Genomic DNA, 246,805 nt, shown 5'->3' with positions numbered 1-246,805 from the left:
CGCGCGCGCACACGCACGCGCTCTCAGTTGCTGTGTTGCGTCTGACTCTAAGGCCCCATGGACCATAGCCCACCATGCTCTTCTGTCCATGGGATACTCCAAAGAAAAATGTTGGAGTGAGTTGCCATTTCCTCCTCCAGGGGATCTTCACCACCTAGGGATAGAACCCACATCTCTTGCGTCTCCTGCATTGGCAGGCGGATTCTTTACCTCTAGCGCCCCCTGGGAAGCCCTAAGAGATCATCAGTAATAAGCAGAGTAATTATATCTGCTGCTGCCAAACTGTGCTGTGATAGAGTACTAATTACAGTTGATTCTTCTACAGTTGTTCTATATCTGCTCTAATTTATTCTAAGCAGCATATAGAAATTTATACGTCCAACTTATTTCTTTGTGTATGAGGTTTTTTCAATGTGGCATAAAGAGACACCTCTACTTCACAATGGCTTTGCATGAGCCAAGGTAACATTTTGTTCCTTTTGACGTACATTAAACATTAGTCTAGGGATTTCCCTGGTGTTCCAGGTGTTAAGATTCTGAGATTCCACTGCAGGGGGCATGGGTTCGATCCCTGGTTGGGAACCTAAGACCTACCTGTTGCATGGTGAAGCCAAAACTAAATGAATAAATAAATAAAAATTTAAGAAAAAATAGATTATGATGCAAACAACAATATATGTTATGTAATAAGCATATTTTTCTCTCTGCCATTCTGTATTATCTTCAGGAGGCAGTAGTTTTTGCTAGCAGACATAGTTAGAAAATAGGACTTAGGTTAGTCATTTAAGTTCTTTACTTACATATATAAATAATGATACTTTTTAGCTAACTCACAAATATTTACTCATAAGAGCTCAAACAATGCTTTGAAGGTAAGGTTGTTTTTTATTTCAACATTTACCCTGCATCTAGAAACTAGAGTCATCACAAGGCAATGATCCCTGTGAAGCTGCCATCTTGTGCCACCTTTACTGCTCATCTTGGTAAATGCTATTATATCTTGGTAATGAACATATCCATCTCCATTTTACATGCCGTCGCTGAAACATTTATAACTAGTTTACTGCAGCATATCTCTTGAAGTTATGATATATACTTAAAGCAGTATACAGCCTAGCGAGGACTCAGAGCTAAAAATAAATAAGATAAAATGAAAAGAATTTGAGAAAACAATTTAAAATATTAATTGATAAACTCTGTCCATTTTAATCTCCCACTTTAGATATTTGTGGAAATGTGTGATTGAAGCTTTCAGAATATAGCTTTAGAAAGATACCAGTGTTATATAAAAATATTTATTTGGGAATAGTTTTATGAGAGGTTTAAAAAGGGATATTACTGATGGATGTAGACAGAGACAATATAAAATTGTTGTGATTCAGTGCCCAACAACATATTACAATATCCTATGTCTGTATTACATTTTAGATCCTACAACATTCGTCAATGCTTTATCTTTTTTAAGCACATGACGTGTTGGGAGATGTAGGAGGTAGGTTTAGTTGACAGAATTTCTGCTCTTTAGAGAAAGAAGCCCGAAAGCTTATTGAAAGCTATGATTTTATTTTTTCACATTGATGAGTGATTTTTTTCCCCTTGCACATGGACTGATTTTTACCAGCAGGGCTACCATTTCAACATTCCCTTGAAGGTAAAAGCATTCTTTGTCAAGGTCTTAATTGAGTCACTCATAGGAGAAACAAGAGACAATTTGAAACTGCTAAAATATTGCCTTGAGATACATATTCATTCCTCAAGTAGAGAATAACCATCAAAGTCAACACAATTGGCAAATTTGCTTGTGTCAATGTAACCTTATTTTTAATGGCTGGTCTGTTCTCCAATGTATAATTAAGATGCGAGATATTTCCCGGCTCTTGTGTGACAGAACAGTTTGGATGATCAACGCCTGGAAAGGCCGACCTTGACTAAATCATAAGGTGACCCTGGCCAGCAGAGAGAGAGAATTTCTCTACATAATACTACTGTATCATAACAGCAATAGTGATGTTTCTCCAAAGACGTCACATACAGCTGTCTCAAACTGGCAATCTACGCTCACCCTCTACTATAACTAGACTTTTCAGTTTAATCTTATTCTTAACCCTCCTATGTAGAAAGGACCCCAAAGGTAGATGACATTCATGCACACCAAAATTTCTACTTTCCCATTCCTTCTGAGTACATACTCCCTAGGGTTCGCGCTCAGTCGCTTCAGTTGTGTCCGACTCTTTGTGACCCTAGGGACTGTAGCCCCCGCCCCAGGCTCCTCTGTCCATGGGATTCTCCAGGCAAGAATACTGGAGTGGGTTGCCTCACCCTCCTCCAGGGGATCTTCCCAACCCAGGATTTGAATCTGCATCTCCTGCATTGCAGGCAGATTCTTTACCCACTGAGGCACCTGGGAAGCCCACATACTCCCTGAAAGTTGGGTAAAGACCATGCCACTTCCTTTGACTGCATGAGATTATTTAAGGTTTGGCGCACAGTTTTCCATATCCTCTTCCCTTGTCATTGTGCTCATGAAGATGTCACAGGAATGAGCACATGAATGATGAGTCATCATGAGAGCTGCCCTGGACACTCTGCATTGAGCAGGGAACTAATTTTTGTTGTAGGAAGTCACTGAGACTTTAGGGATGTTTATTACAGCAGCATAATCTAGCCCACCCTAACAGATGCAGCCTCTGAGCCTCTCAATCCACCCTGATCACCATTTACGTAGCAGCCCACAGCTGCCTGTGTGGCTGTCATACCAGTATTGTTCAGTCACTCAGTTATGTCTGACTCTTTATGATCCCATGGATTGCAGCACGCCAGGCTTCCCTGTCTTTCACCATCTCTCAGACCTTGCTCAAATTCATGTCCATTGAGTTGGTGATGCTATCTAACCATCTCATCCTCTGCTGTCTCCGTCTCCTTTTGCCTTCAATCTTTCCCAGCATCAGGGTCTTTTCCAATGAGTCAGCTCTTTGCATCAGGTGGTCAAAGTATCGGAGCTTCGGCATCAGTCCTTCCAATGAATATTCAGGGTTGACTTCCTTTAGGATTGACTGGTTTGATCTCCTTGCAGTAGTCCAAGGGACTCTCAAGAGTCTCAGGAGTCATATCAGTCAATTGTGTTTAGACATGAGTTGGCCCCAGTCCTTGTTGAAGGAAAGTCTCACAGAAACGTCTGGGAGCAGCCAGAAGGTAGCTGGAATAATCATGCTGTGTGAACCACACCCCAGCCACGTCCCTGAATTAGCACTGAGGGCTTTCCAACACAAATAATCATCTTGATTTATTACCAAGGAGGTATCGGCTTTATAAGAGGAGAGAGGAGTTTACTTTAGAATACACTGAAACTTCTAGGCTAGTGGGAAATTTAGTGGAAATGCCTAGCAAATAATTGATAATCCAGAAATGGAGCTTGGAAACAGGTCAAGAATGTGGGCATAGATTCAGAAGTAATCTCCACACATTTGGAAGTGGAACATAAGATAGGAATAAAATTTCCAAGGGAAATGGCAGAAAGTGAGAAAAATAAAAAGCTAAGAAAAGAGTCTCAGGAAACAATAACATTGGGAGGGGTGGCAGAGAGAGGAGAGAAGGGAAATATGAGAACTATGATGACAGTACCCATTCATTTTGAGAGCCAAGAATACATATCTTCATTAATAAATTCATTTCCATCTAAATTTCAAGGTTTTTAATGAGGATTAAAAATGTACTACTCTTTAACAATCCATTTACTCTCTCGGATATTAAAATAGATTACCCATCCGACAGGCAACTGGACATTATCTGTAATAAAAAGCAAAATGATTTTTTTAATTCAATATCCCAGGACTCATTTATCAAGATTTAAAGTTCTGCAGAAGAAACAGAACTTTAAAATGCTTTAAATGTATGATTTGCTGTGCATTATAGTCGTTCATTTGTTTAATGACCTATTCTGCACATCTGGCCCATGCTAGGTGCTCTGGGTCCAGAGCACAGACTTTCAGGCAGGGTGCCTCATCCTGAGCCCATGGCACACACTGTTCCCCTTGCTGGTACGCTGGATTTTGTGCCAAATTTGCTCCTGCAAGGATCACCCCCAGAGCAAATTAGCTAACATTTGTTAAACCCTAGGTTTGGGGCGGGGGGGGCTTCCCTGGTGGCTCAGCGGTAGAGAATCCACCTGCCTACGCAGGAGATGCAGGTTTGATCCCTGGGTCAGGCAGATCCCCTGGAGGAGGACATGGCCACCCACTCCAGTATTCTTACCTGGAGAATCCCATGGACAGGGGACCCTGGAGGGCTACAGTCCGTGGGGTCACAAAGAGTCGGACATGACTGAGCATGCGCGTACAGGTTCGTGTGGTAGGACTATACTAGGTACTTTAAATGGGTTTTCCCCTTTAATCTTCAAGATTGAGTTGGATCATGGCTCTTTTACAAATGTGGAGGCTTAAGTATATTAAGGAACATGCCTAAACTCACAAAGCGATGAATTGGGGCAGTTAGGACTGTAAAGAGGCTGGTCAATGCCAAAAGGATGCTCTGAGCCTTGCTACTCAAAGTGTGGCCCTTACACCAGCAGCCCAGATGTTATCTGCCTACACGTGCTAAGTCGCTCACTCATGTCCGACTCTTTGCGACCCTATGGACTGTAGCCCACCAGGCTCCTCTGTCCATGGGATTTCCCAGGCAAGAATACTGGAGTGGGTTGCCATGCCCTTCTCCAGGGGATCTTTCTGATCCAAGATTGAACCCACATCTCTTATGTCTCCTGCATTGGCAGACAGGTTCTTTACCACTGGCACCGCCAGGTAAGCCCTTGATGTTACCTAAGAGTTTGCAAAAATACAGGAACCCAGTTCCAACTTCAGACACACAGATTCAGAATTTGTTTTAACAAGGCTGGGTGGTGATCCTTCTGCACATCACTTTGGGAAGGGCAGTGCAAAGTCTATGTGGACTTCACTTTAATGGATGCTGGAGACTTGGGGACAGGATTTCCCATGAGTTGCAATTTGGGGAGAACAAAGGTATGTGTGTGTCCTCCAAGAGCAAAAGGAAGGATTCCGACAACAGGTTCCTGCAGTTTCAAGCACTGGCCATTAACAAGAGTTGGGGGAGGGGGCACTTCCAAAAGCGGGAGAGACCCAGCTGGGTCTTGAGGCCCGAGCATTTTCTCAATTCATTTCATTAAAACTTGGTGCTGTTCCAAATGGACGCGTGCCCACATCAATAATCTGGAGTTTGCGTCCGCAGCCTGGATTCCGTTTTCCAAATAGAATCCAAATATCAAGCGGCACCAACAACCAGCAGATTTGAAACCTCCGGAGAACTTGCTATTATTGATTACACTGTTTATCATATGGTTCAGCTTAGAGTTGCCTAGTTTAGTTAATAACGTCCAGGACAAAACTAGTTTGCTCCGCAGTAGCCATTGTTCGCCAGGTAGGAGTATAAACATTTGGCCCTTTGGCGTAGGAAGTAGATGCGGCAGGCCCCCAGTTACAGGCACAGACTTCGGGGTGCGGCGTCGCCTCTTAGGCCGCCCTTTGGAGCCGCGCCGGCCTCCGCCCTCTTGGGTGCGGCCCAAAGCTCTGCGCGTTTCACCCGCTGTGACTTTATTCCTTGTCACCAACTCACCCTAGCTTCCTAGAGCCCTAACCCGCGTGCCACCTTCCAACTGACAAGCCGGCGGGTGGCCTCCGACCTGCCCGGGGCCTCTGGGGGGCGGCGGTCCCCAACTGCACCCCGCACCCCGGGAAGGGGTGGCCCAGGCCGGGGTGCCCCGGGTGGCCCCGCCGGCGGCCGCAGTGGCAGACGGCGAGTCACGTGTGGCGGTGGGGGCGGAGCGCGGCCGCCCGGGTGGGTGGAGAAAACAAAGCCCCCAGCTGTCCGTAAAGGAAGGAGGCGACGGCGCCGGAGCAGGTGAGTCAAGTGCATTTAAAGCGGTACCGCCCCGGCGCACCCCGACACCCCCAGTCCCGGCTCAGTCCCTCCCAGGCCGGGCGCTGACCGCGCATCTCCCGCCGCCGGGGGGCTGCAGTCCGCCCGTCGCGCAGCCTGCGGGACCCGGGGTCTCTGAGTCCAGCAAGAAGTTGTGCCGGGGTCGGCGCCGCGCCCCCTAGGTGTGCACCCGCCGCTCTCCCGCGGGCCACATCCCTCCTTTGGGGCCCCAGAGCCGCGCACCCCGGGAAAGGGGGGTGAATCAGGGCTGCCACGCTGGCAGAGGCAAAGTGGACCGGCTCGGGGCTGAGGGCCGGGCTGGCTAGGACAGGGACACTTGGCGCTGGTGAAGGAGGGGGTCTTGGGAGTGCGCGCCCGGAGCGCGCGGACCTCCAGGCGCCAGAGTTGGGGAGCAGGGACCGAGAACTAGGGGCGCTGGTAGGGACTGCGCGCTACGGGACAGACCAGGAAGTGGAGCTCGCGGGGTCCCGCCCGCTGGGGACCAAACACTGGACCCCCGGCCCAGCTGCCGCCCGCCCCCCGAACCCCGCCAGAGCTTCTCCTCCCGCGGAGACCAGACCCATCTCTCTCCACTCCCATTCCTGCTCGCGCTGGGGTTCCCGGCCCCCAGGATGCGGGAACTGGATGGATGCAAAAGAGAGCGGGTTATTATTATGATCCCAAGAGGTTTTCTGCAAGGAGCACCCTGAGCGCAAGGCAGGGGCTACTCAGCGACTCCGCACTGTTTGCTTAAGAAACTCTTCAGTCTACTCTTCGAAGGGCTGGGCCGTGACCAGAAATCCCACAAAGGGCGGGCGGGGTCGGGTGGCAGAGAAAGATCCTTCCCTCTGAAGCCGGAGCGCTCGGTCACGCAGACTTTCAGACCCCGAAAGGGCCAGTGGACTCGGTCACCCCCTTGAGTCACTTTGCCAGTCCCTTGCCGAGGCCGCCCAGTGCAGAGAAAAAGCAGAGCTGTAACCTCGGAGGCAGGGGAGCTGCAGCCGTTTGATCAGGAGGAGTCTTTGTCTTAACCCCCGGTCCCCTTCTGCTAGTCCTCGCCGGGTCAGCAGCGCGTAGAGTAATTACTATTCCGAGCATTAGCCGTCCCTTCACCCGGGCGCCAGCCAACGCTGCTGCCCCCTCCCTGCGGGCTTTCTCCATCACTTGCGCGCGTCTTCTCCTTTTCCAAAAACATGGAACGTGGTCCAGACCCGCCAGGCAAGAGGCGGTCACTAAACGCCCTATAGCGCAGTCACGTAAGACCAAGGGTTAAGTGTTCAAACCTGCACCCGCCCGCCGGCGAGGAGACGGAAGAACTTTCTTGATTAGCATAGTATCTGCCCTGAGGCCGCGCTGCTAGGCGGCCGCTCGGTCCCGGCGAGGTGAAGCGTGCAGTCGCGTCTCGATTGAGGTTTGACTCAGCAGTACCAGCTTCTAATCCGAAGGACCCGAGCCTTCCAGCTTTGCCGAACAAGACACTGTGGAATGAAACAGAACAGAGATCAAAAGGTAACAGAAAGAATAACAGCGTTTGAGATACTTCGGGGAAGCGCCAAATTTAGCTAAGTTTTTTAGCAAGGAAAGGAGCGGGGAGGAGGACCTTGTCTAGCCAGCGTCCCTTCTGGAAATGCTCCTTGGTTTGCCAGCCTTCTTTGCTGCCAAATTGAGATGCTGGTTAGGGGCTGTTAGTAGATCACCAAGATAGGAGGTTTGGGGAGCCCAGCCGGTGGTCGTTAGGTAAGCGTAACTGGCAGGTTTCACTTGCATAGGAAGAGCAATGCTCCCAAATTTTGCGCTTGAGGAGCTCTGAAAAATCCTCATGTAAGTATCTCATCCTAACCCATTTAGGCAGTTTGGAGATGACAGCAAGGCATCGGTTTGGGGTTTTTGTTGGGGGGGGGGGTGTGTGTGTGTGTGTGTGTGTGTGTGTGTGTGTGTGTGTGTGTGTGTGTGTGTGTGTGTTTGGAGATGACAGCAAGGCATCGGTTTGGGGTTTTTGTTGGTGTGTGTGTGTGTGTGTGTGTGTGTGTGTGTGTGTGTTTGGAGATGACAGCAAGGCATCGGTTTGGGGTTTTTGTTGCGGTGTGTGTGTGTGTGTGTGTGTGTGTCCACATGTGTTTATCTCCAAGTGATTCCATTGTGCAGCCAAACCTGAGAACCACTGAGGCAAGGGCAGAGTTCAGTGACCGGCTCCTGGCAGCTGCCAGACAAGATACCAGTTTAACCACCTGGGAGGGCGGGAGAAACCAAGCTGAAACTGGGGGGCTACTGACAAGGAGGGGGCTGTCTGTCATCTGGCAGCTTGGCTAGCGGTGGTACCTGCCACATCATTTTTCACCCCCTTAGCCCAGAGTCTGGTTCTTACTGGAAAGATTGAAGTTCACTCTCCGTGCCTGGTTTGTGCAGGGTTGTTAAGGATACGGTAGAAACTTCATTCCAGCGTGATTCACGTGTAGCAGGCAGTGGGGAAACCCAGCAGAAACTAACTCGGAGCAGCTTCATGAGTCAGCAGGCTGTACTCCAAGGCGGAGCCCAGAGTAGAAAATAGTTCCAGCCAGTAGCTTATTGACACGCACTATTCCACTCCTTGGAAAGCTCATTTAAATGTCTGATCAGGATCTGTCTGCTTGTACCAGGCTCTCGCTTTTTCACCAGCTTATTCCACCTGCTTCCTATAATGCTGTCTTCTCTTAGAAGAGGAAACATATAACCAACTAGATAGATGTCTTGTAATTTCCTTGGTGGGAGGCATTAAAAAAAAAAAATGTTGGCAAGGTGGTTTGGGTTATTTCAATTATGCAAAACAGACAGGATGAATTTGCAGTACATACATTTTGAATACAAAAAAAAATCAAATAACTGATGACACATTCAGGGGTAAATTAAAGGGTCTGTTTAAATAGAAATGATTACATCTAACATTTTATGTCATGTTAGATTATGTTAGATTTTATGTTACTATCCAAAGTTTCTTGTTTTAAAAAGATCATCCTCAAGGCATGATCATAGTAAGATAGCCTATTTAAAGTTGTACACAGTTTATGAAATACTTATTTTTATTACTATTAACTTCTATTTTTACACCTCTCTTTTCCTCATTATTCTTTACATCATATCATCATAACTCTCTTGCCTAAATGCTTTCTTCCCCATTCTCAGTTTCTTTATGGGGGAACAACCATGCCTAGTATGTAGCAAGTATTCAATATCATCAGCTATTGAACTTTTTTTGACCCTATGTACCCTGCTTGGTATTCTATTAACTGGAAGGGGCCTTTAATGTCTACAACTCCTATAGCACAGAACACAGACCTTTTGTAAATATTCATACTGAACATTATCAGAAGGTGCAGAAGATATTTTTAAGCAAAACATCTTGAGTACATTCATTTTTTTTTCCCAAGACAGATATTCTGGATATGTAGGAGCCAAAGTTCTGTTACAGTTCTTAAGAACCATAAGATGGTAGCGCTTTGTTCGCTTACTTCTTTATATAAAGCAATTTCACATCAGGACTTCCCTAGTGATTCAGTAGTTAAGATTGTGCTTCCACTACAGGGGGCATGAGTTTGATCCCTGGTCGAGGAACTAAGATCCCTCACGCCCCATGGTGTGGCCAAAAACTGAAAATAAAATAGCTTCCTGAGTATAACTAATAATTGTCCTGTTACTTAACTATACTCTCATGGATCAAAGATTCACTTCACAAAAATTTCACTCTCTACCACTTATTATCAGAAACACACACACACACACACACACACACACACACATTTAACCATGTGGATGCCAAAAGGAACTAATTAAGTTAGGAAAGTTATTTCAGAGTAGGATAAATGGTAGGTTAATAGTTAAGACAGCTTTAATAAAACCTTCTAGGCTTCCACGTACATTAAAAATAGCACAAAAACATCTATATAGCCAGAATATTTAAACATGGAAATTTGGGTGTATTCCTTGGTAGATGCCAGCAAAATAAATGTTAATAAGAATTTCCAAATGTCAGATGACATAAATGCACCCATTCTCATTTCAGTGTAGTGGAGAAAAGTCACTGAGAATACACTTCTGTTATTTCAACTCCTTTGGGGGAAGTTGTAAGATACTGAAAGGCTGAAATACAATCTAAAAAATGAAACTAATCCAGATTAATTAGAAACTATTCATCAGAGGATGCTAAAAACCTAGCTCAGTGATAGTCACAAGTAGGCCAAAGAGGGTGAGGTACAAAGAAAGGGTGTCAACTCAACTTTAGAAGCTCTGAAGTTTTTGAGAACCACCCAGCCTTATTATCTTAAATATACACAGCCCATTGATCTTATTAACCTAAACACAATTGGGTGGATAGTTTTTCCATGTGCCAAATAGCACATGTTGTTAAATGATCTGGCAAAGTGGGGAGAAACCTGGAATCCTGACTTCTTTTCGAGGGTCTATTCTATCACCCTGCTGTTTCTTCACTAGGGTTTTTTGTTTTGTTTTAATATTTATTTATTTGGCTGCACCAGGTCTTAGTTGCAGCACACAGGATCTTTAGTTGTGGCATGCAAACTCTTAGTTGAGGCCTGTGGGATCTAGTTCTCTGACCAGGGATTGAACTCAGCCACCCTGCATTGGAAGCACAGAGTCTTCCACTGGACCACCGGGAAGTCCCTTGACTAGGTTTTGATGTAATCTTGCCTGGAGGTTCTGGGTAGCCAAGCTCAATTCTAATTGTCTCCTTCCTCCTAGAGAAAGGAGAAACTCTTCACATATATCATACTCTAATTTATTCTCAAATTATCCACCTTTGGCCTAGGCCAACCTGAAACAGTTGGAGCCATCATTGGCTTCTTATCCAGATAAGCACAGTAAGAATTTTTAACTTGTATGGTGGTGGTAGTGGTTTAGTTGCTAAATCGTGTCCAACTCTTTGCAACCCCGTGGACTGTAGCCTGCCAGGCTCCTTTGTTCATGGGATTTTCCAGGCAAAAATATGGAGTAGGTTGCCATTTCCTTCTCCATTTAACTTGTATAAGGGCCCTTAAATATTAGTCACATCATTCAGCAAATGTTAAATGCATTGGGACTTCCCTGGTGGTCCAGTGGCTCCAAAATCACTGTGGATGGTGACAACAGCCATGAAATTAAAGGACACTTAGCTATGACAAGCCTAGACAGCATATTGAAAAGCAGAGACATCACTTTGCTGCCAAAGGTCCATGTAGTCAAAACTATGATTTTTCCAGTAGTCATGTACAGATGTGAGAGCTAGACCATAAAGAAGTCTGAGTGCCGAAGAACTGATGCTTTTGAATGGTGATGCTGAAGAAGACTCTGGAGAGTTTCTTGGACTGCCAGGAGATCAAACCAGTCAATCCAGGGTTGATTAACCCTGAATATTCATTGGAAGGACTGATGCTGAAGCTGAAGCTCCAGCTCCAATACTTTAACCACCTGACTTGAAGAGCCCTCTCATTGGAAAGGAGCCTGATGCTGGGAAAGATTGAAGGCAAAAGGAGAAGAGGGTGGGAAAAGATGAGATGACTAGATAGCATCACCACCTCAATGGACGTGAATTTGAGCAAACTCTGGGAGATAATGGAGGACAGAGGAGGCTCGAGGACAGAGGATCCCATCCATGGGATCACAAAGAGTCAGACATGACTTATTGACTGACCAATGAACAGTTCCCCTATTGAGGATATTTTCAGAAGCAGGAAAAATTTTTAAAAAGGAATTTTAGTGATGTGGTAAACCATAAAACTTCTGAACCTAAACAACCCAACAGTGAAATACTTAGATTGAGCTGTCACTGTTTCCAGAGGTCTAGAAAATGCGAACATACACCCTTGACAGCAAGTCCACAGTCACACTTGCTTCAGCTCTTTAGCCATAGAAACTTTGTTATGCCACCTATGAGGGCATTTCCAGTCTTCCTTGTTTTAGTATCTGAATGCATAATTTGAGGATCTATTCAGATTTTGACATTTTTTCATTGGCTGTCATGTCATTCACTTAAAGCTTTATGCGGAAACTTGCTTCTTTGGGAAATTGCACCTCTCTTCTAAAGTATACATTTAAGATATTAATAAATTGCTTGCTACTTACCAAGGCAATGGTCATTAGATAATAAGCAAATATACATATAATCAGGCTTCCCTGTGGCTCAGACAGTAAAGAATCTGCCAGCAATGCAGGAGATGCAGGTTTGATCCCTGGGTCGGGAAGATCCCCTAGAGAAGAGAATGGCTACCCTCTCCAGTACTCTTGCTTGGAGAATACCATGGACAGAGAAGCCTGGCAGGCTACAATCCATGGGGTTGCAAAGAGTTGGACATGACTAAGGGACTAACACTTCACTTCCACTTCATACATATAATCATTTATATCACTAAAGACTGACAGTATGCTGTGAACAATTTAGTTTGAAATTTCCAAATTGAAAAATAGATCAGATTAAGATCCAGAAATTCAAATTATATGCCTTCTTCTCAAAGTTGACTAGGTTACTCCTGAGTCCAGAAGAAATATTTGAAAGGACAACTACGTTGATAGGAACTTGTTGTAATTTTTTACTGTAAATGTTGCCGCTCATAAAATTTCCTTCAGTTAAGAGAACTTCCTCTTCCTGATGACTTGTTCATGCCACAGACCATTTCCAAGTGAGTTTCACTTAGGTTACTAGAGCAACTTTAAAGTTTATGTATGTATAATAACTCTTGTCCTCTTCATCTCTTCCAGAATCAGTACACCTGAAATTTAGAGATAAAAAATCAAACATTGCACTATAATGTGTATTTTGAAGTATCTGAAATCAGCTAAATCATTCCTAAAAATGAAAACAAATTGTAAATGTATTTAATCCCATCCTAGAACTATGGGTAGTAATGGCTTGTTGATAACTAACTTCTCAGGTAACATAACCCAGCAGTGTTCCTGATGGAATAATTGGAGAAGAGGAGGAGGGGACAATGGAAGATATTAATAGATTGTATAATTCCTATGCTGACTGAGTGAGGAACTAGTTCAAGTGAAATTAGCTTTCCTACCTTATCATAATTTAGCCTTCACTAAATCTTTTTTACTAAATACATTTTGTTTGATAAGTGTCTGCCATACATATATATATATATATATAAGGGATTCCTAGGTGGTGCTAGCGGTAAAGAACCCACCTGCCCTTGCAGGAGACATTGGAGACTCAGGTTCGATCTCTGGGTTGGGAAGATCCCCAGCAGGAGGGCCCAGCAATTCACTCCAGTGTTCCTGCCTGGAGAATCCCATGATAGAGGTGTCTGGCAGACTGCAGTCCATAGCGTCACACAGAGTTGGTTACAACTGAAGCAACTTAGCATGCATACATATATCACTAGTAGTTCTCTCCAAAGTAATTCCTAAAATTAGGAATTAATTGGATTTATTGTATTTTTACCAGAATAGGGAATTCATAATTGTCAAATGCTTAAGCAGGGACAAAACTGATACCTTGCCAGGGCCCTGTAGGGCCTTTCTGTGTCCCCCATCTCTTTGCTTATAGGAAGCAACTTTGTTCAGCTTCCTTAATCTTCCCTGAGTTCAATGGGTGAATTCAAGTAGTTGTTAATTAGGGAAGGGAGGGGATGTGAGACCCAGGAGAAATAGTCAAGGGCAGCCTTGGGGCAAGATCCTGTTTCCCCATCAGTGGATACACACAATACGTTTGAGCTGTTTTACAGATACTGAAAGCCCTCCAGGTGAAGTAACAATTTACAATTGTATGCCGCCCACAAGCATGTAGACCCCAGACCAGTTGGACCTGAAGGTTGTCAACTTACCTCACCACCAACCCATTAGAAGAATGTCTACAAGCTGATCACACCCTCTTTGAGCAATTGCTATAAAACCTCCCACTATCTTCCCCAAGTTGGAACACATAGTTTTGAAGGCGTTAGCTCGCTGTGGCCCCCTTTGCGGGACAAAGCAATAGAGCTATTCTTCTCTACTTCACTGAAAACTATCTCCAAGATTCGATTTGGCACCAGTGTACAGAGAAGCTGAGCTTTCAGCATCAAAACATTCAAAAACATTCTGGTAAAGGGCAGACCTTGGTTCTGACTTAGAGTTGATTATAAACATCATGGCAGGAATGACTGTTGGTATTTGAAGTCAGTAGAAGGGAAAATAAGCAAGAAAAAGCAACTGGAAAATGAGGCAATTCGTGGATTTTTTGCTAAAATTTTTGAGGCTTTTTATTGGCTCTCATACATAAAAGTGAAATCAGAAGACTAAATTACCCTCTTTAAAAGTTAGTCAAGTCAGCTTTCAGCAACCAATAAGCAAGAGTGGTGAGAATGTCTGCAGCCACCTTATACCTCCTTCCCTCAAAGATAATCTTAAATCCAATCAACCTGCCAAAATGTGGTATATTAAGAATCACCTCTCATGAGTCTAAGGAACCACTATTTTCACTTTCCCACTGAACATCTCCAGAAGAAGAAAAGACAGGGAGCTAGAAAAAAAACCTTCCTGCTTTTTGCCACCTCCTTCTTCTCCAGAAAGGAAGCTTTTGATACAAGACTCCTGTTAGCTTTACTTCCAACTTATCATATATCATAATTTTTTTAAAGGGTGGTCTTCAGGGCACAAATCTCCCAAAAGAAGTTCCCATAAATCAAGGCAGTAATAGCCAAGTGCTCCATGTGGTACTGACAAGTCCAGAAAACAATTCCCTGTGCAGCTGGGATGTTTAAACAACGTTGTCGGTGGGTCTGTTAATTCTCCACCCCAGCATCTGCTCTCCTAGCATTTACATGTAAGTTAGAATCTAGGGTGTGTTTTTAGCAATTGCCAGATAAAATACAGGAACCCCAGTTAGGTCTGATTTTCAGATTAACAAGGTTGTTTTTTTGTTTTTAGTCTAAGTATATCCCATTTATTGCATGGGATATACTCATACGGAACACATTAATCTTTTATGTAAAATTCAAATTTAACTGGGTATCCCATCTTTTTGATGGTGGTTGATTAAAGTTTTGTTTTATTTGTTTTCTTCTTTTCCCCTAAATCTTACAATCCTACTTTTATCCCATAATCTCAATATGACTAGCTTTCCTGGTCTATAGAATACGTGACCTGCAACTATATTTCTGAGGATGATAAAATATCTGAGTTGCCTTTACCTACTAAAGAGAAAAATCAAACCACTATCAGAAGTTTTGTGCACCTTTTGCTTACTTAAGGAGGGAAATAAAAAGTAAAGCCAGATCTAGAAAATTAGCAACTTTTTAATAATTTTATTCATTTATTTAATTTTTGGCTGTGCTGGATCTTCACTGCAGTGCCCAGGCTTCTCCTTGTGGTGGCTTCTCTTGCTGCAGAGCAACATCTGTCAGTCCTTGGGCTTCAGTGGTTGCAGTATGCGGGGTAGATCACAGGCTCAGTAGTTGTGGCTACTGGGCGTCGTTGCTCCTTGGCTTGTGGGATCTTCCCAAACCAGGAATCCAACCAGGGTCCCTGGCATTAGTAGGTGAACTCCTATTCACTTTGCCTCCAGGGAAGTCAGCAACATTTTTTATTTATAAGATATCTTAAGGTACTTTCTATTCTTTTGCAAACCTCTCAATAGATTCTTTCATAGGTACATGGAGTCACGTGAAAAAACCCATCAACCACGTCCATAGGACACTGCCGATCGAAGTTCACCCTCAGCTGGTTCCAATGATGCCTTGCTAAAGTGAGGTCCCAGGTCCTATATTATCAGCATCACCTGGGATATCTTGAAAGGCAGAGTTTTGGGCTTCACCTCAGACCTTCTCAATCAGAATCTTCACTTTAACAAGAGCCATAAGTGATCCATATACATATTAAAGTTTGAGAAGTCCTGAACTGAAGGATCCACTTTTTCACCATAAATTGGTCTTTATATTTAATGTCATGTGGCAGTAATCCTTAACAAACTGTCTCTTTTAACACATTAGGAATAGTTTCCTTTGATCCAGTATCTTCAAGATAGGGAACTACTGTATTTCTATTTTATTCATATGAAAATCCTAAATGACCATTTCTAATATTGTTTTATAATGAGCATATGTAACAAAATAAGATAAATGTAAGTTTAAAAAAGTCTCTCACTAAAACTAATTCAACAACCTATTATAACATTCTGGGTTGTCCTTGCTGCTGCTAAGTCACTTCAGTCGTGTCCGACTCTGTGCAACCCCACAGATGGCAGCTGACCAGGCTCCCCCATCCCTGGGATTCTCCAAGCAAGAACACTGGAGTGGTCTGCCATTTCCTTCTCCAATGCATGAATGTGAAAAGTGAAAGTGAAGTCACTCAGTCATGCCCAGCTCTTAGCGACCCCATGGACCGCAGCCTACCAGGTTCCTTCTTCCATGGGATTTTCCAGGCAAGAGTACTGGAGTGGGGTGCCATTGCCTTCTCCATGGGTTGTCCTTAAGAACCTACAAGTCACCAGCAAATCTTTTTGTGCCTTTTTACTTCATATACTACAACTTACATAAGAATATTTCAGTTCAGTTTGGTGTTCTGTAATAAGCTAGGGGCGTGAGATGGGGATAAGGTGAGAGGTAGGTTCAAGAGGGAGGGAATATGTGTATACATATTGCTGATTCACTTCATTGTACAGCAAAACTAACACAACAGTATAAAACAATTATACTACAATTAAAAAAAAAATTTAAGAATAATTATATGCCAACACCATGCATTCACAGTATTCCTAGGTTCCTCTAAAACTGAACAAAGGACATGCAGTTTTGGGCCTATGGCAAATTCCAAACTACTGTTATGAAAATCTAAATTTTAAAAAGTAATTTAAAAGGTTTCGTAAATCTTAATGCCTCTGGAGTTCAAAAACCTCCCTTTATAGTTGCCTGCTTGTTTTTTAGAAGTTACAGGGTTGTATGCTAGAAGGAATTCTGGAATTGGCATGAGAACATCAGAAGGCCTGATGCGTACAACCAGTTCTGCGGCTGACCAACTAGGTGATTTGGGAGACTTTAACATCCTTCATCACCATCCCTCAAATTGAGTTTTCTCAGCTGTCAGATAAGAGTGGCGTCTGAAACTGTCTCACAAGATTCTTATAAGAATCTTGAAAGGTATCTTATTTGTGAGATATCTTAAGGTACTTTCTATTCTTTCACAGACCTTTCAATAAAATAGATACTTTAACAGGTAAATTGTCAGCTCAAGTATAGTAACGGGAGAAACCCATCAGCCATGCCCACAGGACACTGATGATCGCAGTTCCATCTCAGGTGGCCCCAGTGATGCCTTGTTGGTCAAGTGAGGGCCAAGACCTGCAGCATTAGCATCACCTGGGATGTGTGTTTACCCCAGATAAAATGTGGGAGAGGGTCTTTGTGCTGACTGTGCTGTGTACGGCGATGTGGTCTTAAGATTTGTTTTGTGTCCTGCTTCAGCTAGGGCTGGCAGTTGACTGAAGATTACATCATGTGGTTTTCCACAACATGCCTGATTTGGGAATAAAGTGAAAGTCACTCAGTCGTGTCCGACTCTTTGAGACCCCATGGACTATACAGTCTGTGGAATTTTCCAGGCCAGAATACTGGAGTGGGTAGTTGTTCTCTTCTCCAGGGGATCTTCCCAACCCAGGGATCGAACCCAGGTCTCCCATACTGCAGGTGGATTTACCGACTGAGCCACAACGGAAGCCCATTTGATTTGGAACAGAGATGGTAATTTTAACAGTCCGGTCTACGGAGCCATTGCACACACACCTCATAGACTTGCAACCTGAGGCTCTGTGACCTCGGCAACCATAACTCTCCTCTCTGCACCTCAGAAACTGAAAGTTCTCCTCCTGGTTGGGGTCAGCAATGTGTCCTGGGGGCACCGAACAATGAATTCCTCATCAGGTTACCACTCAGGGCTCTGTGAAATCAAATGATACAAGGCTTTTTCCTGCCTGCATTCTATACAATCCTCTTGCACTTTTTCCCAGGAAAAATTTATTAACGGGTTATAAAAAACATACTTTAATATTTTTAATTAGCGTTTTAAAGAAAATGTTATTCCTTCAAAAACATGTTTTTATGTCACCATTAGCACATTCATTCTATAATTGTGGTTATCGGTTATTAAGTAGCTTTGTATCTGAAACAATCACATAATCCCAGATAGAAAGAAGCTTCATGGTCAGTTTGTTAAGACGCCCCAGGGCAGAGTTTTCTCCCCTCTACCCAGCCCATGGAGGAGAAACTCAGTTTTTTTTTTTTGTTTTAATAAATTCATTACTGAGAGTCTGAAAAAGATAAGGGAGGGGTGTGAGGGAAAACACTCCTCCTCTAACCACCTTCATGCAACTCTCGCAAATCTATTTGTATGTTTGCGTGGAGCTCTTACTGTCTGCATTTACATTCAACAATATTGCACCTAAAAATTTCCCTTAGCTTGTTGAATGCTGTTTCCCATATTCAACAGCACTTCTAGCTTCAGTATCTTTGCCCTGCCCTCTGCCTAGGATGACAGTTATTTATGCTTAGCCTTTGTCTTAGCTCAGCTGTTAATCCTTTTAGGGCCCCACCCCTCCAAGTGTGCTCCACTGACCAGTGAAACGTCTTATAAGTGCCCAAGCTCAGGCTCCACCCCGGACTTTCTCCATCAGAATCTGCCCTTTAATGAGATCCACAGGTGTCGGTTGTTATGAGTGAGCATTGTTCAGGAAGGCCTTTCCTAATCTCCTAACCACCCCTTCCCACCACCTCCCACTGGCCCACCCATCCAGGATAGGCTGGGATAGGTGGATCCTCGTGATTGCGTTTTCGTTCCCCCCACACCCCACCCCCGTCTCTGGTTGGAGATGGTGGTGGACTTGTAGTTATTGCCAGTTCCTGGGTCCTAGAGTAGCTCTTGATACGTAAGAGCTTTCTATTCGGAATTTTCGTCATTTTCTAGCCCCCTGCTTTCATAGATGAAGAAATGCAGAAGACAAGTTTTCTTCCTGCTGGGAAACGGGGTGCTCAGGTAGGACTCTCTGGACATTGGCCTGCAGTTCGGGGGTTCCCATCCTCTTCAGTTTTTATGTTTGTTTGTTTCTGTTGCAAGTTTTTATGACGGAAAACTCACGGGGCAGGTGATGCTTCTCTGCAAGTACTTTCTAAAAGTCTACTGCTGGAACTTTTATTTCTTTTGCCTAAAATGTTGGTATCTTTTAAACACCAACATCTCTGAGAGGAATCGTGCTTTACACTTGGTGTGAAGGTGGAGCAGCCGGCAGGTTTGGGTCAGTGTTTAGTGAGAGACAGAAATAGTGATTATCTGCTGGAAGGAGATACACAACGCTTGTAGGTGATGTGCTGTGTGTGTGTGTGTGTGTGCTAAGTCGCTTCAGTCATGCTTGACTCTCTGCAACCCTGTGCACCATAGCCCGCCGGGCTCCTCTGTCCATGGGATTTTCGAGCAAGAATACTAAAGTGGGTTGCCATTTCCTTCTCCAGGGGACCTTCCTAACCCTGGGATCGAACCCATAGTCTCTTATGTCCCCTGTGTTGGCAAGCATGTTCTTTACCACTAGCGCCATCTAGGAAGCCCACAGTAGGTGATAGGAAAGACAATAGTGAAATGCTGCAAAGCTGCTTCTGATTCTGACTGGTGTTACAATAGTTTTGTCTTGATTCATACCACTGGTCATTTTTCCATTTAAAAAATATTCACATTTTTTGGATCTGTAAGAATCTCAGGATGGGGCTTCCCTGGTGGCCCAGTGATTAAGACTCTGCGTTTCTACTGCAGGGGCGGGGGTTCTATCCCTGGTCAGGGAACTAGTTACACATACTGCAAGGTGTGGCCAAAAAAACTCAGGATGGACTTTTCTCCCCCATCTTGCATCTCATCTGTGATGAATTTCATCTGCCTGCTACTGATTTTTCTTTTCAAATGTGTGTTTTTAAGTTGTAGGCAAAGTGCAGGTGCATTGATACTGACGTTTTTAAACTCACCTTAAAACTAAGCAACACCTCAACCAAGGGGAGCTTTCACTAGATTCATGAACCACCAAGTCTTTTCACTGTGGAAGAACTATTTTGTAAACTCGGGGACGGACAATCTGCTGGAGGGAGGCTGAGCCCTGGAGGCTGCTGTTTTGAAGTCGTGGGAGACTGATCAAGGCTTTGGAATCAGATTGTACCCAGAAACAAGAAACATCTGTCCTGCAGGGCTATTGTTCCTCATATCTGAAAAGAACAAGAGGCTCCTGGTACTGCTTACCAACCGCTCTTACAATTAGCTACACAGATCACAAGAGTATAATTATATTCAAGAGCGTGTTGCTCCCCATCCTCCCGCCCCGAGAGTCTACCGCTATACTTCCCCGTCACCATGGACACCCACTCCAGAGGAATCCTAAGTCGAAGTCAGGTCTATCCCTTGGGGAAGCGTGTACAAGGTTGTCTCTCTGTCCTAAACTGCTTATCTGAGTGTCTGTGATACGATTCATGGTAGTTTGCCCAGACTTTGGACCTTGGGTGGAGTTTGCAAGTCATTTGACGCCTTCAGAGTATACCCTGTTGAGCAACCTGATGCAGCTGAGCCACGCAGGATGACTAGAACGATTGTGTGTTCTACGTGCTGTGACATCAAGCTTAAATTCATTTGAGTCACACTTTCCCATGGGGGTTGTGGCCCATCCCAGTGAAGAGAGATTTTTAACAATATATTCTTGGGAGGCTTAGTGGTGTTCTAAGGGTTGTTCTTAGAATCTGAAAGCATTTTGGTGGTTTGTTTTTCACATTTGGGGTGTTTGTTTAAAAAAAAAAAACCTTGTTACTAACCTTGAACATTTATTTTTCTACTATATTAATAATTTTGTAGGACTTTGGTTGAGTTTTACACCTTGATTTCTCCATTGGGAAAAACTATACAGATGTTTGCTACTAATGCTCATGAGTAGAGGTTCTAGAGATGAAAACGTTAAGAGTCAGTTAAAATTATTCCAGATGTGAACAGTAGGAGAGATGATAAAGAGTCTTCAGCAACATCTCCCAAAACACACAGATGTACAGAACAGACTTTTGGACTCTGTGGGAGAAGGCGAGGGTGGGATGTTTAGAGAGAACAGCATCGAAACATGTATATTATCAAGGGTGAAACAGATCACCAGCCCAGGTTGGATGCATGAGACAAGTGCTCGGGGCTGGTGCACTGGGAAGACCCAGAGGGATCAGGTGGAGACGGAGGTGGGAGGGGGGATCGGGATGGGGAATACATGTAAATCCATGGCTGATTCATGTCACTGTATGGCAAAAACCACTACAATATTGTAAAGTAATTAGCCTTCAACTAATAAAAATAAATGGAAAAAAAAAAGTAAATGAGTTAAGACAAAAGAAAGTGAAAGTGTTAGTTGCTCAGTCTTGTCTGACTTTTTACGACCCCATGGATTATACCCCACCAGGCTCCTCTGTCCATGGGATTCTCCAGGCGAGGACACTGGAGTGGGTAGCCATTCCCTTCTCTAGGGGATATTCCTGACCCAGGGTTCAAAGCTGGGTTTCCTGCATTGCAGACAGATTCTTTACCATTGAGCCACCAGAAAAAAAAAAAAAAAAAAAAAAAAGGTTGTCTCTATTCAAGTAAGGACCTTCTCTTAAAACTTTGCAAGTTAGGCATAACTTCATCCTTATTGTTTTTATTAATAGTAAGTCATTTAATTTATTTTTAAATTTTTATTTATTTATCTACTTCAGGGCAAGCATTGGGTCTTCCTTGCTGCGTGCAGACTTTCTCTAGTTTCAGTGAGCAAGAGTTACTCCCTAGTTGCAGCGCTCAGGCTTCTCTTGTTGTGGAGCACGGGCTCTCGCACATGGGCTTCAGTTACTGTGGCTCCCGGGCTTCGTTGCCCTGTGGCCTGTGGAATCCTCCCAAATCAGACATCGAACCTGTGTCCCCTGCACTGGCAGTCAAACACCCAACTAATGGACCATCAGAGAAGTCCCGATGATCAGTCACGTAAAACATTATCCAGGGAGTCGGTTCTCATCCCAGTTCTGCTCAAAGAGTGATTGAAACAGTTCCGCTCACCTGTGGCCCCTACTCATCAATGAGGAAGGGGTTTTTATTTTTAACTTATTCTTTTCCCACAAGACATCCTAGTGTGCTGAAAAATGGTTGTTAATCCAGCTTTCTCAGAATAAAGTACAATAGAAAATGCACTGAGAACTGTATTTCTTCTCCTCTGGAGAATTCACACATTCTTTAAAACATGAGGAAAATATATAGTTTTGATAACCCACTAGCACATCAAATTAATTGGGTCAGATTGTAACAGACAGAAGCGGTGATAAGATTCACACTTCGACTTAATATGTGGAGAATGCCCTTGCAGCTGGTCAGAATAGAAAGCAGAGGGATTTCTAGCAGGGTAGATGCATCTTATAAAGGATGCACTTGGAAACCCTTCTCTGCTCACTTTCCCCTGTGCCTGTGGTTGGCACCAAGTCCTCTCTCCATCAATTAACTTGGACTGAGATGCAGAGATATATACTGCATCCTGTTAGACAGAAGTGAAAACATGGGAAAAGCAGAACCTCTGACCTGGTCCAGCAGTGAGTTGTACTGTGCGCCCACACACACAGTACAGGCAAGACAAGAAAGCCTGCATCCCATGGTGCAAAGGGCATTCCCTTCTACAAGACTAGCCAAGTGCTAGAAAACGTGAAAAGGCCAAACATCAACACTTGTGACCAGGGGTAAGAATCATTGCTGTTTTTGTCGTGTGGCCCTGGCATCATCGTTAATGCCAGATGGCGCTTGCGGAGGGGCTTATGATGAACAGAGCCTCCCCCTGAGTGGGCCATAGTGTCACTGCTTCTGGACTCTGGAGACACGGCCCTGGGATGCCTTCCTGCTGCTGGTGGGAGCAAACACAGGCAAGTGTGTTCTACACATCTTTCAGTCTAGCATCATCAGTATGTTCTATTAGAGATCATCTCACAAAATCAGTGCCTAGCTCGCTGTATGCGTTTCTTTACGCCAAGTAGTATCATAGTGCAACTGATCCTCGATCAATGTAGGTTTGAACTGCACAGGTCCACTTGCACTTGCAGATTTTTGAGTAGTAAATACTACAGTGCTGCGTGGACCTTGGTTGGTTGAATCCTTGAATGCAGAAGAACCTTGGATGTGGAGGGCCAACTGTAAATTATACTTGGATTAACCCCCACTTTGTTCAAGGGTCAACTATTTTTAGAGCTGCATGTAGCTTTGGAGGTCATCTCATTGAATCTCATTTTTCTAGATGAAAAACCGAGGCCTGGAAACTTTTCCTACTAAAAACTTAGTAATTTTAGAGTCCTAAAGAGTTTTTTTTCAGCTTGTTTGCATTTGGCAGTGCTTGTTGGGTCATCTAAGCAACCTCCTGATTTTCAAGCACATGGTGCTCCTGTGTGCTAAGCTAACAACTCAACCTTGACTGTCCCCCTGAGGAGCAGAAAGGAAGGACTTTGTGGGACGGGGAGGAACAATAAGGCAGAAAAATAAGCATCTCTAGGATCCAAAAGACTTGAAAGACTTCAGACTGTTAAACACTGCATTAAATGAAGTGATATCTACAAAACCTGAAATCCCTCCAGCAGGTCCTATGACATGTGAGGATTCTACTCTAGCTAACAGGAAAACTTCCACTTGTGGTCAAAAGATTAAGTTAATTTTTTGTGTTGTTCCCCTTGACTGCCAACTTTAAGGTGGTGGTCAAAATGTGGGGTTTGTTTGAGATCAAAGACTACAGCCCCTCCCCCAAAAGGCAGTGAAATAGGTTTCAGAAGGGCCAGTAAGTGTCCTGCTCAAAGGATTCCTTCGCATCCCTTTCATGGAGACCATATTAACAAGATCTCTTTCAGTCATTGTCCTCCGTTCCATTTAAGCTGTTGAGTCTCCCTAGAGTTGATTTTATTTTTATATTTCCTGGCTATCTAATTAATACTCAGACCTAGTTGATGAGGGATATGTATTCAAATTCAGCTGTTTAATAGTGATAATGATAAACACAAGTATTTTCCATTTACCTAGAAATTTACAGTTGGTAAAGAGATTTTACACATAGCAGTCACACTCTAAGTAGCTGCAGTTTACAGAAAACCATAAAATTAGGGCCCAGAGTTTAAATGGCATGCCAAAAGTCACTCAACCAGGAAAACCTCAAGCTCAGAAGTGGAGAGACCACCTGCCTTGCAACTCAAAATATGGTCCCCGGATTGGCAGCAGCATCATCGCCTAGTATGTATGTATGTATGTATGTATGTATGTATGTATGTATGTATGTATGTATTTATTTATTTATTTATTTAGGTTGCACCGGGTCTTCGTTGCTGCATGTGGTATTGCTCTAGTTGCAGTGAGTACAAGCTGTTCTTTGTTGCAGCGCCCGGGCTTCTCATTGCAAGTGGGTTCTCTTGTTATGGAGCATGGGCTCTAGGGTGCCCAGGCTTCAGTAGTCACATGTGGCACATGGGCTTAGTTGCTCCCCGGCATGTGGACTCTTCCTGGACCCGGGGTCAAACCCTGCATTGGCAGTAGGACTCTTATCCACTGAACCACCCGGGAAGACCACCTAGAAGTTTTAGAAGGATAGACTCTCAGACCTTACCCAAGAGCTATCAAAGCATAGTCTGAATTTTAACAAGATTCCCAGGTGACTCCTGAAAAACTCTTTCAAACTCTACATAGTATCCAAGAGGACAGCAGTCATAAGATTTTCCCTTTTGCATTCACAGCCCTATGATATAATTAATTTGTGTGTCTGTAAGTATTAGAGCTTACAGACTGTGCTGTGTATTAGAGCCCCCTTGATGCCTGGGATTAAATAGATGTACGGTGGCACTCAAGAGGTCCAGCTTTGAAGTCCAGACATCTGAGTTTGAACTCCAGCACTGCCCAAACCTCAGTTCATGTACCTATAAGAATAAAAATAGCCCTCCTCATAGGGTTATTGGGAGTGAATGACCTGATGCATGTAATAAACATGGCCCAGCACCTGATGTCCAGAAGAGCATGCCTTTAGCTGCATGTACGTGGTAGATGTTAGGTGCTCAATAAATGTTGAGCAAATAAAAGAACAGAAACTTTAAAAAAAACTTTTGCAAATGTCAAAACTTGGTGCCCTGTTGCTCCGAATACATGAAATTGAATTTTAAAATAATATGCAGAGGAAGCCTGACAGAAGAAAAAGGTAGGATGGGTCATAATGGATCCACAGGAAAGCATACAATTCAGAATCAGGAGACCAGAGTTTGGATACCAGCTCTGTCCTTTGCGAGCTGTGTGATCACCTATAACACACAAGCTCCTAAGCCTCAGTTTCTTCACCTGAAGTATGGGATCAATGATCCTCTTTTTTCTCAAGTTCTGAAAGAAAAAAGAAGGTTTTGTAACTGACAGAGTATCCCCACCTCTCAGCACAGACCTGGCACCTAGGAGATGCTCCATAATGGATGTTTCCTCAGTTGAATTAGAGTGTGCCATGTCAACAGGATGAAAACTGGATGTTAGAATGGTGTGTGGCCCTCCAAAACACAACCCTAACAAAATCCTGTTCCTTAGTATTTCATTTGACATCATTTCACCAACAAAGGTCTATATAGTCAAAGCAATGGTTTTTCCAGTAGTCACGTACGGTTGTGAGAGCAGGACCATAAGGAAGACTGAGCGCCGAAGAATCGATGCTTTGAATTGTGGTGCTATAGAAGACTCTTGAGAGTCCCCTGGACTACAAGGAGATCAAACCAGTCAGTCCTAAAGGAAATCAACCCTGAATATTCACTGGAAGGACCGATGCTAAAGCTCCAATACTTTGGTCACCTGATGCAAAGAGCTGACTCATTGGAAAAGACCCTGATCCTGGGAAAGATTGAGGGCAGAAGGAGAAGGGGGTGACAGAGGATGAGATGGTTGGATGGCATCATCGACTCAATGAACATGAGTCTGAGCAAACTCTGGGAAACAGTGAAGGACAGGGAAGCCTGGTGTGCTGCAGTCTATGGGGTTGCGAAGAGTCCAACACGACCTAGGGACTGAACAACAAGAAGAAATATTTAGTTTCTTGGGGGTAGAAAGCGTCTTTAAAAGCCCCCTGTGAGCAGGTGTTAAGGGAGGGAGGTGACAATGAAAAAACTCTGAGTTAGAAGTTTGGCTCTGCGACTCAGTGCCAGGTGGGAGTACCAGGGAAGATATAAAGGAGCAGTTAGCCAAAAAGCAAGCAGAGTGATCCTCTAGTTGTAAGAGAACTATGATTTCAAGATCTAGGTGTGATGTCATATGTGAAAGAACATTGCAAAATTAAGAGCTGTAGACGTAAAATTATGGAAAGAAAAGACTCTAAGGAACAGTCCTCTAGATCAAATTCATTCTGCAGATCGTTGGATCTGTGGATGCCAAACTCTATGATACAGAAGGCTGACTGTGCCATTTTATATAAGGGACTTGAGCACCTGTGGATTTTTTGGTATCCATGGATGGTCCTGGAACTGTGTGGCAAATGTTTTCAAGCTGGATATTTTACCTGGATTTATTTCCCATAATAGATTGATTAGGGGGGAAAAAAACAATTATGAAGAAAATTAGCTTCTTCTCTAGAATTTCACCAGGTTATTTTCCAGGTGAGTGGAATTCAGCATGAATTTCTCCATAAAGGAATCTCTTTACTAATACAACCCCGGAACTTTTTGTAAGTAGACTCCTTTGTAAATCAAACCCCACGAGCAGTGTTGGTTGGTGCCACATCACATTCTAGGGTCCACATGACCCCAACAGAAAACTTACAGGCAGAGGCCATACAAACATACCTGTACTTTTTTTTCCCCAGAAGTCTAGTTTATTTCCCCCACCTCTTTCAGAAATATTCCTCTTACATCAAAAGCAGTGCAGTGATTTAAGAAGAAGCACGCATGGGGTTTGAACTGTGGTGTTGGAGAAGACGCTTGAGAGTCCCTTGGACTGCAAGGAGATCCAACCAGTCCATCCTAAAGGAGATCAGTCCTGGGTGTTCATTGGAAGGACTGATGCTGAAGCTGAAACTCCAATACTTTGGCCACCTCATGCAAAGAGTTGACTCATTGGAAAAGACCCTGATGCTGGGAGGGATCGGGGGTAGGAGGAAAAGGGGACTACAGAGGATGAGATGGCTGGATGGCATCACCGACTCGATGGGCATGGGTTTGAGTAAACTCCGGGAGTTCGTGATGGACAGGGAGGCCTGACGTGCTGCAATTCATGGGGTCTCAAAGAGTCGGACACGACTGAGCAGCTGAACTGAACTGAATGCATGGGGTTTGGAGTCAAAGAGAACTACATTCAAATCCTACCTCCCTTACTTATTAACTATGTGACTCAGAGTAACAGATTGTCTGTTATCTCACTTGTAAAATGTGGGGTGGGGGGCGGATAACAAAACTGGATCATTGTAAAACTGAAGATAATGCTTACAAGGTGCTTAATCTGTTGGCTGGTTCAGTTCAGTTGCTCAGTCATGTCCGACTCTTTGCAACCCCATGGACTGCAGCACGCCAGACCTCCCTGTCCATACCTGCACATTTTAAAAAGTTCTGTCCACTTACCAACACTTCTAACAGACTCTGCTGGAAATGTCAGAGTTTGAAAAGATTTCCACACAGCACAAGTTGGACAATGGTTATTCATCTTTTAAGAGAGATCATAGCAACCCTCTTGCTATTGCCAAAGTCTTAGATTTCACATTATCTTTCTTACACTGTTAATATGTTAGTGGGTTTCTTTTTTGGGTGGTCGAAGGAATGACAAGTATAGATAAGATACATGTAAAGCAGGGTTCTAGTTTTCACTATGATCTCAGCAATAAACTTGAACCCTGAACTGTAAGTGAACCTGACACTGTTCTCTGTGCTGTCTTTCTGCTTTGTAAACATTCTGCTACATTTCCTTATCAATCACACTTATGAGCAAAGAAGCTGTTCTATTCCAACCCCTCTATTTAAAATGGGTAAAAGGATGAGTGAAAAATAATTATCAAGAATATTTCACAGAAATACAGTGAATGTGGTATTTCTCATACTTAGTTTGTCTCATCATTTTTCCAGATTTCTTGTATACATTAGTGGTTTAGTTGCTAAGTCATGTCCAACTCTTGTGACCCCTTGGACTGTAGCCCACCAGGCTCCTCTGTCCATGGGATTTCCCGGGCAAGAATACTGGAGTGGGTAGCCTATCCCTCCTGCAGGGGATCTTCCCAACCCAGGAATTAAACCTGAGTCTCCTGCATTATAGGCAGATTCTTCACAGACTGAGCTACAAGGGAAGCCCCCTTTTATATATTGACACATGAATATTCTAGAATAAAAAGGTCAATCTGTCTACTTCTATGGCTAGTAGCAGATGGATAAAGGAGGATTCTAGAAGAGGGGGGTAGCCTCAGTTTGTGTGAAAAGAACTGAATTTTTAATTATAAAATGGTCTCTTTGGATTATCTTTTACAGAAGCCCAGATCACATGACCATAAGAAGTTTATAGCATCATTACCGCGCTTAATCCCTCCCACTCAAATCCGTTTATCAACCAGCTACAATTTTTTTAAAGCCTTTTAATATGTAATATGGGATATTTGTGGTCTGCTTTTCTTAAGGAGAAGAATGCATTGTACCATACTCAATACCAAAAATTCAGTATAATTTGACCCTTTCTTGCCAGATAACCCCATCTGGGTTTGGTTTCCCTGGTGCGAGCTCAGCTCTCTGCTTCCTGGCAGTCATGCCTCTGGTCCCCTGAGAGAGCTGAACTGGGCAGTCTCTGGGCTTCCTTCTGCTGCCTGGGAGGGCCCTGAACCCAGCCAGAGGCCACTAACTGAGGCAGTGCTCATTGGAGGCGCACCGCTCAGGAAGGCTGACATCAAGGAGGCTCTGAGGATCTGTGACCTTTCACTCATGCTTACAAACTGCATGATTCCTAGAAAGCCATGGGCCTCCCACACTAAAGAATGCAATTTACAACTGGAGTGATTTAGTATCTTCAAGCAGCTACAGGGAATTTGGAATTCAGGATACAGCTCGTTCAAAACATGCACAGATAGCCAAGTCAAGTCCTGGGAAGAAAACCTAGGTTCAGGTCCCAGCAGTGTTCTCTTCTTGAAAAAGCTGGGCGCAGCTGGGGAGGCAGGAATAACTGCCTCTTTGTAGGAGGAGGCTACTTTAACTTTACCTTGAGCAGAAACCTCGGTGGCACAATAGATATGTATTGTGTATGTAGTCACTTTAGTCGTGTCCGACTCTATGGACTGTAGCCCACCAGGCTCCTCTGTCCATGGGATTCTCAAGGCAAGAATACTGGAGTGGGTTGCCATGCCCTCCTCCATGGGATCTTCCTGACCCAGGGTTCGAACCCGACTCACTCACATCCCCTGCGTTGGCAGATGGGTTCTTTAGTGCTGAGCCACCAGGAAAACCCCCACTGGCGTGGGTAGCCATTCCCTTCTCCAGGGATTTTCCCGACTCAGAGATCGAACCTATGTCTCTTTGTCTCCTGCATTGGTACACAGGTTCTTTACCACTAGCACCACGTGAGAAGCCACAGGTATGTTGGGTTAGCCAAAAAGTTCATTGGGGTTTTCGCATAACATCTTATGAAAAACTTAAAGTTTTTGCCCAACCCAATAGTACTGAAAAAAAAAGAGAGAATTCTTCCTTTCAATATGGCACAAGTGGCAATATTTTTACAACCCTTTTTCCATTCTGACATATCGCTTATGTACCTGTGGTTTTATGGCTAGACAAGGAAGCAGTGTTTTGGGGGGATTTGGAACAAGGATGGAAGTTGTGCTGTGCCCCACCCATGAGATGCCAGAATTCTGAGTTTGTTCAAAGAGGATTTGAAATTTCCAGAGGTTGGGAGAAAACAAAATGTGCTTTGTTAAAAGAGTTTGACCGTGTCATGACTCTCTTCCGAACAAAGACATTTGGTCTTTTCAAGTAAAACAAATCCAACAGACAGGCCAGGAGAAAGTAACTGGTTTACGGCCACTCATTTCTGGGGTGGCTGACTAGTGCTCAAAATGAGAAGAGTCAACAGGGTCTCCCCTAAGGTGAGGGAAAGCCCACCAGCCCCTCTTTGTGGGGTGATTACATTGTGTGTGCTAAGTCGCTTCAGTCGTGTCCTGCTGTTTGCAGCCCGCCAGGCTCCTCTGTCCATGGGATGGATTCTCCAGGCAAGAATCCTGGAGTGGGTTGCCATGGCCTCCTCCAGGGGATCTTCCCAACCGAGGGATCGAACCCACATCTCTTATGTCTCCTGCATTGACAGCCAGGCTCTTTACCACTGGTGCCACCTGGAAAGCCTGGGGTGATTACAGTTAGGTCCTTATTTAGCGTGTGGCGCAGGTTAGATTACAGAACACCTGCCTTGTCATCAACAAACCACAAACCATGAAATTCTATTCCTGTGCAAATAATATGTGGGAATTTTGGAACTTCATGGAAAGCATGAACTCGAAAGTATGAGAGATCGTTTCTAAAATGCAGAATGTATCACACTGCCATTTAGAAGTCATTTGTTTTATGCATCAACTTCCCATTAGCCGTCTATTTTACATATAGTAATGTATGATGTTTCTATGCTACTCTCTCAATTCCTCCCAACACAGGGAGCTCAACCCAGTGCTCTGTGACAACCTAGAGGGGTGGCCTGGGGTGGAGGGTGGGAGGGAGGCTCAGGAGGGCGGGACATACGTCAACTTATGGTTGATTCATGTAGTTGTACGGCAGAAGTCAGCACATCATAAAGCAATTGTCCTCCAATTAAAAATACATTTTTAAGAAGTCATTTCTGGCTTGCGGTGTGTGTATTTGTGTCAGCATTTTGGCCGGGAAGGTAAGTGCAAAAGAAAGAGGAGATAACAGCAGAGAAAATTCCAAGACAGGCAAGATTGGACAGCAAATGCTTGGCAGTGGGTTCTGAATGCTAAAACCGTGGGTGAAGATTATTTTTCTTGGATCTGCGCAACATGGAGCAAATTCCTGACCCCATCTGGCCCACTGCCTCAGGGCTTTTGTTCTTCCCTGAAAAGGTGGGGGGAAGAAAAAGAAGCGGTATCTTGCTCAATTCTAGTTGCTGTCCAATCTCCTGATTTTAAGTTAAACTTTATTTTGAGACAATTGTACATTAACATGTAGCTGTAAGAAACAATATAGAGAGATCTGCTCAGTTTCCCATCAGCGGTATTATCTTGCGGCTCTGTGTACAAGGCTACAACCAGGTTATGGATACTGATACATGCTTAAGGTACATGATGTTTCCGATCCCACAACATTGAAACATGTTTAAGGTACATAATGTTTCCGTTCCCACAAAAGTACCTAGTTTTGCCCTTTTATAATCATACCCTCTTCCCTCCAGCCCTCACCTTCTTTTCAACTGGTAAGTGCTAACCTGTGGTCTTTTTATGTAGTCTTCTAATTTTAAAAATGTTAGATAATGGAATCATCCTGTATCTGACTTACGGATTGACTTCTTTCACTCAGCATAATTCTCTGTAGAGCCAACCAGGTTTTGCAGTAGTCTTTTTTTCTCTCTTGATGTGTAGTATTCCATGGAATGGATATATCAGTTTGTTTAACTATTAACCTGTGAAAGGACATCTGGGTTGTCTTGATTTTGGCTACTGTGAATAAATCCACTAATAAAAAGTTTTAACTTCCCTGGAAAAATGCCAGGAGTACCTTGGGTGGGTTGTGTGGTAGCTGCATGTTTCATTTTTGGTTTGGTTTCATTTCTTATGACAGTCAAATATTTTCTAGAGTAGCTGAGTCATTTTACATTCTCACAGGCAATATATGAATGATCTAGTTTCTTCTCATCTTCATCAGAATTTCAGTCAGTTCAGTCACTCATTCATGTCTCTTTGTGACCCCATGGACTGCATCACGCCAGGTTTCTCTATCCATCACCAACTCCTGCTCAAACTCATGTCCAGCGATTTGGAGATGCCATGCAACCATCTCATCCTCTGTCATCCCCTTCTCCTCCTGCCTTCAATCTTTGCCAGCATCAGGGTCTTTTCCAGTGAGTCAGTTCTTCACGTCAGGTGGCCAAAGTATTGGAGCTTCAGCATCAGTCCTTCTAATGAATATTCAGGACTGATTTCCTTTGGAATTGACTGGTTTGATCCTGCAGTCCAAGGCAAGTTGAGTTCAGTTCAAGTCGCTCAGTCATGTCCGACTCTTTGCAACCCCGTGGACTGAAGCACACCAGGCTTCCCAGTCCATCACAAACTTCTAGAGCTTGCTCAAACTCATGTCTGTTGAGTCAGTGATGCCATCCAACCATCTCATCCTCTGTTGTCCCCTTCTCCTCCTGCCTTCAATCTTTCCCTGCTTTCAATCTGGGAAAGACTGAAGTCAAAGGTAAACCACTGCAGTATTCTTGCCTTGAGAACCCCATGAACAGAGCCAGAATTTCAGATTGTTACCATTTCTTATTCTGGTCATTCTGATAAGTGCCTAGTGATATCTCATTACAGTTTCATTTTTTTTCACCAAACTAGTGGCTAATAATGTTGACTGTCATTTCACGTGCTCATCTGTATATCCTCCTCAGTGAAATGTCTGTCAGTGTCTTTTGCTCTTTTCCTGATGATTTTCTAACTGAGTTTTGAGAGTTCTTATTCTAGATACATGTCCTCTATCAGATGTGTGGTCTGCAAATATGTTCTCCTAGTTTATACCTTATGTTTGTATCTGCTTCACGTGAACAACGTGAACAAGTTCTTAATTTTGGTGAAGTCCAATTTGTCCATTTTCCCCTTGTGTGGATCATGTTTTCTGTTGTCAAAAACATGAAACTCTTCGTCAGGCCCTAGATCCCAAAGCTTTTCTCTTATTTCAGTGTTTGTGTGAAAGTTTGATAGTTCTGCATGTCACATTTACACAGTGATCTATTTTGAGATCATCTTTTTTAAAAGTTTGAAATTTATAGACAATAGCTTCTCTACATGTGCCAGACAGCCCAGAGAAAAACATTCACCTGACCAGGCATGCCCACTTAGCTCTCCACCTCACAAGGCCATACCTTATTGAGCATCTCCTATATCCCAGGAGTGTACCAGGCGCTCTCCAGGAGTTTCGAATCAATGGCGAAGGCCGGGCTTTTACAATGATGCCACGTGGACCTAACAGCAGCGTCTGTCAGACTCAATTAGGACTTGTTACTAGTTGCGTCATACTGAGAGACTGCTCCGCTGCTCCTAGCCTCAGTCTTCATTTTAATAAGATGGATTTGAGGTTTGAATTAGATAAAATATGTCAAATGACTTGTGCGGGGATATTCAATCAATGGTCTCATTCTTCCCCAAACTGATCCATTGCAGCTGTTGAAAAATTCGCAATGGGCTGTTGTAGTCCGAACAGAAAAAGGCCAATTGTGTACAGCTGACCTTGACTTTTCTAAAGGCTAATTATCTGGTTTATAGAAAAACTAGGAATCTTACACTCTTGCTTCCTAACTTCATAGCCTGCATTTTGCCTAGTAACATAGCTACTGGTACTAGCTAAATAAAGACGGCAACTGAAATTTTTTTTCTGATTCAGTTAAAATATCTCAAAGATGGAAGGACTTAGGAAAAGGAACTGATGTGGATGGGAACAGATTTTTTTAAACCAGACTTTTTTAGTTTTATTAACTCTTGTTAAATTATGGGAAAGATATGAAACACTCATAAAATTAAATTCTATGAAATATGTGAGGAATTTCTACTAAGGGGAAAAAAACTAGCTTACCTGAGGTCAGTTCTTGAAACCATCCACATTAAATTTTCTGATTTTTATACAAGCCAAATTATATGAATGACTTTTGAACTCTCTCATTGAATGGTATAACACTGAAAATTCAGCGGTCCCCATTGCTTGTCATCTCAGCACTTACCATTTTGGTTTTTTGCATTTTTTTTTCCTTTTCACCATCTCCTCTTTCCCTTATTTAAAAAAAAAAAATGTAAAATGCCAAATGCCTCTCTTTCTTTAAAAAAAAATTGATTGTTTTTGGCTGTGCTGGTCTCCATTGCTATAGATGGACTTTCTCTAGTTACGGTGAGTGTGGTCTGCTCTCTAATTCCAGTGTGCGGGCTTCTCAGGATGGTGGCCTCTCTTGCTGTAGAGCTCAGGCTCTAAGGTGCACAGGCTTCAGTAGCTGTAGCTCATGGGCTCAGTAGTTGTGGTACCCAGGCTTAGTTGCTCTGCAGCATGTGGAATCTTCCTGGACCAGGGATCGAACCCATGTCCCTTGCATTGGCAGGCACATGCCCAACCACTGGACCACCAGGGAAGTCCCTCTTTTCTCTTGCTTAAAAATCTTTCTCCCAGGGACATCTGCAGAACTATGTCTGGGATTAATCACATTGTGTTGGATCTGTCACAAATATTTTATTTTTGTACAGTTGATTTGAAACTAAACAAGCACCAAAGGCTTTTCTGAAATAGCCACATACAGAAAACATAGGCAAGCAATGTGCGGAGCGAAGGCTTAGGTGGCAGGTGGAGAGGGGTGATTTCTAATTGGGGGGTGGTGGGAAGACCCCTGCAGCTCCCACACATCTGCATCTTTGGGTCCTTTTTAGTAGCATCTGCTTAAGCCACAAGCAGCCTCCCCAGTTCCCATTCATCCCCAACCTGGGACCCCCAAAACCCAGAGCTCACAAGCATTTCTCAGCCTCTGGAATCAGATCTATCCTTCATCAATTTACTTTATCATTTAGTCAAAGCATGATTTGAATATAAATAGCAAATTCATATAAAAGAAAGTAATTCCTTGGTGGTGTGTATATATATATACGTGTGTGTGTGTATATATATATACACATACATATATATATATATGCAAGTTTGATCCTGGCATTGTTTATAATGCTTATCCTGTTAAAATTAAACACATCTCTTAACTAGAAGAATAAGCCTGTGTTGATACTAGAGATAAAATCTACAAATTAACCCAACTTTGGGAAAGTCAGTACTTTAATTGATGTTGGCATTTGATACCTCACTGGGGGCCCTGGTTCCTCAGATTATATGCTAACACACGATTCCCATCACATCAGGCTACAAGGGCGGGGGGGAGGTAAAAAAATTCCCTTTATAGGATGGTTGTTATATAAATACTCTCCAACTATAATCGATCAACCCCAGGATTGATATAATAATGTAGCTGAGAAACCTAGTGTTTGGCTGACTTTCTCTCATAAGATACAATCGATTGAATGTGGATATTTTGTGCACTTTTTGATTTTCTCTTCCATTGCTGGCCACAGCCAATGAACTAAATTATAACTCTCTGCTCCTATGTTTTCATCACATTAAATGCTTTTTTCTGTGGTTTTTTTTTTTTTTTTTTTTTTTTGGTTGCTGTTGTTCTACACCAGTATCCCGTTTCTCAGAGGAACATTTTATCTCGACAGCCAGGGAGAGAGCCTGGATGCTCAAGGTAAGCTTTAAGCATAAATTATGTTGCACGACTCCCTGTTTACAGATTGAATTGGAGTGTGTATTATTGATGCCTTTGTAACAAATTTATTTTCAAAATTTCATTATACAGTTAAAGGGAGTATTCCAGTAAATATGCTTCATTTGAACATTATTTTTCAAGCAACATTCCATTTCCCATGGGTACCAAGAGCTAATTAGTTGTTATCAGCAATTCCTCTAAAAATACTCAAGCCAGTTGAAGTTTAATTTTGGAGATTTTCCTGGTGAGAAGTGAAGTGAGAAAATACCAAGATACCTCAGGATATTTCTAATTATGAGGCAGGGATTATTTGTTAAAAATCCAGGCCACTGCTCCATTGACTTTAAAATAGAGATGGGTGTCTTAAAGGAGATGAAAGCTCAGAAAGCATAATTTTTTTTTTCAGTTTGGGATTTGTGTTTGAGACACAATCATTTGACCTTCTGTTATTTCCCACTGGTGCTCTATCTAATATTCCAGGAGCTCACTAGAACAAAGAAACAATTAACTGAAATTCCAGCAGATGGCAATATTTGGAAAGCCATCCTGAGAGATTTCAAAGCTGTGAGCTATTTTTGTTCACATAGGGAAGAGTCTCACAGAGTGTAACATCCTAGATTTCATTCAGGGTGCCCTAAAGATCTTTTATTTTTTTGCCCATAGCAAAAAAACTTTTACAGGGGGTGGGGGATAGATGTGTGTGTTTTAGGGTGGGAGGGGTGGAGTATGTGTTGTTTTATTTTGTTTCATTCTAAAAGGATAAAATTAGAAACTTAATTCTTCAATAGTTTTCCAAACAGTATTGGTGAGTATTAAAAGCTCAAATCAGTGGGTAATGTACTGTTTTTGTCTTGGGATCTTTGGGATAAAATGCTATGGTTGTTGGTCATTTTTTTTTTTTTTTTAATTTTTCAGTGGATTTTGTCATACATTGATATGAATCAGCCATATGTTGGTCATTTTTAAATAAATTATTTGATAAGAGAAACGAAAAATTCTTAAGAGTAGAATTTTAAGGAGTTACCTAGATATTAAACCAAGTGAAATTTACAGGTACAAAATTCTTATTTGTAATGATTTGAAATGATTAAGGTTTATTTAAATAGGATGAATAAATTTGCTCCTTTTACTCTAATGAATGAAGAGATGCTGTGTGTACCCTGAGTGGTGCCCGAACAGCTAGACTCTTCAAGAACCAGAGCTGAACCTAGGACAGAGCTGAGACAGAGGGAAGGAAGTAGAAAGGCATCTGAGAGCAATTGAAATAGAAGAACCACTAAGAGGAGCTGCCTGAGCTTTCTGTATGCATGTAAAAGCAGCCCCTAATATGACCCTTCAATACTGTTGGTAGGAATGTAAGTGACTACACTATGGAAAACAGTATGAAGTTTCCTCAGGAAACTAAAAATAGAATTACCATATAATCCAGCAATTCCATTTCTGGCATATGTCCAGACAAAGCTATAATTCAAAAAGATACTTGCATCCCTGTGTTCACAGCAGCACTGCTGACAATGGCCAAGACATGGAAGCAACCTAAGTGACAATCAGCAGAGGCATGGATAAAGATGATGGGGCATACAATGGAATAATACTCAGCCAAGAAAAGAATGAAATAATGCCATTTGCAGTTAACATGGATGCAACTAGAGATTACCAAACTAAGTGAAATAAGTCATAAAGAGAAAGATATATACTATATGATATCACTTGTATGTGGAATCTAAAATATGATGCAAGTGAACCTATCTGTGAAACAGTAACAAGCTCATGGATATAGAGAACAGACTTGTGGATACCAAGGAGTAGGCAGTTGAGGAGGACTGGGATGAGAGGTTGGGGTTAGCAGATATAAGCTATTATATATAGAATATACATATATATATAGCCCAAGGGTGTGTATTCAATATCCTATGATAAGCCATAATAGAAAAGAATATTTTTTAAAAAAAGAATGTATAGATAGGTGGAAAACTGGATCACTTTGCTGTTCAGTTCAGTTCAGTCGCTCAGTCGTGTCCAACTCTTTGTGACCCCATGAACCGCAGCACGCCAGGCCTCCCTGTCCATCTCCAACTCTCGGAGTTCACTCAAACTCGTATCCATCGAGTTGGTAATGCCATCCAACCATCTCATCCTCTGTCGTCCCCTTCTCCTCCTGCCCTCAATCTTTCCCAGCATCAGGGTCTTTTCCAGTGAGTCAGCCCTTTGCATCAGGTGGCCAGAGTATTGGAGTTTCAGCTTCAGCATCAGTCCTTCCAATGAACACCCAGGACTGATCTCCTTTAGGATGGACTGGTTGGATCTCCTTGCAGTCCAAGGTACTCTCGAGTCTTCTCCAACACCACAGTTCAAAAGCATCAATTCTTCGGCACTCAGCTTTCTTTATGGTCTAACTCTCACATCCATACATGAGCACTGGAAAAACCATAGCTTTGACTAGATGGACCTTTGTTGGCAAAGCAAGTGTCTCTGCTTTTCAATATGCTGTCTAGGTTGGTCATAGCTTTTCTTCCAAGGAGCAAGCATCTTTGAATTTTATGGCTGCAGTCACCATCTGCAGTGATTTTGGAGCCCCCCAAGATTAAGTCTGTCACTTTTGCCAATGTATCCCCATCTATTTGCCATGAAGGGATGAGACTGGATGCCATGATCTTAGTTTTCTGAATGCTGAGTTTTAAGCCAGCTTTTTCACTCTCATCTTTTACTTTCATCAAGAGGCTCTTCAATTCCTCTTCACTTTCTGCCATAAGGGTGGTGTCATCTGCATATCTGAGGTTATTGATATTTCTCCCGGCAATCTTGATTCCAGCTTGCATTTCATCCAGCCTGGCATTTTGCATGATGTACTCCACATGTAAGTTAAATAAGCAGGGTGACAGTATACAACCTTGACATACTCCTTTCTCAATGCAGAACCAGTCTGTTGTTTCACATCCAATTCTAACTGTTGTTTCTTGACTTGCATACAGATTTCTTAGGAGGCAGGTAATGTCCTCTGGCTATACTTCATTCAAAAAAAAGAAAAGTAGTCTCTGGACAGGCATTGAATACTCTTTAAAACCTGCTCTTGGCTCAGTGGGTAGAAAATCTGGCTGCAATGCAGGAGACATGGAGACTTCAGTTCAACCCCTGCATCAGGAAGGTTCCCTGGAGGAAGAAAATGGCAGCTCACTCCAGTATTTTGCCGGGAAAATCCCATGGACAGAGGAACCTGGCAGGCTATGGTCCCAAGTGTCACAAAAGAGTCAAAGATGACTAAGCAACTAAGCAGACATATACACTTATGCCCCGGGAGGGTGCCCATAGATCTGGTGTCCAGGACTGTCCTAGGTAACTTCTGTTGTCCTGGAATAGTATCCGCTTAGCACTCCCTTTTGCCCTCAAAATTATGCTTGGTTAATAAGGTGATCACATAGTTTATCTTCCAAGCTGGCATGTATGAAGAAAAAAATTAATAGAAAAAGATGACCCTAAACTGGGCATCTATGTATTGCATCTCCTTATATAGCTTATATAACAAATTCCTTTTCTGTAAAGAGCTACATTGTAAATACTTTCCTGCTTTGTGGGTGGATCACACAGTCTCCGTCACAAGTATCCAACTTGTAGAATGAAAACATAATGAACATTAAGTGAATGGACCTGGTTGGGTTCCAATAAAACTTTATTGGCAAGCACAGGCAGCCAGTGGCCTTAGGCTGGCAGGCTTACAGATTTAATGTGAGATAATACACGGTCATGGGACAGGAAATGGTAGCAATTCAAAAAGGCAGCCATCCTTCACCCTTCTCCCTTCTCTTCATACCCCTGCTGGATGGCAGCCTCCTCATTTAACCCCCTCAGAAACCAGTATGAATGGTTTCCTTGAGTGAGTGATCTCATCCTCATTTGTGTGATCTTGAGATTCCCTTGCCGGGTCTAATTTCTTGCTTCTCATCCAAATGTGTTTCTGTATCTGCACACCATCCCTTGCTTTGTATTCATAACACAGAATAGCATCCCTACTCAGTACCACTTGAGTGCTAGAGTTAAATACTGGAGTGATAGCTATTAGCAGACATTTTAATTTAAGCTTTGATGATGTCTGCTGAGTCAGTCAGTCATGTTCTGGTCTTTGAGACCCCACGGACTGTAGCCCACCAGTCTCCTCTGTGCATGGAATTCTCCAGGCAATAATACTGGAGTGGCTTGCCACTTTGACCCTCACTAAATAGCTGTCTATGGGAAATATAGCCACATTAGAGAAAGGTTAATGTTGATTATCAAATTTTTTTATTATAAAAACAATAAATTTAAAGGAAACTTTGAGAAAAAAATATACCTACCAACACCATTCTAAAATAATTATTTTTCTTTTCTTTGCATATTTGCTATTCCCATGAGTATTTCTGTTTTTCTAGAGTGGTTAACAGTGCATGTGAACCCTGTGTCTTATTTAGCATTAGTCACAAGAATCTTTCATGAGTAATCAGAAAGGTCATTAGGGCAAAATAGTATTATATTACATCAATGTCCCACAATAGTTGCTAATTTTTCACTAAAAATATGCTGTCCTAATGTTTTTTTGGTACATTTTGTTATTGTTTTGGTTGGTTTGGTTTGTTTTTTCCCTTAGGACAATATCCCAGAAGTAATGTTATCCAAGGATATGACCAGTTTTATGACTTTTTTTAGTCTAGTTTACCATATCTTTTCTTAAAAGGTTTGGAGTATTCTTCAAGTGTTTGCAATTTGAGAGTATTAGCCTCACCACAACTTTATAAGAAATAGTACTTAATTTAATAATAATTAATGTCTTCTATATTTAAAGAACTGGGACAGTTACTTTGTATATGTGAATATATGTTTGTATGTATATATATGACATTCTACTTCCACAAATATTTATTGAATGTCTACTATGAACTACCACTGGGAAAGACTGAAGGCAGCTGGGTGGCATCACTGATGCAGTGGACATGAAATTAGGCAAACTCCAGGAGATGGTGAGGGACAGGGAGGCCTGGCATGCGGCAGTCCATGGGGTTGCTAACAGTCAGACATAACTAGGCAAGTGAAGAACAGCAAGTATGAACTATGTATTATAGGGTTTTAATGGTTAGCAGAGGATAGCTTCTGTGTGAATCTGATCTTACTAGGGAGTTAAGATATACGCATAAATAACTGTAATAAAATTTAGAGGATGAGACACATCATGGAAGAAACACAGCGACAATAATGATGGGCGGGGTGAGGGGAAGTAGAAATGCTGTCTGAGCTGAACTTTGAATGTAAATTTCATTGAGATGCTTGGAGGTGGTAAGATTTGTCCTTCATTCCATAAGCATATCTTAATTGACAACTACATGCCAAGTCCCCAGCTACTAGCTAGGAATACAAAGGGGAATAGACAGAGCTCTTAAAGTTTGCTCTCTAGTGGGGTAAACAGCCTTTTTAAAAAAAAAGTTGTATGCTCAGGGGTCATGGAGGGGTGGGATAATTAGGAGATGGAATTGACATATATACAATATTGATGCTATGTATGAAATACATACATATGTATATATATAAGGAGAAGGAAATGGCAACCCACTCCAGTGTTCTTGCCTGGAGAATCCCATGGACAGAGGAGCCTGGTGGGCTGTTGTCCATGGGGTCGCATAGAGTCGGATAGGACTGAAGCGACTTAGCATGCATGCATGGATTGGAGAAGGAAATGGCAACCCACTCCAGTGTTTTTGTCTGGAGAATCCCAGGGATGGAGGAGCCTGGTGGGCTGCCGTCTATGGGGTCTCACAGAGTTGGACATGACTGAAGCAACTTAGCATGCAGCAGTATATATATATATATATATATATAATAGATCCCTAAGGATAACCCACTGTATAGCACAGGGAACTGTACTCAGTGCTCTGTGGTGACCTAAATGAGAAGGAAATCCGAAAAAGAGGACATATATGTAAGCATGTAGCCAATTCACTTTGCTATACAGCAGAAACTAACATAACATTGTAAAGCCAGTATACTTCAATAAAAATGAATAAAAAATAATACATAAAATTTTCTGTATCCAAAATAAATTAAAAGTGTGATCAGTGGGATGGCTGATCTAGCAGAGGCTACAAGGTGGTAGGGCTGAACCTAGGGTTTTCTTGGAGCTGGGGCTTTTCCCCGGCTCCTCTTCTGGCAGTGTCTTCATCATCAGTTATCATGTTAGGATCTGTGGGACACATGCTTCTGGAAGTCTGAAGGTTGTCCTGCCTGCACTGACCAACATTGCAGTTAACACCGGTCTCCGTTTACGGTTCGTTGCCCCAGGGAGCACATTCACTGAGTGCACAAAACCTAGGGCTGAGATCAGTCAGACCTCCATCCCACCCCTCGCCAGCTGATGACCGAGGTGAAGCACCAAGAATCACAGGGATTCCCGTGTGTTTGTTTTGTAGCAGCTGGAAGGAACCTCAGTCATCATCCAGCGCCACCGTTTGACAGGTGAACGTTGTTGGGTGACCAGCCTAGTGTCAGACATTTGGTGACAAAGCCAGGGCACCAGGTCCCTGGCTTCTGATCTCACGTGCTGCTGGTTCTATAGATGTTCACTGTTGTAATTTTCTCTGCCTCATCTGTACCACAAAGGGGTGTGTCTGTGTGTCCTCAGTCACATCCAGCTCTTTGCAACCCCATAAATGGTAGCCTGCCAGGCTCCTCTGTCCATGGGATTTTCCAGGCAAGAATACTGGAGTAGGTTGCCATTTCCTCCTCCAGGGGATCTTCCTGACCCAGGGATCAAACCTGTGTCTCCTATGTCTCCTGTATGGGCAGGCATTCTTTACCACTGAGCCACCTGGGAAACCCACTGTACCACAGAGCTAGAAAGAACTAAAAAGTTAGCCTAGACATTTCTTGTGCCTGTAGAAGCAATAATATGTGTTTTAGTCATCTTGAAAGTGAAAGTGAAGTCACTCAGGTGTGTCCGACTCTTTGTGACCCCGTGGGCTGTAGCCTACCAGGCTCCTCCGTCCATGGGATTCTCCAGACAAGAATACTGGAATGGATTGCCATTTCCTTCTCCAGGGGATCTTCCCAACCCAGGGATCAAACTGAGGTCTCCTGCCTTGCAGGCAGACGCTTTACCCTCTGAGCCACCAGGAAAGTCATCTTGGACCACAGCAAAAAAAAAAAAAAAAAAAAAAAAAAATTTATTTTATATATTTTAAATTGTAATTTAAATAGTAATGAATAGTGGTGGAGAAAGAGGGAAACCTGGAACAAATTCCTACATCTGCCATTTTCCTCCCTTAGGTTCTGGGCCAATAACTTGACCTCACTGAGTTTTTACATCTTGAGTTTGTTGTGAGAGTAATTGGCAGTAACGTAAGTGTTGGATACATCATGGGCTCTCAGCAAATGTTTATTTTCTTTCTCCTTCCCTCCTAGAGCTACAGGTTCTTGACAGAGTTCCTTTTGTTTATTAATGAGGTGACCTTGTAAGGCTCATGAGAATTAAATGATGGAGTGAGAGTACATTTATAAAAGTATCTGGTGCACAGCTTAACATTCTCATTTCTGAATTTCACTTAACTGCAGTTAGGTAGAGATTTAAAGGTTTCTATTCCTATTTCTTTATCCTCTTCTTCCGTAGTTCATTTTATATGGTCGGTGGACATGTTGGTAAGATTTAAGAATTCATTCATTTTCTCTATGATTTGCTTTAAAATGATTTGTCAAATAGATTAAGATATTAGATGAAGAAAATGTGGCTAAACATTAACTACAAAATATAGCTTGTGAGTATGGTGTATGTTATTGTTGTTATAATTTTGTAACTTTTATAAATTTTATAACTTTTATTATAAAAAGTTTATAATTTTTTTCTGCTTTCTTGGATGCTTGAAATGTCCCAGGATGAATTATTTTTGGAGGATTGCAGTTAAATATTAAGCTTCTACCATGGCCCCATCTCTGTGCAAGGTGCAGAGGGTATGTTTGGGTAAGAAAGCGTCTCAGCCCTGATGGAGCTGTGGCTGACCATGGGGGACACAAATAAAACAGGCAGCTGCTTCTTCAGGGTGCTGAGTACTATGATAGGGGCTCCCATGGCATCCTGTGATCCCCCTAGCAGTGACAGCAAAGCCATGACTGGAACAGGGAGGTTGGATGAGACTTCCAAGAGGCAGTGACACCTCATCTAAGACCTGAAGGAAAAGGAGGAGCTAGCAGGTGTTGATCAGAGAGGGGTTGCAGAGAAGCAGGGATTGTTTGGGCAGGAAGAGTAGCATCTTCAAAGACCTGGAAAGAAAATATGAGAAGCATATGGTGTGTTAGCGAAATTGAAAGAAGTTCGGTAATGAGCTGCAGCATCAGATTGATAGTGAGAGGGAGGGCTGGATGGACAAGCAGGTCAGGAAGGGCCTGGGGAAGCCAATGGTGAACTTTGGGTTGTATCCTCAAAGGGATGGTTGAGGTGTTTAAGGAGAGAAGTAAAACTTCTATCATTTTTATCTAACGATGGTCACTCTATATGGAAAGTGATCAGCAGGGGATGAGATGAGAAGTAGAAACACAAAGTGAAAGCTGTTGATGAGCAACTGGATTAGGTGATGGTGATAGCAGGGCTTCCCAGGTGGCTCTAGCGGTAAAGAACCCACACGCCAATTCAGGAGACATAAGAGCTGTGGGTTCGATCCCCAGGTCAGGAAGATCTCCTGGCAGAGGGCATGGCAACCCACTCCAGTGTTCTTGCCTGGAGAATCCCCATGGACAGAGGAGCCTGGAAATTAGAATCAGACACCACTGAAGCAACTTAGCACGCAGAGGTTAGAGAGAAGTTTGAGCACAGTTTAGAAAGCGAAATAGACAGGGTTGGGTAAGTGAGAGGTCAAGGTCTCATTCATTCATTCAGCCCATCTATTGAGCGCTTGCCAGGTGGTAACCCTATTTCAGTGTTGGGAAGAAAAAGTCGGGTGAGGGATATAGGGAATACAAGGTGTATCAAGAGGGGATTAACGGAGCAGCATCTTCTGCGGGAGCACAGACTGGTTCTTGGGGACCCCCTTCAGGGATGCCTAGGTAAAAAGTAGTTATCCAAGAGGATGTATGTTCCTGTTAGGGATCTGAAACTCAAAACAGAAAAACTGAACCACGGTATAGTTTTGAAAGTCACTAGCATGTAAACAATAAGCCATGAATACAGGTAAAACTGCCCAAGGAGGATACAACCTTGAAGATCACCAGTATTTAACAGGTAGATTAAAGGGAAAAAAAAAAAAGAGTACACGCATGTTTATAGTAATATTATTCACAATACCCAAAGGCAACCAAAGTGCCCATCAACAGATGAATGGATAAACAAAATATGGTGTATACATACAATGGAATGTTATTCAGCCTTAAATAAGGAAGGTAATTCTATTACGTGCTACAGCATAGATGAACCTGGAGGATGTTAAGTGAAATATCTGTCACAGAAAAGCTCCACTTTTACATGAGAATGCAATTCCACTTACATGAGATACCTACAGCAGCCAAATTCATAAAGCAGAAACAAGCATCGTGCTTGTCACGGTCTGGGGAGGGGGAGGAACTGAGAGTTACTGTTCTTGTGTTTTTTGAATTTTTCCTGGAGGACAGTTACTTTCCAGTCTTGTGCTAGCTTCTGCTGGACAGCAAAGTGAATCAGATGTACATATGTATGGGCTTCCCTGGTGACTCAGTGGTAAAGACTCCGCCTGCCAGTATGGGAGATGTGAGTTCAGTCCCTGGGTGGGGAAGATCCCCTGGAGGAGGGCACGGCGACCCACTCCAGTATTCTTGCCTGAGAATCCCATGGACAGAGGAGCCTGGCGGGCTTCATGTTCATGGGGTCGCAGAGGAGTTGAACATAACTTAGCAACTAAACACTAGCAAAATATATACTTGTATGCCCTCTTTTATAGATTTCCTTCCGACTTAGGTCACCACAGAGCATTAAGTAGAGTTCCCTGTGCTATCCAGTAGGTTCTCATTAGTTATCTATTTTATACATGCTGCTGCTGCTGCTGCTAAGTCGCTTCAGTCGTGTCTGACTCTGTGCGACCCCATAGACGGCAGCCCACCAGGCTCCTCTGTCCACAGGATTCTCCAGGCAAGAACACCGGAGTGGGTTGCCATTTCCTTCTCCAATTTTATACATAGTAGTGTATACTTTGGAGAAGGCAATGGCACCCCACTCCAGTACTCTTGCCTGGAAAATCCCATGGACGGAGGAGCCTGGCAGGCTGCAGTCCATGGGGTCTCGAAGAGTCGGACATGACTGAGCGACTTCACTTTCAGTTTTCACTTTTATGCATTGGAGAAGGAAATGGCAACCCACTCCAGTATTCTTGCCTGGAGAATCCCAGGGATGGGGTCGCACAGAGTCGGACACGACTGAAGTGACTTAGCAGTAGCAGCAGCAGCAGGGTATACTTGTCAATCACCATCTCCCAATTCATTCCACCTGCTCTTTCCTCCTTGGTACCATAAGTTTGTTCTCTATATCTGTGTATCTATTTCTGCTTTGTAAACAAGTTCATCTGTATAATTTTTCTAGATTCCACATATAAGCGATATTACTATATTTGTTTTTCAAAGTTATTGTTTAATGGGTGTAGCATTCTGGCTTTGTGAGAGGAAAAGTGTTCTAGAGAAGGATGCTGATGATGGCTGCACCGCAGTGTGAATGTACTGCTGACTTAAATGGTTAAAATAAGTTCTCTGTGTGTTTCATTACAATGAGAGAGATTGATAGTGATTAACCAGAAACATGGGAGAAAGACCAGCTTCTCATGGAAGCCAGAGGAAAGTAACATTTGAGACTGAACAAGTCTACAGCCACCCTACCCTGAATGCGCGTGGTCTTGTCTGATCTCGGAAGCTAAGCAGCATCAGGTTTGGTTAGCACTTGGATGGGAGACTGAGCAAAAAGCAAAGGATTTATAAATCCAGATGCTCCACAGAGGTTAAGGGATATGACTAAAAAGTGCCTACTGATTCAGCAACAAAAAGGTTGTTACTAATCTTGATGATGATGATTTCCATCTCATGGTGGAAGTGGGATCCAGCATGGAAGTTCAGGCGTGAGGGGGTCATGGAGAGGGCAGCTTTGGATAAGCCTTGAGATATTTGGCTCTAAGGATGAGGAGAGAAAGAGGGACCTATAGGGAAGAAGGGTTGATTGAGAGTGAATGGAAGAGACTTGACCACTTCAGATACCGCTGGGAAGGAGCCAGTAGAAGTGGCATGTAAGGAAGGGTCTGGTAGAAGGTTACAGAGCAGAAGGCAACTAGCCAGGACATGCCTCTTCATTGCAACAAACAAGAAACAGAATAAGATGGCTGCCTTGCAGGTAAACGTGTAGGTTTGGGGCAGGAAGTTAAATGCTGGTCTAATGGCTTCAATTACCCTCTGAAGTCCCAGACAAGACCATCTGCTGAGGGAGGAAAGGTGGAAGGGTCAGAGATCTGAAGAAACTGACAAAGTATTGAAATGACTGCTTCACGAATAATGACAGACCGCCAACTAGGAAGCAGAGGGCGCCCTGGAAGCACTAACACCCACTGGAATTTGAAGGCCGTGAGCTTACAGTTGTGCTCATTTTTTAGGCGGGGCACCTTTCCACCCCCCACCCCCAAAAGGGTTCAGAAGTTCAAACGAGGCCTGTGTCACCTGGTTAGATGAAAACTTCATAAAGGCTCCTTTTGAGGGAAACATGAAATTGATCTCAAGGACAACAGGGTTACGTTAAAGGGGGCAAATGCTGTATTCTTTTGAAAATGTTGCAAGCGCCCAGTGACTGGGTTAAGAGCTGCAGATACTGTTTGGTTTATGAGTTTGACAGATTGGGACAGTACAGTAACTAACTCACGAGGGCCCCCTGTTGACGGAATAGGTTATTGGGGGCCACCCTTAATTAGCGATTGATTCAGAATGAAACTTTGGAGAGTGTACCAAGCCGTTTGGTGTCGCATCTCCCATTTCCAAACTTGTGTTGCCTGTCACAGGCACTTGTGGAGCTGAAGGCAAGTGTTGCCTTCGTGTGAAGAAATAAACCTGCCGAACTGCTTGGCAAGTCTTGAACAAATTGTATATCCCTAGAGATTTCTGCCTTATGCACAGACTACCAGGGTCTGGTTAAGAAGTGCTCATTTTTGCTAGCAAAAATGTCACTTAAATTACTGAAGTGGATGTAGCTTATCACAGTTTTTTTGCAAGTGGCTTGTGGTATGTGGAAAGAATGCTATTGATGTCTCTCATGGGCTGGTGTATATTGAATGCTTGTGTATATTGAGCCCCCCTAATCAAGAAATGTGTTTGTCTTCTACCCTGCTTCACTATCTGAGTTTATCTTTTTGGGCTGAACGTCATTAAAAAGCAAGGTGAAAAAACAACCCTCAGAATGGGAGGAGATAGTAGCAAGTGAAACAACTGACAAAGGATTCATTTCCAAAATATACAAGCCTGACATTTTTTATTCCCACTGATACCTCCAGAACCCAGAGTGGAGTTATAATTGTTCTGCAGTGATCAAAATGTTCTGTCTATGCCAGATAATTTGGTAGCCACTGGCCATATGTGCCCATTGATTATTTGAGGTATGTGATGGGGAAACATTTTTATGCATTTTAAACTTTATTTCATTTTAATTCAGTGTAAGTAGCCACATGCAGCCAGTGGCTACTGTATTGGACAACCAGTTCTAAAAGGCAGATTAGGGACTTGCCTGGTGGCCAAATGGTTAAGACTGAATGTGCTTCCAACACAGAGAACCCAACACAGAGAGTGTGGGTTCTCTCCCTGGCCAGGAAACTAAGATCCCACATGCCTCATGGCGAAACAAATAAATAAATAAAAGCCAGATTAGACAGGACCAAAGTTTTAAATACAGCTTACAAATAGAGCCAACCCAGGAAATTCACTCTGATGTGATCTTAAATGTCCAAACAAGTCTGGCCTGATCTCATCCTGCCATCAAGTTGGTTATAGCCTAGGGATGCTAATGCATGGGAGGGGAAGCATGGGGGAGGGAGCAAGCTCTGCAAACAACCTACTGCTACGAGGGAGTCACCTTCATTTCTGCCTGAATTTTGCCTCTGATACCTGAACACCAGAGTCCTGTGTACCAAGGAAAATGTGGGGGAGAGAACAAACTTAATGCCAAGTGGGTACAAATACTCTGCAGCAGCTTCACACTCATTACCATCTTGTTCACCTTTAGATGCCCGCTATGAAACTTGCTTATGCTTTTTTAGAAAGGAGGAAATGGAGTTTCAAAGTGATAACTAGCTTGTTCAAGGCACAGAGCTGGTCAGTGGTAGAGGCAAGATGAGAATACTGGCAGGTGTGAATCCAAAGTCATTTCCACAAGCAGTACTCATGGCCGGATGCTCATGCTTAGAACTATTCCAGCAGCAGAACACCTCAGGGTGGGATTGGAAGTACAGTGGAGGCAATAGGAGGCAGATGACTTTAACTGTGTGTGTGTAATCCGATTATCTCAGAAGTTGTACCTGTATTCCACCTCTCTTGCCCGCCTTGCACCCTACCACTTCAGTTGTGTTGATTGTAGGTACCTCGTCATGGAAATACAACTATTAATGTCATAGACGTACTATCATTTGGGTAAAAACGACAAGAAATAAAGACAGGTCCCAGCATCTTGGTCACCATCATGGCAAAATCTCAAACTTCCTGATACTTGCATAACTTAGGATGTATCCTGGGCTTCCCTGGTGGCTCAGCTGGTAAAGAAGCCACCTGCAATGTGGGAGACCTGGGTTCAATCCCTGGTTTGGGAAGATCCCCTGGAGAAGAGAAAGGCTACCCACTCCGGTATTCTGGCCTGGAGAATTCCAGGACTGGATAGTCCTGTATAGTGGGCTGTATATGGACTGTATAGTCATTGGGGTCGCAGAGAGTCAGACATAACTGAGCAACTTTCACCTCACATATATAATTTTTAACTTCCAGACATTATATTCTCAAGAACAATAGAAGATGCATTCTATCTTAACTATCACCCCCTCTCCCAGACTTTGGGAGCTTCCCAGGTGGTGCAGTGGTGAAGAATCCACCTGCCAATGCAGGAAATGCAGGTTTGATCCCTGGGTTGGGAAGATCCCCTGGAGTAGCAAGTGGCAACTTGCCCCAGTATTCTTGCCTGGAAAATTCCATGGATATAGGAGCCTGGTGGATTAGAGTCCACAGGGTCACAAAGAGTCAAGACATGACTGAGCAGACTCCTAGACGTTAGGTACTTAATATATGCTTCTTGTGGAGAAGAGCACTGCAGCCCACTCCAGTATTCTTGCCTGGAGAATCCCATGGACAGAGGAACCTTGTGGGTTACAGTCCATTGGGTCACAAGGAGTTGGATATGACTGAAACGACTTAGCACACACGCATATGCTTCTTGAACTCTGTACAGACTATAAAACTGGCTTGGGATCAGGTTGCCCAGTGACTTGTAGATGACAGATTTTCAACATCTCTTACTTCAAATATCATTCTGCTTAAAATGCATGCACTGACATGCTTGTCTCTGTTCTCAAGTTAGTCACGTTTGAGTCTTCAAGAAAGCCATTCAAATGAATCACAGATTATCAGGTTGATGTCAACCATATTAGGGAACATGAACAGCCAATGTAGGAATAAGCCTCAGAGTGCCTGCCTAAAGGACTTAACCTTTGGACATGAGGATATTTTATTTTCCAATACTTCATACGTCTGCTTTGGGATATGGTGTCAAGCCTTAACTGGACCATGACGTTTCCAAACACTGATGTGTCATTCTGTTATTTCTCAAGGCAATGACTAGGCTATAGAATATCTGCCTGGTAGAGTTTCTCTCATGGGATTCTGGTTGCTAACTTTATTTTTGCTCTTGGGGAGAGAGATCTTTCAGATCTGTGTGAGGTCATGCCACTCATGCAACATTACTTTGGCTTCTAAGTTGGACTGAGCCATAAGCACATCTTTTTCCAGTGCCTGGCTTAGATTCTTTGCTTGGTCTGTCAAAAAATATGAATTGAGTGCTTGGAATATTGTGTAATGATATTGTTGCCTCCATCCAGGCATAACAATTCTATGCAGCTTTCTTGAAATAAGAATGTCTAGCCACTCTTGTGTCCTGATCAAGAAAACAATCTATAATGAAAATTGCCTGACTCAGGCAGACTATTTTTTTTTGAGCTGCATCTCATCAACCTTCTGATATGTTTATTGTTTAGTAGGGCTTCCCAGGTGGCACTAGTGGTAAAGAATCTACCTCCCAGGGCAGGAGACTTAGGAGGCTACTCTGATATTCTTGCTTGGAGAATCCCATGGACAGAGGAGCCTGACAGGCTATGGTCCATAGGGTTGCAGAGTAGGACACAACTGAAGCAGCTTAGCATGCATTGTTTAGTAAGATATCAAAACATGAAACATTTGCCTTTAAAAGTTTATCCCACTTGAAAGTGAACATGAAAGTGAAAGTCGCTCAGTCGTGTCCAACTCTTTGTGACCCTATGGACTATACAGTCCATGGAATTCTCCAGGTCAGAATACTGGAGTGGGTAGCCTTTCCCTTCTCCAGGGGATCTTCCCAACCCAGTGATCAAACCCAGGTCTCCCACATTGTAGGCAGATTCTTTACCAGCTGAGCCACAAGGACAAGCCCAAGAATACTGGTAGCTTATCCCTTCTCCAGCAGATCTTCCTGACCCAGGAATTGAACCAGGATCTCCTGCATTGCAGGCAGATTCACTTACGTAAAATTATTTTTGGTTTCAGAATAAGTATAGTAGATAAAATTTTGGTTGAAAAAACTGACATTGTTGGTTCAAAAAACAATCATTTATACAGAACTCAAATGTTTTTAAGTAATGCAGATTTTTGGCCATCTTAGGATGCTCATAAAGACTTCAGAAAGGCGACTTTGAGCCCAATCTACCTTTGTAAAATGTGAGTGGATAATAAAAGGAGAAAAAGGACATTACAGGTACGAGTCAGAAGGTGCAGGGAGCAGAGCATGAGCCTTCTCAGTGGGGCAGGGGGTGACTGATTCTTGAATATAATAAATGGAGGATTAAGAAGAAAAACAAGCTGAGATCTAACTGCACTCAGCCCCAAATACCAGACTAAGTTATTTAAGCTTTACATTTGAGATAGTAGGAAATACTGAACACAGTGCAAATGCTCTACAGGAAAGCGAGTTTTTAAGATGGTAGTTTCTACAGCTGTTTCTCCTCTGTCCACATCTTCAACTGAAATATTAAGGAGGCAAAAAAAGTTCGTTTGGGTTGTTCTGTACCATCTTACAGAACAACCCAAACAAATTTTTGGCTAATTGAATAAAATTTTAAAAGAATAAAGGCATGCCCATTCTGGACACATGAATGAGGACCAGAAAGTGACAAACATCTACAAGATGGAAAGAAATAGGATTACATTGCTTGCTAATTTTTTAATCTAAATAAAAATGAAAAAAGAACAGATGAAATGATTCAGAGAATTATTATAATCCAAATAAAATAATTCTGAGAATAGAAAAAAACAATGAAAAAATCTAATTACTCTCCTTAGACAGTATGAAAAGTATTGCATCCATTAAACTTCACTACCCCCTTTTCAAAAGAAGAGTAGCTGTGGACACAAAGCCGTTAGAAAACATGAGTTCCTACAAACTGAAAGTCAAGAGAAAGACTTCCTGAATGTGGCTGGAGACTATTTCAGAGTATAGAGCCAAATGTGAGAAGATAGAAAAGGTAAAAAAAGTATTGGTGATATGGAAAGATGATCCTAAAGTTCTACCATTGTTTAAAAAGAGTCCCTGAAGGAAAAATAAAGACATAACAATTCAGGAGAGGCCACTGACTGTTGAGTAAAATAAAAATCCCAAACCCACATTGGTGAAATTTCAGAATAAAAGAGACTTAGAGCATTTGAGGTGGAATGTCAGACATTGAGAGGATTACCCACAGAAGAATGATCGCCTATATGGCATGAACTTTGGTACATGATACTACAGGCTGGGAGACTGTGGACCCATGCATGCAATGTTCAGAGGGGATTGAGTTTGGAACTATGGTTCTGTACTCAGCCCAACTATGAATAAAGTATGAAAACAAGTAGACATTTTCTTACTTTAAAACTTCTCTTAGCCTCTCAACAAAACAACTGAAGATATAGTCTAGGAAAATAAAAGAGAATAAAATAAAGATACATTAACAGTCAAAAAACTATGGAACTAATATTGGAAGAGTCCAGTTACAAGAAATATCAAGATGCCAGCAGTAATATCAAAGCAGTTGGTCCAAATTAGATAGTGGATTCCATGATGAATGTCTTGCAGAAGAAAAGGTCATTCTATGATATGTATTTAGGTTTAGAATCTGAGTATTTTTTTATCATAAGATGATATATGTTTCTTCTTCCCCCCCCAAATAGTTAAAATCTCTAGGAAAAACAACTATATAGGTATAGAAATATAGAGATATAGAGAACATATCTGCATATTTAATTTATCTGTTAAAAATTCAAGTTCACTCTTAAAATGAGGCATATTTTGGAATAATTAATAGCCTATAGAAAAAAAAGATTCATTTGATCTTGATATTATATTATTATTGTGATTGCAAGATATAATGACATATTTATTTCTCTATGAAAGGTAATACCACCTGAGTTTGGAGAGAATAAGAAATTATATAATCATAAATGCCATTTCCTAGATTTCAAATTTAAAAGCAATCTATAGTCAAAACAAGGAAGTCTTAACTCCAGTCATAGAATATAATGCAAATATAAAGGATAAAGGAGACATAATGGTAAAACTATGCAAATTAAAAGAGGAAAGTTGAGAAGAAACATAAAATGAAGAGTTAAATTCCTTAGAATGAGTCAAGAAATTTTAAGACTAGGGCTTGAAGTTATAAAGGTAACCACTGGAATAACTAAATATTAACAGCAATTGAGAGAAGAAAATTAATAGAAGTATGTTGAATTTCTTTTATAGTAGAAAATAGATAGTATGTTGATATAATTGTGACCTTATAAGAATTAAGCATAGTTTTTAAAAAATTAACTGCACATTTAATATTATATATTCTGTAGTCCTCAGACTCTAAACATGTATATACTATTTTTATAAACTACAATTACCTATACACACACACACACACACACACACATATATATATAGAGAGAGAGAGAGAGAATGGATTGGAAAGAAAGTGCTTAGCCAGGAAGACTCCCAGAAGCTATTACATTTCTCTACCTCTCAAGTGATATGAATTTGGTGGAAACAAAAAAAAAAAAACCCAAGCAAACAAACAAAAAGTTGAGGCAATCTGAGAAGAATTAATAAGATTTAATGGTTGGGTAGTTATTTGAACAGGACAGGTTTTTAAAAAGGAGTGAAGCAAATATATATAATATTTTCATTCTTCACAAGGTAATATATACTGAAGCTACTGACAAAATGGTACCCAGGATAATATACTTATTTTAAACTTACTGTTACCTTGCTGTCTCTTACCCAGTTGTATGTCTCCAGGCTAGCTGAAAAGTGAAAATGTAGCATTTTATCTGGTGATATTTATAATATGGTGAAATATTTGTCATAAGAATATAGCTCAAATATTTTTATTTAATCATAAATGTCAAATATATTATACTAAAGAGCCAATGTGGGCTGCAGTAATGAATAATAACATCACTTTTGGGTCAAAACTTTCCTATGGACAACCAAGAATTGATGTGTCAGGTGAAGTGTGTGTACTGGCTCTATCATATTTCTTTCAGTGATTTGATTTGTGGCAGAAAGAAAGTGCTCACATTTTATTACATTAGAAGCTCTCAAAGTCCCAGGACTCAGAATATTTGTTCAGTTTTCGACAAGTTTCTAATCCTGTTCTGCTACCTAATTTCTAATCCTGTTCTGAACTGGGATTTTAGCATCTGCCTGGGCTTGGTCCTATTTACTAAAAGTTTTTAAACCCTTACTTAACGTGAAGCTGGGAAGGACAGAGATCTTTTCAAACCACTTTAAATTATGAACTCTCCAGGTCTCTCTTTCTTCATTCACATTCTGACCTCACCACAGTTGTGGAGTATCCACTGCAGTTATTTACTGAAAGCTTTTGACTATAATTGCCACATTTTTCAGACTGCAGTAGAACAAAGCATTTTATACAAGTAAACATACTTCAGTTTTACCGATAACCACGTAACTTGCTTTTCTTTAGCAAATGGAAACAAGAATCTCAAGATTAATGAAATTTACTAAGTAAGATCTGTGAGACAGGATCCAAAAGTTCACTTAACCTCCATTTCCCGCTTTGGAGAGAATTATAATCATGTGCAAAATCATGCAGAAAATCTGGCTCTTACATTTGCCTGATTGACACTCGAAAGGAATCAGGAAAAGGTCTCTTCAGTAAATTTCGTATCTTTCTTTATGTTGTTGTTAGTCGCTAAGTCATGTCTGACTCTTTTGCAATCCCGTGGACTATAGCCGGTCAGGCTCCTCTGTCCATGGGTTTTCTCAGGTGAGAATACTGGAGTGGAAAAAAAAAAAAGAATACTGGAGTAGGTTGCCATTTCCTTCTCCAGGGGATCTCCCTGACCCAGGGATCCAACCCTCATCTCTTGCATTGCAGGCAGATTCTTTACCACTGAGTTACCTGGGAAGGCCAAGGTGGTATATTGCTTTATACCACAGTCAATATTATGGACAGCAGCATCACTCATCACTATCAGGCACTGTCTTTTTCCAGATAAAGTAAGTGTGAAGAAGCTCTGAGAGTTTGGACAGCTTCTTTTTGTTTTGGGTTGCAGTTGGGTTTTTTCCCTCCATCTTGTAAATGGCTAGGGTGATGAATTAAAGGATGGAAGGAAGTGATTCTTTGGCTTGGAGGTGGGGAAATGGAGAAAATAAAAGTAATCCAGATTAATAATACATTTTAGAACCACATAATTAGGAAACACTGGAGGTTATTCTTTTTTTTTAATTAATAGCTGCAAACATATTCTACTCTTGGGTTGTACTATGTTTTATTTGATCAATTTTAATTGTTAGACATTAGATTACTTTTTATTTTTCTTACTACAACTCACTATGTATTCTTAAAAGCCTTCTGAGTCGAAATCAAGCATCTTGCTTTAACACTAGCAAAGCCATATTTCTTCTCTTGATCTGAGTGTCCTTAATGTAGTATTTGTACAACGCATGACATAAGCATGGATTTGCAGCTGTTTCATAACCGCTGTGAAGTTTACTGGCTCTGCTCCACAACTCTGTGTCCAAACTTCAGGAACTCTCCCCAAGTATTGCAAATGTGGGAGGAGGCCACTTGTGCAAGGATTTACTTCGCCCCGAGTTGAGTGTTTTGCGTGCAGAATATGAGGCTGCTGTTGAACAGGCTGTGTCCAAATGTAAGTGACCGGGCAGAGAGACTTTTTTTGGACCTGTCATCCAGCCTCAGAACTTATCCTCCGAGGAGCCGAAATTGTTCTCACCAGCGGTAGGAAACAGCAACGCTACGATTCTTTATTTCTTCTCAGCAATAATGGCCTCATGAATTTTTTAAGCTAATATTTTGATTTGCTGAAAGCCATGATTTGGATGTTAGTGATGTAATCTGAATAGTCAGAGCAGTTGTGAGGGTGAGATGGCGGTAGCTGAATGTTCCTGGCTCTCTCTCCTTGTCTTGGATGGATAGGGACTCTGCAAGGACAGCTCAGATATGGTTACACTGACATCATAATTCATCTGACCGAGCTTCTCTCCTCTTCTGAGCTCCGTGATGAAGCAAGCTGAGTTGTTTTAAAGTGATAGCTTCAAGGTCTTGCAGTCACACTGAACCTAGTCCAATACAATAATCAGATGGAAAAATCTGTTTCTATAGGAACATTCGTAAAGAATTCACCATCAGAACATTTACATGCTTCTCTGCTAATTTCATGCAGAGGAAGTTTTTTTTTCTGCTGATACCAGAAGGCAGAACTAGCATTTCCAGTTAAAGTTAACCAGGTTAAATTCCATTCTCACCATATGTGGTGATGGACATATTTCCAAGGGTAATAGTCAGAGCCTTGAGTGACAAAAGTGAAATGTGGAATTTTCATCCTGAAAGCGATAAGGAGCCACTGAAGGTTTTTGAAAAAGAAGGGCGGAAAGATAGATCTCATGGCGGTTCGTCAGCAGCACTGAGAGGAGCATCAGAAAGCAAGAAAACACCTACAGAGGCTCTGGAGCCAGGCGTGATGTCTGCAGTGGGGTGTCAGGAGTGGGAGAGGAGAGGGAGGGACGCACGTGACACGTTGTGAAATGAACAGGTTAATGGCTACATCAGAGAGACGGGCAAGAAGGTGGGCAGATGCTGAGGACTCAAAAGTCAGTGCTAGATTTGGGTCCGGTTCAAGGAGAAGATGTGGAGACTGAGGGAGCACAGTAGGGGAGAATCTTCCTGGTTAAACGCACTGTAAATGGTCCAAACCAATGGCACCAACCTAATTTCTGCTTCTGCCTTCCGGAGTAAGTGAGAGAATGCGGCGAGGACTACAGACACCACACCACAGTTTTACGAGGTACTTCTGGAAACCTGAGGGGAGATTTGATGTTTTTTGAGTTGCTCTCATGGCAGCTGTCCTCAGGAAAAACTGGCTGGTCAGTACACAGGCCGGTTCTTTTCTGCTGATCTTTCCGTCCCTACCCTCATGGGGTCAGATATGTTCTCCCTCCCTCCCCAGAAATATTTGGCAGCTTTGCAGAAATATTGGTGTCACCCCAAACCCTTCACCAGCATCTGTCCCCTCCTGTCCCTGTGTTGTAGTGAGTCAGGAACTTCCGTGTGGCTTTGCCATCCCTCAAGCCTCCAGGTATGAAAAAGGACAGTCTGGGAACTTCCCTGGCAGTACAGTGGTTAAGACTCCTCATCAGACTCCCTTGCCTGATGCAAGGGGCATGTGTTTGATCCCTGATCAGGAACTAAGATACCACATGCCTTGTGGTGTAGCCAAAATTTTTTTTAATTAAAAAAAATTTTTTTTTTTTAAAAGAGAAGGGACAATTTCCCTCTATTTGTAAACTCCCAACCTGGCTGGGGGTATGGCTGGGGAAAGGAGAGAGGACAGGGTTCCTCTTAGGGATGCTCACCGGCCTCCACCTCAGCTGTTTCCAACTAGTCACAGGTCTGATAGCTGATGGCATGAAATTTACGTTCTGAGTTATTCAAGGGTCTTGAGATTTTGATCATTGAAAATCAGACTTTTGAGGTTCACAAACTTCGTCAGGTTATCCTGTCTGCCATAGGATTAAAAGTCTATTTTGAAACTTGAGTACTTGAGCCCTGATTCTTTTCTTGCCTGGAGTTCCTTCTATAGCAACCCCATACTGAGGAAACAAGGGGTAAGAAGATGAAACAGGGTGTGTGTGGCTGAATGCCTTTCCCAAAGCTGGCTGCCACTCTACATCCATGTGCTTCCCTATGGTGTGATATTGACATTTCTCCCATTGAGTGTATCAGTGAAGTCAATATCCCTTCCTCTTGAATCTTGATGAACTTAACTGGTTGCCTTGACCGGAGTAGTAGGACCAAGTTATGGTCTGTGAGAAGACTAAAATCTGCCATTAACTTCTGTCTCGCTGCTGTGTTGTGAGGGAGCCCAGCCCACATGAAAAGATGGTGTGGGTATTCAGCCAGAGCTCCAGCTGAGGTCCCAAGTGAAATATCAACCTCCAATTGTGAGACCAAGAAAGTACTAAGATGACTTCAGTAGTCAGCCACTTCTAATTACAGCTGAAAACCACCCAGCTGAGCCCAGACAGCCTCCAGAATAACAGAAGATAGTAAAATGATTGCTGTTCTTTTAACCAGCTGAGTTTTGGGGTGACTCCTTATGCAGAAATAGAGAATCAACAGGATGGCATTATCTATTACTTTGTAACAGACTACCCCCAAACTCACTAACTGAACCATCTTTGTTACAGCTCATGAATCAGGAGTTAAGGAAGGTCTTGGCTGGGCAACTTACCTCTGCTCCGCATAGTAGGTCACCTTTAGCTGTGGTGGCTGGATCTGTAGGAGGTGTCTTCAGCCACATGTTTGGAGGCATGGAACTCTGCAGGTTCACTGTCACTCCCCTCCCCCCTCCTCCCCATGATCTCCTCCTCTGGGGCCCCTGCACAGGGCTTGTCCTTCCCATGGCATGGTAGTCCCAGGGTAGCCGAACTTCCTTCCTACAGGGCATGTGGCTTCCCAGAGTCCAAGACAGCAGCTGCCTGTCATTATAAGGTCTAGACTATGAACTGGTTAGCGTAATTTCTATCAAAATCTATTGCTCAAAGCTGCCACAGCGCCTGTCCAGATTCAAGGGGAAAAGAAATAGATCCAACCTCTGGAAGAGAAGAGTGTCAAAAATTATGGTCCCAGTGGACAAAGTAGGAACCTTCAGAGCTTTATATCTCAAAATATTGCTTTGTAAATCTTAGTACCCCAATTTATGGATGAAGAAGCTGAGGCTGGGAAAAGTGATTGTCCAGGCTACTCAACTTGTAACTGGATCAACCTGATCTGATTTCAAATCCAAGTCTATATTAATCCAAACCATGACCACTTTTCACTTCTGTGCAAAATCTACTAAATGTACAATTTATGCTACACTTTGTTTTTAAATTGAGATATAGTTGACATAACATACTAGTTTCAAGTATACAACATAGCAGTTCAATATTTGTACATATTATGACATGATTTAGTTAACATTCATCACCACACCATTGCAAATTTTTTTCGTGTGATGAGAACTTTTAAGATCTACTCTCTTAGCAACTTTCAAATATACAATGCAATATTATTAACTATGTGCATCGTTATTACACAAAAAATAAGTCCTATATTACATCCCCAGGACTTATTTATTTTGCAACTGAAAGTTTGTACCTTTTGACGCCCTACACCCATTTTACAGACCCCTTACCCCCCACCTCTGGCAACCACTAATCTGTTCTTTGTGTCTATGAGTTTGGATTTGTGGTTGCTACTTTTTGATTCCACAGATAATTGAGATTAAATGGCATTTGTCTTTCTCTGCCTGACTTATTTCACTTAGCGTAATGCCCATAAAGTCTATCCATGTTGTTGTAAATGGCAAAGTTTCCTTCTTCTTTATGGCTGGAGTGTGTGTGTGTGTGTGTGTGTGTGTGTGTGTGTGTGTGTGTGTGTGTATGTGTGTACCATTTTTCTTTATCCTTTCATCTGTTGATGAATACTTAGGCTACTTCCATATTTTGGCAACTGTAAATAATGCTGCAGTAAACATGGAGATATACATATCTTTTTGAGTTAGTGTTTGTTTTTTTTTTCCTTCAGATAAATACCCAGAGTGTAATTGCTAGATCACATGGTGATTCTGGGGCTTTACCAGTGGTTCAGCAGTAAAGAATCTGTCTGCGAGGCAGGAGCGGAAAGAGATGTGGGTTCGATCCCTGGTTCAGGAAGATGCCCTGGAGGAGGGCATGGCAAACCACTCTAGTATTCTTGCCTGGAGAACCCCATGGACAGAGGATCCTGGGGGGCTACGGTCCAAGGGGTCACAAAGAGTACTACACAAGTGAAGCAACTTAGCATGCGTGAAACATGGTGGTTCTATTTTTAATTTTTTGAGGAAACTCCATACTGTTTATAATAGTGGCTGCACAAATTTTACTTTTCCCCCAATAGTGCACATGGGTTCCCATTTCTACAAATTCTCACCAACACTTTCTTATTTTTATGATAGCCATTCTAACAAGAGTGGGGTGATATCTTATTGTGGTTTTGATTTGCACTTCCTAATAATGAAAAAGACCCTGATGCTGGGAGGCATTGGAGGCAGGAGGAGAAGGGGACGACAGAGGATGAGATGGCTGGATGGCATCACCAACTCGATGGACATGAGTTTGAGTAAACTCCGGGAGTTGGTGATGGACAGGGAGGCCTGGCGTGCTGCGATTCATGGGGTCTCAAAGAGTCGGACACGACTGAGCTACTGAACTGAACTGAACTGATTAGTGATGGTAAGCATTGTGTCATGTACCTCTTGGTCATCTGTATGTCTTTGGAAAAATATCTTTTCAGGTCCTCTGCCCATTTTTTAAACCCATATTACTAGTTTTTTTCCTATTGAGTTGTGTGAGTTCTGTATACATTTTGGATATTGATCTATAAGTATTTTGTCCCATTTGGTAGGTTGCCTTTCCATTTTGTTGATGGTTTCCTCTCTCGTGTAGAAGTCTGTTAGGTTGATGCAGTCCCACTTTCTTGCACTTTTGTTGCCATTGTTTTTGGAGTCAAATTCAAAAAATCACCATCAAGAACTTACTGCCTATGTTTTCTTCTAAGAGTTTTATAGTTTTAGGCCTTAGGTTCAAGTCTTTAATCCATTTTAAGTTAATTTTAATTTATAGCATAAGATAATGATGTAGTTCCATTCTCTTGCATGTAGCTCCTCAGTTTCCCCAAGACTGTCCATTTAAGACAGTCTGTCTTTCCCTATTGTGTATTTTTGCCTCCTTTGTGTAAGTTAATTGACCATACATGTTTGTGTTTATTTCTGGGCTATATGTTCTCTTCCACTGATCTTTGAATCTTTTTATACCAATACTGTACTGTCTTGATTACCATTTGTTGTTGTTCAGTCCCTAAGTTGTGTCTGACTCTTTGCAACCCCATGGACTGCAGCATGCCATGATTACTATAGCTTTGGGATGTTATTTGTAATTGGGAAGCATGCTTCCAGCTTTGTTCTTCTTTCTCAAGATTGCTTTGGTTATTTTGGATCTTTTGTGGTTTCATACAAATTTTAGGATTGTTTATTTCTGTAAAATATGTCACTGGAATTTTGACAGGGATTGCATTGCCTCTGCAGATTGCTTTGGGTAGTATGGCCATTTTAACAGTATTCTTCCAATCCATGAGCCTGGAATATCTTTACATTTACTTGTGTATTCTTTAATTCTTTCCATTTCTTTTATCATACTTTTCAATGTACACATCTTTCACTTCCTTGACTAAACGTATTCCTTTATTTATTATTTTTAATGCAATTATAGTAGGATTGTATTTTTAAACAGTTCGTTATTAATGTATAGAAATGCAACAGGTTTTTGTATATTGATTTTGCATCCTGCAACTTTACTGAATTTATTAGTTCTAACAGTTTTTTGGTGGAGTTGAATATCATGCTATCATGCCGATAACAATATCATGCTATCTGCAAATAGTGACAGTTTTACTTCTTCCCTTCTGATTTGGATGCCTGTTATTTTTATTGCCTAACAATATACTGTATTAATTCTCAAGTGCTCTCTTCAGTAAGGAAGTTACCATCTCCCCAGCCTCTCCTCAAACACATACTCACTGCAGCTGTAATTTTTTTAAATCCTAGAGATCTATTCAGTGACCTGGATTGGGTCACAGACCTAACTCTGAACCAATCTTTAGGTCCAGGAGGATGGAATATTATAATTGGCAAGCTCTACTAGAATCACAAGGCTTGAGGGAGTAGTTCCCAGAAGAAGGAGGGAAAGACAGAAATAATAAAAATGCAGTAGACATGCTTTTTGCACGGCATGCCATTATGCCTCATTCACATTGATTCTATTGCCGCCTCTTTGAAGGCTGATACCATCCTCACTGAAGAGACTGGAGATGAGGCTTTGGGGGAGGGTGTGAAAAGTAAGCTATGTGAGCAGTTAATCACAAGAATCGATCTAGCTCTCTCAGCTGACTGTTAACTCATTGTGGCTCCCTGTATGTTAAGAGTAGGACCGGTTTGGATTTGCTAAGGGTCTGGGTCCTTCACATAGAAATTAAATAGACTCTACTTGAAGGCGATCCTTTATGCTTCATGTACTATCCTCTGTCGCTGGACCCCTCATGCTCACATCCAATAGTGAGCGTGAACTGAGGATATGAAGATACTTGGCATTATGAGCTCTGGAGTAAACAGAACATAAGTGCTAATTAAAACATTTCTGATGGAAACTTAAATCTTATTTCATGATTTCCAGTTGCATTCTCTCTCTCTTTTAATGAAGCAAGCTTCTTTAATTTTCTTTTTAAAAATTTTATTTGAATGAGGTCAGAAATGGGGGAATTTCTCTTCCATTACTCATACTGCTTCCCAGCTGTTGGCCTTATGTTCCCTTGACACGCTGTTGAGGAACCACCCGTAAGCTGTCGTTCTGCCCCTGTGTGCACCCGCCTTGACAGAGAAGCCCCAGACTCAGGAAGACCCTCCCTCCCCATGCCCCTGTCATTGGTGGCCTGGGTCCCAAGTAGGTCTGAAACTCTGGAGGCCAATTGTTTGAACTCCTGTCTTCCCATCCCTCCAACTCGGCTTTGCATTTATATTAAGGAGTCTCTTTATTCTGTTACTGCTTGTTAATATCAAAGTCAGAAATAAAGCTCTGTAGGTTGATTGACTTTTGAGAGCCCTAAGCAAATCATCTCTTGAAAGCTCGTGAGCCTTCTGGAAGATAATTTACTTGCTAAATGGCACTTAGCGTCTCTGCCTTTCCTTTGCCACTCAACTGAGCTCGAGAAGACTTTTATCCTTTTTCAGTTGTGCTACCCAGTCAGTTCAACAAGATGTGTTTTGTTCAAATGTGGAAATAAAATAGGGGAAGGAAATAAAGGAGTTGCATGAACTTGAGCATGGACACATTTCAGAGAGAACATTCAAAGAGGCGTGTCTAGAGCAGGACCGTTGAATTATCACAGTCTTAGCCTAGTGAAAATGAAAACAGATTTTAGCTTTGGAAACAAAAGCAAAAAATGCCTATCCAAAGATATGAGAAAAGTGTATATTGATAGCTGGGGCTTACTCAGAAAAAAAGTTAGTTGCTATAAAAAAAGGGAAGAAACTTCATTTCCCCTATTAATCACATACACTGTTAACCCCTAATCTTTGGGTCTCTCTCCCTCCCCCTCCATCTTCCTTTCCCTTAACCATAATTTACAACTCCTATCCTTCCATGTCTTTCATCCCTTTCTCCCGTTAATACTGCTCTCTCATCCCATCCCCACCCACGCGCTGTTTTCTCACCTCTGCACTTTTCCACCATTACCTCCTTGCTCCCTAGAATGAGCTGCCTTGAGGGCAGCTATCTACCTTCTCTTGCTTCTACATCCTTCTGCTGCCTCATCCCTAGATTCTGCATTTTTGCACCCAGATTTTATCAGACCCTAGTAGAAGGCAGCCTGACTTCGTGAATAAGAATGCTGGCTTGGACACCTGGCAGGCGGGTCCATGTCCAGCTTCGCCACTTCCTAGCTGATTATCTGGATAAGTTATTTAACTGGTCCTCTGACAAATGAGATGTAAAATTGCCCCTTCTTCATAAGTTTCTGTGAGGATTAAAACACCCACCCAATTAAAACATAGCACTTGGTCCTTAAAAAGTACCCAATAAACATTAGGAATCGCTGTTTTTGCTGTGATTGTCATTGGAGAGAATTCCAGGTCTGTGTCAATAGACATTGTGAACCTTACTACTAAGTAATGCTTCTGACTTTGGCGTTTAAGCCAAAGTCTTCACAATGGCTGTTCAAAGCTCTGTGCATTCTTCTCCCTCCATGATCTTTCTGACCTCATCTCCTACAACTACCCTCCCACCCCATAAAATGCACTCAAGTATAAGATTCACGAGGGTAGAGAATTTTGCTAACTTTTGTCAATTTCTGTCTCTTAAGCACCTGTCATTCCTAGCGCATAGTAGGTCCTCAATAAATGTGTTGACTGTTTGAGTCCCAATACCAATATCACTACCTTGGTGAAGCTTGCCCTGTCTCTCCAGGCAAGGTTGCTTTATTTTCTATATTCTGGTGATACTTAATACATTCTTCAATTATAGCATTTCTCACATTGTATTTTTATAGAAAACATATTTAAAGCTCTTAAATTTAACCAGATGGTATAATTCAAAAGCACATTTTTATTTAATAGAATGAAACCTCACATTGCACAGATTTGATTGATTGATTACAGAAATCATAATGTTCTGCAAGTTTGTAAATTGAGTTCCCATCATGTTTTATGAGTTATTCCATAAAAATTAAGTCCAACCTTGAGAAAATCCGAGGAAAAGCAAATTAGAAAGCAATTCCAACACACAGAGAAATCTTCTCTTAAGCAGCGGCACCTTCTGTGTTTTGACATTACAGAAAACTCACTATTTTACTAGCAGAGAGGAAAGAGACTTGCAAAATTCTGCCTTGTGAGTATATCGGCATAGCTATCAGTGTGGCTGATAAATAATCTGCAAAGACACGTAACTTCCAAAGTCAGTCCTGGAGGAGCCCACCTGTTCAGGTTGGTTTTGAAGGAGAACTTTCTTCATCTGGGGGAAAGATAGTTACCAAATTTTCTTAAATAAAATGCTATCACTAAAAGTCAGGAGGCATAGGCATATTATAGAATTCTCATCAGATCTAAGGGAAGAATGAATAAAATCTTCTATGCCTCAAGGTTAAGGTAACAAACAAGAACCACTCTCAAGTACACCTCTATGCCACCAATGTAATTTCAGGGCCAGCACCACTGGCTAGCCAATCATGTATTTATTCACTGCTCTTGTTTGGGTGTGGAATATATTTTAAGCTACCGATTGATAACCTGTCCCTGCCATTCCCTACTGGAAAATCCCAAGACATACACATGGGAGAAATTACTTGTCCCAAGGCAGCAGTGGTGACTGCTAAGTGGAATCTTCTGTCTGTATTCAGGGGTGATAACAATCTAAGGAAGCCCCCCCATCTAAGGTGGTGTGACAACTGTGAATGCCTTTGACAGCAGTGATTATCAGCTTCAGTGAACACATTTTAACTTAGAAAAGGCATTTGTGATGAGTAGGTACTGTGGGGATGGAATTGGGATTCCTGGTTAATGATTTCATATCTTCTCTCCTGTTGGATTTCTCAAAACCAAGGCAATGCAAAGTCCCTGTTTTAGATGAATCTCACATGTTGGAGAAGTAGAGAGACAATGATTTCTGCCAAGATGCAATTATCGGTGCTTGCTGGCCTAACTCTCAAGAGAAACGGGGCTGTGCTATAACCCAGGAGCTTGGAAAATTAAAATCTGGGTTGGTGCCCAGCTCCATCTTCCTTGATTGGGCCTGTGGACGGGGACAGCGGCTGGTTTCCTTTTTTGCTCATTGCTCTGGCTCTGTGTCTGCTGGGTCCGCCTTAGTAATCCTGCTCTCCAAACACATATCTGAAATATTTGTTTGCCTTTTGGAGGGGAGGGTGGGTTGAGGCAGGATCAGTTCATCTGGTGCCTAACAAGTGCTCATTAATGAACACATCGGCCCCTCTAATATTGATGAGAGCTTTTTAGTGCAAATACTTGCTGACGCTAGTTAGTTGCTGATATTAAATACATGATCCTTAATTTAATATCACCTCATTATCGATCTTGCTAACAATTTAGGTTTCCCTACTTGTTGAAGATTTCCTTATTTTCTTTAGTAATCCTTGATGGGTCTGATCTGAAATACAACCTCTTAAAAAAAATACCTTTGAGAATGCCTTATCAGATCCAGTCAACACTTCTCTGCCCTTATCTGATTCAAACTTCCTGTAATATTTGGCCCTAGAGTCACCTCCTTTCTCTCTGATACCCACTTCTCCCCTGGGCTCAGTGAAACCACTCCTTCTTGGGATTGGCTCCATCAGGCAAAACCCTTTCCCATCTCTTTGCAGGCTTATTGTTCATCACTCAGCTTTCACAGAGTGCCATCCGAGGCCTTGTCTCTCTCCCTGAGTGAAGGGCATCCACATCTTCGGCTTCAGTGATCACCCTTAAGATCATTTCTGCAGATCATCTGTATCTCCAAGTCAAACATACACATCAAAGGCCCCCATGTTCCCTTATTCAAGAATATGTAGTGTACGCTGAGGAAACCAGGATTGAAAAAGACACATGTATCCCATTGTTCATTGCAGCACTATTTACAATAGCTAGAACATGGGAGCAACCTAGATGAATGGATAAAGCAGCTGTGGTACATACACACAATGAAATATTTCTCAGCCATAAAAAGGAACACATTTGAGTCAGTTCTGATAGGTGGATGAACCTAGAACCTATCATACAGAGTGAAGTGAGTCAGAAAGAGAAAGATAAATATCGTATTCTAATGCACATATATGGAATCTAGAAAAATGGTTCTGAAGAAATTATTTACAGGGCAGCAATGGAGAAACAGACATAGAGAATAGACTTATGGGGAGAGGGGAGGAGAGGGTGAGATGTATGGAAAGAGTGACATGGAAACTTACATTACCACGTGTAAAATAGATAGCCAACGGGAATTTGCTGTATGGCTCAGGAAACTCAAATAGGGGCTCTGTATCAGCCTAGAGGGGTGAGGTGGGGAGGGAGATGAGAGGGAGGTTCAAAAGGGAGGGGATATATGTATACCTATGGCTGATTCATGTTGAGGTTTGACAGAAGACAACAAAATTCTGGAAAGCAATTATCCTTCAATAAAAAAAATAAATTAAAAAAAAAAAGAATACATAGTGAACACCCGCTGTGTGTGAAGCCTGGTGACCCCTCATTGTCACCACTCAGATGTCTTGTTGGCACTTCTCTAGGGCCAAAACACACTAGGAGACTTTCTTCCAGAAGACAATTCAATCTGTTATTTCCCGTCTTGGTGAATGATAACCGTTATCCACTTGGTCACCTAAGCCATAAGGTTAGGATTCACTTGAAATATCTTTCTCCTTCACAGCCCACCCTTAATTCTCATCAACATCCATGCCCACAGTCAGTTAGTCTGGCAAATCATGGCAGTTATTCCCTCTGAATATCTCAAATCTGGGCTTGCTTCTGCAGCCCCTTGGCTCCTAAGTTTAGGCTTTGGTAACTGTTTGATGCATTTGAATCTCCAACGTGTCTTCTGTACTACTGTAACATCAGACTTTCTTGATATGCAAACGTCACCGTGAAGTTCCTTCCTCAAGCACTTCATGGTTCCAAAACATCCTCAAAGTGAAGGTCAAGCTTCTTAGCCTGGCCACAGCCCCTCCTGCATCCCACCCTGGCCCCTGCCACTGTGTACTCTGTTCTCCATCCCCACTGAACAACTTGCTGTCTCCCTGGGACATCACACCCTTTCCTACCTGTGAATCTAAGCATATCTGCTTGAGGAGCCCTTAGTCTTCCTCTCTACACTGCCATTCCTCCTTTAATTTTTAAAAGTTAAAAAAAAAAAAATGTTTTTTTGGCTGTGCTGGGTCTTCATTGCAGTGCATGGGCTCTTCTCGTAGCTCATGGGTTTAGTTGCCCCTAGGCATGCGGGATCTTAGTTCCCTGACCAGGGATCGAACCTGCATCCCTTGCATTGGAAGGTGGATTCTTAACCACTAAACCAGCAGGGAAGTTCTGCCATTCCTATTTTAAATAATAGTACAGCCTAGTCGAGAAGCATGTCAACTTTGGGGCTAAGATTCCTGGATAAGTTGCATTTACTATTTGAGTCTCGACTTCATCTCTAGGGTTATTGTGAGAATCAAATCAGATGTTTGTTGAATAAATGAATTATGTATTCATGTAGTGTCTATTGTATGCTAGGCCTTATTCTAAGCACTAAAGATATAGTAGTGAAGAGAACAGTTGAAGAACCCTCCCTAAGGGATCTTATATTCTGTTTTGGAGAAAGAAATGGCAACCCGCTCCAGTATTCTTGCCTGGGAAATCCCATGGACAGAGGAGTCTGGCAGGCTACAGTCCTTTGGGTCGCAAAGAGTTGGACACAACTGAGCACATATATGCATTCTGTCTAGCACAGAGAAAGGGAACAAAAAAGGTCATAATTATTACTCATCCAAGGCTTAAGTAATAGCTCCTTGGGGAAACTTTTCCGGCCTATTTCAGTTTCCATTCTGAATGAAATGGAATTCCATTCCCTCATCTTCTGTGGCCCTATATCAGCCTGTCTGATACCATTATCAGGGCATCACGTTGTGTCATAATTGCAAATAATTTTATCTTGCTCACCTACAACTCTGAGTTCCCTGAGTACAGAGCCTGGGACTTTTCTTTTTGTTTTACCAGCTTCCAGTACACAAGAAATCCAGTCATAAGTGTTAAGTGAATGCACATTTTAGAGTATGTGCTTAACTTATTGTTTAAAAATAGCATCTACCACTAAAGAGCATTTGTTACAGGCCTGACACTGTGTCAGTTGCTTCAAGTATAATATATTATGTAATTTAACCTTCACAGCAACACTGTGAAACCAGTATTATTACACCTACTTTACAGATGAGAAAACTAAATCTTAGAGATGCAGAGTAACTTGTTAGTGTCAAATAGTCAGCAAGTGGTGAAACCAAGCTGGGGACCCAGGTCTGTCAGAGCCCCAACTTCAATCCACAGGGCTTGGTAAGAGGAGCCATTTCTCCATGGGGTAGCTGGAGATCTAGGTCTGCACACATTTTATTTTTGGTACACCTGTGTACATAAGATAAAACCTCAACCACAGTCAGATGTACATAGACATTTTAGTTTACTTTTTTCTATAATCTGTATGATTCCCTTTTCCCTGCTGAGGGAGACGGGAAACGAAAGGTTTTATTTAAAATTGCCAGTTCAAAGTATAGCCTCTTCTGATTCAGTCCATCTTTAGAGCACTCCATATCTTGGGTGGATATTCAGTCTTTTAGATGTCCTCCTCTTTCCTACACCCTACCTCACCATACCAAACCACTGATTTTTCTAGTGTGATGAGGCTGCAGCTTGATTGGGAAGGAAGGTGTTGGGGAGACACTCTTTAAAAGCCATCTCTTCCCAGAATCCCAAATGCGACATTTGCCTCTTTAGGCTCAAGAAAGTCCCTTAGGCTGAGAACAAAGCCAAAAGCTCTCTAATGGCTCCCTTCAGGGAGCTGAAAATGGGAGATGCTGCTTTTTCTCACTTTCACCTGCTTCTTTCCAGCCTTGGGGTGGGGGTACTCTCCCCTCCCTCTTCCTGCGGAGTCTGTGCTTTCCCTGTATCCTAGCATTCTCCCTCCCAAAGTGGAATGTGCCTTCCCCTCCTTCCTGGGGCTAAACAAGAGAATGGCTGCCAGGTAACCTGATTTATGGGGAGGGGAATGAAAACACATCTGTTCAATATTTTCAAATTATTACCCCTGTTACCCCTGCGTCTTGGAGGGTAATCACAAATCTCCGGGGCCTCTCTGGGGCCCTTTGGAGTGCTGTGGTTCAGAACTGCCCCAGTGGAAGATTTACAAGGGTTCTTAGGTACCTCCTCCACCTGCCTCACTACCGCTCCCCTTTCAGCCCATCCCCCCAAATTCCTGGTCATAGTCCTCTCCTTCAAGAACAACCTCGAAACAGTGGGAGAGTTCTCTCCATGAAATTACCTAGTGGAATGACCTATATTACATTCAAATTCTGACAAACATAGTCCCTGTGATAGTACCAATTATGTGACTTGTTACTCAAACATGGGATCATAGAAAAGTAAGCTATCCTCAGGAGCCCCAAGTGAGACGGCTGAAAACATTAAATATTTGATTTGTAGACTCTGCCTTTTAACTTCAGACTGTCCCCAAAGAAAGGGGAAGCTTTTGCAAAGGGGAATTAATTAGTAGGGAAATTGACAGCCATGGGTCAAGTAACAGAAATAGTAGGAGGAAATGTTGGTCTTTGTAGCAGTAACTACACTCTCATGCCCTTTTAGTTCATTGTGCAATGTGAGGCTTGCTGTGTATCTCTTGTACTTAGATATTTATCTGATGTACCTTGTCAAGACTTAGGTCAGAACTGGATCTTTATTATATATAAAAAATACTCATGTAAGCTGAGATATGGATGAAAGAATCAACTTCTACACTGTGAAGTCACTGGAAAAAGTAGAAAATAAAATTATTAAAATATAGTTCAAAAGGAGACTGTAGAATAGGAAAAAATGCCCCCCTTATTTGAGATTATCCTTACCATCTGTGTTGTAAACCATTTGATTCTAATTCTAGAAGCTTGATGCCAGAAATAGCTTATTACCAGGGAAATATGCTAGAGAATTGTCAGGAATGACAACGTTTTTACTTGTTTTAATATCTGTATCACAAAATAATAAAGCTGGTAAGCTGTACAATGGAAGGCATGAGCCTAGTACTTTCTGCTACATATATTTATTCTGACTTTTACCCACCCCAGGGAACATCAGAGACCACTTCTGATACGCAGAGAACCACTTCTGATGAGTTGAAGGCAAACTCTTCTTCTCTCTGAAGGAAGCACTGGACACATCTGGAATCTGTTCAGAATTTATAATCTAATCCATAGACTTTGCACTGCACTAGCAATTCTATTCACAGTTGTCCTTTCACTGTTGACAGTATGTAAGGTACTTGATTCTTACCTTGATCTATAACATTTATGAGTTCACATTAAACACACATCACTACTGTCCAATCACATTGATAAAAAGCATGTCATCTTGAGTTTCCAGCTCACTGCTTCCTGACTGTGTGACCTTGAGCGCCGCACCAGTTACTTCATCTCACTAGTATACTCATCTCTAAATTAGGGATGATAATAATGATAGGACCTGTCTCATAGCCAATGTATTTGAAAGATGCATAGCAATGATGCAGAGCAGCTTAAATGTTGAGAGTTTCCATCCAGATACTAAATTGGATGTTCACTTGTTTAATTCAAAGAAAATAAAATACATGACAAGGATTTAATTATCTGTATCAGGAGGCAGTGTAAGAATTTGAATTGAGAGGTCTTGGGTAACCATGATGTTCTAAAATGGTGGTTCTTTAAAAAAAAAGAAAAACTTCCCTTTGGGGATTCTTTCGTGCAGAAAATCTTCATTTGCAATTCTTGATTTTCTCATTATTAATGTAAAGGTATACTGATTAGAAGGAAATGGAGCTTCCTATTCGGTTTTCAAGTTTGGGGTTGCTTTGGGGGAGGCGGTTGCTGCTGTTTGGAGAATGGGGGAGAACCTGGAAATTTTAACCCCTTAGTCTGATAAATTTTCTTGAAGCAGGCTACCAGGTCGTCTTATATATTTCTGAAACCAGACCGAGTTTAATTTTCATGGAACAAGAACTTGGTGTGGAAGGAGTTAAAGGGTCTCCCACACCCCTCAGCCTGAATCGTTCTTTTGTGTACACAGCTGCAGTGGGAGCTCGGGCTGGAAAGGAAATGGTTAGAGGAAGAGCTGGTTTTCAGACCCAGGCGAGTCAGTGAGGGGGGCCAGGGGTGGCCTGGGGTTTTACATGCCAGATGTAGGCCGGCCCGGGTGCCTGCCTGGAGCCGCCGGCATGGTCGCGCAGCGGCCCAGCGCGATTCCAGGCGAGGTGATGAGTTAGCGGGTTGCTATGGGGACGGGCCGGGCCACGTGACCAGGGTGCTGCTGCCGGCGCTTTGACGTCAGCAGCCGGGAGGGCGGGCCGCGAGAGGGCGGGGCGGGAGCCGAGCGCCGAGCTGGGAGCTGCGAGCGGCGAGCAGGCTGCAGGCGCGGTCTGCGCGAGGAGCGGGCGAGCGGGAAGGCGAGACACAGCCACCTTCCTCCCCAGCCAGCCCACAGCGGTTTGTTCTCATCCTCGGGAGTGCGCCAATGCCCGGGCCGACCCAAACCCTGTCCCCAAATGGCGAGAACAACAACGACATCATCCAGGATAACGGGACCATCATTCCTTTCCGGAAACACACAGTGCGCGGCGAGCGTTCCTACAGGTAATGGGGCTGGCCGGGGAGCGGCGGCGGGCGGGCGGGCGCGCGGAAACCCGCCCGTTATATAATGGAGCGGACGCTGCCCCCGGCCCCGGCTGCAGACGGCCGTTTGTAAAGGCGGCTGTGGTTATTTGCTGTCTGTTTCCATGTGTCATGTTGGGTGTGCACGGAGGCTGCCCGATTGCAGATGGGAAGCATTTTGTGAATAGGTTTGCTGCCTGCAAGGGGTCTCCCTCCATCTCTTTCCTTCCACATTGATTTCAAAATGCAAACAAAATTTCCCCTTCTCTCCAAAGGGAGACAAGCCGGAGCACTTCCTTTCCTCCTTCCTTTTTAGATTTTTAAAGGAACCATGAGGTAGCTTGTGCCTAAAGACCAGGAGGAGGGCGAGGAAAAGGTTTGCGCTTGCCCTGGTGTGTGTGTGTATGTGTGTGCAGGAAAGATGGAATCCTCTAGATTAAGCTGCAGTCTGTGATGTTGAACCGCCAGATTGATGGAGCTTTGTAAGAATTCTGCTCGCTGATTGGTGCAAGGATTGACAGCAGAGGTCACGGTGTCAGACATTCACCGAAATTTTCTCCATAGAACCCAAGGTTTATTAGAAAGAGATTGGACCGCAATGGACCTGAAAGGAACTAGGTGCCCTTATGCATTTTCTTAGGAGTTTATGGCCTCCGCATGGGTGGGGGAGCCCGCCCTTCTTATTTACAGTAGGAAGGTAATTCCTGGTATTTTGCTGAGGTCTGATGTGAGGATGAGACTGATCTTGGTCATTGTATTGTGAGCTTTTTGATTAATGAGTCGGCTTGTACGGTTGGCATCGTTTTTACATTAGCATATCTGGCAATATGTTCTAGGAGATAAGCTCATTAAAATTGTTTGCATTGTTTGATAAGGATAACAATGTAATGGAGAATGCAGCTCGAATCTAAGGCAGCTCATGGCCAGACTTGAAGGGAGACTGATAGCTTCGCTCATATTTCCTCTGAAGTTCTTTTGTACTGGGGTAGTTATTTTTAAATGCTACCTTGATAACCGCTAACAATGCTTTCGCTCTGAGGCAGAGCACACATACCTCTAAAACGCATCCTTTCAGCTAGGGAGCAACAGGAAATAACTTTTTTTTTTTTTTTTTTAATGCCTTCATCTAAACATTCAGATGGTGTTATGGGCAGTAGTCTGTGTATATAAATGTTGCATGTTTAAAAAATAGAGCCAAAAGTACCCCCACTTCCTCTCTCTTTGACCAAAGACACACTATTAACTGACTCAAAAAAAAAAAAAAATTATAAGCGATCTTTGCCCTGTCATCCCTGGCAGTTACATAAATACTGGGAGTTAATTTTGGCTGTGCCCATGAGGTCACTAAAATCTCATGCCTATGGTTCCAAGTAATATGTTGACATGACATCCTCAGAGATTCCAAGTGCTTGTTGTTCTCTTAATATAAACCAAAATTGGTTCACAACCTCTGGGACTCTGCTTTTGGAGACCCATGTGATTGGAACATTAGGTCCCTTCTCTCCCTTCCTCCTTCACCTTTCTCTGTGAACATTCCAAAGCTTAAAATAGAATTTAAAAACAAAAACTGGAGTTGCTTTTAAATCTTCACTATTTAAACTGCTCTTATAGGTAATGCATTTGAAGCCCTTATTTATTTATTTTTTTCAGTGATTTCAACTCTGCCACTTAGGTAGCAGTTGCTTTTAAGCAGAGTTCGAATTTTACCACGTGAGCTGAAGGCAGTTGCCTGGTTGGGTTTTATTAGTCATGTGAATTAAGTTGCAATGGCAATGGAAAGATCACTTGGGGGAAAGGTTAAATGCTACCTTTTGTTGATGAATTATTGTTTTACAGTAAAAATTTATTCACCTTTTAAATTCAATCCAAGTTGTTTTTTCCATTTCCTGAACTATTTCCAGTTTGCTGTCCAAGTCCCGGTTTGGTACCCGAAATGATGTGAGAAACAAAACTGAATTTGAATAAAGATCTGATGGAGCAAAATGTTAAGTCACAAACAGCATCGTGGCCTTTGTATTTTATATAATAGGATTATTGGTCCCTATAGTGAGAGATGCCATAGGTTAAGTGAAGAAAGAAGACTCCAAAATAGCTTTTGAAATGTGTGATACAAAAGGTGCACAAGGAGACAGACACACTTGTTTTCCTTGGTCTGCTTTTCTTTCAAAGTGGATGACCAGCATAGCATAACTGCCACTTATTTTGGGGGGGTAAAGGAAGGAAAGGAAAAATGTGACACATTTTTCTATCCAGTAAGTGTTCCATAATTATTTTGGCATCCTGAAGCTGGAGTAATATTGCCATTTAATTGCTGAGGAAACTTGGAAGGCAGTTTGAAAGCCAGAGATTCAGAGATTCAACCACATAAGTTTTACTTTGGCTGTAGGTTAAGTCTGGTCCCCATGAATGGGGTGTGTCAGAGAGTTCTCTTGGAGTTCCATGGAGGGGCCTGGGTAAGCCCAGAGCTCTGGGGTGATCTCTTTCTGGGAATTTCCAGGGAATTCTCTTTCTGGTTCCTTTACTGACTTCTAGGTAGTCCCAGCAAGTCCTTCTGCTTTGGTTTTATTTTCTGCATTTGCTCATTGCATATAGACTCTTTCATTGCTTTCTCACGAAAGTCTTTGTAAGGCTAACCGAAACATTTAAAACAAAAACCATCTTAAAAGAAGTATGTGAATATAAGAAGAATGCTATTGTTACTGAAAGGGGCCTCTTCAGGCACTCCAGGATAAGAACACCCCTCACCTGGCTGGGAGCACAGGTGACAGAAGAGCCCAGAGAACAAGCCGTTCTTTCTAGCACCGTTGGGGGCAAGTGGTCACTCTTCCCAGCAGGAGACATTATTGTCATAAGGTTTGCACCAGATTGTTTATTATAAATAAGGATCAAATGTGGTTCACGATCCAGATATCCAGGTATCTCTTGGTATAAACAGAACCCGTTTTTACAGCCTGAACCAGAAGGAGTGGTAAATCATATTGAAACAGAGTGCCCTTTGATTAGAAGAGCAAGTTACCTTTAGAAAATTACCCTTCCATTAGCAATTTCAGTTGAAAAGAGCAAGTGCAAAGATGGCTCAGCAGAGCCGTGTGGTTGTGTTCTGTGGCTCATGTCCACCACTCCTGTGTGATTGCCTTCTCAGCCCCACTTCCTCGTTGCATTTATGAACACTAGAAATCCATATATTTTAAGAGCGGCCTAAAAAACAAATGTGGTGTGGGCCAGCTGAGGTGACACTGTTTAATTCACAGAGCGAATAGTTGTGCTCTGCCCTCCCTGGAGAGGCGACTCCCTATAGTGCTGTTTCATGCAGATGCTCATAGATGAGATTTATTAACTGGCCCTCTGCCCACCGCATAGCATCTTTGTTTGCATACTCCAGGCTTTTAAGAATGAATGTATAAGTCCAGAGGACTAGTTCCACATGGGTATTTGAACATGCAACTACAGTAGCATATGTTTCTGAATTCTTAAAAAGAAAAAAAATTACTCGACCCGAGGCAGTGGGCTGTAAAGAAAAACACAGCGAAAACTTAATCCTAAGACCTTGACTCTGACATCCAACTTTGCTAGTTTTGAAAAATGAGCTCGTGGTAGGGCACACAAAAAGAAATATGTGTGTATGTGCCCACAAACACGTGTGCAAAAGATAGTTGCGAAAGCATGTTCTGTTTAATAGAAGCTATTGTAACATGCCTCACTTTAACCAGAATGTAGATTTCAGATCACATTCCCCAAACAGTGACTGCAGAAGTCTCCTTCATGCATCTCCATTAGGTATTTGTTAGCATCATCTGGGTTTACTCCTGTCTTAGGAGGTTTTTGAAAATACCGATTTTTGTCCTTAATGTTTTTCTTAGTATTTTTAAAGGGTGACTAGATACCTTGACTCTAGCCCACCAGGCAGCTCTGTCCATGGAATTTCCTAGGCAGGAATCCTGGAGTGGTTTGCCATTTCCTTCCCCAGGGATCTTCCCGATGCAGGGATTGACAGGTGTCCTGCATTGCAGGCAGTCTCTTGCTTTGCAGGCAGATTCTTTACTGACTGAGCCACCAGGGAAACCACCTTAATTGTTAGGCGCCCGGTGTATTTATTTTCTTTTTGACTGTGTTGAGCCTTTGTTGCTATGCATGTGCTTTCTCTAGTTGCAACGAGGGGACAGGGGACGGGGTGGAGGGAGCTACTCTCTAGTTGCAGCGCTCGGGCTCTCTTTGAGGTGACTTGTCTTGTTGCGGAGCACGGGCTCTAGGGCACATAGGGTTCAGTGGTTGTGGCATGCATGGACTTAGTTGCTCCGAGGTATATGGGATCTTCCCGGACCACTGGGCCACCAGCAAAGCCCTAGGCGCCCATTTTTTGAACTTCTTTTCAGGGTCCTTTGTCAGAGAGTCTGTTAAAGGAGATGATCCTCCAGGTGCCCCTGGTCGGAGGCTCACCCCTGCTCAGCCACTGGTCTCATCTGTTAACGGGAGCATCGTCTTAGCAGAACAGTGGTTTGGGATGGTCCTCTGAATTTAGGAGGTTGATTTCCATATTCAGTATCTTTCTGTATATACAGAGACCTCTTGAAGCTACAGTGAATAATCCCTCAGATTAGTGCAGGGGGAAATAGTGGGACTAATCTAAATATTCTGTATGGCTTGGAGGATTAATTTGACAAATGCTTGAGAATCTCACTCTGGCCATGCTCTCTGCCAGATGCCCCTCGAAGGACCTTGAGTTGTAGCAAAGTCAGATGTCTGAGCTGCTCATTCTGTAACAGGTTTACTTTGTTGTGAATATTTGGCTTGGTCTGATAGCAGAAGTGGTTTGCGCTTTGAGCCCACAGTGACTCAAAGTAGAAAAAGATACCCTCAAGACCAGTATGTTGTAGGAAGCTAAAAGACCCTGTTGGGAGACCAGCTCTTCAGGTGAAAGGAGTGGAGGCTGTAGAATCAGAGTTTTCATTGGATAGAATTTTCCTGTGGGATAGGAGCATTGGAAGCCAGGCAGGGTGACCGGAACTTGAAAATTGAAAGCATGTTGATTGAAAGACAGCATAATAAGAATGGAAGTGCATGCTGGAATCGAGCTCCTGTTCTGCAGTGAGAGTTGAAGAGAAAATGGAATCCTCCATTGCCCCACCCTACAGTGTCCAGAATTCTTAGGGAACCCTTCATTTGCTCTAATAGAGAGACCTCTCCGGCTCTGTTGTAGGGCTCAGGAGAAGGGAGGTAGATGTTCCTGGCTCAAGGCGTTTTCCCTCAGTAGAAGCGATCAGTGCAACTTCTTCCCATAACAGCCTTGGTACTTAGGTCAGATGGTGGCTTCTTGATATACAGATGCCAGCTTCACAGTTAGCAGGCCAGAAGGGTTGCTGCTGCATAGAGTTTACACGCTTTCAGTCCTCCCAGACTCAGAAGCAGAGTGTCTGGTATTTCACTGTGAAGGATCCTCAGGAGTCATCTAATGCCAGCTGATGACATGGCTCAGAATGCCCCTCAGGGTTCCGGTGCCATTTTTCTCACAGCTGGAAAGTGACACCTTCGCTGGCAGGTTCTGGTGTGGACTGAGTTTAACCCAGATGGTGTGGATCGCTTTACTTTCGAATTTTGTCAATTTCACTTTAAAGGAATTGATTTACTGCTCTCCTGTGAACAGTGTCTTTTCCACCAATGAAATTTGTTAGGATATGTATGTTAGAATAATTCCATTCTTCCTGACTTCGGGCTGTCTTTCGGATACCAGTCTCTAGAATTCTACAGTGGATGTGTCATACTCATCTAGTATCCTTTTTTTTTGAAGTATATTTGCTGTACCATATCTATGTTACACGTATAGTGATTCGCAATTTTTTAAGGTTATACTCCATTTATAGTTGTTATAAAACATTGGCTGTATTCCCTGTGTTGTACAATCTATCCTTGACCATGTTTTGTACCTAATAGATTGTGCCTCTCAGCCCCCTGACCCTATATTGCCCCTCCTCCTCCCCTCTCCCGAGTGGTAACTACTGGTTTGTTTTCAGTATCTATTACTTTGCTTCTTTTTTATATTCACATATTTATATATTATTTTTGAGAATGCACAGATAAGTGATATCACACAGTATTTTGCACTTAGCATAATACCCTCCAAGCCCATCCATGTTGCTGCAGATGGCAAAATGTCATTCCTTTTTATGTCTGAGTAGTGTTCCATTATATGTGTATGCCTCATCTTCTTTATCCATTTCTCTGTCGATGGACAGGTTGTTTCCAAGTCTTGGCAGCTGTACATAAAGCTGCTATGTACACTAGGCTGCCTGTGCCTTTTTGAATTAATGTTTGTTTTTTCCTGATATATACCCAGGAGTGTTTATGTCTCTCATCTAGTATCTTAAGCGCTCTTTCAGCAACTTTTGTCTTGGAGCACACCATACACCCCCCATGGGTATCACAGGAACCTCATTTTATAGCTCACTTTAAAATTCTGATTGTTCATCTCCTAGTTTTTGACCTTTGGAATTTATATTATGTTGAGAGAATGCAAAATGGAAGCCTACAGTTCACATAGGCAAAAACTGAAATTATGTGCTTTCACCTTATAGCATGTATCAGAGACATGGCTCCTAAACATGTTTTTGTTAGATGCATCCCCAAAGATAACTTATTTTAACGGAATTAACTCATTACTGTGGTAAAAATGAAACAGGGTTTTATAGGCCACCAAGAAATAATTTCTTAGTAGGTTACTGTGAAAAAAAAAAAATACTTGTACATTTTCAGTGTCATATCTCCCCAACCTAATTAGGATCTTATTCACTTGAACCAGGGCGCACTTATTTAAAGCATTATTTTTTTTTCTAAAGGATCCAAAGGTGGTGATAGGTGCATAGGATGGTCAACCTGATGACTGCTTTTTGTGATAGATGCTTTTGAGTAATTATCTCATAAAGGAAATGTAATGAGAGCTTAGCCTTTCTGTTACTTAGAGACTTCATTTGCTTTGAGCAGGTAAATGTGTCAAAGAGCCAGGTTTGTGCTATGACTTGAAACAGAAGAGGAATGGGGGAGAAGCTTGAAAATGAAGAGTACGCGTTGTAAATATTTAGTGCACATTGGCAGAAGTCTGTGAAATGTGGGATCTCACACACAAGGTTGGTCCAGAGGTTTATGACCAGCGCTTGGTGTTAAAAGTCATTCTTAAAATGACAGTGCTCTTCCTATGAGGCACACCTTAGGTTTCTGTGATCTGTTTTATTTTTTTCCTAGAAGTTGTGTCTGATTTTCTTTAATAACATTAGTTTTTCGTTCTTAAGAGTCAGCCTGCCCTGGCAAAGCCCTGAGAGATAATTTGTCTGAAATCACAGTGGCAGTGACATCTCAGGGAGGCGTTCTTACTGTCACAGTTCTACTCTGATCACAGACAGTAGTATCCCCTCAGCCAGGAGCCCTCCCGCGTGGTTCCCTGCAAGGCTCAAACATGGCAGCTCAGACGGTAAAGAATCTGCCTGCAATGCAGGAGACCCCAGGTCAGGAAGATCCCCTGGAGAAGGGAATGGTGACCCACTCCAGTATTCTTGCCTGGAGAAACCCATGGACAGAGAAGCCTGGTGGGCTACAGTCCATGGGATCGCAGAGAGTCAGACACAACATGACTTAGCCACTAACACTTTCACTTTCAAATCAGGAGAAAGCGCAAGCACTCACATGGGCTCCTTTCCCCCTCCCCAGACTACTTCCTTTTTGTCATTTTAGAAAACCAGAGCCTGTTTTCAGGTTGCTGATGATAAAATCTTTTAAATTTCCACTGTGTAAATAATTATACAGTTGCAGCTTTATTAAAATTTAAGCCAGAATTCCAGTCATCTAAGAATCTGTTCTTTCAGCAGACTCACCGGGTTCCTTCTATATGTCATATTCTGAGCTGGGCACTTGAATTCAAAAATAAGTCACACAGGGGACTTAGCCGGTGGTCCAGTGGTCAGGACTCTGTGCTTCCACTTAAGGGGGTGCAGGTTCAATCCCTGGTCAGGGAACTAGGATCCCACATGGCGCAGCCAAAATAAAATCATGAGTAGCCCTTTTCTTGAAAAGCCTCTAAGTCTTGGGGATAACAGTCAGGAAGGCATTGTTTGACTGGAGGAATCCGAGGTGGAGAAGTTCCACTGACCCCAGGAAAGTAATTCTGTGAGTCTTCTGCTGATAACTTAGCAAGCGCAAAATTACCCTTGTAGCTCATTTGGTAAAGAATCTGCCTGTAGTGCAGGAGACCTGGGTTCGATTCCTGGGTCGGGAAGATCCTCTAGAGAAGGAAATGGCAACCCACTCCAGTATTCTTGCCTAGAGAATCCCATGGACAGAGGAGCCTGGCAGGCTGCAGTTCATGGGGGTCTCCAAGAGTCGGACATGACTTAGTGACTAAAGCACCACCACGGTTTTCAGGAGCTTTCAGTAATGGCACCTGTAGATAATAACTATGTTTGAGTGTGTGTGTTCCCTCCTATGACCTCTGTGTATAAGTTTTAATACAGCCTCATGGCATAGTTTTGAGCATTGTTGAATGATGTACGTGGTGGTGGTGGGAAGGTTACTTCTCCCTTACAGAAAGTCATTTGAGGAAAAATAAAATGCTTATCTCTTTTGATCCTCCAATTTTTATGGTATTTTTTAATGGAGCATCACTATGTTAAATTAGTGCAGTAAACTAACTTTTATGTAAAGAAAATGTATACATTCATATTTCCTTAATGGGCATGGAGAAACTGGAAGAATGTTAACACATGTGGACCTGGACACATGTCACAGTGGAACTGGACAGATGATGGGTCCCTGGGTACCTTACTATGTTTGAAAAAGAAATCGGAAAACTATGTAAAATGCACTCCCTAATCAAACAGTGGTGTTTCACTTAACCCCTTAGTGGCAGTTTGAAAATTAAATGAGTTTTGATTTTTCACAGTGAGTTTTACATGCGGAAAGGTGTTGGGAAGCATCTCAAAATATCCTTGCTGAAATCACATGGATGATGTTAAAGATTTGCCTGACCCGAGTACCATTCTTATTCGCGGCTGCGGCATCCACCTCTTGAGGTTTCACACGGAGCGAACGCGTAGTCCATATTTTGTTTCGTTTTCTCCAGAGTTCATCAGAGCTGCATTTGGTGGTGTTTTTTGTGATGCGGCCAGCCTGCTTAGTATGCTCCATGAATCTTGCTCTGACTGCAAAATAATCCTCTGTGAAGATCATTGTCAATATCCTCTTTGGATGTTTTTCTTCTCATTTATTGAGCACCTGGTGTGTCTCAGGTATTGTGGAAGGGCCCTAGGGTGTGTGATTGCAGGTTTTGGCCATTTTTTTAGGCATTCTGCTGCTGTCCTCTGCACACTGCCCCCACTTCTGAGTCTGACTCCCCTCCTTATGGAAGTTATTGAGTGATATCTGGCCTTGAAGTCTGCCCCACTCTCCAACCCGTGACGGTGCTAGACGCCCGCCAGGAAGCAGGCCATCTGCATTCACAAGCCCTCCCTGCCCCCTGCCCCTCCCCCTCCCGTCTGGGTGAAGGCTGAGTGGATGGCAGGGAGACTGACCAATTTAGAATAAAACAAAAGGGGAGCTTTGAATACGCTCTCCCTGCCATCGGGACCTGCTGCTCACCGGCTGTAACAGTGAAATAGAAAGCCTGTGGAGCCTGCGCTCTGCTAGAGAAGGAGGAAGTGGAAGAGGGCGCGATTGGTGGGTGCTGTGTGGGTGGGGGAGGGGAGCGCAGGATGAGGGCTTCTTGGGGGGGACGTGTCAGCCCCCTCCCCCTCCCCCTGGCCCCCTGGCTCTTTCTGTTTCTGGGGACCTAGTACATCTGTCCATTGACACGTCTTCTCCAGGGAGAAGGAAAGAGAAATGAGCATCATCAGCCACCCAGGCAAGGAGGCTGAGGATAGGAGGAGTCAACTTTTCCAACATCCCTTAGCGGGGCTGGCAACACAACAATAAATGGAAAAGCAGGTTTGATGTTTGGGAAGCCAGTATCCCTCTCCCTGGAATTTCTCACGGGCAGATAGCATGGTTGGATCGCCGACTGTAAGATGTCAGTGTGAGTAACAGTTGAACATACTTCCAGCCTGTGTGATGAGGGTCATGGTCTCCTCACCTCCCGTTCAGAACGTGGTCTACCTCCCATTAGGACCAGTTGGGGCACTCAGAGTCCCAGATTGCTGCTCAGAGAAGCAGAGAGGGGTAGCAGGCAAAGCTTGGGCTCTGGCCTCAGACTTATTCTCTATTTCAGCTCCACCCTTTTCAAACTGTGTCATCTAGGGCAAATTTTTTAGCCTCCCTAAGCCTCATTTCCCTAATACGCAAATGGAAATAATAATAGCATCGACTTCACAGTTCTTAATGAGGACTTATGAGATGCAGAATATAAAGTATACCAAGCAGTTGAATGGTGCACAGTAAATGCCTTTTAGAATACTAGCTGGTATTGTTGCTTGTCATTTCAATGTACTCTTTTACCTTGGCTTTGTAATAAACTATGATCTTTGTGTCCGCAGTACCTCTTACAATTCCTGACACACAGCAGTTGTTCATTAAAAGTCCGACTTCAGTCTGGAAAAAATTCAAACAAATTATACTGTGATCTCCCCACCTTACCAACTTGATTAAGAATTAATCTTACATACAGTGAACTGCATCTGTTTAAGGCATAATGATTCAATGCGTATTGGTGGTATGTACGCCCTTGAAGCCATCACTCCCAAAAGATTCCTGGTGTCCTTTGCAGTTCATAGCTCCTCTGTTCATGGCATAGGAAACCACTGCTTTGCTTTCTGTCACCCTAGATTAGATTACATTTTGTATAAATGGAATCATATGGATTGTACTCTGTAGTGTCTGACTTCTTTTACTTGGCATAATGATTTTGAGATTGACCCAGCATGGATGAATACACCTCGGCCACAAAGGATATCAACCCTGAATATCCATTGGAAGGACTGATGCTGAAGCTCCAGTACTCTGGCCGCCTGATTTGTGGCCGAGTGGTATTCTGTTCTATGGCTTTGTTGTTCTTCGGTTGCTCAGGCGTGTCTGACTGTTTGCGACCCCGTGGACTGCCTCACACCAGGCTTCCCTGTTTTTCACTGTCTCCCGGAGTTTGCTCAAACTCTTGTCCATTGAATCAGTGATACCATCCAACCATCTCATCTTCTTTCATCCCCTTCTCCTCCTGACTTCAATCTTTCCCAGCATCAGGGTCTTTTTCAATGAATTGGCTCTTTGCATCAGGTGGCCAGAGTATTGGAGCTTCAGCATCAGTCCTTCCAATGAATTTCCAGGGTTGATATCGTTTAGGATTGACTGGTTTGATCTCCTTGCTGTCCAAGAGACTCTCAAGAGTCTTCTCTAGCACCACAGTTCGAAAGCATCCGTTCTTCGGCACTCAGCCTCTTTTATTGTCCAACTCTCACATCCATACATGACTACTGGAAAAACCATAGCTTTGACTATACAGACCTCTGTAGGCAAAGTAATATAGCTATACCATATTTTATCAGTTACCAGCTTGTGAACATTTGGGTTAGTTTCAGTTCTTAGCAATTATGGATACAACTTCTATGAATATTCATGTATAACTCTTTGTGGAACAAATGTTTTCATTTCTCTGAGAGAAATATCTAGGAGTGGAATGGTTAGGCAATATAACTGCTGTTTAAGAGACTTAAGGAACTTAAGAAGACTTAAGGAATAGTTGTCTAAAGTGGTTGTACCATTTCACATTCCTACCAGAAGTGTAGGAGAGTTCCAGTTGCTTCACATCCTTGTCAACACTTGGTATTGTTAATCTTTTAAACTTGGCCATCCTTACAGATGTGGACAAGTATCCTGCTGAGACTTTAATTTATATTTTGATTATTAATGATATTCAGTGTCTTTTATGTGTTTATTGGCCATTTGTGTACGTTCTTTAGTGGACTGTGTGTTCAGATGTTTTGCCTATTTTAATAAAAAAGATTAGGTGGTTTATTTTACTAGAATATGGTCTTGATTTAGATTTCAATGAGTTTGAGTCCTGTGTTCTTAACCTGAATGTAAACCTCTTAAGAAAAGGAGTCAGTGTTTCTACCTGTTCTTTATCCACAATGCTTTTTCTGGAAATTAGGTCCAGTTCTCAGTAAGTACATACTAAATGATTTTATTAAAATAAACTTCAAAATAATAACTGGATTGTTATTTTTAACTCAGGGAAAAACTACTAAAGCCACTTTAAAAGTGTATATGAAAGAGTTAAATTTTGGAGCTATAATTTCTTTGAGGTCTTGACATAGACGAGATACTCTTTTAATTCTGTGAACACTATAGTTCTGTAGATAGAATTTTCTTTGTACTTAACACCGTATCAGATTTTACACCATTGAATTTAAAAGGAAAATGTGGGTAGAAATGTCTTCCTCTTTAAAGGTAGCAAGGAACCATTTCCATATTTCAGAAATTTTGCCCAGGATAATCAAAGCATTACATGCCATTCCTTGCCACCTTTTTTAAATTCTTAGGCTAACATTCCCCCAACTCTTGCTCACTCCTCATTCTATGTCATTTGATGTTTTTTGTTCTTGCTGCCCAGACTGGCTCCTGACTTCTTAAAACTCTTAAGGAGAAGTTGCCTCAAGTAGCAATAGAATTTAGAAACTAGGAAGCTAAAACTCAGTAAAATCAGTCAGTCATGTCTGATTCTTTTCAACCCCATAGACTGTAGCCCACCAGGTTTCTCTGTCCATGGAATTCTCCAGGTAGGAATACTTGAATGGATAGCCATTCCCTTCTCCAGGGGATCTTCCCAACTCAGGGACTGAACCAGGGTCTTTTTCATTGCAGGTGGATTCTTTACCATCTGAGTCACCAGATAAGCCCCATAAACTCAGTAAGGCCCTGGATTTACCTGAAAGGATCAGCTGAGGACCCTTGTGATTTTTAAAAGGGAATGCTTGGCTTCCCGAATCTTTGCAGCCAAAAATCAAATTTCTTAACCACATATGTTTCAAAATCCAAATATACTATGAAATAAAGGTCACTTATGATTTCACAAATGCCCTAGGTCTTCTAGTAAATTCTGAGTGCAACATCTTTCATCTATCACTTACTCATTTTATTGCAAAACCATGAGGCCAGATTTCAGATGAGTTCCAGCTTCCATAATGGCAGTAATCTCTTGCTGTCTTGGTCATAGATGACTATTTTCTGTCTCCTGTTTAGGACTGAGCAAGTTACAAGCCACTGGAGTATCAGTTGAGAGTTGAGAGTGTTCTTTTTTTGCTTTAATTGAGGTTGTTCCATGAAAGGAAGCCAAATACCATTCGACAGGACATCCTGTGATTCCCTTAGTTTACGATAGCCAAGGACGTGGCTTTGTTTTTTTTTTTAAAGAGATGATTGCTTACTTCCTTTCCTGTTAACAAGGGAACCCAGAACTGATGCTGTCCATTCGGCTTTAAGAACAATAACTAGCAAATAGCTAAAGCTCACTCCAAAATCACCCGAAGAATTTTAGGACATGGAAGAACTTCCAGGTCTTTTTGCATGAGCCAAAAATGGTTTGATCACGGTTAGCATTTAACTGACCATCAGTTCTGTTGTCTTGCAATAATAATTAAGTGAAGAAGAGAGGAAATGACCAAACTAGAAGTTCAAGAAATTAGATATGTTAACAGAAAATCTGAAATCAGGTATATTATGAGATATCTGAACAATGACATCTAAGTGCGGATGCTACACACAGAGCAGACAGGGAAAATGCTCACAATGTTAGGAGAAACAAGCTGATGAGGACAAGTGTGTAAGCGTTGTATTGATGCCCTGGGGCTCCCCTATCAAATGGCCACGCACTGGTGGCTTGAAATGCCTTCCCTCACAGTTGTGGAGGCTGGAAGTCTGGAATGAAGGTGCTGGCCGAGCTGTGCTCCCTTCCGAAGGCCCTGAGGGGGAGTCTTTCTTCGCCTCTTCCTGCCGGGTTGCCTTCTGCGTTCCTTGGCTTGTCGCCGCGTGGCCTCAGTTATCACATGACCTTCCGTGTGTGTCTGTGTCTTTCTGCGTCTCCACACGGTGTTCTCATGAGAATACAAGTCGCTGCGTGCCCTTGAAGGGAGTTCAGGGTCGAGAATGACACATTTTGTACTCCAGCGAAACTGGTGGAACAGGTCTTCAGAAAGTCAGGTATTTTCAGGAATTGGTTTCATATTCCCAATCCTCGCATCTCCTCATATCTAGAAAAGGACTCAGTCCCTTCATGGTGACATCAGCTCCTCTTGACTGGCAGAAAATCTTTTATAAGATACGTGCTCGATTGCACTGAAGTCCCCCTTCACCAAAGTCACATGTATTAACTTTCCTCCCCCCACCTCTTTGGAGCAGTTTCTCAGAGCTGAGGTGCAGTCTCCCAGGCTGAAGTCCTCATTTTGCCCCAGATAAAACTTAACTCACACACACAAAAAAAGAATGCAAGTCATTGAATTTAAGACTCTAACCTTATCTCGCCTAATTAAATCTGCAAAATGTATTTCCTAATAAGATCACGTTCTGAGGTTTTGAGTGGGCATGATTTCTAGGGGAGAGGGTGATGCTATTCAATCTAGTGTATATATGTGTGCTCAATCACTCAGTCATGTCCGACTCTTTGCAAGTCTATGGACTGTAGTCTGCCAGGCTCCTCTGTCCGTGGGATTTTTCAGGCAAAAATACTGGAGTGGATTGCCATTTCCTCTTCCAGGGGATCTTCCCAGGGATCAAACCTGAGTCTCATGCATTGCAGGTGAATTCTTTGCTGCTGAGCATACACACACACACGTGTGCATGTGTAATCATTTTTATAAATGTACATGTATAAAATACTCACTTTTCTCATATAAAAGATATTTAATTTTTATCTTAATTTTCTACTTTTTCTCTACTAAAAATGTGCTGATTTTCAATATAAAAATATTTTTAAAAATAACACTTTGACATCTACTTTTAAAAAATAGTTTTTTTTTAATAAGCATTCTACCTTGGATTTGTTTTCTCTGTTTCATCAAACTATTATGATTTTTTAAATCATAATTTAAAATAGGAGTTATTCCTTTGTAGTGTATATACACACAGAAATATATGGAGTCAATATTTTTATGATATTAATTATGTTTATTGTGCTTGTTACATTATAACAATAGATAAGACTGAAGTAATGTAAAGTAAACCAGTCTTGGAGACATTGGGTCAACCAGTATAGTATCAGGTCTTTGGTTTTAAGTCTGCCCTCGGCCTAGCTCAGGTGTGTCTGACTCTTTGGGACCCCATGGACTGTAGCCCACCAGGCTCTTCTGTCCATGGAATTTTCCAGGAAAGAATACTGGAGTGCGTTGCCATTTCCTGCTCCAGGGGATCTTCCTGACCCAAGTATCGAACCTGTGTCTCCCGCCTTTGCAGTTGATTTCTTTACCATTGAGTTGCCTGGGGAACCCCCCGCCCCCTGCAAAAGTGATAATTATACTCAATTGCTGATTCAGATTAATTTTTAAAATATGTTTCAGAGTCTCTAAGTTAAATTAATCTTAGGAACCTAGAAACTAGGGTTTGGGACAGAATGGGGGGGCACTTTGCAAATCTCACATTGCCTCATATACGGGTAACTTTTAACACACATTCACTCTAGCACTAATTTCATCTACTTACCGAGTGCGTTTAGACTTTCCTGTCTCCAGTAACATCTCTGGTTATTTCGTCAAGTAGTTTATATGGTCTTGTAAGTAATTTCCTTTTCCTTAATTATTTCTGAATGCTCATTAATCAGCTGTTACTTTTCCATTTTTATCCCAGGTTTAACAAAACATTCCAAATTCAGCAGAGACCGTAATCCCACACATTTATTAAACTACAACGGTACGTTAAATTTTGTCCTTTGCTCCCATGAGTCCTCATAGCATAGTACTGCAGAATCAAAAAAGGAAGCTCCAGTTCAAGAAACTGCTATGCATTCTCTCCTCCCAGACCCAGAGGTCTGACCATATCTGTCCCTCTGGTATTTCTGTACCTGATTCAGTTTGAACATGGCACACTTTTAGCCACTTTTTACCCACATGCTCAGTGTTTTGTACTTCCTTTTGGGAATTACAGTGTTTCTACACTGATACTGGAAATGCTTTCCCCTTTGACCTGGGTCAAGACAGCAGACAGGAAAGCGGAGAGGTATTGCAAATGAAGTGTGTGTGTGTGTGTGTGTGTGTGTGTGTGTGTGTGTGTGTGTACGAACTGATTTTTGTCAGGGACTTCTGGGTCTTTTGATGCAAGTCTATCAACCCTTTCTTCATTCCCATAAATAAATGGTAAATGACTTTACTGCCTTAAAAAAAAAAAAGAGAAAAACCCTCTTCTACTCCCATACAAAGCAGACGGGATTGGTGTCTGGTTGCCCAGACAAGAGTAGCAGGAAACTGGAGCAGGGGGAAGAAGGATGAACTCTGACTCTGGGGTGGAATTGTGGACAAATAAGAGGGAAATCTATTCTCTGGCCTAAATGAATCATTTCACCTGGGAAGGGAAGTTTCGGGAATGATGGCTTGGGGAACTGGTGATGAAATAGTGTTCCTAGTTTTGATGGTATTTCCCCATCGCTACACCAGTTTGGCTGAACTTTACTAATCTTGGACCAAAATTTCCATTTCCTGTGCTCACGACCTGCAGCCGTCTTGGACGTAATTCACAGGATGTCCTCTGGGGTTGTGGAGTGGGTTTGAGGTAGAAGCTGATCATACCTTGTCAACCAAAGGTCATATTTAAGAAACTTAAGGAAAGAATCAAGAGTGGGTGACATGAAGAAGGCTGGGGGTGTGTGAGTGTCCATCACCCATTTTAGAATTAAATTCACCAGGATGTATTCGAACAGTCGCCTGTACTTCCCTCCTTCTTTGAGGCTTAATTTTATTGGTACTTCACTTCCCATTTCAGAATGTTCTCATGAGTTTAAAAACAAATTTTGCCACAATGTAAATACAGACCTTTGGATAGGCACCAATCTCTAGAAGTGAGATACCAAGAGATTTGTCGTTTTTGTTTGTTTATAAGAGATTGATTTTTCTAAACACGTTGTCAGGACACCCATCTGAAGTCTTTTATTAGTTGCAAAAATTATAAGCAGCAATCATGTATGTGGCCTCTACCCATTTTATCTAAGCTACCACAGAAAGCAAATTGAGAGACCTGAGTCCAAGATGAAATGTAAAGTAAGTAGAAATGTAAAAGATGGTGACTCCTAAAGTATTAGCATGCCTTCTATGTTACAGCTGGTAGGCTTTTGAGCCAAAAACCATTCCCAACATTAAACTGAGTAAAGCTAGTCACCAAATCTTTCCATGTCAAGCTCTTCTTCAGGGAAACTTATATTAACAAATCATCTTGGTTAAAGGGAAAATGTACAGTGGGGCCTTGGTAACACTAAAAAAGGAAAAAAATGGTTTTATTCAAGGCCACAATTGTATCTGGAAAAATGGTACTGATGAACCTATTCTCAGGGCCGGAATAGAGATGCAGACATAGAGAGTGGGCTTGTGGACACAGCAGGGGACAGAAAGGGGGGGATGAACCGAGAGAGTAGCGCTGACGTTTGGACACTGTCTCGTGTAAAAGACAGCTGGGGGGAAGCTGCTGCATCGCGCAGGGAGCTCAGCTCGGAGCCCTGAGATCCCCAGAGGGCTGGGATGGGGGAGTGGTGAGCGAGGCTCCAGGGGGAGGGGGTGTGTGTATACTTATAGCTGATTCACGGTGTTGTAAGCAGAAACCAGCACCACATTGTAAACCAATTAACCTCCAATTCAAAATATAAATAAAATCAGGAATGGCGGTGGGGAAAGACCACAGTTGTGTTCTCATTTGGAGGTCTGTCATCTTCTCACTTAACTGTCGTGACATGATAAAACCTGAGAGCAGAAAGGGACTTGGTGGAGGGCAGGAATCCTAGAATCAGCCCTCGGCCCAGATCCCAGCTGTTGCGTTAGATAATTGTGACCAGGGGAGTGACGAACCCTCTCTCCCCCGGTCTGTGAACCTTCTCCGCATCATGGTCTGTCTGGACACAAGCTCTGTCCCTGTCACATAGCATTGTTGTGAAGACTAAATGAGAAGGTGAGTGTTAGCTGTGTACTCCTGGGACGGAAAGGAGAGCCAAAGAAGTGAGGCATCTGTGCCCAAGTTCACCTGACTGGTCGGGTTAGGTCTGGGGTTGGCAGCCAGTGGCCCTGATCAGGGCTGTCGTGAAGCTGAAATATGTACACACAGTGAGTGTGTATTTCGTACTGGAGACATGAAGAATGGCATGTTTCTCTGTTGCTTTCTTTCTTTTAGATATCAGACAACAGAGTCCTTTAATCCACTCAACCCTGATTTCTCCTCTGCTGACCATGTCACACTACAGACATGTATGAACTGTGGTATGATTTCAGGAACCCTGTAACTTTCTCCTCCCCCATGAAATCCTCCTCATGTGCATCCACTAAGGTTTTACTTCCTGTGTACCCACGATGTGCTTGGCATGCCTTGAGACATAGACTATGGCTCAGATGGTTAAGAATCTGCCCGCAATGCAGGAGAGACACGGGTTCAATCCCTGGGTCGGGAGATCTCCTGGAGAAGGAAATGGCAACCCACTTCAACATTCTTGCCTAGAGAATCCCATGGACAGAGGAGCCTGGTAGGTCCATGGGGTCACAAAGAGTTGGACACGACTGAGTGACAAACGCTTTCATTTTCACTTTTCACTATGTGCCGGGCACTCCTTTAGACATAGAAGGCACACAGTAACAAATGGATTCTACAAAGAACCTGCCTTCATAGAGCTAACCTTATGGGGGCATGAGGTAGTGGAGAGACAGTAAACCAACGAAAGAATCAACAGATTGTGTTAGTATCATGGAGGAAAAAAGAGTGTGGTGGAGGGGTCCCTGGAGTAGGCCACCTCAGAGGGAGGCCAGGGAGGCCTCACTGAGGACGGAGTGTTTGAGCTGACCCTGAAGCATGCGATGCAGCCCAGCATGCCAAGTGCTGGGAATGGCCTCTTCTTTCAAGTAAGACCTTGAGCACGGTTATCCCAAAGGATTAGGGACGACGTGAAGCTGTCATCCTTCATTTGTTTTTTTATTGTAAGAAGGTTTAGGGGAGTCAGGCGCCTGAGAATAATACCTGAGGAGGAGCTAGTACCACCAAGAGCACAAAATAGTTCAGAACCAGGAGGTGAGGGTCACGTCGGACAAAATTTGCCCCACTCCCGACTTTGCTTGGCATGGGTGGCGTGTTCATGTGGTCACCACACATTCTTCTGCTATGGCTTTTTTTTTTAGAATTAATTAATTAATTTTAATTGGAGGCTAGTTACTTTACAATATTGTAGTGGTTTTTGCCATACACTGACATGAATCAGCCATGGGTGTACATGTGTCCCCCATCCTGATACCCCCTCCGACCTCCCTCCCCATCCCATCCCTCAGGGTCATCCCAGCGCACCAGCCCTGAGCACCCTGTCTTATGCGCTGAACCTGGACTGATGATCTATTTCACATACGGTAATATACATGTTTCAGTGCTATTCTCTCAAATCATCCCACCCTCGCCTTCTCTCACAGAGTCCAAAAGTCTGTTCTTTACATCGGTGACTCTTTGACTGTCTTGCATGTAGGGTCATCGTTACCATCTTTCTAAATTTCATATATATGCGTTAATATACTGTATTGGTGTTTTTCTTTCTGACTGACTTCACTCTGCTTCTGCTACGTCTTATGCACCCAGTTTTTTGCAGGGGGGGGGGTGGTAAGTGTTAACAAATGAACATGACCGCTCCTCCCCATGGTGGCAGCAACTCTGAAAGGTGGACCCAGGGTCGTGCTGGGTGGGCAGGCTGGGGACCTGAATGGGAATGCTTAGGATCATGGGCGAGAGCTAAGGTCAGGGGGAGAGGGAACAGGGCCAAGTAGGGCTGGGAAAGTAAACAGAAGGCATATGGTCAAGACCTAGTGGATGTACCGGGAGCCAAGTTGAGGGGGAGGCGGGGGGACTGGGCAAAAGTTGGTGCCCTGCGGAGGCCAGCCAAGCCTGTGGCATGGGAATGAGCTGCAGGTCATGAAAGTTATTTTCAGAGCAGGGACCAAGCCACCCACTGTTTGAAACAGATGGACATTTAGGCAAATGTAATCCCTTATAATCAGTTGCATTTCTGACCATATGAAGAAATATCTGCTGTGTGTGTGTGTTTAAGGCCACAGACTTTTGCAGTTACGTTTTACTCATGGCCATGAACATTATGAATGCCCCAAAGAACTTTTTTAAGAATTCCTAAATTTCTTCATTCCTTGGGTAAGAGCCAAGTTTTCAAAGTCATTTCAAGGCCATAGCTATTGACTCTTAATTATGAATTAAACAACGCAAAACATGTATGTGCTTTTTTTTAAAAAATAAAAATTATAGTTAGCATGCAGTTTTCACACATTGACTGAATAAATGAACACGAATGCTTTCTGTCTTTCATCATTCAGCCTGACCTCAAAATCTCCATCAAGCTAAACAGTCATCCTGGACTTCAGGGGCTGGAGCCAAGGAGGAGTGGGTTTGGGTTTGTTTTTGTTTTAATTATTGAAGTACGGTAGATTTACAGTGTTAGTTTCAGATACACAGCACAGTGCTTCAGTTATGCATATATGTATATGCTATTTTGAAAGTTGCATTTCTGTTTCAATTTTTTGCAGTTACTAGGGGGTAGCCAAGCCACTTACTGAATAGTACCTGATGGGGTTCACCCAGGTAAAGACAAGGCTGTTAAAATGGAGGTTGATTTTCAAGACTAGTAGAAAATCTCATTTTGTAGATGATTGGAGAAATCTGTGTGTTTTAATCATACCCTAGTTTTTAAAAATTGTCCTTGGAATACTTAGTGATATGGCTGGAAGGAGCTTAATCTCTGTTTTAAAAAGGAACAGTTAGCAGTAAATGGGATGGACACCCTGAAAAAAGAGTATTATTCTCTGTTCTGTTGTTGCTGAGAGAGATGGCAGTTATTAGCTGGAGTAGGACTTCCGATTGTGCGATGACATGGAGCTTTGTGGCCATGTGAAAAGCATCATCAAGCAGTGAATGATAATGAAGGGCACGTTAATAATCACAGTGGTAGGGCGTCTAACAGCCTGACATAAAGAGCAGGCTCTTGGACCTTTTGATAAAGCTCATGTTTTTGCCAACGTTTCTCTAAGCAGCTTAGTATTAAAATTATTTTACACTGGTTTTCTTCACTAGCTCTAAATTGTACTAAAATATACCAATTTTTCCTCAAAATTAGGCTATTCACAATTTTTTAAAAAAGCTCTAAATTGTGAATAGCCTAATTTTGAGGAAAAATCAATATATTTCAGTATCTGTGTTTTAATCCAGTCTATGCATTGCATAATTCTGGGCATACCTTGCTGTTTCTCCGCCATCCTTGTCTGAAGTCAGCGTTGCCCTCAGGCCTCTCCCCCACCAAGCTTCCCAGGGAGGCCTGGTGCCTGGGGGAGTTAGTTTTGCATTCTTTGTCTTATCCCATAGACAGTCGTAGAGTCCTGTAAAAATAAAACGTCTACATCCACCCATGGTGGCTTCAGCGTGTTATTATTACCTGAAGACAACAAAATAAGAAGACAATACACGATCTCTTCAGTTCCCCTCCCAGCCCTGGAATCCACGCAGCCATCAGTTATTCCACAAATTAAATGAAAGCCTTAATACCCAATCTCAGTGAAACCCAGTACAGTTTCCAGAATGACTCTTACCTTGTCAAGGCTTGTCTTTGAGAGACCCTCTGTGACCCCAGCCTCCCTCTAGCCTGCTCTCCCTCCCCAGCCAAATACGGCACCCCCCCGCCTCCGTGTTCTGGGTCACAAAGAAAGAGCAAGTGATGAATCGAGAATTATCTGGAGATAGTCTTTCCTTGGTGAAACGTTTAAATCCTCCCCCCCTGATGGTATTGAATCTGGAGAATGAATTATGGGCAGCTCAAAGGCTGGGAAGTTTCTGGTTCAGGGGACACATTTGCAAGTCGCTCCCAGTGGATGCCCAGTTCATTGTCTGGGGCAGCCCGGGGATTCCACATCAGCCTTTTGTGAAGAGGGAGCCGGGAAGCAGGCACTCAGGCAGAGTCTGGGTCTGCTGTTACAAGGCTTTTCAGGGGAAAACACATACATTTAAGTGAACGTCTGCTGCGGGACCCAAGCTCTTCAGCCCCCCTGAGGTTGATGAACAGCTTTTGGAGTTTCTTCCTTTGTCTCAGTATTTGATCAGTGGATATAAATATGCACTTCTTTTCTTCGTGTATGATTTCAGCCTGCAGTAAGTCCCCTACACACAAAGGAATTCTGAAAGCACCTTTATAAGTCCAATTTATTTGAAAGTCCAACAGAGTTAGCCCAGGTACCCTGATGCAAGAGCTGACTCATTGGAAAAGACCCTGATTCTGGGAAAGATTGAGGGCAGGAGAAGAAGGGGGCGACAGAGGATGAGATGGTTGGATGGCTTCAGCAAATCAATGGTCATGAGTTTGAGCAAGCTCCGGGAGATGGTGAAGAACAGGGAAGCCTGGTGTGCTGCAGCCCATGGGCTGACAAAGAGTCGGACACGACTGAGCGACCGAACAAAACAACAGGTACAACAAAGTTAGCTTAGGTACCCAACTAATGCAATTGTCTATGCAGTACTGTACTGTAATAGGTTTATAACACTTCTCACACAAATAATAACATAAAAAGCAACCAACACAAAAAATAAAGAAAACATTTTTAATCTTGTAGTACCTTGAAAATTGCAGTTGTACCCTCTATATCACTGCTGCTTTTACACTTGCTTCTGGACATCTTGGGCTTGAAACAAAGATATCGTACCACCGTACTCTATACCACACTATACTGTAAAGTGATGTGCACACATGGTAATGTAAGCCACACAAGAACTGACTTAGGTGATCGGACATGAGAACACGTGTTCGCATCTTCGAAAGTTCGCAACTTGAAGGTGTGTATGTCGGGAACTTACTGTATTTTAGAAATATGGCACTTGTAAGAGAAGGAAATACTCATTTTTATATCAGCAGTTGTTTCGATCTACTGGTGGGTACATAGAAGTGTTTGCAAAATGGCTGTTTCTGTTAGGATGACACTGAGAAGATTCTTAGAAAAAAGCCATGACTGATAAGTGTGTTTGAAATAACGCACCTCCCTTTACCTGGTATGTCAGAATAGGCCAACCTTGTCCATCATAAAAATGTGAACTAGAGAACACCTTGTGGGATGGGAGTTCAGGGTGAGATCTTGACCTTGACCAAGGTCTTAAGTCCAGTGATTAGTAAAGGAAGTGTTCTTGTGACTTGCAGGTACTTTTCCCACCGTGACATATATGGAGACTTCAGAGCCATTTTTGGTCAGCGTGACTTGTCTTCCTGTGAAGCAATGGTACCTTATGACTTAAGAAAACACTTGGGTTGTAGATTATTATATGGACTTCAGAAATCCTTATGTTCCCAAGATCAAAGAAATATTTCCCAGGTGAAAGGAAAATACCATTATTCTTCATTCATCTTTTCCTATCTGTTCTTTGTTTTGTTGGGCTTCCCCGTGGCTCAGACTGTAAAGAGTCTGCCTGCAATGCAGGAGACCCAGGTTTGATCTGTGGGTCAGGAAGATCCCCTCGAGAAGGAAATGGCAACCTGCTCTAGTATTCTTGCCTGGAAAATCCCATGAACAGAGAAGCCTGGTGGGCTACAGTTCATGGCGTTGCAAAGAGTCAGACGCAACTGAGCGCTTATCACTTTCACTTCCTTTGTTTTGTCCGTGGGTGAAGGGTGGATTGCATGTATTGGTCTTAGGCTGGTGGAGGTGCATTACTTCCCCCAGTGATGGAGAAGCATGTTGAAAATACAGATTGTTATGAGAGAGTGAAGAAAGACAGTCATAAATATGAGTATAGTTTTCAGTGCAAGATTGTGTGAACGGAGTATATTGCCATGGCAACGGGGAGCTTAGTTTACAGAACATGTTATGTTGAACACGAAGTTTCCAGTTGGGTATAGACTCCCTCAGGGAATGAAATAAAGAAAATAACTTAAGTCAGGGTGGGAGAGGTGGGTGGCTTTTAAAGGTTCAGCTTCAGAACGCATTTGGGGTAAATCTCGGGGCTTCTCTGATGGTTCAGTTCGTAAAGAATTTGCCTATAATGCAGGAGACCACAGTTCAATTCCTGGGTCAGGAAGATCTGCTGGTGAAGGGATAGGCTACCCACTCCACTATTCTTGGGCTTCCCTTGTGGCTCAGCTGATAAAGAATCCACCTGCAATGTGGGAGTCCTGGGTTTGATTTTTGGGTTGGGGAGATCCCCTGGAAAAGGGAAAGGATACCCACTCCAGTATTCTGGGCTGGAGAATTCCATGGACTGTATAGTCCATGGGGTCACAAAGAGTTGGATATGACTGAGCGACTTTCACTTTCAAGCCAAACTGGGCCTTCTTACAGAGCAGCAGACAGAAGTCAACCACTTAAGGAAGGCAGTTCTTCTGCAGATGGTCGTGTCTAAACTTGGGAAGGCTGGCATACTCAGATGGTAGTTGTGAAAAAAAAAAATTCAAAATAGGTTCCACATGCCTCAGTCCCAAAATTAATTTCTCAAGCCCCTCTTCCTACAGCCACACACCCACAGAAGCACTAGAGCCAGAATCTTGAGACACCTGGTCTACTGTGAGCCTTGCTGGAAAAACACCACCTCTTCCTCCAACTTTACATGAGTGGTCTGTTTGTAAGTGCGAGGTGCAGAGACAGAATGAGTTATGTAAGAAATAATTCCAGTTTTCGTTAGCTGTGACATTTTATATGTTTGTCACATTTTGAAGAGGCCCTCCTCTGGAATAATTCACAAACCTTGCCCAGTTTGTTCTTGGACAAAACTGTGAACTACTTTGTCATTGGTTTGGGAGCTGATGACTGGTGAGGGGGTAGAATCCATGTTTTGGTTTCCATAGGTCGGGGCTTGCCAAATCTTTATCCAGGCTTTGTTCAGTAGGCAAACTCAAGTCCCACTTAGTCATGTAGAATTCCTTTTGTCTCAGTAAGCAGAAATGCAGTCTCTGATTTGTATGGTTGAGTGACTGCTGCGGAGCATAAACTTAGTATACTTGTCCTGCCACCACCCCCAAGTGCTGCATACACGGTGCATGCATGCTCAGTCGCCTCAGCTGTGTCCCGCTCTTGGTGACCCTGTGGACTGTAGCCCACCAGGCTCCTCTGTCCACTGGACTCTCCATCAAGAATACTGGAGTGGGTTGCCATTTCCTTCTGCAGGGGATCTTCCTGACCCAGGGATCGGACCCGCATCTCATTATGTATCCTGCATTGGCAGGCGGGTTCTTTACTACTAGTGCCACCTGAGAAGCCCACGCATGCAGGGTGAAATGGGGCAAAATCCACACACTGGCCCTTAGGCTAAGGCTGGCCTTTTTCCAGAGTCACATGGGTCAGTGATCACTGTCCATGGACAAGTCAGAAATGTGACTTCACCTGCTGGAAGGGATTTTTTTTTTCTGTGTGTTTTTCTTTCTCTCACTTGCAAAAAAATATATATGTATATGTATATATATACATATATAATATGTATATAATATAGTGTGTACACAATATTATATGTACATACTATATTAGCTATAATATATATAACATTATAGATTATATATATACACATATATATATAGCGCCAGTTTCCCAGAAAGGCATTTAGACATTCCTAGAAACAGTATATAAACTATACACTGTGTATAAACTATGTGGTGACTATTGGTTTATTTTCAAGAAGGAGCAGTGGATGCAAATTCATTTTTTAAAAAGTTGTTTTATTGAAATATTGTTGGTTTACAATGTTGTGTTAATTTCTGCTGTGCAAGTTCATTTTAAAATGAAATTTTAATGCTGTATCAAGATGTGTGGCCCAGAGACCAACATGCTAGGAAATTGTCTCTCACTTACTACTTTCAGTGCTGTTGTACTTACCAGGCTTTAAACACATAGTGATCTAGTTAGAGCACCAGCTGAAAGCCGCAAATTAGAGGACAGGGCTTGGACTTCCTTTTTTACGAGGGTGACACAGAGAGAAATGCTTGTCCTAGAGACCAGATGTCAGGTCATCGAAGAATAAACAGTAATTTCTCTGGAACAGGCATGCTGAGGAACCAAACAGAATAAACCCTGCACAGTCCGTTGGTTCTTTATTCTGTCGCATTCAGTGTTATCTTACCTTTTTAGCCATTTACTTTGCTTGCCTGAGTCTTTGCAAATTACTCAGTAAAATTTTAAAAATTAATATTTTGAATTGTCCTTCAGAAAGACTAGAAGTCCACATTTGTCAGCAAAGAATACGGTTCCTGCCCTGCCCCCACATAGGATTTTTTATTTTTCAAGAGTCAAAATGGGAGCAGGGAACCACTTTAACTATAACATGATGGAAAAATTTCTTTATAAAGAAAATATAGATAATTATCTATACAACATATTTGATGAATAAGTAGAGACCAGTACTTTCACCTTTATATTGCAATATATATTGACATCTAAGAAATTATAATGACGTCTTCAGATTTTAGTGGATGTTTAGACAGGAGCTAACTCCACTGGCCTTGAGTTTAACCTTTGGAGATATATAAATTCTCATTTGTGAATTGTTGAGTCAGATGAATTATTTCAGCTTAAATGTATTGAAGTTGCACCTGTAGGAAGTTTTCTTTTTCTGAAGGAATTAGGGGGAGAAAAGAGTGACTGGCAGAGCAGAAATAGAATTCTTTTTCTACTTCAGTTGCCTTCCCTGCACAGAGGAAATCTGGACCTCAAGCTCTCCCCTGCAAAATCTAAAGGTGTCACACATTTGGATGGGAAACTAATAGAGGAGGTGAAAGATAACCACAAACTGAAATGAATTTAGAAGTATCTTGGTAAAATATGGAGAAAGATAGATTCTAAGAATATTCTCATCAGCACAGATGGTAAATAGAAATGAACTATGTTGATTCCACTGGTATTAATTTGAAGTAGGTATATTGTTGTTGTTCAGTTGCTAAGTCGGGTCTGACTCTGCAACCCCATGGACTGCAGTATGCTGGCCTTTCCTGTCCTTCACTATCTCCCTGAGTTTGCTCAAACTCATGTCCATTGAGTTAATGATGCCATCTAACCATCTCATCCTCTGTCGCCCCTGCCTCTTCCTGCCCTCAGTCTTTCCCAGCATCAGGATCTTTTCCAATGAGTCAGCTCTTTGCATCAGGTGACCAAAGTATTGGAGCCTCAGCTTCAGCATCAGTCCTTCCAGTGAACGTTCAGGATTGGTTGTCTTTAGAATTGACTGGTTTGATCTCCTTACGGTCCAAGTGACTCTCAAGAGTTTTCTCCAGCACCACAGTTTGAAAGCATCCATTCTTCTTCGGTGCTCAGCCTTCTTAATGGTCTAACTCTCACATCCATACAAGACCACTGGAAAAACCATAGCTTTGACCATACGGACCTTTGTCGGCAAAGTGATGCATCGTCGTCGTTTTATTTTAGAAACTGTCAGAAAACATTCCTAACCCTCACTGCTCCGCCCTTCCTCTTGTCTGTCCTCTCTCTTTGTTCGCCCACAGGTCCCTCAGCAGATGTTATGTTCTTACTTCAGGGTTTCTGGGGGCTGCAGTCGTGTCCGGTGGAGATGGGGATGTGGTTGAGGTTAGAGTGTGAGTCTAGTAAATAATTAACTGAAGTTTTACTAAAGCAAAAATCAGCTGCTCTTCTGTTGCTTACCTGGTCATCTTAATGAGCTCCTTGAAGGCAGATAATGCTTTACTTGCTCTTGTGCACCGAATGTCTCAGTATAAAAGAATTGTTGTCCTTTGGTGAATGTTGTCAATAAAGACGCAGAAAAGAGTGTGATTCATTGACAGAACGTGCAGCAAATGACTTGCTTCTCCATTCTTAGGATTTTTTAAAAGCTATCATAACTCTTCAACCTGTTCTTTTGTTATGCATTTCTATCTATTACGTAACCACAGACCATCTTTACTCACTTACTTGTGGATAATCTTTCTAAAACACAGATCTGATTGTGTCTCCCCTGCTTTGCATTTAATTCTGTGTTTAAATCATCTAGAGCAAAAATCTCATCCCAACTTGGCTTTTTGCCCTCTGGCACAGTTCTGGACCTTGGTGCCTCATCCGCCAGCAGTACATTGCCTCTTAAAGCAAAAGCTTCTCCCTGCTGCCTGCAGGCACAGCCATTAGAAAAATACATGGACTGCCAAAAATTATGTCGGTAAATGAAAATTACACCAGACACTCCAAAACATTTTAAATTTTGAATAACTTTTACTGAAGTTTTATATAATTTACATAGTTGATTTTTTAAATTGACTAGTAATTAAAAACAAATGGTTTGTATGCTAAATAATAAAGAAAACAATGGAAGTTATTAAGCAAAAAATTAAAAGCATTTTTAATAATGTTGTAGAGAGGCAGTAACTGTGGTCACATTTGTGGGGATGCCAGTGTCAAGTTTTTTCACATCTTCAGGGGAAGAAAATTTAGAGATGAGGGTGCTTCTGAGGATGGATAGATGTTTATTTTTATACTTACCTATAAATAAATAAAATTGTCACTTAGCACTTTAAGTAGAAAGCTGATTTTTTGTTGCTTTAGAGTTAATAAGAATTTCAAATACAACTGTTTAATACTGTGTAGATTTTTATTTAAAATCTGTATGTCTATATTTTTCTATTGTATATAGTTGTGCTTAAAAGTATTATCTCTAGCATTTGTGACCAAAGGAATAAGGAACTCTTGGAGAAATGACTGGTTTTAGGTCTAAGGCAGCAAATGTACAAGTTAAGCCTGAAGCTTTTTCTCATACCAGAAAGCAGGGAAGTTAGCAAAGACTACTAGAACCTTATCAGAAAAAAACTCAGAAGCCAGTGATTTAAACTGTGATTCAAATGTGTTTAAATCTGTAAGTTCATAATTACACTTTAGAAATAAAAACCTCATTGGTCATGTTTGGAGACTATTAGGGAACTTACCTCATTGTTGTGAAAATCTGAAGATACAGGGGAAGAATCAGGCATCTATCTTGCCTTTCTTATATGATCAATATCTCAGAGAGGAAATTTCTCTTTGTAGAATTATTCTAGTTAATAAATCAAGAATAAATAGGAGAAAAGAGAGAGAACCCAAGTAAACAAAATGAGAAATGAAAGGGAGAAATAACAACCAATACCACAGAAATATAAAAAGTCACAGTAGAATACTATGAACAGTTATATGCCAACAAGTTGGATAAGCAAGAGGAAATGAACAGGTTTCTAGAAACATGCAGCTCACCAAAACTGAATCAAGAAGAAGTAGATAATTTGAGTAGATAGAATTCACTAGAAGTGAAATTGACTCTGTAATTACAAAACAAACAAACAAACCTCCCTGCAAACACAAGTCCAGGACTAGGTGTCTTCACTGGGGAATTCTACCAAACATACAAAGAAGAACTTACACCAGTCCTTGACAAACTCTTCCAAGAGATTGAAGAGGAGGGAACATTCCTAAAGCCATTCCGTGAAGCCACCATCACTCTGATACCAAAACCAGACAAAGATAGTACCGGAAAGGAAAATTACAGGCCAGTATCGTGGATGGATACAGATGCAAAAGTTCTCAACAAAGGATCATACACTATGGTCAAGTTGGATTTACCCCAGGGCCACAATAGTGGTAAACATATGCAAAGCAATCAATATGATATATCACATCAACAAAAGAAAACGCAGAAACCAAATAATCTTTTCAGTAGATGCAGAAAAAGTATTTGGTAAAATTCAGCATCCATTTATGATAAACACTTTCACTGAAATGAGTATAAAGAGAACAGATATCAGTATAATAAAAGCTATCAGAAACCCACAGCCAACATAATACTCAACAGTGAAAAGCTGAAACCTTTCCTACTGAATTTTAGAACACAAGGATGTCCATTCTCACTTCTTTTCAACATAGTATGGGAAGCCCTAGCCACAGCAATTGGATGAGAAAAAGAAATAAAAGGTATCCAGGTTGGAAGGGAAGCAGTAAAATTGTCATTATGTGCAGATGACATGATACTCTCTGTAGAAAACCGTAATGACTCCACACAAAAACTATTAGAACCAATAAACAAATTCAGCAAGGTACAAGATTAACATACAGAAATCTGTTGCATTTTTACACTAATAATAAAATATCAGAAGGGGAAAGTAAAAAAAAAAAAAAAAGAACCTTTTAAAATCACATCAAAGAGAAAACTAAGGAATACACCCGACAGAGGAGGTGAAAGAGTTACATGCTAAGAGCTATAAAAGGAAATGGATAAAGGAAATGGAAGGTTGATAAAGTTGATAAAGGAAATGGAAGGTGATTCAAAGAAATGGAAAGATATCTCAGGCTCTTGGATTAGAAAAATGGATATCGTTAAAATGACCATACTACTCAAAGCAATCCACAGGTTTCACGCTATCCCTGTCAAATGACCTATGAAAATTTTTCACAGAACTGGAATAAATAATCCTAAAACTTATGTGGAACCAGAGAAGACCCAGAATTGCCAAAGCAATCCTGAAGGGAAAGAGCAAAGCTGGAGGCATAACCCTCTCAGACTTCAGACAATACTGCAAAGCTACAGTAATCAAAACAGCATGGCATTGGCATAAGAACAGACATGTGGATCAGTGGAACAGACATGTGGATCAGTGGAACAGAGGAGAGAGCCTAGAAACAAACCACACACCTGTGGCTAATTAATCTTCAACAGAGGAGGCAGGAGGACACAATGGGGAAAGACAGTCTCTTCAGCCAGTGGTGTTGGGAAACCGGAACAGCCACATGTGAACCGATGACATTAGAACACTCTTACATGATACACGAAAACAAATTCAAAATGGCTCAAAGACTTAAATATAAGTCATGACACTTTAAAATTCCTAGAAGAGGACATAGGTAAAACATTGTCTAAAATAATATTGCAGCAATACTTAGATTAGTCTCCCATGATAGTAGAAATACAAGTGAAAATAAACAGGACCTACTCACGCTTACAAGCTTTTGTATAGCAAAGGAAACTATAAACAATACAACCTACAGAATGGAAGAAAAGATTTGCAAACGATGCAGCCAACAAGAGCTTAATTTCCTAAATATACAAACAGTTCATACAGCTCAATATCAAAAAATAAACAGCACAATCAAAAAATACGCAGAAAATCTAAATAGACATTTCTCCAGAGAAAGTATATAGCTGACCAGTAGACATATGAAAAAATACTCCACATCGTTAATTATTAGAGAAATATAAGTAAAAACCATGATAAGATATCACTTCATACCAGTCAGAATGGTCATCATCAAAAAATCTACATGTAATAAAAGCTGGAGAGGCTGTGGAGAAAAGGGAACTAACTCTGCTATACTGTTGATGAGAATGTAAATTGGTATAGTCACTATGGAGAACAGTATTCAGGTTCCTTAAAAAAAAAAAAAAATCCAAAATAAGGAGTTCTTGGTGGTCCTGTAGTTAGGACCTGCCTCCACTGCAAGGGGCCCAGATTTGGATCCCTGGTTTGGGGACTAAGGTCCCACAAGTCACACGACCAAAAAAAAAAAAGCAACTAAAGTGAAACTATAGTTACCGTATGATCCAGCAATACCACTCCAGGGCGTATATACAGGAAAGATGAAAACTCTAATTCAAAAAGGTGACATGCACCTCATTGTTCATAGCAGCATTACCTGCAATAGCCAAGACATGGAAGCAACTTAAGTGTCCATTGACAGATGAAAGGGTGAAGAAGACGTGGTAGACATTATCAGCCATTAATAAAAAATGAAATATTGCCATTTGCAGCAATGTGGATGAACCTAAAGATTGTCACACTAGGTGAAGTAAGTCAAAACAAATAAAGACAAATATTATATCATGTGGAATCTTAAAAAAAAATACAAATGAACTTATTTACAAAACAGAAACAGACTCACAGACATAGAAAACAAATTTTTGGTTACCAAAGGAGAAAGTTGGGGGACAGATAAATCAGAAGTCTGGGATTAATATATACACACTGGAATATAGAAAATAAATAAAGACAAGGACCTATTTTACAGCACAGGAAACTGTATTCTATACCTTGCAATAACCTTTAATGGAAAAGAATCTGAAAAAGAATATATATATATATATGTATATCTCTGAGTCACTTTAATGTATACAATATTGTAAATCAACTATACTTGAATTTAAAAAAAGAATAATAGAATATCACTTTGAAGTCTCTAAAGAGTTGGGTTTTGGTGGTGGTGTTTAGTTACTAAGTCGTGTTTGACTCTTTTGTGACCCCCATGGACTACACAGCCCGCCAGGCTACTCTGTCCATGGGTCCCAGGCAGGAATACTGGAGTGGCTTGCCATTTCCTTCTCCAGTATACACCTGTTAGAATGGCCAAAATCCAAAATACTGACACCACCAAGTGTTGGTGAGGACATGGGGCAATAGGACGTTTTATTCATTGCTGTTGGGAATGCAGGATGGTACAGCCATGTTGTGAGACAGTTTGGCAGTTTCTTATAAAACTGAACACACTCTTACCATATGACCCAGATCGGTCGTGCTCTTTGGTATTTATCCTAATGAATCAAAACTTACAAAAACCTGCACGTGAATATTTATAGTAGCTTTACTGCTATTTGCCAGAACTTGGAGGCCACCAAGATGTCTTTCAGTGCTACACATTCAGACAGTGCAGTATTATTCAGTGCAAAAAAAAGTGAGCTCACAAGTCGTGAAAAGACACGGAGGAACCTTCAATGTGCATTAGTGAAAGAAGCCAGTCTGAAAAGGTTATGTACTGTATGCTTCCAACTGTATGACCTTCTGGGAAAGGTAAAGCTATGGAGACAGCAAGAGGGGTCAGTGGTTGCCAGAAATGGTAGGCGGGAAGGATGAATTGACAGAGCAGAGAGGATTGGTTTTTTTTAGGATTCTTTGTGATACTGCAGTGATGGATACATGTCACTGTATGTTTTTCATAGCCCAGAGAATATACAGCACCAAGAGGGAACCTAATGTAAACTATAGAATTTGGGTGATGAGAGTGCATCAGTGTGGGTTCGCTGATTGTATGAAATGTATCAGCTGATAGGGAGATTGTCAGATGAGGGGGTATATGGGAAAGCTCTGTTCTTTCCACTCGGTTTTGCTGTGAATCTAAAGCTGCCCTAAACACATTGTTTATTAATTAAAAAGAGGAAACCAATCTTACCAAACCATAGCTATCAAAGTATTTTAAGCAAAACAAACCTTTTCTGTTACTTTTTCCGCAGCCACTGTGTGCCACTCCAGAGAAAAGTTGGGGGAAGTAGCAGGTGTCATGGAATGGTCAGAAGGAGAATATTAAAGTCAGAGATGAAGGGAGGACTCATGCAGTCAGTTCCAAATACTTTCTGTATAATTTTTTCTTTTTTTTTTTGCTTTATCCAAAGTGTTTAGGGATAGAGACTATCTGGTGAAGATTTTTTTTTCTAATGAAACATGTATGTATCCTATTTCTCAAGGGAATTTCCTTTTCTCTAAAGCTAATTAAGAAAAAAAAAATTGTTCCCAACTCATCTTCTAAGTGAGACACTAAATTACATGAGACATTAGGAATCTCAGAGCCTGAACAACATTTGAATCAAGTTGAAGGAGATATAAAATGATGATGCATGAACCATATATGAGTTTTAACAGTATTAGAATTCTGCCAGAGTTGGATGGATGTCTGTCATCTTTCTGAGTTCATTTTTTTCCTTGTAGGTAAATGAATGTTGTTTGTTTGTTTTTTCTAGTTGGGGAATGGCGGTCAATGTGTATTCTACCTCGATAACCCAAGAGACTATGAGCAGACATGACATCATCGCTTGGGTTAATGACATAGTATCTTTAAACTACACGAAAGTGGAACAGCTTTGTTCAGGTAAGAGAATTCTTTTAAGTATTTACCTAAACATTTACTCATGTGGAATGTGATTTTATAAACCACAGATGACGTATTTGGAATTGGAATATATATATACGTATCAACTTCAATAGATAATTTAAGGAGAAAACCTCAGGTATAAATTAAAGAACGTATGGGGGGAAATGGTGATGTTCACCAAAGAGCATTGAGCCACTGCAAAATGTGTTACAGGTGATCTTGATGAAGTTCTGTAACGGGTCTCCCAGCCTTTTCTCTGTCACCCCCCAGTAAGCCACCACACATCTCTTCCTAAAAATGCAGATTGGATCGTGCAAAATTACCATTCCGGGTACCACGTTGTCCTTCCTACAGGATAAAATTCGCTGTTTACGTGACTGATAAGGTCCTTTCCCTCTGGCTGCTATGCATCTCCTCAGTTTCATGGTCCACACCTCCCTGCCCTGCGCCTCTGCCCCACGATGCTCTTTGTTCCTTAAAGACTCCTTCCCTTTTGCATTGCATGGATTTTTTTCATGCTCCCATTGCCAAGAAGGTCTTTCCCCTTCTCTTCATTTGCAGTAAAATCTCGTTCACACTTTAAAATCCAACCCCATTGTCATCCCCTCTGAAGGGTTCCCCAGACCTCCCAGGCTTCGTGGTATTCCTGGAGCACTGTGCCCGCCACCCTTCCAGAATAACGCCTACCACGCTGTGTTAGATGGCCCAGCTCTTATTCCCCTGAAGGTACCCGGAGCCCTTGAGGGCAGGACTGTGTCTCATTCTTTGTCAAGTGTCAGAGCTGGCACCCTGCCTACTATGAAGTAGGTGTGTAAGGAGTGCATATAGAGCTAAATTAAAAAAAAAAAAATTTTGATTTCAGTGATTAAGTGGGGGCTTGTTAAAGAACATGTCACTAGTTAAGTAATTCATTCTTAGGTTAGAGTATTTAGCAGAGACATAGTCTTCCTTTTGGAATAGGAAGTATTTTATTCTTATGAACTAACAGATGAGAGATTTCCTCTCTGCCTCTGACCCAAAATGGTATTCGAGACTAGAAAATATTCCTGAGATGGATTCGTGTGAAATCCCATGAGACATGATCGATACGGAAGCGTCTTCAGGTGTAGCTGGTTCGGCGGTGCTGGGGCGGCAGCAGGACATCCTGTGAGTCGTGTATAGACAGATTTCATGCAGGGCCGTCAGCCCCCCACCAGTCCAGGCCCACCAGAGAGGACACTCTCGCTTCTCTGCATCTAGGCTGGATCAGAATCAACTAGTGGACAAATTTCCCTTCTACTGACACCTCTTCTCCCATTGTCATTTTCTCATGAGCAAGACAGTCAGATATCCAGAAGCTCGGCCTTGCCTGACCCACCTGCTCTGTGTCCAGGCTTCAGGCATCAGTCCTCTGATCTGGGAGGTCAGTAATGGATGCAAACCGAGCAGTTCTTTACCCTTTAGTATGATCTAGAGAAAACCGACTTAGACTATGATGACACCCAGGAATGATGTGTTGTTCGCCTATTGAAATGACTCTGGCAATGCCTGTCAGAAATGGCCCCTGTTGCATCCTGCTCAGCTGCAGATCTCCACTCAGTCAGGTTTTCTGGTGTGTTCTTGCTCTGCGTGCTGGAACGCCCTGCTATTTTGTTTTATTTCTAAAAGAAAGTATTTATGCATGTGTTTGGTTGCGCTGGGTCTTTGTTGCTGTGCGTGGGCTTTCTCTAGTTGCAGGGAGCGGGGGTCTGCTCTTCATCGTGGTGCGTGGGCTTCTCGTTGTGGTGGCTTCTCTTGTTGCAGAACTCGGGCTCTAAGTACTTGGGCTCAGTAGTTGTGGTGCAGGGGCTTAGTTGCCCGGCCACCTGTGGACTCTTCCCAGACTAGAAATCGAACCCATGTTCCCAGAATTGGCAGGCAGATTCCTATCTACTGTACCACCAGGGAAGGCTTAATATTTTATTTTTAATTTGTTGGAGGAAAAAAAAAAACCCCAGAGTGTTTTCTGTTATCAGCCATCCCTTTTCTATTAATAACAAATACCACTTTACATTGTAACTGTGGGTCCGTTTCTCCATGGGGCCTGGCACACATTCTTCCCTCAGAAGTGCTCATATTAGGATGAACGCAAATCAGTTTGAAACTGCTGTGGGGCAAAGACAAAACTGTGTATCTTTCCCATGAAGTGGCTGTGTGTACCTGTGGATAAGGGCCATGGGGTTGGTTATCCAGAAAAAAAGAGACCCAGTGAAGGAAAGAGATAAGAAAAAACAGTCATAAAGAAAATTGCCAGTCATGGGTCTAAAGTATCAAAGGGGCCCATGAGGAGCTTCCTGTTTAACACATTTGTGGAAGTTTTTGCAGACTAATGAAATGAGAAGCAAATTAGAGTTTTTAGATACAGTGGTAGTAAATGCTGGAGTGTCTGTGTGTGTGTCTCTGTTCTTTGTATATGTATATATAATTTCCTTGCATACCTTTTCAATTTCTCATAAGGCAAATTCAGTAAAATTTTAGCAGCATTTGTGAAGGGTTCTTGAACAGTTACCTTAAAGAAAGCGTTGGTTTGCATTTTCCAATTATATATAGCTACGTTGCCATCCAGTGTGACTTGATGAAACCTGTGGAAAACATTTTGATCACAAGAACAGATAATTGTCATTAGGGTAACTCACTGGCTACCAAATATGTTGTATTTTTTCCCTCAAAAAGCAAACAAACGTGTTAATCCCCATAGTAGAGAAATGGGTGTTTTATTTTAGGCAGTCGTTTCATCAAAGTGTAAACTTGGGACTGAGTGCATTTATAATCTTCTGGGAAGCTGCTTAAGAATGCCAGTTTGGGGGATCCTTGACTTTCTAAATCAGCATCTCTGGATGTGCAAAGCGTAAAGTGTGCCAGCCAACAAGCACCCCAAGTACTTCTGGGCTGCAGCCAAGAGCTTGCTGTGCATTTTAGAGGAACCCCAAACCACCAACAGTAAAAATATCCAGAATTTACCTGGCACAGTTTCCCTATTCATAATTTAGTCTTTGACCTTTGTCTTCAACAGTGGCATTTGGCAAGACATTCTATCATTTTATTTATTTATGAACTTATTTATTTATACCCTTCTTTGTTCTAGAAGACGGTGCAAGCAGTGAGGACAGTGTCATTAGGATAAGAACAAAACCAGATATTGGTGACCTTAGTGATTTGTCCTCAGCACACTTATTATGAGTAGTCTGATTTCTTGGATAGTATCTTTTTCTTTTACTTTCATTTTACTTCCTTTAGTTTACTGTGTATAATTTTGTTTTAGTTATAAGCTGTGGAAAAACACACAAAATACCTTCACATATTTAACTGATGTTTTTTCTTGTTCAGTAAAATCGTTCCTTACTCTTTTTTTCTAAAGACTTATGTTCCAGCACTGTCAGTCCCCCTTTGGCATTATTTCCCCATTTGCATTATTTCCTATTTCTTTTTTTATTTCCAGCTAAGAGCTCTCCCTCCAGCTAACGTTAAAACTAACATCAGCTTTTCTTTTAGCTTGTGAATAGCTGACATACTGCTTCACATGTGTGCATCTTTTTCTGCAGAATTTTCTATCTTTATATCATCTGTTTCCATCTAAGCATTTTTAAAGCTTTATACAGGAGAGATGGTGTGAGGTTTAACATTTTGAAACACATTGTAGTAAGTTGCAAAAGGATGAAAATTACTTGCTCTTTTCCTGTTACTTTAACCCAGGGATGTAACCATATGAAATTGACTTTGAACATGAAATCTGGGTTATACAGTCATATGCATCTTTAGTTTGCATCCATGTCTTGTGAGCAGCAACCTTTATGTTTCAAGTGAAAAGCTGGACTACATTAATGAAGGACAGACTGTCAGTGGGTGTGAATATGGCCTAATAATATGACAGGATATGGCTTATCTACGTTTGATTTGAACATGAATATTTGTGGATTTCCCGTGTTGGGATGGGGGATTGAACCACATGAAATACCTGATTAGTTTGGCTTAAAAATATTTTATGTTTTAGTTCAACTGCTTTATAAAATTTCTAGGGCTTTTTGCAGAGTGACACATTTTGGTTTTACTTTAGTACCAGCTCAAACCAGTTTGATAGAATTTTATAAGGGATTTAAGAGAAGACAGAAAATTAAAAAAAAATTTATTTAAAGAAGAGAAGGATGGACAGTCTGGTGCTTAAGAAGCCATGAAATTCACTTTAGTGACTAGAAATACCATTTTGGAGAGGATAGAAGAGGTAGTGAACTATCTGGAGCAGAAAAGCAAAGAGAAATGAGGCAGTGAGGTGGTTGGGAGTGAAAAGAATGTACCTTTCCTTTTCCTCTTCACCCTCCCCATTCTCTGCTCTGATGCATGAATTTCCTTTGAGACTTTTTTCTGACAGCCATTTCTCTGTGCCCCAGTCCTGTCCCCTCAACTGGGATGCAGGCAGCCAAGCCGTTGGGTCCACAGCTGAGTCACTGCCAGAGCCTGGCCAGCCAGCAGCTGACCAGCGACACCCCCTTGCCCCAGAGACTCTTGCAGACTGTCCTCTCTTTCTCCCCCATCTCCTGTCTCCTCCCCACTCCCCCCACGGGAAGAGCAGACTGCTGATGCTCAGATGCCACGCCTGTCCCCAGCCTGGTTATAACAGCTCAGTTGTTTTCCTGAGCATTTTAGTATTTGAGTAAAGTGTAGTTTGAATTAAACCATTTTTTAGAATGAAAAAATTTTAGGTCTTCTCTTGACTAGCAATTTTTTTTTTTTAAAAGACAGAAAAATGATCAGGATTTGATTCAGTTTCATTTCGTGTTCTCGCTCTAGATGGTTTCAGGCTTTGTCTTGGATCAAGTGTTTGGTGTTTACTTCTTCCAGGAAAGCTCCTGAGTCCAGCTGGCTGTGTCGTAGTCACACTGACCATTCTGAGTCCTTGATAGCTCCCGGAAAGGACTCGTCTTTACAGCAACACTGCAGGATTTAGAGGTGTGGTTGTCAGCCATGCCCGGGACCTATGCGCTTTGTGACTGTTTTTGGCTGCAGTCTATGCCTATGAAATAAGTCGATCCCACCCCGGTATTCCCATCCCTCCTGTCCGCAGAGACCTCTGTCAGGAGGACAGGTTGCTGATGAAATCAGCTCAGAGTCTAAATTTAGTAGACCTCCTCTCGTTGAACTGAAACCAAGTAAGGATATTTTGTCGGTGTCTGGTAGCTCCAGAGCTTACTTAGCTTTATAAAATATCATTGCTTGTTACTTGCTTTCAGAAAGTTAAGTCATCTTGGATTGTGTTACTGTTGTTGCAGATGTCATTGTATTACAGTGGAATATTATTCATATTTGTGACATATTACATAGAGGTGGTGTTTTAGGGGTTTTGCCCATAGTTTTTCTCTGATTTTATTTGGCTGAAGATGGTTTTTAAAACCTATTTACTTGGTCTCAGCAAACTAACTAATTGGAGAGCAGGGGGGGCAAAAAGTGAGTTGAAAAATCAGGCGAAGGAGATTCAGAGTAGGGTTTAGCTGCTGCAGTGGGTAATACACTCCCATGTCTCTACTAATGTGCTGCTTGAAAGGAGTTTATTTTTTGAGTAGAATATGGAAAATAGTAGTGTTTTTTCCTTCTAAATGTGTTTGTTTATATATATATATTTGATCCTTTGTTACCAAAAATAAACATAAATTGCTGTTTTTGTTGGGCTTTTCTGTTCACTGCATTTTGTAATGCTAAATACCATGGTGGGAAAAAGTGTGTATGCACTCATCTTCATTTATCCAGCTGCCCCATACATAGATGGATGATATATTTGTGTTCATGTGTGTACATACATATACGCATACATACATATTGACCTTGAAAGCAATCAACCATCTCTTTGTCTCATTACTGTATTCAGTCCTGACAGTTTTTTTTCCAACATCTTTTTTTTATGGTTGCTTTACAGTGTGTGAGTTTCTGTTCTACAGCAGAGTGAATCAGCTGTGCTTATACATGGATCTCCTCCCTTTCGGACTTCCTTTTCATTCAGGTCATGACAGTGCATTAAGCAGAGTTCCCTTTGCTATATGATGTGATCTCATTGTGTGCGTGTGTGCATGCATGCAGTTGCTCAGTCATGTCCGACTCTTTGTGACCCCATGGACTGTAGCCCGACAGGCTCCTCTGTCCATGGAATGCTCCAAGCAAGAATCCTGGAGTGGGTTGCCATTTCCTGCTCCAGGGGATCTTCCCGACCCAGGGATCAAACTTACGTCTCTTGTTTCTTCTGCGTTGGCAGATGGATTCTTTACCACTGCACCACCTGAGAAGTCCTCATTAGTTACCTATTTTATATATAGTATTGGGCTTCCCTCATAGCTCAGTTGGTAAAGAACCCGCCTGAAATGCAGGAGACCCCTGTTCGATTCCTGGGTTGGGAAGATCCCCTGGAGAAGGGCTAGGGTACCCACTCCAGTATTCTTGGTCTTCCCTTCGGGCTCAGCTGGTAAAGAGTCTGCCTGCCATGCGGGAGACCTGGGTTCAATCCTGGGTTGGGAAGACCCCCTGGAGAAGGGAAAGGCTACCCCACTGCAGTATTCTGGCCTGGAGAATTTCCTGAACTGTATAGTCCATGGGATCACAAACTTTCACTTTTATATATAGTAGCAGTAGTGTATGTATGTTAATCCCAGTCTCCCAATTCCTTCCACTCCCCGCTCCCCCTTGGTATCCTTACATTTGTTCTTGACATCTGTCTCCATTTCTGCAAGTAAGATCATCAGTACCATTTTTCTAGATTCCACATATGTGTTAATACACAATATTTGTTTTTCTCTCTCTGAATTGCTTCTCTCTGTGTGACGCTCTCTAGGTCCACTCGCATCTCCACAAATGACCCAGGTTCTTTTATTTGACACACACGCTGTAAGCCCTTCTTTGGTCTCGGCCCCAGGGACCTTGATTAATAAGACGGAGTCATGGTCCGCTAAGAGCTCAGGACAGCAGGGCTCTGTCCTGAAAAAAACTAGAGAGCACACACAGTTGTCGTGTTCTGGAAGAGCTTTGAGCCTGCCAAGGAGAGGTGGGACGTGGTGAGTCTGTGGAGACGCACCTTCCTTCAGATTCTTTGGGAGGAAGTGGGCGCCGCCTGGATGCCTTAGAATGGCCAAAGTTTGGGAAACACCTCAGAAACCCTCCCTCTTGGGTCACGTGGAGTGACCAGGATGTAGCATAATGTGTGTTTTATTAGGTCCAGTCCTTAAATACATGGAGGGTGTTGTTCCTCTAAGAGGAATGTGGAGTTTTTCCTGATGATGTCATATGAGTATGTGAAAGTTGTTTTTACTCTATTTCTTTGAAGAAACTGCATACATCTGGGATTTTCTCCGGAAACCGTGGAATTGCTCATTTCTTTGGGAGAAATGCAACAAATATTTTCAGTTCCAGGAAGCCAGTGATAACTGCTCAGATCTTTGACTAGAGAGGTGTCAGGCAACTCCATTAGTATTTTCCAGACGGTTATAAGTACAGATGTGTCCTCTTGGTTCTTATCCCTTTCTACTGGAGTCCCCCCTAGGTAGAGATGAACACCATAAACTAGGGAAGGTAAACAGGGCAGACAGGTCACCTGGGATGAAGGCTGACAGTTTATATACTAACCCAAAAAATCAAGAAACTTGTAATCATTGTGAACTTAATGTATTGCCTTAACTGGAGCTAAGCAAATTGGTGACATGTTATTAGAAATTTTAGCCAATGATCGCCTTTGAGAATTCTCAATTGCATCACAATAGGAATTTGTATAAAGCAGTACCCTTAATTAAATCCTAGACTTTCATCTCTTAACTGTTTTCCCTTATCTGAGAAAATTCCCAGATGTCATAGATGAATACAGTCTTCTGGGTTCTTAGTAAGTATATTGCTAATTCACAAACTCTTTATCATGCAGTCTCCCTTGGGTTCAGATCTTTTTCTTTAATCTACTGTAGTTAAGACTCTGCTAGATATCACCTGCTCAGAAACCATGAATGGGTCCATAGGTGTGAATCTAGGGATGAGAATTGTTGTACCGTGAGCAGGTCATCAAAAGAAGTGTAGGATGGGTCAGGTGATGAAGGTGATACCGATGAGAGGAGAGTGCTTTGACTGAGGAATGAACCTCCAAGTCCCCAGCACTGACTTCATTAGCTTTAGGCTGGAGCCCTCAGTACTGGGTCCCCAGAAATCTTGGTGAAGTTTGTGGGACTCATAGCGCTAGAGCCCAAGGAAATGGTGAGTTTTGTGATTCATAATTGTGATTTCAGAAACCTTCAGAGCCCCTTCTCTGATTTTTGTCTTTGCTTTACAATAAGATGCTCAGCATAATGATATGTTTATTTTGAAATCATTCACCAAGATCTATAAAACAAGTATCTTAAGGAAAAAAAGTGTATGTTCATATTGTAAGTTATGTTGATTTTTTCCTAAAGATGGTAATTACTTATATGATGGATGTAGTCTTTATCAAACATTATTTTATATTTATATTGCTTTTTTTTCTTTCCCTTTTCTCCTCTTCAGTTTAAATCATCTAAAGACTTTAACGGAAAGAGTAGAAAATTGGGGGAAAATAGTCATTTCCTTTTATAAATGAATTTGTGATTACTTAAGCACCTCATATGTTTATCTGGGGAAAGACTTAAGGACTGGAGAAACCCTTGAATGTTTTTTAGTAGATAAACTCGAGGATCTTAGGAATGTGTTCATCTCCTTACTTTGCTAGGAGGAGGCCAAGGACCTCATTTTGTTCTTTGATTCTTTGCCCTTTGAGTCTAAAACATGCATTTTGGAGATTCATATTTCATAGCTGAAACAACTCCCTTCCATCCTATTCATTTTTATAGCTTCGATTATTTTTAACCAGCCACATAATGCATGGTTTTATACGTTAGGGGCAAAATGATGTCATAAGGCTTCAACTTTTATGTATCCTTCTTCAGCATTTTCATTGTGCTTTTATATGTATTATCTGTTTTAATTCTTGTAACAACTGTGTGCAGAAGAACAATGGGACTTTTCTGTTCCTGTTTTATACAAGAGGATAAAAGCCCAAAGAAGCCAAGTGTTTATAGCGGATGCTATTTGGAACCTCCCTGGATCACTGGCTTGCTCTCTTCTTGTTCGTGTGTGCGGCTGCTGTAGATGTGAGAGAGGGTGTCTGTGTCTGTGTGTGTGTGTGCGCGCACGCATGTTTCTGATTTTTTTACATATCCATTTATCAGATGCCCACTGAACGGCTCTAGGAACAGAGTAGTTAGAAGTCCATATCCCCACCCTTTCAGTTTCTAATTGAGGAAATGAGACACAGCTGGTATTCTGCGGGTTGTCCACTGTGACCTGGTATCATTATCAGGAACTTTCTTAGCAAAGATAGTGAGATGCTAGTAGAAACACACGAGCTTTTGCTCTCGATCTTAGAATTTTTTAAAAATGGGTTGGGTTTGTTGTTGTTGTTAATATTTATGTATTTGGCTGCACCTGGTCTTAGTTGTGGCATGTGGGATCTAGTTCCCTGCCCAGGGATTGAACCCGGGTCCCCTGCATTGGGAGTGCAGAGTCGTAGCCACTGGGCCACCAGGGAAGTCCCTCAAACTCCTTTTTACTCTGCTTGCTGAGAGTGGGTGGGGGTGAGGGGCCCCTTTCCCCTACCTGGCTTCCTTTCTTCTCTCCTAAACGCTCTTGCCCTCTAAGCAAGGCTAGAGGGCTCTGGCATGTTGCCACCTGCTCTGATTCAGGTCTCTCGGGATAATCCCCCTGGTCAGCGGAGCAGTAACCGGAGTCATGGCTCCTTAGAGACACACACATGCACATTTGAAGCCCAGGCATGTAGCCCTTCCCTTATGTTGGACCCAGGCTTGTTTTAATAAACTTGGAACTGCAAGGACACTTACTAATAACATCCTCAGTTCCTCAGTGAGAGAAAGAACATCTTCTAGAATAATGTTGTTGTGTATGTACTGGGTCCCCCAAAGGATGTGTGACTCAAGGAATCACTGTTTCCCATGCATTTCCTTCTGTTCACTGAGCCGGTATTCCTGTAGCTGTGCTGGGCGCCTCTTTCAGTTCTTCTCCAGCTCCTTTCATATGAAAAGCTGTTGTCTGCTTAGCCCTATACAAAAGGGACATGCTGGTGCAACATTTAGGAGTAGTTGTCTGAAACTGTGCCATTTGCCGAGATGCAGATAGACCTAGAGACTGTCATCCAGGGTGAAATAAGTCAGAGAAAAGCAAATACATTAATGCATATATGCAGAATCTAGGAAAACAGATCATCCTGTTCACAAAGCAGAAATAGAGACGCAGATGTAAAGGGCAGACATATGTATACCAAGGGGGATGGGAGGGAGCAGTGAGATGAGTTGGGAGATCGGGATGGACACATACACACTGTTATGTATAAAATAGATAACTAATGAGAATCTGCACAGGGAACTCTGCCCCGTGCTCTGTGGTGACCTAGTTGGGAAGGAAATCCAAAAAAGGGGAGATATATAAAAACATACAGCTGATTCACTTTGGTGTACAGCGGAAAGCAACAAAACGCTGTAAAGCAACTATACTCCAAGAAAAATTTAAAAAAGGAAAAAAGAATTGTCATCTGTTTCCACCCAGTTCTAGCCTCTCTTCGTATCTGTTTCCCAGTTCCAGCCAGGTTGCAGCCCCTCAACCTCTTCTATAAAGGAAATTCTAGAGCTGCCGGCAGTCTACAGGCACAGCAGACCCTCTGGCACCACAGTAGAAAGATGAATTGGACCCCATCCCCCATGTTAAAGAGCTGGTAAAGAGTTACCCAGCAGTCGGCTAAGAGAGATGGCTAATTAAAATGCAAGTCCAACTTACTACTTGGCTTTCATAGCCATTGTAGTGAAACAGCTAATTCTGTACTGGGCACAGAAAAACTCCATAGAGAAGACGATGCTTGGGCTAAACTTAATGAAAGAGGGATTTCTGTTCAGTTGTAAAAGGTGGCAAAAGGATATTTTAGGCAGAAAATGTCTGAGGCCCCTGTCTCCTGCCCTCAGTCTTTCCCAGCATCAGGGTCTTTTCCAGTGAGTCGGCGCTTCACATCAGGTGGCCAAAGTATTGGAGCCCCAGCATCAGCATCAGTCCTTTCAGTGAATACTCAGGGTATGTCAGCCTAGAAAAGCTTCTTGAGTCTTTGGCCAAACAGCCATGTGGATTTAGTGGATAATTAATAAATGTTTCTGAAATGGAGTTTAATTGAAATGCTCTCTAAGCTAGGTTCAGGTTGAAAAGAGAAAGTTGGGGGTTTTGAGTAAATGTACTATTGCTAATGTTGAAACTGAAGCTCTAATACTTCGACCACTGGATGTGAAGAGTCAACTCATTGGAAAAGACCCTGATGCTGGGAAAGATAGAGGGCAGGAGGAGAAGGGGGCGACAGAGGATGAGATGGTTGGATGGCATCACCGACTCAATGGACAGGTGTTGCGCAGGCTTTGGAAGATGGTGAAGGACAGGGAAGCGTGACATGCTGCAGTCCATGGGGTCGCAAAGGGTCGGACATGACTAATCGACTGAACAACAATGACTATTTAGCTATTTTTTGATGTTCTAACGTATCGCTTTAGGTATTTCTAAAGTCACCAGATATTTATTGAGCACCTATAGTGTGTCAGAAGGCAGGCTAGAATCTGGGGATACAGCCAGATACAAAAAGCAGTAGAGGGACGTCCTTCCCTAGTGGTCCAGTGGTTGAGAATCTGCCTTGTAATGCCGGGGGGTGGGAGGTGGGTTTGATCCCTGGTCTGAGAACTAAGATCCCATGCGCTAAGGAGCACTTAGGCCCAAGCACTGCAACTTCTGAGCCTGTGTGTTGCAATTAGAGAGTCTGTGTGTCACGATGAAAGATCCCACATGACACAACTAAGACTCAATGCAACCGGAAAAAAAAGGCAATACAGATGATACCTAGTACGGACCCATTCCTTTACTACCCAAGTTCTCCTTGATACATTTGTATCCAAAGCATTTAAGTTCCTTTTCTTTCTCAGCTTTTCCTGAGTACAAAGCAAAGGTTAAGCAAGGTCCCTAGACAGAAGTGGTGGCCATCCAGCCCTTGTCACCATTGGACGGCCTTACAACATGAACAGGCAATCTGTGCTCTGAATATCTGAAGCAGAGGTAGACCATCTAGTTTCTCTACAGCTGAGATGATCAAGCCAGGCATCTTCAAGTTCTACTGTTCTTCAAAGGAAAATATTTTTTCTAACCTAGTTTTTTCCTGAATTGTTTTTAAATTTACAGTTTATCAGTCATGTAAATACTATTTAAAAAAAAAAGTGTCAGAAGTCATCATCAAATGTTTGGGCATGTTGGGCATGTTAGAATGACATACCTGAAAACAGAACAATTGCTTGGCAGTTCTTAAAATAACCATCACTCCACAGATTGGGTCAGGAGTTTGTTCTTATCCAAGAGTTTGGTCTTATCCTAGACCAATTTGACAATAAGAAGCATATAAATGCGAAACTTGTGATGACAAAATTTCCTGCAGTTTCTCCTAGCATTCTCCAAAGGAAGATCACTTCTCCACTTTGATTTCTTTTAGATTATGTATTTGTTTGACAATTCATAGTGTATGTCAACTTTAAAATTACACTTGATTACAGTTAAGTATAGCATTAAAAAATTGAATGTTTTTAAAGAAAACTTCTTTTTTGCCTTCTTTTCTTTCTTTTTAAAATTACATTTCATTCTTTCAGTTTCTTCTAGGATTGAATCTCAGAAGTAAATACTTGTACATTCCTCATACTAATTTGGGGTCCTCATAATACTAGAACTGTGCTTAGAAAAGTGTTCAGTTCAGTTCAGTCATTCAGTCGTGTCTGACTCTTTGCAACCCCATGGACTGTAGCATGCCAGGCTTCCCTGTCCATCACCAACTCCTGGAGCTTGCTCAAACTCATGGTTCATAGAGTCAGTGATGCCATCCAGCCATCTCATCTTCTGTCAAACCCTTCTTCTCCTGCCTTCAAACTTTCCTAGCATCAGGGTCTTTTCCAGTGAGTCCGTTCTTCGCATCATGAGGCCAAAGTATTGGAGTTTCAGTTTCAGCATCAGTCCTTCCAATAAACATTCAGGACTGATTTCCTTTAGGATGGACTGGTTGGATCTCCTTGCAGTCCAAGGGACTCTCAAGTCTTCTCCAACACCACAGTTCAAAAGCATCAGTTCTTTGGCGCTCAGTTTTCTTTTTAGTCCAACTCTCACATCCATACATGACTACTGGAAAAACCATAGCTTTGACTATATGGACCTTTGTCAGCAAAGTAATGTCTCTGCTTTTCAATATGCTGTCTAGTTGTCGGTTGGTCATAGCTTTTCTTCCAAGGATCAAGCATCTTTTAATTTCATGGCTGCAGTTACCATTTGCAGTGAATTTGGAGCCCAAGAAAATAAAATCTGTCACTGTTTTCATTGTTTCCCCATCTATTTGCCATGAAGTGATGGGACTGGAAACCGTGATCTTAGTTTTCTGAATGCTGAGTTTTAAGCCAACTTTTTCACTCTCCTCTTTGACTTTCATCAAGAGGCTCTTTAGTTTTTCTTCACTTTCTGCCATAAGGGTGATGTCATCTGTATATCTGAGGTTATTGATATTTCTCCCAGCAATCTTGATTCCAGCTTGTGCTTCATCCTGCCTGGCATTTCTACTCTGCATATAAGTTAAATAAGCAGGGTGACAATATAGAGCCTTGACGTACTCCTTTCCAAGTTTAGAACCAGTCTGTTTTTCCATGTCCAGTTCTAACTGTTCCTCTTTGACCTGCATAAGGATTTCTCAGGAGGCAGGTCAGGTGGTCTGGTATTCCCATCTCTTGAATTTTCCACAGTTTCTTGTGATCCACACAGTCAAAGACTTTGACACAGTCAATAAAGCAGAAGTAGATGTTTTTCTGGAACTCATTTTCTGTGATCCAGCAGATGTTGGCTATTTGATCTCTGGTTCCTCTGCCTAGACAAGGATAAACCTGGGAAATATGCAGAAAGCAGTGTATTATAGAAAAATACTGTCTTGTGTATCATGGTCTGCATGAATGTGACATGGTAGTTCCTCTGCAATGCTGGGGGCTTCCTTTGGTACCACCTTGGTCTTTTGGGCTCTCTCTGGCTTCCAGGCCTCTTCTCAGGGAGCTGTGGGGAAGACTGTCATCTTTGGAAAGGAAGGGATGGTGTTGGTATTGATGATAGTTTTGGTATTGGTGAGAGCTTGTGGACTGGATGTGAGGAGGGGTTGCAGTAGGGAAGGAACCCCCAGCTGCAAGCCTTGGAGAGGAGGTAAAATGGCTTTGATCTGGGAAGAACCTTGCAGGTCCCAGTCCCAGGGACAGTGACTTTAGCCACTAAGAAGGCAGTCTTTCTAACACTGATTCGTAGTGAGTGGTCCATAGTGTAGAAATGGACTGCGGGTTTGTGCTCTGTTCATACCTACTAAAAGCTTCTTCATCAACTATGACACCTGGAGGTCAGACAGTGGCCTGCATATAGTACTGTTGATAGAGTGATATGAGCAATAGTCTAATAGAAATTTCCTTAGAAATTGGGATGGTTTATAAGCTTTAGGGATTAAAAAAAAATTTATTGAAGTATAGTTAGTTTATGGTATTCTGTTGATTTCTGCTATATAGCAGAGTGATTCAATTATACATACCTATATTATTTTTCATATTTTTTTCCATTATGGCTTATCTCAGGCTATTGACTATAGTTCTCTGTGCTGTAACGTAGGCCCCATACTCCCTTCCCCTTGGCGACCACAAGTCTGTTCTCTGTGTCTGTGAGTCTGTTTCTGTTACATAAATTAGTTCATTTCTGTCGTATTTTAGATTCCACAATAAGTGATATCCTATTTATCTTTTTGTCACTTACTATGATAATCTCATTCTTTTTAATGGCCGGCTAATATTGCATTGTATAGATATTGTATATACTACATTTTCTTTATCCACTCATCTGTCGATGGACAGCTTTAGGTTATTTATCCTTAATCTCATTTGCTTCTAAAATATATACATTCTTAAAATTGGAGCTTAAAAATGGCACAGTTTAAGGGACTCTTCTCTAAAGAAACCTGTGCCTAGAAATATTGGTTCCCCCACTACCTACCAAATTAACTTAAGCCGCTGCTTTTAAAGCCTTGAATAGTCTGTCTGCAATCCATCTTCCTAGCATCTTCCCCCTTCACTTCCCTCCCTGTAGCCTGCATTTGCCCAAACTCAGCTTTCACCAGCTGCTGTAATTCCCTATTTTTGCTTGAAATGCCTCTCTGAGGACCATCCCCAGTACTACCTTCCAGCCTATTCATTGAGCAAAATGTGTGTGTTCCCTCTTCAGGTCTTAAGGTCATTGAGTACCATTAATCTCAACACCGGAAGTCAAGGTCCTTCAGGTCTAGAAATGACTGTGCAAGTTTGACTTGACTTTATCTGTTTGATAATATTGATTACTCTTTGGGGGGAGTTTATTGAGCAGTTTATTTTCTTGGACTCCAAAATCACTGCAGATGGTGACTGCAGCCATGAAATTAGAAGATGCTCCTTGGAAGAAAAGCTATGACCAACCTAGACAGCAGAGACATTATTTCTATGCCTACAAAGGTCTGTATAATCAAGGCTATGGTTTTTCCACTGGTCATGTATGGTTTTGAGAGTTGGACTATAAAGAAGGCTGAGCACTGAAGAATTGACGCTTTTGAACTGTGGTGTTGGAGAAGGCTCTTGAGAGTCCCTTGGACTGCAGGGATATCAAACCAGTCCATCCTAAAGGAAATCAGTCCTGAATATTCATTGGAGGGACTGATGCTGAAGGTGAAGTTCCAGTACTTTGGCCACCTAATGCAAAGAACTGACTCATTGGAAAAGACCCTGATGCCGGGAAAGATTGAAGGCAGCAGGAGAAGGGGATGACAGAGGACAAGATGGTTGGATGGCATCACTGACTCAATGGGCATGAGTTTGAGTCAGCTCTGGGAGATGGTGAAGGACAGGGAAGCCTGGCATGCTGCAATCCATAGGGTTGCAAAGAGTCAGACACAACTCAGTTACTAAACAACAACAGTTGGACAGAAGTTTTGAACTAACTCCTTTAATCCTTGTGTCTCTGCCATATAGTTTAACTCTTAGAGACATTTTGTACTTTTGCTAGAATTTCCATGTATGTTTCTCTGGTCTCTCAAAACTAAATTTCTTGGTCCTTTAAGGGTAAAATGATTTTCCTCAATAAGTATTTGTTGGTTTATTGATTTTTTTCATTGATTAAGAAACCAAGCGACATCCGTCTGTACCACCTTCCAGATGGGCATTTCTTTGTAACCACAGAAATTAGATGAGAAATCCAGCTTTTCAGATTCTTACCTCCTAAAGCTTTTCTTAATTTAAACCTTGCCTTTTGGACTTCTCTGGTGGGTACGAATCCACCTGCCAGTGCATATGGACAGGTTTAATCCCTGGTCCAGGAAGATTCCATGTGCCATTGAGCACCCAAGCCCATGCGTCACAACTACTGAGCCCATGTTCCAGAGCCCGTGTGCCAAAGCTACGGAGCCCCCACGCACTACAGCTCTTGCTGCAGCTACTGATGCCCCTGCTTCTGGAGCATGTGCTCTGCAACAAGAGAAGCCACCGCAGCAAGAAGCCTGTGCATCGCAACTAGAGAGTAGCCCCCCGCCCTCCACAACTAGAGAAAGACCCAGCCCAACCCCAAAAATAAATTAAGTGAAATATTCTGTTTAAAAAAAATACAAATCTTGCCCTTTTACATAGTCACTCATGTAATTTCAGTACTTAAAAAATTTCTTTTTGTCCATTAGAGGAGGTAATACAGACAAATGTGTGAAAATCCATGAGTGCATAGTCATAGAGAAACTGTATCCTCTGCTATTACAGCTTTACCAAACTTTCTATTTTGATTACCCCGGTAAGAAAAGTGACCCCTTCAGAATGGGTTTCCCATGTATCTTTCTAACTTGTTTTTTATTTGTAATAAAAGCTTTTCCTGCTGCCTCTCTTCCTCTGTCTGGAAAGCCAGATTCTAACTTCAGCTCTATTCTCGGACTTCGGCCTTAGGGACATCGCGCTGCCAGTTTCAGCATCTGGGAGTCAGTGACATTTTGTCCTACCACCATTCCTGTTTGCGCTCCGAGTGCCTCTCCCATTCCTGCATTCCTGATTCCCATGTAGAAGCCAGAGCTTATGGTACGAAGCTGCTTATGTCAGACAGCTTGTTTTGATAAAATTCGATGAGTGCGTTACCCTAAAGGAAGTCACTGGTGTTAGAAACGAGAAGTGAAACCAAGCACCCAGCTCCGGGTTGTCATAAAAAGAAACCTTTCATACCAACACGGTGATTCTTCACCTGCCATTTCTTTCTTGTGTCAGGTGACTGAATCTTTGTTTGCATCAGCAGGCAGATTTGAAGTTTTGTGTTTTTCCGTAAGGCATTCAACTGCAAGATGCTAAGTTGCAGGGTAATTATGATTTCATTGAACAAAACAACTGGAAACGGTCCAGTTAGACTTTAGCATTCTTTGCATCCAGTTTGCAACTCAGAGTTACAGTTCATGTCTGTGAAAATTATTTTCAGATTTTACTTTACCACTCTTAAAATACCAGCTCTGTTCTGAGTATTACATGTTTCTATCTGTCATAATCTAATTATTTCTCTAAAATATACTTTTAAATACAAATATTGATACCTAAATCTTAATCAAGGGCTATTTGGTATGTAGATTTTTGTGCTGTGCTCAGGGGCTGTGCCGACTCTTTGGGACCCCATGGAGTATAGCCCGCCAGGCTCCTCTGTCCGTGGGATCTTCCGGACAAGAATACTGGAGTGGGTAACCATTTCCTATTCCAGGGGTTCTTCCCAACCCAGGGATTGAATTTGAGTCTCCTGAATTGGCAGGCGGATTCTTTACCACTAGCGCCACCTGGGAAGCCCAATGTAGATTTTTACTGTTTTGAAATTTCCTACTGTAGAAAGAAAACAGTCTTCATTCTTCCATGATTTTTTGATGAACAACCACTTTTAAATCAACTCACTGCATTGATCTTGGGGGGCTTACCTGGTGGCTCAGACAGTGAATCTGCCTGCAACACAGGAGACCCAGGTTTGATCCCTGGGTCGGGAAGATCCCCTGGAGAAGAGAATAGCTACCCACTCCAGTGTCCTTGCCTGGAGAATCCCATGGACAGGGAGGAGCCTGGCGGGCTACCATCCATGGGGTCACAAAGAGTTGGACATGACTGAGTGATTAATACAACACTTACTTTATAAAAAGACTCCTGGTTTTTGAAGGCAGGTTGTGAACAGAGAGCTTTGGTATCTTTAACTGCAATTTGCTGCAGCCTTGTAAGATTCTTAAAAAGGTTTTATATCATAGGAATCAGTAAAACTTGAGGACATGTATCAGATGAAAGCCCAATGACATGGTTTGACAAGGATTTTTAATATACCTGATGATACTCTTAAAAATCCATCTGTTGGCATAATGATTGCTAGCTTATTTCTTTTTCTATAAAAGAAAGATGAAAATATCCTTTGACAGCTTCCTGAGTGGGAGAAGGGCATGGATGGAGTGCTTTTAGTATCGAGTATAAGTCACAGAAGTTTTCTCCATCTATGTCTGCAGGAGTTGAAGTCTTCCTGCTGGTTCCAACTCCTTTTCCTCTTCAAGGCATCGGTTTGAAAGCTATCTGTCTTTGAGACTCGTTTAAAATATGAATTAAAAGTTTCTAACATAACTCCAAGCCGAAGAAGAAGCAGGAAGCTCAGCTGAGGACCCTGAGAATTCCAGGGCTTGAACTCAGTTGAAACCAAGTTTCTCAATTCCAGATCTCTGTTTGTGAATCTGTGATTCTGGACAGGTGAAGTAGACAGCGTCCTAAGGTCACTTTCACCGAGTTAAATAATACTGTGTAACTGAAGCTATGAAGCTGCTGCTCATGCCAGGAATGCAAAAGATGCCTGTGAAAACAGCATGGGGCTGCTACCAATTTCAGCACATTTTTGTTGGATTAGAAAAATGGAGTTGAAATTGGGAACTATAAATTCCTTTAAAATGTTCACGTTTCAAAGCATTGTGTCATAGTTGCCATTAAAGTCTTCAAGCCTTGTGTTTGTGTAGGTCGCGTGGTTTCTGCTGATGTGATGGAAATCTGTAACCCTGTGTTTTGCAGCCTCGCTTTGCTCATTAGGAAGCCCCGATTTCCCAAAGGGAATACTGCCTCCAGCATGAGGTTTGGGCTTTGGTAACTGATGCAGTTCTGCGGTGAGATCAGTTCAAGGAAAGATGGGCTGAATGCAAAAACAGAGCGGGAATGATTTTGTGATTATTGTATAAAAACAGTATTCTAATGGGAAAGATACTTAATAGTCAGCTGCCGAAGATGACAGAAAGTATGATTATGTTGCTGAGTGTATCAGTATCAAGAGCTCAAAGAAGGGTACCTGGGTGGGAAGGACATGAGTGGGTGCTCCTGGGAGCATCCTGCAGATGCAGCTACATACTCCTGTCTCCTGTAGCAACCGAGCAAAAGATGGCGATGGCTACAAGCAGGCACGCTGGCAAAAGTCTTAGTCATATGAGGATGAAACACATTGTTGTCTCCTAATTAGCAGAAATATCAAGTGTCCCTTAAAAGACAAGTTGGTGATGGACTGCGAATTAGAGAATCATCTCATTTTAGGGCTTAGAGATCTGTCCAGACCAGGCATTTTGCAGCTAGGAATACTGTTGACTTAGAAGGGTATGATGACATGTCACAGTGCATTCAGGATGATCGAGTCTTTGATCCAAGGACCAATAGTCTGGTTTTCTATCCTTCCCACCCCTGCCTCTGTCTTCACTGATAGTAATTTGAGAAAATAAGCTTTTTTAAAAAGTTGTATGATTTCTGTAATTAAAGGTATAATTGCACAGATGTGTCCATTAAATAGATGTCATCTTTTTGCTTCTGACCCTTTATCAGTACCAAGTAAGATTATGCAAAGTGATAAATGAATACCTCAGTGACATAGGCTTTTCTGTAGAAGGGTTCCCTGGCCTGGGAGAAAATCAGATGGGCAATTTGAGTAGCTGTTCATGGCCAAACCAAATATAGCTTGATGTCTTCTCCACAGATTGTGTCCCATTTCTGGGAAAGTACTGTGAAATCTTGACAGCAGTAATGTATTATTTTTTTTCAAGGACTATAGAAATTTATTTATTTATTTTAATTTTTGTTGTAGAATAGTTGACTTACAGTGTTGTGTTACAGGTGTGCAGAAAAGTGAATAGTAATATATTATTGGGAGAAGATATGCTTTATATATATATATACACACACACATATATACACCCTATATATGTAAAATAAAGTTATTAGGAGTATGTATACTAAAATATAAAATCATGACTTTGGGGCAGATTAATGAGCTCTCTGTCCAGCCCAAGGTCCTCCTATGAGGAGGAAATGGCTGACACCGCTCCCATCAGTCTGAAAGGTTCGTATGTTCTCTTTCCTTTGTGACTCCTTATAAAATTATAATCTAGCAAGTTTTCTAAGCTCTCTTTGAACCTTTAAATTTTATAAATCTTGGAAGCAGCATAGAGAAGGAGAAGAAAAGAAACTTTTTAATTGGAGTTCACAACAGAGTGTAAATTCCTCTTGTGTTACTTTTGTTAGCAGAATGACTTTCTGAACCTGTTCCCAAGTCTATAAAATCGGGTGATGATAATTTAAAATACTTACCTCCGTGGGATTCAGAAGGTTTTGAATAGATAGGAACACTTTACAGATTTTACACAAATGTAGGTGTTTTTCTTTTGTCTGTTTCTTGGCATAATACAACCCATAAACTTGTTGAGTACTATTTCCTTTCTCTTTTTTGTTATCTGAAATTTTCCTTTTAAAAAAATGTCAGTTTATTCTGATATTCTTCTGCTGGGGTGCTAGGATGGGATCTGGTAAAAATGAGATTATTTGTCTTCTCGTGCTGTTCATGATTTCATAGACCTAAATCACACATCCTCAAGTCTTTTGAGTCTGAATATTCATTCTTGAGTTCTGCCTTCATACCGTGCCCCAGCTGTTCATTTTGAATTCCTGTCCCCCAATTTTTCAGCTCCATTATGTCACTTTTGATATATTGCAACTGAAATTATCCTCAGGGCTATAAGTTCAGGCATAGCATGGCACTGTACAAAGGCAGAATATTTTCCTTTTTTCTGCTTTTTTCCTGATTATTTCCAGAATCTCATTGACCTTCATAAAACTGCAGTAGCACCTTGAGCCAATGGGCTTAGAGCATAGCCCATCATAATTAATGTCTTGGTTAGCACAACATCCTACAATTTGTATTGCTTTTATCTTGGTGTGATAGCTAGTATTTAGCCTTTTAAAGCTTATTTTTCACTTTTCTGAAGACTGATTTCCAGAGTAGCTCTTGTTTTGGTTAGGTTTTTGTTTTGTCTTTAATGTACTTCTACCCCATCAATTCTTAAAAAAACAGATAGCAACTCTTCCAGTAATGCCTCTTATCTGGGACTTTGGTAACATTAGAATTTTATTGTTTACCAGCCCTTGTTGTGGTTCAGCTGCTACAACCTGTAAACCTTCATTCATTAACCAGATGTTTACTGATGCTCACACTGTGCAAGGTACCACATTAAAGGCTTGGATACAGAGCGGACCCAGCCAGATTAAAGTGCAGACTCTCTTGAAACCTGCATTCCACAAACCAAGGTATGAGTTAACCATAAAATACCAGACATAAAACTAAATGAGGTGGCCGAGTAACACAGGGGTCACTTCAGTTGCCGTGGTCAGGGACGGCCTCTGAGGAGGTGACCTCTAAGCCTTGCTATGAATAGCAAGACGTGGAGTAACAAGGAAGCCAGTGTGAAAGGAGCTTCCAGGGAGTGGTGGACAGAGGCCTGGTCACCGGGCCCTGCAGGCCAGGGAAGGAGTTTGAATTTTGTAATGGTTTCACAGGAACCACTGGTGTATCCTTAGCAAGGGGCGGTCCATGAATCACGGCAACCTTGGCATCATCTGATGAAAGTGGGATCTGTGTGAAATGCAGGCCACATTATTGTGAGATGAATGAAATGACCCCAAATCTCTACACCTGTCAATGAGGTGAGCAACATCCTAAACTGTGGCTGGCTAGACTTTTAGGACAATGGCAGCGATTCCTCAGTTTTCAAGTTAGTTGGTACCTGTTTTGTCTAATTAAGGAACAAGATACAGACTTTCAAGATGGAGGTACTGGTCACCAGAGCCCAGTACTATTCAGAGGTTGAGCTGGATGAAGAAAAAAAGGTGACTATTTGACTCAGTAACAGAGAGATTATTGATAACCTAGGTAACCTCTATAGTAAGATTGGAAGACAATTGAATTGGTTTGAGTGGTAGAGTAAACATTGAAAATAAAGACAGTTTTGTCAACTTTTGCCGTGTATAGGAGGAAATAAATGGCATAGTAGCTAAAAGATTGGGGCTTCCCTGGTGGCTCAGTGGTAAAGAATCTGCCCACAATGCAGGAGACACGGGTTCGATCCCTGGGCGGGGAAGATCCCATGGAGATGGAAATGGCAATGCACATCAGTATCTTGCCTGGGAAATCCCATGGAGAGAGGAGCTTGGCAAGCTGCAGTTCATGGGATCGCAAAAGAGTTGGACACAGTTTAGGGACTAAACAACAACAAACTAACATTACATGAAGTTAAGGAGGTTTTTAAAATCTTATTTTGCCAAAATCGTATGATAGCAGAGCATGTTTGCACACGTTAAGAAAAGTCAGGGGACACTGCTGGCGCTGACTTTGCTGGCGCTCTAGTGGTTAGGACTTCACATTCCAGTGAAGGGGATGTGAATTCAATCCCTGCTTGGAGAGCTAAGAGCCCAGGTGCCTCAGGGCCAAAAAATCAACACATACAACAGAAGCAATTTTGTAACAAATACAATACAGACATAGCTCAGTTGGTAAAGAATCTGCCTGCAATGCAGGAGACCCGGGTTTGACCTCTGGGTCAGGAAGATGCACTGCAGGGAATGGCAACCTACTCCAGTATTCTTGCCTGGAGAATCCCATGGACTGAGGAGCCTGGCGGACTACTGTCCTTGGGGTCACAAGAGTTGGACATGAGTTAAAAATGGTCCACATGAAAAAAAAACAACGAAGACCACATGGAGAGAAATTGACGTTGCAGGAGAGTGAGGAACGTTGCAGTAGTGACATCCATGAGAAGGTGAGGGGAGGTGGGAGCCAGAGCACAGATGAAGGGGTGCCCTTTGATGGGAATCAGAACATGACAGCCTTAAGATATGCCTGAGTGTGGTTACCTGCCCTACAAGAACCACTGATCTTAGTAGCAACAGTTAATGTCAAGGTATCCTTTTCATGATGTCTCTTTTAGAGATTTAAGGAATGAAGTTGAAAATATCCAAATGGACATACCCAGATGCAGTAGCAATTCTTTAGCAACATTTTCGAAGTCAGTAAGATAGTTTTTAAAAATTTGCAGGGCCTCCTTTGACTCTAGAAAATGACATACAATGTTATACCTAAATGATCATATAACATAACTTGAACTTACTGCAAATGCTAATGTAATCCACCCTTTAATTCATTGTTTACTGAAGAAATTAGTTAGCTTCTTTGCTGTTCACGTGAAACGAGTAGGGAAGGTGTGAAAAGCCCAGGACGTACCAGTAGCTGATGTGCAATAAGGATTCTAACCAGATCTTTTTTTTTTTTTAACTTTAGTGCTCAAGCTTTTAGACCCTCAAAAATGTGGACGATTTCCCATAGTTTTAAGTTATTTCTTTAAACTTAAAAGGACCATAAGAAAAGAAGACAAAACCACACAAAAAATGTTGTACACAATCTCATTTAAGAGTTTGTGAATCGGACCGGGATGGGGATTACGTGTAACTCTATGGCTGATTCATGCCAATGTATGACAAAACCCACTGAAAAATAAAAAATAAAATAAAAATGAAAAAAAAAAAAAAAGAGTTTGTGAATCTAAGCCAGCACTGTAATGAAAACTTTGTGGACATCACCAAGTAGGACTTAGTTCAGGAATGCAAAGATGATTCAACATTAGGAAATCAATGATGATGACTGAAGAAATTTACTGTTAATCAAAGGAGGAAAACATTTTTGTTATCTCCATGGTAGCTGAAAAGGTAGTTGGTATGTATTTTTTGTATACTTTATGTATATGTACATATATATATATGGTACAACAAATGCATTATTTTATGCATAGATTTCTCCTGATAAAACCACAGAGAACTAACTGAAAATTTATTAGAACTCATGAATAGTAACTATATCAATAAAAGTAAATGTTTAAAATCAGTAATTTTCAATCTAGATAAAATGGACAAATAACCTAAAAAGACATAAACTACTAAAATTTAAAAAATAGAAATTGTGAATAGTCCTGTGTAACAAGAGATTGCATTTGTAATTAAAAAAGAAATAATTTCCACAAATAAAAACCCAGACCCAAATAACTTAACATCGAATTCTACCAACATTTAAAGAAAATCTAACACCAATCCTTTAAAAACTGTTTCAAAAAATAAAAGAGAATGAATGCTTTGCAATTCACTCTCTGAGGTCAGTATCACCCTGATACCAAAACCAAAAAAAAAGATATCACACAAAAACTATAGATCAGTATCTCTTACGAATATAGACACAAAAATCCTCAACAAATACTAGCAGAATAAATCCAGCAACAAACAAAAAGGATTATATACTAGGATCAAATGGGGTTAATGCAAGGTTGTCTTAGCACATGAAAAGCAGTGTTGTACTCAGTATTAATAAAGGACAAAATCCACATGATAGTGAATATTAAAAAAGGAATTTGAAAAAATTTAATACCCTTTTATGATTAAAATCACTAAAACTAGGAATAGAAAGGAACTTTTCAATCTGATAATGTCATCTATGAAAAACCCATGGTTGTTATTATATTTGGGCTTCCCAGGTGGTGCTCGTGGTTAATTTAAGAACCTGCCTGCCAATGCAGGAGACATAAAAGATGAAAGTTCAATCCCTGGGTCAGGAAGATTCCCTGGAGGAGGGCATGGCACCCCACTCCAGTATTCTTGCCTGGGAAATCCCATGGGCAGAGGAGACTGGCAGGCTATAGCCCATAGGATTGCAAAGATTATCATACTTAGAGTGAATAACTAGTTGCTTCCCCCACAAAGACCAAGAATAAGACAGGAGGTCCACTCTTAGCACTTTTATTCAACATTTTTCTAGAGGTTCCAGCCAGGCCAGTTGGGAAAGAAAAAGAAATGAGATATTGAGCTTGGAAAGAAAGAAGTTAAAACTAGAGTCATGATCTTATATGTAGAAAATCCTAAGGAACCAACAAAAAGCTATTAAAACAAATGAGCAGGATTGAAGGATACAAGATCAGTATCCCAAAATCAATCTTATTAGTGTTATCTGAAAATAAAATTGAGAGTACAATTCCATGTAAAATAGCATTAAAGAGATTACAATAGGAAGAAATTTAACGAAGAATTGGAAGACATACACTAAAAACTTTGAAACATCATTGGAGGAACTTAAGTGGAAAGACATCTCCTGTTTGTGGATTGGAAAGCCTAATGTTAAGATGGCACTGCTCCCCAAATTAATCTTTAGATTCAGTTACGTCCCTGTCAAAATCTCAACTACGTTTTAACAGGAGTTGAGCTGATTCTAAGATTAATAGGTAAATTCATGGAACCCAGAATAGCTGAAGGAATCTTGAAAAGGAAAAACAAAGTTTGAAGACTTCTACTTTTGATTTGAAAACTGATTACATACCTGTAGTAGTCAAGATAGTGTTACTGGCCCAAGGATAGGTATATAGATGGAATAGAATTGAAAGCTCAGGAATAAGCCGTGTGTGTGTGTGTGTGTGTGTGTGTGTGTGTGTGTGTGTGTGTGTACACATATATATATAATTAATTGATTTCAACAAGAGTGCCAAGATAATTAAATGGTGCTGGGATAGCTGAATGATCATGTACAAAATAATGACATTTGGATCCAAACTGCACAGTGTATAGAAGAAATAATTGAAAATGCATCATTGACCTAAATGTAAGAACTAAAACTAAACATCTTTTAGAAGAAAAGTTAGTGAAATCATTATGCATTTGGATTAAGCAGTGGTTTCTTAGATATGACAGAAACCAAGTAATTACCAAAAGAAACAATGACTGAATTGTGCTTCATCAAAGTTAAAAAATTTTGTGCTTCAAAGGATATCATCAAGAAAAAGACAATCAGGGACTTCCCTTGACGGTTCAGTGACTAAGAGTTTGCAGTCCCATTGCAGGGGGCCCAGGTTCAATCCCTGATCAGGGAACTAGATCCCACATGCCACAACTAAAGATTTTCCGTACCACAACTAAAGATCCTGCATGTTAAAACCAGGATCGAAGATCCCACTGGATCCTGTGTGCCCCAACTAAGACCTGGTGCAGCATAAATAAATATTTTTTCAAAAAGGAAGAAAAAGACAATTCACAGTAAAAAATATTTGCAAAGCAAATATCTGATAAACGACTTGTTTCTGAAATGTAGCAAAACTCTTCAATTCACCATAAGAAGACATTTAACCTCATTTAAAAATGAGCGAGGGATTGACATTGGAGAAGGAAATGGCAACCTACTCCAGTATTCTTGCATGGAAAATTCCATGGACAGAGGAGTCCAGTGGGCTACAGTCCATGGGGTCTCAAAGAGTTGGACATGACTGAGCAACTAACCCTGCCCCCTGGAAAGGATTTGCATAAACATTTCTCCAAAGAAGATATAAAAATAATCAAAAAGCATGTGGAAGAGATGTTTAACATCATTTGTCTTTAGGGAAATCAAAAATATACATGCACTGGGATGACTAGAATCAAAAAGACAGTAAATGTTGGTGAAGATCTGGAGAACCTGGAACCCTCATACATTGCTGGTGGGATTGTGAAATGGAGCACCTGCTTTGGAAAACAGTCTGGTTGTGTCTCAAAATGTTAAACACAAAAGTGCCATTTTCCACTCCTAGGTATGTCTCAGGAGAATTGAAAACTTATTTTCATGCAAAATCTTGTACATGAGTGTTTGTAGCAGCATTGCTCATAATAACCCCAAAGTGAAAACAACTCAAATGTTGATCAGCTGATGATTGAATCAATAAAATATGTTGTATTCATACAATGGAGTATTATTCAGCCATAAAAAAGAACATGACATTCTGACACATGCCACAACCTGGATGAACCTGGGAAAAGATTTTGCTAAGTGAGTGAAACCAGATACAAAGGCCACATACTTTGTGATTCCATTTATATGAAATGTCCAGAGTAAGCAAGTCCATAGCAACCGAAAACCGATTTAGTGCTTAATTACCACGGCCTTGGGGGAGGAGAGAGTCAAGAGTGGCAGCTAACATGACTGGGGTTTTGTTTTTGTTTTTTTTTTAAATATTATTTTATTAGTTGGAGGCCAATCACTTCACAACATTTCAGTGGGTTTTGTCATACATTGACATGAATCAGCCATAGAGTTACACGTATTCCCCATCCCGATCCCCCCTCCCACCTCCCTCCCCACCCGACTCCTCAGGGTCCTCCCAGTGCACCAGGCCCGAGCACCTGACTCATGCATCCCACCTGGGCTGGTGGTCCGTTTCACCATAGATAGTATACATGCTGTTCTTTCAAAACATCCCACCTTCACGTTCTCCCCCAGAGTTCAAAAGTCTGTTCTGTACTTCTGTGTCTCTTTTTCTGTTTTGCATATAGGGTTATCGCCACCATCTGTCTAAATTCCATATATATGTGTTAGTATACTGTAATGTTCTTTATCTTTCTGGCTTACTTCACTCTGTATAATGGGCTCCAGTTTCATCCATCTCATTAGAACTGATTCAAATGAATTCTTTTTAACGGCTGAGTAATATTCCATGGTGTATATGTACCACAGCTTCCTTATCCATTCGTCTGCTGATGGGCATATAGGTTGCTTCCATGTCCTGGCTATTATAAACAGTGCTGCGATGAACATTGGGGTGCACGTGTCTCTTTCAGATCTGGATTCCTCAGTGTGTATGCCCAGAAGTGGTATTGCTGGGTCATATGGCAGTTCTATTTCCAGTTTTTTAAGAAATCTTCACACTGTTTTCCATAGTGGCTGTACTAGTATGACTGGGGTTTTTTTGGCGGGTGAAAGTCTTGAAAATCTTCTGGAATTAGAAAGTGGTGATAGAGGCATGATTCTGTGACTGTATTAAAAACCTCTGGATTATAAACTTTAGAAGATTGAACTTCATGGTATATGAATTATATTTCAGTAAAGCTCTGTCACTACATAGTAAATGACTGCTTTTAAAAGAAAATCTAAAAAAAAAGAAAAAAGAAAATCTATTTTCTTTGTGCTGTGAATGACAAATTAAAAATATTATAGAAAGAATAAATGCATAACAATTTGAGAAATTTTTGAGGAAAGGGAGAGGAGAAATTATTCTACATGTAGTAATACTTGTGATTGCTGTTGTTTAGTCACTAAGTCACGTCTGACTCTGTTGTGACCCCACAGATTGTAACCCCTGGCTCTGTTCATGGGATTTCCCAGACATGAATACTGGGAATTTCCCTCTCCAGGGGATCTTTCCAACCCAAGGATCAAACTCAGGTCTTCTGCGTTGGCAGGCAGATTGGCAGGACTCTTTACCATTGAGCCACCAGGAAGAGTGTGCAACTATCACAGGGACAGAACCCCACCCCCCCCCAAAAAAAAAACTAAGAAAAGACTTTAAGAGCATGTATTAGAAAAGTCATAGAGAGTAAAAACAGTTATTCCTCAGTGGGAAAAGTATAGATTATTTATGAAACGATGGTGTTCAACACCTCCCTAACTTTATCAGTCAGCATTTGGGGTTGGAAAATAGCAGAAAATAATTGTGGCAAGTTGAAGCAGAGACAGATTTACAGAAACGGTACTGGGCAGCTCAGGGTCATTGGGGAAACCAAGCTCAGAAGATGACAGCAAGCAAAAGATGCTGAGAAACTAGAAAGAGAACCTTGCTCAAGCCACTGGCCTGGGATGGTCAGGATGATGATGGGCTGCTCCAGCTTCTGCTAGATCCCACCGCGGCCACCATGACCAAATTCTAATGGTCCCTGCATGTTTCACTCACCCCCTCAAGATTCAGAAACCCAGGCAAGAGCATCCAAAGACAGAGCCTAAGTCACAAGCTGGGTGTGGGGAAAGGACTGTCTGCCCACCTTCGGTGCTGTGGTGGGAGGCAGGGTCCTGTTGCATCAAGTCAGATGGGAAGGCGTCCAATTGCTGGGGAGCCAAAAATGCCATTTTCACTAACATTTGGAATAACTAAAATTAGAACCATCCTTTACATCATAGACCGAAATAAATTCCACATGGATTCAGAATGTAAATGTAAAAGTTGAGACCATAAAAGTACTTAAAGAAAATACACATGCATATTTATGTAATCTTGGCTTGGGAAAGTTGCTAAGCATGATATAAAAATCAGAAGGCCATTAAAAATGTCAGTAGAGAATATTTAATGATCTGGAAAAGGAATCACGGTCTGTTAAATTAAAAAAAAAAAAAAATAGAATGGTTTGTGCCAGAGTATTAACAGTGGTTTTCTCTGGATGATGGAGGTGATTTTTCGCTCCTTGCTTCACACTCTGTATGCAAGTTGTTTCTTTTTTTCCTCAAAAACTGCTATTACTTTTCAAATTTGGAAAACGAGTGATTCACTTGGTAGGTTTGTAAGAATGCATAGATACTGGTGTCTCCATAAGTAAACTTTATGCTGAACACTACAGAAGTGAAAATAACTCTTTAAATGACAGGTAATGAGACACTTGGGTTTAGACATCCCCTTTTCTATAAAAATCAGGTTGAGTGGCTATTGGTATTGGCTCCATCTGGTGGCACGTCAAAAGGAAGAGCCAGATGATGGATGACAGCTGTGAGAACACCCCCCAGGGTCATGATGCTTATTTCTTCCAGTGTATTTTGTTTGGGTTTGTTTTATGTTCTCTTGTTTTTAAGAGAACCCATCTGCTTGACTACAAAATCCCAGTTTTGTACTCAGGGTATTGGCGTCTAAAGGAGGCATCACAGATGTAAAGATTCTGGAGGTGATAACTTATTGTGGTCTCTATTGTATCACCTTATAGTCTTACCTACACATAATGAGTTGCCTCACCGTTTTGTCTTTAGCAGCCCCTAGATCCTTGATAGGGCTTCCCTGGTGGCCCAGATGATAAAGAATCTGCCTGTGATGCAGGAGACCTGGGTTCGATCCCTGGGTCCGGAAGGTCCCCTGGAGAAGGGAATGGCAACCCACTCCAGTATCTAGCCTGGAAAATCCCATGGACAGAGGAGCCTTGTGGGCTCGTCCATGGGACCACAAAGAGCTGGACACGACTAATTGACTAACATTTTCTGCTTCCCTCTTTTCTTGGATTCCTATCTCAGTAAAAGATGCTCAGCCTCTGTTTGACATAAGAGACCAAGTGGTCTCTTCCTATGTAAGGGAGAGTTTCTCAAACAGAATAAAAGACTTCTTACAAAACCTTGATACCAGTGGATGGAGGGGAGCCCTTTATGTTCAAAAAGGCACATTACTGGCATATTATAGAAACAGACTGAGGATCTGGAGAAGTGCAGAAGCAAAGAGCACTCATAAATGGCTATTTGTTCCCATTCTCACCACTCAATTGCTTTTCCTACTTGTAAAAGAAAAATAACCTTTCTGACTCGGAATTTCTTTTACTCAATGCTTTTAGCCTTTACTGTTAAGAAGATTTGAATCAATATTTGTGATCTTTCTGCAGTTTTCTGGTTGAAATTGTCATGATCTAAGAGTTCTTCATAAAAATGTACATACAGATGTGTATGAAAGACTTACTAATGAACCCTTTCTTCTATGACTGTTTCCTCAGGGGACTCATCGGACATGTCTTATTATTTTCATTTCTCAGTCATAAACAGTATGATTCCGAACTTCTGTAAGTTTCAGAGTCTCCATGTCGCCATCCTTCATGTTAATATAGGAACCCCATTGCTCTGGACTGGAATTAAATCGGTACACAACTGTTTTTGGTATTAGATGGCTTAGTCAAACAGTTTAACTTCAGCCATTTTGCAGGATGGATGTAAAACAGCTTGGGCATCGTATACATATTCTTTTTCCGAGCTCCATATTTCCTGTAGTTTGCTCATGTAGACATTTTCGGCTGTTTTTCTCTTATATATGTTAATGATTTGGAGCTGGTAGCAGCTCGATGGAAGGAAAAAATATGCTCCTTTTTTTCTGAGAGAAGCTAAGAAGTGTTGTTCCTACCCTGATTTCCTTATGTGTTAAAGAATGAAGTTCTGTTCATTGTTGATGGAATCCGGTGATGCCGTCGTGAAGAGCGTCTGTACCACAGTGGTTAGGGGTGAGGAAGTGGAGGAGCTGCATCCAGACACATCCGTGCCCTCCAGCACCCAGCCCCGGTGGACCAGGAGCTGTGGGTGCAGTCAGGAGGGGAACACACACAGCAGGAGGGCTGAGGACGTGGGGCTCCCTCCTGCCCAGCGCCCCTCAGTCACACCTGGCGCCTTCAGACTCACACCTGTCGTGTCCTTGTCTCTTTTCAGGAGCGGCCTACTGCCAGTTCATGGACATGCTCTTCCCAGGCTGCATTAGTTTGAAGAAAGTAAAATTTCAAGCGAAGTTGGAGCATGAGTACATTCACAATTTTAAGCTTCTGCAGGCATCGTTCAAGCGAATGAATGTTGATAAGGTAGGAGACAGATTTGTACCTCTGTAAAATGCATCATCTTTGCTTAAACTTCTTTTTGTGCAAAAATCCAAAAACATTTCAAGGGGCTATATCTTGATATCAGTAGACTGAGTTTTGTATGTACAGCATAAAGCACAACCCTCACTTCTCATACCTGGTTGAGGTTTTTATCTAAGGAGATTTCTAAACTTGTAGCCATTCAACTAAAAACTCTAACAGAAATTATGAATGCTAACATGTTGTTATTCTGTATTAGCAATGCAGGTGAGAAATTTTCATGTTTGCCAGATGCCACTGTGGCTCTTCATATTCGTTTTGTTTCTTTAAAGAAATCTTGAAATCCCGTAGAAATGGCATGGCTTTGAACCTTAGCGCCATGACTTGAGCAAGTTATTTAAATTCTTTGAGTATACCCATCTGTAAAGTGGGATCGGAACCCCAGTCCCTGTGGTTATGAAGTTAAAGTGAGGGACTACCCGTCCCAAGTGTCCTGTGTATGTACTCAGATTCTCACTCATTGTCCATAAAATGTTCTTTTACCCACTTTGAACTTTAAAATTTTGTCCTGGCATGATACAAGTGAAGTTAGGCTAGAGTCCTTTTTCCTCCCATAAGGACTATTGCTGAAGCCCATTCAGTTCATATACGTATTAAATTCATAGTCTTTATTTAGGATATAGCTCTTGCAGGGAATAAGTTGGAAAAAATGAATTTTAAATAAGGAAAAAGAGAAAAGCAAGGGAGAAATGGGAAACTTTGGTTTGCATAGTAATAAATAGGCTATGAAAATAAAAAAGTTAAATATTGGGTTATAAGAGAGGTTAAAAGAAAACAGAAAAGTTTGCTGAACTGTATATATTTTTAATTTAATGCAGGTAGTGTCTTCAAAGCATATAATCAAACATTCTTATCAAAATATTAAGAAAACTTTGGCTTCTCATTATTTTTATTGCAAAACATATATTCTCTTACACATTTCAACCTCTTGAATCATTTTCAAGTTTATGACCTTTGCTGTGGTTAATTTGCAACTTGGCTCCTTGTGTATTTATTCAAAACTAGAGCTTAGAGTGCACCTAGAACTATAATCGATTATAATTCAATATAAAATAGCAAGTTAAAAAAACAGAATTGTGCAGGGTCTCCTTCTTCATTAGCATCATTTCTCTGTACATTTCTGTGTATGTGGTTCTAGACCAAAAAGAAGAGAGACACCCATTCATGGGTTTATTGACGAAACTTGCCATGTAACAAAATTGGGGCTTCATATCCGTAGAAGTGTTCACACAGAGAGTGGGTTAGCCATTGGTAAGAATGTTGAAGATTAAAAGAAAAAGAATGTTGACGATAAAATTCTGGTACTGTCACTGGAGGGACAGTGACCTTGATGACCTTCGTTGGCCTCTCCACGCTTAATATGGTCCGATTCTACCCAAAGGTCCTGGTGTAGAGACAGTGTCCCTGTCCGTGTTGGCCCTAGCCTGTGACAGCACAGGAGAAGTACCTGTACAGGTATTTGCTTGTCACCTCTGATTTTGGACTTATGACCTCGGGACTTTAATTTTGATTGGAAATGCAAAATTAAGTCAACAGAACCAAGTGCCTGCTTTGGCTAATGCAGCAGCATCTAAAACTGTTGATAGGTGTTCATGTTTGGCAGAAAGCAAAATACAGTAGCATGTTAATGAAAGGCCCTTATGCTCCAAGAAGGCTCTTTCTAAAATAATCACAGTATTAGCATAAACAAAAGTTACAAAATATTTATAAATAGCAAAATGTTTATTTTTAATAGTACAATATTTTTAATAGAAAATATTTATAAATAGTACAATGAAAAGTCCTCTGAAGGTAATACTGATTGGCTTTTTAGGTTACCAATAGGAAAGTACTCCATGAAAAGCTAGCTCTGTCTCAGAAATTGACATAAATGCTGAGTGTCTTCTCCTCCTGGAGGCCTTCTGTGACTCCTCTCACCTGAATCTGTTTCTTCTTTCCTCCGCACCCCCACCCACCCATGGCACATTAACTGTGCTCCTGTGTAGCCCATGAATGACTGTGCCCTATATTGTGGTTAGTTGCTTTTATTTTATGCTTGTGTCTCTACATTGTGAATAAGTTCCATGAAAGCTCATTTTGTTTCAGAAGAACCATTAGATTAGTATGTATTTTCATTGACTTGAGTTCCTATTCATTGGTACTCTCTAATAGTTACAGTCGGTTTAAGAGCTTATTCCAACACAACTGGACCAAGTGGTACAAAGAAATAAGGAAAACCCATCGAGCTGTGTGTGTCGGAACAGCACAACATCCCAGACGCAGATGTTTTTAGGGGGAGATGCTCTAGCAATAAACATTCTATGAAGAGGCTCCACCCTTCTTGACAGCTCAGGGTATTCCTTGTTTTGGAAGATTTGTTCAGATGTGTTAAATATTCCAGGAGAATTGGCTGCAACCTTTTAATTTTCCTTATGGTTTGTTCAGATGTATTAAACATCCCAGGAAAATCAGCTACACCATTTTAATTTTTCTTTAGTATAATGAAGAATTATATAAATTTTGGGATACCACTGGCTAAGATACTAGGGGAGAGGTCAATAGACGTGAATTGCAGACACAGAGGGAAATAGTTCTGTTTCGGGAGCTCTTCAGTTGTGTTAAATACAAACCAGCCTGGGGATTGTGACTCACCCAGTGCTTTTTATATTGCAGGTAATTCCCGTGGAGAAGCTAGTGAAAGGGCGTTTCCAGGACAACCTGGATTTTATCCAGTGGTTTAAGAAGTTCTACGATGCTAACTACGACGGGAAGGAGTATGACCCAGTAGAGGCACGACAAGGGCAAGACGCAATTCCTCCTCCCGACCCCGGCGAACAGATCTTCAACCTGCCCAAGAAGTCCCACCATGCCAACTCCCCCACAGCAGGTACTGGAACAGTGTCATTCTGCAGTCACTTTTGTGTTGGAAAATGCCTCAGGCCCTCCTGTGTTTGCCTGGTTCTTCCCAGCAGTCAGTATTTTCACACCTCTGGATGATTTTTATTGTTGTCTGTTTGACCACATTTATCTTCCTAGTAATAAGTCTGACAATCAGGATTTAAACTATTAAAAAGGCAGAGCTATTCACTTGATGTCACTGAAGCTATACAACTTCAGGGATAGGTTGCATTTTCCTTCCTTTCTTCTTCTTTTTTTTTTTTTTTTTTTTTTTTGAGAAATTTCAAGTAATCTGATTAGATTTTGACATATTTTTATTGTTTAATTGCTGCCAGTAGAGTCTAGAATATAAACTTGCTAACACTTTTAAATGTGGATCATCATCTATAATCCTTCAGAGGAAATTCATGAAAAATCCATCCTGTCTCCTATGTGGACTGTGCCAGTATTTATGGGACCATGTTCAGCAAGACCTCACTTAGCCAACTTTGTCCAAAAGTGAAGTCACTAATACCTTGAACTTTAAAAAATGTTTGAACTCTTCTAGAGAAAAATCTTTCTAAAATATGTTACAAACATGCCTGCCTTAAAAAAACAAACTTTACCAAGCAGAATGTGTTCTGTTAAATGAGGGTCATTATTATAAACACCAACTGTGGTACTGGACAATTATACAATGAAATCCTCAGAAACCATGTGCTTCCATTTGAAAACCAGCATTTACACTTGTTAATTCAGTAACCTTCATTTTGTCAGAACACAAATTCCTTATTTATGCCCAATCTCTAATCAGAATGATTAAAAACGGTTATAATAAGACTTCCCAGATGGCTCAGTGGTAAAGAATCCACATGCCAATTCAGGAGATGGAGGAGACACAGGTTCAATCCCTGGGTCGGGAAGGTCTCCTAGAGAAGAAAATGGCAACCCACTCCAATATTCTTGCCTGGAAAATCCTTGGCAAGGGACGGAGGAACCTGGCGGGCTACAGTCCATGGAGTCACAAAGAGGTGGATACAATTTAGCAACTGAGCATGCATGCATGCAGTAGTAAACAATGCATACAGGTATCTGGAACTCAAGGGAGTGTCAGCTAGAGATAAACACTGGTGAGTCTCCCACATCCAGGTATTTGAGGCTGGGAGTTATTCCCGAGTGAGAAAGGGCGAGTCCCCAAGGAACTTGAACATCTAATGTTTGGGTAGAAAAGGAGGGACTCACCTGGGAGCAGGGAAGATGCCAGAAAGATGCAAAGAAATGAGGGAATAACGTGTCAGGGGAGCAGAACAGTTATCAGTGTCTAAGCCTGTTGAGTCAAGTACACTGAGGACTGGGAGAGTCCATTGGAGGTTTCAACTTGGGGGTCTCTTAGTGGAGTGATGGGTCCAGGAATGGGTTAAAGGAATTGGAGGAAGGAAATTGAGACAGCATAAAAATCCCAACTTTGAAGCCATAGAATTAAATAAGCTTAAAAAAAAAAAAAAAAAAGACAAGAGACTTCCCTGGTGGTCCAGTGGTTAAGAATCCACCTGCCAGGGCAGGAGACATGGATTCGATCCCTAGTCCAGGAAGATCCCACATGCCCCCAAGCACCTAAGCCTGTGCACCGCAGCTGCAGAACCCGTGGGCCCAGGCCTGTGCTCTGCAACAAGAGAAACATGGAAGTGAAGTCCCTCAGTCGTGTCCAACTCTTTCCGACCCCGTGGACTGTAGCCTACCACGCTCCTCCATCCTTGGGATTTTCCAGGCAAGAATACTGAGTGGGCAATGGCAATGGGTGGGTTGCCACCCAGCCCACCGAGTGGGTTGCCATTGCCTTCTCCAGAGGATCTTCCTGACCCAGAGATCAAACCCGGGTCTCCCACATTGTAGGCAATCGCTTTACCGTCTGAACCCGAAATGGGAAACCCGAGCACCACAACGAAGCCCTTGCTCACCGCACCAATGAAGACCCAACGCAGCCGTAAATAAATAAACGAAGCGCAGATCTTTGGGAACACATACACTTACGGGCAAGAAGAAAACCAGAGGAAACTGAGAAAAGGGGAATCTCAGGAGACAAAACAGCTCAATATCAGAGTAGGACATTTCTAGTAAGAGGGACCACCAACAGCGCTGAGTGTTAATTGCAGAGAGCTCAAATAGGATGAAGCCTGAAAATAGGCTGAGGAAATCTGGCTCCTGGGAGGTGATTAATTGTCCTTGAGCAAAATTGGTCTGTTGAAATGCTGAGTCCATCCACCTCGATGGCAGCGGCTTACCAAGGGTGTTATACACAGCTGTGAAAGTGATGTGGGGAGAGGAGATTCTGCCTTCACCAAAAGGTCAGGAGAAAGGTGGAGGAAAATAAAAACATTGTGATGGTATGTTCCCCCATTTTGATGTGGAAGAGCTGACAGATGCTTTAGAAAGTTAGACTGGGGGGAGAATGATATTGTCCTGGATTTGATTTTGCTTGCTTTTCGGGCAAGGCACAAGGAGCCGATTTGTAAGACGGAAGAAAGATTCTGTGAGAAGGAATAGTAGGACACAAGAGGGGAAACGGGTGGAGCGTGACTCTGAGGCTGGAGGGAAAAAAATGGGGTCAGGGCCATCGAAAGAGGTTTGGAGAGGAAAGGGAATGTGTTTAGCTTTTGGGGGGACAGAAGTGCTGGAAGAGGTTGGGTAAAAATGAAGCCACAGGGAAACTGGGGAACCAAAATGTTCGGCGGTTTAAATTGGCCTTCAGCTTTGATCAGAGGCTGTCATTCTTCTCGGACCAGAATTGAAAAGGGGAGTGCTATGTCTCCTGCGGAGCCGGGGAGACACGGGCAGATGGAGCTGGGGGGACAAGGAGGTGTGAAAACCAAGAGCCACTGGTAGCTCTGACCTCCGGCCCTTTTTCTGCAACTGCTAATGACGTACCAATTCATCTTGAAACACAGCTGCTACTTTTTCAAGTTTTCAGCAGTAGACCTGGACAGGCCTCAAAACATTTTTCTTCTGCAGTCATAACGTGTCCTTAAACTGGCACCAACCCCCTACCCCGCCGCCCCCCACAAAAGAACTGTCCTTGTTCTGCCTTGGCTTTGCTTTCCAGGAACTCCCTCATCTGTCTTTCACAAAAGTCACAGAGAGAAAAAAAAAAAAAAGCCACAGAGAACCTTGTGCCATTTTGATAGAAAGAATGTCCATGAACCTGGAAGAGAAATAATATTGCTTCTAGAGCTTAACTTCTTGGGTGACAAAGCTCAGGAAACAGATGATAAATTTGGTTTCTCATATTTGGGAAGGCAGTATTCCTCAGGTTTGTGTTCCTGATGCCTTGACCGCATTCACCTCTCTGGTCCTAATCAAGGAGAAAGGATATTTCCAGGAGTCAGACCAGCCGTCCCCCTTTTTATGAACCGTGTCCTGACTCTTGGACACGGTGGGGTAGTAAAACGACACTGAAAAAATGATAGCCTGGGTATACGTCACACGTATACATCACCATCACAGGTAGAACGTTGTTTTAAAAGCTATCATAGGAGAAAGATGCCTATAAATACAGTGAGAGTGTGTTTTCCCCCCCTAGGGGTCATGTATCCAAGTCTTGGGAAAGCAGCCAAGAAAATGTAAGCCAGAATATTCTAAAAGTCAGAATAGGTATAGAATCTGTGCTATCAAATTCATATACTTGAGAAAGGGAGAGTTCCTAGAATACTTACCCAGAGCCTATTTGCTTTTTCTTTTACATTTATTTATTGGATTTTTGTGTTTTTTTCCAAACTGACATACAACACTATATTAGTTTCAGGTGTGTAACATAGAGACTTGTCATTTGTATACACTGCAAAGTGATGACCACAGGAATTCTAATTACCATCTGAATCATACAAAGTTAATACAATATTCATGACTATATTCCCTGTGCTGTGTTTTATAACCTCATGCCTTATTTACTTTATAGCTGGAAATTTGTATTTCTTGATCCACGTTATTTTCTCTTTCTTAATTTGGATAGAATTATAACAAACATGGGGTATAGTTTCTCAGAACCTCATTCAGTTCAGTTCAGTCACTCAGTTGTGTCCAACTCTTTGCGACCCCATGAACTGCGGCACGCCAGGCCTCCCTGTCCATCACCAACTCCCGGAGTTTACTCAAACTCATGCCCATCGAGTCGGTGATGCCATCCAGCCATCTCATCCTCCGTCGTCCCCTTCTCCTCCTGCCCCCAATCCCTCCCAGCATCAGGGTCTTTTCCAATGAGTCAACTCCTCGCATGAGGTAGCCAAAGTATTGGAGTTTCAGCTTCAGCATCAGTCCTTCCAATGAACACCCAGGACTGATCTCCTTTAGGATGGACTGGTTGGATCTCCCTGCAGCCCAAGGGACTCTCAAGAGATTCCCCAACACCATAGTTCAAAAGCATCAATTTTTCGGTGCTCAGCTTTCCTCACTGTACCTTATTAGGACAAGGGGTACAGTGATAGCAATAGAAAGTATGAGTATCGGTAAAAGAAGAGACAAAAAAAAAACTTAACAAAATGTCATCAGTGGTCCAGCAGCCTGAGATATTTATTGCTGAATCAGAGTGCCATGTGTCTTAGTCATCCTCGGGATCCACACAATACCAGCATGTACTGGTTGATAACACTCAGAGTTCCCTTCTAATTCTTAAGATTTTAATTTTCTCTTGATAATCATCTCTCCCATAAACTGTTTATAGTCTCTAAATTGGCCTCTCTGCCTCCTGTCTAAAACCATTCAAAGCCATCCTCGTACATAAGTCTGATTTTGTCCATCCAAAATGTAAGACAAGGAGTCCCCTGGTGGCCTAGTGGTTGGGATTCTGGGCTTTCACTACCATGGCCCATGTTCAGTCCTTGGTCAGGGAGCTGAGATCCCACACGCTGTGCTGCGTAGCCAAAAAGAAAAAAAAAATTAAGACAAATTAAACTGCTTGATGAGGTGAGGGCCCCCAGCTGTCTGGGAAGTTCACCTACCTACAGGAGTTATTACACAGTGATGCCAGGTTAGTAACACTTGGAAGTAATTTGTTTCCACCTCTAAGCCTCAGTCATTTCTTAATTATCTGCATTAGTGAAAACAAACAACGTCTGGTATAATTGAAAATAGGAGATGGTCTTTAATTATTTTTTTTTCACTTTGGCTTTGAAATATTTGGTCCACTTTGCAGTGGCTTTCTCTCTCTCTAAATACTTCCATCCCAAAGGAGATCAGTCCTGGGTGTTCATTGGAAGGACTGATGCTGAAGCTGAAACTCCAATACTTTGGCCACCTCATGCAAAGAGTTGACTCATTGGAAAAAACCCTGATGCTGGGAGGGATTGAGGGCAGGAGGAGAAGGGACGACAGAGGATGAGATGGTTGGATGGCATCACTGAGTTGATGGACATGAATTTGAGTAAACTCCGGGAGTTGGTGATGGACAGGGAGGCCTGGCGTGCTGCGATTCATGGGGTCGCAAAGAGTCGGACATGACTGAGCGACTGAACTGAACTGAACCGAAGCTAATATTAAAGCTAACGTGCCGATCCTGACTATCATGCATGAAGAGCAGTATGTGGGGACCACAGTGTGGCTCGTGGCAAAGAGGCCATGTTAGAATTGGAAAAGTGATCATGGGATACATCATCCACATTGATAATTAAGAAAGGACTGTCTACATGGGAAGAAAAAAATTGTGTTTTTGCATCATACAGAGTACTTATACCCCATGCACCATAGGTTATTTGCTTGTGTACAAAATAGATGCACTACAGATGCTCCGTGTGTTCTGTCTCTGTGAGAATGTGCCAGATTTTTTTTGCCATTTCAGTACAGACAACAAGATAGTCTGTGGCTTCAGAGAAGCTATGGAGCTTATTGGTGTCTGTGTGTATTTGGGTGATTTAGCTAGGCTATAGAAAGCTTCAGCATGGCACAGGCTTTTGCTAAGGATGAATGGCTGCCTGGCAGAGTCTTATTCTATCTCCATCCTGAGAAATTGCATCTTGAACTGTTTTTGATCTACCAACTAGGAGCATGTATTAAAATGCACATTTTCTTAATGACAGATATCTATTAAGTACATATATCATCGTGAGTCATGTTTATAAATTTATTGCTGTGAGCCATATCTGCAACTTGAGATATCTGTCAGGGGGATCAGTTTTTATGTGTGAGCACTTACTAAACTTAAAAGGAAATTTGAAGTTGCGGTTCCTATAGCAACCACAGCTTAGACATGTTGCAAATCCACATATATTAATGTACTTAAATCAAACTCCCATATACAAATATAGTGTGATGGATTTAGAGTTGCTATGGAAATTGATTCTGAGCTTTCTCTTTTCCTTAGGGACTTTAGCATTCAAGTCTCAAAATAAGATTAAACAGAAATACTAGAAAAATGATTTCAAAAAGGAAGCAACATAAGACATAGAATAGAATAAAGCATTTGAATGATCATAATTAAATTCCTAAATGGAGATGTAAATAAATCCGAACAGCATTTTTCAGAAACTGTATTGAGTATTTGAATATTCTCACTCTCAGTTATCTTTAATTTGGGGTTCTTGAAGGCTGTTGATACAACCTTAACAAGTGATTGTGTTTATTTATATAACTATGTTTGCATATTTTTTGAGTACCTGTAATCTAAGTAAGCATCACCGATCACCATTGGGTAAAGAAGAGTTGCTTTTACTTTCCCACAAAGTTTGTTTTATGTGTTTTAAGAGGAGCAGTGAAATGTAGCAGTTTACAGAGGTTTTTTAAAATCCTTGTTCTGATCTTGATTTTCTGGCCCAGAAGGTGGTCTGTCTTGATCATTGTCACTTGAAAAGAATATGCATTCTGCAGTTGTTAGTTGTATGGTGTTTTAGAAATATCAATATCAAGATAGTAGATGGTGTTATTCAGATCATCTATGTTTTTACTGCTTTTTCTTTTTAGTAGTTATCAAGTTCTCACAATTGCTACAGAGAGCATTAACATTAATTATGGAATCATCCATGTGTCCTTTTAATTCTGGGCTTCCCAGGTGGCTCAGTGGTAAAGAATTCAGCTACCAATGCAGGAGATGTGGGCTCAATCCCTGAGTTGGGAAGATCCCCTGAAAGAGGAAATGGCAAGCCACTCCAGTGTTCTTGCCTGGGAAATCCCGTGGACAGAGGAGCCTGGAGGGCTACAGTCCATGGGTTTACAGTCAGACACAACTGAGCTACTAAACAGCAGCAGCTCTTTAATTCCAGCAATTTTTGTTTCCTGTGTTTAGGGCTCTGTGGTTAGGTTCATAGAAATTTCTGATTGTTGAGTCATCCTGATGAATTGAGCTTTGTATTTTATGAGGTGCCCGTCTTTATCTTTGGTAAAAGATATCTCTGTTTTAAAGTCTATTTTATCTGATATAATATAGCCACTCCGACTTTCTATGCTTACTGTTTGCAGGTGTATCTTTCTCCATACAGTAAATTTCCACCTATCTTTGTCTTGATATTTAAAGTATGTTTCTTAAAAACAGCATGTAATTGGGTCTTACATTTTCTGTTCGTTCTGGTAGTCTGTGGACATTGGAGTGTCCAGTCCATTGTTAATGTCCTTATTGATTTGGCTGGAGTTAGAGCTACCATATTATCATTTGTTTTCTGCTTGTCCCCTCTGTTTTTTTTATGTTTCTCTTTCCCTGTTGTCTTCTGAATTAAAAAAAAAACTTTTTTTAGTATTTCATCTTATTTTATCTATTGCCTTTTTAACAGTATCTCTTTGCATTAATTTTTTTCAGTAGTTGCTTTAAGGATTACCATATATATTCTTGCCTTTTCAGTGTACTTTATACCATTTCATGTAAAATGTGGAAGCCTGACAACCCTTCCCTCCAGTCTTCTCTGTTTTGCTTATCATACATATTATACTATAAACATACATACATTATAAACACCACAAGACAATGTTATAACCTTTGTTTTAAATCAGTGCTGTATTATACAGTGGCTTTTGAGCACTTGCAGTGTGCTTATTCCGCTTTGAAATGTGCTGTATGTATAAAATGCATACTGAATTTAGAAGACTTGGTATGGGAAAAATATAAAACTAGCTTAATAATTTTTATATTGATTACAGGTAGAAATGATAACTTGCATATATTGTGTATATTCGACATGTATTACAAGTTAATTTCAAGATTTTTTTAATGTGGCTACTAGAAGCAGTTAATGTACATGGCTCCTATTAGGCAGGGCTGCTTTAAATAGTCATATGAATTTTAAAGACATTAAGAGAAAAAATTTATTTTTCCTATTTTTACTATTTCCAGTGTTCTTATTCATTCCTGAACATCTGAGTTCCCTACTAATTTCATTTCTCTTCAGACCCAATAACTTTAAAAGAGAAAAAGAAGTTATATCTTGTAAAGCAGGTGCAATGACATCAGATTCTTTTAGTTTTCCTTTTTCTATGAATGGTTTTATTTCACCCTCATTCTTGAAGGATATTTCCCAGATAAAGAATTCAAACTGATCTTTTATTCCTCCTTCTCTCCCATTAGGGCTTCCTCAGTGGCTCAGTGGTAAAGAATCTGCCTGCAATGTAGGAGACGTGGATTCAGTTCCTGGGTGGGGAAGATCCCCTGGAGGAGGGCATGACAACCCACTCCAGTATTCTTGCCTGGAGAATCCCATGGACAGAGGAGCCTGGAGGGCTCTGGTTCACATTGGGTCACAAACAGTCGGACGCGACTGTAGTGACTGCGCACGCTTTCCCAGTAAAGACGTCTTTCCACTTTCTGTGGCCAGAAATGTGTGCTCACTCTGATCACCTTCCCCTCTAGCGATAGGCTGTTTTCTCTGGATGCAGTTAAGATTTCTTTGTCTGTGGGTTTCAGTAGCATGGCTGTGATGTGCCTAATCAAAGTTCTCTTTGAATTTATCTTATTTTGGAGTTCATTAAACTTATTAAGTCTCTAAGCAAATGTGTTTTACCATGTTGGGGTGATTTTCAGCATTTTTTTTTTTTTTGAGTATTTTTTCAGTTTCATTCTCTATATCCTATATTTCTGGAACTTCATTTTTCCATGTACTAGAGCTTTAGCTATTATCCCTCAGGTCCCTGAGGCTCTGTTCATTTTTTTCCAGTATTCTCTCTATTCTTTAGATGGTTTCTATTAATGTATCTTCAGGTTGACCGTCTTCTTTCTCTGTCATCTCCATCTACTGCTGAGCATTTTTTATCTATCATCTGTTTCTTTCAGTTTTAATTTTTTTAAAACTTTCCCTGTTGAGAGTGCTTATCTTTCATTTATTATAAGCATACTTTACTTGATGGGCATGGTCATGATAGCTGCTTTAAAGTTTTTGTCTGATATGTCCACCATTTCTTGACTCTTCATATATTGAGTAATTTTGGACTGTACCCTAGACATTGTGATGTTATGTCCTAGAGACTCTGGATTTTGTTTTATTGCTCTGTTGAGTGTTGATGTTTCTTATTTAACAGACTTTAATTCAAGAGTCCAAGTAAAAAGTACTCAAGAAGCTAAATTCCACTCAGGAGTCCTAACCTTGACTCAGGGCTGTATCCTTATACAAGACCTTTTTCCTTATTATTGCCATGATGTAAGGCTTCATTTACTTTTTGAGAAATACCACTCTTTAAATACAAATGTTGATCTCAACCCCAGAGTCATCATTTACTCCAAGAAATGCATGTTTTTCATATCTTCTCTTTAGACTAAAACAGCCCATAATGGCATTTACTCACTAGAACCCCATTAGCATAAAAACAGGCAGCATCACCTTTCTTGTCCCTTCATAGTCTATCCATCAAAAGGAGTCATGACTGTTTATTCTTACAACTTCCCAGTGTGTATCTGCCTGATACTGCTGTCCCACATACCCCAGTCACTAACCACATACTCTGTTATCCATATACCTACTTCAAGGATCAAATGTTAATTTAAAAAAATCATGCAATATCAACTCATAACAAGGAAGAATTGCATTTTTCTTACCAGTCCCGTAATTAGCAAGACTTCTTTTAAAATGGGTGTTAGCACTTCTCCCTGTTATATGAACAATGTATTTTTCTCTCAGTCCCTGCCCTCCATCTGCATGGCACGCCCTTGGCCAGTTTGCATTGGGAAATCATCCCCTAAGGTGCACACCAATTAATGGCTGCTCCTTTAGCCACATTCAGGCCTGGAGAAAATGTGGGGGGAAATTACATTGGTCCAATTAATTCGATTCTTAAAGGACATTCCCTACTCCTTGGAAGGAGAATGGGGGTAATGGTGGCTTTACTCCTCCAGTTACACATCTATCATATGTGAAATATATAAGATAGATGTCAGGATACTTTTCTCCTCAAAGTGTAGTTAAAACTGTGTTTCTCTATCTGTAACGGTGATAAAACCACAGCGTAAAATACAAGCAGCACTCTGCCTTGCGGGATACTGAATATCTGCGAGTTTGGAATATTGGGCACAGAGGGGAACAGAGAATCGTTAAGAATTCAGGAGCCTCAGAGAGGACTCTTCTGGCAGTGTCTGTGGAAGAGGCTGGGGCTTCTTCCTTGGAAGAGATGTACGTCTTCCATGTCTATCTTAATGTGTTTGTTTTAGGAGATTGCACATTTGACAGATGACTTACTAGTTCAGTTTATAAGTTTTAATTATTTTGGTTTCTTGGAATCAAAGTATATCATAGGTTGGGTTTTTTTTTTTAAATCTACTGTGAATTTTTAATGGAAGTTAGGGAAAGGGAAAATGTGTAAAATACTGTTGTTGTTCGGTCACTAAGTCTAACTATTTGTGACCCCATGGACTGCAGTGCACCAGGCTTCCCTGTCCTTCTCCCTCTCTCAGAGTTTGCTCAAATTGAGGTCCATTGAGTCAGTCACGATATCTAACCATCTTATCCTCTGCCTCCCCCTCTGCCTCTTGCCTTCAGTCTTTTGCAGCGTCAGTGTTTTCCAATGAATCAGCTCTTTACATTGGATATAGAGGGAGTAAGTATTGAATACATGCTAGTGGGCATTTGCCCACTAGTGTTCTAAACTTAACCTGTATGAGCTCAGTGGAGGATCACAGCAATCCTAAACGGTAGACAGTCCCCATCCCACCCCTGTTTTAGAGTTGAGAAAACTGAGGCACAGAGATGTTCAATAACTTGTCAGCGTCACACAGTAGAAACTGCGAGCCCTGTGGTTCCAGAGTCTAGTGCTCTTTAACCACTGTGTTGTTATATTGCCTCTCAAATATCTTTCTCTGGTGGCTCAGATTGTACAGAATCTGCCTGCAGCGTAGGAGACCTGCATTCAGTCCCTGGGTTGGGAAGATCCCCTGGAGAAGGGAATGGCTACCCATTCCAATATTCTTAGTGGCTTCCCAGGTGGCGCTAGTGGTAAAGAACCCGCCCGACAATGTAGGAGACTTAAGAGATGCGAGTTCAATCCCTGGGTCAGGAAGATCCCCTGGAGAAGGGCATGGCAACCCAATCCAGTGTTCTTGCCTGGAGAATCCCATGGACAGAGGAGCTTGGCGGGCTACGGTCCGTGGGGTCACAAAGAGTTGGACACGACTGAAGTGACTTAGCACGTGCACACGCAAATATCACGGGTACGGTCTTGTCTTATGTTCTCCTCCTCTTCCCACACGAACTGAACTGCAGTAAAATTTCACAAACCAAACGGAAATTGCATAGTTAGTGGAGGAAATAAAAGGCCCTCCTGTGTTGTAAAGGCTTGAAACAGAGCACATGCTGTTCTATTTGAATGGCGTTTATGTTTTTAAACAGCTATCATTTTTAAAAGTTCTAAAGCATTCCCGTGTATCCTTGGAATAGGCTCTGGGGTGAGAGTCGCTATATTTTATATATGCTTGTAAATGCACAAAACATTCGACTGCTTGTTCCAGACCTGTCAACTCCAAAGCAGAAATGTGTATAAAGTCCAGAGAACCGAGCCCTAGGTTCATGGGATTACTGATCTCTGATTTCTTAATCCTTCAACTCAGAGCATTCTCTGAGTAGATGATCTGGGTGATTTCAAAGTGAAGAGTAAGCCCCTTGGACAAAACCAGCACGAATTTCAGCACGAATTTCAGTCTCTTACATGGGACTTGGCAGGAGGAGGTGAGGGCATCCATTGTCACCCCATTTTCACCTGGGAAGCAGAGCATCCTGGCCCTTTTCTGTTTTGGGCTGTGCAACACTGCATGTGGGATCTTAGTTCCTCAACGAGGAATCAAACCCGTACCCCCCTGCAGTGGGGGCGCAGAGTCTTAACCACTGGAGCACCGGGGAGGTCTGTCCTGGCCCCGTTTTCAACAGCACTGGGTCCTTTCATCACCAGCATTGGGCCATTCTTACACAGCTGCCCCCTGTACGTGTTGAAATATTCATCAGTTCTGGAACTCAGACCCACGCGTTTCCATGATGGATCGTCCCTTTTCTTTCCTCGGGTATAACAACTTGGCGCTTGGCTTCTCAGCCTCACAGGAAAGTTTGTCAAACCTCAAAAGGCAGTGACTTAGCATTTGTTTGTTTCCATGAGCAGAATATCACGAGTCACCAGTGAGCCTATTTTTCTTCATCACTGGTGCCTTTCTTTGACCCTTGGTACGTTGGGCGGGAACTGAAGACAGTTTTGACCTGAAAAATTCTCTCGATCCCCCTGGAACTGGGTGAACCAAACTATCAACCAGTTCTGTCTTGTTCAATCATTGTTTCCACATTGCTTGACACATAGAAGGTTCTCACGTAGTGTTTGTTGAATTGATTTAAACTGAATCACTGCGGTGTCCCTGTGGATCAAGGAGAATGCAGCATTTACGCCAGCACGTGGCTGTTTGGACGTTTTCAGCAATCATCTCCATCACTTGAGCAGCCCCTGACGCCGTAGCTCAGAAAATGGCATAGCGCACTGCCCAGGAGCTCAGAAAATAGTTCTTAAAGAACAGTTTCTTTTTGTTGGCTTCCTTGCCCTTTTGTGAAAACTTTACTTGAATTCTCGTTCGTTCTTGAAACAGCTATTTAAGGCACTGTGAGAGGTTCTGGAAATAGACAGGGAATCAGGAAGTTACAGCCTATGAGAGAGTCTGGCACTAAATAGACAACAGCATTAAAGTGAGGTAAGTGCAGTGAGGGTGTGTAGGAAGACGACCACGTGAGCTGACCTAGCGTACTCTAGGAAAGCTTCTTGGAAGACGTGAGGTTTGACTAAGACTTAGCAAATGAGTAAGAGTTAGCCAGGTGAAGGGTATGGAAAAGAGCCTTACAAACAGGATAGAATCTTGCAATCAAAAGAGAGCATGCTCAGGCTTCCCTGTTGGGTCAGTGGTTAAGAATCCGCCTGCCAGTGTAGGGGACGTGAGTTCGGTCACTGATCCGGGAAGATCCCACAAGCTGCAGGGCAGCTAAAGCCCCTGCGCTGCAACTACTGAGCCAGCACTCTAGAGCCCATGAGCCACAGCTTCCGAGCCTGCACACCCGAGAGCCTCCCAACAAGGGAAGCTACTGCAGTGAGAAGCTGGAGCACTGCAACTAGAGAGTAGCCCATGCTCACTGCAACTAGAGAAAGCCCACAGGCAGCCAGTGCCAAAGACACAGCACAGCCAAAAATAAATAATGAATAATTTCTTTTTAAAGAAAGGACATGCGGTATTCAGTGACGTGCATGTCATTCCATATGGACTTTGAGGTGTGAGGCTGGCTGCAGAGGTGAGCCAGGGCCCTTGTATCATGTGTGAAGAGGCAGTATTCATGTCCTGTTGCTGCAGAACTGCTACCAACTTAGCAGCCTAAAACAACACTCATGTATTGTGTCACAGCTTCTAAAGTCCAGGCACAGCTTCGCTTTGTTCTCTGCCTTTGGTTCTCACCAGGCTGCAATCCAGGCATCTGCTGGGGCTGTGGTCTGATCATAGGCTCGACTGGGGAAAACTCCCTTGTGTTGCTGGCAGCTTCCTTGAGGCTGCAGGACTGAGGCTTCACTTCCTTGCTGGCAGCTACTCCTAGTTCCCATAGGCCACCTGCAGTTCCTTACCCTGGGGGCTTCTCCAACATGGGTGCTTGCGGTGGAGGTTGACTTCTTCAAGGCCAGGAGGGTGAGTCTCTGGTGTGCCTGCCAGCAAATAGAGTCAGAGAGAGAATCCTATGGGATTCCATGTGATGGGAGTGGCATTCCATCACCTTTCGCATATTGTGTTGGTTGGAAGCAAGCCACAGGTCCCACCCATGCTCTGGGGGAGGGTGGGTATGCCAGGAGATAAAGAGCACAGTGGTGCAGTCGCCTGAAGTTCTACAGGCACAGATGTTTACAGTTTGTTATGAGGATTCTGGGGAGTCACTGAAAGGTTTTAAGTACAACAGCCAAGAAGCTGGTGCAGCCAGCCATGTAGGAGAGGAGAGTGGCCTGAACAGAAGTCATAGCCATGTGGGTTATAGAGACTTTAAGGAGGTTTAATCAACAGAACTTGATGGTAATGCGATATGAGACGTAAAGGACAGGGGAAGCCAAGGATGGATGATGCACAGGTTTCTGGCTTGGTCATTGGGTGGTGGAAGCAGAAACCTGGTTGCTGTTGTTAATTCATGTCCAACTCTTTGTGACCCCATGGACCACAGCCCGCCAGGCTTCCTTGTCTTTCAGTGTCTCTTGGAGTTTGCTCAGACTCATGTCCATGTAGTCGGTGATAACATCCAACCATCTCATCCTCTTGCCCTCAGTCTTTCCCAACATCAGGGTCTTTTCCAGTGAGTTGGCTCTTCACATCAGATGGCCACAGTGTTGAAGCTTCAGCTTCAGCATCAGCCCTTCTGATGAAAATTCAGGCGTGATTTCTTTTAGGATTGACCTGGAGCGGGAGTCAACTGGAATGGAAGAGAGTAGGTGGTTAGAGTCGGGCTCAGCTCTGGTTCTCACCTCCCTGGGCTCTTGCAGCTGTGTGGCTTCAGCCTGTTTCTGTCTCTGCAAGAGAGTCCCAGTAAGACAGTGTTAATGGAGCACAGTGAACTTAACCACCATCATCAAGACAACGTGAAACATTTGGTCTTGTCAGTGGAGCCAGTAGGTCTCTGACTGAACATCATAAAGGATGAACGTAAGTAGTTGTGTTCCCCAGAATGGCCATCTCAGTCTGTAAGCTTCTGGCTTGAATGATTGCTGTGTGCCAGGAGTGCATGTGACACTGATGTAGTCATGGTGACGCCCGTGTGTCTTTACTCTCAGTGGGCTGATTCGGGTTGCTGGCCTCGTTCAGCCACCAGCGTTCCTTCTTGCTGCAGTAAACAAGCAAGGGAGTGTTCCCCTCAATTATTATCGGAATGCTGGTACATGTTGTTTTCACAGGGGTAAGGGAGCTTCTCTACTTCTAGAGAGAAATTGCTCTGAGAACAATTTCAAAACAAGAATTTGAACTTGTTAGAATATGATAGTAATTGGTTGGCACCTTATGCATTTCAAAGCACACTTAATTCTCTACCAGGATGTGAAAAGTCAGCTCATCAAAAGAAATATATACCATGCTCAAATAACTACGTAAAGTCAGAATCTACTATTGAAGCCATTTCACGAAGAGGCGTTCCTGCATACTCCCCCCCATCCCCGCCCCGCTCTGAAAATTTCTCCGAAACCGGAGTGACTCAAGCCGAGCCTGGAAAATACTGGAGAATCACATGATGGCTAAAAATAAGCACATCCTCTCCAGCAGGGACAGTAACCAGGGCAGAAGTAACTCAGTTTGTGAATGCTCACGCTGGCTGATCATGCCCAGCGGAGTCAGGCCCGCTCTCCCCTCTCGGTGACCACCGGTCGGGGAGGCCTCGGGCACTGGGGCTCGGGCCTGGGCTGTCGGCATTGTCCCCCGGCACGTTCTCCCAGGGCAGAGCCGGTTGGCACATGTGGGATGGCTCCAAGCAGTGAGCCGGGAGGGACCCCAGCTGACTCATGGCTTTTGTCACTGCCGCCTCGTCCTTCTGTCTCCCTGTGGAGCCAATAGCAGATGCTGTTGATCCCAGAAGACCTTTTAGTTGTTGTTAACGATGAAGACGGGAGAAGGGGACGACAGAGGATGAGATGGCTGGATGGCATCACCGACTCAATGGACATGAATTTGGGTAGACTCCGGGAGTTGGTGATGGACAGGGAGGCCTGGCGTGCTGTGGTCCATGGGGTCACAGAGAGTTGGCCATGACTGAGTGACTGAACTGAATGATGGAAAACCTAAGTTGTGATCAATGGCCAGATGTTTGGTGCTTTAGGATGTATCATAGGGTTTTCTGAACTGTCGCATTGTGAACGCTTTTCCAAACCCACACTCATCTTGGGCACTCACCGCTCACACCAGGGGTGGCTGCGGTAGCCGCCCAGGTGGGCCTCTGCACCTTCAGCCCCGCTAGTCTGTGGTCCACACAGCAGGCGGAGAGAGCCGCCTGCCGTGGCTGCCCTTCTCCCTCAGAACAGAAGCCGGCCTCCTGGCGGTAACCTCTGAGGTCCGTGGCGGCCGCCCTCCAGTCCCTCTCGAGCTCCCTCCTCCCACAGCACCCCCAACTCCCTCCATTCCAGTTGAGGCCGGGTCTTTCCTCCGCCTGGAATGTTCTGTTCCTGGCTGTCCAGAAGGCCACCTTCGCCTGTCTCGGGTCTTTGCTCAGCTTGCACTTTCCCCCTGGGGCTTTGAAGTCAGGGTGACTCCTGCAAGTGGCATGTCCCTTCCAGGGATCCTGGAAGCTGGAACCAAGGGGCTGTTCCAAACACACATCGGCTTAGGTGAGGAGGGAGGTTTTGAGCCCGGGTGAGCCCCACGCATGCCCAGTGTGGATCCCACCTCCTGGCATCCCTACTGGGCTGCCAGCCAGGGGAGCGGGTTTGTGACCCCTGTCTTTCTGGAGGGACTCCGGGAGGTCCTCTGGGTCTGAGGAAGGGCTTGAGACTGGAGGGGACTACACGATGGATAATCCTGAACTTCAGGCTTCTGAAGTTTCTGTTCAGAACTGCCACACTCCCAGCCCCACCCGGCACTCCCTACTCTTGCCTGGCCCTGCCTCTCCCATAGCATTTACTTTCTGGTTTATCATGTCACCCACTAATTTATTAACATTATCGTCTGTTATCGAATTCCCCCTGTTAGAACGTGAATTCCACACGGACCGGCATCTTTGTGTTTCATTCCCTGTTTTATCCCAAGTGCCTATAGCTTGCCAGAAACACAGTCAGGGTTCAGTAAATATTTGTGACAGGAATGCATGAATTGGGGTAGTTTCAGAAGGAGCACAGAGACTTGGGCTCTGGTCTACTGATTCTCAAGACAGGAACCCAGGCCTGGGAGCCCACCAGTGGGTTATGCGTTAAACCCGTTTTCATAAAGATTTCCTTTAGATAAAAATGAGTCTCATTTCCTTTTCATTTCAGCAGTTTAGTTTTTATCTCGCTGGCGTCTAGAAGTGAGAAGCCTGTGTGGTTTCTCGTCATTAGTTGAATCAGGCCTCATTTGCTGAGTAATAATAATAACAGGGTGTGCTGATTTATTGTGTGCCAGGCCCCTGGGTAGGAACTTTCCACGGCTTAACCCAGGTACTCTCCCCAGCTCTGGGAAGGAGGGACTGCTGCTGACTGTGTAGGACAGAAGGAAGTCCAGGTGGCAGCGAAAGTCCTGCCAGTGAGCTGGCCGCGGGGCCAGGGTTCTTCCGAAGGCTGCAGGGCGCCCGCCCCTGCTCCTCACCACCACCTCCCGGGGCAAGAGAAAGCACGCGGTGTTCCCACCAGCTCTTCCTCCTGCAGGACTGGCAAGGTTCAGGCTCGGCTCTATGGAGCCCCGCCCCGAGCTGCTTGGAGGTGGAGCCACCCAACTTTTAGAAGCCAACACCAAAGTGGCAAAAAGGAAAAGCCCAATTTTGCCACTGGCTGCCCTGGTGGACCAGAAGCCGTAAGACCTCTGAACTACTCATTGGAGAGTAAAAGAACCAACCTGTCAATGATCTCGTGAATCAGGGTACCCCAGAAAACCACTATTAAGGTTCCATTTGGACAAAACGTTGGCCACTGAGATGTATTTTTTTCACCACCCTTAGGGCCAAGCAAATTACAGAACACACACAGTGGAGGTGTAGAGGTATTTTCAAAGGAAAGCGTTAGATCTTGTGTTTGCAGGGTTGCATGGGAGCTTGTTAGTCGTTCCGCAGTGTGACAGCTCTGGTGTCAGTTTAGTCACTGGGGAGATCCTCTTCCTGTGGGAATTCTCTCTTTTCAATCAGTCCCACCCCAGGCCATCTCCCCCAGCAGTGGCCTAATTATTTATTTTAACCAGGGTCATTATCCCAGTTAAACAATAACACCTGTTTGCCAGAGTTAATGGGGATAAGGAAGTGATGTCAGGTTCATCCACAAACAATTAATCAGTGTAGGTACGAGATCGCTTCAGTCATGTTTCAGTTGCTCTCTGGGGTTTGGGTTTGTTTTTATTGTGGTTTATTTGACATATAACATTTTATTAGTTTCACATGTACAATGTTAATGACTCAGTGTTTGTGTATATTGTGAAATGGTCATCACAGTAAGCCTAGCTAACAGCTATCACTGCAGTTACAAGTTGTTTTCCTCTTGTGATGAGAACTTTTAAGTTCGATTCCCTTAGCATCTTTCAAATATGCAATACAGTATCATTAACTGTAGTATTAATACCTATAGTTAATGCTGTACATTACATCCTGGGAACTTATTTATTTTATAACTGGAAGCTTGTTCCTTTTGACTCCCTGCACCCATTGCATCCCCACCCCTCCTCTGTGGGCTTTTTAATTAAGTGAGAAGGAAGCGGGTGTGTGTGTGTGTGTGTGTGTGTGTGTGTGTGCATGTGTGTGTGTGTGTGTGTGTGTGTTGGGGGGTGGTTGCTTCCTGAGTGACGTGTGTTTCTTTACTGTCTCTGAGGCTCTTGTCAACAGTATTAATGTCATATTTTTAGCTCCTCTGTTTAAGATTTTGGCAGAAAGAATATGGCAGATTATGTGAGAAGAATTTCTAAATTCCACCAGAGCCCCAGCCACAGAGGATAAAGCCAAGTATAAAGAAGGGTAGAGTGCTTTTATTTGCTTCTTGGTTATGAATTCATTGGGCCTCATAGGCCTAAAATGGTGGAGCATTTTTCCGTAAACATTAAGCAAGCTACTAATTATTGACATTTAGACACAGCAATGCTCTGGCTTTACTAAGACAGTGAATCAGGCCACTCTTTGTTTTTTTACAACTATGGTTTAAAATGTCTTAGAATCATATTTATACCCCCAACTCCTGAAGGCATTAATTAAGACACAACTGCTCAAAGACTAGCATTGTAAATCATGTCCCTATCCAGTGGGTCAAATCAGAGAATTATAGGGACTTGTACAGAATTTATGTCTAGTTTCCTCCACTTCTGAAACTCCTTTTTATTTTGAAGGGGGATGTTAGGGATAGAGAGAAAAACTTGAGGGAAAAATGACTCTTGTAAGACGAGGCTACCGCTCATTATATTTTCAGTACATCATCAAATGCAACCTCACAAAGAAATTGAAATGTCTGATAGCTGCAAGAAAAAAATTCTGTATCTGTATTCTTGCCGAAGTAGCTGTGCTCTCTTTAAAAGGTATTATGTAAATGTTTTCCATGTAAGCATCACTGAGCAGAGAGGCATGGGAAGGCACAGAAGTGAAGTCAGCAGTGGACTTGGGGGCATTTGAGGAAGCATGAAGGCAGCATTTGAGAACCCCTGTGTCTAAAGCCATGAATGGATGCTCTCAAGGACATCCTTGGGTCACTTCACAATAATGGAATACAAATGTTAGCTTACATAAAAGAATTGTATCAGTGTTAAATTTAGTATCAGTGATAGCAGTACAGTTTTCTGGTAACATCCTTATTGCAGCCCAGGAAAGGATATCTGTCATCCCACAAGCTGGGTACACCCCAGAAGACAATAGAAGGTAGCAAGACTTTATTTTTTTTTTCCACTTATTTTTATTAGTTGGAGGCTAATTACTTTACAATATTGTAGTGGTTTTTGCCATACACTGACATGAATCAGCCATGGATTCACATGTGTTCCACATCCCGATTCCCCCTCCCGCCTCCCTCTCCATCCCATCCCTCTGGGTCTTCCCAGTGCACCAGCCCAGAGCACCCGTCTCATGCATCCAACCTGGGCTGGTGATGGTAGCAAGACTTTGAAACAAACAAAAACCTAGTTCTTAACTGTCTAATGAGCGTGATATAACACAGGATATTGTCTACTATTATTCTAAAAAGTTAAACCATGAAAGCATTAAATACAGCGAACGCAAGGTTTGGTTTTATCTTTATAAACTTTAGTATTTTAGCCTTTAGTGTCTCTTGGTGTGTGTTGATCATGAGGGGTCAGTTACGTCCATATCAGATTGCAGCCTGTGAGGATTTAAAGAGCTCAGTTTACATTCTTTTGAAAAATGAGCTTTAATTGTGTGGTTTTAAAAAAAAAACTTCTAACCTCTAAAGATACTAAGATCTTCCCTATGTCCTTCCTGTTCTTTCATGTCTTTGCCTTTATTGACTGGAAGGTAGAAATGTATAGTTAACTGATGCCGACCTCATGGATGTATCCTCATCCATCAGATGTCTATTTCTATTATCAGTTTCTTTCCAAACAAATCGGAATTCAAAACCCCTCTAATTTTAAATTTCAAGTATTAATTACTTAATTGAGCTTTTTACATTTTTCGAATTTGTTTTCCCTTCTTTACTTTGTTCTGACTGTGGAGGCAGCAGCTTTGCTCCCATCCCCCGTGTCGCGAGTATAGCGGGTGGGGCGTGGACCAAGCCCCCTCTTCTCCACCATCCCCTCCCCGCCCGGCAGCAGGGGGATGCCAAGTCTGACTCTCCCTGCCTTCATCTTTCTCATCCCAGAGACCTCCAGGCTGCTTGCACTGTGCCAGTTTATAGGGTCTGTGAATCACAGCTGGCACTTGAGTGCCAAGACCTGTGAACCACAGTCGGGTTGGACTCTTGTCAGCAGCAAGGGATGTGTTTCCTCAGGAAAAAGCTGGAACTGGGACAGTGCCAGCGACGGCAGCCGCTCTGGTCTCTGCCGTGAGCTGCCCGCATCTCCCATGACCCCATTTCCCTCCCAGCCTGCTCCCTCTGCTTATTTTTAGTTTTTCTTCCCTGATAACTTGGTCTTCCATGGGGCTCTGGCTTACCCTGACGTCTTCTACTTTAACTTCTTATCAGAAACTTCAGGTTTTTTTTTTTTTTTTTTTCAAGCTGCATTTGATGATGTCCCGAAAATATATTCTTGCTGGGAAATCCCATGGACAGAGGAGCTGGCCGGGGTTGCAAAGAGTCAGACATGACTGAGCAACTAAGCATGCAAGCACACACAACCTTGTTTTACAAGCAACCGGCTTCTCTTCCTTTCATGCTTTTCTTTTAAAAAATTTACGTGAGACTGGGTAAGGTGGAGCAGAAGAACGTGTGTCCGATGGACCTCACTGGGCTCCTGCAACCAGCCCCGTCCCAGGTGCTGACCTGCTGAGGGACGCCTGCCCGAGGGCGGGGGGTGGTCACTCGCTCTCCAGGGAAACCCCTTCTGCAGCTCTGTCCTCTTCAGGAGAGGCATGGACGAGAACATGGCAGATATGGAATTTGGACAGCCCAGCACAAACCACCTTGCTCCTTCCTACTCAGAGTTAACTGTTTACTGACTGAATTTACCCAGGTGAACTGCTGTCCTGATTCCATCTCTAAGGGGCCTCAGTGATGATGGAAGGTGACCTTGAAACCCAGTCAGAGATTCTCTGTCTGGGAGGCTGGTGGGTTTTGTCTGGTTTCCTTCAGTTAGTGCCAGCTCTTGCTGTCAGTGATTTTGAAGTTGCCATCAGCTCCTCGAGCTTCCCCTGGGACCTGTCCCCTGGATACCTGCCTCTCCCAGGAGTTCTGTCATGAGTCACAAAAGCGTAACTATCAAGTGTCTCCTCTGGATCAGGCATTGTGGTTGGCCGTGAGAACACAAAGCAGATACAACTCCTCCCTTGTTGGAGTTTAAGTCTAATGGGAGTGCTCAGTCGCTTAGAGTCATATCCGACTCTTTGCAGCCCCAGGGACTGTAGCCCGCTGGGCTACTCTGTCCACGCAGTTTTCCAGACAGAGTACCAGAGTGGGGCAGGCAAGAGTACCAGAGTGGGGTACCACTTCCTATCCCAGGGGAATCTTCCCGTCCCAGGGATCTCCTACATCGGCAGGCAGATACTACCAGCGCCACCTGGGAAGCGCTCTAATGGGAGAAGCAGGCATTAAATAAATCACTCCATACCGCTCCAGTTGATGGGTGCTGTGTGGATGGCGTTTGGGTCCTGTCACCTCCCTGCACGGCCACATTTAAGCTGTGACCTGAAGGATGTTAGACTCAGTCACTCAGAGGAGAAGAGGGAGGAGTTTCAGCAGAGGGAATGCAGCCCAATCAAGCTCTGTGGTCATGTCTAGAACACTGCCTTGTTCCGGAGAATGTTGAGAGTGGCCATGCCTGGGCAGTTTTGTTTTTTTTTTTAATATATTTATACATTCATTTGCTTTACATTTTAGATTCCACGTGTCAGTGATGACATAGACTGTCTTTCTGTCTGTGAGCATTCTTAAATGATCACGCCCATGCGATCATGAGCTCCTCTAGAGCAGGGACCGTCAATACAGGGCTCATCACTCTTGTGTTCAGTCGGTCAGTCGTGTCTGACTCTTTGCGACCCCATGGAGCCCACCAGGCTCCTCTGTCCATGGGATTCTCCAGGCAGGGACACTGGAGTGGGTTGCCATTTCCTTCTCCAGGGATCTTCCCGACCCAGGGATTGAACCCGGGTCTCCTGTGTCTTCTGAATTGCAGGTGAATTCTCCACCCACTGAGACGTCGAGGAAGCACAGGGCTCATGGTAGGCACTTAGTAAGTCTGTATCTAGTAATAAAAGGGGTTGGTCATGGACAGTCTTTGAGCTGCTTTCTGTTAGACCTTCTTTATATTAAAATATGACACACAGCTCATGAAAAGATCTGCAGTAACTCGATTTGTCAACAGCAACTTCCCCAGCGAGGCTGGCTGGTGGCCCCCCTTGGAGAAGGCTCTTTGCCAGGTCCACACATCCTCGCCCTGCCTTCCCTGCTATTCTCTGTGCTGTGTTCCTTACCCTGTTGGCTTGGCCTGGAGTTAAACAGCCTGGTCAGTGGGACACGGAAGCCGTGTCCAGGAGTGTTTTATCTGGGCTTCTACAAAGATGAAGGCTCCTCGCAGCTTTGGTGAATCACAAAGCAGGCCATCTAATGTCTACACCTGGGAAGGTCTGGTGCATAAGTGAGGTTTCCAGGTAACTAACGGTGTGCATACTCAAACTTCTTCAGTCACACCTAATTTGAGCATTCTCATTTTCAGCATATTAGGCATTTCCCTGTATTTCTAGAAGAAAATTCTTTTTTCCTCCTTTATAACAGGCATGTATATTAAAGGGTATGTTGCCGTCAATGCCTCTTGAGGGTGTGTATGACTTGGCACCTCTCACTGATGACTTCCGGCACCTGAAGACAGACAGATAGGAATTTTATAGCCTTCCCTGTTTGCCACTTTGTAATTAGGAGATTGGTTGGAACTTGTTGCTGTTAGCTTGCCTGTATAACCCCTTGCCTTTTTCTTACCTCTTGGTCCCAATAAACTGTAAAGTTGGAAATAAAATGTAAAGTTGGAAACCACAACCAGGTTTTATTTACTTGTTCCTGTATTTATTTAAACAGTTGTTCCTTCACCAAATATATGTTCTGCCAAGTATTGTGCTAAGCTCAGAGCTTACAGAGCAGAGAGTGATGAGCCAGGGGGTGGGGGGACTGCGGTGGAGAATTGGGCCAGCGGGAGCACCTACACCAGGCTGAGCTGTTCAGAGGAAGAGGGAGTGGCTGGGCCTCAGCAATGACTCTGAATTTCTAAACCCATGAAGTGTATAAACTTCATTGCTTATACCTTGTGCTTCTCTTTTGGCTGCAGAAGCCATTTTCTATGTGTGTCAAGTTCTAGATAGGGAGAGTCTGTTTTAAGCTGAGCTTCAGGTAGATGAGGTCTTACCGGACATCAGTGGTCTTTTATTTTTGCCAGTTTCTGTCATTATTAGTGATGCTGCTGGATAACTTGGCTACTGTCTCAATTCCCAGGCTTCCCTGTTGTAAAGGCATGTCTTTCTCCCATTATAAGCAACTTTACAGGATAAGGACTTGACATGTGTTGCTATTTGGTTCTCCAAAAACCTCTCAATGTCTTAGTAAAAGAGCAAAAGATTTATGCAATATGAAAAGAAACCAGAGTATTCAATGTCTTAGAGTCAGTTGATGAAACCTCCCTGGATCAGTTAAGTGTACTGCAAAATGGTGACTTTTCTGTAGCATTTCTTTGGCAATTTCCTAGCTATCAGTGTTCTGTAAAGATCTTTATATCCTTCCTCTCCGCTCCCCTCATCGTAGACTAGATTTTTGTTTATTCAGTGCATTGTAATACAATTGCAGCCATTATTCTTTTTGGTTTGCAAAATGGCCTGAGTGTGGCTAGTTGGGAGCCCCTTCAGTCTGGCCCCTGTCTCGCTGACCGAAATTCTTGAGCACATCCTTGCTCTTTGACATAAGATGTTCCAGGCCCACGCCTGGAGTCAGCTCTATCTCAAGAAGCCCTTTTATTGCAGAATAACATTTAGAAACCAGGACTTGGGCACCAGGAGTGCCCATTGCTACAGAGATGTCTTTTAATGGCTCCTAGAGTCTTTTAATGGCTGAAACTAGGGTATACATTAAAAGAGGAAAAAATAGACATTTGCATTGATATTTCTCCTAAAGTGTTACACTGTTATAAGATCTGTATTAGAAATTCAATTAGGATGATGCTTGGAGCTTATCAGAGAACCTTTCCTTCTTAAAAGAAAAAAAATAAACAACTTAAAATCCCTTTGTGTCTGCTATTCTCATTTCTCTGGAGGGAGAAAGGACAACTGCATTAATCTCATGTCACTTGAGGGAAAAACTGCTCAGAAGGGTTAAGTTGCCCAGGATGACTCTCTCATTTTATTGCGTGCACTCTTCCTAAGTGTGTTTGTGCTACTTCTGTGCTGGGAGGGATTTCCCAGATGGCATGAGTGGTAAAGAACTCACCTGCCAATGCAGAAGACGTAAGAGTCTCAGGTTCGATCCCTGGGTCAGGAAGATCCCCTGGGGAAGGAAATGGCAATCCACTCCAGTATCCTTGCCTGAAAAATCCCACGGACAGAGGAGCCTGGCGGGCTACAGTCCATAGGATCGTGCAGAGTTGGACACAACCAGTGTGACTTAGCATCCACACAGTGTGCTGGGAAGGGATAGCTGGCGGTTATCTCTTACATGTTTTAGTAAATTCCTTTTGTTATCATAGTTTTGCTGTCAACCGAAAAAGCATTTCTCATGTTGCCAGTGCTCATAATTTATTCTGGTTGCTTTCAGGTGCGGCTAAATCAAGTCCAGCATCTAAACCAGGATCCACACCTTCTCGTCCCTCATCAGCCAAAAGGGCTTCGTCCAGCGGCTCAGCATCCAAATCTGATAAAGACTTAGAAACGCAGGTCATACAGCTTAATGAACAGGTAACCCAGCATCCCCTGCCCGGTCTGTGGGAGCAGTGATGGGTATGAGGGCGAGATGAGCAGACCCCTCTGGGCCTGGGATGGGGAGGGGAGGGACCCAGTGACTTCAGCCAAGTCAGAATGAAAGGAACTAGTGGGGTGGATAAAATCAGTGGCCCGTTGTCAATAAAAGATGTTAAGTCACCAATCTCATAGCTGCACATTGAGAGAACAGCTTCCCAGGTGGCTCAGTGGTAAAGAATCTGCCTGCCAAGCAGGGGATATGGGTTCGATCCCTGGGTTGGGAAGATACCCTGGAGAAGGAAATGGCAACCCACTCCAGTATTCTTGCTTGGGAAATGCTATGGACAGAGGAACCTGGCGGGCTACAGTCTATAGGGTCGCAAAGAGTCAGACAAAACTGAGCGACTACCAAAAACCAAAATACACTGAGACAGGAGGACAGATGAGGCAGCCTCAGGTAAATGCAAGCGGGCAGGCTAACCAGCCCCCCTCATCCGCACCCCACAAATACACACCTCAGTGCTGTTAGGAGCTCCAGGCTAGACCACGGCCACTTTGAGCCAGTCTAGATTGTGTTACAGGCATCAAGGGTTAGTCTCCCTCCCTTTTTCCTTTCTTTCAGCAACCATCAGTTAAGCCTGTTCAATGTGACAGACAGTCTGTTTGATGCTGATTGTAAAGTGGCAGTAAGACAGAGAACTTCCCTTCCCTCGCTGAACTTACAGACAGACAGACACACACCACCAGCTGTTTCACCAGCAAAAGCCAAACACCGAGCCCTTCCCACAAGAGTGAACGTACACAGGAGCACTGAACCCAGGAGTGGGGGGATCGGAAAGGCCACAGTGAATTAGAACTTTTCTTTTTTATCTACCATCCCTGGGATTGCAGTAATCTATCTCTGCTGTCTTTGAAATATTCAATATGAAAGCTTACATATGCTTCCTAATCAACAATAGCTAACTTTGCCTAAGTGTATACATAGCTTAAGGGGCTTTCCAGATGGCCCTAGTGGTAAAGAACCTGCCTCCCAACTCAGGAGAGACACTGGTTCCATCCCTGGGTCAGGAAGATCCCCTGGAGGAGGGCACGGCAACCCACTCCAGTATTCTCGCCTGGACAATCCCATGGACCGAGGAGCCTGGCAGGCTTCAGTCCACAGGGTCGCAGATAGTTGGACATGACTGAAGCAACTTAGCATAGCACAGCATACATAGTTTAAAAGTTATGACATACATCAGACTCCCACTGAGGGTACCCAAAGCCAGTGCTCTCTGATAGTCTGGAGGGATGGAGTTGGGAGGGAAGTGGTGGGGAGAGGGTGGGGACACATGTCTGCCTGTGGCTGATTCATGCTGATGTGGGACAAAAATCATCACAGTATGGTAAAGTATATCCTCCAGTTTAAAGAAAGAAAGAAAAAAAAAATAGCTTACTCTAATTGCAAACTTGAAAACAAAAATGTAATATGACAACTGGGAGCTCAGGACCCAGTGTAGAAAACGCCCACCCTCGCCCTGAGTTGGGAGGAGAGTCTTTTATCCTGGCCACCCCCACTCCTGGGCTTCCCTGGTTGCTCAGCTGGTAAAGACTCTGCCTGCAAGGCCGGAGACCCTGGTTTGATTCCTGGGTCAGGAAGATCCCCTGGAGAAGGGATAGATTACCCACTCCAGTATTCTAGCCTGGAGAATCCCCATGGACAGAGAAGCCTGGTGGGCTACAGTCCGTGGGGTCACACATCTGAGCAGCTAAGCATATAAGCACACCCCCACCGCTGGGACAGGAGCCTTTATTCCAGGTCCTCAGGCTGTTCCCAGCCACTCACTGGCCCAATCCCGGTGATTAATCTGATTCTTGATGAGCCAGCAAGAGTCTGGAAACAGTTTTTGAGGTAATTGTATATTTGCAAACAAGGATCTGGTTTAAAAGCCAGCAGTTGCCTAACGAGGGTGTTTCTTTACAATTCTGAACACTTTAATGAAAAAGGTAAAACCTTAAGTCATCCGGTGGGTAGGACTTTGGTTTCTAAACTGTGGAAAGTTCTAATTACCTGCTGATTCTCAGTTTGAGCCCTTATACCATATCCCTAATGAGTTCTTCCAGGATAGGAGGTGGTTAGGCCAGCGCTAATTAGCCTGGAGCCACATGCCTGGGGCTCTATGAGAAGAGGGTCAGGCATGGGTCTGTAATACCTTAGATTTATACCCCTTTCTCCTTAGGAACTCAAATTCTCTTAATAGCTCTATTATCTCATGCTTCCTCATCATCTACCTCTACCACACTCAGGTTCCCAACCTTCTAACCCAAAGTAGAACTGCCTGGGAACCTTGGATCCTGCCTGCCCCTCTGGCTGTACAACCCGCACCTACCAGCCCCACTTCCTCTCCTGGGGCCGGTTCTAGGCTCCCAAGAGCTCACCCAGAGCCTTGGAGCCCTGAGGGCCCATGCCCTCTGCGATGCTTCAGTGAAACCGTGCATGCTCCGTCACTAAGTTGTGTCTAGCTCTTTTGCAACTCCACAGACTGTAGCCCACCAGCCTCCTCTGTCCATGGGATTTCCCAAGCAAGAATACTGGAGTGGGTAGCTTATTTCCTACTCTAGGGGATCTTCCCGACCCAGAGATCAAACCCACATCTCCTGCATTGGCAGGCAGATTCTTTACCACTGAGCCACCAGGGAAACTAAACTGTCCTTCTATCCGTAACACCACTTTCAAGAAGACAGCAGAGAGAAGTGCGTTCCAGCGGTCTTCCTCCCCCTGGCTGTAATTCCTCCATTACTGCAAAGGCCTCGCCCCCGGGCTGCCCCCAATGCCCACACATGGAGAGCATTGTGCCCGTGCCTCCATCTGTCCCTGTACCTCCGTCTGTCCCCCGGAGGGAAGGTCGGATACCTCCTGCATCGTGAGCCTTCTTTCACCCGCCGCTTACTGAGCAGCTCCGCCAGCTGCCTCCAAGGCTGTGTTAGCGCTCCCTCCATTTGCTGTCCCCGAAGCCTACAGGGTGCCCCCCTGAAGCTGGTGGGGAGCCGCACACAGGCATCCTGTGTTAGAACTGAGGACGTGAAGATGAGGAAGGGCTGAGTGATGGGGCCCAGGCCAAGGAGCAGATAGCAGGGGTAACAGACGAGGTGACAAGTGCCATGGACTTTAAGAATTCTCACGTACTCGGTCCCGTGCCTTGATGCGGGCTGTCTCCCGTGACATGCCCTGAAAGTGCCACTGTGCCAGACAGTGCAGGGATAGAAATGAATCAAGGGAGGAAAAGACATGACTGAAATAATCAGGGGCCTCGGGGTGTGTCCCTGCCATGCTTGGGGACCACAGGCGGAGGAGAGTGGGCCTGGCTAGCCCTCGCAGACCCTGTCTGTGGCTCAGACAGGAAGGCTGGGCAGATTTGCAGTGTGTGGACACCTGGGTGGTGGAGAATCGGGAGAAGAGAACTTGACTCTCCTCCAGGCTGCATCCCTAGCATTTGCCTCTCTGCTGTTCAGGCTCCTGCTCTGACACGTCGGAGTGGGACTGTGAAAATGGCGTCCCCTTCGCCAATTGATCTTTCACCGGGTAATTTAGCTCCTGTTGTTTTTACCAGGGAATGTTTATAGCTGCATGTATTACCTGATGCACCTGGAATAGCCACAAAAGCTGACCTGGGCTGGGTGTTTCTACTGAGCCTCAGCTCTTTGTTCACTGCACAGACCACACCAGTCAAGACGCAGATGAACCTGTGGTTTCCATGGGGTAGCGGCATCCAGAGACCCTTCTTGCCTGGTCCAGGGAGGGGGCCCTGGCAGATAGCAGATTCCTGAACTCCACAGACCTGTCCACTGACACCAGTGCAGGCTTGAGATGGACCTGTGGTCAGGTCTGGGGAGGAGGATGCCAGAGTCAAGAGGGTTTTCCTTTTTTTTTCTGGAATTCAGGCAACTGGGTTACCTTCAGTTTTTACAAACATCCATGGACAGAGGAGCCTGGTGGGCTACAGTCCATGGGGTCACAAAGAGTTGGACATGACTGAGCACAAGCCACAATGCCTTAGTATATTCAGAAAGAAGAGTTAAAGTCAGAAGCTGATGATCCTCCATTACCCTTTTGTTTTTCGTTTTTTATTTGTTTGGCTGCACTGGGTATTTGTTGCCGCATGCAGGATTTTTAGTTGCAGCATTTAAACTCTTAGTTGCACCCTGTGCGATCTAGTTCCCTGACCAGGGATCGATCTCTGGCCCCGTGCATTGGGAGCACGGAGCGTTAGCCACTGGACCACCAGAGAAGTCCCTCCTCTGCCTTGTGAGTAGCTGCGTGAGGGCGTCAGTGGGGTTAGCTCTGAGGAAGACCCATACTCTTGAGTCTTGCTGGATGGATTCAGGTTTGCCAGGTGCATGAGGAGAGGGCCACTGCATGTGCTGAGTATCTGTTTCAATGAATCAATAACTCCAGACATATAGCACATACAAAGGCCTGGAGTTACTAGAGAGATTTTCCATTCCAAGTATTGTCTTTGAACCTGTTAAGGGTGATTTTTCATATACTGAGAGAGAAGTTACACCTGAGGAGGACCGTGAAAGACCTCATTTACCTCCTCAAGATGTTCTTTGCATAAATTTATAACTACTCAAAGGGTTCAGAAAAATTGAGGGATTTTCCGAGAGCAGGAGGGGGTGATGGTTTGGGCCTGTGTGGGCCCTGCTGGGCCTGCAGCCTGGAATTTGAGACCAGGTCTGTCTACAAGCCCTTCCGGGTTTCTTCAGCCCAGGTGATGGCTCTGTCGGACTCAGCCTCGTAACTTGCCCCCTTTCCCTTTATCACCATGAGAAGCTGGGAGGCCCCTGAACCAGCCACAAGGGAGAATAAAGGGGATGGGGACTATTGTGCTGAGGGATTGGGGCTTCCACACTACCACCTTTGCTGTGATGAGCTCGAAGTGAGACCTGGAGGGATTGAGGCAGATCCACTCAGCCTGCTGATAGTCTTCCCTGTGCAGCCAAGCCCCTGGCTCCCCGTAGAAGCATTTGTCCAGTTTGGGTCGGGAATTGGGGCTCCAAAGCTGAGGGCAGCTCTCCATGCAAGTGACGTGAAGAAAAAAAGGAGGGTCCGAAGCCTGCCCCGTCCCCCTGCCCTCTCATCCCCCCTCCCTGCAGAGGACCAAGGAGATGGGGGGAAGGTGTGCCCCCACCCATGTCAGCGGGAAAGGAAGGCTGACTCGGAGCCCAGGTGGAACTGTCTCCTGACAAGGATCCCAGGCCTGAGGTTATTATAAACGCTCAGCTGACAGGAGTAATAGACGTGCTGCTGCAGTTGGGTTTCCGGGCCCAGGCTCGGGCTCCAATAGCAGCCCCTTGTCTCTCCCTGGACCTGCCCATCCGTTATTGTTGCACATCTGTCATTTTTGCACATCTGTCTTTTCACGCTTCGCATCCTTATACGCAGGCATGCTTGGTCACTTATTTCTTAATGCTGTATTTTTTGAGGGTTTTCTTTTCCACCTTCCCCACCCTCACCAGGTACATTCGTTAAAACTTGCCCTGGAAGGCGTGGAAAAAGAAAGGGATTTCTACTTCGGAAAGTTGAGAGAGATTGAGCTCCTCTGCCAGGAACACGGGCAGGAAAACGACGACCTCGTGCAGCGACTAATGGAAGTCCTCTACGCTTCGGACGAACACGTGAGTGTGAGCAGAGCGCGGATGCTCGTGGTCTAGAGTGATGCTCTTGGTCACGGCGCAGTGATGGCTGTACCTTCAGAGACCGCCCCGGGGCTCAGTGAGCTCGGCCGGGGCATGCGATGTTTCCAGAGGGTTCGGCATGACCCTCACCCGCTGACCCTGCGGAGGGGACTGGCATTCCTAAATCCCGGAAGAGAGGAGTGGACGTCACCAGTCGTGGGGGCGGGGCCGGGGAGCCTTGGGTTGAGAGAATCAGGCTTGCGCAGCCTCGAGTGGTTTTCAGCTCCCCGAGCAAATGAGCAGTAAGAGTGTGTGTAGAGATTCTTCTTTCTTCATGACGGAGCAGGGCGTGGTGAAAGGAAACATTAATGTCGATGCTCTTCCCGTCCCCGTCAGCCCCCACGGCCGTCTGGTTTTTCCTTCCTGGCTCGTTGTCTTGGTTACTCATCGCCAGCGCAGAGTAGCATCGTGAGACGGCCTTCTGTGTGAAGATGCTCCGGGAGGCCTCCTCCGCGGGGAGGCCCGGGGTTGCTCCCCATGAGTGAATGTGCTGGGGGGGCACCCGGGCGGTGGCTCCATCCGGGGGTGGGAAGCAGGCATGCGGAGGAGCGGGAGTCTCGGGAACAAAGGGAAGGGGCAGGATGAACGGTAGAGCCCAGGGCGGGTCACCCCACGCTCGCCTGGACAGGGCAGGAGAAGTCCCGACAGCGGTACTGGGAGCCCAGTGGGGCTTCGCCTTCCGGACGGCAGGGGAGCCAGGCCCCCGGGGGCGGCGTGGACGGCAGGGGAGCCAGGCAGGTGGCTGGCGTCCTTCTGCCAATGTCTCTGCACCACCCCGAGTGGCGTTTCCATGACGTTCTGTGTATACAGACTGCTTTGTCATCCGTCAGGCACTAGATGAATTGTGGTTACTGTCTTCACAAGTTTGTTTGAGGCAGAACCTGATGAGGTCTGTGTGGTTCCATGAGCCGGAGTGAACTGTGCTGCCGCCATCCAGGGTGGTGCCTGCTCACGGGAGCAGGGCATCTTGCAGGATGGAACCTTCCCACCATGCTGCCAGCAGGAGGAAAAGCCTTCTGCTCCTAACCTTCAGCCAGATCTTGTCCCAAGGAGGAGTCCTTGTGTAGGAGCACCAACAAGCAAACTCCAAATTAAGGGTTGGCCGGTCCTCCCACTTCCTGGCTAATGACATGAGTGCTGGCTGTGGGCAAGAGCTCTTGGCTTGGGGAGAGAGTTCAGGGGTGTCTTCCTCCATGACTACATACTCAGCTTCTGTTAGACCGTTTCTACCACCACCACCACCAACCCCCCCACCCCCAGCATACACACCAGCACCAGCTTGCTGAGGTCTGGCTTCAGCGAGCCATTCTGCAGAGTATGAGCAATGAACACACACCCTGCCTCCCCGCAAAGAAGTAATATTTCAACACATCATCAGTCATGGAGACTAATGGGTTTATTAGCAGGGCCTTTCCACAAACTCTAGGGATGGGAGATGAGGGGGAGGAGCCAAGGGCTTTCCATGTGTCAGCTCCTTTAATTCTCCGGAGAATTAAGTAGATACGGGTGTTATCCCATTTTACAGATGAGAGGAACTAAGGCGGCAGATTAAAGAACATTCCCAAGCAAATAAGCATCATAATTTGCTTTTGAACTTGAGCGCTGAGTTCGTGCCCTCTCTTCTGCAAGCCTGAGCCACCTTTTAAACAGGGAATATTTTAAATAGGAATGCCTTTTAAGTAGGAACAGTAGTGATAGCTGACATTGCATATTTAGCACGTGCTAGATACTACATTCGTGTTCTAAATACATTTCTCACCACATCCTTTTACGTTGTGTACTATTACTTATCTCTGCGTCACAGATAAGATTACTTGTCCAGTGATCCACCCTTAGTATGCTCCATCACTACCCATATTTCACTAACTCAGAGCCCCAAAATCTTGAGGACTGTGTTCCCTCTTCTCAGTATACTGGATGCTATGGGGGAAGGCAAAAGTGAAGGTAATACCTCATAGGGGAACGACAGGATAGACTTCGTCTAATTGACAGTATTGAGTTGCCCATGTTCTGTACGTGAAGAAGGAATTAGTCAAATTCCTTCCTGGGTTTTCTCAAACAACTCCCTTCATCTCATTTTGTTGTTTGGCACCTTCAAAAGTATCATTCTGGCCACTAGGCTTCCTGTTAATTCAGCACCCACCGAGAACGTCGATTTTCTTCTGGCTGGCAGCATCACCAGACCCACCTTTGTTGTTCGGGCTGAGATGACGCTAATGTCGTCAGAGAGGGAGAAACATGGTCGGGAGGAGAGAGACAGACAGTGGCCTTGCTGCCGGGTGTGTGCTGAGAAGCATCTGAAGTCCAGGAAGAGATTTAGAGGCAGTAAGTAACCAGGCCACTGGAATCTAGAAGATAGACAACACAAACTACGTGTGTGGGTGACCAGAGCGAAACCTTCAAACCCCGTTGCTGCCTTAATTTTTCTCATTCCAGAATAACTTCTCATGCAACTCTGGGTCTGGACAGCTCCAAAAGAAACACTTCAGGCTATGCTGAGTTTTCCGTAGAGGATCAGCTGGAATATGCCAGGTGTCCTTGTTTAAAATGTGACAAGACCCTTTTTTTTTTTAAACTTTGGTTTCTATATAGAAAGATGGGAGTGATTGCTGTGTGCCCGGACACTCCAGGGTATCTCCCTTACTGCACACACGTGAACACATGACACTTCTTAGCAGTGGATGGGGAGGGGCTCCAGAGTGCTCATCCTGCTCTGCTCTCTGCTTTTCTTCCTCGAGGTTCACAGAACCATCCTAGATACCCTAGACTCATCAAGGTTTGCCTCCCTCCCTGAGCATAACGAATCCTGTTTCTGTGGCCGCCTCCCAGCTTATCCAGGTTCTACCTTTAAGGGAGTAAGCCTTTAAAAAGCTTCCACTTGGGCTTCCCTGATGGCTCAGTGGTAGAGAAATCCACCTGTCAATGCAGGAGACGTGGGTTTGATCCCTGATCTGGGAAGACCCCACATGTCTCAGAGCAGCTAAGCCTGCGCACCACAGCGACTGAGCCTGTGCTCTAAGCCCCTGCTCCACAGCAGAAGTCACCGCAAGGAGCAGCCTGTACACCTCAACTAGAGAGCCTGCGCAGAGCAACAAAGTCCCAGTGCAGCCAAAAACAAAAATTTTTTTTGGAAAAAAGCTTCCACCCTTGCCTAGGAAAGGTGTCAGTTGGGGAACAATGGGCTCAGCAACTTCAAATGCAGTTGCTGCCTTAATTTTTCTCATTCCAGGGTAACTTCTCATGCAACTCTGGGTCTGGACAGCTCCAAAAGAAACATTTCAGGCTATGCTGAGTGTTCTGTAGAGGATCCGCTGGAATATGCCAGGTGTCCTTGTTTAGAATGTGACAGTCTACTGCACCCACCCCAAAAGCTCCAGAAGCCTCCTTTTTCCCCCACTGTGCTTCACCCTGACACTGCATCCTGTTTTCAGGCCATTCACACACTTCAGTCCTGGCTGGACATGCAGCCATGATGCATATGGTGTCTGGGAAAAAATGCCAGCACTTTACTCCTGTTGCCGCTGGCCTGACTTCTTTGCACCTCCGAGAGGCGGAGATTTCTGGTTGCCTTCCTCCTGGAAGTGGGAGAGGTGCTGAGGAATCTGAGGCTGCGCTGAGGCTCTGCTCGGCAGTTAACCACAGACAGACCCTGCATTGGCACTGCAGGTGGAGAGGTCTCCTCCCTCAGTCTTTATTTCACCTTGGCTGGTCTTTGATTCTTATAGTCAGCCGATTTTAGAATAACATGTTTGGAAGATGTAGACATGCACATGAGTTTGGAGTATAGAAGTAAACGGAGGCAGTTTACTTTGCAGTCGTAGAAACCTCATGGAAGTTTCCAGAGCAGATGGCCAGCGTGCTGTACAGTTCCTGTCTTGATGATTCTCATCATCTTTAATACTTGGCTTGGGGCCACAGGTGTCTGGGCTTAGTCCTTGGGTAGCTGCTGCCCTGCGCTTCTGTCAGCAGAGCGTCACCTGCTAATACATAGGCGCGTGTTTCCTGCGGTCCTGTCCCAGAAGCCACTTTGGTGGAATGGCTTAAGCTACGTCCCCAGCTCCACCCACGTGTTTTGGATTCAGCCTGCATTTCTGTCACTGGACGCAGCATTGGGTATGTTCAGAAGGCAGACACAGCCCCTGCCTTCGCAGAGCTTGCTGCCCTGGCGAGAGAGACAGAACGTGGACACCGCCGACTGGAATATGTCAGGCTGTGATAAATGCAGTAATGGAGACATAAATAAACTTGTGTGGGGTGCACATAAAGACAGCCTGGAGGGACAGGCCGGGACTTCACAGAGAAGATGACATTTGTGTTGGATGTTGAAAGATGACGAGGAATGTGACCAGTTACAGAGCTCAGGACAGGGAGTGTTTTTTTCTGCAGAGGAAACAGCACGAACAAAGCAGAGAAAAGAACAGCCGGATGAGCTGGTGTAGGAGTGGCAGATGAGCCTCCATCTAGGAAGGTGGGAGGCGCCCCCGCTCTCCCCACCACAGTATCCTGGAGCCCCCTCCAGGGCTGACTTGCAGCTCGCTTCTCCTTCTGTTGATCATTGAAAGAATAAGGAACTCCAAAGCAGCCGCTGACAGCTAATCATTTAGGAAGTGGTGATGGACTGACATGCAGATGTTAGACTTAATTAAGCAGGTGGCACCCCAGTGCTTGAGTCACGTATTTGACCTAGGTTTCGCCTGGCCTCCTCCTCGCCTGTGCAGTTGAGTTCCTCCCTCTTGCGTGGGGCAGAAGAGAAAGATCATCTTTGAGCATGAGCGCCTCCATGGCACAGTGGGCTGGGAGCTCCCCATGGTGACGTGTGATGGGTGTGTCCTGCCAGGCCTTCAGGGCACCTTCATTTGCACCCCAGGGGTTAGCAATCCATTGGCAGCACAGGACATTTGCTCTTCACACTCGCGTTACCCAGTAAAAAGAGTGCTCTGGGGTCCGAGGCTCCTACCGATGAGATGTGTGACCTCACAGGGGCACCCCGTGAGTGAGGGGCTGCCCTCTGCCAGCTGGAGACCCGAGACCTAGGCCGGGACACCACACCCACCCCCTTGCTCAGCAAGTGTGGAAAGCAGGCCTGGGGAGGGGCCTAACCCAGTGATGGGTTTCTGGGCCCACCGCTGGCGTGACAGGCCCACGGTTCCTTGAGTCCACCTCTTCCGACTTCTAGTCCGGGATTAAATCCATCATCCCACAGTTGACTCCCAGTCCTGGTGTGAGCAGACAGGATTTCCTGTAAACTGTCAAATAGAGCCTCATTTCTTTGATCTTCCCACCAACTGCCTAACACTCACAAAAACAGTTGTGTAAGGAAGGCATACTTGAAACCAGCTGAAGTCCGGGTGATGTGATATGGAAGCAGCTAACTCTTTAAAGTTAGGGTGATGAACCAAACAAGATCTCTAACCCCTGGGGGACTCAGAGGCTCAGAGTCCTGCTGGAGACATTGAGTAGAGTAAGCTTGAGTCTGCAAGTCAACCTTGTAGCCAGACAGCAGAGATGTGCACACAGACACACACACACACACACACACACCTACACACCTGCAGTGTGCACCCTGATGGAAGCATGAGCATAAAGCTCAGAGGAGCAGCCTGTTCTGGGGTGAAGGCAGTGAGGGAGGCGTGGAGAGGAGTGTGCAGCAGAGCAGACACGGGGGTCCCTGGTTCACCACTGCTGGTCAGCTCCCAGGAGCAGGACTTCCCTTCTTTGCTCCCAGACTGGAGGCGGCCAGTGGCTCCTCCTCCCTGTCCGATCCCAGCAGGAGGTGCTATTCTGCTCCCAGGAGGGTGGGAGGGCGCCTCTGTCCATGAGGCCCTAACTCTGTGCAGAGTGGGGGGTACAGAGGCATGAGGAGGATGCTGCTGGGCTGACCTGGGGAAGAACTGGCAGAGCCTGGAGTAAAGGAGGGCTCAGGGCTCTGAGGTCAAAGGACACAGCGGTTAAGGGATTAAGGAGTGAGGGGTCCCGAAGGACAGCAGATGTGGGCAGAGGAGGAGCGGGGTTTTCATGCTTCAGAGGTGGAGCCGTGTTGGGTGTTGATGATAGGTGTGGTTGTAGGGAAACCGAATATTTCACGTGCATCTTGACCCCAGTCCAGCAAGGGATGGCGCTAGATTTGAACCTAAGTCTTCAATATGGTGTCATTTTCTCCTCCTGTTGTAGAAAAGATTACTTTTTAAAAAATCATTCTTCTTTCTAAAATATATTCCAATGAGTTTTCTCCTTCCAAGAAAAAAATAATCACAGCTCACATTTATGTGCCAAACACTCTTTTAGGCACTTTACCTATGTTAACTCAGAGCCCTCTGTTGAATTCAGCGACTCCATTGATTTACTGATCAGTGACACTCATTGAAAACTGACAAATGGGCACTTGTGGTCTGTCACCCATTTTACAGATGAGAAAACCAAGGCACATAGCAGTTAAGTCACCCAAAGTCACTCAGCTTGTAAATAATGGATCTGGGAGACAAACTCCAACTCCATGCTTATAACCTTGACGTTAATGCTGCCTCTTAGAAGATAAGTGATAACGTGACCTTGGCTGATAATCTGTTTCTGTTGTGGCACCCTCTCTGATGTCCTTCTACTGACACATGTGCACAAGACTTGTACACATATGTGCGGTCTGACACAGATGGATGAGGCCCTGTCCCAACTTCTGGAGCCTCAGGATCCACTGAATGAGGCCACAAGGCTCAAGACAAGCAAGATTACAAATCAAAGTTTTACAGCCAAAGCATAAGCAAAATGTTGCAGGAAGAAGGAAAGAGAATCCTGTCTCTGGGGTCTGGGGAGATGATCCTGCTGTGTTTGAGTTGGATTTTGAGAGATTCATCCTGGGCTAAAGGGAATAGGGCCAGACAGGGAGGAGGTGTGCAAAGTGTGAGAGAACATGAGTGTGTCTGTGTGTCCCAGCGGGCGCTCCTGACAGCAGTGCAAAGCGTTGTGCATTCTGGAGGCAGCAGTCGGCCCTATTGATCAGCTGCACTCCCTCTGTTTGAGTAACAAAGAGCTGATTCTTATTTGAGAGGTCAGAAAATTAAAAGATTTGCAGGTATGGCTGACCAAGGTTGGTATTCCCCCAAGTTGGTGTTCACAATGTATTTCCGTGGGTTAAAGGCAAGCAGTAAATAGGTCATTTGGAACCAAGTGGAGGACACCTCAACCATCAAAAGTAAGCAGAAAACGCCTCAGGTACCCAAAATAGATGGCTGGAAGGAGCTCAGCTCCTGCGCTCCCTTGATGGAGAAACCACCTGTCCCGGGGCAGCCCGGAACCGTAACTGACACCCTTTTCTTTACCTAACCACTCTTGACAAGCTGCTTCTCCACATCACAGGAGTAACAGGTTCTAACAACGGGTCTGCTTCAAGCAGATATGCTACCAGGTGAGGAGGAAGAGCAGGGCAGGAGACGGAGCCCTCGGTCACCCTGGGGGGCCTGGGGCTCAGGCCCTGCCACAGCAGGCTCACCCCCGGTGATCACAGCACCCCTTTGCTTTACTGTCTTCCGGAGGGTGGGAAAGTATGTCATAGGTCTGTGAGGCTGTGCTTCGAAAGCGGACAGAAGGAAAATGTGGTGCACAAATCCTGCTGGCTGTGTTCTAGAAGGATCCATCTTTGGAGGGGCGGGGGACGGGAAGGCGTCCGTCTGTGTGCTTGGCTCCTGGGAGCAGGGTGGGCTCCGCGTGGCTCGCGCCATGGAGACGCCGTGCCGCGCAGTCACGGTGGGGCCAGGGACACGGCGGGGCCGCCGGCCGTGAGCTCCATCAGTTGAAACCTCGCCCCCGGCCCCTCTCACCCCCGCAGGAGGGCCACCCAGAGGAGCCGGAAGCAGAGGAGCAAGTCCACGAGCAACAGCCCCAGCAGCAGGAAGAGTACTGAACCATCCCGGCAGCTCTCCACACTTCCGTTTTGGTGGGAACTTCTCTTCCGGAGAATTGGAACACGTGTGGCCTCAAGCTCATCAGAAACCAGTCGTTCCCAGTCTGCTGTTACATCTTCGCGCCAGCGCCCACGCCAGCACCGCGCTCGGGTCCCATTTCCTTTGCCAAGACACACTAGCGGCGGCCACGGGCGGCCTGCCCGAGACATCCCGGGGCTCACACACCTTCAACTTCCCCACTTGGCTGCTTGAGATTGGTTCTGCTCTTTGCATTTCTTTCCAGAACAACTTCTCCCCAACCCTACCACCATCACCACCACCACCGTTCCCTTTTTATCCTGGTGTGAAACAATGGTAATTTGATATATGGTATTTATATTGGCATTTCTCAACCCAGTGTCACTAGATGTCACACACATTTGTGGTGCTTTGATGTTTGCAAGTCTAACCTCTGTGAACATAAATTTGGTCAAATAATAAATTGGAACAAAGGGAAAGAGATAACTTGATATGAAAGCCATATGACAGTGACTTGTTTCATGGGGAAAAACAGAGTCAGTTTCTCCCTCCACTCACAAACGAAAGGGAAGAAAAAAAGGAAATAAAACTAGGACTTCAGGGCCTAGCAGTGTTCATCCATCAGCATGTTAGACAGCCACACAGTATGTTGTTAGTTTGGAAAGACATTCACTCAAGGAGAACACCATCTCGACTTGGCCCTCCAACTGCTTCCCCTCCCCCCACCCAGGTTCTCACGCTGTTTTCTTTCTCAGGGTCCTCTTTGGTGGGCAGCCACTCTCCCTAAAAGCTGTCATCGGGTGTCTGCAGTCAGAGGGGGTCTGCACGGACACAGGTCCTTCCTGCCTCTTCGTGTGGGTTTTAGCCCCAACCCTGTCATCCACACTAGGGGGTTCCTCCTAAAGAATGACTTCAGGGTGTGCAGCCCTGGGCATGCCACACACTTGCTGGAAGGCCTGGAGTGACGAGCTTATGATAGGAGTGTAAGCCCAAGGGAGAACCCTGCTTCTGAAGTCTGGTGTTGACACTGGAAAGACAGCACAGAAAAATCTGACTCCCAATGCCTTCTGGAATAAGGAATTCCCCCTCTTCAGTACGATGGCCCTCCTTGTCATTGACCTTCGCTAAACCGTGGCAATTCATAAATAGAGGAAACATGAATGAATTAAAAGCATTCCTTATTTTTTTTAAACTAATATTTGCACATTTTCTTAGTATCTTTCCAAATCTTTGCCTCCCCCCCCCCCCCCAACCACTCCTTTGAAAGATGGTTTCCCTCCCTGGATCATTCATTTCACTTGGTTTCTAACTTTAGATTTTCTTTCACTTGTTATTTGACTTAGCAGGTGCAACGAAAAAAAACAAGTGTGCCCCCTCCACTTTCCTCTTAACTGAAAAAGCTTCAAATAAATTTCTGAATCATGTCTCATAAAGCTTTGACATTTCTTTATTAACTGATGAAATACGAATTCTAAATTCTAGCCTTGAAGCTTTCCACCAGAAGGAGTCTTCTCAGATCTTTAGCGGCAGAGTGGTATTTATCGAGTTACACGTGAAAAGGATTGCTTGTATTTTTGAGGTGGTTACAGGACACTGTGCAGAAGTGGACAGCTGTTCCATGGGGCTTGGTTTCCCTTTCTTCTCTCTCCTGCTTGCTCTGCGCCTCGGCGACAGCTCGTTTCTCTCAGGCTGGAGTCCAGCCTGGCTCTCTGCGGTGACATCCTCCCACACCTGGTCGCAGGGCGTGGTGGTGCTATACGCAGCATCGTGCTTCACGGCGTGTCCCCTCCCAAGCCTGGCACACTCACTGAGTTTCCTGCTTTTTAAACAGCTCTGGTGAAGAGGCACAATAAGTAGTTCCCTGCAGGTGACACTTGAGTGGTTCCCAGGCGGTTCTTTGCTTGCCCTGGACACATCAGTAACACCCAGTGCCAGGTAGGGCAGGACCCACGCGCCCATCATGAGGGTGATTATTGGGTAGTGTGCATAAGCCTCCCCAGTGACACTCAGCCACTCTGTTCCTCCCTAGATCCCCAACTTTCTTGCCTATTAACATACTGGCCAGATACCTGGCAAAGATAACTTTCGCCAGTCATCCTATTCCTGCTTCCTTCCCGGTATCTTGGGGCAGACTCTTGGTTTCTTTAGAGAGGAGCTATATACTTCCCTTTCTGCCTCCTCCTGGGGCGTCTTCCACCGCACGGGACATCACTGGTGCCTCGGGGAATCTTTGACAGCTAAGTTTCTCAGTCCTCTTTGTCTGCACCCCAGCCTATAGTGCAGCTCACCTCTCATTTCCCAGGACTGCTCCTTTCTCCCTGATGACTACCCCATCATTCGTCTCGGCAGCCAGTCCCCTGCCCTCGTCACCCATCCTCATGCTGGGCTGAGAAGCATCCGCTGGACTTGGGTCTTAGTGTCCCCTTCACACCCGCCACAGCTGATTATAGTATGTCCACTGCTCACATCAGGTAGGAAGTGATTGAAGCAGGGGGTAAAGAGAAAACAGCAGAAAAGCAGAAAAAAGACACACCCCGTTGACTCGAGAGAAGTAAACTCCAGAAGGGAACCAGGAACTCCTCCCTCCCCTGGTGAGTATTTCCATTATTCCGTTAAGGTTTAATATGCATTCAGATTCCTTTTACTAAATAGTACACCATAAAGCTTTTGTTATATATTAAATGTAAACTGAAAGGAATGTAAACATATGTATTGTTAATTATAAATATAGATAAGTAATGACATAATAGATGAAAAGGTCTTATTCAGATGTATCACATTCATTTTACATTACCCATCTATTGTCGCATGGTAGAATAGTTTTTTGTCTCTGAATATGTGAATAACTTGACTTGCGTTTATCTTTTTACATATTTAATAAAAAAAAGTATATGTTAAAATCAGTCTGGTTCTAGAGTCTTGAATTTTTATGCTTTATGTCCTTTTGAGTGAGCATGTTTATACTAACAAGTTCTTTATATAAATTTCACACAAAGTCCACATGGTTTACATGGGGAGGGGGGTGGCTTCTTTTTATTGATGGCAAATGTTTTAGCAGGAATTACAGGTTAGTATCTAAATCAGATGAGGCAGCTATACCACTGTTTTAAAATTCCACAATTTTTTTTTTAAATACAGGCTTTTCTGGTGGCTTAGATGGTGAAGAATCTGCCTGCAATGTGGGAGACCTGGGCTCAATCCCTGGGTTGGGAAGATCCCCTGGAGGAGAGCATGGAAACCCACTCCAGTTTTCTTGCCTGGAGAATCCCCATGGACAGAGGAGCCTGGCAGGCTACAATCCATGGGGTCGCAAAGAGTCGGGCACCACTGAGCGACTTTCACTAAGAATCCCCCTTTAGGAAACATTCCACTTGCAAGCCAACGAAGTCTTCACTCCCATCTGGACAACACAGGGGCTGGGCAAAAGCAGGTAGATGTTTTGAAGTAAAGCTTTGTGGCAAAATGACCTGCAGTTGGCAAAAGCTCTTTGATTAAGTGTATTTCCTCCAGTTTGCTGACTTTAACAGCGATAACTGACAGACATACATGGAATACACACCTTGCAGGAATAACTGAAGAAATGTATTCAAACTGGCCTGGTGCCCCCCTGGACACCCTGTAGAGCAGGTGCCAGTCTGCAGAAGACTTCGCCCAGGAGCCTGCAGGTTATTGGAGTTCATGCCGCAGGATGCCAGCCTTCCTGAACCTGCTTTCAAGCACCACCTAGAGGCCAGTTTTGTGTCTGTACTGCCCTTGGCAACTCTTTCCCATTCATTTGCCTTCAGGCCCTTGAAGCAGGAAAATCACAGAGCTATCACCACTGCTGTCCATTCACACATTACTCCACAGGGTACTTTCGTGATGGAAGTCTGAGCCACAGTTACCTGGGCTGGGAAATGGTTTTTTGTTTGTTTGTTTGTTTATGTTCAGTCACTCAGCTGTGTCTAACGCGATGGACAAGTAATCTGCCAGGCTCCTCTGTCCATGGGATTCTCCAGGCAAGAATACTGGAGTGGGTTGCCATTTCCTCCTACAGGGGATCTTCCCGACCCCAAGAATTGAACCCGTGTCTCCTGTGTCTCCTGCCTTGCAGGTGGCTTCTTTACCCACAGAGTCAAGCACATGCTTAGAGCACATGTGAAAAGTGAAAGTCACTCAGTCGTGTCCAACTCTGCGACCCCACGGACTATACAGTCCATGGAATTCTCCAGGCCAGAATACTGGAGTGGGTAGCCTTTCTCTTCTCCAGGGGATCTTCCCAAGCAAGGGATCAAACCCAGGTCTCCCTCATTGCAGGTGGATTCTTTACCAGCTCAGCCACCAGGGAAGCCCCTAAACAGTTCAAAAGTGGTGAGATAACATATTTGCTCCATTTTATAAATCTGAGATCATGGATAAAAATTTGAGGTGTTCCTACTTGGTATGATTTGTAAGCCCATGAGTCCAGAGGGAAGGGAAAAAAGTTAATGCACCCCACTAAGTTCGAGTTACAAGATGCTAGTTCTCTAAAATTAAACATACCTTCATGTCTGGCCTTTCTCACTCTTGCTCTGAATGGCTAGAACAGAGCCACCATGACCGCTGAGGCTGCTATTACAAGTAAATATTCAAGCACTGATACAGTGTCCCCAAACAGCACCACGTGTAAGAGCACCTTCTCCCTGGATGTCTAACAGCTCCTGTCTGGCTAAATTAGGAACTCATAAGAGCCTATTCTTCATTCATTGGAAGAGCTCTGGCTTCACTGCCTAACATGGCAAAGTGTAAAGTCCACTGAACCCCTGGGGGCCCTCAGATGGCACCAAGGCTTCCGGTCACGAGACTGCTCAAGGGCAGACCCCTCCCCCAAGCTGTGACCTGGACCCCACAGTGATCAGCCGTGTTCACACCGAAGGTGCTTTTGCTAAGGCCTTGTCACCTGTGTTGGGCTTATGATTGGAACAAAAATGGAAGGCTCAGCTGGAGCCAATTTGTTGAATGCCTTTTTCTCTCTTTCCACTGGCAGAAAATGTTGAACCTTTTCTAGCTTGCCACGTTTTAAATTTATTAAATAGGTTTCTCTTTGTATTTTGTAACTATTTTATCAAGATGGGGTGTAAATTGACCTTAAAGGGCAATAGCATGTTAATGTGTGCTTCCCAGGTGGCGCAGCAGTAAAAATAATCCACCTGCCAGTGCAGGGTTTGATCCCTGGGTCGGGAAGATCTCCTGGAGGAGGAAGTGGCAACCCAGTCCAGTATTCTTGCCTGGAAAATCCCATGGACAGGGGAGCCTGGCAGGCTGTAGTCCTTGGGGTCGCAAAGAGTCAGACATGACAGAGCACACACATGTACACACAGCATTATTAATGTACCTTTGAATTTATGCTATTCATTAGAAACTAGCCCTGTAGCTAAATGTATTCTTCAGAAAATAAAAAAGTAGACATCTCTTTCCATGTAGCAAGAGTCCTTCATGTTTTTACACTACGGTATTCCTTTCAGTCTTAAAGGTTACCTGTATAACTTTTTAAATAATTTTGTAAGATATGTTTATGTTATTCATTAAGTGTTTGGGTCAGATCTGATCATTTAAATGAGACTTTAGAGAAATTACAGAAGTAATGAAAAGTTTCCATATCATGTATTCAGAATTTTAGCCTAATCCAAGTTCACAGCTTACTACTAGGACACTCTCTTCCAATCTGATACATATATATTATATGGAGGAAATGTGACCTCCTACCAATGGAACAGTTTTTCCACCAGCATGAAAGTTATGTCAGAGAAAGACCACAGAGAATGAGTTTCAGTTTTGTCTCTTCTAGGCTAAGCTCTCTCAAAGACAGGTTCAGGGACCTTCCCGTCCTGTAGACACAGACACCATCAAAAACCTTTGGTCATTTGAAGACCTGTGGTCTTTTGACCTACTAATGTTGGTCCTCTGGAGAAAACATGCCCTGGAAACCAGAGAAGGAAGTGGCTGCTGCTGCACAGAAAAGTTGTTTATTCCTGGTCCCATTTTTTAAATGGAAAGATGTATATGTTCAAAGACTCACTCAGCTGTCTCCTCAGGGGAAGAAGCATTTACCAAACACAGCCTCTCTCTAAATGTAAAACATAAGTCCCACAAAGCTGCTAGTTCCACCTCAGAACCACCCAAAAGAACATTTTAAGCCAAAAGAAGACAGTGGGGAGGGAAGAGTTTTTTGTTTTTCTCCTCCAATTTAATCGTTGGAAAAAACTGAGCACTAACCGTGGGCAAAATGCAGCAGTCAGTCGTGACTTTTTAACCACAATATCGGGTCACCGTCCCTCAGTTAACTCTGAAGAGGCTTTCTGAATCCACACCGGCCTCAATCCATAAACAATAAACTGAAGCCATTTACATATTTTTAAAAGCAGTATATCACGCCTAAGGAAGACATCAGGGGGAAGGAGAGAACAAAGAAGCCAGAAGTATGTCAGTAGCCTCACACATGCCGCATGGTCTTCTAGACTTTACTAGGGCCAAGGGGGTAAAATACCTCTGATCTTCCTACTTGCCAACACAGAGAGGAAGTAATCGTTACTCAGAAGTATCCACATCACTTCGGGGAAAGGAACAGGTGGGATGAACCAAGAGAGGAGCATTGACATGTACACACTACCATGTGAAAAACAGCAGGAAGCGGCTTTTATAGCACAAGGAGACCAGCTCGGTACTCTGTGATGGCCTAGCGGGGTGGGAGGGAGGGGATATATGTGTGATTCAGCTTGTTGTGCAACAGAAACTAATCCAATATGGTAACGCAATTACCCTCCAATTAAAAAAAAGAGTGTCCATAAGCTGAAAACAAATCAGTTGCTTAGAAGGACAGCTACCTAGGCCTGAGAGAAATTTCCCCATAGCTCCTCCTCCTAAGAAATTAACGATGCAGGTAACCTGATCTTCACACCATCTCCCAGCCAGTACAGTGATGGTCTTACTGGCCTGTCCCTGTTAGTCATCAGGACTATCCCTAATGGCATAAAGCTGAGACTCGGTTCAGCAAAAACTAGCTTGCCAAGGAGCAAAAACTGGTTTACTGTCTGTGTGTGGAAATAGCTCCTGGAATTTGGGGCTTCATCCCAGGATGCAGAGTACCCAGAGGAATAGGTTGCAGGTGGAAGGCTACAGGTTCAACTCTGCCATGGAGGTTGAGGCAGACACTGCAGGGCAGAGAGCATGACCTTGTGTGACTGACCAGCACTAGACAGGTGAACACTCTATCAGGACCCAGTCCCTTCCCTAACAGCACACTTAGGTGTCACGGTTTCCCCCAGGGGCACTGTGAGATCTGACACGTGCGTTTCTCAGTTATCCTTGACAAATCACTGACAGGGCAGTTTTCAGTGTAGATTGCAAATATGAAATGGTTGGCTGTCCCATACTCACATAACCCTCAGAATGATCCTGGAGACAGGAAACATACCATCTGTCTGTGGACTAAGTCCAAACATAAGTCTGCAGGGAAAAGTGGGATAACATTTTAATAAAAATCTTAACTGGATCTATAAAACCTTTCACAGGTTGCAAAATAGTTTCAAAAATAACCATGTAGAGGAGAAAGAGAACAAGTTTTGAAAATGCTCTGACCTGGAGTCATGTATTAAAATACCTTACACGTTCAGTTACTCAGTCATGTCCAACTTTTTGCGACCCCATGAACCACAGCACGCCAGGACTCCCTGTCCATCACCAGCTCCCGGAGTCCACCCAAACTCATGTCCATCGAGTCAGTGATGCCATCCAGCCTTCTCTTCCTCTGTCGTCCCCTTCTCCTCCTGCCCCCAATCCTTCCCAGCATTAGGGTCTTTTCCAGTGAGTCAACTCTTCACATGAGGTGGCCAAAGTATTGGAGTTTCAGCTTCAACATCAGTCCTTCCAATGAACACCCAGGACTGATCTCCTTTAGGATGGACTGGTTGGATCTCCTTGCAGCCCAAGGGACTCCCAAGAGTCTTCCCCAACACCACAGTTCAAAAGCATCAGTTCGTTGGCACTCAACTTTCTTCACCATCCAATTCTCACATCCATACATGACAACTGGAAAAACCATAGTCTTGGCTAGACGAACCTTTGTTGGCAAAGTAATGTCTCTGCTTTTAAATACATAGTAGAGAGTTAATCGATAGTGTTACTGGTTTTGGCTTTGATAGTCCTGTGAGGGAGCTAACATAGACCCTGTAGCACCACTGCTCTGGTACTGGACATTTCACTACTGCTCACTGCTCCCATCACCCCTGCAGAGGCAACCCCAGCAGCTCTATGTTAGACCACAGAATCCCGTCCCCTCCCAACCTCAGCTGAGGGCTCCCAGAAGACAGCTAACCCAGGGGCACTCAGCCTATGGTTGCCAGTGACCACATGACCTGATTATGAGCTAGACCAATCTGGTTCTTAAAAGTTCTGATTCCCAGGACTTCCCTGGTGGTCCAGTGGCTCAGATTCCCAATGCTGGGGGCCTGGGTTCAATCCCTGGCCAAGGAACTAGATCCCACATGCCATAACTAAGAGTTCACATGCCCCAATTAAAGATCCTGCATGATGCAACTAAGACCAGGCACAGCCAAATAAATAATGAATGTTTTTTTAAAAATTCTGATTCCCCCAAAATAAGCAAAAACCCATGTCCCTGAAGGGATAGTTCCAGAGCTAGGTATATCTTTCCCTACCTTGGAGGCAAGTGGAGAAAAGTCAAATGTGAAATAAAACTCTACTTTTAGAGGCTGCTACCCTCGACTGCTAGTCACTGTCCAAAATATATTGTTGGCATTGAAATGTCACTTTCATGCATATTCAGACTTAATTTGCTTTTTTCTCACTTGCTTATTTGCTCGGAGGTCACTTCCTAAGCAATGGCATAAGGAAGAGTAAAGAGTCAATGCTTTAATAGAGCATATTAAAAAGCAGAGACATCACTTTGCTGACAAAGGTCCATATAGTCAAAGCTATGGTTTTTTCAGTAGCAATTTATGGATGTGAGAGTTGAACCATAAAGAAGGCTGAGCGCTGAAGAATTGATGCTTTTGAACTGTGATGCTGGAGAAGACTCTTGAGAGTGCCTTGAACTGCAAGATCAAACTATTCAATCCTAAAGGAAATCAGTCCTAAATATTCATTGGAAGGACTGATGCTGAAGCTGAAACTCCAATAGTTTGGCCACCTGATGCAAAGAACTGACTCATTAGAAAAGACCCTGTTGCTGGGAAAGATTGAGGGCAGGAGGAGAAGGAGGCAATAGAGGATGAGATGGCTGGATGGCATAACTGACTCAATGGACATGAGGTCAAGCAAGCTCCAGAAGATAGTAAAGGACAGGGAAGCCTGGTGTGCTGCAGTCCATGGGATTTCAGGGAGTTGGACATGACTTAGCAACTGAACAACAACAAAATGCATACAGGTTCAAAGTGAATTTTCAACACAAGTTAAACAATGATCTCTGTTTTCTTCTTGCACTCTCCTTTATTAGTTTTCCAGCCAATGGGCATGTCTACCCACCCTGGCACCACTCAGGGTGTCCCTCCCAGGGAAAGTGAGCAAGTAGAGGCCATGGGGATGTCCCCTTTACATACAACACCCAACTTTCATAAAAACCCCCTCTCAACAGTAATGGCATGGCCTCACCACCTCCACCTCACTAATGGCACCTCTTTGCACTCCTAATAAGACAGAAATGATCAGATACTCACCCCACCTTCTGCAGTGGACATATTCACCATTTTTTGCTTGTTTAATATGTATTTATTTATTTGGCTGTGCCTGGTCTCAGCTGAGGCACTCAGGATCTTTGATCTTAGTTGTGGCATGTGGAATCTTTAGTTGTAGCATACAAACCCTTAGTTGTAGCATGTGGGATCCAGTTCCCTGACTAGGGATCAAACCCAGGCCCTCTGTGTTGGGAGCGCAGAGTCTTAGCCCTGGACCCCCAGGGAAGTCCCATGACAGTTTCTGAGATCGTGAACAGGACAAATGTCAATTCCTATGGGCTTTCCGGAAGCTCTGTAATGCACAGTGGACCATGGGGTCAGGAGACACAGAACAAGAGAAAGACACACCACCACAGTGATGTGAGGGCCACTCTCCACCGCTGAAATTAACAAATGAGCATGTGTCCAGGTAAGCAGGCAGGCAGCTGTTAGAAGTCAACATTATCTCTAAAAGTTTCTTATTCTTCCTGCGCTGCTCTCTCCCCCAAACTTCCTTTTCCTGAAACTGCCTTCCTTACACTGAGAAAACCTGGGCTATTTCCAAAGGAAGGTTTATGGGAAATGCTTCGGATACAGTTTTAAAAATAGCTCAGAGATCATTTTAAAAACATATCTCACTGGACTCGCTCTTGCCTTTCAACATAGAAATCATACTCTCTACCTTTCTCCGTGTTCCCAACTTCTGAATGTCCAGGGAGAAACTCTAATCTTGCCACATTCCTCAGGATCTTAGCTTCCAACTGCCTGGTGAGACCACCAGCACATTCTGCCTTAGCCCCCCTGGTGACACCGTGGCAAAGATGGGGACCCCGCAGGTGGTCCCTCCCCTGACACGCCCACATGCGCTCAGTGCCGCAGCTACCAGTGCAGTGTGCAAGAACCCATCTTTGAAGTCTGGTAAGTTCTCCAGCTATTAATATTTACTGAAACTTACTCAGTTTGCTCAGGGTCTTTTTTCCAATGAGTCATTGGAAAAAAGACCCTGATGCTGGGAAAGACTGAAGGCAGGAGGAGAAGGGGGCAACAGAGGATGAGATGGTTGGATGGTATCACCGACTCCATGGACATGAGTTTGAGCAAGTTCCGGGAGTTGGTGATAGACAGGGAAGCCTGGCGTGCTGCAGTCCATGGGTTCGCAGAATTGGACACGACTGAGTGACTGAACTGAACCGTCTCAGTTTGCTCATCTAGAACAGGGGTAATGATGATAGCCCTGTTGTATGCCCACAGCGTAGCACACCATAGGTGCTCAATAAATAATAGTTACATACGTAAGCATTCAGCACAGTGTACAACCACCTCTGCATATTTATCAGTGAAATTATTTGACTAATTTCTAACCTTGTCACTACTAAACTCCATGTACCAGGGCCATACAGACTTACATCTGTATGACTCAACATTCCAGCCCTAGCATCTAGCCCCCTGAACTGATACATAGAAGGTATATAATACACTTATTGGTGAGTGAAAATTGCCTCTACAGAGGGTTGTTATAAAGATTTAACAAAATAGTGCCTGACAGTGAGGTATCACCTCACACCAGTCAGGATGGCCATCATTAAAAAGTCTACAGATAACAAATACTGGAGAGGGTACAGAGAAAAGGGAACCCTCCTACACTGTCAGTGGGAATGTAAGTTGGCGCAGCCACTGTGGAAAATAGTATTGAGGTTCCTCAAAAAACTAAAAATATGATCCAGCAATCCCATTCCTGGGCATATATCTGGACTAAAATATAATTCAGAAAAATACATGTATCTCTGTGTTCATAGTAGCACCACTCACAATTACGAGGTCATGGAAATGACCTAAATGTCCACTGAGATGAATGGATAAAGTAGATATACACAGTGGGATATACATATCTATGTATACACATATACAGTGGAACATTACTCAGCCATGAAAAAGAATGAAATAATTCCATTTACAGCAACAAGGACGGATCCAGAGACTATCATACTAAGGGAAGTAAGTCAGAAAGAGAAAGACAAAAACTGTATGATATCACGTATATGTGGGATCTAAAATATGACACTAATGAACCTATCTATAGAACAGAAACAGACTCACAGACACAGATATCAGATTTGTGGTTGCCAAGGGGGAAAAGGTATAGGGGAGGGATGGATTGGGAGTTAGGGATTAGCAGATACAAACTGTTATACATAGAATGGACAAGTGACAAGGTCCTACTGTATAGCACAGGAAACTATGTTCAGCGTTCTGTGATAAATCATAATAGAAAAAATATAACAGTATAATACATACATATAACTGAATCACTTTGCTGTAGAGCAGAAATTAATGCGACATTGTATATAAACTACACTTCAATCAATCAATAAAATAATGCATGCAAATAGCTTAGCATTGTGCCTGGCACATAATTGGTACAGGCATACCTCGTTTTATTGTGCTTCAATTTATTGCACTTTGCAGATAATTGAGTTTTTAACAAATTGAAGGTTTGTGGCAACCTTTTCAGATGATGATGAGCATTTTTTAGCAACAAAATATTTTTAATTAAAGCATGTACATTACTTAGACATACTGCTATTGCACACTTAATAGACTACAGTGTAGTATAAACTTAACTTTTACATACACTGAGAAAAAAATGTGTGTGACTCACCTTATTGCTGTAGGTACTTTATTGTGATGGTCTGGAAACAAATCCAAACTACGTATAAGGTGTGCCTGTACTCAGAACATTGTTGATTGCTGCAATTTGTAGTAGTAACAGCCGTGGTGGTGGTGGTATTTCTCTCAATCCATGCCTGAATTGTGGTGTGAAAAGGAGATACTCTCTCTGTTCTGAGAAGGAGGCAGTCATCAAGAGACAGTACCTACACTACTGCTTTTTTTCAGATCCCCTTCATCACCATTTTTGTTTCTAGTTCTAAATTCCTCCTCCTTCCTCCACAATCCACCCGCAACTATATACTGTTCTGGCTTACGTTCAGCCTCCAGAAGAATAGACATTCCCATAGTCAACTGATAGCTGATAAGCTTTCTGCTCAACACTAAACACTGGAAACCTTTGGATCTATGTGTTCCAAATGGTCTCTTTTGACAGAAAAGGGACTGGAGATCACTGCTCATCTAGAAATGATGGGCAATGCCCACCTCTCTTAAAAGAGAGAAAGACCCTGCTCTGTGTCCCCACAGGTTCCTCTCAAAGGAGTTAGGTCTTCTCGTTTAATACATTACACAGTGATCACTGGTGTTTAAGCTTGTGTTCATATCATATGAATTCAGGGATGGGACCATTGTGTCTATAAATTTAATATCCCAGCATCTAACAGTCTGATCACAGAGCAAAATTCAAGGCATGGTTGGTTACTAAATAAAGAAAGGGAAAGATGCAGTAGTACAGATTAGAGTCATTTCCTACATATCCATTTTGATCTCCATTAACACAAATAACAAAAATTTAGCTTTATATTAAAATTACAATCCAGAGAGATGAGAACACAGAATTGAAGAAGACAATGTGACCTCTTGGTCACGAGCATGGAAATTTAACATCATGAGCTTTAGAAAAACTACCACTTCATAATATAATGTTTTCAAGCTTTTAGAGATTGACTTTCTCAATATATATTGGATGCTAGTTACGTGATTGTGTTTGACTTTGAATTTTTTTTTATATAAACCTCAAAACCAAAATGGAAATGTCATGAAAAGAACAAGAAAATATTGAGTCAGAAAAAGACTTAGCAACCCTCTAGGCCAGTGATTCTCAAAATGTGCTCATGAGACACTTGGAGATCCCCAAGACCATTTCAGGGAGTCCTTGAGATCAAAATCATTTCCATCATGAGATTAAGACATTATCTGCCTTTCTCACTCCCATCCTTTCACCAGTCAGTATACAGTGAGCAGGGTATTACAGAATGTATGATGTCATAGGAGAAGCAGGTTTAACAGTCCAATTGTCTTCTACTAAGTCAGACCTTAGGAAGATTTGAAAAGAGGTGTAAGATACCACTTTTCCCACTGGTTTTGTTTTGAAAAAAATAGGTGTTTTTTCATAAAATATTCTACATTCATATGTAATGTTTATTATTGCTTTTTTTTAAAAGATTGGGATTTTTAACTTCCCAGTTTTAAGTTTCTAATATGATAAATATCGATCACTATAACCCATATAAATAAAAGTTTTTTGGAGTCTTCAATATTTTTGAGTCTAGTGAGGGTCTGGAACCATTAGGTGTGAGGAACACTGCTCTAGACCCTTGGTTTTCAACCAGGGATTTGCATTTGAATCAGAAAATCAGGTCTCAGCTTTTCTATGTGGTAACTGATGAAGAGGGCAAGTACTCTAAGCTCCATGGCCTCACCTATAGTATTAGAAGGTGACAGTAAAAATAGAAGCTGGGATCAGAAACGTATTATTAAGTAGTGGCCGCTCATATGAAACAATATAGGAAATGAAAAAGACTAAAGATTTAAAGGCTTTAGGCTTGGCAACTGGCAGGAGAGTAGGGCCTCTGGTAGTCGAGAATAGCCATGTTGTAACTGGGGGAGAAGGTACGAGCCCAGTGTGAGATGGCAGGTCCTGAAAGTGGAGACGTCTTGCAATGTCTCCATTGCTCTTTGGAAATAGAACTGTAGTGGAGGTGAACGGTCCAAACCAGTGATATGGATTTGAGGGTTAGACCTCTCTAGTAACAGGTGGCACCCAGAGGGTGAATAAGCCCACCCAGGAAGTGAATGTGGCACCTGGAGCTGTTTGCCCAGGAAGTGAATGTGGCACGTGGAGCTGTTCATCCTAGAAGTGAATGTGGCATCCAGAACTGTTCACCCAAGAAGTGAATATGGAACTTGGAGCTGTTCAAGGCAGACCCTGGGATGAGGGGCTCCTTTTTGGAGCAGGAACTAAAGGAGAGCCTAGGAGATGTTGGGAAAGACCCAACCACATATCAGAACAATGCACAACCCTGCATGATATCTGGGCATGACATAGGTATTGGTGCATGGGGAAATGGATGGACAAAAAAGAGAAAGAAAACAGAGGGGACAGTTCAAGAAGGACTGACTGGTCAACATTATCAAAGCAACAGAACAGATACATATAGTAAATTCTGAGAAGCTAATGGATTAGATAAGAATTGGGTCATTGTCTGTTTCAAACAAGATTTTCTAATAGAAAAATCTTAGTGAAATCAAAACAATACATGAAAACTGAATGGGAAAAAATCTGAAAGCATAAGGAAGGAAATAAAAACAATGGGAGAAAGAACAGGGAACAAAATCCTGCAAATATTTTTGGTATTTAACCAGGACCACCTGTGTACAACCATGATCAGAATACCCAATGGTTTCAGAGCTGCTGAAGATGCTAAAAGGAAAGGGAAGAATGGTGGGTACCACGACTCACAGCCTTTCATTGTCTTCAAAGCACCCTATCCATGGGACTATTTTTTGCTCCTAAGAAATTCTATAATTCAGAGGTCAAAAGACATTAAGGATAATGATGTGAAGGTTAAAAGATTTATTCTGATTATTTAAAAGAAAATGTTTAGATTACATTGCTATAGATCTTGACTTGCTATGAGGTACAAATAATAAAAATCATAATGTCAGTTTTGTATAGAAAAAAGGAATTGCTATGACAACCACAAATCGGCCTTCACAGAAAATATAAATAGGAATCAAAATGAGAAAATTATAGAGAATTATGACTTTTTCTGATTAGGAAACCATTTGAACTAGTGGTATTCTTTAATGTTTTGCTCATTTGGCTCTGATATGAGAACATGAAAACATTCCTCTGCTTCAATAGCTCCTTTGTATTACAAATTAAAATGAGCAGACCATCATTTAATGAAATGAGACTGGAAACCAAGACCACCTAGTGACTTATTCCACTAAAATGCCCCTGTCCTCCTCACTGCTAACTTCTAATTAAATTTAGAGGCCCTCACCAAAATTCAAGAGTAGACATGCATTAAATGCATTATATTGCAGGCCAAATAGTAAAAGCAGATAACAGGGAATGTAGACTCAATGCTTCTTTAGCTGCCAGATTGTAAAGCTTCAAACCAGTTGTAAAGGACCAAAGTTTCCTATATCTTTTCCAGCATTTTCCATTAACCATGACAATCCCTGAGACCAGCTATGAGGTATGCTATTTATTTGGGTGGTGAGGGAAGGTAGAGTCGAGAAGGGTCAGATTTTCCCAGCTTCTTTGGGGCTTATCACTTTTCAGGGCTCATTCTCCCAAAATCAGAAGAGTCAGATCTGGAGCCCAGGGGTCCCAAGGATTCAAGGTTAGGGTACCCAGTGATTCGACCTTCTACACAGTGCATTTGCCTTGTTGTTGCTCAGTCGCTAAGTCGTGTCCAATCCCCCACGACCCCATGGACTGCAGCACGCCAGGCTTCCCTGTCCTTCACTGTCTCCGGGAGTTTGCTCAAGCTCATGTCCATTGGGTCAGTGATACCATTCCAACCATCTCACCCTCTGTCGTCCCCTTCTCCTCTTGCCCTCAATCTTTCCCAGCACTAGGGTCTTTTCCAATGAGTTGGCTCTTTGCATCAGGTGTCCAAAGAATTGGAGCTTCAGCATCAGTCCTTCCAACGAATATTCAGGGTTGATTTTCTTTAGGATTGACTGGTTTGATCTCCTTGCTGTCCAAGGGACTCTCAAGAGTTTTCTCTATCACAATTCGAAAGCATCAATTCTCTGGCATTTGCCTTAAGACATGTTCATTGTCAAGGGGGTAAGCTGGCTACACACAGCTGTCCAATTAACTAGGTTGTCAGACCTGACCAGGGCCCTTGTGATCCGTGCTCTGCCTCCTGCCTGCCTTGTATCCCCACTTGCTTGGTTCAGTGGCCTCAGGTAGATGCCTTGCTGTAGCCTCAGGCCCAGTTTTCCTCTCTCTCCTCTGGTTTGCTCCTTCACCTAGTCCGGTGCCCCACCTGAACTCTGGTCTAGAAGCTGTCATTCGATCTCCTAAGGCTCTGTGCACTTCAGCCCAAGGGCCAGGCCAGTCCTGCCCTTCCTCTGAATCCACCTCCAGACCCCAGGTCCCCCTGGGAGTCTTTGCAACTCCGAGCCACTTGCCCATTGAGTGGAATGGTTTGAATACAGACCAGTTTTAACCACAGATCTTCTCCAACAGCACTCAGCTTCCCGCTGTGTCACCAAAGAATTCACTAGCTCGGTGTGTCTGAGAAAAAACCACCATATACATAAGGATCCTTCTGATGCAGCTAGTGAATTGTATGACTTATGGGCTTCCTTGGTGGCTCAGATGGTAAAGAATCTGCCTGCAATGTGGACCACCTGAGTTCGATCACTGGGTTGGGAAGATTCCCCTGGAGGAAGGCATGGCATCCCACTCCAGTATTCTTGCCTGGAGAATCTCCATGGACAGAGAAGCCTGGCAGGCTAGTCCGTGGGGTTGCAAAGAGTCGGACACAACTGAGCAACTAACACTTTCACTTTCATATTATCCCACGATAAACTAATTATAAATTAGAACAGCAACATCACATGATTCAGAGTATATTTTGCTAGGTCCTCCATAAGTAAACTTACACAACAATTTGTGATCATTAGTAGGCATGAATGTCAAAACATACAAGCTACATGATTTAAAATCAAGCTCCTTGCATTCAGGAGCTTTCGTTTTGAGAATTTTCTATATACAAATCCATAGAAACTCCAAGTCTTAATACAGGATTATCAAATATGGGAAGGGCATCCTAAAAAAACTTTGGCCATTCCCAACACCTGAAGCCTGAAGTTATTTTTTCGAAAGACGGGCAGTTACTAAATGTGCAGTATACGTATAACTGACTTGGTCAGAGCAAGCTTGGTTCAAGAACTCACACCTCCACCTTGGAAGAGCCCTTGCAGGGAAACACACTAGTGAGGCCTTGAGATGCTACAGACACAATGGAGAAGGCAACACCAGATGTGAATGTAAGGAGTCTAGGCGGCCTGGTCAAAATGTCACATGGAGTAAGGCTGCCCTTGGAGTAAGGAAGAAAACAAGGCAGGAGACACCCAAAGGAGCAAAGTTTCAAAAAAAAAAACCCATCTTTCTTAGGGGTTTTCTTGAGATATAAAGAAAAACAAACAAATATCTATGAGAAAACTTTCTGGTCATCACAAAAATTCTCAGAATTCTAATATGCTTTCATCTTTGCCACACAAAAGTATTTGAGCTAAATACTCTTTCAAGAATGTCAAGATCTGTGTTGTTGAGCACACCCTGGTTTCTCTTCCACCTTTGATCTCTTACCAAACACTGAACAAGGGAGGAGACAATAACACAGATGCCAAAGGATGTGTGGCCTCTCAAACACTTTGTTGCGCCTTGTTCTCGCTAATGACCCCCAGGCCCCGCTGGGAACATCAGTCCCTCTCGGGAAAGATGCCTCTCTGGACGTACATCAAGCAGAATCTCACAAAGCCCAGAGTCTTTTTCCTAAAGAATCTAAGAAATTGGAAACTATCTACATAGCTGATGAGTGTCACAGCAGAGTTTCAAACTCAAAACAATCTGAATCAACAGTTCTGTACTCTTTTCTCTAGTGCCTTCTAATTCCCCTTTTTAGGCTTAAATTTACATATAAATGTTATGCAAAGTCTATGAAAAGCAAGGAACATATGACAGGATCAGGAAGAGGGAAAATATAAAGATATAATTCCACAATGATAAGCTATACCATATTGACAATAATAAAAACATTGTATAGTCTTATTAGAAGATAATGTAGTTCTTGACCAGATACACCAAACTGCATTCTGCCACAGTAGTGGTACTGCTGACATGACCATTGGTTTTATTATTGTAGTCATATATTGGGTTGGCCAAAAAGTCCACTCGGGTTTGTTTATTTGTTTCCATAACATCTTATGGAAAACCCCAAATGGGGACTTCCCTGGTGGTCCAGTGGCTAAGACTCAGAGCTCCAATGCAGGGGGCCCAGGTTGGATCCCTAGTCAGGGAACTAGATCCCACATGCAGCAACTAAGATCCTACACGCTGCAACCAAGACCTGGTGCGGTCAATAAACACTTTTTAAAAGAAAGAAAACCCCGAATGAACTTTTTGGCTAACCCAATATTTATAAATTTCTATTACTTTAGAAGTGCCAGCTAACACAGGTTGTTTGGGGATTTTTCTAAACCAGATGCCTGGCATTTCTAATGAGCACATGATAGAAAATTTAAATTTCAAAGAAAATGTCAATGCCAAACCAAAAAGTGATTTTAAATATTCCTCCCACAGAATATTCTACACACCATGATTCTGCACTCCATGGCCAAGTGCACACATGTAATTATTAGCTGGTTCACTGGCTCCTAATGGACCAGATATAAACATGACCCCAAAGTGTTCATTTAATAACCAGACACTGTCAATCCTGAAAGGACTGAATCAAATACACTGGTCAAAGCATCTGAGAGTGAGAGGGAACAGAGAAGTCGTCTAGACCAACTGCTCCTTCAGTCATGGGTCTCTTTCTAAGATCTCTGCTGTGAAGTCACCCGGCTGCATGCCAAAGTCACCTGGCTATACCAACCGAGAGCTCACTATATCCAGGAGAGACCACCATTCTGTCTTTGGACAGCTCTGTTTCATGATTCATTGTAACTGTCAGAGTAATAAACCAGCAATTGGTCTGAGGATGTGGATACATGTTTATTTTCCTCCGTAACACAAGTCAAGAAGAAAGCCTGTAATTGAGTACACCCAAATTGGGTACAAGCATAATTGTGACACATGTTTAGATTAGATGAGGCAGCTCAGGTCATTGGGCCACTGAAGAAATCATTCCTAAACCATATAAATGAGCTCACATTACACATCCACACTATGAAGTTTTTTTTTTTTTTTTTTTTTTTCTTCTTAAATACATTTACTGCCAAGAACCCACCTGCCAATGCAGGAGATGCAGGTTTGATCCCTGGGTCAGGAAGACCCCTCTGGAGAAGGAAATGGCAATCCACTCCAGTATTCTTGGCTGGGAAATTCACGGAGAGAGGAGCCTGGTGGGCTACAATCCATGGCATCACAAAAGAGTTGGACAGGACTTAGCAACTAAACAACTAAACAATGAAGTAATTTTTCCCTCTTAAATATGTTTGCCACCAACCCGAAAAAAAAATTCAGCTTGTTGGATCAGTACTATAGATAAGTGTAGTACTATGGCCAAACGAACAGGGTTTCATGTCCATATCACAGTCACTGGATATGTTTGGCTCTTCTCTGCCCAGCTAACTTACAGAGGGTATAATGCAGAGAGCTGAGATGGCGACCTCAAAGTTGCTGAAATATTCGGATAGTCTGTGCAATTTTCCGGAACAGCACAATTTGGGAGAACTAACTTTGTAGATAGAAAATACAGGCATTGTCACCCTAGAATGTAGAGTGTTCAAAAAGGCATCTCATCACATGACAGACTGTCCAGGTACTGAACTGACACTCATTCAAGCCAAAGAAGAATATTTTGGAGGACCACTTTTTCACTTCTTAAACGAATACTTTTTCAGCCTTTAACATTTTTGTTTCTCAGTGTCTTTTTCTTGGATGGGAGATTTTTTCCTCAAATAGTGAGGCAGCTTAAGGCTTTATAATCTAAGTAAATAACCTAAATGTATCTTCTCTCCATGTACATTCTCAAGATTACAACTTGGATTCTCTGAGTTTAATGAGGGCTGGAGTTAGACTGTTTCCCATTAGAAAGAGAAAGGAGTAAGGCAGAAATTCAATAAGTGTTCAAGTAAAATGCAGCCATCCTCACATCTGTATTATATTAGAGGAGACACAAGACAAAACATTGCCTCTTGAGGTTAAATCTAAATTTCCTGCTTCAGTTCTGAAAGAGTTTGAGAGTTTAGATCAAAAAAGCAATGGAGAAATAGGACCAAAAAATATCTAAAAACAAGTTTCAAAGGCTATTAAATGCCAACATTTAGTTACTTCTCTGATGCACCAATGTAGTCAGCAATTACCCAAGTGAAGCGTTAGTCACTCAGTCGTGTCTGACTCTTTGCGACCCCACGGACTGGGGCTCACCAGGCTCATCTATCCATGGGATTCTACAGGCAAGAATTCTGGTGTGGGTTGCCATTTCCTTCTCCAAATTATCCAAGAGCCACAAACAAAAATCAGTAAAAGTTCTACTCCAGGCTCAGGTCTTTTTCCAAGTTCGGAATAACCCACCTGAGATCTGTGTGCCAAAGGAGGGGCCAAACCACCACCTCTGAGTCTTCATCTCTCTTGAGGGATGTTGTTGAATTTCCATGTCTTCCTCTCTCACATCACACTTGAATTTCCGAAGATATTTCAGTCTCCTTTGGAATCTACTGGCCTTTAATTTTGTACTGCAAAAAGAAAACCCAAAGTCCTGAGTCAAAGGTCAACAAACAACACAAAGAATCTCAACAAAAAACAAAAAGCATGAGATCAGGAACAGTATTCAGGGAATTCTCTCCTTAAGTCTGGCTTTCAAGCCTGCAGCCATTCCTTTATCAAGCTGATGAGTAAAACTATGTTTGAAGAAAATAATACTGACCTGTTAGCTTTGGTGGCTCTGTGGAAACTTTTCTAAAATGCCATTGATCAGGAACACACACACACAGAATAGATGAAGAATCTGTTATTCTGAACAACTCAGGATGGAACGCCCTTTCCTATCAGATTCCATGGTAGAGTGAGATGCATCTCTCTAAACTTTACACGTTATGAAATTTTTCTCAACCATGAAGATTCCAATTGAATGAAGGGACTGGGATTAGAAGGAGATATTTACCATGAAGTCATTTTAGACAAATCTTTCATAAAGTTATGCCTCAGTTTCAGCATCTTAAAAAAATCCAGGTTCTGTGCTTGGTCTTCAACACCTTTTATCACTTTATCCATTGTCCTGTCTCCACAGATTATTTATTAACCCTCAGATAGTCAAACAAGTCCTATTGCTGTTCCTCCTACCTCACTGGTTGCTCGTCCTCAGCCTCTTTTTCTGCTTTCTCTCTTTAACTTTGGAAGGTCCCAGGACTGAGTCCTTGGATGTCCTTTTCATCATTGCTCACACCCTTGGGGAGCTCATCCAATCTATATATTCCAGTGACTCTTGAATTTATTATTTGCAGCTCTGCCTTCTCTGCTGAACTCCAGACTTCTATACACCACTGTCTATTTGATATCTCCATTTGGATGCCGAATAGGCATCTCAAGCTTCTGTGTCCCAGATGGAAGCCCCAGTTTCTCCCTACCCCACCCCCACAAACATCCTGCCCCTACAAGGCTTCCTGTTCTCAGCTAATGACAACTCCATCCTTCCAGTTGCTCAACACAAGTCTCAATGTCACACTTGCCTCTCACTCGCCACATTCAATCTGTCAGAAAATCCTATTGGCTGTGAGAAAGCCATCAAGAAACAGCATATCCAGAGACCAGTCTGCCTCCTCATCACTTTAGAGCTACTGATCCAGGCTCCATTATTTCTCACCTGGGTTACCTAATGGCCTCCTAAATTCCATCTCTGTTTCTAACCTTGCCTCCTGGAGGGCCAAGGAGATCCTCCATAAACATCAGTCATATCATTTCATTCCTCCACTTTAACTCCGTAAGGACGACCCAGACTTCCCATGTCACTCAGATAAAAACAGAAGCTGTCACAATGGACTGGTTTCCTTCTTCTCCCCCTTTGCACAACCTGCTCCAATCACAGTGGCCACCTGGCTGTTCCTTAAACATCTCAGGCACATTCCTCCCCGAGATCCTTAGCACCAGTGCTTCTTTCTAGAATGTCCCTCCCTCAGAGAGCCACAGAGTTCCCTTACCTGCTTCAAGTCTTTGGTCAACAGTTCCCTTCTTAGTAAGGCCTGAATGCCTGCTTAAATTTGCAGCCACCTCCACCCCAAACTTCCCGTCCACTTTCCCCTTTCATGCATTGTTTTTCTTTCTCTAAAGTACTTATCACCTTCTAATATTTACTCACTTGTTTATTTTGTGTCCTCCCACAACACACACATGCACACACAAACACCCACCCAAGAATATAAACTGCATGAGGGCAGTGATTTTTGTATGTTATTCACTGAGATATTCTAAGTGCCTAAATTATACACACACAGAGCAAATATTTATTGACTAAAATCCACTACCTGTTTCCCGTTTTTAGACTGACTTTCCCCAATCTCTCTAACAATGTAAATACCTCTTTTCCTCACGTCAAGCTCCAATTTATTTATTTATTTATTTATTTTAAATATTATTTTATTAGTTGGAGGCCAATCACTTCACAACATTTCAGTGGGTTTTGTCATACATTGACATGAATCAGCCATAGAGTTACACGTATTCCCCATCCCGATCCCCCCTCCCACCTCCCTCTCCACCCGACTCCTCAAGGTCCTCCCAGTGCACCAGGCCCGAGCACTTGACTCACGCATCCCACCTGGGCTGGTGGTCTGTTTCACCATAGATAATATACATGCTGTTCTTTCAAAACATCCCACCCTCACCTTCTCCCCCAGAGTTCAAAAGTCTGTTCTGTACTTCTGTGTCTCTTTTTCTGTTTTGCATATAGGGTTATCGCTACCATCTATCTAAATTCCATATATATGTGTTAGTATACTGTTATGTTCTTTATCTTTCTGGGTCAAACTCCAATTTAAATCCTCCTCCTCTTAAATCTTTTCTACATTAGCTCTGCTCTATTGACCACGGATTTTTATGAACTTAGTCAACAAAATAATTTGCATTAGCATCTTCACATTTGCCAACTTAGTAAATTTTAAGTCATGCATGCATGCTCACTCACTTTAGTTGTGTGACTCTTTGCAACCCCATGGATTGTAGCCTGCCAGTCTCTGTCCCAGAGAAGGCAATGGCAACCCACCCCAATACTCTTGCCTGGAAAATCCCATGGACGGAGGAGCCTGGTAGGTTGCAGTCCATGGGGTCGCTAAGAGTCGGACAAGACTGAGCGACTTCACTTTCACTTTTCACTTTCATGCATTGGAGAAGGAAATGGCAACCCACTCCAGTGTTCTTGCCTGGAGAATCCCAGGGACAGGGGAGCCTGGTGGGCTGCCATCTATGGGGTCGCACAGAGTCAGACACGACTGAAGCGACTTAGCAGCAGCAGGAGCAGTCTCTATCCGTTGGATTCTCCAGGCAAGAATACTGGAGTGGGTTGCCATGCCCTCCCTCTAGGGGATCTTCTCAACCCAGGGATCGAACCCACGTTTCCTGTGTTGGCAGGTGGATTCTTTACTACTGAGCTTTCAGGGAAGCCCAAATTTTAAGTCATATATGCATGCATACAACTAAACTCTGTTATCTTACAAAAAATTCTGCAAGAACCATAGCCTGTGGAATTTGTGTGTATTTCATGCCTTCAAATGATGCATCTGATGAAGAGGGAGAGATTATTAGAGAGCCTCTCAGTCACAGGGTAAACAGCGAAAAGTTCATGAGCTTTCTTTGGTAAGAAGCCCAAGCCCATTTTTAAGGGTTGAACTATGTCGCCCAAAAAAGAGATGTCAAAGTCTTAACCCTCAGTATCTCAGAATGTGGCTTCCCGCCCCTGCCAGAAATAGGGTTTTTCCAGGGGTAATCAATTTAAAACAAAGGCATTAGGGTGGGCCCTAATCCAACATGAATGGCATCGTTATATAAAGAGGAAATTTGGACACAGAAACAAACATACACAGAGGGAAATGCTATGAAGACACAGGGTAAAAACCACATGAGCACAGAGGACTGGAGTGATGATCTGGGAGCCAACAGATGCCTGAGACTGCAAGAAGGGAAGAGACAGGCCTTGAACAACTCCTTCCCCAGGGCCTTCAGACAGAAAAGGATTCCACCAACACTTTGTGTCCTCCTGAACTGTGAGGCAGTAAGTCTCTGTTTTTTGAATTGAGGCTTTTGAACTGTGGTGTTGGAGAAGACTCTTGAGAGTCCCTTGGCCTGCAAGGAGATCAAATCAGTCCATCCTAAAGGAAATCAGTGCTGAATATTCATTGGAAGGACTGATGCTGAAGCTCTAATACTTTGGCCACCTGATGCGAAGAACTGACTCACTTTTCCAGACCCTGATGCTAGAAAAGATTGAAGGCAGGAGGAGAAGGGGATGACAGAGGATGAGATGGTTGAATGGCATCACCAGCTCGATGGACATGAGTTTGAGCAAGCTCCAGGAGTTGGTGATGGACAGGGAAGCTTGGCATGCTGCAGTCTATGGGGTCGCAAAGAGCTGGACATGACTGAGCAACTGAACTGAACTGAAATCTCTGTTATTTTAAGCCACCTGGTTTATGGTATGTTGTGACAACAACCCTAAGAAACAAATGACCCATTACTTGGGTGCAGTAAATTGAGCTGAGGTCTTGTTAAATATTCACATATTCAAATAATTCAGGTTGCAACGATGTATCCTGAAACTTAGAGTTTTTAACTGATTGTCTTGATTCCAGAGGAACTTTGTAATTATCACTTTACAATCAACTCACTGATAAGACAGTCAGTTGGGGACAAGAGAACTGTCTTTCTACTCAGGTATCAGAAAGAGCCTCTGTTATGAGTACAAGGGAGGGTCACACAGTGGCCTTATATTGAATAATTTCCACAGGCAAACTGGCCTATGATGCTGAAAGTCAGAAAACATTCTGCACTATTAACTGGCAATCATATGTTTGAATTGGACCTCCACAGGGAGAAAAACAGTTTGGAAAACCATTAAAATTATATGACTAAATTCAATCTTATTGGCTCAGATTTCAGACAAATGTCTGGTTTGAGTTACCTGGACCAACTGTCTAGCTTTCTGGCTCAATACACAATTAATCTTTTTTTTTTTTTTAAGCCATGCCACACAGCTTTTGGGATCTTAGTTCCCCAACGAGGGATCAAACCTAAGCCCTCAGTAGTGAAAGTACAGAGTCCTAACCACTGGACTGCCAGGGAATTCCCCCAAACCATATTCTAAAAGGGAAAAAAATAAGAGCCACTCTTTTAAAGCTTATACTTTAAAAGTTATATCTGTCTTAACTCACTTCAGTTGTCTCCGACTCTTTGTGACCCTATGAGCCGTAGCCTGCCAGGCTCCTCTGTCCATGGGATTTCCCAGCAAAGAATACTGGAGTAGGCTGCCATTTCCTTTTCTAGGAGATCTTCCTGATCCAGGGATCAAACCTCATCTCTTAAGTCTCCTGTACTGGCAGGCGGGTTCTTTACCACTAGTGCTACCTAGGAAGCCCCATACTTCGAATATAAACTCAGCTTAATTCCCTCTAGGTTACTGGACCTTTCTTAGGTGTGAGGGTGAGGACAGAGCCTACTGTCACATGAGCCTGAAAACCTTTGAGTTATTTTCCCCCCACTGCGCCCCCAGATCAGAGGCCATCTGCCTGGCCTCCTTGAGCTAAATGTTAAGAACTCACTTTTTCCATTGCTGCAGTGCTCACACGTCCAGAAAGAGAAGAGTTAAAGTTCAGACTTCCCTGTCAGCTACTGGATATTTTCCAGCAAAGGAAGAATCCCAATTAGCAAACCAGACCCTAGTGATTTCCTTATACTGCATATTACAGTAATAATCCTAGCATCTACTGAGCAATTTTACCAAAGTGCCAGGCGTTTTCTATACATTATCTCTAATCGTCACAAAAACTATGCTGGGAAGATGTTATTTCCATTTCTCTAAGAGGAAAATATAGTTCACATGGGCTAAGTGGCAGAATTAAAGTTTAAACCCAGGTTCTTCTGGCTGCAGACTCAGCCACTGAACCAGTAGCTTTACAAAGCCAGTTCCCATCACTTCCCAGAACTTTAATTCCATTATCTGTAATTTTCAGAATAACCCTGGTAGAAGGAATTGCTGGGATCCCCTTGTCACATCTGAGTGGACTGGTTACTCAGGAAGGTTAAATGACTTTCCCACTAGCCCACAGCTGGATTCAAATTCCAAAGCCTTTCCTCTTAATAATAATAATAATAATAAAGTAACATTCCTGTAATGAGTACTGTCCTAAGCTATTCATACCCATTATGAACCACCCTAAAAAGCAGAAGGGCATTATCCTTACTTCCCAAGTGAGGAAGGTGAGGTTCAGACAGGTCACTTGAATTTTCATGTCACAAAGCTATCAAGGGGCAGAGCCAGGATTCAAAGCCAGGTCTGATGACTCCACACTCGTGCTCCTGCCGCTGCGCCAGGGTCAACTACAAATTGGCATTTGCCATTGGCACTTGCCATCTACCTCTGTAAGGATTAAATCATGTGCTGTTTCAGCTGCTGACCTTCAACATCCTCTGAAAGGAGTTCAGGGTGGAGAGCAGAAATGAGGCACTCTGTGCTCAGGGAAAAACTAGCAGAGTAAGTCTTCAACAAGTTAGATCTTCTCATGAGCTGATTTTATGAGCCCAATTCTTGTTTCTCTTCATATCTAGAAAAACACTAAAATCTTTCATGTGGACAGCTATTGCTCATGACTAGCAGAAAACTTCTGGAAAAGCTTGTGCTTGATTGCATGTATTCTCCCTTCACCAAAATCACATACTTACTAACCTTTCCCTTCTGCCTCTTTGGAGCAGTTTCTCAGAGCTATCTGAGGTGCTGTCTCCTGGTCTGCAGTCCTCATTTTGCCCCAAATAAAACTTAACTCGAAGCGCTCACATTGTGCTTTTTTTTAATAAGTCAACACCAGGTCACCTTTCTCAGATCCTTTCAGTAATTAAGTCAAATTGGGCTCCCTAGGTGGTGCTAGTGGTAAAGAACCTGCCTGCCAATGCAGGAGACATAAGACATGCAGGTTTCATCCCTGGGTCAAGACGATTGCCGGGAGGGGGCATGGCAACCCACTCCAGTGTTCTAGTCTGGAGCATCCCATGGATGGAGAAGCCTGGCGGGCTAGACTCCATAGGGGTGCAAAGAGTTGGACACGACTGAAGTGACTTAGCATGCACAGTGTCAATGAAACTCTAAGCTACCTTTCCAAGGGCTTATTATAACAAGAAGAGTCCTTGGAAAAAAATACTTTGACAACATAGTAAAGGAAGAAAAAACTATGGTCTGGGCTTACAATAGCCAAATTTGCCCAGTCAGTGCACAGAGCAACAAGCATTCTATATTTTCCAAACAAGGACACTCTTAATTTGATTTATATAAATGGAAATTTAGGAAATCAGTCCTGAATATTCATTGGAAGGACTGATGCTGAAGCTGAAACTCCAACACTTTGGCCACCTGATGCGAAGAACTAACTCATTGGAAAAGACCCTGATGCTAGGAAAGATTGAAGGATGGAGGAGAAGGAGACAACAGAGGATGAGATGGTTGGATGGCATCACTGACTTGATGGACATGAGTTTGAGTAAACTCCGGGAGTTGGTGATGGACAGAGAGGCCTGGCATCCATGGGGTCACAAAGAGTTGGACATGACTGAGTGACTGAACTGAACTGAAAGGGAAATTTTAAAATTTACATAAATGAAATCCCCAGCAGGTGAGGGACGTAGGTATACTCTGCAAGGAATAAGCTAGGTCTTAAATGAGAAAGGGGAAAATAGGGAATTTCTGTGTGTTTTATTCATTTTACTTCTTTTTAAAAGGCCCCTCCCTGCCTATCATCTCCCCACTGCTTCCAGTGATAGTATTCCCTTGCCTCTAACCAAAAGTTGCTTTGGTAGGATGAGGAGAAGGAGTCTCCTATGGAATGCAGGCTATTACCCTGTGATTAACTCTTTTCCCTTGGATCAAAGCCCAGGGTCTCTTTGCCAAAAAGACAAAGAGAAGAATCAGTTTACAAAACCATATCACTTCTGCGACATATTAAGAGAGTTACAAAATGCTTTCACATAGATTCCCTCATTTGATCTTCATACCAGTCCTGGGAGGTAGACAAAGTCTATATCATAATCCTCATTTTACTGACAATAAAAATAAATCTGATTAAGTGACTTATTCAAGATTGTACAACTAGTAAAACTCAGGCTGGAAGCCAGGTATTCTGTTGCTGAGTCTCAGGCTCTTTCCACAACAGCATGTTCTAAATTATTAGAGAAATAATCTGTTTTACCATACAAGGCTGACTATCTCTATAGCTGCTATTGCAGTTACCACATCATCAAAATTTTCTTCTTACTTTTTTATAGACTTTCATTTTTTCAGAGCAGTTTTAGGTTCACAGCAAAATTGAGCAGAAAGTATAGAGATTTCCCTTACACCCTCTCTCCCCACACATTCATAGCCTCCCCTATTATCAAAATCCTCCACCAGACCAATATATTTGTTACAATTCACTATCATTTTTTAACCTATAAGGATCTTCAAATGATCATTCTATTAGCATGTTCTTATCAGGCCCACCCACCTAGAGCTGATGCTCTGCAACAAGAGAAGCCACTGCAGTGAGAAGTCTATGCAACGCAACTAGAGAGTAGTCCCTGCTTGCTGCAACTACAGAAAGCCCAGGCACAGCAATGAAGACCTAGCACAGTAAGAAAATAATTCTAATAAATAAAAATATTCTAAAAAAAAAGAAAGTATACAGATAATATAGCTCCTTTTTATGGGGCCTGCGTTATGCAGTGGAGAATATATTAGGTACATTCTTGAACTCCAAGGAAGCTGGTTTGTTTTGTTTTTTTTTTTTAATTAATTAATTATTTAATTATTTAGTCTCACCAGGTCTTAGTTGCAGATCTTCAATGTGGCAGGCAGGTTCTTTAGATGCAGCGTGTGGGATCTAGTTCCCTGGCCAGGAATCAGCATTGGGAACATGGACTTGTAGCCACTGGACCAGCAGGGAAGTCCCTATTGTTCTTTTCATCTTTATGTCTCATGAAACTGAGGCTAAGAGAGGTTAAATGACTTGTTCATACTTACAAATGAGGAGACAGGATTCAAAATACTCCAACGTCTATGACATTTCTGAGGTGCTGAGCAGCAGGGGAAAGATTTCAGAAACCATCTTACCCTCAATCAAGGCAAGATGACTCCTAGAATAATAGCAAATCTACTGGTTTCCTTAGGAACCTAACTTAACCTAGCAACCCCCACGTTGGTCAGTTGTTCATTACCTAATCCTAGGAAAGAAAAGTAAAACAAAGTGCTTCTGAATCAATAAATGACTGCAATGTAACTGGAAAGCTATGTTAGCATCAACATGCTGAAGCAGTTTGTCTCACCTTCCCAGTACAGGCTCTAATGAATGCTCTCTTTACTCAGCAGATCAAAACCCTCTGGTTCAAGGCTTCCACCCCTCACCTATGAACCTCAAACTCCAGTGCACAGTTGAAGCAACTTCCTTTGTCTATGAGATGACAGTCACAAGACTGAGTCAATGAAGGAGAAAGGGAAAGGGGAGGAGGAGGAGGAAGAGGAGGAGGAAAAAGACAGTTTCCAGTATTTGTGGAACCAATGCTACCTAGGGCTCGACTTCTTGCACTTATCACTAGTCTCTCTGTTTCAACCCCAGTGAACGTATGAAAGACCTCAAAGAATGGGCCTCCCAGTCCCTTTGTTTCTATTTAAACCACCCCTAAAACATCATCCACAGTTTCAATCAAGCCTGAGGGATCAGGGAAATTGGATAATATTTCTAACAGGCCTTGACTTTTACAGTCTTGAAATAATTACTACTACTATCCTGCTGCAACATTATCCTACTAATAATATTGATACAACAAATATCAATGGTGATAATAATTGGGGGCTTCCCTGGTGGCTCAGATGGTAAAGAATCTGCCTGCAATGCAGGAGACCTGGGATCCAATCCTGGGTTGGGAAGATCCCCTGGGTAAGAAAATGGCAACCCACTCAAGTATTATTGCCTAGGAGAATCCCATGGACAAAGGAGCCTGGAGGGCTACAGTCCATAGGGTCACTGTGTAGGACACAGATTGAGTTCCTGTTTCAGGTGCATTATATATTTAATCCTCCCCCAAATTTTAAGATGAAAGGTCCACAATTCTAAAATTATAAAGTTCTGAAAACCAAAATGCATTTTCCTAAGTTTACAGGAAACTCTTTTGGTGGCAGAACTTAATCTGAACCCAAACTGGGTTTTTAGGGTGTTTTTTTTTTTCCCCACAATCTTTATTTGTCCACTTGGTGTGAGCATTCATACATTCTGCTGCAAAATAAATTAATGTGTTTGATTTGAGGGCACTACCCCAGGCTCCACTGGGATGTAAAATACTATGTGTTATAAAAGATATATGCACCTTTTTTCTTTCTAAAATCTAAAAATAACTGAATTCTAAAACATACCTGGACACCAGAATTTCAGATATCTCCAGTTTTCTGATACGAAACCAAGAGTCACAAAGGACACAATTTTATTGCATACCTCCTTTAGGTCATCAGAGCTCCTTTACTAATTTAATAGTCAATGCTCAATTTTTTTTTAATTCAGAAAAGGATAGCTATTACATCTGCGTGTAATCTAATAGTGTATTTAAGTGGATCATTCCAGTGCACACCCGATGTACTGGCTTGTGGTTGACCTGAGACAGCTGAGCTTGCATTTATCATTTCCTATTACCTGTCCAGTCTCTAGTGAGGACTATTCCATAACAACTCTAAGAACAATGACTGACTATATTCCATGCACTGTTCTAAATGCCATACATAACACACTTAATCCTCTGAACAACACATGGAGCTGAGCCCTATTTTTCCCATTTTTATATGAATGTGAAGTATAGAAAGGCTAAGCACATTGTCCAGCTGGTAAAAGTGGCAAAGCAAGAATCTGACTCTCAGTAGAAACCAGACAAAACTCCTTTTCTTTACAGCACTTGTTGGGAGGGGGAAGGACAGAAACAAATAAAATAAATACAAGTTATATAGTATATCAGAAGGTGGCTAAGTCCCATGAAAAGAAAGAATATCTGAGCTCTTAACTACAACACTCCACTATCTTAGTGAAAGCAATGTCAGGTCTGGTGTCTGAAGGGGGAAAAAGAAGATAAATTTTAGGATAAGTAAACTGAATATGAACTCCACAATCAAAGGCCTGTACATGAATTTTTTATAATTTTATTTTTGGTTATTTTTGGTTGTTCTGGGTCTTCATTGCTGGTGGGCTTTCTCTAGTTGAGCAAGTGGGGACCACCCTCCTACTCTCTAGTTGCAGTGCATGGGCTTCTCATTGTGGGAGCTTCTTTTGTTGTGGAGTACAGGCTCGAGAGCACAATCTCAATAGTTCTGGCACACGGGCTTAGCTGCTCTGCGGCGTGTGCTATCTTGCTGGATCAGGGATTGAACCCGTGTCTCCTGCATTGGCAGGTGGATTCCTTACCAGTGAGCCAGAAGGCGAGCCCTGAAAATGAATTTTTTACATATGAGAACATCCATATAAAGTCATCATGGAGTAACAGGGATTGGATTTACCCTTCCATCTGAAAGGTTCAAAAATAAAAGCAAAAAACAGACAGAATACATGTGAAAATGGTTTTCAAGATCTGGATATCAGACAGTTGCAGGATGGTGATTCCTGACAAACAGGAAACGACTGAGGTGAGCCCTGTTAGTTACCTCACTTACTGACCTGAGGGAAATCCTAGGCCATGGCACAGGAGGAACAGAAGGAGAAGCCATCTATGGGATGCCCCAGGGGATTCCGGTCAGGTTAATACGGCATCTGGCTTAACAAGGAAAAAGTAAAAGTGTCTTCATTTGCATATGACAGAATTTTCCATGTACAAAATTCTAGAAAAAATTTTTAAAGCTACTAGAATTAATAAGTGAATTTAACAATATGAAGGATATAAGTGATACATAAAATCAGTTGTATTTCTATGTGCCTATAGACTAGTGATGAATCACTGAAAGTCAAAATAAAATATAATTTTCAGAGCATCAAAAATATGAAAAAAAAACTAGAAAAAGATGGGCAAGATATGTACACTGAAACTATAAAACATTGCTGGAAAAATTTAAAGACTGCTTAAATGATTGGAGGTCTTCTCATTGTTTATAGGTCAAAAGAGTCAATTATTCAGAAGGCAGTTCTCCCCAAATTGATCTATAGATTCAGCACAATTCCTGACAAAATTCCAGCTGGATTTCTGCAGACAAGGACAGGATGATTCTAAAATTCATATGGAACCAAAAAGGATCTAGAATAGCAATAGAAAAAGTATGTTTAAACAGCAAAGTTAGAGGACTAACACTACTTGATTTTAAGAGTTCTAAAGCTACAGCAAAAAAAAGTAAAAAATAAATAAATAAAGCTAGAGTAAAAAAGATGGTGTGGGGAATTCCCTGGTGGTCCAGTGGTTAGGACTCCACACTTTCACTGCCAAAGTCCAGGGTTCAATCCCTGGTCAGGGAATTAAGATCCCATGAGCCTCGTGGCATGGCTAAAAAAAAAAAAAAAAAAAAATGGTGCAAAAAATGTTCATAGCAGTTTTACTGTGTAATAAACAAAAACTAGTCTAGAACACAGACGCCCACTCACAGGTGAATGGTCAAACAAATTGTGACATATCCATACAATGGAATATTCCTGAGCAATAAAAAAGAATGAAGCAATGATACACACAACAAAAGGGGGAATCTTAATTATGTTAAATGAAAAGAGACAAATATATATGTGATTCCATTTATGTGAAATGCTAGAAGATGCAAACTAAACTACAGGGACAGAAAGCAGATCAATATGGCTGCCTCATCTCTCAGGAGGGAGGTGATGAATATGTTCATTGTCTTGACTGTAATGATGATTTCACCAGTGTGTACATATGTCAAAATGTATTTATACCACCTGCACATGTAGTACTTTAAACATGTACAGTTTGTTGAATGTCAATTATACCTCAAAAAGCTATTAAAAAAAAATGTAAGAAACTAGAGACTCCTTATATTGCAAATAGACAAGTCAGTTCCATACAAAAGTTGAGAGGGTTTGGTTCTTCAAAGGAATGTTATACAAATTGAGAGAGTAGTACTGAGACATACACATTATCACATATAAAATGGATTGCTGGGGGAAGCTGCTATATAATACAGGGAGCTCAACCTGGTGCTCCGTGACAACCTAGAGGGGTGGGGAGGGGTTGGGAGCAAGCTTCAAGAGCGAGGGGACACAGGTATACTTATGGCCGATTCAATTGTTGTATGGCATAAGCCAACGCAACACTGTAAAACAATTTTCCTTCAACTAAAAATAAATTTTTAAAGAAAACAAAAAATGGTAAATAATAATAAAATAAATAAAAATTTAAACAATAAAAACAAAGCAAGGAATGTCATAAATGTGTGTCATTCATAGATGATCAACCAATTCTAGTCCAAGAAGCAACAGTTTTGCTTTCTTTGCCTTCTTAACGCAAAATGAAAGTTTCAGATATCTTACAAATAACTTAACATGGTTAGTAATTTTGTTTATTACGTGTTTTGATAATCCACTTATTAGGAGTTTATTTTTATTTATTTTTATTTTTAACAGTGCTGGTTCTTTGTTGCTGCATGCAGGCTTTTCATTGCCAAGTGTGGGCTTTCTCTAATTGCGGCAAATCGGGGCTATTCTGTAGTCGCGGTGCACAGACTTCTCATTGCGGTGGCTTCTCTTTTGGAGGATGGGTTCCAGAGCATGTGGCACCGGAGTTCAGTAGTTGCAGTTCATGGGCTTAGTTGCGCGGCGGCATGTGGGACCTAAGCTCCTGGACCAGGGATCAAACCTGTGTTCCCTGCATTAGCAGGTAGACTCTTAACCACCGGGCCACCAGGGAAGTCCCCTGATGATCTACTGCTGCATCAAAAACCACTGCAAAAGCTAGTGTCTTAAATACAATTTGATCAGAACTCAACAGGAATAGCTCATTTCTGCTTCACTCAGAGCCTTCTCAGATGGCACAAAGGCTGAGAGCTGCAAGCATTTGAAGGCTCATTGATCACAAGTCCAGTGGCTGAAATTAGCTGTCAGCTGGGACCCTAGCTGGCTACAGCCACACAGGTGCTCTCTATGTGGCCTGGGCTTCCTCACAACATGACATCTGGGTCCTACACACCAACATCCCAAGAGAGAGCCAGTGACAAGCTATGTCACCTCTTCTAACCTAGCCTTTTAAGTCACACTGCCACTCTACCATATTTTGTTCTCTAAAATCAAACGAGAAATGGCAGGGGATTAGAGTCCATCTTTCAATGGGATGAATGTCAAAGAATTTGCGATTTTTTTTTAAATCACCATACTGTGTTTATTAAAAATGCAGATTCCTCATCACCCTTTAGAATATGTGGCCAGGAGCTTTCATGGAAGGAGCTCTTATGCAGGGACTCCAGGACACTGGATGCAAATCCTGATAGAGATCTGAGACTCTTTGCTGTTGCTGCTGTTTTTGTTCAGTTGCCCAGTTGTGTCCAACTCTGTGGCCCCATGGACTGCAGCATGCCAGGCCTCCCTGCCCCTCACTATCTCTCAAAGTTTTCCCAAGTTATGTCTATCCAGCCATCTCGTCCTCTGTCACCCTCTTCTCCTTCTGCCCTCCATCTTCCCCTGAATCAAGGACTTTTCCAATGAGTCAGCTGCTTGCATCAGATGACCAAACTATTGGAGCTTCAGCATCAGTCCTTCCAATAAGTATTCAGGGTTGAATTCCCTTCAGATTGACTGGTTTGGTCTTCTTGCTGTCCAAGGGACTTTGAGGAGTCTGCTCCAGCACCAGAGTTTGAAGACATCAATTCCCTGGTATTCTGCCTTCTTTATGGTCCAGCTCTCACAACCGTACGTGACCACTGGGAAGACCACAGCCTTGGCTCTTACACGGGCTAATTTTCCATGTGGGAATGGGGACCAGGAAGTACTGTACAGATGAGGTCAGAGTGAGATGAGGGCGCACAGAGCGAAGGGATGCAGGCGGCACAGTTTAAATCCTCAGCAGAGAAAGGCAGTGACGGCACCAGACAAAACACAGCAGCCGGACTCCCAAAAGAATACTTAGGGCCACTGACGGGTCAGTCCTATAGAAGCAGAGTGAAGAATAGTGGTGGGCAGGCCAGCAACTCAAGGGAGAAATCTTGTAGCAGGTACAGGTGGTTTTGAGTCCAGAAATGGGTTTTGGTACCCCTGTTCATGGCATCTGGTTCCATCACTTCATGGCAAATAGATAGGGAAACAGTGGAAAGAGTGGCAGACTTTATTTTCTTGGGCTCCAAAATCACTGCAGATGGTGACTGCAGCCATGAAATTAAAAGACGCTTGCTCCTTGGAAGGAAAGTTATGACCAGCCTAGACAGCATATTAAAAAACAGAGATGTTACTTTGCCAACAAAGGTCTGCCTAGTCAAAGCTATGATTTTTCCAGTCGTCATGTATGGATGTGAGAGTTGGACTATGAAGAAAGCAGAGTGCTGAAGAACTGATGCTTTTGAACTGTGATGTTGAAGAAGTCTCTCATGAGTCCCTTGGACTGCAAGGAGATCCAACCAGTCCATCCTAAAGGAGATCAGTCCTGGGTGTTCACTGGAAGGACTGATGTTGAAGTTGAAACTCCAATACTTTGGCCACCTGATGCGAAGAGTTGACTCATTTGAAAAGACCCTGATGCTGGGAAAGATTGAAGGCAGAAGAAGAAGAGGATGACGGAGGATGAGATGGTTGGATGGCCCCACCAACTCAATGGACATGAATTCGGGTAAACTCTGGGAGTTGGTGATGGACAGGGAGGCCTGGTATGCTGCAGTCCATGGGGTTGCAAAGAGTCAGACACTACTGAGCAACTGAATTGAACTGAACTGCTGCTCCTGGGCAGAACCGTGCTTTTTCTAGACAGCAAACAGTCTGCTATTATTGTACCAAATCATACAGAATCTTCATTGCAGGTTCATATGACCAGCTGTCCTACCAGACTAACATGCCCCATCAGGGCAGGCAACATGTTTAATTGTGGAGGGGGTGCCACAGCATGCAGCAGGCATGCGGGATCTTAATTTCCCCACCAGGGATCAAACCCACACCCTTTGCATTAGAAGTTCTGAGTCATAACCACTGGACTGCCAGGGAAGTCTCTTTTTCTTTTTTGTTTGTTTTGTTTTTTTGCTGTTGTCTGCTTAATTTGTTTTTGAATCTCAGCACCTTGCATGATTCCTTTGGAGCCTGATACTTAGCAAGTGCTCAGGAATAAATGGAACTGAACTATCAAGGTCAAAGGAGGGAGACTATCTTAAGGGAGTAGGAGTCTAAGGCTGGATATCAGGACAGGATTTAGAATCCAGGAAAATCAAGGCTCAGTTATTAAACTGTGTAGTGGTGGAGGTCCTAGGCAGATGATCTGTGCTCAGGTTCTGAGTATAACTGGCTACGAGGCTGAACTGCCTGAGCTCTTAAACAAAGGTTCCTTTATTTCCCCCCAGAGATTAATCCTAAAGCATGGGTGTAAGATCACAGAAAGAGAACAAGTGGCAGAAACAGAAAGATCTGTGGCCCACATAAAGAGTGTACCAGGAAGCCTGTGAGACCGCTTTCTGCTTCTAAGTCAACCTGCACAGAAAGGAGCTGTGCCGATGAGATGCTGCATTCTGGACAACACGCCAGGAATCCCCCACTGCACCACGTGGCTTCTCCAGGCCAGACTTCTCTGCTCTGAGCTCATCTATCCGACTGCCCCAGATTCCCAGAGGCATCAAACAAAGCTCATCACCAGGCCCAGACCGCAATGTTCCTTCTGCATTCCCTGACTCCACAGGACAGAACCACCACCACCCAGCTGGCCACGCTGGAACGGGGCCTTGTCCTGGTCACCTCGCCTCAGTCATCCCCAACTTGCAATTATGTCCTATCAATTCCAACTCTTTATTATCACTCAATCCTGACTCCTCAAAATACAGATCAAAACTACAGCGAGGTACTAACCCACACCAGTCAGAATGGCCATCACCAAAAGTCAACAAATTAATAAATGCTGAAGAGGATATGGAGTAGAGGGACCCCTCCTGTTGGTGTAAATGTAAGTTGGTGTAGCTGCTATGGAGAACAGTATGGAAGTTTCTTCAAAAATTAACAATAGAATCATTATATGATCCAGGAATCCAAATCCTAGGCATATATCCCTAAAGGGCAAAAATTCTAATTCAAAAAGATACACACCCCTCAATGTTCAGAGCAGCACTATTTACAATAATCAAGACATGAAGACAACCTAAATGTTCATCAACAGATGACTGAGTAAAGAAGATGTGGTATATGTGTGTGTGTGTGTGTGTGTGTGTATGAGGAGGGCATGGCAATCCACTTCAGTATTCTTGCCTGGAGAATCCCATGGACAGAGCAGCCTGGTGGGTTACAGTCCATAGTGTCACAAAGAGTGGGACGCGACTGAAGCAACTAAGCATGCACACATATATATAAATACATATATATAATGAAATATTACTCAGCCATTTAAAAAAAAAGGATGAAATCATGCCATTTGCCACAACATGGATAGAACTAGAAATTATCATACTCAGTGAGGTGAAGTGAAAGTCACTCAGTCGTGTCCAACTCTTTGCAACCCCACGGAATTCTCCAGGCCAGAATACTGGAGTGGGTAGCCTTTCCCTTCTCCAGGGCATCTTCCCAACCCAGGGATCAAACCCAGGTCTCCCATATTGCAGGCAGATTCTTTACCAGCTGAGCCACAAGGGAAGCCCAAGAACACTGGAGTGGGTAGCCTATCCCTTCTCCAGCAGATCTTCCTGACCTGGGAATCAAACTGGGGTCTCCTGCATTACAGGGAGATTCTTTACCAACGAAGCTATCAGGGAAGCCCACTCAGTGAAGTAGACAAAGACAAATATTATATGATATCACTTATATGTGAAATCTAAAAAAATGATACAAATGAATTTATATATAAAAGGGAAATAGATGCACAGACATAGAAAACAAACTTATGGTTACCGAAAGGGAAAGAAGAGAGGGCTATATTGGGAATTTCGTATTAACAGGTACATGCTACTATACATAAACTAGATAGCCAACAAGGACCTACTATATAGCACAGAGATCTGTATTTAACACCTTGTAATAACTTATAATGGAGGAGGGCATGGCAACCCACTCCAGTATTCTTGCCTGGAGAATCCCACGGACAGAGGAACCTGGCGGGCTACGGTCCATGGGGTCACAGAGTCGGACACAACTAAGTGACTAACAAAAACAACAGCAATAACTTATAATGGAAAAGAATCCAAAAATGAATATATAACTAAATCACTTTGCTGCACACCTGAATCACTGTAAATCAACTATACTTCAATTTAAAACAAAAAAGGAAAAAAAACACAGCAAAACGGTCTCCTCTCCAAGAAATCCCTCCAACCCTAAAAAGTTGAAATGCCTTAGGTAACTTCAGATCCTGAACTACAGGATCAGTAGTTACACTGATCAGTAACTTCCCTACTCCGATGATGCAGACGGCTTGGTTGTTCAAGAGATGTTTATTGAAAAAATGAACAAACAAATAAAGCCATAGCCATTGTAAACAATGCCCCCACCTAGCATTTCTTAACCTCTTCCCTCCTTTCTTTTCCCCCTCCTTGTATTGCTATACCGGTTGCAATATATTTACATTTGTTTCTTTTACTTATGATCTCTTCATCTCCACACACCCTCTGAGTGTAACCTCCATGACAAAGGAATTTTTGACTGTTAGTTCATAGAACAGCACCTGGCATTCAGTAAGCGCTTAATGGACACAAATGGATGACAGGCTTCCACTGCCTAGCTGGGTTCACACAGCCTGGGCATTTTCTCAGCAGGGCCCCTCCAGGGCCCCTGGCAACCAGGCCTCACTGATGTGCCATCCTCTCCTGCCCTGGGGCCCTCTTTCCTCATCTGCCTGCCCTTATTTTAGGGCAGCAGCTGCTGCAGAACAACCAGCTACCAAAGGAAACACTTCTCATTCCAACATCTGGAGAACTCACTGAGAAAGTCTTTCAACCCTCATGCGCCAGGAAAAATCACTTTGTCACTCTTTACAAAGTAGCCAAGTGACCACAAAGTATTAGTTTTAAAAATGCATTTAATGAGGAACTAGTTTGTATTTTAAATTGTAAATACTTGTGAAATTTTAACAATAAAAAAAAAACTTAGACTCAGGAAATACTAAATTAGGGATTATTTTTCTAAACCAGTGATAGAGAATCAGCTTTATTTTTATAGTAACAAAATCAAAGTCAGGGACTACCTGTCACTGTTGTTGTTTAGTCACTAAGTCTGACTCTTTTTGCAACCCCCCTGGACTGTAGCCCACCAGGCTCCTCTGTCTATGGGATTTTCCTGGCAAGAATACTAGAGTAGGTTGCCATTTCCTCCTCTGGGGTATCTTCCCAACCCAGGGATCGAACCAAAGTCTCCTATATTGGGCAGGCAGATTCTTTACCGCTGAGCGACAAGTGAAGCCCTAGGGACTGCATAGAGTTAGCAAAATTATGTTGTCTTTAAAAAAAGATTCATATTAAATTTCTAAAAAGCCACTAAAGTGATTTATTTATGATTGTCAACATAAGAACGTGAATGTTTTTAAGCGCATAAAATATGGCCAACACTTTAGGTATGTCATGCTGTTTAATTCTCACAAGTCTGGGACAGAAATATAATTAGACTCATTTCAGAGTAAAAGAAACCCCAAATCAGAGCAACTATGTAATTGCTATAACATTTTATTTCCTAACAAAAAGGAAGGGAAATTAATACCGTATGGCACAATGATAAGATCTGATAAAGTTACAATGGTGGCTAAACATGTTATTGTATACACAGCTTTCTGAACTTCAAATACTTCATAATTTAAAAAAACAATAATGCTGGTAATAATTCGCCCATGTTACAGTGCTAATTAAGGACAGAACCAAAATTTAAATTCACATCTAACTCTGAAGTCCATGCTTTTCCCATAATATTGTGCTGCCTTGCCTCTCCAAAATAGAAACTCTGACATTTGCTTGAACTAGTATTTACCCAAGTTGGAAGACTGAATGTAGGTGTAATTCATCATTACATAGTTATTATTAGCAGAAATTATAATACAAGTGTGGCAAGTATGTTGGATGCATACCACCCTTTTTTCTACTGTCTTTGAGATGGTTTAGTAATCCTAGACCAAAAGACTGTGAAAATTATCCCTTGTTCTCAAATTGCCTCTTAGGATAGAACCCACAAGCTAGAAGCAGCATCTCTTTCTTAGAGTACAAGACATAATTAACAACAAGGAGTGCTATTATAAACTGCCATATGACCCAGCAATCCCACTCCTGGGCACACACACCGAGGAAACCAGATCTGAAAGAGACACGTGCACCCCACTGTTCATCACAGCACTGTTTATAATAGCCAGGACATGGAGGCAACCTAGATGCCCATCAGCAGACGAATGGATAAGGAAGCTGTGGTACATATACACCATGGAATATTACTCAGCCGTTAAAAAGAATTCATTTGAATCAGTTCTAATGAGATGGATGAAACTGGAGCCCATTATACAGAGTGAAGTAAGCCAGAAAGATAAAGACCAATACAGTATACTAACACATATATATGGAATTTAGAAAGATGGTAACAATAACCCTATATGCAAAACAGAAAAAGAGACACAGATATACAGAACAGACTTTTAAACTCTGGGGGAGAAGGCGAGGGTGTGATGTTTCGAGAAAACAGCATCGAAACATGTATGTTATCTATGGTGAAACAGATCACCAGCCCAGGCTGGATGCATGAGACAAGTGCTCGGGCCTGGTGCACTGGGAAGACCCAGAGATCGGGTGGAGAGGAAGGTGGGAGGGGGGATCGGGATGGGGAACACATGTAAATCCATGGCTGATTCATGTCAATGTATGGCAAAAACCACTACAATATTGTAAAGTAATTAGCCTCCAACTAATAAAAATAAATGAAAAAAAATAAGGAGCACGATTATGGACAAAGAAAGGAAAAGGAGTAAACCAAAGATCGTAGTGAGTGGGGCTAACTGTGAGTGAGTTCTGAAAAAGGAATGGGAAAGAATCCTGAGGTTTAAAGAATAAGAAGAGGAGAGAGTGGGAGAGGAAGGATTATATATAAAGGAGGCATAAAGAGAACTAGGAGATGAGGTAAAGTCTGAAGACAGAGAAAGGTAAGAGTTAGAGAAAGTAAAAGGAATATAGAACAGGAAAAAATAAAAAAAATTAGAGGAAAACAGTGGGACAGAGAGGCAGGGGGTATAAAATGAATGACATTAAGGAGAAGGCAGAGGCAGCCTTCCATCAGTTCATAAATTAGTTCCACGTCCTGCCATGAGGGTTTCCCCCTCCCTTTCCTGACATTAACAGGATCAGCAAGTTTGAGTGCTACATTTTGCAAGAGGAGGGTGATAAATTGAAAGCATCAGCGAGCAAACAGACCCTCGCAATGAAAATTAAGCACTGAGGAATGCAGATTAAATTCCGACATGACATAATACTCAGAAATGCACTGAAACACGATGTTGTTCTGGAACCATTTCCAGGTCTGCAGCAAGCCTCCAGACCACAGGCTGCTGTTACAGATTTTATTTCTCCCCCCACCCTAGTCCACCACTGTAGACTGGAATCTGACGCCATTTTTACTACTAATCAAGCAGGATGAAGCTTCACAAACATACCCCCCAACTGCACCCACACCTGCCAACACCTTTATTTATCCAGGAGGTTGAAGGGTGAGTGGCAAGTAGCCATAACACACACCAGGGAAAACACACACTCTTCTGAATGTTTTCTTTCTCTCTCTCTCCCCCTTTCATGGAACTTAAAAAATTACATCCACAATGTGCAAAAAATATCAGAGTTTTTAAAAACCTGTAGCTGCAATCAATTTTCTTCCAGGTTCATCAGGTTTGTTTTTATAGGTAAATATCTCTTTCTAAAAAGGTAGAGGCTAAAAATCCATAAAGCTGCAGAGGGAGACTTAGTAAACATATTAGTTTATATTGCCCAAATAAGCACTTGTTCTTTAAAGGGGGACTATTTTTTGGTATTTTTTTTTTCTTCCTTTTTTAAAGCACTTTGTAGCCATTTCATCTGTTTATAAACAAGTTTTACGTTAATTCCAGTTAGGTTAACTCAATAAGGATTTACATTAAATCCTTAACAAGTGCCTACTTATATGAATGTCCTATGCCCTAATCCACACAACCTGAAAAAATTAAACTGTCAGCCATATGCTGTATGATATATTAAAGGTCAGGCTCTCACGTGGAATGCATGAGTCAAGTGCTCGGGCCTGGTGGGCTGGGAAGACCCAGAGGAATCGGGTGGAGAGGGAAGTGGGATGGGGGACCGGGATGGGGAATACGTGTAACTCTATGGCTGATTCATATCAATGTATGACAAAACCCACTGAAAAATAAAAAAATTAAAAAATTTTAAAAAAAAGGTCGGGCTCTTCCTAGGTGGCACTAGTAAAGAACCCGCCTGCCAATGCAGGAGATACAAGAGGCATGAGTTCAATCCCTGGGTCAGGATGATCCCCTGGAGGAGGGCATGGCAACCCAAGCCAGTGTTCTGGCCTGGAGAATCCCCAAGGACAGAGGAGCCTGACAGGCTCCAGTCTATAGGGTCACACAGAGTCAGGCACGACTGAAGTGACCTAGCACACACGTACACATATTAATGGTCATCTTTACACACAGGCAGTTCCTAAGGGAAAGCAAGCAGATCAACAAGCACAACTCAGCCATTCATTTCAACCTCCAGCCACCAAGGACCACCTGCGTTCCACCATGGCACTGGTATCGGAACCACCCTGAGCTACACAACTATCACACGTGGTCACGCGTAGATGTGAGGGCTGAAACATAAGGAAAGCTGAGCACCAAAGAATTGATGCTTTTGAACTGTGCTGTTGGAGAAGACTCTTGAGAGTCCCTTGGACTACAAGGAGATCCAACCAGCCCATCCTAAAGGAAATCAGTTGAATATTCATTGGAAGAACTGATGCTGAAGCTGAAACTCCAACACTTTGGCCACCTGATACAAAGAACTGACTCATTGAAAAGACCCTGATGCTGCGAAAGATTGAAGGTGGTAGGAGAAGGGGATGACAGAGGATGAGATGGTTGGATGGCATCACCGACTTGATGGATATGAGTTTGAGCAAGCTCCGAGAGTGGTGATGGACAGGGAAGCCTGGTGTACTGCAGTCCATGGGGTTTCAAAGAGTCAGACACAACTGAGCAACTGAACTGGACCAATAAAACCCCCAGAGCCCTTGGCCTCCCCTCCCATTCCCTTTCCTCCTCTCTGCTGCCGTATCAACCCTGCAGCCCCCCTTGGCAGGTGCACGCCAGCTCCAGGACATTCCCTGCTCAGGACATCTTTTGAACAAGCTAACCCTGGGCCAAACTCCTGCCACAACATCAACAGAGGAGCAGACACTGGCCTCAGACTCAGAAAACTTTGAGTGCCGAGTTCTCCACTTGCTAATTGTGTGTCAAAAGACAATTTATTTCACCTCTTTGAGCTTCCATATCTTTACTCTTAAAATGGGAAGATGATCTCCTCTACCATCTTCACAGGATTGTGGTGAAGACTTTGTGAGTCTGCTATGAGGGAGAGCACTTTCTAAGTGCTCTAGTGACATGTATTTATTCAGAAGTAACCTGTTTAGACCAATATGGCAGTAAGTAGTGGCCTAATTTTATAAATTATAGGATACTGGGAAAGTCACAGCTTGGAAGTCAGATGTGGATCCAGTCCTGACTCTGTTGGATAAACCCAAACAAGTCACTTTCCTTCTCCCACCCTTTGTATGAGTTCATGTTTTTACTCAACTTGACAATCTCTGAAGACCCTTCAGGTACTGATGATCTGGGAGTCTAGAGTTGCACTGTTTAACTGCACATGTGTTGGATAAGCTTTCAGGAATCAGCCCGGGAACGGAACTAACAGGATAACATTGCTTATATGGAAAAATGAGCAATTCTGAGCAATGACAACTGCCTCACAAGTGAACTTTTGGAACAAAATCAATTTGTAATTTGGAGACTGTATGAATCACTACTATAGATTTCCATTACAAAAAAAAGAAAACCCTTTGGTGAAGTTAGGAACTATCTCCCATGCTCTCCTGGAGTTGATTTTCCACAGCATTTCAGTTTTACCACTGAATGTACTTGAGACCTGAGACGTACTTGGATTTTTAGTTAACCAAACCACCCCTATTTCTAAGGACAATGACTGGTCTGGTTTTCCTTTTGGTACATGAGCTATATGTATTTATGCGTGTGTGTGTGTGTGTGTGTGTGTGTGTGTGTGTGTGTGGAGTGAGGGAAGGGGACTAATCTGGATTTCACTTTAAATCTGATATTATATGGAATTATTATATATTATGAAAAGCATTTTGAATTCTTAGAAGAAGAAATATGCAATATTGACATACACTTTCTTTTTTCACTTTTACTTTCTTCCTTATATCATTCTGCCATTAACTGTCTAAAGTGAAAAAGGAAAGGGCAGTGTATCCCTCAGCAGTTCTAACAAAGGCAGTGGGATAACTAGTACTCTCTCAAATTAAAAAAATGAAATGAAAAGACTTTCTTGTCAATTGACCTTCCTAAAGCAGGGAAGTCTTGGACACATATTACCCCTGGGTCCCCAGGTGCAACATGTTAAACTCCTGATGCTATGAGGGAACATGGAGACATCATGGGATGGCTGCTACTACAGAAGCTTGGGGTTATGTAACAAGAACTTTAGTTGCCAACCTCTGAATGGAGGACAGCTCAGTTGGAGGCTCAGAAACCTGATTTTTCACTGGCTCATCTCACAAGGTCTAAGACTGAGGTTTCAATATATGGTTATTATGATAAAAGCAACCACAATCCAAGAAATCATAATTATGAAGATACATTACTCTAAAAAATTCTCTCACACACCTTCCTTCTATGGCGAGTTAAGCTCTACTCACTGTCAAGAAGGTAATGTTTTCCCATTAGATAAAATGTACATGTTCTATTCACTTCACACTTCATTGTGAGATGCACAGACACCTTTTCTAAAGACAAGTTTAAAAATCACACTTCTAAACAAAAATAAAGTGACTTGTACAACAGGCTCCACAAAAAAGTTCACACACAGTTTTTCAGAAACTATTCCAAGAACTGTGGTAGTTAATGTGTTAAAGTGATAGTCCTTTTCCCAACTACGGGGACATTTTGCATCCGATGGACTTACCAAATTTATTACCAGACAGTAGACATTATCACATTCTGAAACATTATGTATTTGTGTAAGAAAAATTAAAAAACAAAAAGAGGAGTTAAGGGAGTCAAGAGATATAAATTTCCAGTTATAAAATAAACAAGTCCTGGGGGTGACTTGTAATGTACAGCACAACAACTATAGTTAACACCACATTGCATATTTGAAAGTTGCTAAGAGAATAGATCTTAAAGGTTCTCGTCACAAGAAAAAAATTAATTTTTTATATCTAAAACATCAGGTCATTTTGACAATAAATCTGTTGCCCTGGCTTGAGAGGAAATAAAAATCTCTTTTCGTGAAAGGCTTTTATGTACTCTGCTGAGAGTCTTAGAAATCCTGGTTCTCTAATTATTTTTTTTAAAAAAGATATGTGAGCAATATCATTTTGTGATAGGATCATTGTGATAGATTCCTGATAGGAATCAAATTTGGGTTCCCAAATCTAGCTGACTGGGACAATGATAGGCCACGTGACAGCACAAGATACTGCTTTCCCTCTGCAAGAGATCAGAGCCTTTCCTAAGGGATCCTTGTGTCAGTCAATACATCCTTGACATCAAATCCAGGGTGGTCATGCATCAAAAACATGCTCTTTGAAGAAGGAAGACAATGATGACATGGTGATGACAGCGAAATAGCTGGCATTTATTGTTCGTTCCTACAAGTCAAGCATCACTCAAAGAGCATTATGTAAATTAGCTCATTTAAACCCGACAACAACTCCCGGATAACTTATTACACATGCTGCTGCTGCTACGTCACGTCAGTCGTGTCTGACTCTGTGCGACCCCATAGATGGCGGCCCACCAGGCTCTGTCCCTGGGATTCTCCTGGCCAAGAATACTGGAGTGGCTTGTTTATGTTGACTGAATAACTTGCCCAAAGGTACACAGCTCAGAAACAGCAAGGCCTCCACCCAAACTCAGATGGGTCTGTGTGCTGGACCGCTTCATCTGCCCCTCCAGGTCGTCTTTCCACCCTAATCTCTGCACTAATTTTATAAACTGTGCCAATTTTACACCCAGGTGGTTGACCTCTACGAGCTGCATCAGTGGGTTTCCCTGCCTTCTGGATGGTAGTTGTTTCGGCCCATGGAGCCAAGGCAGGAGGTCGGGGGAGGAAAGAGGCGAAGGCTGAGCTGCTTATTCTCTGGGCTTCCTCCCTGTGGAGTCACCTCAAGCTGGGGCTTATTTCTGAAGCCCTATTCCTAGAGTATCATTTCCCAATCAATACTGTGGAATGCTCTGACATGTGTAATGATGGTCCTAGGGTTTCATGAGACCCAGGAGCCAATTTTTGACTAGGCATGTTAGTGTGCAGGTAATTATATTCTCCAAGACCAAGAGAGAATAGAAAAGATCCTGTGCATGTGTCCGTGTGTGTGTGTTTACATACACAAGCAGTCCTAAAAGAGGCCCTGGTCCCTGTGTTAATGCAAGAAGTACAGTCACTACACTCAAGGGACTGCATCATGCCTCTAACACTGCAGCTTGGAATGCAAGTCTCCTCGACAATAATCCTAAAGAACCACAATGTAGCAGCTACTAGAGACCCTAGAGATAAAAAAGGAAGAGTTCAAACCCGTTCATTTTTCAGTTAAGTCAATGCATCAGAGCAAGAAGTGACCTCCGTGGATTTCCAGTTCAAGAGTCTGATTCCATTCATCAAACTCTCAGAGTGCTGAGGGCTTTCTCTTGTTCCTCCAGGAACTGCCTCCTCTGTCCACTTAGTTAGCAAAACCACCAAGATATTAGCAATGACACAATATCTCAAAGTGTTTACTTATTAAGCCTTCTATGTTATAAGCAGTTTTGTGTGTGTGTTAGTTGTTAAGATGTGCTCAACTTTTTGCGACCCTGTGAACTGTAGCTAGCCAGACCCCTCTGTCCATGGAATTCTCTGTGCAAGAATACTGGAGTGGGTTGCCATTCCCTTCTCCAGGGGATCTTTCCAATCCAGGGATCCAATGCGGGTTTCCTGCATTGCAGGCAGATTCTTTACCGTCTGAGCCACCAGGGAAGCTCAATATACTATAAGCAATTTTACATATTGTTAAATAGGGCTTCCCTGATAGCTCATGGAATACTGAATACTGGGCTCCAGTATTCTTTGGCTTCCCTGATGGCTCAGGCCGGTAAAAAATCTGTCTGCAATGCGGGAGACCTGGGTTCGATCCCTGGGTTGGGAAGATCCCCTGGAGAAGGGAAAGGCTACCCACTCCAGTATTCTGGCCTGGAGAATCCCATGGACTGTATAAGTCCATGGGGACGTAAAGAGTCGGACACGACTGAGCGACTCACTTTCAAGTATTTTACAAGATTTTTAATGACTGTTTAGCCTTTTGGCTTTGGGGTGTAGTGTCCCTTGTTTCATCAGTCCTCTGTTTAATTCGTCTCTTCTTCGCTCCACTGACGAGGGAGGGATTCCTGCCCTAGGGTGACAGGGATGGCCGGATACATGATGCCTGGCCCTGGACAGATGAGATGGACAGCAACTTCACAGCCCCTTACACTCACAGCCTCAGGGAACATGGTGCACACCACGCAGAACTGCCCGGGGGCTGCCCCCAGAGACAGAGTGAACACGCAGGGTCTGCAGGAAGCAGACTCCATAGAAACAAGAGGGTGAGGTGACCCCTGGCTTCTACAGGGGGTGTCACTGACTTGTCTGAACAATTCTGCACACTGGCAGGGAACTGAAGAGGCCCACTATTGAGAGATAAGCAGCACTGTGCCTGGCCCCGTGATAAGGGCGGGCTTGGGTCAGTGTATCCTATCCCAGGGAACAGAATTTGTGAAGGAGGGGACAATTAATTGGAAGAATGCAATTAAGCCATTCAAGCACCTCCCCACATCCAGTTTCAGATGTCAAGGCAGCACATATTCTTGAACCCTAACCCTGGGTCTTACACCACACCCTGCTGCTTAAATTCCCAGTATTTCGTTCTCATAAACAAAACTACAGTGGACACCTTAGGACAGCCATCGTTTTACCTATCTCTGGTCATTCCCGTAGATTAAATGCCTTGATGCCAAACTTCAATGGGAAGAATACAAGATTAAGATAAACACTATTCTGTAATTATGTACGTTGGTGGAAGGTTTGTACTCCATCCCTCATTTGTCAGATAACATTCATATTCTGGGCAAAATGCTGTTTTGCTTTTCATCAGATGTTTTATTATTATAAAACCTATAAGCTCCTATAAAAATATTCAAACAGTTGAAAATGGTATATAATGAAAGCTAAAAGTCTGTCTCACCAAGCCACACTAGGAGGCTGTTCCCCCAAAACAACTACAAAATGCTTATGGATACACAAGCATATTAGTGTGTGTGTACGTTAGTCACTCAGTCATGTCAGATTCTCTGCAACCCCGTGGACTGTAGCTGCCCAGGCTCCTCTGGCCATGGAATTCTCCAGAGAATACTGGAGTGGGTTGCCATTCCCTTCTCCAGACAAGCATACCATAGTGTATCTTTTAAAAAAAAGTTTGAATCCAATAAATGGGAGGGTGATATGCTTTATGTTGAAACTGCATAGTACTTCGTTAGACGGATGCTGCATTTATTTGCAAGGACTGCCATAAAAAAATAACACTGACTAGGTGGCTTAAAACAACAGAAATTTATTTCCTCACAGTTCTGGAGGCTAAAAGTCCAAGATTAAGGTGCCAGCAAGTCTGGTTTCTTCTGAGGCTTCTCTCCTTACCTAGCAGACAGCTGCCTTCTCACTGTGTCCTCACACGGCCCTTCCCCTCTGTGCATGCCCCCTGGCCTTTCTCATCTTCCAAGGACATCAGACATATTGAATTAGGGATCCCCCACCCGTATGATCTGTTAAGGGACTGCATTCAATATGTCAGCAAAATTGGAAAACTCAGCAGTGGCCACAGGACTGGAAAAGGTCAGTTTTCTTTCCAATCCCAAACAAGGATGATGTCAAAGAATATTCAAACTACAGTACAATTGCGTTCATTTCACATACCAGTAAGGTTAAGCTCAAAATCCTTCAAGTTTGGCTTCAGCAGTATGTGAACTTCTAAATGTACAAGTTGGATTTAGAAAAGACAGAAGAACCAGAGACCAAATTGCCAACATTCATTGCATCATAGAGAAAGCAAGGGAATTCCAGAAAAACACCTACTTCTGCTTCATTGACTATGCTATAGCCACAGATTGTATGGATCACAACAAACTGTGGAAAATTCTTAAAGAGATGGGAATGCAAGACCACCTTACTTGTCTCCTGAGAAACCTATATGTGGGTCAAGAAGCAACGGTTAAAACGGGACATGGAACAACAGACTGGTTCCAAATTGGGAAAGTACAAGTCTATATATTGTCACCCTGCTTATTTAACTTATTAATATAACATTAATGTATGCAGAGTACATCATGTGAAATGCTGGATGAATCACAAGCTGGGATCAAGATTGCTGGGAAAAATATCAACAAACTCAGATATGCAGCTGATACACCACTCCAATGGCAGAAAGTAAAGGGGAACTAAAGAGCCTCCTGATGAAGGTGAAAGAGGAAACTGAAAAAGCTGGCTTGAAACTCAATATTTAAAAAGCTAAGATCATGGCATCTGATTCCATCACTTCATGGCAAATAGATGGGGAAAAATTGGAAACGGTGAAAGATTTTACTTTCTTGGGCTCCAAAATCACTGTGGATGGTGACTACAGCCACAGAATTAAAAGGTGCTTGCTCCTTGGAAGGAAAGTTATGACAAACATAGACCAAATATTAAAAAGCAAAGACATCACTTTGCTGACAAAGGTCCATCTAGTCAAAGCTATGGTTCTTCCAATAGTCATGTACAGATGTGAAAGTTGGACCATAAAGAAGGCTGTGCATCGAAGAATTGATGCTTTCAAACTGGTGCTGGAGAAGATTCTTGAGAGCCTCTTGGACTGCAAGGAAATCAAACCAGTCAATCCTAAAGGAAATCAACCCTGAATATTCATTGGAAGGCCTGATGCTGATGCTGAAGGTTCAATACTCTGGCCACTAGATGTGAAGAGCCAAATTATTGGAAAAGACCCTGAAGCTGAGAAAGACTGAAGGCAAAATAAGAAGGGGGTGGCAGAAGATGAGATGGTTAGATAGCATCACCAACTCAATGGACACAAATTTGAACAAAATCCAGGAGACAGTGAAGGACAGGGAAGCCTAGCGTGCTGTAGTTCATGGGGTCATGAAGAGTCAGACATAACTTAGCGACTGAACAACAACAATTTATAATCTCATTTCAACTTAATCGGTTCTTTAAAGGCCCTTTTTCCAAATAGAGTCACATTCTAAGACACTGGGGGTTAGAACTTCAGCATAGGAATTTGGCGGGGGGGATCATAATTCAGTTCAGAAGAGACACACCATAAACTTTATTGCTTTCAGCTTTTTACTATTATAATAATGCTGGAGTGAATATCATTGTCCATATGTTTGAACGTGTAGGTATATCTGTAGAATAAACACCTAGAAGCAGAACTGCTGAGTCAAAGGAATAAATTTTTGTACCTGTTGCCAAACTGCCCTCCAAAAATGTCTGTCAAATTTAAACTCCCACCAACAGTGTGTATGAGTAGTCATTTCCCCTCACACCCAACACATGGGATGTGATCAAACTTTTTTCATCTTTGCCAAACTGTCATTAAAAAATGATATCTTATTTTGGTCTGCCTCTTTTAATTATCAGTGAATTTTTATACAGTATTCATTTTTCAGAAGATGACTATCATCCTTTTTTCACACATGCTATTACATTTACAATGATAAAGTGCTTATATATATAATTTTAAAATCAAAGTTGTTAAAATGCCTTTATTCAAATCTATAGTGAGGTAATTGAAACACTGGTTCCAATATAACTGATTTAAAGAAGTATGGGACTTCCGTGGTGATCCAGTGGTTAAGAGTCCACCTTCCAATGCAGAGAACATGCGTTCAATCCCTGATCTGGGAAGATTCCATGTGCCATGGGATAACTAAGCCCACACACTGCAGCTACTGAGTCTGTGAGCTCTGGAACCCATGCTGCAACTAGAGAGAAGCCCCTCACCACAAAGAAGGATCCAGCATGCTGCAACTAAGACCGGCTGCAGTCAAAAATAAATAAATAAATAATAAAATATCTTTAAAAAGAAGTATGGCAGTACAAGCTTTCATAGAATCTGTTCTACACAAATACTTGCTGAATGAGACTGATCACTGATGGAGTTTGCTGTATATCAGCAAAGGTAATAAACCCAGCCCCTTAAAAAAGGAAAAAAAGAAAACAAACCTAGCTCCTAATCACCAGTGCATTGCTGAGTGATTGTACATCTCTCAATAACTTTGAATTAATTCAAACACATTTTCCTCTACCAGTTCTTTTCCCGTTGACAAATAGGCATGACTGAGCCTGGTGTTTTCAAATTGGATTGAAAGGAAAAAAAGGTTGTTTTTAATTTGAACGTTACCTGAAAATCTTGGTAAATAAACCAAATCTAATTTTTAACGCAGTACCAGTACAAACTTAAATTTTCTTGTATATTGCTGTGCTTCGGGAGCCTCTGGAAGACACAGCACCAGGGCAGCCTGAAGTTCAGGACTTCCCTGATGGTCCAGTGGTTGGGAATCCACCTGCCACTCCAAGGGACACAGGTTCGACCCCTGGTCCAGGAAGATTCCACATGCCCTGGTACAACTAAATCCATGAGCGACAACTACTAGACCTATACGCAGCAATGATTAAAGCCTGTGCTCCCTAGAGCCCAGGCTCCACAACAAGAGAAGCCACTCCAATGAGAAGCCCATGCACCGCAACAAAGAGGAGCCCCCGCTGCCCACAACTACGGAAAAGCCCGCTCACAGCAACGAAGACCCACTGCAACCAAAAATTAATTAACAACAACAAAAAAAAGAAGACAGGATTTCCTATCAGAATGAGCAGACAGAAAAAAAAAAAAAAAAGAATGAGCAGACAGCATAAGTAAGATCAGGTACAAATGAATAGGCAAGATGCTGAGAAAAGACTAGTTTACTTGCTATGGAACATAAAAATGTTAAACAGAAAAATTGCCTGCAGGGTTTTGGTATGAGTGTATTTATGGGGAGGGGGACCCCCAGGGAGGGAGGAAATCATGTTCATATTGAATAGAACTATCCAGGTTTCCCAAGTGCCTCCCAATAGCAGCAGGAATATTTATGAACAGATATACTACTCAATTCTGTTTGCCACATGTAAATCTAAAAGTGCACATTAAGTTTGCCATGTTTCAGGATTTCATCATGTTTTTGGCAAGAGTACGTACACATAAGGAGACCTTTTGTTAAACCACATAACTCTGATCTTGTTTATGAGCTCTAAAATTAAATTATCTCACATAAATGCTCAGAAGGTAATTGTCATATTAGTCTCAATGGTCCACAGTACCACCACAAAAGAGCCAGTCACAATTCATTCTGTGACATGGGCGGCCTGGCAGCTTGGTATAATGTGTTGCTTCGTGGGAGTTTCATGACCTACAGACTCTCATGCATTTGGAGAAGGGAAGAGTGGCTGGAAGCACTTTTGCTGGATCTGTGGCAAAAGCATTTACTATTGAATAAGGGAAATGCACGAATGTGAAAGAATGAAGGCCGTAGTTCAGAGCTCACAAACTTTCTCTGTGAAGAGACAAATAGTAAATATTTTAGATTTTGCAGACCATTAAGTCTCTGTCACAACTACTAAGCTCTGCTGTTGTATCATGAAAACCGCCATAGAGAACACAAAAATAAACAGCTATAGCAGTGTTCCAATAAAACTTTATTGACCAAAAAAGGTAAACAGGTCAGATTTGGCCTATGGGTCATAAGTAACCACCTCTTGCTCTAGACTACATTAATCTTCCCCTTCTCTGGTATTTTCTTTTCTAAACATGCACCATTATTATGTCCCAGGTCCTATTTGGCTATCTAAAAATTATTTTATTTAATCCTGGAAACAAATCTGCCCTAATCACCTTCCCATTTTATAGATAGGCTTACCAGATGGCACAGTGATAAAGAATCTGCCTGCCAATGCAGAAGACATAAGAGAGGTGGGTTCAATCCCTGGGTCAGGAAGATCCCCTGGAGTAGGAAATGGCAACCCACTCCAGTATTCTTGGCCCAGAAAATTCCATGGACAGAGCATCCTGGAGGGTTACAGTCCATGGGGTCACAAAGAGTCAGACAGAACAGAGCACACATACACACACATTTTATAGATGAGGAAACTAAGGCACAGAGATGTTGAGCAACTTTCCCAGAGTTGTACAACCAGGGAACTAGAACTTGAACCCAGGCAGTCTGACCACAGAGACCACAGCTTGCCACCCACTCCTGTGAGGTTTTAACTGTACTAAGAACTCTTAAAAAAAATCCATCCACCCTTCCAGGGACTCCTGAAGCTCCGCAAGTCTGACTGGTACCCAGAGCAGATTATTTTGCTAGTCTTCATCCAAGTGGATCCTAGGTCCATTCTAGTCCTATGTGAGACTTCTAATAAGGGAGACACAGGGAGACACTAAGGGTCCCAACTCCATGCTGGCATTGGATCTTCCCAGACACCTTATGAAGTCTTCTGGATATTTATTCAGCATCTTTTCCCAATTTGCTATAAGCCTAGAAGTTACTGTGTCCCCTAAGGGATAATTTGCGACAATACTGTGCTACCAAAATTTGCTGTTTAAAAAAACAAGAGAAAACACTAGAAAATTATCATATTTCATATAAAATTAATGACTACAGAAATAAAAATTTACCCCAAAGTTCTCTTAGAACACAAAATTACGGGTTCACTGGATGAAAAGTGATGATGTTTGTCACTATAAGTAATAGGATACTACTGTGAGGTTTGGAATTTACCTCTTTAAATCTGAATGAAGTAAACACATCCTGGCTGTTGGGGTTCTGATACCACCAAGGATGGGAAGGCAAGTTTAACTTGTTGCTTGCCAAAAAGTCAAAAGGATTTGCTTCTCCCTCACCCTCCCATCATATTTTCTAGATTTCCTTTCAGTCAAAACTTACCTCTTTTGATAGGGTTAAAACCACATAATTAAAGAAGAAAAGTAAACTGAACATTCCCTTTCAGAACATGGAAACTTCCCGTGGTTGCCAAAAAGAACTTGAAATGCTTTAAGACTGAGAGTATACATTCAGTCAAATCAGCAAATATAAATTAATAGCTTTCTGTAAGGATTTAGAATGTAAGTATTGTAGAATGAAAAAAGAGGTTTTCTCTGAAACGGCCTCTGGGAAAGGGAAGTGGGTATTTTCACATCCCATTCATAAAAGCCAAGGACAAGTCCATAAACTTTTCTATGGCCTTTACTGCAGAGGAAAAAAATTCTATTTCTATTTGTTAAAAGATTTCATACCCTGGGAAAACAAAAAATGCTTAGCTCTGAAGAGGACACACAAATCTTAGGCAGGATATATTTGTGAGTTTAAAAAAAAGATATTTTATCACATAAAACACCACTGTGGTATTGTGACTGGGGTCCTTGACAGCTTTGAAGCTCTCATTGAACAGGAAAGATATGAAAAGGCAGAGGAGAAGAAAAACATGTGAAGCCTACTATATACCAAGCTCCATGCTAGGAAGTTTAATATAAATTACTACATCAAGGAAATAACTAATTTAAAATATTAATTGCTGCTTAGTTGTTAAATCGTATCCGACTCTTTTGCAACCCCATGGTCTGCAGCCCACCAGGCTCCTCTGTCCATGGGATTCTCCAGACAAGAATACTGGAGTGAGTTGCCATTTTCTTCTCCAGAGGATCTTCCAACCTAGGAATAAAACCCATAGCTCCTGCAATCTCCTGCTTGGCAGGCGGGTTCTTTACTGCTGAATCACGGGGGAAGAAAAATCTTAGTTACCATCTTTAAGTTTTGCAGGTTGCTAATATGACCAACCTAGACAGATATTAAAAAGCAGAGTCATTACTTTGCCAACAAAGGTCCATCTAGTCAAGGCTATGGTTTTTCCAGTAGTCGTGTATGGATGTGAGAGTTGGACTGTGAAGAAAGCTGAGCGCTGAAGAATTGATGCTTTTGAACTGTGGTGTTGGAGAAGACTCTTTTTTGTTTTTTTATGAATTCATCAATTTATTCAACTTTTCCATGTGTAAGAGCTTCTTGGATGGAGTGTCATGGAAGCTCTTAAGGGAGAAAAGGCTGGGGCGGGACATGCATAAAACCTAGGAGGAGGGTTAAAGCCTAGGTTTTGTTTTAGAGTTGGGTAAAGAGGAGCTACTGAAGATTTCAGAGAGGACATAACTGGCCTTAACCTGGGCAAGATCTTGGAGGGCAAGACAGCAGACAGGGAGCCAGGTGTTGCAGAAGTGATGAATAGGGGGTGGAAGCAGTGGTAAAGGTTTAATGTTGAGTAGCTATATGTTCTGAGTCAGGGACAGTGGTGGCACTTTGTTAGCTGGAACTGAGTTGGAGAAAGAAAGTCGGAGCTCACACCTTGGGGATGGAGGGAAAGGAGGGAAAGACCAATGTGTGAAGGAGAGGATGTTCAGTTGTTGCTTTATTCTTGGTTCAGGTGACCAAGGAGGATGGCCATCACTCCCTATCCATCCCTGGAGACTTGGTGGGGGAGGAGCTCCACCCCACCCCCACAAATTTTTAGTTCAGGCTGAAACCAGAGAAAAACATGGAGGGAAATGTTTAGGAGAAGACTCCTTGGACTGCAAGGAGATCCAACCAGTTCATCCTAAAGGAGATCAGTCCTGGTTGTTCATTGGAAGGTCTGATGTTGAAGCTGAAACTCCAATACTTTGGCCACCCACCTCATGCGAGGAGCTGACTCATTTGAAAAGACCCTGATGCTGGGAAAGATTGAGGGCATGAGGAAAAGGGGACAACAGAGGATGAGATGGTTGGATGGCATCACCAACTCGATGGACATGGGTCTGGGTGGACTCCGGGAGTTGGTGATGGACAGGGAGGCCTGGCGTGCTGCAGTTCATGGGGTTGCAAAGAGTCGGACATGACTGAGCGACTGATCTGAACTGAATTATCATTAAAAATATTTTCTCTTATTTCAATTTCTGTTGGGAAATTTTAAATTTTATTGTGCAGACACTTTTCTTTTACACTAACACCTTCTTTTAAAAGCAGGCTGAGGGAAACTGACCTGCAAATGAGCCTCATTCCTGTTTGAAGGATTGTGTCTGCCTGTCTTATAACTGTTGTAAGAGCAATGGAACCTCTGGAGCATTTTCAGTTACCAAGGCCTTCATTTCCATCTCCCACCCCACCTCCCAATTATAAACTAATATATTTTTCAACATGAGGACTCGTGTGTGTTCATGACTATAATAAATGAGGCATGGCTTTGCAAGCAGTTGGGATATCCCCTCGAGAAGTTGTTTATGTAATTAAACCCTGAAGCATCTGAACGTGGTTAATGTGGTGTGCGACCCACTCTTGTATCTGAAGTAACTGCAAAGCTGCATCACGTATTTCCAGCAACTACTCAGATGATTCCTAAATACTCCACCCAGCCTTCCCATTGTAACCTGGAGATTTACTTCAAGCACAGCAAACCCGCTGTCTTCTGTCACACCTCCTGCCTCAATTTTGCTGAAGACTCACTTCCCTTGACTTAAACTAAGTTACTTCTATTGTTCTGTTTTCTGTGTTCTGGACACTGGCTAGATTTGCTAAACCATTTTATGTTTTAAAATAAAAGCTGTGGGGCTCTGACTATAAACATTTACTGAATATCTGTGAACCTGTATAGAACCTGCTTGCTCTGTTTAGATAATTTATACTTTTCTTTGCATAGATAATCCAAATTTCCTCATGCAACACCCATAACAACTCACTTATATATATATATATATATATATATATATATATATATATATATATCACTTTTAAGTATATATATTACTATTCCCACTTTACAGATGAGGAAGTTGAGCCTAAGAAGTTAAAAATGGCTAGGACAGTGATAATGATTCAAACCCACTCACTGATTTCCCAAACTTACTGCTCTTAAACATTAGGCAATACTGCCTAATTTAGCTCTTTATCTGGAGTGGTGAATGTAAAACCATACATAATTATATCCCCAGAAAGTATGTTCAACTCCATCTTTATATCTTTTTAAAAATCACTTTTGTAAGGCTAAATTTAGATGAGCTAACTCTTAACAGTATTTTGATTATGAATACCCTAGAGAATTTGACAATGCTGCTGGACCCTTTGCCCAGGAAAAAAGCACATACCACACGTACAACAGTCTAGATGGCTGTCAACTTTAAATGTGTCTCCACCGAGAGATTAGAATCCTTCTCCATCACAAGCTCATGTTGCCAGGTCATCTCTCTGCAGTTATTACCAGCAAGTCTTCCCATTCTTTGATTTTATTTTCTACTGAGTGTGAAAGGTAACCTTTCCATTACTACATTCTGGCCTTGACAAAGGGAAATGACTCACAGTGGACTTGCCACACTGTTAAATACCTTTGTCTTCAACAGTGATGTTAAAGATGGTGTGGCCTTTGTACCCATCAGCTCAAAGATGTGGCACTGTTTGGCTCCTTGCCAGTACATTTTCCCTCCTGCTGAAATAGTCTTTTATGATTTGCATATGAAAACACATAATCAGCCCAGTCATGTTTGACTCTTTGCGGCTCCATGGACAGCAGCACGCCAGGCTTCCCTGTCCATCGCCAACTCCCGGAGTTCACTCAAACACCTACCATCCAACCATCTCATCATACTTGGTGATGCCATCCAACCATCTCATCCTCTGTCGTCCCCTTCTCCTTCTGCCTTCAATCTTTCCCAGCATCAGGGTCTTTCACATAATAAGCCACAATTCATTTTCCTATGCAGAATCATTCAGAGAATGGGGCTTAACCACAAGGCATAAGAAAAAGACTGTGGAGAAGCCAGTTATAAAAGGCAGTCTGGAGTTCCATGGAGGTTAAGAACCCAAGCTTTGGAGTAAGGCAGCTAATTAAGACAACTGTAGGTTCAAGTCTGTTCTGCCACTTACTTCCTATGTGACCTTAAAAAATTTGTTTAACCTCTCTGCCTTTCTTAATCTGTGAAATTGTCTAATACTACACATCTCTTGTGGTCCGAGTTAATGCCAAGATTAGATGCTGAGATCAGGTTAAGAAACACGCAAGACTTTGGGCTCTCATGGAGGCAACTAGCACAAGGCTATGGAGTACGGAGCCGTGCGTTGGGCCCTGCACTGCCCAGACTAGCGAACAATACAGTCAACATGGCTAAAGGGGATTCCGAGAAACCGAAAGGCAAGAGGTGTGCTTATGCCTTTTTTGTGCACATGTGCAGAGAGGAACATAAGAAGAAAAACCCGGAGGTCCCTGTCAATTTTGCTGAATTTTCCAAGAAATCCTCCAAGAGGTGGAAGACCATGTCCGGGAAAGAGAAGTCTAAATTCAATGAAATGGCAAAAGCGAATAAAGTGCGATATGATCGGGAAATGAAGGATTACAGACCAGCTAAGGGAAGCAAGAAGAAGGACCCTAAGGCCCCCAGGAGACCACTGTCTGGATTTCTCCTATTCTGCTCCGAATTCCACCCCAAGATCAAGTCTACAAACCCTGGCGTCTCCATCAGAGATGTGGCAAAGAAGCTGGGTGAGATGTAGAATAACTTAAGTGACAGTGAGAAGCAGCCATACATCAACAAGGCAACGAAGCTGAAGAAGTATGACAAGGATGTCGCAGACTGTAAGTCTAGAGGGAAGTTTGATGGTGCCAAGGGTCCTGCTAAAGTTGCCGGGGAAAAGGTGGAAGAGGAAGATGAAGAGGATGAGGAAGAAGAGGAGGAGGAATAAAAAAACTGTTGATCTGTCTCCTTGTGAATACCTTAAGGTAGGGAGACTGTGATTGGCACACCTCTCACCCGAGACGTGTCTGCCGCCCTCGTTAGGTTTAATTACCCAGTTGGATCATGATCATATTGTAGTTTCTCAAAGCTCTCCAGCAATTGTCAGCGCTTTACAGGAAGTGGCCATGGGTGTCTGGAGCACCCGGAAACTGTATCAAAGCTGTACATATTTCCAAACATTTTAAAAAAGAAAAGGGTCTCATGTTCTCCTCACTCTGTGCACTTTGCTGTTGGTATGACAAGGCATTTAAAGATGTCTCTGGCATTTTTTAATTTTTTAATTTGTAAGGTGGTGTGTTACTTCTATGGTCATTGGCTAGAAATCCCAAGTTCTCAACTGTATCTATCTATAGTTTGTAAAAAGAGCAAAGCAGCCGAGACACGCTCTTGACGCTCCTTGCTTGGAGTGGAGGCTTGTGGGGGTGATGCCTTCTGGAGGGGCCGTAGGTCAGGGCGTGCACTGCGGGGCTGGACCTCTGGACACTGCAGTGGGCATCCATTGAGCTTCGGGTTGTCAAGAGGAGCCAAGATGGCAGAGGAGTAGGACGGGGAGACCACTTTCTCTCCTACAAATTCATCAAAAGAATAACTGAGCGCAGAGCAAACTTCACAAAGCAACTTCTGATCGCTAGCTGAGGTCATCGGGCGCCCAGAAAAGCAGCCCATTGTCTTCGAAAGGAGGTAGGACAAAATATAAAAGATAAAAAGTGAGACAAAAGAGCTGAGGACAGAGATCCATCCCGGGAAGGGAGTCTTAATAAGGGACGTTTTCAGACACCGGGAAACCCTCGCACTGGCGGGCCTGGGGGAAGTGTTTGAATCTCGGAGGGCAACCTGACTGGGAGGGATACAATAGCTTTGGGTTGTCTTGTTTTTGTATAGCGACATAGCATCCCGCTGCCATTCTTAGCTGTGGAAAAGGGGGGTGGGGTCAGCTGGCATGAGAAGTGTTTTGGATCCTTTTTAGTTGAAGTGCGGTAGTTTTAAACTGTTTGTTTTTTTTTTTAAACAAACCGTAGAACTCTTCATTGTCAGCAAAGCCAAGAGCCACCGCACCAGTGAAAGTTCAAGAACCTTCTGTACTAAACACGATCTGCAACGTTCTGTTATTTTTTTTTTTTTTTTGGTATGTTTAGAATGTTGAAATGTTTTTGAAGTTAAATAAACAATATTACATTAAAAAAAGAAACAAACATGCAAGACTTTGGCATATAGTAAGTACTGAATAATGGGTGGTATTACTATACTATTCTTAGTATTTTTCAATAAACTGGTTATCTGGCACAATTATGGAAGTTTATATTCTAATCAACAGATAGTTTTCAAATATGTATTTATCACTGTTGAAATATGCAGTACTAAACCATGGAATTTTTGCCTGAAACCAAAAGGAAACCCAATCAACTGGATTACTTATTTTTAAAGAATTGGAACATAGTGAAAATGCTTAAAGAGGCAATCATGTGTTAAGTCCCTATTTTTAATAATTTGGGAGGATCCTCTAGACTCAGGATTATACAAATAACTATTAATCATCATTATTATATAATAGGTATGCAGAAATACAGAATAAGAGAGGGTTTTAGATGATAAAATATCAATTATTCTGTGATGCAGCCTTTTATTAAGAAGTCATGAAGCGGAATTCCCTGGCAGTTCAGTGTTTAGAATCCCTTCACTTCCACTGCAGGGGGCATGGGTTTGATCCCTGGGTGGGGAAATAAGATCTTGCATGCAGCAGTGGAGCAGTAAAAAATAAATTAATAAGAAGTCATCAAGAAGATTTATTTTTAAGAGATATTGAGAATGTAGTTTGTATTTATTGAATGAAGGCCAACCTGAAAATCACAGATGCCAGAGTTTCATGTATTCTCTTCTTATGTCTCAAAATTTCCTAGCATGACAAAGATTATAAGCCTACTCTATATTTGAAGCAATTGTGTGTTAGGAAGCTTTAATTTGCCAATGTACACATCTAGTAACTTGTGTGAAAGTAACTAGTAATTAGTACATTAGCATCCCAACCTTGGCTTAACTTCAAACCCCTGTTGTTTTTTTCACCATACTCTGCTGCCTGCCAAATTTTACAAGGGAAAAGGCATAATTTTCAAACCAGTCAGGAACTCTGCTTACAAAATTGTCTTACTCTCTCCATTATTAATCAGACAACCTTCTGGAGGGGAAAAATGGCAAAGTCTGCAGAATAAATATACAGAATGTACTGTTTCTAGAATAGAAAGATTTCAAATTCAAAAAATAAAAGGTAAAAAATGCAACAGAATTCTGGTCTGAGACAACAATTCAATTCAAAAATATAACACCCTTTTTCCAGCTTATTATCTGGGTTCATATGAAGGAGCTGCCATCCCAAACTAATTAGCAATTTGATTACTTGCTAATTTGAATGAAGCATCGGCAAAAAGCACATGAAACCTGGATGCATAAATCAAGGGAATTTCTCCAATTTTAATGAATCATATCTTTTAGGAGATAAGCCACAGTTAAAAGTTAGTTTATGTGCCAATTAAGGAAGCTATAATCATAAACAATTTGCCTGTGCCTGGAATAAAATTTAATCAATCTAGGATCATTTCCTTTTCATCTGTGCAGAAAAAGTAATTTATGTAATTATTATCAAGAATTTGGAAAAAATAAAAAAACACTGAAATGCAAGAACTAGGAGAAATTCAAACTGGATCTCTAACATGGACTAATAATTTGGTACTTCCATAGGTGCTACTAATAAGAAATGGTACCAGCTTAGCCCTTGAAACGCCCTCTATAGTCCAGCAGACCAATGACAGATATTTATGAGTCTGCTGAATCTCACAGAACACAGAGAATGAAGAAACTCAGAAGATTCAATTGGTTTTATCACCTCAATATCCCAGGCTTTTCAAAATAATCCCAGATCCTTTTGTTTTAGGAATCATCAGCCTTAATTTTTCTATTAGGACCAAATAGTCATCAAGAGTCAGAAAGGTTGGGATAAAAGGAAGTATAATATCTATAGGTAAAACACTGCTTGCAAGCTAAGGCTCAGTCAGAAAAGCCAAAAAAAAAAAGCATCCAGGTGCCTTATTTTTTATAAGACTGTGCCAGAAATCATTAACAGAAATGAATCATTTGGGAAATCTTAGCCAAAGTCAGAGATTTCACTACAATTCAGGCTTCTCTCTTGAGTCTAGCTATATCACAATCCAATAATGAGGTTCAGAAACCATATTTTTCATCATTTGATAATGTACAGACATGGTCAACATTTAAATGACTGTACTCATAGAAGCCAAATCATAGCACTCTGCCTCTGAACATAACAGGGACAATGAACTCTTGTGACATGAACAAGTGTGCTGAAATCTAAGGAGTGCCAGAATTCAACAACATAAAAAGAGGTGGTTAGAGTTTATGAAACCTCCCTCCCAGGGCTGCTTAGGCATTCATTTTTCCTCAGTCTTGCTTTTTAAGTTAAAAAAGCACAAAAGTCGAAACATGTATATTATCTAGGGTGAAACAGATCACCAGCCCAGGCTGGATGCATGAGACAAGTGCTCGGGCCTGGTGCACTGGGAAGACCCAGAGGAATCGGGTGGAGAGGGAGGTGGGAGGAGGGATAGGGATGGGGAATACTTGTAAATCCATGGCTGATTCATGTCAATGTATGACAAAAACCACTACAATATTGTAAAGTAATTAGCCTCCAACTAATAAAAATAAATGAGAAAAACAAAACAAAAAGCACAAAAGAATGTTCGGAAATGAAGAAAAATCATCACACAAAACCCTGACACCTTGTTTTTTTTTCCACCTAAAATATTTCTTGGAGATGCATTCATATTGGTATTTAAAGCTGTCTCATTCTTTTCAATGACTGCATGTTACTTCAGTGTGTGGATGTAGCATAATTTACTTACCTAGTCCCTATAAAATACCAAGTCACTTGTTTGCAATTTTTTTTGTTACTATAAACTGCCACAACAAACATTTTGGTATCAACTTTATGTAGATATGAAAGTATATTGATGAGATAAATTCCTAGAATGGATATTCTTGAGTTGATGTTTTATGTAGTTAAAGTCATAGTGTCCATTCAATTTTACAGCCTGAACACATCACATTGGATTTTACACACAATAAACATTTTCCATGTTGCTGTATAGCCTCCATGATTAAACTTTTCAGTGGTTTACGGCTTCTTATTAGGGGGAGACACTTAACCTTCCCTCTATTGTTAGGCAGTTCAACATTTCTAATCACTTGCTTCAATAAGTAATACAAGGCCCTTCCTGAGGCATCGTTTCATGCCCTGAGCCCCCACTCTGGTCCTCCTCTCCACTTATCTTCACACAAGGCATCCTCATTCTAGAATAATTCCAGGTCCCCGTGACCCTAGAATTCCTTTCCTAAATGGCATAACATATACTATAATATGGATGGACCTTGAAAACTCTATGCTTAGTGAAGTTAACCTTCAATTGTTTGAAAACTATAAACAGTTTCCCAAACTGGTTATCATCGTCAGAAATTTCAACTTTTAATGTACTTCAAATCTGACTTTAAGCTTCCAGGTTTTCCACCTTGCCTTCAAAGCTCCCCTTGTTCACTCCCATATTCCATCCCAACACATTATAGAAATATTCACCTAGAGCTTTATCTGTTACATTTAAATTCTGAGTTCATCTCATACTCATATTTGTATAAACATAGTAAAAGGGTGAAAACCAAACTCTTACCACCAGTTATCTAAACTTTGCCCTTATACCATATAACTAGATCCTTTGTGATATACATGCATTATTTAATAAACTTAATAAACATCAAAGAATACGATCTAGCTCTAAAAAAAAGACAGTAAATTAAACACGACCATTTTACTGCCAAGCTGAGAAAAGGAATAAAGCAATTCATTTGGGAGTATTCAAATGGACTCAGCAAAAGTGAACTATCAACCCAGATTCTAAATAACCTGTCTTTGTAAACTTTAGAATAACAACAGTTTTTTTAACATTTTCCCTCAAATGGTTAAACCAAATGGAAGAATAATTAAATCCATATTCCATTCAGGATAAAATGAACCTGTGGTTCACCTAATGATCAAGCTTCAGCTAATTAGTAAAAGTGGTCAGACCAGACAATGATAACCAACCCAAAGGAAAAAAGAAGCCCATGATTAAGCAAGCAGATGGCCACTTGCAATTTATTGCTTGATTTGGATTGATGGCCCAACTAGGGAAGGCCTTTAGCTTAAGCTCTTCCCTTGAGGGCCCTGGATGGCTGCACTCCAGTGATTTGTTCAGGTCAGAGCCTTTCTCCTCCCAGGATTGCTTCCATAATTCATAAAATGTCTTACGTGTATATCAAACAAGCACAAACCAGGAGTCCACACTCCTTCAACATGGCATGCCAACTAACTCTTTCCATCAGCCTCAGGCAGGCAAAGAGGAAAAGCATCTTTTTATCTTCCGAAGAGCCTGTTTAAAAAGCAAAAAAGATTGGGAGGACTCATATCCTACTTAAATCATTTTGTATATATACCTTAAGCCAACGTTAGCAAATTTCTGTTGACTGCCATGTGAAAGCAGACCCAGGCCTCGGGACAGGTAGAAATGGTGAACCCAGGAAAGAGAAATGGTACTGATATAAGATGGAGCCAAAAGTATGTTTCTATGTATTTCTCAAATTTGTTTAGTATAAGCACATCCTGTACCACTCGTGATCAGCTCTAAAAGGTCTTCCCTGATAGGAATTGTCCAACCAAGTAAAAACTATCTGTTTACTAGCCTGCAGGTGGCTATAAAACAGAAAGAGATCTCAAACACCACCAGGTATAAGTAGAACATATACATCTTTGTTTCCTTCTTCATGTAAACATATATTTCTAAAAAAGTGAAGAAACAGATGTGGGTGGGGGAAGGGGGTTATGGCTTAGTCCAACTTTGAGTTTTTTCAACTAAAAAAAAAATTTAAATATGTAAAATATAAATATATAAAATATAAATATTAAATATATAAAATATATATATATATATAAATTGATAGTTCCTAAAGTCAGTCTGAGGTTGCTGCTATTATGTCTTAGGGTTTCATTCTTATGTTTTCTTTTTCTAACTAAACAGACAGAGGGATTAGAGAGAGAGAAATCTGTATTAATCCTTTATAAGTCAGTTTTCCAATTACTATATCTTGTGGATTCAGTATCCTTTTCATTAGCAGAAAGTTACTTTGCATTAAATTGAAGGCTTACAAATTAAAACTTAAATCTTTTCATTTTTTCCTAAATAACTCCATAAAGACGTTAAACAGGAAAAGGAAGTTGGAGTTACGAATTGGGAGGTTATAAGAATTTTTTGTTTCTAAAGGATTGGCTGCAACTGCCAACAATTCCGTGGTTTCAGATGCTTTCAAAAGGAAGAATGTGATAATAGCTCCTGGGTGGAATAATTTTGGCTGGACTTGATTAAATCTAAGCTTAAAACTTAGAGAACAGCTTGGACTGCTTTTTTTTTTTTTTTTAAGAAACAGCTATGCATTTCATCTTACTGTGGCCTTGCCAAATGCAGGGACTTTGGGGAGTCTGGCACTAGATTAGACACTAACAAAGCAAGCTAAATACCCTGGGTAATATGAGTTACATAACTGCAATCAACACTAATGACTGTGTGTCTCACTAAAACCCTGCACGTGTAATTTTGGAAAGGAGTCCTTTCCTTTCACAAAGGGCTATTTCATTAAGCTCCCAGAAAGTACTCAGTCCAAAAGAGAATAAACGACAAACACTGGACATATTCAGCTGGCATTTTTATTTGTACTCTAGTGTCTTTTTCTGTTGGTAAATAAATTA

At 42.6% G+C, this 246,805-nt stretch overlaps 1 protein-coding gene and 1 pseudogene across 3 annotated transcripts; both read left to right on the top strand.

Annotated features, from left to right (window-relative positions):
- Positions 1-5,668: 5,668 nt before the first annotated feature.
- On the top strand, positions 5,669-183,057 carry MAPRE2 (microtubule associated protein RP/EB family member 2). 3 transcript variants are annotated; one of them, XM_065932378.1, is made up of 8 exons: positions 5,669-5,910; positions 35,297-35,358; positions 106,017-106,144; positions 137,846-137,991; positions 140,701-140,914; positions 166,381-166,520; positions 172,023-172,181; positions 180,061-183,057. In XM_065932378.1, the coding sequence occupies exons 3-8, from the start codon at positions 106,024-106,026 to the stop codon at positions 180,133-180,135; spliced, it is 855 nt and encodes a 284-aa protein (XP_065788450.1). In that variant the 5' UTR covers positions 5,669-5,910; positions 35,297-35,358; positions 106,017-106,023; the 3' UTR covers positions 180,136-183,057. The 3 variants fall into 3 exon arrangements, with proteins under 3 accessions (XP_065788450.1, XP_065788449.1, XP_065788448.1); XM_065932377.1 differs by lacking the exon at positions 5,669-5,910 and adding an exon at positions 7,254-7,437; XM_065932376.1 differs by lacking the exons at positions 5,669-5,910; positions 35,297-35,358 and adding an exon at positions 71,845-72,113.
- Positions 183,058-239,332: 56,275 nt separating this feature from the next.
- Positions 239,333-239,911, top strand: LOC136167626 (high mobility group protein B3 pseudogene; annotated as a pseudogene).
- Positions 239,912-246,805: the final 6,894 nt, after the last annotated feature.

The sequence above is a fragment of the Muntiacus reevesi genome, chromosome 4 (genome assembly GCF_963930625.1).
Source record: "Muntiacus reevesi chromosome 4, mMunRee1.1, whole genome shotgun sequence".
Classification (NCBI taxonomy): domain Eukaryota; kingdom Metazoa; phylum Chordata; class Mammalia; order Artiodactyla; family Cervidae; genus Muntiacus; species Muntiacus reevesi.
The sequence above is the reverse complement of the archived record's forward strand: the minus strand, read 5'-3'. Positions and strand labels throughout refer to the sequence as shown.

Coding starts and splice junctions, on each gene's coding strand:
- MAPRE2 (XM_065932376.1), top strand. CDS start 71,995: ATGCCCGGGCCGACCCAAACCCTGTCCCCAAATGGCGAGAACAACAAC. Junction 106,145..137,845: donor AGTGGAACAGCTTTGTTCAG/GTAAGAGAATTC, acceptor GTCTCTTTTCAG/GAGCGGCCTACTGCCAGTTC. Junction 172,182..180,060: donor TCTACGCTTCGGACGAACAC/GTGAGTGTGAGC, acceptor TCACCCCCGCAG/GAGGGCCACCCAGAGGAGCC.